This window comes from Dasypus novemcinctus, chromosome 3 (assembly GCF_030445035.2).
Source record: "Dasypus novemcinctus isolate mDasNov1 chromosome 3, mDasNov1.1.hap2, whole genome shotgun sequence".
Taxonomy (NCBI): domain Eukaryota; kingdom Metazoa; phylum Chordata; class Mammalia; order Cingulata; family Dasypodidae; genus Dasypus; species Dasypus novemcinctus.
The window spans coordinates 39,275,697-39,564,054 of NC_080675.1; the positions used below are offsets into that span (position 1 = coordinate 39,275,697).

The 288,358-nt window shown below is 39.0% G+C and overlaps 2 protein-coding genes, 1 long non-coding RNA gene, 1 other non-coding gene and 1 pseudogene across 5 annotated transcripts; 3 read left to right on the forward strand and 2 right to left on the reverse strand.

Moving 5' to 3' along the window:
* Positions 1 to 11,641: 11,641 nt before the first annotated feature.
* LOC105744138 (synaptojanin-2-binding protein) lies at positions 11,642 to 148,639 on the forward strand. Its single transcript, XM_058293195.2, has 6 exons — positions 11,642 to 11,821; positions 46,804 to 46,940; positions 60,050 to 60,145; positions 100,418 to 100,489; positions 136,078 to 136,140; positions 148,292 to 148,639. The coding sequence occupies exons 1-6, from the start codon at positions 11,758 to 11,760 to the stop codon at positions 148,406 to 148,408; spliced, it is 549 nt and encodes a 182-aa protein (XP_058149178.1). The 5' UTR covers positions 11,642 to 11,757; the 3' UTR covers positions 148,409 to 148,639.
* Positions 52,898 to 53,758, forward strand: LOC101416384 (small ribosomal subunit protein uS3). The gene has a single exon (XM_012530924.4). It carries the CDS (start codon positions 52,935 to 52,937, stop codon positions 53,664 to 53,666), a length of 732 nt encoding a protein of 243 aa, XP_012386378.1. The 5' UTR covers positions 52,898 to 52,934; the 3' UTR covers positions 53,667 to 53,758.
* Positions 111,489 to 115,406, reverse strand: LOC139438090 (sorting nexin-3 pseudogene; annotated as a pseudogene).
* LOC111759118 (U6 spliceosomal RNA) lies at positions 114,812 to 114,918 on the reverse strand. Its single transcript, XR_002793202.1, has one exon. It is a non-coding gene; the product is annotated as a U6 spliceosomal RNA (small nuclear RNA).
* A 58,981-nt stretch (positions 148,640 to 207,620) lies between the features above and the next one.
* LOC101417258 (uncharacterized) lies at positions 207,621 to 224,282 on the forward strand. 2 transcript variants are annotated; one of them, XR_188755.4, is made up of 5 exons: positions 207,621 to 208,147; positions 214,515 to 214,612; positions 215,436 to 215,688; positions 217,587 to 217,698; positions 219,458 to 224,282. It is a non-coding gene; the product is annotated as an uncharacterized lncRNA (long non-coding RNA). The 2 variants fall into 2 exon arrangements; XR_011648310.1 differs by lacking the exon at positions 217,587 to 217,698.
* Positions 224,283 to 288,358: the final 64,076 nt, after the last annotated feature.

Below are 288,358 nucleotides of genomic sequence, written 5' to 3' on the forward strand. Positions count from 1 at the left end.
GGGAGGAGTGGGGTGAGGGGGGTGGGGGGTATATGGGGACCTCATATTTTTTTAATGTAATATTAAAAAAATAAATAAAGACACATAAAAAAAGAAATGGCCTCTGAGAGTGAACATACGAAAGAAGAGATGAAGAACGGAAAAAATTGAATAAGGTCTCAGGGAACTAAATGACAGCAAAAGGTGTACAAACATATGTGTCATGGGTGTCCCAGAATGAGAAGAGAAGGGAAAAGGGGCAGAAGGAATATCTGAAGAAATAATGGTAGAAAATATCCCAGCCCTATTGAAGGACATAGATATCCCTGTCCAAGAAGCATAACATACTCCCACCCAAAAAAATCCAAATAGACAACTCCAAGACACATACTCATCAGAATGTCAAAGGCCGAAGATAAAGAGAATTCTGAGGGCAGCAAGAGAAAAGCAATGCATAATATATGAGGGATATTCAATACGATTAAGTGCTGATTTCTCACCAGAAACCATGGAGGCAAGAAGACAGTGGTCTGAAATATTTAAGATTCTACAAGAGAAAAACTTCCAACCAAGAATCTTATATTCAGCAAGACTGTCTTTCAAAAATGAGGGTGAAATTAGAATATTCACAGATAAACAGAAACTGAGAGAATTTCTAAGCAAGAGATCAGATTTTCAGGAAATACTAAAGGATGTGCTAGACCCTGAAAAGAAAAGACAGGAGAGAAGGGCCTAGAAGAGAGTCTAGAAATGAAGATTATACTAATAAAAGTAACTAAAAGTGTCAAAGAGTGGTGAAAATAAAATATGATAGATAAAACTCAAATAGTCAGGAATAAACTTAACCAATGATATAAAGTACTTATATTCAGAAAACTGCAACTTAATGTTAAAACAAATCAAAAAAGCCCGAAATAACTGGAATAACATTCCATGCTCATGGATTGGAAGACTAAATACCATTAAGATGTCAATTCTACTCAAATTGATATACAGATTTAATGCAATCCTGATAAAAATTCCATCAGCATTAAAGAAAAAATTGAAAACATGATCATTAAATGTATTTGGAAGGGTAAGGAGTCTTGAATAGCCAGAAACATCATAAAAAGGAAAAGTGAACTCTTATTGCCAGACTTTAAATCATAATACCTACCTATAGTGGTAAAAACAGCATGGTACTTGCGGCGGCTTGCTCGGTCGGTAGAGGTGGGGTCTGGCTGCGGACGAGGGGTCGGTCCAGCTCTGGACGAGGGGTCGGTCCCGCTTGGGACGAGGGGTCGGTCCCACTTGGGACGAGGGGTCGGTCCGGCAGCAGACGAGGGATCGGTCTCACAAGGGGTTGCGCGGTTCGGCTGACGGGGTCGCCCGGCGAAGCCGGCGACGAAGGGGTCGCCCGGAGAAGCCGGCGACGAACTGGGGACAAGGGAGGCCAGGCCCTTGTCGGGGGCTCCCAGGACTGGAGGGCGCACGGCAGAAGAACTACCGCGGAGACAAGGTAAACACGCAAGTCCACTTTACTGAGGGAGAGGCAACAGTTTTATAGGGGCTGGGGAAGGCTGATTGGTCGAAGCCACGCCCTGTTCTGATTGGTTGCCGGCGAAAGGTCAGTGGGCGGTACTGGACGGGGGAGGGGTGGTGGTTAGGGATTGGCTGTCGCTGTTGCTGGGGGAAGGGGCAGGGTTTAGGGATTGGTGGCTGCTGTTGCTGGGGTGGAGGGCAGACTGGATTTTTCCGCCCACGCCTGGCTGTTGCTGCTGTCGGGGGAGGGGAAAAGGGCGGGCTGGATTTTTCCGCCCACACCTGGCTGTTGCTGCTGTCGGGGGAGGGGAAAAGGGCAGACTGGAATTTTCTGCCCTGCGCCTGCGCAGGGAGAAGGAAGAAGAAGGGTGCCGCCCCACAAGGCATCGGATGGCGCCATCTGGGAGGAGGGGCGGCCGTGGAAGCATGGCTGCCGAGAAGGGGAGACCCGAGGGCACTCTGCGCCCATGCCGAGCTTCCTTCAGGGGTGGCGGTGAGTCCGACCAGCCACCCTATTATGGGGGCAGCGGAATTAGGCCTACCGCGGCCGCTCCCCTGCCAGGCCAGCAAACCACACTTCAGCCGGAGGGGTGACCGCATTTCCCCCTTCTTTTCAAATAAGGGCCAGGATGGCAGCAGCAACAAGTAGCCGAGGCCCAAGAGGCAGTAAGCAATGAGGGAAGCGGGGCTGAAGAGGGAGGTGAGTATGCGGCGAAGAGCGGTAGAGGCAGACTGTGTGATGGTCTGGAGGATCGCAGCGGTGAGGACAAGTCGCGTCAGGGCACCAGCGACGGTGGTGGCGGCAGCATCGGGAGTGGTGGAGACGTAGGCGAGGACAATAAGAAGGCCAAAGTCTTCACGGGCGCGAGAGAGGCCGATGTTAATGGGGCGGGCCGACATGGGGCGGCCCAATCTGCAACGCAGTAGGGGTTCAAGCGAAAAAAGGAGGGGGGCGGGGGACAAGAAAGGACGCTTTGGATGGCTGAGAAGAGGAGTGAGGTCGAGACAGGAGGAAGCTCCGCAGAAGTATGGGGAGGCAAGAGCAGAAGCGTTATTGGATGCTAGAAAGCAGGCTGCGGGCCGGGGAAAGCGGGTTGCGGGCCGTTTAGCAGGGCTGGAGCTGCTTGAGAGCGATGGCGGCATGGGGGGCCGTGGTTACAATCTTCTGGGGTGGTAGCGGCTAGACAGATGGCGGAAAATATTATCAAGAAAGCAAAGGTTATGAGAAAGAAATAGAGTATTAAAGGCTGTGGGGGAAGTGAGAAGATCATTTAGAGGATAGGGTTGAGAATGGTATGTTTAAGACAGAAGCTTTGTGGTTTGTAGGAGACTGCTTTATAAACGAAGGAGAATGAGGGCAGTAAGTATAGTAACGATAGATAGGAAGATGACAGTGAGGAGGAGTCTTTGTTTAAGGTTCCAATCGTCCGGCGCAACAGTGGCTAGGCCGATAGCAAGGGGTGTTGCTAAATAGACAATGGCTGCAAAGACAAAATCATCTTCTGTTTCCTCAAAAATAACTTTTCTTTAAATACTTAGTAGCATGCAATATTAGAAACCGTTTCCTAAAAGCAAGTTGGTAGGGGAGCTTGGTTGCTGTTAATCTTTCCTGTTATAAAATTACCTTTTATTATTATCATCAATTTAGTTTTATATATATATATTTAAGAATGACCTTTTGGAATTAGCCATTTAATACCTTAATGTAAACTATTGAAGATAAATTTTATCTTTACAGAACACATTCCCTTACGTAAAGTTATCACAATACCTTTTACACTTGCCGCATGCAAATTAAATTTCAAGAGTTTATGAAAAATTAGCCATCTTACTTTAGGACAAAATACGTCTTTTTGCAAAACTTATTACATTTCCGTTAGCATTTTACAAACTTTTAACCTTTTTAATATTCATATAAGTTTTACATTCTTTATATTATCCTGTGAAGAAAAATAAGTTATTCATTTTAATCTAGGCAAGAACAACTTTTTATGAAGACGTACAGTTAATTTTGTTAATTAAGACTTACAATTTTTTTTAATTGTAGATATCTTATTAACATTTAAACTTATGTATTAATATAATAAACTTAAGTATTAATATAAGCGCTTATTTAATTTTTGGCCATTTGAATAGAGCTCTTTTAAAGATTTCTAGTAATTTATATTTACCATCCGGAGGTATCACAATATACGTTGACATTGAATGAACAGACAGACAAACACAGAACAATTACAACACATTAACAGAAATATATAATTTATTTACAGTTGACTCATAATTCTTACTTTCTTGGTATAGCTGCTTTTAAATCTTTTTTTATATAGCATATCATAGATTATACCCTTCAAGATTTTTTCTGGACTTTATGTTGCCTGTAATAAGCCAGGAGGGAATCTTTTACCTTCCTGCTCCACAGCAAAAGTGACCCTATCTATAAGGCGAGTATAGGTGTCCGGGTCCCAAAGCTGACACATGGTAAGCCACGGATTAAAGGGGAGAAGAAGGTCCCAATATACTTGAAGCTGTTTGAAAGAGATCTTACACCGGTGAGTGTCTAGGAGACCGGCGAGGGCCCGAACTTGTGGGGCTTGCTTAGCAGATAGGATGTTACCCATTGCTAATGGCCTTTTGGAGCCGATAAGAAAAGGGGCCCTTACCTTGAAAGCGCGGCGATGGGAGCCGAGGTGCGCGGTGAGACGAGGGGTCGGAGCCGGTGGGGCTCCGACGGTGGTCGCGGGCCAAGAGAAGGCCCCGACGAGGGGAGGGCGGGACGACGAGCAGTGGAGCAAGGCAAAGGGGAGCAAGCGCAGAAGGGAGGAGGCAGAGGTGAAGGCAGGGGTGGAGGTGCTCAGGCACGTGCTCCTGAGAGTTTTATTGGCGCCTCTTAATCATAGCGGGTCGGTATAAGCCCCCGACATGGAAGGAGAAAGCCATCCAGCGATTCTCCCAGACCGCCGTGGATCGTATGAGGTCGCCAAGGTTCAGGAGCAGCAATGCAGAGTGAAAAGATAGGGGTGAGAAGAGAGGAGAGCGTAGGGCTATGGTAGGGTTACTTCAGACGTGCAAGCGCGTGCTCCCGAGAAATCCAAGGCTCCTCTTAATCATAGCGGGTCGGTATAAGCCCCCGACATGGAAGGAGAAAGCCATCCAGCGATTCTCCCAGACCGCCGTGGATCGTATGAGGTAGCCAAGGCTCAGGTAGCAGCAATGTTGCACGAGAGAAGTCCCAAGGTGAGAAGAGAGGAGGGCGTAGGGCTGTGGTGGGATTACTTCAGACGTGCAAGCGCGCGCTCCCGAGAAATCCAAGGCTCCTCTTAATCATAGCGGGTCGGTATAAGCCCCCGACATGGAAGGAGAAAGCCATCCAGCGATTCTCCCAGACCGCCGTGGATCATATGAGGTAGCCAAGGCTCAGGTAGCAGCAATGTTGCACGAGAGAAGTCCCACGGTGAGAAGAGGGGGGGGGGCGCCAGGTTATGGAGTGAGGCTGTGGTGGAGTTGCCTTGCCCCACGTTGTGCTGTGGTGGGGTTGCTTTGCCCCACGTTGGGCGCCAACTGCGGCGGCTTGCTCGGTCGGTAGAGGTGGGGTCTGGCTGCGGACAAGGGGTCGGTCCAGCTCTGGACGAGGGGTCGGTCCCACTTGGGACGAGGGGTCGGTCCCACTTGGGACGAGGGGTCGGTCCCACTTGGGACGAGGGGTCGGTCCGGCAGCAGACGAGGGATCGGTCTCACAAGGGGTTGCGCGGTTCGGCTGACGGGGTCGCCCGGCGAAGCCGGCGACGAAGGGGTCGCCCGGAGAAGCCGGCGACGAAGGGGTCGCCCGGAGAAGCCGGCGACGAACTGGGGACAAGGGAGGCCAGGCCCTTGTCGGGGGCTCCCAGGACTGGAGGGCGCACGGCAGAAGAACTACCGCGGAGACAAGGTAAACACGCAAGTCCACTTTACTGAGGGAGAGGCAACAGTTTTATAGGGGCTGGGGAAGGCTGATTGGTCGAAGCCACGCCCTGTTCTGATTGGTTGCCGGCGAAAGGTCAGTGGGCGGTACTGGACGGGGGAGGGGTGGTGGTTAGGGATTGGCTGTCGCTGTTGCTGGGGGAAGGGGCAGGGTTTAGGGATTGGTGGCTGCTGTTGCTGGGGTGGAGGGCAGACTGGATTTTTCCGCCCACGCCTGGCTGTTGCTGCTGTCGGGGGAGGGGAAAAGGGCGGGCTGGATTTTTCCGCCCACACCTGGCTGTTGCTGCTGTCGGGGGAGGGGAAAAGGGCAGACTGGAATTTTCTGCCCTGCGCCTGCGCAGGGAGAAGGAAGAAGAAGGGTGCCGCCCCACAAGGCATCAGATGGCGCCATCTGGGAGGAGGGGTGGCCGTGGAAGCATGGCTGCCGAGAAGGGGAGACCCGAGGGCACTCTGCGCCCATGCCGAGCTTCCTTCAGGGGTGGCGGTGAGTCCGACCAGCCACCCTATTATGGGGGCAGCGGAATTAGGCCTACCGCGGCCGCTCCCCTGCCAGGCCAGCAAACCACACTTCAGCCGGAGGGGTGACCGCAGTACTGGCCTAAAGGCAGACACAATAGACCAATGGAACCAAATTTATGGTTCAGAGACAGACCCTCACAGGTATGGTAAAGTAATTTTTGACTAGCCTGTCAAACTCACACAGTTCAGGCAGAACAATCCATTCAACAAATGGTGCTGAAAGAATTGGACATCCATAGCTGAAAGAAGGAAAGAGAACCCCTATCTCACACCTTATACAAAAATTAACTCAAAATGGATCAAAAAAAATAAAAATAGAAGAACCATAAAACTTCTAGAAGAAATTATTGGAAAATATCTTCAAGACCTAGTGGTAGGTGGTAGATTCTTAAAGGAGGTAAGAGAAGGACTGAGTAGACTACTGATGTTTAATGTATGTAGAAGTTTTAATTAGCTTTACTGTAAAAGTGTGGAAATGTATAGAGTGAATGGTAACACACAGTGAGTAACAGCTAGTTTATAAATAGGGATGTGACTGAAAATGGTAGTCTAGTTATATAAATGCCAATTGACAGAATGCTTGAGAATAATCTAGGAACTGGACAGCACAGTAAACCAAGAGGTGGGTGAGAATTGTGGTTGATGGTACAGATGCAAGACTGTCCTTTGTTAGCTAGAACAAATGTATATCACTACTGCAGGGTGCTGGGAATGTGGAGAACCACGGGAAAAATACAGCTGGAGTGACCTATGGACTGTGGTCAGTAGTAATAATATAATATTCTTGCATCTATGCGAAAGATGTACTGTGTTGATACTGAGGCAGTATGGAAAATGTGACCCAAATGTACACTATGAACATGGTAACAATCAGATGATATTATTTTATCTGTAGCAAATGACACACCACATTGTGGTGTGTTGATGGAGGGGTGTTGTTTGGGAATTCCGCACATGTGCATAATTTTATAAGTTTACAACTTCTGTCATAAAAAATATATGAAAAAATAATAATAGGGTGGGTTGGGGGAAAAATATACCAAATGTAAGATAAGGACTATGATTAGTGGTAAGATTTTGACAATATTCTTTCATAATTTGCAACAAACATCTCACGACAATGCAAGGTGTTGGTGAAGGGTTAATGTATGGGACCCCTGGATGATGTTATACATGTTTGCTTTGTAAGCTCACAACTTTTACTATACAGTTAATTGTTTATGTATGTTCGTATATAAATGATAGAAAGATAATAATCGGATTGGTTAGGAGAAAAATACATTGTTTAGTAGTAATATTTTGACAATGTTCTTTAATCATTACTTTAAAACGGTTTAAAAACAATGCAAGTTATTGGTGGTAGGGTGAGATGTTATATACGTTTGCTTGATATTACATATGTTTGTTTTGTAAGTTCACAACTATTATACACTTAATATTTATGTATATTTATGTACGAGTGATATATTTAAATACTTTTTTTTAATGAAAAAAAAAATTGAAATGAAGTCGTGGAGCATATGATAACATGGATGAACCTGGAGGACATTATGTTGAGTGAAGCAAGCCAGACCCAAAAGGACAAATTCTGTATGATTGCACTACTATGAACTAAATACATTGTGTAAAGTCAGGGAGTTAATAATTAGAATATAGGCCACCAGAAAATAGAAGTGGTTAGAGAATGGAAAGCTGAGGTTTAATGTGTGCAGATTTGATCAAAAGTTCTTTGTAAATCTTTGGAAATGAGTAGAAATGGTGAAAGCATATCATGGTGTTTGTAACAAGCAGTGCTATTGTAGAAGTATGACTGGTTGAAAGGGAAAGGCTAAGGTCACGTATATCACTAGAAAGAAAGCTAAAAACTGTAACGTGGCACTGTACATGACAGTAAAAACTCATGTAAATCACAAACATGGGTGATATTGCACATATAAGACTTTTTACAGAATATAAGTACAAATATACTAGAAAGAAGGAAAAAGAATAGCAGCTATGTATGGCAGGGGAAGCATAGAGAGATTGAGAGTTGATGAGTTTTCTTTGTTGTTTATTATTATTATTGGAATAATGAAAGTGCTTTAAGTATGACTGGGGTGATGAAAGTACAAATATGTGATTATACCAAATACCATTGATTGTATACTTTGGATGGATTTTTTAGGAGGCACGGAGAACCAAACCCAGGACCTCTCATGTGGTAGGCAGGAGCTCAATTTCTTGAGTCACATCCGCTTCCCTGTTTGTTTTTTGATAATTGTTGAGGTACACATTTATGCTTTTTACTTTTTTGTATGTGTTTTATACTTTATACACAAAAACAAAACAAAACAAAGAAAACAAAGCAAAATAATATTCTTAAAGTTCTAGGGAATGAGTAGCACTCTATTTATCCACAAAGAAACCTTTGTGGTTCTGTTCTTCCTATCTAGTAAATTCCAACCTTATTAGCATAACATTCAGGTCCTTTAAGACCTGGTTTCTACCTGCATCCCCAGTCTCATCCCTTATCACTTTAGACTCTCAATTGAAAATTAAAAAATAATGAAGCATTTGTAGTTTCTTAACATACAATGCCATTTCGGCCCTCTTCCTTTTTCACATATTGTTTCATTTGCCTAGAATGACCTCCTTCTCCTTTATGAACTGACACTCCCATTTAACCTTTTAAACCTGACTCAGTCATGACTCACCAATAAAATCTCTTACCCAGTCTTACTCCCAAATGTGGTTAATTTCTTCCTACTTAGGTCTCCCCAGCATTTTTCCTTCTTGTAAATATCTTTTTGTTGTAGGTATCACATTATGTTATCTTTATTTGTAACTTTGCCATTCTGCTTCTTTTTCTAAGCTGAAAGAGCTTTGGACAGCAGGAGGTGTTTTCTTTTCTCATCTTTTAGTCTTTTTAATCTTATGTCTATAGCACCTAGCATAGCGCCTGACATATAGATGCTTAATAAATTTGTGTTGAACCAAATTAACTGAGCTGTTTTCCTAAATATGAAAGTGAAGGCCTCCCCTGAGGAGAGGTGGAAGTAAGTATGCTATGAATTTATTGAGTTTTAAGTTGAAGAGTGCAAGAAACTGAAATTTTAGTTTTCACATAAAGGAAGAAAATATTAATTAATGTAGCCTGGCAGCCTACTGCCTCAGTCTCCCACTTCCAGGTTAAGCAGGAACACAGGAAACCAGCTTAAGCCAGTATAGTCAGTAAAAAGAATGCACAAGTAAGAGCTAAGTCAATAGCAATTCAGCACTAAATTCCATTCCTTATTTGGCAAAAGGAGCAGGTAAAAGCTAAAATGGTTAGAATGTAATGGGGAAAGTGGTTAATCAAAAACTTTTGCATGGGAAAGTTAGACTTCTCAGATAGGCTGTAACCTCTGAAGTATCCAATCTATGGAGACACAGAGGAAGGGCTTGCGTGCTAGGCCTAGGGGTATAAATTGTGTCATTTTCTTTGTTCGGGGCGCTGGCCACATTTTCTGGTTTTGTGCCCCTTCTTGAAAGATTGAAAATAAATTATTTTCTTCTCTACAATCGGGTGAGCCTTACTTTCTTCCAAAAGATGATTTCTTTCTTACATACAGTAATTTCTAAAATTTCATTTTATTTAATCCATTCAACAATTTTTAAAAGAGCTATTATCATACTCTTTTTCAGATGAGGAAACAGTTCAGAGGTGTTAGGTTACTTGCCCAAAGCAGACATTTGGAAGGAGAAGGAACTGAGACTAGAGATCAGGTCTGGCATTATCTCTGGTGTGTTAAATCTGCTTTTGTCTTGTTTTGTTTGGTACATAATTTTTTAAAAAAATATGAATTAGAATGCTTTAATGTTGAACCAGCACTTGGTCAATCTTCCAAGGTCCCCACCAAACCCCATAGTCTGACTCATGGTTGCTTCATACATTCCAGTCACCTTCCTAGTCCATAAAGCTTTTGAGTTTTTGACCCCTGAAGGTTCTTTTAAGCCCAGTTTGGAATGTTCTTTCCCAAAAGTCAGGAGGGCTGGGCTGAAGTCACAACTAGGTCACATAGTAGTTATATTGTAAGGGTAAATCTTTTTTTGTAGTTCACTTATTTTATTTAAATTATAAAGTAAGGCATTCCCATATTGAGTACAGAGAGGGAATTTCTCACATTTGATTTCTCTGACTCGCCACTTCCATTAGGTTTTTTTTCTTTTTTTTTAATGTTACATTAAAATAATATAAGAGGTTCCCATATACCCCCCATGCCCCTCGCCCCACTCCTCCCACATCAACAACCTCTTTCAACATCTTGGCACATTCATTGCATTTAGGGTAAATTTTTAAGATTGAATTTTTCCTGTTGCCAAGAGAAAGAGACCTTTCCCCCTCTCCTTTTTCTTAGATGATTTCTTTGAGAAAACTTGTCATTGTAAATCTCTGTCCCTTTGATATGTGACATCTCTGTCCCTTTGATAAATCTTTTTAAAAGCTAAAAAGCCTCTCGTTAGGTATAACCCAGAGATTTTTCTTAGGGGCCTAGAAGCCTAGTCTTTGAAATATAAACATCAAGGATGATAGCATCTGTATCTCCTGTCACTATAGATGTTGTTAGCCTATGTGCCCTCCTCCACACTATAAGTACTTGCTTATCGTAGAGATACGGAAATTTTATTTTTCATTTATTAACTAACACAGATGGCCACCTCAAAAGTGAAACCATGTTGTCCTCTTACCTGAGAACATTCATATAATGGATTGTATCTGTGAATAAAAACAAAAACCAAACAAACAAAAAACCCTGCTCCAGACAATGCTAAGTAGGCAAGGATGACTTATTCAGGGGCTACTTTAGGGGAGAGACAGTAGAACTCAACTCCATCTAAGGGCTGTGAGTGGGTTGGAAGAAAAGGACAAGAAGACATTAAGGGAGATTGCTCAACCGGGTGGATGAACGATGTACTGAGGTTACACTTAGGGCGGTTTGGTTCCACTAAGATGAGTACTGATGTTGCCATTAGGGCCACTTGGCTTGGGACGTTTTCCTTTGAGTAATTAGGCCACTTGGAGCAGAGAAGCGCTGAAAGAAAGGAAAAGGGCGATAAGGAACTATCCAGTTAGGAGCCTCTTAAGCTCCCGAGTAGACGGGGTGAGAGGGAGAGAGAGGGGAAGGTTCAAGCGATTTTGATATTTAGAGTACAGAGTCCGAAGTTGTCTCTTTCGCTTTTTTCCCCATACTTTTTTCCTCAGCTGCAAGATTAGTTTCAGGTTAGTTACGGCGAGGGAGGGGTAGGGGCAAACCAAGGAGCAAGACTCTTGAAAAGAAAGAGAGTCTTGGTCATATCTTTTGGATATATAAAAGAATGAGAGCTCTGTCTGCAATCTCATGAATGGTGTGCCCGTGATGTGCACTGCAGTCAGGTTTAATGCTTACTAAATAATAAAACTTTTTTATCTTTTATACATTTAAAGAGATTTTCTAGGTTTTCAACCATAATTTATTTCTGTCCCTTACCTTTACAATGCCTCTTCACGCTTACAACAGTAAATCAGGATCTCTCCCCGCTCATCTTACATCTTGCTAGGAAAAGAAGCGGGTGAGTTAGGCGCACCCTGTGTGCGGCGAGAACCACGACTCCCAGCATTCCCGGCGCTCCTAGCTCTCTCGGCTTCCCCTTCCGGTTCCGAGGCTGCTGAAACCGAAAGTGCTGTGCCGCAGACGGGCGCAGCGGGGAGGTTGGTTAACCTTCAGCTGTGTACGGAGCCCTGGCTCACCCAGGTGCGAAGCCCGGAGAGCAAGGCAGTAAAACATGAACGGAAAAGTGGATTATTTGGTCACTCAGGAAGAGATCAGTCTTATCAGAGGACCTTCAGGTATGCGTCAAACGGGTCTTCTCTGGGAGTGGGGGACTTGGAGGTACAGTTGCGGACCAGACACCCATTCCGCCGAGCCAGATTGACTTGGCCTCGGAGCAAGTATGCTCCAACCTAGAGTTTTCCTGCATCGCGTGCCGGCACCTAGAAGAAATATATTTAGAAACATCATTGCACACACATGGGACTGAGCGAGCCATCTCATTATTCACTCGTATTACTACACGCATTTATAGTTAGGGAAGGTTTCCTTTCACTAACGAAGGCAGAAAAGCTTGGAAGAAAAGGCACTCGTGATTTTTAGCAGCATACCGTGGACATCACACCGCTCCTAGGACCGTTTGGGAAAACTTGGAGCGTGAATGCTAAGGATTCTGAATGTATCGTCGTTTTCGTGGTGCTAGGATCTCCCCTCTTTTCTTTTCTGGGAAATTAATTTACAGTGTCAAATAGAATGAGCAGGAAGTAGCCTTAGAGATCTAATATTATACCAGTTCCCAAACCCTGTTACGTCTCAAAAATTACCTTGGGTGTTTTTGCCCCCCCCCCCTTTTTTTTTAATATATATAAAAATGTTAATTTCCGGATCCCATCCATAGGGATTTGAATTGTATGTGGGTTTTTTTTTCCGTTTTCTTTTTAAACAATCGCCACCCGTAATTCTGATATAGTGCAATCCTCAGTTACCCCTGCTCGCCTCCCTTCCCCACCCCCACCTTCCCTACACCCAACTCCATTGGATTCTTTTTTTTTTTTTCCATTGGATTCTTGACATTACTACGTGCTGCCTTCCTTGGATTTTGTTATCTTTATAGCTGTTTAGTGTATCGATTAAGAGTTTAAACTTTAGGATTAGACTACGGAAGTCCAACTCTGTTACCTAACCTCTTGCTAGTTCTTTGGTATTTATTGACTGAGTAACTTAACTGATGTAAGCCTTAGTTTCTATAAAAAGGGTATCATAATAGAGTACACCTGATAGGGTGGTTGTGAGGATGCAATGAGTTAATCTGTAAAGCCTGACACATAGTAAGTACAATGTAAAGGTTTGCTACTATTGTTGTTATTGTTAGTAGATGAATGGCTAGATTAACACAGTAAGTCCTGCTGCTGTATTCCAAGAGACTCTAGTAAGCCAAGTTCTATGAGTTCTATATGTGAAATGTTTCTGAAATCCCACCACTTCTTTCTGTTCCATCACCACTGCCTAGAATAGTCCATGACGTTTTCTCATCTGGAAGTTTGCAGTAGTTTGGCCACCACTAATGCTTTATTCTTAATAAAATGTGTTTTTCAGAATTAGCCATACTTTGTTTTCCTTCCTATTACAAAAAATTGAAAGTGGACTTTACTTAAGTGATTATAACTCATAGTTAATCTGCATGGTTTAGTGTCATACGCCATATGAACTCCTAAATGTTTGTCAAAGGCTCATTCATTATGCTCAAGTCGTTTGGATTCATCTTTCCTGTCTTATGTAAATTTCTCCTTCTCTCTCTCGTAATATTTATTGACTTTTCAGGCTAACATGAAAATCATTCATTATTAAAGTAAAATCTGTCTATGCTTTTCATCCACTGGTCCTAGTTTTTTTCATAGGACCAATCAAAACAATGCAGACCTCAAGTTTCTAGTATTAGCATTTTTATGAATCATTGGAGTTAGGATAAGCTCCATGGTATTAATTAAATGGAATAATTATATCTATCTTATTAGTGATTCAATTTCTGTATTGTATATGTGTTTATCCAAAATGAATGAATCTATCCACTGAGTGGCTTCTTGAATTTTCCTAAGCATTCTCATGAAATTTGATATATTTAAGAGCCTAGGATAATAGATCCTTAAACCTAGGATGGAACTTGGTTGACTGCAGTCATTGGAAGTTTGCTTTGTTTGGTTCAGTTAACAAGGAAATGTCAAGTTCCTATGTTTATTACTTTCCAGAGATGGTTACCCAGGATATATTACTCCTAAGCGTTCTGAAAGATCAAATTCAGCTTTTCTTCACTACATTATGTGAAGATACACAGGGAAGAACTCAGTTATCAATACTAGAAACTTCCAGGTAATTTTGGTAGTCCAATAGGGATCTTTCTTTCTTTAGAAGACACAGGAAAAGCCTCTAGTTACAGGTATGCATTTCTGTTTGTAGGCAGCAGAACCTAATGGTTTAATCAGGTAGCTGCAAGAATATGTATACTTTTGCCTTTTTGTGCCAGTGTTCCCTCAAAGACAAAAGTCTTGGATGTCTTTAGTGTTTGGGCACATTTTGAAGGGCAGAAGAACCTATTCCTACCTGATCCTGCTTGCTGCAAGAGAAATCATGAATTACTATGAAGTGAGGTTCTGGGAAGCAAAAAGAAGCTTGGTATGTAGTTTGGCATCTATCCTGTGCTTGCTTCTTCAAATGTGAAAGGAGAGGCTTGGGCTAGATGACTTCTGAGGTCTTTTCCTCCTCTAAGAGTTTATGATTTGGGGGCTCATTCCAAATATTATTATATGATTCCTGCCATTTTGTACAAACTCTCTTTGATCTGAAGAATCCTCAGAGGCAGTGCTTACAATCTGAATTGACTTCAAGAGTTTAAGAGTTCACCTTTTATCTTAGTTTGCGGGAGATGCTATGACACACACAGTGGATTGGCTTAAATAACAACCACTTGTTGTCTCAAGATTTTGAAAGCCAGAAGTCCAAAATCAAGATGTTGGCAGGACCATGCTTTCTCGTGGAGTTGGTAGCCTTTTGGTGATGGCGTTCCTCCATCATATGGTGATCTGTTTCATTCACTTCTTCTGTGGCTTTCACTGACTTCTGGCTTCTCTAAATGTCTCAGAATTTCCTGTTAATAAGGCCTCCAGTCATACAGATTAAGGTCCGGCCTCATTCAGCTTGGCCACAGTGGTATAGGAACTATACAGGAGCCTAGTCACAAATGAGTTAACACCTGAACTCACCATGTTCAAAGATACTATTTACAAATGAGTTCACACCCAAATCAGTGAGATGTATGAAAGAATGTGGATTAAGACTTGACCTAGTCTTTCGTAAGGTATATGATTCAGTTTCCAGCACCTTTTATCTTTTATAGAATACTGTTTCTTTTCTTTCTATGGGAGCCTCGCTTGATTATAGTCTATAAGGCTCCCATTTTTCCCTTCTCAAAATTGAGGATTTCTAATATTTGAATGTTAAACTCAGTTATTCTGAGAACTATGAGAATAATCAATTTTAGCTTTTCTTTACAACAACAAGTAGAGATTGGCAAGAAAGACTACCTTAACACAGTGGGTACCATCATTAGGATGCCTATGTTTAGGCCTGATGCCTCACTAGGTTTCAGCAAACTGCTCTTAAGCTATCTTTAAAGAGGAAAAGAATCTCTATTTTCCTACTTTCTTTAAAGGTGTTGCAGAGGGTGATGTGTTGGTATCATGTTTTAATAATGAATAATTAAATTATTTCTTTCTGGTAGTGTGCTAGTTACCTTATGTATATTAACCCATTTAATCCTCATAACAACCTTGAATGAAAGTTGTTTAATCCACATTATTATATAGTGAAATTGTCTCAGAAAAGTTAATGACTTGCCTAAGGTTTAAAGTCAGTCATTTTCAAAAGGCAGGATTTTAACCCAGATCTGTTGATTTTACTGTTACATATACTGCCTCCCAGTATGGTAACCATGCCTAAAGAATTGACTGCCAACCTTTCCCTTGACTTTTTTTTGTTTTCAGATTTATTTATTTATTCCTCCATCCCCCCACCCCACCCTACCCCACCCCCGTTGTCTGCTTTCTGTGTCCATTCACTGTATGTTCTTCTGTGTCTGCTTGTATTCTCAATAGGCGCCTCCAGGAACCCATCCTGGGACCTTCCAGTGTGGGAGAGAGGCGATCATTCTCTTGCACCACCTCAGTTCCCTGATCTGCTGCGTCTCTTATTGTCTCTCCTCTGTGTCTCATTTTGTTGCGTCATCTTGCTCTGCTAGCTCTCCGCGTGGGCCAGCATTCCTGTGTGGGGCAGTACTCTGCGCAGGCCAGCACTCTGCATGGGCCAGTTTGCCACACAGGCCAGCTTGTCTTCACCAGGAGGCCCTGGGCATTGAACATATAGGAGATTATATGGTAGATGGGAGCCCAATTGCTTGAGCCACATCTGCTTCCCTTGACTTTTATTTTATTATATCATGCCTTATTCCCAGAAGGATTTGAGGCAACTTAAATAACTGATTAACACAATTCACAGTGGATTTTTAGTTTACTATTGATAGAGCTGAGGGCAGATCAAGGTGAGAATCTAAAAAATAATAAACTCTATTAAGTGCAAGCTAAGTCTCTGCAGACATGTGTTTTTTTTACCTACTTTTAAAACTTTTTTTAAAAAAGATACTTAGATTACATAAATAAAACATAAAAAATAGAGGGGATTCCCATATGCCCTGCTTCCTACCCCTCCCACACTTTCCCACATTAAAAACACCCTTCATCAGTGTGGTACTTTTGTTATAATTGATGAACATATCTGGAGCATTGCCACTAAGGATGAATTATAGATTACATTGTCGTTTACATTTTCTCCCACACAATTTTGAAAATTATGACAAGATATACAACGGCCTGTATCTGCTCTTGCAATGTCATTCAGGACAATTCCCAAGTCTCAATAATGCCCCTATATTATACATATTTTTTCCTCTCTTTCCCCAGACCCTCCAGTGACCACTGCCTCCACATCAATGACAACGGTTCTTCTATTGCTAGAATCAAAATAAGTCTATAGTAGAATAACGTAAGTCTACTCTAGTCCATCATTCGTTCCCCAATCCTGAGGATTCTGGGATGGTGATGTCCACTCCACCTCTATTTGAGATGGGACTATCTTGCTTGCACTTTCAGACTCTCTCTGTTTCTTGGAATGGTGTTTGTCCATCATCATTTCATTGTTTGTTGTCCTGTGTGAGTCCAGTGACCTGGAGAGTAGGTTTTGCAACTCTGTTGATTGGATTTGTCAGTGAGGCATGACTCAAGGTGAGTCTCTGCCTTCTTGCTGGGTCTCCTATAAATGGAGACACAGAGAGACAAGGCCTAACTGGCACATGTACAGCCCAAAGATTTAAATCTCTTGGACATACACCTATCAACTCTAGTACTAACCATAGGTTCAAATAGAAGGGGCAGAAGAGCCACAGACATGTGCTTTGAGCTTAAGTCTAACTGAGACTGTTTTCTGATCTCTCCCTTCCTTCATGTATGAAATGATCTGAGATCTAAGATGAAAATACTATATCCTTGTCCTATTTTCTCATGATTACATGGAGTCTAGCCTTCATGGAATTTATAGTGCAATAGAGACATGACATGCACATGTGAAAAGATAAATCTTAGTACAAAAATACAGATGGTTAAGGACTATGATGAACATGTATGGAGTGGGAGGGGAAAAGGAGGTGTAGAGGGGAGGTGGGAGTGTGTTTATATGATCCTGTACTGGAAAAGTTCAAGGAATTGAGCCATTGCTATGGGCCAAACTGGTCAGTCACAAGAATGGGGAACTTATGTTGGTCTTATAGAATGGACAGATTTTAGGTTAGTGCATTGGATAGGAATGGGTATGACCTCAGCAGTAATAGAAGAAAATAAGTAAAAGATATTCTCAGATCAGTGAGTTAAGCAGCCTAGATAGAAAGGAGGGGAGGGTTCATTTAGGAGAGTCAAGGGAGATGAGGTTGCTGAGGTATAAATAGAGATTGGATTATGGGGGAGGGTCCTCAGTGCTGTCATAGAAACTTAACCTTTCTCTAAGGTTCCATCTTGATTCCTTCCTCTCCCTATTCAATTCGAGTTACCTCCTCCAGGAAGCCTTCCTTACTCAGGCTAGATACCCCTTATTGTCAATATCATATACCATTTATTGAATGTCTCTCATGTATTGCTATGTTAAGTGCTTTGTCTCATCTAGTCCTTTTCAAGGAACAGATGAAATGGTTCATAACTCCATTTTACAAATGATACCTTGACTCTTAAATCACAAACTCTTTCAGTGGCAGAGCTAGGAACTGGATCCAGGTCTGTGTGATTAAAATTCCAGGCTCTGAATTACTATAGATAATGGGGTTTTCCCCCCTTGTGCGCTCAAAGGATTCTGCAGATCCTTATCTTAGTGCATATTTCTTTATTTGCTTGCTTGCTTCTGTCTCCTCCTTCCCCATTACGCTGAGCTCTTCTGATTCAAAGGACATTGTTTCCCTAATGCTTTGCATAGTACATGCCATGAAGTGGGCAGTAAATTTTTGTGAAGTCACTGGTGAGTTGTTAAGAGCTTTATGTATATTGTCAGGTGCAGCTAGGACAAGTGACACCAGAGATGCATGAGAGAAAAGTTTATTAGTACTCACAGGTCTAGAACAAAGAGGTGTGACACTCCTGCAGGGGTCACATGAAACACATTAGGAACATAGACTCAACCAAGCAGGCGGAGAACAAAAGGTTAAAGGTTAGAGTGGACCTGGAGATTGCCTTTATAATGTTACATGGATGGACCTGTGACAATTGGTCACACAAGAGTGGGGATTGGGGAATTTGTATTTAACATTTTTCTTTCCTTCCTTCCTTCCTTTCCTTCTTTTTCTTCTTTCCTTTCCTTCCTTTCTTTTCTTTCTGTCTTTTCAATCATAGGTACCATATAGGATTCCCATACATCACCCCATCATTAACACCTTACATTGTTGTGACACATTTGTTAAAAATGGTGAAAGAACATTGTCATAATATTTCTGCTATCTATAGTCCATAGCTTATATTTGGTACATTTTCCCTGCAAACCATCCTATTAACACCATATATTCATATTGTATATTTGTTATAGTTCATGAGAGAACATTCTCATATTTACAGTTAACCAGAATCCACCACTCACCATGGGACTTGCTGTGCTAAATGATCTTCTGCCTTGTACAGTCCATCCAAAGTGTATACTCATGGTTCTCAGTTTCATCACAGAGTTGTGCTGTCATTATCTCAGTCCAATTCAAAACATTTCCATTATGCCAAAAGCTAAAGTCCATACTTCTTGTAGCAGTTTGCTGTTGTTTATGAATTCCAACAATACATATTGGATTATGTTTGTAAACTGGTCTCTTCCTCTGGGCATATTATACTGTATTGGATTCAGAGGTTTCACTCTTACTTGATTAAATTATGATTAAGGCTTTGATTGAGCCACATCAGTAGAAAACTACACAGCAGAGCAGAGGGGTTAGTTGGAGTTTTTGAAGCTGGAGTTTTGATCCTGGAGCCGGGGAAGTAAACACAGAGAAGCAGATATGTGAGGAAGGAGTGAAGGCTCCATTAGATAAGACAGAGGCCCTGGGAAGAGAGAAAAGCCATTTGCCTGATAGTCTACAGCTGGCCTTGTGGAGAGAGCAGAGCAGCTGAGCCTGGAGAGAAATGAGGCCCTTCTTCCCTCCCTCCCCCCTCCCCAAGAGAGGAGCCTAGGAAGCCTGAACCCTTGCAGACACACCTTGTTCCAACACATAGCTACAGACTTTGGTAAGGGAAGTTACTTATGCATTATGGCCTGGTAACTGTAAGCTTCTACCCTAAATAAATACCCTTTATAAAAGCCAACAGATTTCTAGTATTTTACATCAGCATCTCTTTGGCTGACTAATACACCCCATTATACCTTGCCGTTATTGACCTTTAGCAATGTAGTACCGTCTTTGCCATTGTTGTAAAAACTATTAGAATATTACTGTTACTATGGTCTATATGTTACATTAGTTATATTTTTTCCATGTATCTTCATATTCTTAACAACTTGTAATAGAGGAACATTCTTACATTTGTATTGTAACCACAATCATCATCTACCACCAAAGTCACTATATTATACAGTCCCTAGATTATCCTCTAGCTTTCTTCCAGTTGGCATTAACCTCCCTAGACCATCTCTTTCAGTGACATTCATATTTCTAAGTTAGCAGTGTTAGTTATACTCCACATACCACGAGCTCTTGAAGCTGTTTCCCTGCATTTTCTTCTAGGAGTTTTATAATTCTAGCTTTTGTATTTAGGTCCTTGATCCGTCTTGAGTTAATTTTTGTATAAGGTATGAGATATGAGTTCTCTTTCTTTTAGCTATGGATAGCCAGTTCTCCCAGCACAATTTATTGAATAGACTGTTCTGACCCAGGTGGGTGATGTATTAGCCAAAGGGGTGCAGATGCAAAATACCAGAAAGTGGTTGGTTTTTCTAAAGGGTATTTATATGGGGTAGGAGCTTACAGATACCAGGCCATAGCATAAGTTAATTCCCTCACCAAAATCTATTTTCGCGTGTTGGAGCAAGATGGCTGCCGACATCTGCAAGGGTTCAGGCTTCCTGAGTTCCTCTGGGCTCAGCACCTCTGTTTCCTCCACAAGGTCAGCTGTAGACTATGAGGCTCTCTAGGCTTTGCCTCTCTCCACAAGGTCAACAGTAGACTATCAGGAGAACAACTCTGTCTCCCTCTCCCTGGGGGCTGGCTTCAGCATCAAACTCCAACATCAAAACTCCAACATTAAAGCCCTCAACTCTGTCCTTTGTCATGCCTTTTATCTGTGAGTCCCCACTCACCAAAGGGTGGGAACTTAACGCCCTACTGGCACAAGAGGTTTACATGATTACTTAATCAAAGAAACCTGTGAATCCAGTATAATCTAATATGCCCAGAGGAAAAGATCAGTTTACAAATATAATCCAATATTTCTTTTTGGAATTCATCGATAATATCAAACTTCTATAGGTGGGTTTGATAGCATTGTCAAAAATCACTTCATAGGTGTGAGACAGTATTTCTGAATTCGTGATCCGGTTCCACTGGTCAATATGTCTATCTTTATGCTGTTTTTTACTATTGTAGCTAAGTAATATGCTTTAAAGTCAGGAAATGAGAGTCCTCCAATTTTGTTTTTTGTTTTTTTAAGACATTTTTGGCTATCAGGGGCCCCCTATCCTTCCAAATAATTTGGTAATTGGCTTTTCCATTTCTGTAAAAAGGACTGTTGGAATTTTTATTGGGATTGCATTGAATCTGTAAATCAGGTTAGAATTGACAATGATATTTAGTCTTCCAATCATGAACATGGAATGTCCTTCCATTTATTTAGGTCTTCTTTGGTTTCTTTCAACAATGTTTTGTAGTTTTCTGAATATAGCACCTTTATGTTCTTGGTTAAGTTTATTCCTAAATATTTGATTCTTTTAGTCACTTGTATATGGAATTTTTTTTCTGACTTCCTCTTCAGATTGCTCATTAGTAGTGTACAGAAATGCTACTGATTTTTACATATTAATCTTATATGCCAATTTGCTGAATTCGTCTATTAGATCTAGTAGCTTTGTTATGGATATTTCAGGATTTTCTAGGTATAGAATCATATCATTAGTGTGACAGTTTGAATTTGGTGAAACCCAAAATTATGTTTTTGAACTAATTAATTCCTATAGGTATGAGACCCTTTTGATTGGACTATGTCAGTGAGGTGTGTGACTCAGGTTTAGTCTCTGCCTTCTTGCTGGGTCTTCTGTAAATTGAGATGCAGAGAGACAGACATACACACAGAGGAAAAGGAAGCTGCTGTATTGAGCCCACCATTGTGAGAGAGAGGACTACAGGAAAGGAGAGAAGCCCTGAAGACTGAGAGAGTTCCTAGAGTCTGGAACCAGCGGAGCACAGAGGTAGAGAAAGAGTACCTTGAGGGGCATGGCCATGGAGCAGCTCAAGGCTCAGGAACAAGCCTTGCCATATGCCTGATAGCTTACAGATGAACTTGGGAATAAAGTGGAGCAGCCAAGACAGAGAGGCGGCCTAGAAAAAGACAAGCCCTATGCCTGGTTGCTCACAGCTGAGCTCTAGGAGACGGTAGATTCTGGAGGGGAAGGCAGAGATTTGCGGCCAGCTTTGCCATGTGGCAGGATGCTAGGATCAACAGTAACTGACTTGGTAAGAAAGCATCTCTGGTGGTGCCTTGATTTGCACATTTTACCTATTCAGAACTGTAAGATTTTACCCCCAAATAAATCCCCTTTATAAAAGCCAACCCATTTCTTGTACTTTGCATTGGCATAGTAAGACAATCAGTGAATAGCAAAAGTTTTATTTCTTCCTTTCCTGTATAGGTGCCTTTTCTTTCTTTTTCTTACCTGATTGCTCTAGCTTGAACTTCTTGCACAATACCGGGTAACTGTGGTGACAGTGGGCATCCTTGTCTTGTTCCCAGTCTCAGCTGGAAAGCTTTCAGTCTTTCATTGTTGAGTACAAGATGAGCTTTGGGCTCTTCATATATACACTTCACCATGTTGAGAAAGTTTCCTTCTATTCCTGTCTTTTGTAGTGTTTTTATCAAGAAAGGATACTGTATTTTGTCAAATGCCTTTTCTTTGTCAATCAACATAATTATGCAGTTTTCTTCTACAGTTTATTAATGTCGTTTAATACACTTCTTGTGTCAAACCAGCCTTGCATATCTGGGATAAAATCCACTTGATTGTGGTGTATAATTATTTTAATGTGCTTTTTGATTCAGTTAAAAACTATTTCGTTGAGGATTTTTGCAACTATTAGAGAAATTGGTCTGTAATTTTCTTTTTTCATAGTGTTTTTATCTGGATTTGGCATTAGGGTGATGATGGCTTCATAGGATAAGTTTGGTAATGTTCCCTCCTGTTCAATATTTTAGAAGAGTTTGAGTAAGATTGGTATTAGATCTTCTTTGAATGATAAATAGAATTCACCTGTGCAACCATCTGGCCCTGGGGTTTTCATTTTTGGGAGGTTTTTGATGACTCTTTCCATCTCATTGTTTATGGTTGGTCTGTTTTTTTATAGGGTCAGTGTAGGTTGTGTTTTTCTAGGAATTTGTCCATTCCATCTACCTTGTCTAGTTTGTTGGTATACAGTTGTTCATAGTATCCTTTTATAATGTCTTTTATTTCTGAGGGTTCAGTGATGATGTTCACTTCTCTTTTCTGATTTTATTTACTTGCATCTTCTCTCTTTTTTTTTGTCAGTCTAGCTAAAGATTGGTCGATTTTCTTGATCTTCTCAAAGAACCAACTTTTGGTTTTATTGAGTATTGTTTTTTCCTCAATTCCATTTATTTCTGCTCTAATCTTTGATATTTCTTTCCTTTTGCTTGCTTTGGGATTAGTTTGCTTTTCTTTTTCTATTAGGTTGGTGCAAAAGGAATTGTGATTTTGGACCGTGAATTTTAAATCATTATAACTAGGCTCAAACACATCTTTAGTAATCAAAATAGGAACCATTACAATCAACACATTTTTGCCAGTGAGAAATAAGTTTGTTTATTCCTGTAGTGTGAAAATCTGTGCATCGGGACTCAATGAACTCTTGGAAAGCATTTTCTGCATCCTGCTAGTTGTGGAAGCGTTTTCCCTGCAAAAAGTTGTTGAGATGCTTGAAGAGGTGGTAGTTGGTTGGCAAGAGGTCAGGTGAATTTGGCCGATGAGGCAAAACTTCAAAGCCCAATTCTTTGAACTTTTGAAGCATTGGTTGTGCGACGTGCATTCGGGCATTGTTGTGGAAAATTGGGCCCTTTCTGTTGACCATTGCCAGCTGCATGTGTTGCAGTTTTTGGTGCAGCTCATCGATTTGCTGAGCATACTTCCAGATGTAATGGTTTCACCAGGATTCAGAAAGCTTTAGTGGATCAGACTGGCAGCAGACAACCAAACAGTGACCATGACCTTTTTTTGGTCTAAGTTTGGCTTTGGGAAGTGCTTTGGAGCTTCTTCTCAGTACAGCCATGGAGCTGGTCATAGCTGTTTGTCATATAAAATCCACTTTTCATTGCCCATCACAATCCAATCGAGAAATCATTTGTTGTGTTGCATAGAATACGAGAAGACAACACTTCAAAATGATGATTTTAAAAATTTTTGGTCAGCACATGAGGCACCCACTTACTGAGCTTTTTCACCTTTTGATTTACTTCAAATGCCAAACAACCTTAGAATGGTCCATGTTGAGTTCTTTGGTAATTTCTCATGTAGTTTAAGAGGATCAGCGTCAATGATTTGTTCTCAATTGGTCGTTGTCAGCTTCTGTTGGCTGGCCACTGCGCTCCTCATCCTCAAGGCTCTCTTCTCGTTTACAGAACTTCTTGAACCACCACTGCACGGTACGTTCATTAGCAGTTCCTGGGGCAAATGTGTTGTTGATGTTGCGAGTTGTCTCCGTTGCTTTACGATACATTTTGAACTCAAATAAAAAAATTGCTCGAATTTGCTTTTTATCTAGCATCATTGCCGTAGTCTAAAATAAATATAAAATAAACAGCAAGTAATAAGTCATTAGCAAAAAAACATAAAAGAAGAAATTCACATTAAAATGATATATAACATAACCACATTTATTTAAGAATGTATAGCAATTTCAAATGGCAGATTCCAACAATGCAAAACCACAGTTACTTTTGCACCAACCTAATAATTCCTCCTGGTGTGCAGTTAAGTTTTCAGTTCTTATTTTTAAGTTTTCCTCATAGTACTGCCTTTGCTGTATCCTGTAGGTTTTGACATGTTGTATTCTCATTTTCATCTTGAGATATTTACTGAGTAGAATAAGTAAAAGCTGAAAGAGAGAGTAATCTCAAGTGTCAGAGTAATGGAAAAGATACAGATTGTAATATGAGGCAAAATTGAAGCGTTTGAAATTTTATATTGTGAAAAGCAGTGAAGCAAATGGAGGTGTGATCAGGTAGAGACGAGGCATATGTTTAGTGCTTGAGCAAGGGCTGATTCTGTAATGAGAGAATAAGGATGCCTACTTACATATTTGGAAGAGAAGTTGAGGAATAAATAAAGAGAGACTTCTGGTGTACATCCTGGCAGATACTGCCTGAAACATCTTTGATAGGCCATATGTTTTATACCCTCCATCAGATGGAGGATCAGGATGGGGAGGGATTGACAGTGGACTTGTTTCATTGTTTTTTGTTTCATTTTGGGTTTTTTTGTACTATGATAAGGCTTTCTATTCTTTTGAAGTTATAGATTTTCCCTCTTTCTGTTTAATTGTCAGTGCATATTTGTTACTCTCTTTTGGGAGATGTAACAAATAATAGATGATATATTTCATCTTGGGACCAGAGAGTTTCTCTATAGGATATGATAGTTTTTGGTGGGAGGATACCTAATCATTTAACCTCTTGAATTGCTTATTTGAATCATTCCTTCATTCTTTCAATCCACACATATTTATTGAGCAACTACTGTGGGACAAGTTTCTGTTCTAGGCACTGTGGATACAGCAGAGAATTGGATTTTAATATAATTGCAGTGAGCAGCAGAGCATAGTAGTTCAGGACCAGAATGCCTAAGTACAGGCCTAACTCTGTTACTGCCTAGCTGTGTGACCTTGGGCAAATCACCTCACCTCTACATGCCTCAGCTTCCTCATCTATAAAATGAGAGTAATAAAAGCACCTACTTCTAGGGTTGTTATGAGGATCATGTGTTTTGTTCATTTGTTTCACAAATACTTCTATAGTGTTTACTGTACCAGGCATTGTCTTAAGGACTTTACCAAAAAATAACTCAATTAAAATGCTTAAATGATGCCTGTCATTTTTGCTGCTGTGTGGAGAATAGACTCTAGTGGGGCAAGAATTGAGTCATCCTGGAAAGGTAGGGTAAAGTGTGTTATAGAAATTGCAGCAATATTGGGGCTTCCCTTCTAGTTTTCTCTCCCTTTCTTCTGTGCCTTCTTTTTGAGGTTATGTCTATAGCCAGCTAGAGGCTCACAGAGACACTTTTAACCTAGCTAGATTCCCTGAGAACTAGATGTGTTAGGAATTTCTGCTCTAGGTGTTATTTCCAGTGGAATTAACAAGTCATTTGATAACCAACTGAGGTCTGTATATATACTGTCTTGTTACTAAAATACCAAAGTAAACAAAAGCTAATTGCCTTGCCTTCCAGAAACTAGTTTTGCAGTAGAGTAAATAGATAAACAAGTAATTTCAATGAACTATACTTCCAGGCAAAAGGAAGAGGACATCTGTTTTTTATTCCTTTGGCTGCTCAAGCAAATATTATGCAATGGGTTGGTTTAAACAATGGAAATTTATCAATGTGCAGTTTTGAGTCTAAGAGAGAGTACAAATCAAGATGTCATCAAGGTTGTGGAGGCATTCTCGGGACTTGGAGTTGTCCAGTGTGGTGCCCCAGGGACAATTGCCAGATGTTGTATGTCCTCCCATGGCCCACTGGATGGAACGAGGGAAAGTGTGGGCTATGGTGTGGAACACGGGACATGGGGTGCAGCGATGCCCGGAGATGTACTCACCAGACGCAATGGATGTGACATGATGATGGGGGAGAGTGTTATTGGGGGTGGAGTGGTGGGGTGGGGGCAGTGGGGGCGAATGGGGACCTCATATTTTTTTAATGTAATCTTTTAAAAATGAATAAATTGAGTAGAATTTGGGAAAAAAATATTTTTCATAATAAAGGAATTTTTTTTCTGGCAAAAAAAAAAAAAAATATGTCATCGAGGTGATGCTTTCTTCCTGAATATTGGTGTTCTGGGACTGCCTGCCGGTGATTTCTTGGTTCTGGGCTTCTCTGTTTCTCCTCTGTTATATAGTAATGAATGCACATGGCAGTCTCTCCTGGCCCTTCTCCCTTCTCTTCCTGGTTCTGTTGAATTTTTGAGTTTCTTGCTTCAATGGCTTTCTCTTTCTCTATCTGAAAGACACTGACTGAGGTGGGCCATGCCTTAACTGATGTAACTATCAAAAAGTTCTCCTTACAGTGGGTTCACACAAACAAATGGATTAAGTTTAAGAACATATTTTCATAGGGTACATACAGCTGGAAGCTCTCACACCATCCAAAGTCATGGGTCATGGAAATGTGGAACAGCTGACAGAGGACCAGGGGAGAGAAGGGGAAGGAAGGCAGGGAAATAACAAATATTAAGTGTTGTTACTCTATAGTGTAAAGTGGGGAGAGTCCACAGATGGCTAGAAACATAGGTTATGGGGATTTTCAGTTTGAACTTTATTTTTTAGATCAGCATTTTCTTTTTTCTGTTGACTTTCAACTCCAGTTAACACTAACATTTAACCTTGAAATTATGCTTAGGATTTTTTTTTAGCAAACCAATTTTATTGATACATATTAATAAAGCATAAATCCATTCAAAGTGTACAATCAGTGGTATTTAGTATAATCACATTTTTGTGTGTTCATCACTTCAGTCATTCTTAGAGCACTTTTATTATTCCAGTAATAATAAACAACTTAAACAAAACTCATCACCTCTTTATCTCATTATGCTTTCCCTGCCACACATAGCTGCTGTTCTCTTTCCTTCTCTCTAGTATATTTGTATTTATATTTTGTAAAAACAGTCTTATATATATAATGTTATGCATATTCATGTTTACATGAGATTTTACTGTTATACAGTCCCATGTTAAAGTTTTTAGCTTTCTTTCTAGTGATATACATGACCTCAGACTTTCTTTTTGAACCACTGTCATACCCATATAATAGTTGTGCTAGTTACAAACATTATGGTGTGCTTTCACCATTTCTATTCATTTCCAAAGATTTACAACCTTTTTACCAATTCTGCACAGAATAACCCTCAGCTTTGCATTCTCTACCCTCAATCTATTTTCTGGCGGCCAGTATTCTTATTAATTCCATGAGTTTACACAATATATTTAGTTCATAATAGTGTAATCATACAGTATTTGTCCTTTTCTGTCTGGCTTGCATCACTCAACATAATGTCCTCCAGGTTCATCCACACTGTCATATGCTCCACAACTTCATTTCTTCTTACCACTGCATAATATTCCATCGTGTGAATACAACTATATATCTAGTTGTGGGATTGCAGGGTCATCTGGCAAATCTATATTCAGCTTCTTTAGGAACTGCCAAATAGTCCTTCACTGTGGCTGTATCATCCTGCATTCCTACCAACAGTGAATACGTGTTCCTATCTTTCCACATCCTCTCAAATACTTGTAGTTCTCTGTCTTTTTAATAGTAGCCATTCTGATAGGTTTGAAATGGTATCTTTTTGTATTTCTGATTTGCATTTCCCTAATCATGAGTGTTGTTGAACATTTTTTCATGTGTTTTTGTTTTTTGGGGTTTTTTTTGGCCATTTTTATTTTTGTATTTCTTCTCTGGACAAAAATCTATTCAAATTTTGTCCATTTTTAAATTGCATTGTCTTTTTACTGTTGAGTTATAATAGCTCTTTCTATATCATCAATATTAAACCTTTATCGGACTTGTGATTTCCAAATATTTCCTCCCATTGAGTCAGATGCCTTTTTACCCTTTTGACACAGTCCTGTGAGGTGCAAAAGTGTTTAATTTTGAGGAGGTCCCATTTATCTATTTTTTCTTTTCTTGTGCATGCTTTGGGTGTGAGGTCCAAGAAACCACCACCTAACACAAGGTCTTTAAGATGTTTCCCAACATTTTCTTCTAGTAGTTTTATGGTCCTGGCTTTTATATTTAGGTCATTGATCCATTTTGAGTTGATTCTTCTATAAGGAATGAGATAGGGGTCCTCCTTCATTCTTTTGTTTATAGACATCCGTTTCTCCCAGCATCATTTGTAGAAGTCACTGTTTTGTCCTGTTAACATGAACTTGGTAGGTTTTTCGAAAACCAGTTGACCGTAGAGATGAGGGTTTATTTCTGGACTCTCAATTCTATTCCACTGATCAATATGTCTACCTTTATGTCAGTACCATGCTGTTTTGACCACCAAGACTTTGTAATACATTTGAAGTTCAGGCAGTGAAATTCCTCCCACATTGCTCTTCTGTTTTAGAATGCTTTGGGCTATTTGGGTGCACTTTCCCTTCCAAATGAATTTGGTAATTGCCTTTTTTTATTTCTGTAAAATAGGCTTTTGGAATTTTGCTATTGTATTGAATTTGGTAATTGCCTTTCTATTTCTGGTAAGTAGCCTGTTGGAATTTTGATTGGTATTGTATCGAATCTATAAGTCAGTTTGAGTAGTAGTGACATCTTCATGATATTTAGTCTTCCAATCCATGAACACGGAATTCTTTCCATTTTTTAGGTCTTCATTGATATCTTTTAGCATTATTTTGTAGTTTTCAGCATATAGGTTCTGTACTTCTTTGCTTAAATTGATTTCTAGGTATTATATGTCTTTTTGTTGCTATTGTAAGTGGAATTTTTCCCCCAAATTTCTTCTACAGATTGTTCAATACTATTGTACAAAAACATTACTGATTTTTGTGTGTTGATCTTGTGTCCTGCCACTTTGTTGAACTCATTTATTAGCTCAAGTAGCTTTGTTGTAGACATTTTAGAATTTTCTAAATCTAGGATCATGTCATCCAAAAATAGAGTTTTATTTCCTCTTTTTCTATTTGATTGACTTTAATTTGTTTTTCCTGTCTTATTGCTTTAGCTAGAACTTCTAGTACAATGTTGAATAACAATGCTGACAGTGGGCATCCTTGTCTTGTTCCTGGTCTTAGAGGGAAAGCTTTCAACCTTTCCTCATGGAGTACAATGTTGGCTATGGATTTTTCATATATGCCTCTTATCTTATTGAGGAATTTTCCTTCTATTCCTAGCTTAAGAAACAATGCTGGATTTTGTCAAAAAAAATTTTTTTTTAGTCTATTGAGATGCTCATGTATTTTTTCCCCCTTCAATTTGTTAAATGGTATATTATGTTGATTGATTTTTTATTATGTTAAAGAAGCAAACAAACAGAAACTAAGAGTTTGAAAAAAAGAATCGACCTTTACAGGAAATATCAAAGGAAGCCTGAGAGTCAAAGACAGGAGAGAGAGGCTTGGAAGAGAGCATAGAAGAGAGAATAGCAGAAAGAATAACCAAAAGAGTAAAAAGACAAAAATATGATATGACATAACATGAGAAAACCCCAAAGAAGAAAATGGTGTAAGTAAATACTACATTTACAATAATGTCATTGAATGTGGATGGATTAAACTCCTGAATCAAAAGACATAGCCTGACAGAATGGATTAAAAAAACATGAGCAAATCCATATGCTGATTACAAGAGACTCACCTTTGACCAAGGAATACAAACCCAGTGAAAGGTTAGGAAAAGATATTCCGCCAAATAATAACCAAAAATGAGCAGGGGTAGCTCTGCTCATTTGGACAAAAAAGAATTTAAATGTAAAAACATAAGAAGGCCATTATATATTTATAAAGAAATAATTTACCAGGAAGATATAACAGCCATGAATATCTATGCACCTAACCAAGGTGCCCCAAAGGCCATGAGGCAAACTCTGGCAAAACTGAAGGGAGAAAAAGACATGTCTACAATAATTGTTGGAGACTTCAATACACTATTCACATCATTAGATAGAACAACCAGACAGAAGATCAACAAGTAAACAGAGAATTTGAACAATATGGTAAATGAAGTAGACCTAACAGACATACATTACGTTGCACCCAAACTCAGTGGACAGTATATTCTTCTCAAGTGTCCATGGATCTTTCTCCAGGATAGACCACATGTTAGGTCACAATGCAGCTCTTAGTAAATATAAAAAGATTGTAATTACACAAAGCACCTTCTCAGATCATAATGGTATGAAACAGGAAATCAAGAATAGACAGGAAAAAGGTAAATTCGCAAATGTGTGAGTAGTGTATTGAAATCTCCTTCATGTTTGAAGGACAGTTTTGCTGGATAAAGACTTCTCAGCTGGCAGTTCTTCTCTTTTAGTATCCTAATTTTATCATACCGACTGTTTTCTTGCCTCCATGGTTCTGATGAGAAATCCACGCTAAGTCTTACTGGGTGTCCCTTGTATGCGATGATTTGCTTCTCCCTTGTTGCTCTCAGAATTTTTTCTTTATCTTTGACATCTGACATACTGAGTAGTATGTATCTTGTAGTAGGCCTGTTTGGATATTCTGATTGGGATATGGTGTGCTTCTTGGACATTTAAGTTCATTTCTTTCGTGAGAGTTTGGAGATTTTCTGCTATTATTTCTTTAAATACCCTTTCTGCCCCTTTTCCCTTCTCTTCTCCTTTTGGAACATCCATGACATATATGTTGTTGCATTTCATATTACTCAACTCCCTGAGCCCCTGCTCAATTTTTTCACTCCTTACTCTGTGTTCTTTTCACTGTTCAATTTCACCTGTTCTGTTTTTGCTATCACTTATTTATTCTGTCATTTCGAGTCTGCTGTTGTATGCCTCTAGTGTGCTTTTTTTTTAAAAGAGTTATTTATTTATTTCTCTCCCCCCCACCACCCTGGTTGTCTGTTCTTTGTGTCTATTTGCTGCATCTTGTTTCTTTGTCCGCTTCTGTTGTTGTCAGCGGCACGGGAATCTGTGTTTCTTTTTGTTGTGTCATCTTGTTGCGTCAGCTCTCTGTGTGGGTGGTGCCATTATTAGGCAGGCTGCACTTTCTTTTGTGCTGGGCGACTCACCTTATGGGGCGCACTCCTTGCGCGTGGGGCTCCCCTACGCGGGGGACACCCCTGCGTGGCAGGGCACTCCTTGCACGCATCAGCACTGCACATGGGCCAGCTCCACACAGGTCAAGGAGGCCCTGGGTTTGAACTGCGGACCTCCCATGTGGTAGGCGGACACCCTAACCACTGGGCCGTGTCCGTTTCCCTCTAGTGTGCTTTTTTATCTCATCTATTGTGTCTTTCCTATGAGCTCTGTTACTTCTCTATCCAGGTTTTCAAATTTTTCTTTGTGCTCCCTGTCTTCATTACTTCATTTATCTCTTTAGCCATATTGTCTTTCAACTCATTAATCTGATTTTGGAAATTTGTGTACATCTCAATTAGTTCTCTCAAATCCTGTGTCTCTTCTGGGGCTTTGATACATTCCTTTTGTGCTGATGTCTAGGCATCTGATTAGTATGGTAGTTTACTTGGATGCTCAATTTCTTTCTCTTTCATAGGGAATTAGTTGTGGGAGACTGTGTTTTCTGCTTCTGTTTGATTCTTGGTTTGACCTGGATCATAAGGATTGCCCTGTTAGTTGCTCAAAACTGGGCTCTGGGCCCAGTAATGGGTTGCAGACTTGCTTCTTCGGACCTTAGCAAGAGAGGCTATAAACACCAGAAAAAGCTTCTTTTCTTTATTTTTAATTTTTCTCATGTGCTCTTCCTTGGTCTGCCAGCAGATTGTGCTCTTTGGCTGTCCTTTAATTCAGTGCCTGGTTGGAGTGTGTTTGCTGGCAACAGGGACAGGATCAATGTGATAGAGGTTCCTTCCTGGAGACTAAGAGCCTTGTAATTCAAACTTTCTCAGAGACAGTTATCTTTTCTGACAGTCCCTTCCCTTCCCCCCCACCCCCAAGGTAGGAAATAATTCCATTCCCTCTTTGTCCTCATCAATCAGTCTGGATAGTACAGAAGGCAATTGAGAGGGTCATCTCTCTTTAGCCCCTTACCAGCTCCCAAGGCAAACAGTGGCATGGCCCCACTTGGCCTTGAAGGGCTTGTGAGACAGCAGACTAAATCTGTGCTTCAAAAGCTGAGTCAGGGAGCAGACTTGGCCCAGTGGTTAGGACGTCTGTCTACCACATGGGAGGTTCATGGTTCAAACCCTGGGACTCCTTGACCCGTGTGGAGCTGGCCCATGCACAGCACTCATGTGCACAAGGAGTGCCATGCCATGCAGGGGTGCCCCCCACACAGGGGAGCCCCACGTGCAAGGAGTGCGCCCCGTAAGGAGGGCTACCCAGCGCGAAAGAAAGTGCAGCGTGCCCAGGAATGGCGCCGCACACACGGAGAACAGACACAGCAAGATGACGCAACAACAACAAAAAAGAAACACAGATTCCCGTGCCTCTGACAACAGAAGCGGACGAAAAGAAGAACATGCAGCAAATGGACACAGAGAACAGACAACTGGGGTGGGCGGGGGTGGGGGGAAGGGGAGAGAAATAAATATAAATAAAAAATCTTCAAAAAAAAAGCTGAGTCAGCCTTGGGCTGGGTCCCTCTCTCTCCCCGTTCCTGGGGAGGTACTTCATCAATAATCGGTCTAGGCTAGAAAAGAGGGAGATTGCCAGGGCCAGGTCTCTCCAGTACAGTGCCATTTCCCAGGGTAAACCATGGCGTGGTTCTACCGTGCCTGGAAGGGCTGGTGGGACACTAGAGACCAAATTTGTGGGGCAGAAACTGAGTCATCCTTAGGCATGTCCCTCTCTCTCCCCTTTCCTGGGACAGTGGATTCCTGGAGCCCCCTTTATCTGTAGCCAGCTCAGAGGCTTGAGAATTCTAAAGTGTCTTTAGTATGGGCGAGGGTACAGGCAGTAGCAACCACTGGTTTCAACTCCCAGTTTTGTCATAGTTGTAGTTTCCCTCCTTTGCCCCCCTCTCTCTCTTCTGGGCAGTGTCCAACCTTTGCCTGTTGTTCTAAACCCCAGAAGATCTCTTTCCAGGCCATTTCAGCCTGTCCTCTAGCTATTTTTCTCCATTCCATTTTAATGTTGAATTTTATTCGATTGGATGTATATACCACATTTTGTTTATCCATTCGTCGGTTGATGGACATTAGAATTGTTTCCATCCTTTGGCAGTTGTGAATAATACGCTGTGAACATTGGTGCAAAAAATATCTTTTTGCACCAATCCTTTCAATCCTTTGGGGTATATACCTAGTAGTGGGATTGCAGGGTCATTTGGTAATTCTATACTTAGTTTTCTGAGCTACTGCCAAATTGTCCTCCACAGCAACTGCATTATCCTACATTGCCATCAGCAATGAATGAATGTCCTGTGGCTCAGCATCCTCTCCAACACTTGTAATTTTTTGGTTTTTCTGTTTTATTTTACACCATTCTAGTGGGTGTAAAATGGTATCTCATTGCGGTTTTGAATTTCCATTCCCTAATAGTGATGTTGAACATCTTTTCAAGTGCGTTTTCACCATTTATATTTTGTCTTTGGAGAAATGTCTAGTCAAGTCTTTTTGCCCGTTTTTTAAATTGGGTTGTGTCTTTTTATTGTTGAGTTTTAATGTTTCTTATTATATTCTGGATATTAAACCCTTACTGGGTATTTGGTTTCCAAATATTTTCTCCCATTGAGAAGTTTGTCTTTTCACTTTCATGATGAAGTCCTTTGAGACACAGTCTTTTTAAATTTTGGGGAGATCCCATTTGTCTATTTTTGTTGTTGTTGTTGCTTGTGCTTTGGGTATAAAGTCTAAGAAAGCATTGCCTAACACAGAGTTCTGAAGATGCTACCCATGTTTACTTCTAAGTCCTGGTTCTTATAAACATTTAGGTTTTTTATCCATTTTGAGGTAGTTTTTGTATGTGATATGAGATAAGGGTCCTCCTTCATTTTTTTGCATATGGATATTCAGCTCTCCCAGCACTATTTGTTATAGAGTGTTCTATTCCAATGAAGTGGACTCAGCAGCTGTAGTCGTTTGATATAGTTATGAATTCCAAAAATATGTATTGGATTATATTTGTAATTTGGTCTGTACCTGGGCATGATTGAGTTATGATTAGGGCTTTGATTGGGCCATGTCATTAGGGCATTGAGTCCCTACCCCTTGAGGGTTTTTGATGTTGGAGTTTGATGCTGAAGTCTTAAGCTGGAGCCCTGGGAAGTAAGCTCACAGAGGAAAGAGAAGCCAGGAAGAAAGGAACCTTGAACTCAGAGAGAAGCAAGACCCTGGAAGGGAGGAACCCAGGAAGCCTGAACTCTTACAGTCATCAGCAGCCATCTTGCTCCAACATGTGAAAACAGACTTTGGTGAGGGAAGTAACTTAGGCTTTATGGCCTGGTATCTGTAAGCTCCTACCCCAAATAAATACCCTTTATAAAAACCAACCAATTTCTGGTATTTTGCATCAGCACCCCTTTGGCTGACTAAAACAGCAGCCTTGTCAAAATCAATTGGCCATAAATGTGAGGTTCTATTTCTGAAAACCTCAATTTGATTCCTTTAGTCTATATGTCTATCCTTTTACCAGGATAAAAGGATTGCTTTCTAGTAAGTTTTGAAGTCAGGAAGTCTAAGTCCTCTAACTTCATTCTTTTCTTAAAAGTCATTTTTTGCTATTTGGGGTCCTTTACACTTATAAATAAATTTGATGATTGGCCTTCCCATTTCTGCAAAGTAGGCTGTTGGAATTTTGATTGGCATTGCATTGAATCTATAAATCATTTTGGATAGAATCGACATCTTAATGATATTTAATCTTTGAATCGATGAGCATGGAATGTCCCTCCATTTATTTAGATCATCTTTCATTTCTTTTAGCAAAATTTTATCTTTTTCAATGTATAAATCATTTACATCCTTTGTTATATTTATTCTTATGTATTTGATTCTTTTAGTTGCTGTTGTAAATGAAATGCTTTTCTTGATTTCCTCAAATAGCTCATTACTAGTGTATAGAAACACTACTGATTATTGCATGTTCATCTTGTACCCCTCCACTGTGCTGAATTTCTTTACTAGCTCTAGTAGCTCTGTTGTGGATTCCTATATTTAGGATTATGTCATTTGCAAATAGTGAAAATTTTACTTCTTACTTTCCAGTTTGGATGCCTTTTATTTCTTTTTCTTGCCTGATTACTCTGGCAATTAGGCAATGTTGAATAGCGGTGGTGACAGTAGGCATCCTTGTCTTGTTCCAGATTTTAGAGGGAAAGCTTTTATTCTCTCACCATTAAGTATGATGTTAGCAGTGGGTTTTTCATATATGCTCTTTATCATGTTGAGAAGGTTTCCATCTGTTCTCCTTCTTGTGTTACTCTCATGAAACGATGCTGGATTTTCTCAAATGCCTTTTCTGCATCAATTGAGATGTTAAATAGCTTTTTCCCTTCATTTTGTTAATGTGATATATTACATTAATTTAATTTCTTATAATGAACCACCCTTTTGTATATCTGGGTTAATACCCACTTGATTGTGGTATATACTTCTTTTAATACGCTGTTAGGTTCTATTTGCTAGCATTTGGTTGAGCATTTTTGCATCTATATTCATAAGAGAAATTTGTCTGTAGTTTTTTTGCCTTTGGCATCTTTTTTGTGGCCTTGGTTTTAGGGTGATGTTGCCTCATTCTGAAGTTTCCCTCCTTTTCAAATTTTTGGAAGAGTTTGAGCAGAATTTGGTATTAATTCATCTTGGAATGTTTGGTAGAATTCAGCTGTGAAGTCATTTGGTCCTGGGGTTTTCTTTGTTGGACGGTGTTGATGACTGATGCAATCTCTTTACTTTTAATTGGTCTATTTAGAGCTTTTTCTTCTTAAATTAGTGTAGGTTATATATATATGTTTCTGGTAATTTGCCCATTTCATCTAGGTTGTCTAATTTGTTGGCATTACAGTTGTTTATAATATCCTCGTATGATCCTTTTTGTTTTTCTTGGTTAGTAACAATGTACCCCCTCATTTCTGATGTTGTTTATTTGCATTCTCTTTATTTTCTTTGTCATTCCAGCTAAAGGGTTGTTAATTCTATTGATCTTTTTGTAGTACCAACTTTTGATTTTGTAAATGCTCTCTATTTTTAAAAATTATTTCTCTCATTTATTTCTATTTTAATCTTTGTTACTTCTTTCCTTCTTTTTGCTTTGGATTTAGTTTGCTGTTCTTTTTCTAGTTCCTCTTGGTGTGCAGTTAGGTCTTTGATGTTAGCTCTATCTTTTTTAATGTAAGCTTTTGGGGCTATAAATTTTCCTGTCATCACTGCCTTCACTGTATCATACTGTTTTGATATGTTATTTTCTTGTTTTCATTTCTCTCAAGATATTTACTGATCTTCCCCGTAATTTCATCTTTGGTTCATTAATTGTTTAAATATGTGTTACTTAACGTCTGTATATTTGTGGATTTTCCAGTTGTCTTTTTTTGGTTTCTAGCATCATTCCATTGTGGTCAGAGATGATGCTTTCTATAATTTCAATGTTTTAAAGTGTATTGAGGGAAGCGGATGTGACTCAAGCGATTGGGCTCCCGCCTACCACATGGGAGGTCTATGGTTTGGTTCCTGTGCCTCCTAAAGAAGACAGCAAAGCTGGTGCAGAGAACTGATGCAACAAGATGATGAAACACGAGGCACAAGAAGAAAATAATAAGGGGAGACAAAACAAAGCTGGGAGCAGAGGATCCTGGTGCCTCCTAGAGAGGACAAGTAGGGCAGCAAGCTGGTGCAGTGGGCAGGCGCAGCGAGCTGACATGACAAGATGGTGCAACAAGAGACACAAGAGGAAAATATAGCAGGTGACACAACAAGGCAGGGAATGGAGGTGGCTTAAATGATTAGGTGCCTCCCTTCCACATTGGAAGTCCCGGGTTCGGTTTCCGGTGTCTCCTAAAGAAATTAGATGAACAGATATAACAAGTACAAACAGTGAGGCAGTGGGGAGAGATAAAAAAATAAATAATAAAATCCTTAAAAAATAAAATAAAATGAATTGAGACCTGTTTTGTGACCCAGCATGTGGTCTATCCTGCAAAATGATCCATGTATACTTGAGAAGAATGGATGTCCTTCTGTTTTAGGGTACAATGTTCTGTAAAATTCTGTTAGGTCTAGTTTATCATTTTAATTCAAGTTTTCTGTTTCCTTATTGATCTTATTGTGTAGATATTCTACCTATTGATGAGGGGAGTGTACTGAAGTCTCCAGCTGTATTGTAGAAGTGTCTTTTTCTCACTTCAGTTTTGTTTGTGTTTGCCTCATGTTTTGGGACACCATGGTTAGGTGCATAAATATTTATGATTGTTATTTCTTCGCAGTAGATTGGCTCTTTTATTAATGTCTAGTGTTCTTTGTCTCTTACAATGGCTTTTAACTTAATGTCTATTTTGTCCCAATATTAGCATTGGTACCCCAGCCTTTTTTTTAGTTACTGTTTATGTGGAATTTATTTTTCCATACTTTCACTTTCAACTTATTTGTATCTGGTTCTAAGGTGAGTCTCTTATAAACAAGTTGGATCATGCTTTTTTATCCATTCTGCCCATCTGTGTCTTTTGATTAGAGAGTTACGTTATTATCATTACGCATTGTTACTTTAAAGGCAGTACTTTAGCCACTTTGTCCTTTGTTTTTTATATGTTATATCTTTTTTTGGTCTTTTTTTCCCTTTATTGCAGCCTCCTTTTCTGTATAGTTGATCTTTTGTGATGCATCTGACTGATCCCTTCCTCATTTCTACTTTTGTATTTTGAAAAATACTTTTTTTGTGGTTATCCTGGGATTTGTATTACACAACTTATATCTATAACCTACTAATTTGAAAAGATACTGACTTAACTTCAATTGCATAAATGTATCCTGCTTCCATATCCCTCTGTTTCCCCTTTTTATATTGTTTTTCTGCCACATTACCTCTTTATATTTTGCACGTCCATTATCAGGAATTATGACTAGTTTCTCTTCAGTTGTATTCAGACTCTTACAGGAATTAGAGAGTAGAGTTATATATTGATGATACAGTACTATTGGGTTTTGCATTTATCTTTGTAATTACCTTTATTGAAACTTTTCACTTCTTTATACTACTCCAATCCATTCTTTCCTGTCTTTTCCTTTCAACATAATGAACTCCCTTTAGTAATTCTTGTAGGGCAGGTTGTTTCTTGATGAATTTTCTTAGAGTTTGTTTATCTGTGAATATTTTTAGCTCTCTCATTTTTGAAAGACAGTTTTGCTGGATAAAGAATTTTTGACTGTCAGTTTTTCTCTTTCCATACCTTAAATTTATCATACAACTATGTTCTTGCCTCCATGACTTTTTATGAGAAATAGGCACTTTGACTATTGAGGATGGCTGCATATGATGAATTGCTTTTCTCATTGCTAGATTGTCATCCAATTTTTGATACAGACTCCAACGGATTTCAAAGGGACAAATGGTTTTCCAACAAATAATGGATATCTATATAGGATGTAGATGAAAATGAACTTCAATAAACTATACACAAAATTAATGTAGAAATGATCATAGAATTAAACATAAAAGTTAAAATTATAAAATTTCTATTAGAAAAAGTAGAAGAAAATGTTCCCAAGCTCACAGAAGTGAGGAGACCTTCAAGTTTTGACAAGCCAGAATGGAAATCTCAGTAATTTACTTGGAAATTCATTCCTCACTTGCAGGGCTGAACTATCCCTGAAATTAATGTTACATTATAACCACTCTAGAAAAGCTTAAAAAAAGAGCTTAAAGGGATCAAACTGATCTGCAAGTTATTTAACTGCCTGTCCAAACAGAACTTAATGCTTACTAATGGAAGAAAACATAATGTAGACACTTAACAATGTAAAATTGAAAAACTCCACTATCTAATAAAAAATTACTAGATATTCTAAAAAGCAGGAAAATGTGAGACATAATCATGAGGAAAATCAGTTAATAGAAACAGAACTAGTAATTACAGAGGTGATGGAAATATAAAAAGATGTTTCTTAGACTCTGTTCATTTTTCTCCGTTCTTTTGTTGTTGTTGTTCCTCTGCAGACTGATTGTTTAATTGACCTACATTCAGGCTTCCAACTGCTTTTTTCTGCCTGCACAAATCTGTTATTAAAATTCTCTAGTGAATTTTATTTCAGTTATTGTACTTTTCAGCTCCAGAATTTCTACCTTTTTCTTTTCTTTTCAGGAGGTACCAGGGATTGAACCAGGACTTTGTGACATACAAAGCAGGTGCTCAACCACTGAGCTTCACCTGCTTTCATATTTTTTTTCTTATTCATAATTTTTACCTCTTCACTGATATTCTCTATTTGGTAAGACTTTGTTCTTCTGATTTTAGTTCTTTGTCCATGGTTTCCTTTAGCTCTTTGAGCATATTTATGACAACTGATATAGTTTTTTTTCTAGTAAGTTCAATATCAGAACACTCTCAGAGATAGTTTATGTCAATCTCTGTTTTTCTGTGATTGGGCCATACTTGTTTCTTTACATACCTCATAATTCCTCAAAAACCGGACACTTTGAATAGTATGTGGTGCTGTGGAAATCAGATTTGCTCCACTCTCCATCATTATTTTGTTTCTTCTGGTTGTGGATATTGTTTTTTAAGAGACTTTCTAAACTTTTTTTTTTCTTAAAGACTATCTTCTTTCACATATGATTGCTGAAGTCTTTACTTCATTTTCTTAGTTATCAGTCAGTGAATTGCCAGAGATTTCCTCTAACACCAAAGACTTGAAAAAACTCAATCTCCCACATTTTGCAGCTGGCCTGTGTGTGTGTATGTCTTCAACACTCAATCTAGGCAGCTCTGCCTTTGCCTTCACTTCTGCTTATGCAGAGCTTAAAGTTGAGCCAGATGTGAGAGCTTAGAACCTTCTCAGGCCTTTTCTGAGCATACATCTGACTCTGGGTACATGCACAATCCTCTAGATTCCTGGCAACTTTTCAAAGCCCTTATTTTCCTTACATAACTCTTCCTTCTCAGGCGTTTCATTTGTCTGCTGTATGTCCAGTCTGTTATCCCTTGCTCCAAGTGTCTGTGTCTAGTATATTTGTCTTTAAATAATTTTGACAAGTGCCACTTAGGAGGAGGTTCCAGCGCAGAAGAAAGTTCCAAAGAGGGCAAAACTAAGGTAAGCCCCAGAGCCAGTCACTCAGAGAGCCAGGAGACATGTCAGAACATACGACCACAGTTCTTTTAAGAACAAGGTGTGTGTTGCTCCATCTGGCACCAGAAAGCCACATCAGGAAGATGAGCCATTGAACCCATAGCCACCACTGAACTGGGGAGTATGGGTAGGAAAGTAAGTTAAATTGCTACAACACTCTCTTACCAAAATTTTTGGCTTTGTAAAGCCCTCCCCAGGTCATTTTAAGATTTTTATTAGATTCAGAGTTCCCAAAAAGTTGACTGACAGTTTTTGCCAGCTTAATTATTGCTTTAATGGAGTAAACAGAGTTTTAGAGTGCCTTACTTGGCCATTTTCTGTGACACCACTTGTTTTAACATAGGTGTTTGACATAATAAGAATATTTGATGTGCTATGTAAAAAAATTTCTAATCAGTTGTATGTAGCATATGATTCATTGAAAATATTGTTGAGGGAAACGGACTAGGCCTAGTGGTTAGGGCGTCCGTCTACCACATGGGAGGTCCGCAGTTCAAACCCTGGGCCTCCTTGACCCGTGTGGAGCTGGCCCATGTGCAGTGCTGATGCGCACAAGGGGTGCCGTGCCACGCAGGGGTGTCCCCCGTGTAGGGGAGCCCCACGCGCAAGGAGTGTGTCCCGTAAGGAGCGCCACCCAGTGCAAAAGAAAGTGCAGGCTGCCCAGGAATGGCGCCGTGCACACTTCCCATACCGCTGATGACAGCAGAAGCGGACAAAGAAACAAGATGCATCAAATAGACACAGAGAACAGACAACCGGGGGAGGGAGGGAAATTAAATAATTAAATAAATCTTTTTTTAAAAAAAATATATTGTTGAATCAAATTTATAGAACTATAATCACTTTTACTTGTTTTTCAATATTAGGATTGCTTAGCTTCCTGTTTTTAACCAACAGTTTAACATATCTCTAAAGATTTAAAAATATGAAATAGGAAAGAAGCAGTTAGTGGTGTGAAACTGAATGACAATCCAACTAGATGACCAAATTAAGAGCATATTCTTCCAATCTCCACTAACCTGTATGTGTGCAATCAGTGTGCACTTAGATTTTCCACACTTTTAGTTTAAGGAACAAACGGTTTTTAAACTGTTTTATCTTTTACTTTTAAAATTAGAAATGTAAAGTATCTCTGTTACCACCATTAATGCTTGACACCACCCCTCCCCCACTCCCACTCCAGATCAACTTTAGGAACAATAATACAAGTAGAGGAAAATTTCCTGCAGAGAATAGCTAACAAAAAGGTGGTTTGTGTATCCAGTTGAATTTGATTGATGTCATCTGGAAATTAGTGAGATTGAGTTTGGGATAAAAAGTTTCCAAGTAGATAGAGGGAAAATAGGGTATTTGTCATTCTGATGTTATCTCAATGAGTGGCCTATAATCATTCATGTTAATGGACTATTTTTTTTTTCATATTAATTATGTCCAGAATTATTATTTCCAGAATAACAGGTAAAACACTGGTCTTTTACTTTATCAATTTTAGGTTTTATAGACAAGAATCTGAATAAAATGAATAGGTTTTTTTTTTTTTCTTTTCTTGCCTTAAGATAAGCAATAGTGATTCTGACTAAGGTGACAGACCACTGGAGTGATAAACACTTTCTCAAGAATATATTTCCTTTAGGGATTGTTCTACAACCATTATCCCACCATTGCTTTTTTAGATCCATCCCAAAGACACTTTTTCTCAAGGTAGCCAGCAGTGCTTAGAAAACTTTCTTCTAAAGCATTTGTTCATATTTTTACAAAGATGTAGTATAGAAAAACAGTTAACTTATGTTTTGGGTTTGAATAGCCTGACTTAGAGTCTTGGCTTGGCAAGAGCTAACTGTGTGACCTTTTATAAAAATTACTTAATTTCTTTATTCACTATATTTAAAATTAATATAGAAAATGTGGGTAATAATTACCTCAGGTGTTTATTAAGAAGATGAAGTGAGGTAATGCATGTAAAGTGCATAAGAGGGAAGCGGACTTGACCCAATGGATAGGGCGTCTGCCTACCACATGGAAGGTCCGCGGTTCAAACCCTGGGCCTCCTTGACCTGTGTGGCCCAGACCCGTGTGGCCCGTGTGCAGCACTGATGTGCGCAAGAAGTGCCGTGCCACGCAGGGGTATCCCCTGCGTAGGAGAGCCCCACGCACAAGGAGTGTGCCCCGTAAGGAGAGCCGCCCAGCGCAAAAGAAAGCACAGCCTGCCCAGGAATGGCGCCGCACACATGGAGAGTTGACACAACAAGATGACGCAACAAAAAGAAACACAGATCCCCGGTGCCGCTGATAAGGCTAGAAGTGGTCACAGAAGAACACACAGGGAGTGGACACAGAGAGCAGACAACTCGTGGGGGGGGAAGGAGGGGGAGAGAAATAAATTTTTTTAAAAAATTTAAAGTACATAGGATAGTACCTGACACATTGTAAGTTCTCACTAAATATTAGCTGTTTTTGCTGCTATTGCTGTTCTTACGCATAAACAAACAGTTTCCAGACTGGGAGTCAGGAGGAATCCAGAAGAAGGCATTTTTCATTTAACTTCCCAGGGTTCTACTTGGCACCCATTTTTTTGCTATCCCAATCCTATAGTGATGGTATCATCTTTATGACTCTTTTACATTATTGTGTTGACTATTCATCTAAATTGGGAGACCAAGCAGTTCATTTTAGTCTTGCTTTTAATTCATGTTTTATGTATATATATTCATTCCCCACGAGTTGGCTCGCTCATCTGTTTTTCTCGTTGTTTGCTCATTGTTTTGCTCGTTGTCTGTATGGGAGGCACCGGGACCTCCCATGTGGGAGTCAGGCACTCAACTGCTTAAGCTGAGTACTCCCTGCTCATTTGTTTTTGCTCATTGTCTACTTGTTTCCTTGTTGTCTGCTAGTTGTTTTCCCTTCCCAGATGTCTCCCTTGTCTGTTTGCTTGTTGTTTCTGCTTGTTGTCTGCTCACTGTGTCTGCTCATCTTCTTTAGGAGGCACTGGGAACTGAACCTGGGACCTCCCATGTGGGAGGCAAGTACCCAACTGCTTGAGCCACTTCCACTCCATGCTTGTTGTGGCAACTGCTGGTTGTGGAGTCTGCTTGTTTTTCTTTAGGAGGTACCAGGAACCGAACCCAGGACCTCCCATGTGGGAGGCAGGTACCCAATTGCTTGAGCCACATCTCCTCTAATGTGTTTTATATGTCTGTATGCATTTTTGTAAATAAGAAATACTGTTTTATTGGTATGTGTTTTAAATTTGAGACAGTATTATGCAGTGAATATTAACATCACATTTTAGAAATCTGTTCATGTTACTTTATATATGATTATTCAGTGCTTCTAAGTTTTAATTGTATTTTAGTTATCTATTCCCCCAAAGGAATTGACACCTGAATTACTGTCAATTCCACACTACCACAAAATGTGCTGCAATGAATATATTCTTACATTCCCTTTATAAATAACATGATCATATTCGACCTGCAATGCTTTTGAAATTGAAGTTAATTACACTGATATTACAGGTATATACCAAGACTCTCAGACAAAATGTGGTCACCCTATTCATGGAAGATTTCTTTGGGACTCTTTTTATAATCAACAGATATTTATTGATGGGTTGTTCTGTTTGTTTATCGTTGGCATCTGTTCTGATTGGTTGGTGCATGTACCTGGCTAATTTGCATATTTTAACTGTCATCCTTGCTAGAAACCACTTATGAGGGGGATTTCTGGATCCCAGGTCAGAACACACTTAATTTCAATAACTGAATTCCAATCAAGTTTTGTCCCATTTACAGAGGGATGGAGTTTTTAATCCTCCTGTCTTCCCATACTGCAGTTTTCACATTTGTGCTATACATTTTTTCATCCTTTCTCCATCAGACTATCCAGTTTTGGGCTGTAGTGACCATACTAGTTTATTGACTAATACTGATGCCCTACCACAATATAAGAACTATTATGGAGTTTTTAAAGTTCTTATGTTTTGGACCCCAACAATTATGCTTTGAGGTAGAGAGGACAATTTGTAGTCCTTATTTTATAGAAAAATAAGCTGAGGATCAGAGGTAAACGGACTTGTTGCAGTTCACATGTGTGCTAAGTTATGGAGATAAACTTGGGACCAAGTTTCTCACTTTGATTTGCTTCTACAAAATCTAAACAGGATAGGGAAAAGGATAAATTTCTGTGTGTGGTAAGAAGAGACTGTTCAGTTTAGCTATATTAACTCCTCAGAACACAACACAGTGCCTGTCACACAGGAAATAATCAGTAATTTTTATTGATTGAAAAGTAAATGAACAAATGAATTGGCGGTTATCCATAAAGCCCAAGTTTGAATTGGTAATGCCAAAACCTAGTCAGTGCTTTGCTGACCCCTTTTCTTGCAGCAGTGCTTTGAATTATAGATAAATTCTGACTGAAGAAAGGGACTTAATGTCAAACTGAGAGTTCTCATGTTATGTGGTTTAGTTCTGTTATAATTGAAATAGCAACAGATTATAACCTTGTTTATATATTGTGACTTTTGTGGATGAACTAGTATTTTTTTATCATACATTTCAATAAGACTCTACTCTCCTTTAAAAAACAGAACAATAAAAAACAAACAGTTGTATAGCATTAAATAACTTGGGGCAAAGTCACTCTTCTTGCTTACCTGCTGTATTGCATTCAGCTACTTAACACTGCTTTCTTGTCCCCAGGTTCATGGATGCAGCTGTAGTGTTTGATGAGAAATTCTAACCAAAGTTTGAAAGCTTTTTCTCTAAATAGTTTGTTCCACCATTAGGAGAGTCTGGTTCATGCCAGCACCCTAGCTCAAACCTGTCACAGATAACCAGCTCGCCCCACCCACCTTTCCACCTTGTCTCAAATTACAACTCACCACACCTTTTCCAGTACATGCCATCCACTGCGATAAAGTTAATGGTACTCAAAGAGAAACTATTTAGTAACTAAATAAATAGTTAATTCAACACTACTATTTTTCATACCCTAACCTTCAAGGAAGTTGAAGTAATTCATCTTCCAGAAATAGCTCTTTCTACTATTTCTTAAATTCTTCTTTCTCTAACTGTAGAGCCTTCATGCACAAGATATGTTATTGAAATTAGATGTTTCCTGCTGCTGCTTTTTTTGGTCAGGCATTTCTTAAATCACAGATTGATTTGCTAGTTCATATATTAATACTGTGAGCTTCAGGTACAAGCTTTCATCTAAAACTTTTTTAGAAAGCCCACATAAGTCTTTTTAACTAGATACCTGTTTTATATTGAGACCAGCAGTAGGCTGGTGATTATTTGGCTATTCCTTCTAATAGCACCACCAGATTTTTGTTTTTTAATTGTTTCCAAATTATCTACTTTCTGTTTGCACCAGGATCCTGTATTCTTCCAGAAGTTGACAAGCTTGGGCAAGCACTTTTTTTTCTGACACATAGGTAAAAGCCCTTTATAACAATGGTTTCTGTAAAATGAAATCTTTCCCACAACGTGGTGGTTGGTCCATAGAAGTAGTACTTTGGTAGTCAGTTTTCTACAGCAAGTATAACTTGGCAATAACTATACTCAAACTTGCGGTTATTTGCACTTATAATAAAGGAAAGAACGGTGAATTTGGTGAAGCAGAAGTTACCTTTCTGGTCCCCTTATCTCAATCTCCCTATAGTGTTGGGAAATTTCCTGGCAAAACCTATACCACTGACTCCCCTTCCCCAACACAAAATAAAGAAAAAGAAAGAAAGAAACTCTCAAGCCCACTTCTTCCAAAAACATATTTAAACTCTGCAGAAGTTTAGGAGAGGAAAGTATGGTTAGGATTCTCTGTTCCACTAAATTAGGAACAATTCATTTTGGTAATTGTTAAAAGCGTAGCTTTTGCTTAAGAATAAAGCTATCCTTGTTACATTAATTACCAAGAATGTTAGGAATTGGGTCCTCTGAATACCACCAGCAGTATCAAAATCAAATGTGGGCAGAAGCACTTAACCTCTTATAAGAATCACCATTTTTCTTTTACCGAGTGCTATATAGATCTTTCCTTATATATTCAACAAATCATATTGAACACTGTGTTTGTATTTTTAGTCCTGCCTGATCTGGGTGGGCAACTCTGAATACACTTGACCTCCACTGGTTGTGATGCTATTTAGAGATCTTGCCCTTAACCAGGTAGATTACAGTCTGATTTACAAAAGACTCCCCTCCACATCACCCTCCCCTCGTTACTAGGCCTTAACTCACTTCTCTTCTTCTAATCCCATTCTTTCTTCTTTACCTCCATCTCTTTCACAACACCTCCATGATTTTCTCAGGGCTGGGCTTCAACATCGTCGGTGGGACAGATCAGCAGTATGTCTCCAACGACAGTGGCATCTACGTCAGTCGCATCAAAGAGAACGGGGCTGCAGCCTTGGATGGGCGGCTCCAGGAGGGTGATAAGATCCTCTCGGTGAGAACTGGCTTTGGCCTCCGCTGTTCTTGCTCCCTAGTCCCTATGTCCTACCTCTAACCTCTTCCTTGGGAAGATTCCTGCCTTCTTTTTTGGATCTAGAAATATCCAGACTGTAGCACTGAATGGAAGGGGCCTTGATCAGTCATCTTTGCAACTCTACCATTCGGCATGAAAGATAATATCCTCATTTGACAGACAAGGCAAATTTAAGCCCAGAATGTGAAATTATTTGCCCAAGTTCAAAAACCACAAAACAGGGAAAGGTGAAAGACTGGTATGTAGAAAAGCTATTTAAAACCCACAGTTTTTGCTTTTCTTCCATTATACTTCATCACTTCCATTTTGATGTTGTTATATTTATTTTAAAATACATTTTAGATTACATAAATGTTACATCAAAAATATAGGGTCTCCTGGGAGCAGTTGTGGCTCAAGAAGTTGAGTGCCTGCTTCCCACATAGGAGGAGGTCCTGGGTTCGGTCCCGGTGCCTCTTAAAAAAAAAAAGCAGCAAACAAACAAGAAAACCAAATTAGGGTAGCCAACATGGCCCAGTGGTTGAACACTGGCTTCCCACGTACAAGGTCCCAAGTTCAATCCCTGGCCCCAGTACCTCAAAAAAAAAAAGAGTATATGTAAGGTATTCCCTTATACCCCACCCTGTCCCCACTCACATTTTTCCTATTAATAATAACTTTCATTAGTCATCACTTTCTTTTGATGATAAAAAAATATGCCTTCTTTTGGGTGAATATCAGCCCTTATAACTGGATTTGACTTAACTCCAAAAGAGACAAAGAAGGAAGGCAGGAATTACATGTCCTTTTCAAATTCAAAGCCTTTTTACCCATTATTAAGATAGTTACGTGTCCACTGTGTTCCCATTTTACTCTGCTAATATCTATAAGAAAATATTTATTACATGGTAACTATTAATTTTGTTATTTTCTGGAATTTCTTAAAGGCAGGGACGAGATCTTTTTCAACTTTTTATACCCTAGCACAGTGCTCAATATATGTTTACACAAATGAATAAGATAGGCAAATCAGACAAACTCAGAAAGGTTGACTGATAAATTATGGTCCCGAATTCCCCTGGTTTTAAAATAAATTAGAATAAGCCTAAAGTAAATCAGAGTACCAGCAAAATAAGAGTTTTAAAACTTATAATGCAAAACATGACTTTCACCCTACTTTTCATTTCTACTCCTTACCATTTGGCTATCGTGTCATTATGATGCTATCATATAGGGGATACCTTGGAGATAATCATTCTAAAGATTGTTTACTTTCAAGTCTAGCTCAAGATGGCTAGTTTATGGGTACTGTGCAGAAAATTGGTATAAAGAACTAAGAAGTGTTGATAGGAATAAGATACTATGTAGGATATTCCTAGGAATTAGGGCTGATTTCAAAGGGCTAAGTTGATACAGAAGGAAATAAAGCACTAGGTTAGAGAGTCTAATGAAAAGAACCCCCCTACTTTTTCTCCAAATGGACCATGAATGCATAGTCTAAAGAGGAAAACTCCTCTTTGCTTTCTCTTGTGAATTGAATGGGGCAGGAGGACTGGGTTGGGAAAAGTTGAAATAAGTGAATGAAGTACAGACTTAGAGAAGTCTGGAATGATATAAAAGAATTTAGCATTAGTCTCAAAAACCTGATTTCAAACCTACTTTTATAATAAGATATGATTATCCCTTTTAAGAATGTATTATAGTTTTGTTTTTAATTCTCTCATTTGAATTTCTCCTCATGCTTTTCAATTAGTGATTAAAAGTCATATGTGTGAAGATTCCTGGTCCTCTTGGTTACTTTCCATTGGACATTTCTGCCATCCACTCACTTGGTGTACACAGTACACGAAGGCAGAGATACACCGGAAAGGAAATAGAGAACCTCCATCTTTTCTTTATTTGGTATCTGAGTTTGTAAGATATCAGGTTCAGCAATCAGGTTCTAAAAGTCTCGTCAAGGTTTTCTTGAGGACTTCTGGAAAATTGCATTGGAGTAGGTTGACCAGGCTTAACTCTCTTACCAAAACAATGGAGGAAGGGCAAAAATCTCCCCAAGAGAGTTACTTTGGGACTCTGCAGACCAGGAGAGTGCTACACATCATCAAGAAGGAAGAGGGGCAGAGAGACAAAAAGGCTGAAATGAAAACCCTAAGTTACTTGCCCCCACAGCTGGGAGTGATACTCATCCATCACCCTCCAGGTGAACAGCCTGGGTAAAACCTGTGGTTCTCGGTGGCCAACTGAGTTGGGAACAGAGGTCTTAATCCCCAGGAAGAGGGAAGGTGTGGTGTATGGCAGAGGTTTCTCTTGAGTGAGTTTGGCCAGCAAAGGCTATTTCAAATCTCCGCCCTAGCCAGCCTCACAAATGGAGGTTGAAAGAGACACTTCCAAAGAAAGATTGGCTGAAGACCACCACCTACTGGCAGGCCAGGAAACTGCAAGAAGAAAAAAACGTTTTTGAAGTCTCTCATGTCCCAGGATCCTTGGATCTGGTTTGTGCTGCTTTAGTGGATCCCAGGCACTGTTTAGTTAACTTAAGGTGGGAAATTTCAAAGATTAGAATAAGTTGAACCAAAAATTAAAGAAGAGCCATGAAACAAAACCACTAGGCAAGAGAGAAAAATTGACCATCATTGTAAATTGACCAACATAATCAGATGCCTAGACATCAACAGAAAATTACAGGCATTACTAAGAATTAGGAAGAGATGGTCCAGACAAAGGAACAAATAAAAACTCTGGTGAGACACAGAATTTAAGACATTAATCAGTGAAGTTCACAAAAATCTCCTAAATTGATTCAAGCAATTGAAGGAAAATATCGCTAAGGAGATAAAGGATATTTTCTTTGTTTTGTTTTGTTTTTTAATTTTTTTTTCTCTTTGTTTAAAGGATATTAAGAAGATACTTGGTGAGCATGAAGAACGATTTGAAAACCTGCAAATAAAGTAACAGAGCTTATGTGAATCACAGACATAATACATGAGATTAAAAATACATTAAACTGAGAACAGGGAAGCAGATTTTGACTCAACTGATAGATCATCTGCCTACCACATGGGAGGTCCAGGGTTCAAATCCCGGGCCTCCTGACCCATGTGGTGAGCTGGCCCATGCACAGTGCTGATGCACACAAGGAGTGCTGTGCCATGCAGGGGTGTCCCCCCGCATAGGGGGAGCCCCATGTGCAAGGAGTGTGCCCCGTAAGGAGAACCACCCCACATGAGAAAAGTGCAGCCTGCCCAGGAGTGGCGCTGCATACACAGAGAGCTGATACAGCAAGATGACGCAACGAAAAGAGATACAGATTCCCAGTGCTGCTGACAAGAATGCAAGCGGACACAAAAGAACACACAGCGAATGGACACAGAGAGCAGACAAGGGGAGCAGGGAAGGGAGAGAAATAAATTTTAAAAATAAACTGGGAACAGATGTATTCAAGTGGTTGAGCTCCTGCTTCCCATGTACAAGGTCCTTGGTTCGATCCGCAGTACCTCCTAAAAACAAAAACAAACAAATGAAAAAAACAACTCTAGGGAGCAAATGTGGCTTAGTAGTTGAGTATCAGCTTCAAACATACAAGGTCCCAGGTTCAAACCCCAGTCCTGGTACCTCAGAAAAATAGGCATATAACAGAAAATTTGAACTGGCTGAGGACAGAATTAGTAAACCAGAAGGCAGAGCATCTGAACTTGAAAAGACAGGAAACAGGAAGTTGTGCTTCTGGAAGGAAGGTCAGGGACAAGATGGTGCTGCTGGTGTGTGTCTCTCTGCTCATCAAGCTCAGTCACTACTCTGCCCTGTTCCTCAGCATTGTTTATGGAGCCAAGCACTACAGTTATCTAAAACTTCAGGCAGAAGAAGAAAGGAAGAAAGCAGCTGAGGAGAAAAAGAAACAGGATGAGCTGAAATGTATTGCAGGAGAATTGGCAGAAGCCCAAGATGACAGCATATTAAAATGAGGGATTGACGTAAGCTTGGTTTTTTTCCTGGAGCAGTAATGAGTGAATAAAGCTTTCTGTGATGTTAAAAAAAAAAAAAAAAAAAAAGATCGGAAACAGAAAGATAAAAGAATGGGAAAAAAGGAACAGTGTCCTGGGTATTGAATGACAATTCAAAACACACAAATACTTGCATGGTAGGTGTCCCAGAAAGAGAAGAGAATGGAAAAGGGACAGAAAGAATATTTGAGGACATGATGACCCAAAATTTCCCAGCCTTTATGAAAGACATACATATCACTATCGAAGAAGGACAACACACCCCAAACAGAATAAATCTGAATAGACCTATTCTGAGACACCTGCTATTCAGAATGTAAAATCCAGAAATAAAAGAGAGGATTCTGAAAGCAACAAGAGAAAAAGAATGCATCACATATAAGGGGACCTCAATAAGATTGAATGCCAATCTCTCATCAGAAACCATGGAGGTGAGAGGCAGTGGTATGATATATTTAAGTACTAAAAGAGAAAAACTCCAGCCAAGAATTCTTTATCCAGCAAAACTATCTTTTAAAAATGAGGGTGAGTTTAAAGTCTTCACAGATAAACAAAAAGAGAGTTTGTTACCAAAAGGCTGGATTTACAAAAGAAACTAAAGGGACTGCTCAGCAGCCTGAACAAAAAAGACAAAGGCAAAAGACTTAGAGAAGAGTGTAAAAATGTGGATTATTAGTAAGGATAACTTAAAGGTAAAGAGACTGAAAATAATAAGATATGACAGTGGAAAGCCAAGGATAAAATGGACTGAGTAAGTAGTGCCTTTATAGTAATAACATTGAATGTAAATGGATTGAACTCCCCAATCAAAAGACATAGGCTGACAAAATGGATTTTTAAAAAATGAGGCATCTATATGCTATCTACAGAGATTCACCTTAGATGCAAAGACACAATCAGACTGAAAGTGAAAGGTAGGAAAAGGTATTCCACGCAAATAGTAAACAAAACAAGATTTGAAGTAGCAATACTGATATCAGTCAAAATAGATTTTAAATGTAAAATTGTTATAAGGGTTGAAGAAGGTTATTATATACTAATAAAAGGGGCAATTCACCAAGAAGGTAATAGTAATCATAAATATTTATGAACCTCTCTTGGGTGTCCAGAAATACATGAGGCACACACTGACAAAACCAAAGAGAGAAATAGACTTGTCTATAATAATAGTTTAATACACCATCTCAGTATTGGATTGGACATCTGCCCAGAGGATCAATAAAGAAACAGCTTGAATAATATGATAAATGAACTAGACTTAACAGACGTTTATAGAGCCTTATGCCCGGAAACAGCAGGATATATACTTTTCTCAAGTGCTTATAGATCCTTCTCCAGGATAGACCATATGTTGGGTAACAAGACAGGTCTCAACAAATTTAAAGATTGAAATTTGTCTGATCATAATGGAATGAAGCTGGAAATCAATAACAGAAAAACGGAAAATTCGCAAATATATGAAGATTAAACAACATACCCTTAAATAATCAGTGGGTCAGAGAAGTAATTGTAAGAGAAATTAGTAAATACTTTGAGGTGAACGAAAACATGAATATAACATATCAACATCTATTGTGTACAGTGAAGGGAGTGCTGTGAGGGAAATTTATAGCCTTCAATGCTTACATTAAAAAAGAAAAAAGAGCTAAAACCAAAGATCTAACCGCAAAATTGGAGGAATTATAAAAATAACAGCAAACTAATCCCAAAGCAAACAGAAAGGAAGAAATAACAAAGAATAGAGCAGAAATAAGCTGAGAACAACAATAACAAAAATAGCAATAGAATGAACAAAACAAAAAGTTGGTTCTTTGAGAAGATCAGTAAAATGAACAAACCCTTTGCTACACTGACAAAGAAGTTAGAGAAGATGCAAATAAAGTCAGAAATGAGACGGGGCCTTACTACTGAGCAGGCAGAAATAAAAGATCATAAGATACTATGAGCCTTTCCTTTCGGCTGCGCGGGCAGCAAGATGGCGGTGCAAATTTCCAAGAAGAGGAAGTTTGTCGCTGATGGCATCTTCAAAGCTGAACTGAATGAGTTTCTCACTCGGGAGCTAGCTGAAGATGGCTACTCTGGAGTTGAGGTTCGAGTTACACCAACCAGGACAGAAATCATTATTCTGGCCACCAGGACACAGAATGTTCTTGGTGAGAAAGGCCGTCGGATCCGGGAATTGACTGCTGTAGTTCAGAAGAGGTTTGGCTTCCCTGAGGGCAGTGTAGAGCTTTATGCTGAAAAGGTGGCTACAAGAGGTCTGTGCGCCATTGCCCAGGCAGAGTCTCTGCGTTACAAACTCCTCGGAGGGCTTGCTGTGCGGAGGGCCTGCTATGGTGTGCTGCGGTTCATCATGGAGAGTGGAGCCAAGGGCTGTGAGGTTGTGGTGTCTGGGAAACTGCGAGGACAGAGGGCTAAATCCATGAAGTTTGTGGATGGCCTAATGATCCACAGTGGGGACCCGGTCAACTATTATGTTGATACTGCTGTGCGCCATGTGCTGCTCAGACAGGGTGTGCTGGGCATCAAAGTGAAGATCATGCTGCCCTGGGACCCAAGTGGTAAGATTGGTCCTAAGAAGCCCCTGCCTGACCACGTGAGCATTGTGGAACCCAAAGATGAGATCCTACCCACCACTCCCATCTCAGAACAGAAGGGTGGGAAGCCAGAGCCGCCTGCCATGCCCCAGCCAGTCCCTACTGCTTAAAAGGGTTTTCTTGACAACTGGATCGGGAGTCTGGATGTTGCTCTATAAAGACGTTTAATAAAACTTTTTAAAAAGAAAAAAAAAAAAAAAAAGATACTATGAAAAACCATACACCAACAAACTAGACTAAGTAGATGAAATCAACAAATTCCTATATGATCTTATATGACCTATATGACCTTATAAGAAATAGAAGACCTCAGTGAATCAGTCACAAGAGTTCTGAAAGTCATCAAAAACCTCCCAAAAATGAAAAGCCCAGAACCACATAGTTTCACAAGTGAATTCTATCAATAATTAAGATGATCTAATACCAGTCTTGCTCAATCTCTACCCAAAAAAATTGAACAGGAGGGAATGCTACCAAACTCAATCTATGAAGCCAACATCACCTTAATACCATCACCAAATAAAGATACTATAAAAAAAGAAAATTACAGACTAATATCTCTAATGAATATAGATGCAAAAATCCTCAACAAAATACTTGCTCACTGAATCGGAAAAACATTTTAAAAGAGTTATATACCATAGTCAAGTGGGTTTTATCTCTGGTGTGCAAGAGTGGTTCAACACAAGAAAATCACTTAGTGTATTACACCACATTAATAAAGTGAAGAAGGAAAATCACATGATCATCTTGATGCAGAAAAGGCATTTGACAAAATGCCTCCTCTCTTGATAAAAACATTCTGAAAAAATGGAAACTTTCTCAGCTTTGTAAAGGGCGTGTCTAAAAACCGCACAGCTAACATTGTACTCAATGGCAAAAGAGTAGAAGCTTTACCACTGAGATTGGGACCAAGAAATGGATGCCTACTGTCACTACTGTTATTTAATATTATGTTAGAAGTTCTGGCTAGAGCAATTAGGCAAGAAAAAGAAATATAAGGCACCCAAATAGGAAAAGAATAAATCTTTCACTATTCCTGATGATAATGATCCTATACCTAGAAAATCCTGCAAAATCTACAACAAAGCTACTAGATATAATAGACATCTTCACCAAACTGGTGGATACAAGGTTAATACACAAATATCAGTGGCATTTCTGTGCACTACTAATGAGGAATCTGAGGAGGAAGTCAGAGAAAAACATCCCATTTATAATACCAACTAAAAGAATCAAATAATTAGGAATAAACTTAACCAAGGACATAAAGGTCCTGTATTTAGTAAAATACAAAAGATTGCTAAAAGCAACCAAAGACTTAAAAAAATGGGTGGACATTCTGATTGTGGATTGGAAGACTAAATATTGTTGAGATGTCAGTTCTACACAAATTGATTTACAGATTCAATGCAATCCTGATATACCTCCGGCAGCCTTTTTTCCCCCCCAGAAATGGAAAAGCCAGTTCTCAAAATTATTTGGAAGTTTAAGGGACCCTGACTAGCAAGAAACTCCTTAAACATGAAGAATGCAGTTGGAGAACTCTCACTTCTGGACTTTAAGTCACATTACCTAGCTACAGTGGTAAAAACAGCATGGTACTGGCATAAAGATAGACATATAGAACAATGGAACCGAACTGATTGTTCTGAAACAGACTCACATCTGTGGTCAAGTGATTTTTGGCAAGGCTGTCAAGCCCACTTCGCTGGGTCATAGCAGTCTGTGTAACAAATGGTGCTGGGAGAACTGGATATCCATATCTAAAAGAAAGAAAGAGGACCCTTATCTCACACCTTATGCAAAAATTAACTCAGAATGGATCAAAGGCCTAAATATAAAGATAGAACCATAAAACTACAAGAAAATGTAGGGAAACATCTTTAAGACCTGGTGGTTGGTAACTGGTAGTTTCTAAAATCTTACACCCAAAGCACAATGAAAGACAAAGTGGGTGAATGGGACCTCCTCAGACTTAAACACTTTGTGTTCTGAAGACATGAATTAACTTGTCAGTTTAAGAAAATTTTAAAGATTGAGAATGGGTTTTTTAATTAGAGGTATAAAAAATTTAAAAAAATAAAATGAAAACGTAGTTTAAAACGATGCAGTTTAGTATTTCAATGAAAATCACGTGCTCTCTAGAATACTGGGACCTAGGTACCATAGGTGAAGAAGGACTTGAACAGGATAGGTGTTAAGAAGAGAGAAATATTATTTGAAAAACTCCTGTTTCAGGTTATCCTGAGACAATTCGAGATTCTAAAACATCAGAGAAAACAAACACTACTTACTCATCTCCTCTGGCAAGAAATAGGAAGCACATTTTTAAGGACTGCCAAAAAAAAAAAGCAAAAAAACAAAGTAAAACATGTTTCCCCACCACTAAAACACTATCATCCCAATTCTCTGAACACTGAGTCATCAAGATTTTCTTGCATGTTGCAAATATGCCATTTCACAAGTCCAATGAAACTTATGCCATGCTTTATAAAAGCTGAAGTGGCAAGTTCAGCATTAGGTACTCCAAATGAGGCCCAGTGGACCAGCAGCCTGGACATCACCTGGGAACTTGTCAGAAAAACAGAATTTTAGGATCCATCCCAGACCTACTGAATCAGCTCTGTACTATAACAAGATCCCAAGGTGAGTCTGTGCATACTATAGTTTGAGAAGCATTACTTGTAGGCAATATTTATATTTTTCAAACTTTAGAAATTATGACTTGAAACAGTAAATGCATCTTATATATATAATTGAAACAAAAGTTTAATAAAACTACCTTTTCAACATGTGATGCATTCTGATATTTTGTGTTTTCTTGTAATTTCTCCTTGTAAAAAATTAAATATGGACCTTCCTCCACTGGATTGATTTCAAAATCTTCTAATGGGTCAACAGACCTATAATTGGAAAATCCCTAACATAGGGTATGGGAAATGATTAAATCTGTGGTTACACAGTGTAGTAGTCAGCCAAAGGGGTGGTGATGCAAAATACCAGAAATCGATTGGTTTTTTAAAGGGTATTTATTTGTGGTAGAAGCTTACAATTTTCAGGCCATAAAGCATAAGGTATTCCCTCACCAGTCTTTTGCCAGGGTTCAGGTTTCCTAGGTTCTTCTCTTCCCAGGTTTCATTTCTCTCTGGGCTCAGCTACTCTGTTTTCGCCACAAGGTCCATTGTAGACTATGAGGCTCTCTAGGTTTTGCTTCTCTCCAAAAGGTTGGCTGTAGACTATCAGGCAACTGGCTTTGTCTCTCTCTCCAGGGCTTGAGTCTCTGGGCTCATACGCTGTGCTCCTCTGTATGCTTACTTCCCAGCCTCCAGCTCAAAACTCCAACTAATTTCTCTGTTCTGCCATGTAGTTTTATCTGTGAGTCCCCACTCCCTTGGCGGTCCTACTGATGTGGCCCATTCAAAGCCCTAATCATAATTTAATAATGCCTAGGTACAGACCAGTTTACAAACAATCCAGTGTCTATTTTTGGAATTTATAAACCATATCAAACTGCTACACATGGAGTATGTATTAAATAGGGGAAGTAGGCTGGGAATGGAGACCAGTTAGGATTAGGACCAGTTCAGTTTAGTTTAGAGCTAGTATCAGTGATTCTCAAATTTCTGGAATCACCTGGAAGGCTTGTTCACAGGTAAGAATTAACATTTCTGACAAGTTCCTAGGATAATGCCCCTGGCCCAGGAACTAAACGTTGAGAACCACTGGTCTGTATTACTAAGGATAGTGAGAAAGAGAATGGATTCCACAGATATTTAGAGGTAAAGTCTATAAAACTTGGTGGTTAGTCACTATGAAGCTGAAATCTGTAAAGAGTAGGTAAATATTGAACAGTAAATTCAGCTTTAGAGTAGATCACATTGTGAGGGGCAAAGGAATCATAATCATGGTTTGTTTTGGGGGACTGGTTTATCTTAGATGCAGGAAGAAATTCCCTTTGCATTCATAAAAAGTCATCTGTTTTGGATTTTGTTTTAAATAGTAGTCAGAAAAATTACTCTCTTATCCTTTCATATTAGAATACCTTTAGGCGTTATTAAGGGTATTGAAAGGCATAATTGTCCTAATTGGCCTAGTGCTCTTTAGCATCTTTTTTTGCCTAATATCTGATGTCACCAGTGTCTTAGCAGAAGGCTCAGGCGAGGGCCAAGATTAAACATTGAGTCATGGGCATGTAGAGCTGCTATAGAGTCCAGGCTTTACTGCTTTGTGTAATGTTGAGAATATGTTAGTCAGGCTCTGTGCCCTTATTTCTTTTGCAGATTGCACTCTCCAACCAAACCTCAGAAGATAATGTGACATTTGTTTTATGCTCAAGTGTTATGTAAGACACTATGTCAAGTATTACAAGAGTTATAAAGATGAGTTGAGATACAAGTTCTCCAAGTTATTTACAGTAGAATGTAAAGTGATACATGGCGTAGTTCAGTTAGAGCTTTAGGAGAGTTAAAGGAGTTACGCAATGTGGAGATTCAAAGAATTAAATCAGTCACATCTAGTGGAGGTATCTACAAATACTTTGTCAACGAAGTGGCACTTAACTAAATTGCTTTGTTAATTTTAATGCTACTTCAATATATACAAATGAATTAAAATATTGATATATAAACCATTATGTGTTTATATAACTCTGAAGTTTAAAAAATGTATAATATACAGGCGAAACTGCAAAACTAATAAAAAATCAATTAACAAGATTAATGTGATAGATCGTGATATGTTGCTGAAATAAAACCCTTGCTTGCAATGTGAATTTGTATAGCTTAGTATTTTAACGTGAAAGCTTTGGGACTAGGCTGCATGAGTTTGAATCTTAGTTTTGCTACTTCCATAATGTGTGCCCATGGACAAGTTGCAGAGCCTCTTATGCTTCAGTTTTATCATCTGTAAAATGGGGGTTCCTAACTTAAAGGGCTAATGCGAACTAAGTAAGTTAATACATGTAAAATGAATAGACAGCTCAAGACTTGGTAATAAGCGTTCAGTCATTCCTGGCAATTGTTATTATGATGAGTATGGCTTATTTTAAGCTCAGTATTCCTGCCATTGACTGTCATGTAGTGACTCAGTTTTCCCATTTGGATTCAAATTACTATGAAATCTTGGTTCTTATATTGGGCTATGACATTGTTTGGCGTTTGTTGTTATGACTGCATTATTTACTTATTTATCTGCCTCTGTTCTTTTTCTTTTTTAAAAACTTTATTTGAATTTCAAAAAATAAAATAACAGATAAAAGGCAGTTTAATATGTGGAAACATCCCTTTTAAAAATCCTGTCCAGGCACATTTATCTTATTTAATCCTAAAAACAAACTCAATTGTTTCTCCAGTGTTCCAAAAAATAAATAAATAGCATAGTTTGGTTAAATGACATGACCAGGTTCTCCTTGTTAATGAAGAAAATGAAAAAAAAGGCTTGATCATTTTCACATCTCATAAAACTAAATCCCCTATTCTTGTTCTTTTCTTTTACAATACCAAAAATACCTATTTGTTTACAATGAGAACACAGTTATCATACAGGCTAGATTACTTGAGTATTCTCATTACAGACAGCATTCTGACATTCATTCTTTCCCCCAAGAGTTAAATAGAAAACTGAAATATTGAGAATTCAGTGTAATGGTTCTAGAAATCCTGAAATTCCTTCCCCATGGCAGATCTACCAAGAACATCAAGGCATAATCAGAAGGCATCAAAGTCCATCAACTAGAAAATCCTGCATTCATTTCTACGCTACAGATAGCAGAACTGATAATTTTTAAGATCGATCTTGGAAGGTAAATGAAAATTTTTTTAAAGAGAACGACATACAAGTAGTGGGTATAGCTTGATCACAATTATGAAGGTAAGAATATATGTTTTATGTCCCAGGATGAGTAAGTTATGTGATTTAGGTAGAAAGAAAAGATGCTGTCCTGCAGTCAGCAGTGACTTCAAACACCAAATCCTATAGTCCTTTCTCAGTCTTTAAACCACATCCTCTCTTCAGCAATTCTCCCCTCGCTTAGATTTTTATACAGTGCAGGCCATGCTATATCCCTGAGAGTGCAGCACAGGGTACATTTCGCTTGAAACCAAGGTCGGGCACCAGGCTTTTGTAACCATTCTTGCAAATAAACCCTGTAGGGAAGCAGGCTAATAATGCTCATGGAAGACATACAAATACAGTAACAAAATCTGAAGTGTCAAATGGAATAATCAGGAGATAAGAGGAAGGAGAGACCACTTTATTTTTAATCCCCCTTAGTGTAACTCCAGATATCCTGTGGAAACCTCAGTTCTAAGAAACAGTTTTGAAAATGAAAAAAGTTACTTTGAATTCTAAATAACTTCACCTACTGTCCTAGCCCTTGGAATATTTTTTGTAGGAGTTTGTTTTTAAAGGTTTGATCACATCATATTAAGTCGTTGGCTTACAAGAGTTCATCTTCTCCCTCTTACTACCCTTCCTTTGCTATTTTTGACAGGTGAATGGCCAAGACCTAAGGAATCTGCTGCATCAGGATGCTGTAGACCTTTTTCGTAATGCAGGCCATGCTGTATCCCTGAGAGTGCAGCACAGGGTAGGTTTCACTTAAAGCTAGGGACAAGGCACCAGGTTTTTGTAACCATTCTTGCAAATAAACCCTGTGGGTATTATTATCAGTGTTTTAGTGTTTTTTATTTGTTTGTTTGCCTCTTTCTTTATTTTGCCTCCTTTCCACCACCCCCCATCCCTCCACCTCCCTGCCCTCTGAAGAGCTTTTGTGGCACAAGCTGGGTACACTAGTACTTCGCTCATCATTAAAGGAAATTCTTAAACATTTGCTTGCAACCCAGGGCCTAGCTTCAAGATAACATGCCTTAAAGACCAAGTTTGACTGCCAAATTAAAGTAGATTGGGGTGGGAAGCAAACCAATTTTACTTTTTAGTGGAAAAGGAACCATATGTTTGATCTTGAAAACTTGTAGGTGATAGATCCCAATATATAAAAACTTGACTGCAGAGATGGTAGGTATCCTTATACTCACTATATTCTGTTGTCTATCACCCTATGAAACCTTCTCTTAACTTGTTGACCCTTTTGACCAAAACTCTAATACTTACGGAGGAACTCCAGGAAAAAGGAAGTGGAATTTAGTCAAGGTAGCACCTATCCCTGCCTCCATTTCTCAGTTCCTAGTGTTTTATAATTTGGATTATGGGAAGGGAAGCATGGGTAAGCATTACTCCCATAGTATTTAAGATTTCTGAATGAATGTATTTACAACACAGGTTCAGTGTATCTTTAAAATTGCCCCCTCTTAAATTGGTGCTTTCTTTGCCTTACTTAGCTTCTGAATGAGACTTCAGAGACTGAATAAAAGTTTGAGAGAAGAGAGTGAAAAAAAAAAGAGGGCAAGACAAGAAAGATACCTGAGAAAATAGCCAGAGTTGCCATCAGAATCTTGCGGGCTGTTGGGAGACAGTATTGGTAATCATCTACTGCTCCCTTGGATCCTTTTGTTTCTAAAGCATGGGAGAATTTTTGCAATAGATAAAGACTAGTAACATGTGGTTAGGGTTCTTTTTCAAGGCATAAGGGAAGTGATTTTCAGTGCTCACTTTTTGGGAAACATCCATGAATAAATTCTAATAAAAAAGACTTATCTTGTCAGAGAATTGGTCTAAACCCTAAAACCTATGTCTTCCTGTTGAGCATGCTGTCCCAGAGGAAATCTCATTAGGAAATGAATGAAAGATGGAGTGATGAAAGTAAGGGTAGTTTGTGTACATTCCTACCTTTGAGATAGAGAGGTGAGGGCTTCATGGATTATAATGAAGAGGTTAAATCTAACTGAAACAAGATGAGGCTATAATTGTAGTAATTTGGCTATTAAAAGTTGATATTAAGAAGGGCCTCCCTAAAATATGGCCAAAAGGAAATATATAGGCAGTTGAAAATTATAACCATCAGGATTTGATTTCTTTTTACTTATTTACCTCTGAGTCTTTTGCCTCTTCTACGTAGATTTTGTCTTCATATATATCTCATATGAAGATTCCATTTTAGGACGGATTGGGTACTTCCTGGGAACTGGAAAGCATTTCCAAGTAATGGCATTGTGCCTACATTAATACTGCTCAGATATACTTTTATTACACTCTGATAACTGGTGAAGTAAACAGTTCTAGAACGATGGACCCTTCCTCCCACCCTCCACAATACTTTCCAGTACCCAGTAGGCTTCATCTTATATTTCCATTTTCCTGGTATAATACAAATGTAGTGAAGTGGAGGTGGTATAAAGGTATAAAGAGGTTATTTAACTTGCCTTCATTGATCCCCTTAGGTCAGTAGCACAGCAAGATCAAATGCCTCCCCCATAAAACCTATTTCTTTCCAAAGTATCAGTGGCAACTGATGCATTAGATCAAAACAAATAAGAGAGGACTTAGTCCCCTAGGGAAGTGCTTGAGGTTTACAGCTTTGGTCGTCTAGGGACCACAGACCCAGGTGATGTTTTGACTTGTACACTTCAGTTGTGATAAACACACATTGATTACTAGAGTTCACATTTTTCTTTCCCTTCCAGTTACAGATGCAGAATGGACCTGTAGGATGCCAAGGTGACGGGGAGCCAAGTGGCATTCCCATAGCCATGGTGCTGGTGTCAGTGTTTGCCCTCACCGTGGTAGCAGCCTGGACCTTCATGAGATACCGACAACAACTTTGACGAGTTTACTTTCCTCCAGTGCCCATGACGAAGTTATATTTCTCTCTTTGTCTTCTCACTGCCATTCTCCCATATCTTTCCCTCTCTCTGCATAGCCAACACATGATTTAAAGTGACTGAAACCCAGAACCTTGCTGTTCAATATCTGCTGGATATCCTCATATTCTAATGCAGAGTATAGGTATAGTTTGAAGGAAAGCTAAGAAAAGACTTGCTGAGAACAAATGAAGAATTCTGTATTTTACTAGGACCACCAATAGAAGTTCAGCTATCACCCAAAGAGAAAAAGGTCCAGTCTTCCCATCGCCATGGCTAATTCCTTTTTCTTAGCTGGCACACCTCACAAATCAGTTGCATTCGATGAAAGGAAAAGAGGATTTTTCTCTATAGTGATCTTTCTTGGGATGTTTTCGTGGCCTTTTAAAATTTCTTTCAACTACACACCTGGGTGCCTATAGCAAACAAAAGTGAATAAGGGGAACAATTTTACTTTTTAAAAAAAGCAAATATATATACATACATGTGATGATGTTGCTTTATGGAGCATTAAAGAAATGGGAAAGGAGAAGCTACTCTAGTTTTCCTTAGGGATGATCCTAATTGAAAAAACAATTTTTTTTGAGGTTGAAACTGGGATCTTGTATGTAGGAGGCAGGTGCTCAACCACTGGGCTATATCTGCTCACCCCTAATTGAAGAATTTTAAGAGATTTATAGAACATTTATAGTAGAAGTGAGGGAGTGACCCAATCTATATCATTAAAGAAAAAAATACTGAAGCAACTAACAAAAATCTTGGAGAAACAAAATTTCTTCTCATAATAGCTATGGTAACATTGAGGTAAACTGCCATAATCCAGCTCAGTTTACATCAAATCTGTTTTTAAAAAAGCTTTGAGCTATAGAGAAATTATGCCAACCTTTGGGCTACCTGTGTGACCTTTTTGATCCTGTTAAGTGATCAGCTAAAATGACTGTGGTCAGGGTAACCCAGCAGAAAACTCTAAAAAGAAAAACAAAAAACAGCGCCTCTAAGGTGGCATCTCAACTCTCACAAGCTACCTACTAGTAATTTTTATTTCTAGTAATAGGCAGAATCTGAGAAGGGACTGCCTTCCTGGCAGGATGGGCATGGAAATAGCTCTGCTTTTCATTCAGTTAAGCTAAGAGGGTCTGGATTGCTAGTTTTTCTTGAAAGGCTTTAAACACTGGCTAGGGCTTTTAATTAACAGTTTTGCAGGGAAGGGGGGAAAATATGTTTTAATGGAATAGAGGAGTTTGGTGGGTGTTTCATAGGGAAGGCATGGGAGGAGGAGGAGGAGGAGGAGATTGGTAGAAGGGTGCTAGGGATTAGGGAATATCAGGGATACTCCTGAGATGGGAACCATCCAGCTCATGTGGTATATTCTTCAAATATACTGGCAGACTGTAGGCCTTTATGTAATTTTGACAAGAAGATTACTAGGACTTTCCCTCAGGCAGTCAGTTGTATCCAATTTTTAACAGAGGGTCTAGTAATTTTATGAAGGTTGATAAGAAATCTGTTTTGTCAGGGCACTTTGCAAAGAAGTAAAATACATGGCCTCCATCTTACAAAATGTTCAGCATCATTAGTTGTATCGTTAGGGCAGTATTTATATTGCTGACAGCAAAAGAGAAAAGTTATTTAGAATTGCGGCAGTTGAGAAAGTTCCCTGCAGGAAGGGAAGAGCTCACAGCTTAGTTAAGAGAACTCATGAACAGGAGCAAAGTTAAAAGTATATTAAGTCAAATTACAGTTAATAATAAAAGAAATGATATCATGAAGAACACAATGCAGCAACAAAGATATACAGACAACCATCACATTTTTTTTTAGAAATTCAGAAAAAGCTGTCATGGTGGCATCAGGCTACAGTAGAAATAGAAAAGGAAGGCTTTTGAAAATGAAGTTCTCGGTACAAACTTGCTTCTGGGTCAGAAATTGGGATAGGGAGAAACTTGCTTTAAACAATCCTGACATAAAGTATTGCCTTTAGACCTAAACTCTTCAGTAACTTTGGGATTCATTTAAACAACTGTACTCATTGTCTGTTCCACAGAGAAACACAGTATCCCATTTCTTACCTCAACCAGCTGCACTGTGGAAGCATAACCTCTGGTGCCCTCCCTATATCTTGAAGCCACACGCAGCAGCTTCTGCAGTGGGCCTGCTCACCTCCTAGGAGTCACTTCAGGATTTGGACATTAACTCCTGAGATGACCTTGAAGTGAAGCAAATGGCAAGCAGAAAGGAACACTATTTAGTTTCTTTGTGTATGTAAATAAAAACACATCCCATCCCATTGTTGGCAGAAGTTTTGCTTTGGTTGATAATAGGGATTCTGATGCACTTTAATCACGTTTTTTTCTGGAATTAAATACCGTTTAAATTATTTTAATTTTAAGACCCTATACTTAAAACATTTGTCTATTCTTATTCTGTATTATACCTACAATTCTTAGAAGACGTTGTTAGCTTTTGTCCTTTTATCTCTTCCTGCAGAGTTTTAACTTCTGAACTACTCATTTTACTTAATTCCTAGCCATGTACAGCGGTAAAGAAAAATTAACGTTTGTTACTGCTTTCTGTGCCAAGGACTGTACTAAACCCTATTGGTATACTATTTGCTTATGCCTCACAACTACTGTTATACGGAGACTAAAGATGAGAGGATGAATTACGTACCTAAAATTACATTAGTAGTAATAGAACCAGGATTTAAACTCAGGACTTCAGGTGCCAGAATCAATGATATTTTCTCTCTGGTAGTATTTCTCGAAGTGTGGTCTCTGGAAAAAGTATGAGCATTACCTAGGAATTTGTTAGAAAAGCAAGTCTTGGGCTTTACCCCAGACCTTATGAATCAGTAATTCTAGGTGTGGTGCCCCATAATCTATGTTTCATTAATCCGTCTAGGTGATTCTGATACATACTAAAGTTTGAGACCCACTGCTTCATGTCAACCGACCCTTTGTCTCATGTTAAAATTTCTTGGAGGGCTTACAAAAGTTCTGATGCCTAGGCTGTACCACAGACCAATTAAGTAGGATGGGACTGGGGATGGGACTCAGGCTGCAGTAAAATGAAGTTCATGGGTTGATTTCCAGTGTGCAGCCTCTGTTGAAAACTACTGTTCTTGGCATTTAAACACAGATGCTATTTAAATTATTAAACTATATGCAGGCATTACTCTAGTAAAAAACGATAATTTTACTTTGGCCTTTTGAAAGTCCAGCTCTCCAAGTTGCCCCAAGTATAGATGCAGAATAAGAAGTGGTGCATTATTTGGCCCCTCATTTGCTAAGGACTGACCAACCTCCAGCAAAATGTATGATTAGTGGGCTTTTCACTTTATTAAATTAGAACCAAATCTTAGGACGTTGAATCTAAATGGGAACCAGGAAGATTCTAGGATCAATCTGTTAGGGGTGAGGAAAATAAAGGCTCAGAGAGGTAAGCTAATTTAACCAAGATTAAAGGCAGTCTGTTACAGAGATGCCCTTTCTGTTGCATATTTATGTCTTGAATATTTCTACTACGTGAATACATACAAAACAAGTCTTTTTCAGTCTTCCATGTTCTTTTTTGACCTTGAATAAAAATTAGAAGAACTGAAGGATATTGCAAACATCATCATTGGTATTGGAAGATTCCACAGAAAATCTGAGAAAGACCTTATATCAAATCCAATCAGGAGCCCTTCTGAGACTGCTTCTAATAGTTGTAAACTAGAGAAGTACGCTTTTTGACTGTACAATGTTTTTTATTGTGTATATACAATTTTTAAAACTGTTTAAAGAAATGTAGTAGCATAAGTAATGACGTCAAGTATAGGAGGGAGTGGAGTTTTATGTTGAACCAATACAGATTTTCTTCTAGTCAGTTTTAGTTGGAATTTATCTTTGGACAAATGAGTTTTCCCCTTCATTCAGCAAAATAGTAAATGAGGGCCAACTGTGGCTAGGTGCTGAAGATTCAAAGATATATAAGATTTAGTCATTCTAAGGTGAAATAGTGTTTACTTGGTGATCCTGATGTTAAAGTATTTCTCTAACTTCACCTAGAAGTTGAAGATTTGATTATGAAGCTCTCTTCTCTGTCACCTATGATAAGGTTAGAGTTGGCTGCTCTCCTGGGATATTAAGTCCCTTTTTGCTGTTCCTCTTTTTGCTGCAAATCATTTTGAGATCAGCACTCATATTCAAACAAGCAATTATGTACAAAAGGAAGAATCAGTATTTTCAGGATTTCTGTTCTGATCGGAACTGCCATAGGCTCTTGTTTGATTTGATTTTTATATCTAGAATGCAAAGCACTTGATCTGCTAACCCAATACATTTGATGTTACTGTAATTTCCTGTATTATAACAAAGAATTGCTTCTTCAAAGGAATCAAGTTATAGCAAACACTAGGTCCTTTTTTCTACAAATTTTCCTCACTATTATGTTCACTTTTCTTTTTGCAGGGGGAAAAGGGAAGGGGAGAGAGCTGGAGTATGTTTTCAAATGCAAGTCAGTCATTGAGTTGTTTAAAAACTTTGTATTTATTGTAACCATTAAATTGACAAATCACAGGAAAATGGTATGATCAGTCTTCCTATTTTGTAGATTTGCAAATGGAGACATAGATTTGAATCCCATTTTATTCCTGTATCTGCAATGCTGACTTGTATATAGTTACTGGATATATATGCATTTTACCCCCTAGTCCCACTACTTTTATAACAGTATTTTCGTTAGTTATAAGACTAAGATTATATTCCTTAGGAACCTTGTTTTGTTTTGTTTCCTTTCTACTTTGATTCTAATGAACATTGCATTTTACCCCCAAGTCCCACTACTTTTATAACAGAGTATTTTCGTTAGTTATAAGACTAAGATTATATTCCTTAGGAACCTTGTTTTGTTTTGTTTCCTTTCTACTTTGATTCTAATGAACATTGCATCCTTGGATATAAACAGCAGTTTCTCAGATCAGATAGATACCCTATAGCAACTTGGAATACATATGGACATAAAACATCTTCTGGAGTCTATAACTACTGATTTAAATATGTTAATGTAGCCATCACAATCTATGATACTATCTCCTACACTTTACTCCTTGATACCAGATTTAGTATATGAGATAGTATGTGCAAGTGTCTGGCTATGGCTAGCCTACTATAGGTATTCTATAAAAACTTGATGAATTTGTCATTGAATCTTTACAAGCCCTTTTTTTTTGTTCACCTTATTTCTGGAGACTTGATAAAATATCGCCTTATTTTTCTGCCAGCCTCTTAAACATAACAACTGTGACAATATAAAGAGGAAAGGAAGAAATCTAAATGACCAATTTGAGGCTTAGATGCAGAAGATGAGAAATGGGGCACTACCATTTGCTGCTAAAAATAATTGCGTAACAATTATTGAACTCTAACAATATTTTAGCTACTGTTTTAAGCCCTTTACATGTATTCATTTAAACTTCAAAACAATTCTTAAAGTAAATGCTGTTGTTATCTTACAAGTAAGCTAAGTGAGTCATAATGAGGTTAAGTAACTTGTCCGGGTTATACAGCTTTTAAGTGCCAGAGCTGAGATTTAAACCCAGGCAGTCTGCTCCAGGATTTGCATGTACAGCTGCCGTAACGCCATACTGCCTCTACTTTTCATGGTGCCAGGCATTGCATCAGGCAGCCCTTTTACATAACTAATGTCAGCAAATCCTTATAATTGTTCAAGGCAGTATTAATATCCCCTGACCCTTCTGTGTTCCAAACTGAACACTGATGTATTTCTGAGGAATGGCACTTTTAAAAAACTTTTAAGAAATAAAAGCCAGGGAAAGTCCAACCAAAATTTCTCCTGGTATATTCTGAAAATGTACTGAAGGATGGCCATTGTCAGTCATGACTGAGGACCCATCATGGCCAGGATACCTTCCAAGATTCAAAGATTCACATAAAAAAACTATAGCTATATTGAGTAGTTACCAGGAATTTTATGGAACTTATTTAATGTTTAAAATAATCCTACTAGGGCAAAATTATTCCCCTCTTTATAAAGATGGAAAAATAGGACTTTAGAGATGAGAAGTTATGTTCATAGGTACTGTCAGAATTTAAGAGACAAAAATTGAAATCAAAACCTGAACTTTTTTATGTGCTTTTTCTGTACCACAGAACATTTACAAGTTTATAATTTAAGTGGAAAATATGTAGAAAAACAACGTATTTGTGGAAAATTTATTTTGTGATAATCACAGAAAACTCTCTTCAGGTACAGACAGAAAATAGGGAATGAGACAGTAATGATAGTTTTCTACTACTACCGCTACTGTAATGGGTTCTATGTCCCCTCTAATTTCTCCATTTTCACTAATGCTCCAGAAATAACTGCACTATCCATAGGTAATGGGAACTACCCAGAAAACAGTCAACAACAGGGAACAAAGCAAACAAAACAAAAAAATTTAAAAACCCAAGCAGGAAAGACATCACAAAACCCACACACAATACCCTTAATTTTATTTTATATGCCTAATGAGTTTGATTAGCTCATTTCCCAATCCATAATAAATTAAAATAGTTTTGTTAAAATAATGGCCAGCCCTATTGCATGATAGGTCCTGGCATTGTATACCTACCTTCCAGAGCCCCAAGCAATCAGCTGGGAGTGATTCTTCCACGTCATAACTTTCATTTATCCTCAACCACAGTGGGGTAGCATTTCAAACTTTGCGCATGATGACAATGTTTAAATAGGAAGCACTCTATAGAAAAGAGGCTTTAAATCACCTTTGCTTGACAGCAACTGTTATCAAAGCAAAGGCCATTGATCTGTCCTTAGTACCTCCAGCCATATCAAATGACCCTTGATACAGGGGTCTATTGACCCTATTAACTTGAATCATCTGTTTGCTTTAAGCATTTTATTCTATTTCCCATTGACCATTACCAACTGTGTATATACTTTGTTCTTTTTTTTAAGTTAAATTTTATTGAAGTATGTCATTTATACATGAACATACATAATAAATGTATAGTAAAATTTGTGAATTTACAAAACAAACATACCATCATACAAGGCTCCCATTAATCCCACCACCACCACCTTTCATTGTTGTGAAACATTTGTGAAACTATGAAAGAGACTCGTCAAAATATTTAACCTTTATCTAACATTTGGTATGCTTTTCCCTCAACCCACCCAATTATTAACACTCTGCATTAGTACTATATAATCGTTATCATTCTGGATAAAACGGTCTCATATTTGTCCAGCTATCCACTGTCTATTATCCACCACTGGATTCTCTGTGTTAGATAGCCCCACGTTTTCAACAATGCATTCAAAGTGTACACTCAGTGGCTTTCATTTTCATCAGAGTTGTTCTGTCATCACCTTAGTCGGTTTTAGAATATTTTCATTACTCCAAAAGGAAAAATCCCATAGCCGTCTATACCCCGCTATTGTCCCTTACTATTGAAAAAAATATCTTCTTGCCATTGTTGCAAAATAATACAATATTACTATTAACTATCATCCATAAGTTACATCATAGTAATTTTCCCATGTATCACCATATTCTAAGCATTGTAAAAGAAAAGCAGTCTTATATTTATACTGTTAACCACAATCTTCATCCACCACTGAAATCAACATGTTATACAGTCCCTACATTATTCTGTAGTTTCCTTTCAATTGACATTTACTTCTACATACTACCCCTTTCAGCCACAATCTCATTTATAAATTAGCGGGCTTAGTTACACTCATTTTAATGTGTTACTCTCAGCTCTATTCATTTCAATACTTTTATGATTAACCTTTTTAATAATGCTACATACATTAAGCTTCATCTCCCATTCTAAATCCATCTTCTAGTAACCTATACTATAGAATTTACGTCTGTGAGTTTACTCATATTTAATTCTTGAGACCACACAACATTTGTCCCTATATATCTAGCTTATTTCATTCAACATAATTTCCTCTAGGTTCATCCATGTTGTCATATGCATCCCGATTTCATTTCTTCTTACAGCTGAATAGTATTCCATTGTGTGTATATACTACATTTTGTTTATCCATACATCAGTTGATGGGCCCGGGCTGGTTCCATACTTTAGCAATTGTGAATAATGTTATTATGAACATCAGTATGCAAATGTTAGTTCACATCTTCGCTTTCAGTTCTTCTGATTATATCCCTACTAACGGGATTGCTAAATCATATGGCAGTTCTATATTCAGCTTCCTGAGGTATTGCCAAACTCTTCCACAGAGGCTGTTCCATTCTACATTCCCACCAACAATAAAGAAATATTCCTATTTCTCTACATCGTCTCTAGCACTTGTAGTTTTCTGTGTTTTGTTGTTGTTGTTGTTGTTGTTAATGGCCATTCTATAAGGTATGAAATGATTATCTGTGTAGTTTTGATCTGCATTTCCTTAATATCTAGTGATATTGAGCATTTTTGTCTGTGCTTTCTGGCTTTCTGAATAGACACTTTTCCAAAGAGTATATTCAAGTCTTTTGCCCATATTTTTTAATAGGGTTGTTTGAATTATTATTGAGTTGTATGATCTCCTTATATAATACAGAGATCACACCCTTATCAGATATGTGGTTTCCGAAAACTTTCTCTTATTGAATAGGCTGCCTTTTTACAACCTTAACAAAGTCAGCTGAAGCACCAAAATTTACTTTTGAAGAGGTCCCATTTATCTATTTTTTCTTTCATTGCTCATGTTTTGGGTGTAAGGTTTAAGAAACCACCACGTACCACAAGATCTTGAAGATGTTTCCCTACATTTTCCTATAAGAGTTTTATGGTTGTAGCTTTTATATTTAGGTCCTTACTCCATTTTGAATTAATTTTTGTATAAGGTGTGAGATAGGAGTCTACTTTCTTTCTTTTGGATTTGGCTATCCAGTTCTCCCAGCATCATTTGTTGAATAGACTGTTCTGGCCTAGCTAGGTGGGCTGAATAGCCTTGTAAAAAATTTCTTGACCATAGATGCGAGGTCTATTTCTGAGTTCTCAATTTGGTTCCATTGATCAGTCTATCTTTATGCTAGTACCATGCTGTTTTTACCACTCTAGCTAAGTAATATGCTTTATTATTTTTTAAAGGTTATTTATTTATTTTCCCCCTTCCCCTCCTCCCACCCTGCAGTTTTTGCTGTGTCTGTGTTGTCTTGTCTTCTTATTTTCTCTCCTCTAGGATTCACCAGGACTCAATCCTGGAGACCTTTGGTGGGGAGAGAGCTTCCCTGCCAGTTGGGCCACCTCAGTTCCCGGTTTCTGCTGCACTTCACCTTGTCTCTCTTCTGAGGCATCATCATCTTGCTGCATGACTCACTTGCGCAGAGCACTGGCTCACCACTCGTGTACTCGTGCAGGCACTGGCTCACCACGTGGGCACCTGCGGGGGCACTGGCTTGCTGCATGGGCAAGCTTTCTCTTCTTTTTCACCAGGAGGCTCCAGGGATCAAACCCAAGTGCTCCCATATGGTAGGCGGAAGCTCTATCACTTGAACCACGTTCACTTCCCATATATGCTTAAAAATCAAGAAGTGAGAGTCTTCCAACTTTTTTTTTTTTTTTAAGACATTTTTGGCTATTTGGGGCTCCTTACCCTTCCAAATAGATTTGATAATTGGCTTTTCCATTTCAGTAAAAAGGGATGTTGGAATTTTTATTGGAATTGCATGGAATCTGTAAATCGGTTTTGGTAGAATTGATGTCTTAATGATTAGTCTTCCAGGCTATGAACATCTGTTTAAGTCTTCTTTAGTTTGGTTTAGCAGTTTTTAAAATTTTCTGAATATAGTCCTTTATGTCTTTGGTTAAGTTTATCCCTAAATATTTAATTCTTTCAGTCACTGTTATAAATGGAATATTTTTCCTGATTCCTCCTCAGATTACTCATCAGTAGTATACAGAAACACTACTCATTTTTGCATATTAATCTTGTATTCCACCACTTTGCTGAACATGTCTATTAGTTCTAGTAGCTTTGTTTTGGGTTTTTTAGGATTTTCTAGATATAGGATCATATCAGGAAATAGCAAAAGTTTTACTTCTTTCCTATTTGGGTGGCTTTTATTTCTTTATCTTACTTAATTGCTCTAGCTAGAACTTCTGGCACAATATTGAATAATAGTGGTGACAGTAGGCATCCTTGTCTTGTTCTTGATCTCAGTGGAAAAACTTTCAGTCTTTCGTTGAAAGACTGAATGCTAGCTGTAGGTTTTGCATACATGCACTTTACTCTATTGAGAAAGTTTCCTTCTATTCCTGCTGGGCAAATTCACCGAAGAGAAACCACTCTCCCCCCTTCGCCATACCTTTCCTTTTCCAAGGGAGGAAGATGTTTGTTCTCTTCTCAGTTGGCTGCAGTGAACCAAGGGTTTTATCCAGGCTGCACACCTTGAAAGTGGGGGATGGGTGCCCTTCTCAGCCACTGTCGCAGGGGGTAGGGGGGGTGTTAGTAATTCAGGGTTGTAGTTTCAGTTCTTGATCTGTCTGTCCTTCACTCTCCTGGAGGTTGTGCAGCACTGTCCTGTTCTGCTGATGCTCAAAGCAGATCCCTCAGAAACCTTTTGGTCATTTCTCTTTTTGTGAGAAAACTGAGCCCTGCCTGCTTACTCTAACCATCTTCCCAAAACTCCTCCATACTTTGCTCCTTGAATCTTAGTCTAGGCTACTTCCAATTTCACTTGGTCTACTGTATTAGTTTCCTAACTCTCCTCCACTGGGTCCTTTTCAATTTGTTCTCCACAGAATATTGAAAGAGATCCTGGTAAAACGTAGATTTAGTCATGCCTGTCCCTTAATTTAAAATCCCCTAGAAGCTTCCCGTTGCTCTTAGGATACAGTCCAAAATACTTAGCATAACTTATATCTACCTCCTGCCCATTTCTTCAAACTCATTTCATCCATGTTCTACCCATTGTCTCTGATCCCATTCTTACTGGCCTTTCAGTCATTCAAAAAATGCCAGACTCTCACCTCAAGGGTTTCCAACAAACTCCAATGGTGTGTTTGGTATCACTTCACTTTTTCTGGTTAAATTCTCACTTAGTGTCCTTTCCTTGGTGAAGCCTTCCCTGATCTCTTTCCCTTTCAAGAGAAAAGGAACCTTAAGCTTCATTCCCTAGAGATATCCTCCCCTTCTCCTATTACTTCAGGTCACATTGCCCTTCTTGGAGCTTTTCGCCATAGCACAGTTTGTATCTGCAAAAACCTCTACATGTTAACTTTTAACACCTAGCTTCTCAGGTAAGCCCAACCAAATACCAACTATTTACTCATTTACATTTACTTTTGAATATGCTTTTCTTCTCCTTATTGCTTTAGTTGCCAAGCCTTCCCTTTTAAGTTTCAAAATTTTCCCAGTGCATTAACTTGGGCTACAGAGGAAATGACAGTTTTTTTAAGGGACACCCAACATAGACAGTAAAGAGCTTTGCATCCAGAGAGGACATAAAGGATAGGACATAAGAACTCAAATGCTTCCAAAATACTCAAAGAAAGTCTTTGATTTCAGCTCTCTCATATTGTTTGTGAACATAAGAGTCACAACATAGTTTGTGACAGAGTCAGAGGGAAAAGGCTCTTGAATCTAGGAAATGATAAATTTCTTTAAAGCACCAATTAAAGTAGCTATATAATAATCTCCATAAAGATCATAGAGGAGGCATAAAGTTTCTCATGATAGTGGAGGTGCAAGAAACGTGATAGCTGGAAAATGTGCTTATTAAAATTTCTTTTTTTTTTTTTTTTGGAGATACTGGGGCCAGGGATTGAACCCAGGACGTCATATGTGGGAAGCTGGGGCTCAATCACTGAGCCACATTGGTTCCCCTGAGTTGGTTATTTTGTTTGCTTGAAGTTTTTGTTTTTGTTTTTAGAAGGCACTGGGGACCTAATCTGGGACCTCCCAAGAGGGAAGCAGGCACTCAGCCAGTTTAGCCACATGTGCTCGCTAAAATTTCACTTAAACAGCTTTGAAAATTCTAAAACTAATTATGCTGGTTTTCTATTAATCTAATTTTAGAAGTTAGTCTTCACAGGTAGTTCCCTGGAGAAGAGTAACCAGATCGTCTGTTTTGCTTACAGGAATAAGATAACATCTCAAAGTAAAACCAGATAGAATGGTGTAAATCTGTAACTTTCCTTAGAGACAAAAAGCTTGTTATCCTTGAGCAGTTGTCTGAGAAAGGAACCATGAAGTCCTTGTACCTGCACAACATTTAAATTGTGGTTTATTAGCTGCTGAAATGAAGGACAAGTTGAACATGCTTCAGACAACACAGGAGTGAGAAATTCCATGTACCCTCCTCACAAGACTCCTGGCATTGTATGTTTTTTGTTTTTGTTTTGTTCTCTCCTACCTCTCTCTTTTTGTCTATAAAAACCATAGTTTTCACCCTCACTCTGACCTGGTTTGGGGATGATTTCTTGAGTTCCCTGCTTGTGCACTCAAAATAAATCACCTCACTAATAGACATGTTTATTCTTTGCAGCACCAGATCAGGAAAACCCATCTATTGGAAATAGCCATCCTTATGGTAACACAAGGGTAACTTAATGTGGCTGCAATTGGAGAGAGGATGCTAGAGTCAGTATATAAGGAAATTTTAGAAACATCATTGCATATTGTTCGACCCAGGGCTCTCTTCCTGCCAACCCCCTTCATCTCCCCTCCCTCCTCCCTCTCCCTGCAGCTGTGTATCCCTAATTAGTATGAAACCAGAGTTCCTGCCTCCATTCCCTTGCCTAAGGATTTCTGCTGATAGGAAAGTAGCAACCCACGTCAGAGAAATGATAACACCTAGAACGCAGGTAGAACTACAAAGTTGGCATGAGTTATCACGACCTGACCCTAAAACTACAAAGCTAGCATAAACCATCACAATCTAGCCCTTTATAGCCTATCCCCAGAACAAGTTATAAAACTCTCTCCTCCTCTCTTGGGGCTACTGTCCATTCAGATGCAGTCTGCCTGCTAAGCTCTTCCATTATAAAAATTTTCTTGAATGGACCTTGGTTCCCATTCTCATTTTTAAGATGCCTCCTATATTAATCAGCCAAAGGGGTGCTGAGGCACAATACCAGAAATTGGTTAGTTTTTTAAAAGGGTATTTATTTGGGGCAGAAGCTTACAGATTCCAGGCCATAAAGCATAAGTTACTTCCCTCACCAAAGTCTGTTTTCACGTGTTGGAGCTGATGTCTCCAAAGGTTGACATCAGCAGATGGCTGCTGATGTCTGCAAAGGTTCAGGCTTCCTGGGTTTCTCCCTTCCTGGGGCTTGCTTCTCTTTCCTCTGTGTGCTTACTTCTGCGGCTCTAGCTTAAGGCTTCAGCATCAAACTCCAACATCAAAAACCCTCAAGCCTGTCTTTGCGATGCCTTTTATCTGTGAGTCCCCACCCACCAAAGGGTGGGGACTCAATACCCTACTGGCACAAGAGGTTTACATAATTACTTAATCAAGTAAACCTATGAATCCAATATAACCTAATACGCCCAGAGGAAAAGATCAGTTTACAAACATAATCCAATGTTTCTTTTTGGAATTCATCAATAATATCAAACTGCTACATCTCCCTTCCGTGGCTTCCCTACAAACCTAACATTTTTGGTGCCGAAACCCAGAAGCCAAGATCAAGGAAGACCACTTATTTGGTCCCTTTCCATCCACATGGGCAGTTGTTCGGCTGATGCCCTCTTCCGGTCTTCATTGTTCTCTCTTCAGAAAACCAGGTAAGGAGCTTCACCCTTTTCCTGCATATCTGGCACCCTCTTCCATTCTGTTCTGTTCTCCATAGTCCAGGACACTCTTGCTCCCTTGTAAATCCCAGCACCGGGTAGAGGACAGCCTCAGGTCCTAGACCCTCCATTCCGTGGTATGACTAGTTGGAGGGACGCCTCCCTCTGGTCTTCTGCTCTATATCCGGCCTGACAAGACACAGAGTGGAACATCCCTGCGATCCATTAGCACCTCAGGAACTCAGTGAAATCTTACACTCATGGGCAACAGCCAATCCACCCCCCTCCCCCAATCCCCCCAAAACACCCTCATGGGTACCACTTTCCAAGTCTTAAACACGTCAATCTTGAGTCTGATCTCTGGCTGAAAAGGCTCATCTTTTACTGTAACACCACCTGGCTTCATTACCTTGAAAATAAATCCGTCTGGACAAAAATGTACCTTAGACCCCCAAATTCTTACAGATCTCAATAATTAATGTCGATGCTTGAACAAATGGAGCAAAATCCCATTCGTTCAAGCCTTTTTTGAGCTGTGCTGGCACCCCTCCCTCCATCAGTCCTGTCCCACTTTTCAAATTCTCCTTCACTTTCCTTCCCCCAAAATTCTTGCTCCCTTCCTGATGCTTCATCAAAAACATCCTTTGATCCAGTGGATGACTCTGTTCCCTCTCTGGGCCCCTCTGCCACTTCCACTTCTCTGCCTCATCCAGAATCTCCCCAGCCCCCAACTCCACTTCCAAGTCAAATTCACCAGACCCTTCTCCACCCGTCTCCCTTGGCAAACCCAGTCATTCTGACCACACCCTGTAGAGAAGTTGCAGGTCCCAAGGGCCCAGTACAGGTCCTTGTTCCCTTCTCTCTCTCATCTCTACCAGATTGAGAACCACCTTGGACCCTATTCCTGTGACCCATCTCATTTTACCAAATAATTCCAAACTTAACTGTCTCTTATGACCTTACTTGGCAAGACCTTTATATCGTTCTTTCCACCAGCTTATCCCCAGAGGAAAAGGAACGTATTTGGCTTGCAGCCCAGACCCATGCAGACACCCTAAATGGACAGGATGCTACCCACAGCCCTGTCAAAGCCACAGCAGTACCCTGGGAAGAACCTAGCTGGGATTATCAGGAAGGGAAATGTGGTCACCAGTCCTGCAACCATATAACTTGCCTAGTTGCAGGACTGCAAGCAGCCACTCATAAAGCCATAAATTATGACAGAATCAAAGAAATCTCACCAAAAAATTGACAAAAACCCCTTGCAAAGCAACGGGGAAGCCCTCCTGTGCTATACCAAACTAAACCCAGACTCGCCAGAGGGCACCCTCCTTTCACATGCATTTTATCTCCCAGTCGGTCTCCAACACTCACCAAAAGCTCCACAAGTCAGAAGCGGGCCCCAAACTAGCCAGACTGAGTTTGTCAACTTAGTCTTCAGAATTTTTAACAATCGGGATATAGAACAGGTCCAACAGGGGGGGCAAAGGGAAGAGGCTAAAAACAAATCTTGTAACCAAGCCTGCCAGCTTGCCTATACACCGACCCCACTCCAGGCAGGTGGGAAAGAACCCACTGGGGCAATGCTTCAAATGTAAAAAACCTGGACACTGGGCCAAGCAGTGCCCAAAATCACAACCTCCTCCAAGGCTGTGACTGCTGTGCAAGCAGGCAATCCACTGGAGGTCCAATTGTCCCCAGGCCCCTCAAGGCAAGAGGGCAGCAGTTATCCAGTCAGACTCAATCCCTGGATTCAACCTCCCAGACCTTCTTGGACTGGCAGCGGATGATTGAAGGTGCCCAGGAACCACACACGTCCCCAAGCCCATCTCCAAAGCAGAACCTCAGGTAACTCTAATGGTGGCAGGTAAGCCAATTTCACTCCTTATTGATATGGGGGCCACCTACTCTGCCCTTCCCAAATTCCCTGGACCCTTAGCTCACTCCTTGATCTCAACAGTGGAGGTCAATGGAATAGTTTTACAACACCTTGCAATGCCTCCTTTGCCACGCTCACTAGAAAGCCATCTGTTCACCCACTCATTTTTAGTACTTTTCTGCTGTCCAACTCCAGTCCTTGGAAGAGACATATTAACCAGGCTTAGAGCACAAATAGTCATTCCTTCTCCCCAAAGCCCACAAAGAATCGTCTTCCTTTCTTTAACAGACCTGTCCCCAATTTTCTCTCCTGCTCATTCTTTCCCTTCAAGCTCTGTCAATCCAGAAATCTGGAACACCAAAGTTCCTATCATTGCTGCCCACCACAAACCAGTCATGGTTCAACTGAAAAATCCTACCCACACCCCATTCAAACCCCAATATCCTGTCCCTCTTGATGCCCTGCAAGGCATCAAACCTACAATTACCTCTTGCAAGCAGGCCTCTTAAGACCTACCAATTCCCCCATAACACCCCTATCTTACCAGTCAAAAGGCCCAGTGGAACCTCTGCCTAGTCCAAGACCTACGTGACATCAACCAAATTATTAGCCCAATGTACCCAGTAGTGCCAAACTCATGCACTATTCTTTCTCTTATCCCATCCAATACCACACACTACTCTATGCTTGACATGAAAGATGACTTTTTCACCATTCCCTTGCACCTCAGCTCCGAGAACTTATTTGCACTTATTTGACAGACCCAGACACATGCCACCCAACAATTAACATGGACCGTACTCCCTCAGGGGTTCCGAGACAGCTCTCACCTATTCGGACAGGTTGTAGCCCACAAACTCCACAACATTAATCTCTCCCCTTCCACCCTCTATTGTGTGTGGATGATCCCCTATTACGCAGCCCTTTTTTTCCAATTCCAACAACACATTATCAAACTTATAAACTACCTAGCACAACTGGATACTGTGTATCAGTACAAAAAGCCAGACTGTCAAAAACCTCCATCACCTACCTCAGGTTTAGTCTAACACCCACTGGAAAGGGGGTGACTTCCAACCAGTGAACTCTAATTGCCTCAATACCCACTCCCACTACCAAACAAGACCTCCTCTCCTTCTTAGCATTAGCTGGGTATTTTAGAACCTGGATCCCCAACTTCAGCATTTTAGCCAAAACTCTCTATGATGCAATAAAAGGACCTTTACAAGAACCCTTCCCACCCGAAAAGCCAATTGAATGCTCATTCCTTCAACTTAAGAAAGATTTATCAGGACTCCTGCTTTAGCCCCCCTAATCTTAACAAACCCTTCCTGCTATACACTGATGAAAGGCAAGGCATTTCAAAAGGCCTCCTGGGACAAAAATCTGGACCAGACTTAAAAATCATAGCTTACCTATCCAAACAAGTCTGGGGATGGCCCACCTGCCTTTGGGCATTAGCAGCAGCAGCTACTCTCACTCTGGAGGCACAAAAATTAACTTATTCACAGCCCATTACCATACACTCCCTTCATGCCATTGCTGATCTCATATTCAATCAAGAGGAAAACTTCCTACAACTCTCTAGACTCCTACAAGTTTCCCTCACCTTACTACAAGCTCCACACAAAACCACTGCATGCTGCAGCACACTTGACCCCTGCCTCTCCCCAAAACCCCAAACAACCCACATTCATGCTCCAAAATTCTCCCCGATCTTCTTTCCCCTTTTCCCCAAATCGCCAAAACACCCCTACCTGACCCCAAAGACACATAGTTTATCAATGGTAGCTCCTTTGTCACTAGTGGAAAGAGGAAGGCAGGATATGCAGTAGTGTCCCACAGCCAGGTCATAGAGTCTAATCCTGTCCCACCTGGAACCTTGGGAACCTCGTTCCAGCAAGCTGAACTCATTGCATTTATAAGGGCCCTAAACCTAGATCAACACAAGGGAATCAACATGGAAGCTTATCACATCCTACTTTCACATACGTAATCTGGGCGGAGAGGGACTTCCTCACAACAAAAGGCTCCCCCATTACCATTGCCAATCTAATTTCCAAGCGTTTACATATAGCATACAACACCTCCGCCCTAGCAGTCATACATTGCCAAGGGCACTAGAGGGCCTCCTCTGACATTTTACTGGGAAATGAAAAAGCAGGCTGGCAAGCAAGCAAAAACCACTGCCATATTACTAATCTCAGAAAAACAGCTTTTAGCTATCCCTCTTATTACTCCTCAGTATACAACAGAAGAAATCCAAGCATTAACTCAGAAAGGAGCCACGTGGGAAGGAAAATAGCTTACAGCTGCCGGCTGATTAATCCTCCCCTCATTCCAAACAGAACAGATTCTTACTAGCCTTCATAATGTGTTACATGTAGGTTTCAAACCCTTGCTCAAGTTTCTGTCCCCTTTATTCACCTGTTCCCACCTAGCCTACACATTGCAGCACATCACTCAGCAATCCACTCTTTGTGCCCAGACCTCTCCCCAAGGCGGAATCAAACCCCCACCCTCATTTCCAACTCACCAAGCCAGAGGACAAACTCCTGGACAAGACTGGCAGGTTGACTTCACCCATATGCTCCCCGTGAAAAAATATAAATACCTTCTAACATTAGTGGATACCTTCTCGGGATGGGTTGAAGCCTTCCCCTCTTCAGAAAAAACTTCCGAAGTAACCCACACCATATTAAACTCCATCATACCCCGGTTTGGAGTCCCCACTTCCTACAATCAGACAATGGCCCCACTTTCACGTCACAAATCACACAAGAAGCAGCCAAATCATTAAAAATCCTATGGCAACTTCACATCCTGTGTTGCCCCTAATCCTCCAGTAAAGTACAAAAAGTCAATTCTATCTTAAAGTAACATCTACCCAAACTGTCACTAAGACTGGGAATGGATTGGGTCTCCCTTCCCCCCCAAGCATTGATTAGAACCCGAGCCACCCATGAGCGCCCACCTTCCTTAGCCCCTTTGAGCTCCTGTATGGCAGGCCTTTTTCAGTAAACAATTTCCCAAACCCGCCGACTCCTCTCAGAGACTATCTCCCAACCCTCACTCTAACAAGGCAACTGCTGCATGAACGTACAAAGTCCTGCCTAAACCAACTGCAGAGTCACCAAAAGTCCCTTCACCAACAAAAGGAACCCTAACCCCATGCTAGGCGGGACCATATCAGGTCATCCTTACCACCCTGACAGCAGCTAAGCTTCGGGGACTAACAGTGGATACATTCTCCAGGCTGAAGAAAACCCCCAGTCCCAGTGCTGCCACTGCAGCCCCACCGAGGCTTGGCTTCCCCGACCCCAGTTCTAGTCCAAACTTCTGACACCCACTCGCCTCTGGCTGATTCGTGTTCAAGAGAAGGAAGAACTGCATACTCCAAGTGTGTAAGCTTCTGGCCTATGAACATGCCTACATACACACACCTATCTTCCCCAGAAACTACACTGGATCCCCAAGCCTTCTTTTCCCTAATCCTCCACCTTCTCTCTACCTTTCATCCCTACTGACCACTGAGGAAGTCCCTCCTCTCTTTTCTGTGGATGAATACTTACAGGGCACCTACCTAACCTCTTTCAACGACTTCAACTGCTGGCTAGAATTATGTCATGTTCCGTACATTAATTCCTCTCATCCTTCTCACCTCCCCCACCTCAGCTCTCCATCATCACCCCCTAACACTGGTGGTCCAGGAAATTACATCCTTAACAAACCAAACAAACTGCTGGATTTGTCCCACAACTCAGGGAAGCCACCTCCATTCTCCTTAAGGCTCATAAGCCCTGAAACCCTTATAAGGATCACGCCCTCTTGCTGAGGGTTTCCTGTTAGTTTGAGAAACGTCATCCTAGCAGGGATTTCTGGGACACAACTTGCCACTGAAAACCTACAAACACAAAACTGGGCAGAACCATCAGAATCTACAGGGGGGTTAAATACCTCGTTGACAAAGCCTATTTCTGCCTCTGGCACATCTCCTTATATGCCCAAGCAACCTCATTGGACAACTTTTATTTTTTATTCTTTTATATTTTCATTTTTAGAATTTTTTTAATTCTTTTTTTATTTTTTTAAAGATACCTAGATTATACAGATGTCACATAAAAGACACAGGAGATTTCACTTGGACATCTTAACCATTCATTTTGCAACCACACCCTCTTCTTTAACGCATCTACTTTATCCTAGGTAAAAGTAGGAAACAATGATGCAGAAGGATATGAAGTCTATGAGGAAACAAAGAGTACATTACTTTGGGGAGGTTCCCAATGTAATGTCTCCAAAAATTACACCAAAGACATAATTCCATTCAATAGTTTACTAACCTGAACAGAGTTTTTTGGCCTCAGCGCTAACACGAGCCAATTATTTAACATCACATGTGAGCATAATCTCCATACAACAGCAACATAAGCTCCTCCAACTATTATTCCGCAACCTACTGTGCCAAAGCCCTTTCCACACACACAATAACTCTCTACCTCTCTAATCACCTCTACGTGTAGATGAATACTTTTCAGGCAATCAGGTCATACAGGCAAAAAGACCTTTAAAAATGCCCAACGCTGGGGGTTCACAAGCGCCCTTACTTTTTTAGGAAAGGGATATTTCTTCCTCTGTGGAAACACTGCATATCTCATCCTGCCACAACACTGGTCTGGCAAGTGCACCGTAGTCTCCCTATCCATTGACGCAAACATCAGACGCAAACATTCTCAGCACAATTAACATGGCTACCTTGGGACACATTCCAAACCTAGGCCCTTTCCTAGAAACCAATCTAACCTCACAGAAACCAAAGGAAAGAAATCAGCAGGCATTTGGCAATGCAAAATGGGAGTATCATGCTCATGACAACCCCATTTTAAGAAATCCTGGTATAGGACACTATATATCGTGGCCCCTTTTCATTCTTAGCATTCCCCTACTAGGAAGAGCGGTTCTTAACAGTTCCATCTCACTCCAACAAACCTGGACCGCCACAGTATAGGCAATAGGAAAATCAATAAAAATCCTTTAACAGCTTAGCTGATGTTGTCTTACAAAATTGACGAGCCTTAGACATCCTAGCAGCTGAGACAAGAGAAACCTGTACCTTATTAATTGAAAACTGCTGTTTCTCTATAAACACCTCCCCGTCAGGTTGTTGAAAACTTAGAAAGCCTAAAAGAAAATATAGACATCATCAGACAGGCCAGAGAAATGGCACACAGCAACACAGCCCGGCTTGAAACCCTTTTTCCTTATTTCTCCTCTCTGATTTGTGCCAGTCTTATATCCCTCCTAACCCCTTTCATATAAATCTTGTTAATCCTTCTCCTCGGGCCCTGCCTCACACAATTCCCAACAAGTTTCATCTGCAGAACCATTCACACTATGACCAATCAGGCCATCAGTAACATGTTTCTTATATAGCAAGCCCACCGCTACCAATCCCTAGCACAAGATAACTGTTAGGGACAGCTCTACGCCCTGGTCAGCAGAAGAAACTACAGAAGACAGATCATCATAGTTTTCCCCCAGCAAAAGAAATAAAGAGTCTGGGATATTAGGCTCAGGGCTCTCGTCTTGCCACCCTTCATTCCCCTTCCCGCCCCGCTCTCCCTGTAGCTGTGTTTCCCTAATTGGCATGAAACCAGAATTCCTGCCTCCACTCCTTGCCTAAGGATTTCTGCTGAATGGAAACTAGCAACCCACATCAGAGAAGTGATAACACCTAGAACACAGGTGGAACTACAAAATTGGCATGAGTTATCAGGACCTGACTGTAAAACTACAAAGTTAGGCCTTTGTAGTCTATCCCCAGAACAAGTTATAAAAACTCTCTACCCCGCCTCCCTGGGGGCTGCTGTCCATTCAGATGCAGCCTACCTGCTAAACTCTTTCATTAAAAGCTTTGCTTGAATGGACCTCAGCTCCCAGTCTGATTTTTTTTTTAAGATTAATTTTGTTTATTTCTCTTCTCTTCCCCCAGTTGTCTGCTCTCTCTGTTCATTCGCTGTGTGTTCTTGTGTCCACTTGCATTATCCGGTGGCACTGGGAAACTGCATCTCTTTTTTGTTGTTGTTGCGTCATCTTGCTGCCTCAGCTGTCTGTGTGTGCTAAGCCACTCCTGGGTGGGCTGCGCTTTACTCATGTGGGGCAGCTCTCTTTATGGGGCATATTCCTTGTCCGTGGGGCACCCCTACGCAGCACGGCACTCCTTGCATGTGGCAGCACTGCACGGACCAGCTTACCACACAGGTCAGGAGGTCCTGGGGATGGAACCTGGGATCCTCCATATGATAGAGGGACGCTCTATTAGTTGAGCCACGTCTGCTTCCTCCTGTCAGATTTCTAAGATGCGTCCCTTCCTTGGCTTCTTTCCAAACCTAACACATATAATGTATAATTTCTATTTTTATTTCCTTGATTTGGAGGTTATTCAAAATAGTGTTATTTGATTTTAAAGTTATTGAGGAAATAGATTCATTTTTGTAAGGCCAAATTCTTGGCTTATAGGAAACTTTTATGCATATTTCACTAATTTTTTTAAAACCAAATTGACAACAGATGTTGTACAAGCACTTTAAACAAAACAAAATCACACAGCATTTTTTAAAAGGTTCAAAAAGCTTAACTTGAGATGAAAATGCAATTTACTTGCTCTAGATTCAAACATTTGTCTTTACATTGCTAAATATAAGTTTTTCTGGAACTTTTTTAAAAGGACAAAATTTAATAAACTCGTGTTTCCCCACTTACGTATTTCACAAAATCACAAATCCATCAACTCCAAAAAGGAAACCCTAGTTAACTTAATTGGCAGTGCTTAAACCGAAGGCTTTCAGATGGAGCTTAGCCCTGTGGCAGCTGGAAGGTTAAAGCTTTCCAGCTTTGCTTTACGTGATGTAACCTGGACATTAGTCAAGGCATAGAACGTGGGAGACACCGCTTTCCGTAACAGTTTGAAGGTAACTAAGAGACCGATTCACTGAAGTCCAATTGTACCGCGGCATGAGACTCGAATTTCCGGGCGAACGCGCGAGCAAGTTACGTAGATCGATTGCTTTTGCCTGGCGGAGGCTACTAAGCAAAGGACGCGCACCCGGAAACACAGGAAAGGACGTCCTAGTCTAAGCGAGAGCTTGAGCCGCTGAAATTCGGGAGGCTCGGCAGCTTGTCCGGCGTCCAGGTGGCAAGGGTTCATTCATGTTTACACCAGCGGTGTTGCGCGCTTTGCGCAAAAACAAGACCCTTCGCTACGGAGTCCCCATGATGGTGAGTGGAGACCTGAGGAAAAAGTGTGGGGACAGGATTCCGGAAGGGGTAGGACCTCCTGAGGAGCGAACTCTCGAATTCGTAGCCCTTCTAGTCTCTTCTTTCCACCTGGGGTAGGATCTCGGATCCCCTTTTCCTTCCCTGGTAGCTAGCAGGATCTTGTCTTTTATGAGTGTCATCTTACCCATCATCAAACGCGGTCGTTATTGCTGTTACCTTTTGATAGTTGGAAAAACTGAAGCTTAGAGAGCGATATCAGAACCAGATTGATTCCAATCTAAATGATTACAAAGCCTGCATTCTTCCACTACAATATGATGCTTCTCTGGATCATTCAGACTAAATATAGTTATTTAACAATGCAGTACCAATTTTGGGCTTCTCCATGTTCGGCTTCTTCGTGAATCGGCGTAATTCTTCCAAGGTTGTGATGAGTTATACCAAGCTTTGTGGATAAAGTGTCTAGCATGGTGTGTGCCACATTGCAGAGGTCCTCAAATGGTCACTGTTTATATTCCTAAAGCATTTGAGAAGTGCTTTTGGTGTTCATTTTTGCGGCCGGTTCTACATCGAGTTCCCTGAGGAGCTTATTTGTCTTCAGGATGCAGATTGAGATCGACATATGACCTCTCAAAGTTGGAATCTTATATTATTATGAAATTCGTTATTCTTTAATTTATATTTTTAAAAGAGATTAAAGGTAACTGTTCCTCTTTATAAAATAATGTAATTATATTTGTATAGATAAAAATGTTTGTGTTAAAAACTACCCTCTTTACACATTTCTTCTATCCCCAAATCCAGGGCCGTACAGAAGCACTGTAATTGTATTCATTGAGTTGAAGTCACCAGTATGTCACAAGGGAAGCCAGTTTCATTTTGTTTTTTACCTTTCAAAATCACCAAAGTTAGGGTCTTAAAACCTCTGTTGACTGACATACCTTCTAGAGGTTTCCTTGTTTTGCTTCTTGGCTGGAAAGTACCACAGGAACTCTCTTCCAAAGTGTATTACCCTAGACCACTCTCTCTGTCTATACTGAAACCTAGGGAACCTTATTTCTGAATTCAACACTTTAAAACTACTGGAAAGATCTCAAAAGAACATTCTCTTCATTATTCAGTCAGATATGTCCTAATTTACTGTACTGTATTTCTCTTCAAGTTGAAATATTTTCTTTCTTGGGAAAATATTAACGTTTCATAGGAATCTTTCTTCCAGAACATTCAGAAGTGGTCTTAGAATACCAGGCATATGCTAATAATACTATCCTTCCCTTCTTTTGCAAATCATTTGAAAAACAGGATTGCCATTTCAATTTCCTCAGGCCATGTAGTCCCCCCATTTGCCTTTCTAATGTTATCGGTAACCTAAATCTAAAACATATTTCCCTCTTTTCCCCAACCAGAGTGTTCTGCAGCATGTGCTTCAATTGATCATGCCCTGCTTTAAAAAAAAAAAAAAGATTGTGCTAACATATATGCAACATAAAATTTCCCATTTTTGCCACTTTCCAGTGTTCAATTTACTTATGTTAATTATTGTGCTATCATCATCACCATCCAATTACCAAAACTTTTCCTGATGGAGATTCCTGAACAGAAGCTCTGTGTCCCTTTGAACATTAAACTCCCCTTTCCTCCCCACCCCCACCCCCAACACTGCTCCTGGTAATCTGTCATCTACTTTCTGTCTCTGTATTTACTTATTCTAGCTATTTCATATCAGTGAAATCATACAATATCTATCCTTTGTTTCTGGGTTATTTCTCTCAACGTGATGTCTTCAATAAATATTCACCCATGTTTTAGCATGCATCAAAACTTCATTCCTCTTTACAGCTAAATAATATTCCGTTTTATGTATATACCATGTTTTATTTATCCATTCATCTGTTAATCGACACATGGGTTAGGTCCACCTTTTGGCTGTTATGAATAATGCTGCTATGAGCACTATTGTGCAAATATCTGTTCAGGTCCATGGTTTCAATTCTTTTGGATATATATCTAGAAGTGGGATTGCCAGGTAATGTGGTAACTTTATACTTAGCTTTCTGAGGAACTGCCAAACTATTTTCCATGGTGGCTGCACCGTTTTACATTCCACCCAACAATGAAAGAGGGTTCTGCATCCTTGCTAACAATTGATCTTTTCAGGTTTTAAAAAAACTATTCTAGTTGGTGTGAAATAGTATCTCACTGCATTTGCATTTTTTATTTGTATTTCCCCAAAGGCTAGTGATGTTTGGTATCTTTTTTATATGCTTTTTGGCCTTTTGTGTATCTTCTTTGGAGAAATGCCTTTTCAAATCCTTTACCCATTTTTTAATTGGGCTGTTTGTGTTTTGTTGTTGAGTTTTAGAGGTTCTTTATATATTCTGGTTATAAAACCCTTATTGGATATGTGGTTCCTAAATATTTTCTTCCATTCTGTAAGTTGTCTTAACTCCCTCCTTTTTGAAAATTATCTTACATAAATCCTCTCTTCTTTTAATGTCTTTCCAACTCTCTAGCAACTTTTTTTTTTCATACTGCTTCATGACCTTCCTTTAGCCTATGCTTAATTTATGTTCTACAGGATTCCATCCTAACGCACTTAATTTGCACTTGTTCAAAACTGAACTTAGGTTTCTTCTCCAAGCTTGGTTTCCCTTCCAGCTTCCTCATCCACCATAACCAGAGAGCACCCAGATCTCAATTTATTTTCTCTCTTAAAAATGTCTCCATTCTATCAACTATTTTACTTTCCACCACCTTAATTTAGGATTCAGCCATTTCTCAACATTCATTTCTTCAAATACCTCACTGATTTCCTTGTTTCCAATCTACTCTTCATCACTTTTATCTAAATTGAGTTTTCTCAAATACAAGTCTGATTTCAAAAGACAACTTTTTAAATCCTTTGGAAATTTCCCCACTGTCTAAAGAATAAAATCTAAACTCCTTGACCTGACATACAAAATGTTTGGCCTGAGTTTTTTGGTTTTTTTTTTTTGCCTTGCCTCAATTCTAGCAATTTTTTTGCTTTGTGCCATTTTGTACTTTGTGCAGTTTTAGCTCTACTGAACTCTTTCAAATAGCTCTAGAAACATGTTCTCTCAAGTCTCTTTCTTTTAACTTTTTATTTTGAAATAATTTTTATATTCACAAGAAGTTAAAAAATATATAGAGAGAGGGAGGTTCCATATACCCTTCATCCAATTCTGTCCAGTGGTAACATTTTACATAACTGTAGTGCAATATGGAAACCAGAAATTGACACTAGTACAACCCACAGGGCTTATTCAGATTTCACCAGTTCACATATACTCCTTTGTGTGTGTGTATATAATCCTGTGCAAGTTTATCATGTATGGATTCATATATCACCACAATCAAGATAAAGATCTGTTCCATTACAAGATTGCTTCTTGAAACCCCTTATTAGCCATATCTGCCCACCCTCATCCCTAACCCCTGGCAGACACTAATCTGTTCTCCAACTTTATAATTTTATTTTAAAAATGTTATGTAAATGGAATCATATAGTAGGCAACCTTTGGGACTGTTCCTCTCCCCACTCCACCCCCCACTGACTAAAATTCCCTTTAGATTCATCCCATTAGTGACCTTTATTCATAATTTGTTCCTTTATATTGATGAGTAATAGTCCATGATATGGATGTACCAGTTTATTTAGTGATTCCCCTTTGAAGGACATCCGAGTTGTTTCCAGTTGGAGCTATTATAAATAACATTGTTATGAACATTTGTATACAGGTTTTTATGTGAACATAAACTTTCATTTCTCTGAGATAAATACCCAAGAGTATAATTTCTGGGCTGTTTGATAAATGAATGATTAGTTTTATAAGAAACTGTTAAGCTGTTTTCCAGAATAGCTGAACCATTTTATATTCCCACCAGAAATGTATGAGTGATCTAGTATTTACATCCTCACCAGCATGCACTATTCACTTTTTTAAAATTATATTTTAGCCTTCTGGTCGGTGTGTAATGATATCTCATTTTGATTTAACTTGCATTTCTCTACTGACTAATGCTATTGAACATCATTTCATATGCTTATTTGACATTTGTATATCCTTTTTGGGTTTCTTCGTGTCTTTTACCCATTTCCTAAGTGGATTCTTTGTTTTTATATTATTGAGTTTTGAGAGTTCTTCAAATATTCTAGATAAAAGTCATCTAATATATAGATGGTTTGCAGATATTTTCTACCATTTTGTAGCTTGTCTATTCATCCTCCCAATGATATATTTCACAGAGCAAAAGTTTGAAATTTTTAATTTCGATGGAACATTTATCAATGTTTCTTTTATAACTTTTGCTTTAGATATCAAGGCTAAGAACTCTTCATCTATCTTGAGTGCCCCAAAATCCTCCTGTTTTTTGTCTAAAAGTGTTAGAGCTTTACATTTCACATTTAAGTCTGTTATGCATTTTGAGTTAATTTTTGTATAAGATATGAGATGCAGGTGGAGTTTTTATTTTCCGTTTTTGTTTTTTGGTCTGTAATGTCCGATTGTTCAAGTATCATTTGTTGAAAAGTTTATCCTTCTTCTACTGAAATGATTTTTGCACCTTTGCCAAGTTAGTTGGACATATTTGATTGGGTCTACTTCTGGGTTCTTTATTCTGCTCTGTTGATCTATGTGTCTCTCCCTGGACTGTCTTGATTACTGTAGCTATAAAGTAAAATTGACATTAGGAAGAGTGATTTCCTCCACTTTATTCTTTTTCATAATTGTTTAAACTACTCTAGTTCCTTTGCCTTTCCATATAAAATTTAGAATAATCTTGTCTCTGTCTACAAAACACTTTCCTGGAATAGTGATGGATATTTTTGGTAAACCTATATAGCAATTAGAGGATAGTTGACATTTTCACAATGTTGAGCCTTCTAATCATGAACATGGTATGTTTCATTTATTTAGGTCTTTGATTTCTTTTATCAGTATTTTGAGATACTCAACAAATTCTGTAAATGTGTTTTAGATTTATATCTAAATATTTTATTTTTTAAGATTTCTTTTTATTTATTCCCCCCGCCCCCCTTGTCTGTTCTGTGTCCATTTACTGTGTGTTCTTCTGTGTGTTCTTGCATTCTCGGCACCGGGAATCTATGTCTCTTTTTGCTGTGTTATCTTACTGCGTCAGCTCTCCATGTGTGCGGTGCCACTCCTGGTTGGGCTGCACTTTCTTCGTGCAGGGTGGCACTCCTGCGTGTGGGGCTCCCCTACATGGGGGACACCCCTGTGTGGCACAGCAATCCTTGCATGCAGCAGCACTGCGCATGGGCTAGCTCACCACACAAGCCAGGAGGCCCTGGGTTTGAACCCTGGACCTCCTATATGGTAAGCAGATGCTCTATCAGTTGAGCTACATCTGCTTCCCTCTTTGGTGTGATTGTAATGAGATTGTCTTTTTAATTTTAGTTGCTACGTGCTCATTGTTAATATATAGAAATGTGTTTGATTTTTGTGTATTGATCCTGTGTTTTGTAACCTAGCTGGACTCACTTCTTAGTCCTTGGAAATTTTTTCCTAGATTTTTGGATTTTCTCATAAGCAATCATGTCATATATCTGCATATAGGGACAGTTTTACTTCTTCCTTTCCCACGTTCATGCCTTTTATTTCTTTTTCCTGACTTATTGCACTAGCTAGAACTTCCAGCACTATGTTGAAAAAGAGTGGTGTGCAGGCATTATTGTTTTGTTCTTGATGTTAGAGAAAGCATTCCATTTTTTACCATTTTCTACACTAAAGATTTTTGTAGATGCTCTTTATCAAGCTGAAGAAGTTCACTTCTATTTTAGTCTGTTGAGACTTTTTATCATGAATGCTTGTCACATTTTATTAAATGCTTTTTCTGTATCATTTGGTATAATCATATACTTTAACCTGTTAAGTCAGATAACATTGATTTTTTTTAAACACTGAACTAGACTTGCAAAGGTGGAATAAATACTAAGTGGTTATAATATATAGTTCTTTTGATGTTTGATGAATTTAAATGCAAATTTTTGTGAACAATTTTTACATCTAAGTTTGCATGAGATATTAATCTGTAGTTTTCTTTTTTTGTGCATCTTTGTCTGATTTTGGTATCAAGATAACATTAGCCTCATTAAATCAGTTGCATACATAAAATAGGTGTTAATTTTTCTTTAAATGTTTATAGAATTAGCCAGTGAAACTTTCTGGGACTAAGGATTTCTTTTGGGGAAGCCTTATAATTATGATTTTAATTTCTTTAGTGGTATTGGACTATTCAGATTATATAGTTCATCTTGGTTGAATTTTGGTAGCTCATTGGTTTTGAGTCATTGGTCTATTTTCTTCTAGTTGCTGCATTTATGAGCATAAAGTTGTTAATAGCATTCACTTATTCTTTAAAAAAATATATTTTGTTGAGATATAATTACATACTGAAAATTTCATTGAAAGTAATGCAATCAGTGTTTTTAGTGAATTCACAGACTTATGCAGTCCTTACTACAATCTAATTTTTAAAAAATTGTCACTCCAAAAAGAAATCCTATACCTGATAGTAGTTACTTCCTTTTCTCTTCTTTTTGAAAAAAAATTTATTTTATTTTTAAAGAAACTTTAGATTACATAAATGATACATTGTAAATATAGGGGGATTCCCATATACCCCACCCCCTCCGCCTGTCACACTTCTCTCCATTAACAACATCTTTGATTAGTGTGGTACTTTTATTACAATTGAGGAACACATTGAAGCATTGCTACTAATCATAGTCAGTAGTTTACATTATAGTTTACACTTTGCACTGCACATTTTTATATGTTTTCACAAAACGTTCAATGGCCTATATCCGCCATTGTAGTGTCATTCAGAAAAATTCTCATTCTCTTCTATCCCCCATCCCAAAAACACACAGAAGCCCTAGGCAACCACTAATCTACCTTTTTGTTTCTATAGATTTGCCTATTCTGTAAATTTTATATTAATGGAATAATACAACATGCTTTTTTGTGATTGGCTTCTTCTACTTAACAATGTTTTTAAGATTCATTCATGTTGTAATGTGTTAATACTTCATTCTATAGTAATATAATATTCCGTTGTTTAGATATACCACTTTTTAAAATCCACTTATCCATTAATGGGCATATTTGGATTATTTGTGTTTTTGGCTGTTGCAAGTAATGCTGCTGTGAACATTCATGTACAAGTTTTTATGGGGATGTCTGTTTTCATTTCTCTTGGGTGTATATCTAGGAGTGGAATTGCTAGGTAATTTTTTTACCTCTCCTCCCACCCCTCTACCCCCGCCCCTTCACTCCAGTTGTCTGCTATCTGTGTCCATTCGCTGTGTTCTCTGTGTCTGCTTCTATTCTTGTCAGCGGCACCCGGAATCTGTGTCTCTTTTTGTTGCGTCATCTTGCTGCGTCAGCTCTCCATGTGTGCGGCCCCACTCCTGGGCAGACTGTGCTTTTCTCGCACTGGGCAGCCCTCCTTACGGGGCACACTCCTTGCACGTGGGGCTACCCTATGCGGGGGACACCCCTGCGTGGCACTGCACTCCTTGTGAGCATCAGCACTCCTTGCGTGTATCAGCACTGCGCGTGGGCGTGCTCCACACAGGTCAAGGAGGTCCTGGGTTTGAACCGTGGACCTCCCATGTGATAGGTGGACACCCTATCCATTGAGCCAAGTCTGTTTCCCTGCTAGGTCATATTTAACTTTCTGAGGAACCACTAAATGATTTTCCAAAGTAGCTGTATATATGAGGGTTCCAATTTCTCTGCATCTTCACTGACACTTGTTGCTTTCCATTGTTTTAATTATACCCTTCTTAGTGGATGTGAAGTGGTATCTCATTATGGTTTTGATTTATCTTAATAACTAATGATGTTGAGCATCCTTTCATGCTTATTGATATTTGTATATCTTCTTTGGATAAATATTCAAATCCATTGCCCATTTTTAAATTGGGCTTTTTGTCTTTTTATTGGACAGACTTCCTTAAACACCTGGAACCAGTAAGTCTCCCAGTCTCTGCAAGGGGCTCTTGTGTGCTTATTTGGGTATGCCTTCAATACCCAGCTAGACAGTTTTCAACCCCATCCTAGGCTTCACTTTGTGCTTGCGTAGAACCCCAAGGTCTGAGAGATGAGAGTTTTGGGCCTTAGCAGATCTTTACTGAGCATGCCCCTGCTTTGGGTATGCTCATTGTTCTGTGCATGTAGCCTTAGAGCCCCAGGAATATGTTTGAGCTTTTCAAAGTCCTCTATGGATTTCTTTTTAAAGGTACTTAGATTACATAAAAGTTACATAAAAAACAGGGGATTCCCATATATCCTGCTTCCTACCCCTCCCACATTTTTCCACATTAGCAACATCCTTCATTAGTGTAGTACATTCATTACAATTGATGAACACATTTTGGAGTATTGCCACTAATCATGGATTATAGTTTACATTGTAGTTTATACTCTCTTCTGCACAATTTTGTAGGTTATGGCAAGATATGTAATGGCCTTTATCTGTTGATGTAGTGTCATTCAGGACAATTCCCAAATCCCTGGAATGCCCCCATATTACACCTCTTTTTCCCTCTCCTTCCCCTCAGAAACTCCAATGGCCACTGCCTCCATATCAGTGATATAACCTCTTTCATTGCTAGATTCACAATACATCTATGTAGACTACTAGTAAGTCTACTTTAGTCTGTAATTCATCCCCCTATCCTGAGGATTCTGGGATGGTGATAACCCATTACACCTCTAGTTCAGAGGGGGCTTCAATCCCACTCTATGGATTTCTTACTTTCCATATTTTCCATGTAAGTTTTTTGTTTAACCTAGTGTTTGTCCTGTCATCTGCCACCTCAGGCAGCCAAAATCTAAATAATTGCTACCGAATTTTTTTTTTTAAACAAATGCCTTTTTGGGAGAGTCTGTTTGTACTGGTTGAGCTCAGAGTCAGATCACTGAAGACAGCCTTGTCAGTGGGCTCTTCCTGGGATCCACTAGACAGTTCAAATAATGACAGTTATCTAGAAATGGGATTTTAAAGTGGTCCAAATCCATTCTGTCCCTCCAGTATTTGCCAGCCTGTTACTTTTATCAGGCTTTGGATTGCAGACTTGGTTTTCAAAGCTACCTTGGAGCTGGTGGAGAAAGGGAGGTGTGCGTGGGGTGTATAGAGCAAGTAAAAGCCACAAAATGTGCTTTCTTGCTGAAATTCAGTCACTTTTTGCTCCCCAGATTGCTGCAACCTTTATTTAATTTTCAGAGTTTTGAAAAAAGTTGTTTCTGAGAGATTTTTTCTAGTATTCTTGCTGATCTTATGCAGAAGATTTTCACTCCACCCTTCACTGACTTAATTCTTTGGTTCTTTTTTATATCTTCGGTTTTTTTGGTGAGATTTTCTAAATTTTTCTTTATGTCAAGAACATCTGTAAGTGCTCATTGAAGTACTTTTATGATGGTTGCTTTTAAATCTTTTGAGATAATTCCAACATCTTGATTTATCCATGCTAGCATCTGCTGGTAGTCTTCATACATATTTTTAATTTTTTTTTAAATTTTTTAAGAGATACTTAGATTACATAAATGTTACATAAAAATTGTAGGGGATTTCCATATGCCCCGCTTCCTACCCCTTCCATGCTTTCCCAAATTAACGACATTCTTCATTAGTGTGGTACATGTGTTAGAATTGATGAACACATATTGGAGCATTGCCACGAAATGTGGATTATAGTTTACATTATAGTTTAAACTCTTTCCCACACATTTTTGTAAGTTATGACAAGATATATAATGGCCTGTATCCGTCACTGCAACATCATTCAGAACAATTCCAGTGTCCTGAAAATGCCACCATGTTACTCCTATTTTTTTTTTAAACTTAGGTTACATAAATGTTACATAAACATAGGGGATTCCCATATGCCCTGCTCCCTGCACCTCCCACATTTTCCCACATTAACAATATCCTTTGTTAGTTTGGTACATTCATTGCAATTGATGAACACATTTTGGAGTATTGCCACTAAGCATAGATTAAAGTTTACATTGTAATTTATACATTCTCTTACACTCAATTCTCTAGGTTATGGCAAAATATATAATGGCCTGTATCTGTCATTGCAATGTCATTCAGGACAATACCCAAGTCCCAAAAATGCCCCTGTATTATACCTGTTTTTCCCTCTCCCTGCTCTCAGAACCTCCAGTGGCCACTGCCTCCACATCAGCGATATAATTTCTTCCATTGCTAGACTCTCAGTAAGTCTATAGTAGAATACCAATAAGTCTACTTTAGTCCATAGTTCATTCCCTAATTGTTGTTAGTCTTTTCTAATTCAGTTTTTTTTTCTTCCTGTTTTTCCTTTTTTTATAAGTAGAGTTTGATTGTATCTTGGACGTTTCGAATATCATTGTAAGAAACTTTGTATCCTATTTAAAACTTCTACTCTAGCAGGCTTTACTTTTGGGGGCTTGCTTTTCAATGATAATTTAGGTTCCAGAGCCCTTGCAGTAATCTGGTCTCCATTGTTCACCTGGTGTCACTGGGATTCCTGCTCCATTGCTGACAGGGAAATGGAGTGCACTTTCCCAGACTTCTTGGTGAGACCTGCTTGAGGGGATAGGAGCTGCTGGGTCTGCAGGATGGCCAGCACTTCCCCTGTCCTGCTTTCCAAGCTGCCCAGTGCTGGTGGAGCTCTCACTTGATCCCTGCTCCTGTCTTTCTTTTGCAGGTGTTGCATTTCTGTATATTGCACATGTTGAACCCTCTGTCTGACATGCTCTTCCCCTTGACCCTTTGCTCTGCTAATTGCTGTTCATTTTCATAATCTCACTTTAGGTCCCATGTCTTCTAAGAAGTCTTTCTTACCTGCTGTTTCCTGTGTTGTCATTTTTAGATGCTGTGCCTCACTGAATTGTGTCACACAGTGACAGAATTTATAATTTATTATCTAAATTCTCCAATATTATTACATTAGATCCTGTCTACCTTTTTTTAGATTATGAGTCTTGCAGGCCAGTGCATGGTTTTATTTATTTTTATATTCAGGACATCTAATGCATACCTCAAAGAAAGGCTGTGATGATTGTTACCACAGCTTTTTGAGTTCTAAACTATTCTGATAAGTTTAAAGCATTTCACTTTTCAAAGAAGTTCCAGAACTCTTGTAATGAGAAGTCTCTAGGAGTAGCTTTCATTAACTAAAGTACAGTTTTGTTAATACTGACACCACCACTGCGAAAGAGTAGTGTTGGCTTGTATCACCTCTCTCCAAGCTAGTTGCTGCCAGGGGAAGGTGAAATTCAGCTCCCTGCTGAGGGACCCATTGTTGCTACCCAACCAACCATAGTGCCAACTAGCACAATCTTTACTGCCTAGTTTTTGCTTCTCTGTTGCTCTGTGGGATGTGCCCTCCTGACACCACCCCTGCAAAAGTGGAGCTCTAATTCACACCACCTCACCCTGGCTTGTTGTAACCATGTGGGTCTGAAAGTCCGGCTCCCTCCTCAGCCCTGCGAACATAGGTAGGGGGTGGAATGGGGTTGGGAAGCAGTGTTTTTTTTTGGTGTTTGGCTGAAGTAGGGTGAGTATTGTCAAAAAAGTTTTCTATTCTGCTAGGCTGCCTTTTTCCTGATCCTTTAACTGCTAGGAGTCGGCTTTTTGGGCGTTTTGTTTGTTTGGTTGGTTGGTTGGGAGTCTGTAGCCATTCTCATTCCAGGTTGCAGGCTTCTCCAGCATTCCATCTAGAATATATGGAGGACCTAAAAATGACTCTAAAGAGGTTGGTTTGAGTAACTAGATGACAGTGATTGACACTTGCTAAGATGTGACTGATTAGGGGTATGTTGGGACAGAAAGAGGGTTTGGGTAGGAATCAAGAGTTCTGTTTTATTTATTTATTTAATTTTATTTCTCTCCCTTTCCCGCCCCCCCCCAGCTGTCTGCTATGTCATTTGCTGTGTCTACTTACATTCTTGTCAGCGGCACTGGGAATCTCTGTCTATTTTTGTTGCATCATCTTGCTGTGTCAGCTCTCCATGTGTGCGGCACCACTCCTGGGCAGGCTGCACTTTTTTCACGCTGTCGGCTTTCCTTATGGGGTGCATTCCTTGCGCATGGGGCTCCCCAATGCGGGGGAAACCACTGCGTGGCACAGCACTCCTTACATGCATCAGCACTGTGCATGGGCCAGCTCATCACATGGGTCAGGATCAGGAGGTCCTGGGTTTGAACCCTGGACCTCCCATCCTGTAGGCTGACACTCTATCCATTGAGCCAAATCCGCTTCTCGAGAGTTATGTTTTAAACGTTAATCCCCCCCACCCCTTATGGCTTTTTGCTTGCTGTCTGATTTCTGTGTCCATTCACTGTGTGTTCTTCTGTGTCTGTATTTATTTTTTTATTTATTTCCTCCCCCTCTTGCAACTCGGCTGTTGTCTGCTCTCTGTGTCCATGCACTGCATGCTCTTTTGTGTTTTTGCTTGTCTCCCTTTTTGTTGCATCACCTTCTGAGTCGGCTTTCTGCAGCGCTTGTGGGCCAGGCAGCACATTTTTTGTGATATATGTATCTTTAAAAAGAAACAATAAAAATTTTAAATAAAAAAACAAAAAAAATTTAAAAAATAACTACAGCTCTGAAAGTGAGAGCAAAAAGCCACTGCTAGATGATGCTGTTGAATAAGAATTCTTAAAATACTCAAAATTCCTGAAGGAGCAGGGATTGGCCCTTTAATGTTGGAGTTGGGGCAGGGACACTTCAGGAAAGTGACTTTGTGGGCTCCTGTAGGGTGGCTGCCTGGGCCTTATTTGTGACTGTTGTGAGACCCTCTCTCCTGCTGATAGGTAACCTGGCCAAAGCATTGCTAGTAGTAAGTCTTAGTTTGAGCCAGGGTGCCAGGAAATTAAGAGGACCCCACAGCGCTTGCTGGTGAGCCTGCCTTCACAAGGAGGCCCTGGGACGTGAACCCAGGGCCTCCCATATGGTAAAGGTAGACGGGAGCCCAACTGATTGAGCCACAGCCACTTCCCTTAAACGTTAATTTTTATATACCTGTTTGACTTTCTAGTGGAAATATCAAATAGGAAGGCAGATTTTCAGTTCAGTGGGATATTTCTCATGGAAAATATACATTTGGTTATTGTTAGGATACTGAAGTTATTTAAATCAAAAGATCTGGAGAGCATCACCTAGAGGACTGAGTGTTAATTGAGACTAGGTAGGGGATTCAAGATGGAGTTGCTGAGTCGAGCTGGGCAGGAGATGAGCCTGGCGGCCCTGAAGCAACACGACCCCTACATCACCACCATCGCAGACATCATGTGCCAGGTTGCTCTGTACACCTTTGCCCCAAGGCCAATCAGAGGGAGAAGACTGATATAGAAGGAACCTTATTTGTATATCGAAGGTCAGCTTCACCTTACCATAGTTTAGCCATTGTGAATCAACTGAATATGCACAATGTAGTTGAACCAGTGAATAAAGATTTGAAATTTCATCTCCATGAACCATTTCTTCTATATAGAAATGCAAGCTATACTATTTTCAGGTGTAGTAAGGGCCTTTGCCTGAGATATTGGAAATATACATATGTTGGGAAGTGAACTTGACTCAACAGATAGAGCGTCCGCCTATCACATGAGAGGTCCAGGGTTCAAACCCAGGGCCTCCTGACCCGTGTGGTCAGCTGGCCCACGTGCAGTGCTGATGTGCGCAAGGAGCGCCATGCCATGCAGGGGTGTCCCCCATGTAAGGGAGCCCCATGTGCAAGGAGTGCGCCCCGTAAGTCATCAAGCGCGAAAAAAATCCAGCCTGCCCAGGAGCAACGCCGCGCATATGGAGAGCTGACACAGCAAGATGACACAACAAAAAGAGACACAGATTCCCTGTGCTGCTGACAAGAATACAAGGAGACACAGAAAAACACACAGCAAATGGACACAGAGAGCAGACAACGAAGGGGGGGAGGGGAAAGAAATAAATAAAAAATAAATCTTTAAAAAAACAAACAAAAAAATGTATGTTAAAAATGAGAAATCCTGTTACTATGCTTTAAGGAGACGAATGTATTAGAACTCTGTAGGAGTTTCTGGAGAAGAAAAAAAAAAAGAACAGGTAAAAGAGGACTGAAGACTGAGCCTTTGGGGTACTCTGGCGTTCTGAGGTTGGTAGGTGAGGATGAATGAATAAAAGGAGAGTGAGAAGGAGGTAGGAAAAAACCAGGCTAGTGTCTTAACATTGAAATTAAGAGACTACAAGTTACTTTGCTTATAAGGAATTCTTACATAATAATTTTGCAGATATTAGCTTCTTATATTACAGACATTTTTCCTGATTTGCTATCCTTTGATTTCTGTTGTTTTTATTTTACTTATTTGTCAGGATAAAAGTTTTAAATTTTTGGATCTAGTGAGTTTTGAATTCAAATCCTGGTATTCCCAACTTCAAAATGATAAAATTTTATGTTTTATATTCTTTATTTAAATTATTAATATAAATTTATTGACAAAAAAGGAAGGTCAGGATCAAACATTATTCCAGATGGCTCTAGGATGAGGGACTAAAGTCTGTTCGATTATTGGAAGAAATGGTAAAGCAGCAATGACAATTCAGAGAATATTTTCAAGGTATCCACATATTAAGAAATGTGGCATATTTCATGAGATTCTTTTTTCATTGGGTAAGAAAATGGGAAAAAAAGGTTCTCCATGTGATTTATCTTGCAAAATTATAAAATTGAAGGAATTCTGGTCTTGAAGAAACAAAGCTAGAGTTTTATTCCTGTTTTTACTCAGTAAAACCATGGGCAAATCCCATGTTGCTTTTATTTCTTTATCTGTTAAATGGAATTTTCTTTTCCTTAGCTCATGGCCTATTGTAAGGATCAACTGAAATAATGCTTGTGACTATGTCATTTAAATTCTAAGATCTAGTACAGGTATGGGATAGTGATTGTCGTATATGGTAATGATAGGCTAAAATGGTTCCCAGGGTATACAGTGAGAAACAGACTGATTCTACATACAGTGCTTGTTTCTATCAACTGAAAAGATGAATGACAAATTACTAGGAAAAATAATCTTTAGGATCTTGTAGAATATGTCTCTATTGATATTTACATAGTAATCCATAGACTGAATTCTGTAATTCCTCTCTGATGGTTTCTTTTCTTTGTTTCAGTTGCTGATTGTTGGAGGTTCTTTTGGTCTCCGTGAGTTTTCACAAATCCGATATGATGCTGTAAAGATAAAAGTAAGAACTATAATTGGAGTTTGACATGAGTCTACTTAAGGGAAGTATATGCAGTTTGAAGTTTTTCATGCTTTACAAGGCTAATATACGATCTTTAGGCTCTGTCATACTCTTTAAAATTATGTTAATGACTATATGAAAGTGAATTATGAAATGTCAAGAATTTTATAAATTTTCTTCTTCTTTGCTAGAAAATTTAAAATATGGTTAGATTTTCCCCATTAAATATGTGCTGGTTCAGTTGTTTTTAGGATTTAGAAGGGAGTAAATAACATAGGGTACCAATTTCATTTTGTTTCCTCAGTCATTTTATATTAGTATTTCATGTGATTGCCAGTAATTTCATAAATTATATTAATATGTAGCTTTAGTAACTCATAAGTAAAATTATTTTCATTATGAATAATGATACCTTGCTTTTATAGTTTCTCCTTTATGGTAGGACTGGATTAGTTCCTTTATATACATTATTATCTTATTTTTTTACTTTATTTTGTACATTTAATAATTGAAAATATAAATGATAATTTAAAAAGAAAAGGAAAACACAATTGAATAAAAATACAATTCTCAATTAAATGTACTGGTTACATATAATTTTTAAAAAATAATACAGTGTGTTACGCAATATATTTGGTTCATAATAATGCAATCATACATAATAATGTAATCGTTTGTCTTTTTGTGTCTGGCTTCCTTTGCTCAGCATAATGTCCTTCAGGTTCATCCATGTTGTCATATGCTTTATGACTTCAGTTCTTCTTACAGCTGCATAATATTCCATCGTGTGAATAGACCACAGTTTGTTTATCCATTCATCTATTAATGGACACCTGGGTTGTTTCCAACTTTTGGCAATTGTGGAGAATGCTGCCGTGAACATTGGTGTGCAGATGTCTGTTCATGTTACTGTTCTCAGTTCTTCTGGGTATATACCAACTCATGATATTGCCGGATCATGTGGCAAGTCAATATTCAAATTTTTTTAGGAACTGTGAAACAGCCCACTACAGTGGCTGTACCATTCTGCATTCCCACCAACAGTGAATAAGCATTCCTATCTCTCCACATCCTCTCCATCACTTGTAGCTTTCTGTCTTTTTAACAGTGGCCATTCTGATAGGTATGAAATGATATCTCATTGTAGTTTTGATTTGCATTTCCCTAATCATTAGTGATGTTGAGCATTTTTTCCTGTGGTTTTTTTTTTTGGATTTGTATTTCTTCTTTCAACAAATGTCTTTTCAAGTCTTTGGTCCACTTTTTAATTGCGTTGTCTTTTAGTTGTAACATCTTTTACCGGACATGTGATTTCCAAGTATTTTCCCCCATTGAGTCAGCTGCCTTTTCACCCTTTTGACAAAGCCCCATGAGGTGCAAAAGTGTTCAGTTTTGAGAAGGACCCATTTATCTATTTTTTCTTTTGTTGCCCCTGCTTTGGGTGTACAGTCTTGAAGATGTTGCCCTACATTTTCTTCTAGTAGTTTTATGGCACTGGCTTTTATATTTAGGTCTTTGATCCATTTTGAGTTGATTCTTGTATAGGGAGTAAGATAGGGCTCCTCTTTCATTCTGTTGATTGTAGCTATACAGTTTTCCCAGCACCATTTGTTGACGATAATGTTTTGTCATGTTAACATAGACTTGGTAGGCTTGTCAAAAACAGTTGACTGTAGAGATGAGGGTTTATTTCTGGACTTTGAATTCTATTTCACTGATTGATGTGTCTATCTTTATGCCAGTACCATGCCATTTGGGCCACTGTAGCTTTGTAATACATTTCAAGGTCAGGCAGTGAAATTCCTCCCATGTCACTTTTCTTTTTTAGAATGCTTTTGGCTATTTGGATGCACTTTCCCTTCCAAATGCCTTTTCTAATTCTGTAAAGTAGACTGTTGAAATTTTGATTGATATTGCATTGAATCTATAAATCAGTTTGGGTAAGATATTGGTATTGCATTGAATCTATAAATCAGTTTGGGTAAGATTGACATCTTCATAATATTTATTCTTCCAATCCATGAACACGGAATATCTTTCCATTTAAAAAGGTCTTTTTTGATTTCTTTTAGCATTGTTTTGTAATTTTCTGCATATAGGTCCTGTACTTCTTTGGTTAAATTAACTCCTAGGTACTTGCATCTTTTTGTTGCTATTGTAAATGGAATTTTCCCCGATTTCCTCTACAGATTGTTCAATACTAGTGCACAAAAACATAACTGATTTTTACCTGTTGACCTTGTATCCTGCCACATTGTTGAACTCATGTATTAACTCAAGTAGCTTAGTCATGGATACTTCAGAATTTTCTAAATACTGGATCATGTCAGGTTTAGGCTATGTCCCTCTCTCTACCCTTTCCTGGGATGGTGAATCGCTGGAGCCCCCTTTGTCTCTAGCCGCAGGCCCAGACGCCTGAGAATTCTAATGTGTCTTTAGTGTGGGGGAGGGTGCTGGCAGCAGCAGCCACTGATTTCAACTCACAGTTCTGTCATCACGATTTCCCTCCTTTGTCCCCCTCTCCTTTGGGCAGTGTCCAACCTTCACCTGGTGTCCAAAAACCCTAGAAGATCTTTTTCCAGGCTGTTTCAGCCTTACTCTAGCTATTTTTCTGGGGGAGAAGAGAGTCCCATGTTGTTATACATTATTATCTTTATTTTACTGGAGTGAGAAAACTGAGGCTCAGAGAACCTAAGTGTGTTGGTTTGAGTGTTTTATTTGGACTCCAGAGAATTGTGTTCTTATTGGTCCATTTCTGTGGGTGTGAGATCTTTTGATTGGATTGAATTCAGTTGATTGTAGTCCTTCAGTGAGGCATGATCCAGAGTGCATCTTGGCCCACTTACTGGAGCTCTTTATAATAGGGAGAAACATGCAGGAACTCACAGAGAAAGGGAGTTGCCATTTTACCCTGCATGTGAAAAAGGACTCCAGGATTGCCAGCAGTCTCAGAAAGAGAAATCCTAAGAGGCTGAGAGACACCAGAGGCTGGAATCAGCAGAGCAGCCTGAAGCTGAAGCAATGAGTTTCAGGAGAGAGAAGAGAAAAGCCATATGCCTGGTTGCCCATGACTAAGCTCGAGGAATAGGAAGCCACAGAGGAGCCAGAGGCGGAGATGATGAGACCTGGAGGAGAAGCAGATGCCTCCATATGCCTTGTCACATGGAAGGAGTCCAGGATTGCCAGCAGTCAACCTTTGGTGAGACAGCATCTCTTATGATGCCTCGATTTGGACAATTTCATGGCCTCAGAACTGTAAGATTTTAAAAGCCAACCCATTTCTGGTATTTTGCATTGGTAGCCTTTAGCAAACTAAAACACTTAAGTAACTTGTCTAAGGTCACATGGCTATTTTGTGTAGTTTGGATTCTTACTGTCTATGATTACACACTTACTGTCATTTCTCAATAACGTTCATTAAGAATTCACGTAAGAATTATTTGATTCATTCAGAAGTATGTAATTTTTGTGGAACATATGTGATACTTGAATATTTTTCCATGTCATGTAAATACATTAGGAGACCTCAGTAATATTGGTGGGAGATTAAAGTATATTAAATATCTTTTCATTTTTTTAAATTAATTTTATGGTTTGAGAGAAACATCAACTCCAGATAGTCTTATAGACGGTAGGTATTATAATAAATACTAAATTTATAAAGAATATATACTTTATATGAGGGAATAGAGCAATTTTCAACAGTGTTAAAAGGTTTCTGTTTAGCATCTCAATTACTTTATCAAACAGTTTTTTCCCTTTCTCTATTATAATTTTATGAAAGTTACAGTAATTTGACTTTAGGAAGTATAGTGACATATATATATTTTAAAACAGTTAAGTATTTTTCATGTAATAATGACAGATTCTTCAGATAAAGATTTAAGAAACTTGTTTTTACAAAGCTTTTAGCGTAATTGAGACAGGGGAACATCTAATATCATATAAAAATGTACCCAACATATAAATAACAATATGCCCAGTAAAATACTATATTCGAATTATGCTTAAAACATAACAAATAATTTCAAGGAGAGGCAGATAGTTTAGACTTTGTAAAGGGAAACCAGAGAAGGTTTGCTAAAGGAATTAACTCTTGAATTAAGGCTTTAAAGAATGATTAGGAAGGATTGTGAGAAGATGGCAGAGTAGGGAGCTTCAGGATTCAGTCCTTTCACCAGAACAACTACTACACAGGCACAAACTGTCTAAAACAACCATTTTGAACTTCCAGAGTCTAGAAGAATACTGTATAGCACCCAGGAAAGAGAGGGAGGAAGAGATTGATAAATTATAGTAAAGAACTATAAATTTCTTTCTTCTTGCAGTGGCTGCCAGTACCCATCCCCAACACTTGCTGAGAACACTGTGGGATCCAGCTCCTGGATAATTTGCTGGTAACAGAAAGGGACAAAAAAAATCCTCTCCCCCAAGATCAGGGATAGACACAGCTGATCCCTGATAACTTTGGATCTTCTGGGGTCCAGCTCTGAGGACAGCCGTTCAAATTGCCTGGGACAAAGGCAGCACCAGCCATTGTTTTGACCTGCCCCAGACAAATGCTGCACAGGAGGAGACTTAAAGGTACTGTGCTTCCTCAGGGCTGTGGAGACAGTTGAAAGACTGTATTTGCTGGGCAGACCAGGAAAGCATAGCTTTAGGGAGCCAAGAACGAAGTTCTTGTTACCATTTCTGAACCCCTTCCCAGGGCAATTTGGAGCTTTTCTGTACCCACTTGCAGGGTCCCTGGCCTACTTTCAGCTGGGAAAGACTGACTTGAGAAAGGGCTCTTGGATGCCCTTCCTCCCCTAACTTGCCCTCCAGACAAAAGCAGCATGAGACAATGAAAGGAGTCATAGAAACTATACAGGCCGTCAATCTGGGGCAAAGGAGTGTCAGCTTCAGACACTTGGGAGAGGGAATTTTGTCTCCTGGGAAACAGAGGGTACAACCAACCTCCTGTAAACAGGGAAATCCAAAAGAACTAGCAAGCAAAAGCCCAAGACAAGGGAAGCGGACTTGGCCCAGTGGTTAGGACGTCCGTCTACCACGTGGGAGATCCGCGGTTCAAACCCCGGGCCTCCTTGACCCGTGTGGAGCTGGCCCATGCGCAGTGCTGATGCGCGCAAGGAGTGCTGTGCCATGCAGGGGTGTCCCCGCGTAGGGGAGCCCCACACGCAAGGAGTGTGCCCCATAAGGAGAGCCGCCCAGCATGAAAGAAAGTGCAGCCTGCCCATGAATGGTGCTGCACACACACGGAGAGCTGACACAATAAGATGACGCAATAAAAAGAAGAGAAATACAGATTCCCGTGCCACTGACAACAACAGAAGCGAACAAAGAAAAACACACAGCAAATAGACACAGAGAACAGACAACTGGGCGAGGGCGGGGAAGGGGAGAGAAATAAGTAAATCTTTAAAAAAAAAAAAGGCCCCTGACAAGTCACAGGCCCAGCAAGATAGGGAAAACCTGCATACTGCATTCACTTTGGGCAGACCTACCTGTTATGGGGAACTGAAGCTCAAAAAATCTGTTGTCTTCTCACCAGCTGGTTACAAAATCAAGAAATAGACATCTTAGGAAATAAATCCCAGAGTTAACATTTTAAAATTTACTGTGTGCAACAAAAGAGTACAAGACAAACCAAGATACTGGAAATGATGGAAGAGGTTAAAAATCCAAAAACACCAATGATGAAGACCAAAATGTGGACATAGCAAACAGAGCTTTTAAGAAAAAGATCTTTAAAATGCTCAAGGAGATGAAGGAAAATACAGAGAAAGTGAGGCAGGCTAGATTAGGGATCAGTAGACACGTCTGGAACCTGGCTGAAATCCTGCCACCATTAAAAATGTGACCATGGATACTTCACAAGGTGGCTGCTGGAAGAACCTGTAGGAACTTCCATTTGGAAGGAGATTTCCTCTGGAAGCCAGCAGAAGCCCCGGATATTCTCCAGGAGCCTTATTGGGACCTCCTGGGGGATTGATGGGTGGGATAACCAATCAAAACAGCAAACAACTGGGACTCCTCCCACAACATTAGCAAAGGGGCATAATAATGAATGATTTAAAAAACAAGCAGGGAACCAAAAATGCCCCTGTTCTTGCCTTCTCCCCTCCCCCACCTGAATCAGCACACAAGTAAACCTGGGCATTTGTAATAATGGGGAATTGTAGTCTGTAAATCAACCCTCTTTATCTCTTTTCAGCCCCTTTCCTCTCTACTTGGGACCTATGATCTATTATTTTCTCCCATTTTTCTTCCCTCCTTTCCTTAATAAATTACTGGCCAAACAACTGACTTGCACATAAAATTCATTTTTCGTAGCTTAGCCAAGAACCTAGAGAAAATCTGGCAACAAAAGCACTAAAGAATATCAGGAAATTAGAGCGCAATGTAAGAATTATAATAAAGGGATAGACATTTTACAAAGGAACCAAACAGAGCTACTAGAGTTGAAGACCACAATAACTGAACTGAAAAATATCCAGGAGAGTTTCAAGAGCAGATTCGAGCTCACAAAAGAATCAGCAAACTCAAAGACAAGACACTTGCAATGGGTCAGGCTGAGGAACAGAAAGAAAAAAGAATTTTAAAATGTGAAAATAACTTAAGACACCTCTGGGACACCATCAAGCATACCAGTATACACACTATGGAAGTCCCAGAATGAGAAAGAGAGAAAGGGGCAATATAGTCAAAAGAAATAATGACAAAAAACCCCTCAAACTTAGCAGAAGATGTGACTATTCTTATCCAGGAAGCCCAGAGAACACCAACCGGAATAAACAGGAAGGAAAATACACTGCATTATATATTGGTCAAACTGTTGAATTCAAAGGACCCAGAGAGAATTTTGAAAGCTGCAAGAGAAAAGCAACATGTTACGTACAAGGAAATCCCACTTAGATTGAATGCCAATTTCTCATTAGAAACCATGGAGGTAAGAAGGTAGTCGGTTGAAATACTTAAAGTAATGAAAGAAAACAACTGCCAACCAAGAATTTTATATCCGGTGATACTTTCTTTCAAAAATGAGGGATTGAGACATTCTCAGATAAACAAAAGCTGTGGGAGTTCACCACCACTAGACCTGCCCTGCAAGCAGTGTGAAAGGGAGTTCTTTAGAATCAAAGGAAAGAACAAAGGCAGTGGTTCAAATCAGCATAAAGGAAGACCTATAGTAACCATAACCATTTGGGTAATTATAAATGCCAATATTATTGTATTGGCACTCAATATGATTACAATGTAAAAAGTCAAATAAATGTAAAAGTAGGCATTAACAGAAGAATTGAGGGCCAAAAACTGTATAAGACATACAAAGGCTAAAAAGCAAATGTCAGAAGAAAGTCCTGCAATAGTAGTGACTTTAAATGTAAATTGATCAAACTTGTTAATCTTAAAAGCATAGATTGGCAGAATAGATAAAAAAATGTGGGGAAGCAGAAATGACTCAACTGATAGAGCATCTGCATATCACATAGGAGGTCCAGGGTTCAAACCCAGGGCCTCCTGACCTGTGTGTAAGCTGGCCCACATGCAGTACTGATGCACACAAGGAGTGCCATGCCATGCAGGGGTGTCCCTCGCATAGGGGAGCCCCATGCTCAAGGAGTGCACCCCATAAGGAAAGCTGCCCCACGCAAAAAAAAAAACCGCAATCTGTCCAGGAGTGGCACCACACACATGGAGAGCTGACGCAGCAAGATGATGCAACAAAAAGAGATACAGATTCCCAGTGCTACATGACAAGAATGCAGGCAGACACAGAAGAACACACAGTGAATAGACACACAGAGCAGACAACCTGGAGGGGAGAGAAATAAATTATAAATCAGTCAATCAATCAGTCAATCTTGGGGGAAAAAATGTGACCCAATTGTATAATGTCTGCAGGAGACTCACTTTAAATTCAACAATACAAGTAGGTTGAAAGTAAAAGGATGGAAAAAAATATATACCATGCAAGAGTAACCAAAAAAGGACTGGGATAGCTATACTAATATCAGTTAAAATAGACTTTAAGTCACAAACAGTTATCACAGAAAAAGGTGATTATTAAATACTTATAAAGTAGTTAATTCAATAAGAAGATATAACAATTATGAATATGTATGCCTCTAACAGCAGAGCCCCAAAATATATGACATAAGTACTGACAGATTTGAAGGGAGTAATTGATGGTTCCACATTAACAGTAGATAAATTTACTACACCACTTCAATAATGAATAGAACATCTAGTTAGAAGATCAGTAAGTCAATAAAAGACTTGAACGAAAAAAAAAAAAAAAAGACTTGAACAATGCTCTAAATCTGCTAGACCTAAGAGACATATATAGAACACTTTGTCCCACAAAAACATTTCTTCTTGAGTGTATGTGGATTATTCTCCATGATAGCCCATGTTAGTTCACAAAACAAGTCTTGATAAATTAAAAAATACTGAAATCATACATTGTACATTATCCAACCACAACAGAATGAAGCTAGAAATCAGTAATAGAGGGGGAAATGGAATATTCCAGTTACAACAGCAACTAAACAAATCAGAGAACTAGGAATAAATCTAAAGGACCTGTACACAGAAAACTACAAAACACTGCTAAAAGAAATTGAAGAATACTTAAATAGTACATTCCATGTTCATGGATTGGAAGAGTAAATATCATTAATACGTCGGTCCTACCTAAAGCAATTTATAAATTGAACACAATACCAATCAAAATTTCACCAACCTTCTTTGCAGAAATGGACAAGCCAATTATCAAATTTATATGGAAGTATAAGGGGCCCTGAATAGATAAAGCCATCTTGAAAAAGAAGGTTGAAGGACTCACACTTCCCAACATTAAAACTCATTACAAAGCCACAGTGATCAAAAAGGCATGGTATTGGCACAAGGATGTACAGACCAATGGAAGAGAATTAAGAGCTTAGAAATCAACCCTCAAATTTCTGGCCAACTGATTTTTGACAAGCTGGCAAAGATACTCAATTGCAAAAGAATAGTCTCTTCAACAAATGGTGCTGGGAAAACTGGATTTCCATTTGAAAAAAAAAGGAAGACCCATATCCCTGTGTCATACCAAAGTCACCTCAACTCAAAATGGACCAAAGACCTAAATATAATAACCAGAACTATCCAACTTCTGGAAGAAAACTTAGGTGAGCATCTTCTTTGTGTTGGGCAGTTGTTTCTAAGACTTTATACCTAAAGCACAAGCAATAAAAGTAAAAATATTGTAGGCAAATGAAATCTCATCAAACTTTAAAAATTTTTGTGTCTCAAAGGGCTTTAACCATGAAAGCAAAATGTCAACTACACAATGGGAGAAAATATTTGAAAACCACATATCTAATAAAGGATTAATACCCAGAGTATTTAAACAAGTAAAAATACAAAGAACCCAGTTTTAAAATTAGCAGAAGTCTTGAACAGACATTTCTCCAAGGAATATAGACAAATGGCCAGAAAGCACATGAAAAGATGCTCAACATCATTAGTCATTAGATAAATGCAAATCAAAATCACATTGAGAACCATTTCATATCCATTTGAATGGCTATTTAAAAAAATGGAAAATAACAAGTGTTGGAGAGAATGTGGAGAAATAGAAGCACTCATTCATTGCTAGTGGTAATGTAAAATGATGCAGCCACTGTGGAATACAGTTTGGTGGTTCTTCAGAAAGCTACATGTAGAACTACCATATGACCCAGCAATCCCACTACTAGGTATATACCCAAAAGAATTGAAAGCAAGGACTTGAACATTTGCACACTCATGTTCATAGCAGCATTATTCACAGTTGCCAAAAGATGGAAGCAACCCAAGTGTCTTATAACCATGAATGGATAAACAAAATATGGTTTATGCTTACAATGGAATATTTTTCAGCCATAAAACTGAATAAAGTCCTGATAAATGAGACAACATGGAGCAACCTTGAAGACATCATGTTAAGTGAAATAAACCTTACAGAAAAGGACAAATATCTCACTGATTTGAAATAATTAATCAAACTCATAGCATCAGAATCTAGAATAAAGGTTACCAGGGTTGGGGTGGGGCTAGGGAATGGAAGTTAAGAGTTAATATGTACAGGATTCTTATTTGGAATGATGGTAATGTTTTAGTTGTATGATGGTGACCGTAGCACAACTTTGTGAATGTAATTAACAGTAAAATATCAATCTGAAAGTGATTAAAAGGGGAAATGTTAGATTGTATATATGGTAACAATAAAAATTTAAAGAATAAATCCATGGAACTGTACTCTACAGTGAACCTTGAGTTAAACCATGGACTATAGTTAATAGTACGATTATAAAAATGGTGTATAATCTATTGTAAACAAATGTTCCACACCAATACAAAGCATTAATAATAGAGTGTATATGGGAATCCTGTATTTTATGCCTGATTGTTCTGTAAGCTCATAGCTTATCTAGTAAAGGGGTAAATGCAAAATATATATATATATATGCTTATAAGGAGCATAATGGAAAATTGGAAATATGAGTAAACAATAATGTTACCCTGAAATTGCAAGCTACAAAGTAAAGTTTCAAGCATGTTAAATGTGAACAGAAAAAAGGCAAAGTGAACTAAAATTGTATTGGTGTATTAGAGTGGCTGCAATTAATGTTTTTTTCTGATTTTATTTGATTTAAAAAATTTTTTTAGTTATTTTTACTTTTTGACTCCTTAAAATTAAAGAAAAATTGAAAAGGAAAAAAACAGATGAGTAGGGGTGTGCTAAATGGTGGGAAGAAAAAGCTACTCATAGAAAGGCTGGGATGAGGTATTTTCACTAAAGCACATTAACTTCTTATCAACTGCCAAAACAAAACAGAGCATCATGAGTGTTAAATACTGAAGGCGTGTTATACCAGTTTTGGTGCAGCATGCTAAAAGTTAGTTACAATTTCTTCACTGGTAAATATGAATCATTAAAAGTCACAGTTTTTTGCCCCCTTATCAAATTTCAGGTGTGTCTTATTTTGGATGGAGTATAGCTTTTATCTCTTATTTCATCCTGCAAAAACATGTGAAGACAATGTTCATTTTGTGCCAGAGGATGACCTAGTTTAAACCTTGTTTATAAACTGCCTCAGTCTTTGCTTCCTTTTCTCAATGAAATTGTCATGAACTATTCCATCATCTCCTCTGTTTTCCCAGGGAGTGGGGGAACTAAAACCTTGTTCTTTCTAATTCAGTTTGCAGCCATTAAAGTCACTGTTTAATCTAAAGCTTTAAAAAAAAAAAAAAGATACTGTATCTTCTTCTAACAATTTATTCATTTAGCTTGAAAATAGGAAGAGTTGTCTTGACCCTGATTTCATAAGTGGTGAAGCGGCCCTGGCCAACTCCCACCGTCTGTGGGTTGCTTTAGAAGTTGCTGGATGGCTGATAGGCCATCATTCAGGTTCTGTAGCTTAGTGATCAGCCACCAGGTTTCTGCCACAATGTTCGCCTCTACCAGCAGCTTGTATTGACTTCTAAGTAGTGTCTTAAGGTCCCAAACCCTTCTCTACAGGGACCTTAAAATAGATAATCATATCCACTTAATAGATCAGAAGGATTCTTGGTAGTGATTATTATTTTTCAATTTTGTCTTAGGTTCCCTAAGTTCATACATTTTCCCTAATGTACAGTCTAGGGCAATGAAAAAAAAGCTTTCAGAGACTAGGTAAGTTGATTAATAAAGTAAATTTGTTCAGATGCTTCATTTCCCATGTCCTCTGTGAAGGCCAGCCTGCCAACGAACAATTCCAATTTTATTGCTTCAAGGAATCACAGAACTTCTGTAGTACAAATCTTTCTTTGTATAAAGTCAGAAGATATAAAGTTGAGATTGAGAGTCACTACCTCATACTTGCCTTGTTATCCTGTGTAAGGTACTTAACCATTCTAAGCTTGATATTCTTCATCTGTAAAATCCTTTGTTTGATAACCCTTACTTTTTTTGTAAAACATAGAAGTTGAGCCAGAAAGTTATTACAGGCAGCCCATTTCCATTGTTTTCAATGACAAATATCAGATCTCTAAAAGACTTACTAATTATTCATGTAAATGAAAGTTATATAAAAATTAATTATACACTTCTGGTTAATCAACATGGTGCCGTAAGATACTCCAGGGTCCTGTTTTCCCATAGAATCTTTAAATAACAAGTGAAAACTGACAGTCATCTTCCTTAGAGTTCCAGAAAACAGTTAAAGGGTTGCAGTAACTGGGCGAGCACCAAATCAAGAAAGCAAAATTTAAAGGTGATAGGAGATACTTAAGGCATTCTTGCAGGCACCATTCTAACCCCTCCTCAATTCTATGTAGAGCTGACTGAACTGTGATTTCACTATAGGTCCTTAGACCTGTTCCCTGAGGAAGTAGAGTAACCCCTATGCACACATAGGAGTGACTGTATATTGGTGCCAATCTACTGGATGAAAACCCCTGTTTTGGCTCACTGTCCCAGAACTTGCCCTGCAAATTAAAACAACTTGCAGACAGCTAAGACAGTATAAGAATCAGTCAAATTGAAGCAGCTTGAGGCAAAGGATTATTGGCTTCTAGACATAAAATAGAGCACCTGGGAGGGGGTAAACTATATCATAGGGAGCAGAGGGGGCATTTGGAAATGGGAGAATTCCTAAGACCATGAGTGTATGCCTAGGATAAGATGTATGCTCAGAAAAAGGAGAAGTCCCCACATTATTGTCTTGGGCTGATCTTGGCAAGAGGGCTAAATTCTGAAAAAGAGCACCAACCAGTACAGATCAATTTTCAAAGACTGAAAAGTGTCTTTTTCATGGTATCTTTATTTTTATTAGCTCTTAGTCCTCAGGGAAATCTCTTTCATATCACTAGATGAATGGAAACTTATGGAACAGACAGCTCAGGGACTAAATTAAGAGTTAAAACATTAAAATATTAGGCTGTACAATATGCAGAAAAGATTACAATAAAAATTTAACAGGAAATGATGGCCCATCGATAGGAACAAGATAAAGCATAAGAAACCATCAACAAAAAATACAAGACTGTGCACTTATCACAGACTTTAAAAACTTATCTTCAGTATGTTCAGAGAGCTAAAGGAAAACACAAAGAACAAAAAGACACCGGGAAAATGATAAAAGAACTAAATGAGAATCTCAGTAAGGAGACAAAAATTATAATAAGAACCAAACAGAATTACTAGAGTGGAATATCACAAAATCTGAAACGAGAATTCTATAGAGTGTCAAAAGCAGCTTGGAATTGGTAGAAGAAATGTAAGTGAACTTGAGGACAGGATAATTGAAATTAGTGTGAATCATTTCAATTATTTTCAAAAGCTTTTTAAAAAGTGATCAGAATCTAAGAGACCTGTGGGACACCACCAAGCATACCAATATATGTATCATGGGAGTCCCACAGGGATGCAAAAAGAAAGAAAAAGGCAGAAGGAATATTTGAAGAAATACTAGCAGAGAACTTTCTAAATTTAACAAAAGATGTGAATATAATATTCAAGAAGTCTAGCGAACCTCACACCAGTTAAATTCAGAGAGAACCATGTTCAGATACATAGTTTGAATTGAATCATGGCAAATAAAATGTTCAACCTAGTTCTTAGATACTCTGATTTGAACAAATAGTTTCAAATTGTTTTCTAACTTGCATGACTACTTTAATGAAACCACATAAAACATAAAAAGATTGTTGATGTGTTATTTTTTTAAAGATTTATTTATTTATTTCTCCACCCGCCCCCCAACCCCGGTTGTCTGTTCTCTCTGTCTATTTGCTGCATCTTGTTTCTTTGTCTGCTTCTGTTGTCGTCAGCGGCACGGGAATCTGTGTCTCTTTTTGTTGAGTCATCATCTGTCAGCTCTCCGTGTGGGCGGCACCATTCTTAGGCAGGCTGCACTTGCTTTTGCATTGGGTGGCTGTCCTTACGGGGCGCACTCCTTGCGCGTGGGGCTCCCCTATGCGGGGGACACCCCTGCGTGGCACAGCACTCCTTGCGCGCATCAGCACTGCACATGGGCCAGCTCCACACGGGTCAAGGAGGCCCAGGGTTTGAACCATGGACCTCCCATGTGGTAGACGGATGCCCTAACCACTGGGCCAGGTCTCCTTCCCTGTTCTTTCTTCTTGATAGATTACCCCATGTATTAATATATAGTATCCTTCTTTGTCTCTTCCAGTAGTTTTGCCTTTAAAGTCTATTTTGTCCCATGTTAGTATAGCTACTCCTGTCTATTTTGGTTATTATTTGCATGTAAAATTGTTTTCCAACCATTCACTTTTTTTTTTCTTTTAAAAAATAAGGAACCCTTCATGAATTTGCGTGTCATACTTGTGCAGGGGCCGTGCTAATCTTCATTGTATTGTTCCAATTTTAGTGTATGCACTGCCAAAGTATATGCCAACCATTCACTTTGAACCTCTTGCATCCCTGGGTCTAAGGTGAGTTTCTTCTTAACAGCCGATAGATGGGTCATATTTCCTTATCCATTCTGCCAGTCTGTGTTTCTTGATTGGAGAATTTAATCCATTAACATTCAGTGTTATTACTGTCAAGGCATTTTGTGCATTAGATATATTTTGTTTAGGTTTATATGTCATATGTTTTTATTTCTTTTTTATCATTTTAGTCATTCTTACAATAATCTTCCATCCTACACTCTCCTCCAAACCTCTCCTATTTTTCCATTTCAAGCTCCCTTTAGTATTTTTTGAAGGGTAGGTTTTTTGTTGACAGACTTTCTTAATTTCTGTTTATCTGTGAATATTTCGAACTTTCCCTCATTTTTGAATGCCAGCTTTGCTGGATAGAGAATTCTTGGCTGGAAGTTTTTTATGTTTTTTTTTTTAATACCTTAGCTATGTCATATTACTGCCTTCTCACCTCCATGGTTTCAGATGAGAAATCTGCACTTAATCTTTTTTTTTTTTTTAAGATTTATTTTTTATTTATTTCTCTTCCCTTTGCCCCCCCCCCCCCCCATTGTCTGCTCTCTGTGTCCATTCACTGTGTGTTCTTCTGTGACCACTTCTAGCCTTATCAGCAGCACCGGGAATCTGTGTCTCTTCTCGCTGCATCATCTTGTTGTGTCAGCTCTCCGTGTGTGCAGCGCCATTCTTGGGCAGGCTACACTTTTTTTTGCGCTGGGCAGCTCTCCTTACAGGGCGCACTCCTTGTGCATGGGGCTCCCCTATGCAGGGGACACCCCTGTGTGGTACGGCACTCCTTGCGCACATCAGCACTGCACATGGGCCAGCACATCAGCACTGCACATGGGCCAGCTCCACACAAGTCAAGGAGGCCCGGGGTTTGAACCATGGACCTCCCGTGTGGTAGGCGGACGCCCTATCCATTGGGCCAAGTCTGATTCCCAGCACTTAATCTTATTCGGCTTCCCTTGTATTTGATGGATCTCTTTTCTCTTGCTGCTTTCAGTATTCTTTGTCTTGAGCATTGGACAATTTGACAAGTATGTGTCTTGGAGTAGGCCTGTTAGGATTTATACTATTTGAGGTGCAGTGTATTTCCTGGACATGTTCATCCATGTCCTTTAAAAGAGTTGGGAATTTTTCAGCCATTGTTTCCTCCAACACTCCTTCTGCTCCCTTTTCCTTCTCTTCTCCGTCTGGAATGCCTATAATGTGTATATTTGCATGTTTCATGTTATCATTCAAATCCCTAAGTCCCTGCTGCATTTTTTTTTAACTTTTTATTTATCTGTTCTGCTATCTGTTTGATTTCAGATGTGCTGTTTTTTACATCACTAATTCTTTCCTCTGCCTTTTCAAATGTTATTATATGCTTCAAGTATATTCTTGATTTCTTGCATTATGCCATTCATCACCATCATATCCATTTTCTTTTTATGTGTGTTTACAATTTATTCAGTGTATTCCCCCAGTGTCTTCTTTATATCCTGTATCTCTTCCTTCACTTCATCAATTCATGGTATTTGTTTGGACACCCCTGATTAGTTGTTCCCCTTTCTGTATCTCCTTCTGTTTTTTAATTTGTTAGACTGGGCCATGTCTTGTTTCTTGGTATGGCTTGTACTTTTTTGTTGGTGAGTAGGCATCTTTTTATCCTAATGTGCTTATTTGGTTGGTTAGCTTCTCTTTCTACTCTAGGGTTTTATTTTGTTGTTTGTGTATGTGTAGAGGAATAAGGTTCCTTTTTGAACCTTGTTTCCTCTTCTATGTCATTGCAGTTGTCTGTGTTTCCTTGAAAAAACTATTAGGACCAGAGAACTGGAAAGAGATAAGAGGAGAGAAAGAATAATAGTAATAATTTTAAAAGGTAGAAGAAGAACCATATAAGAGCTAAGAAAATGAATAAGTAATATGAGTAAAAAAATAAAAAATAGTACAAAGGAATAAGAATAAAGAAGGTAGAATAGAAAAAGTGAGCAAGGAACAAAACAGAGGTAAGAAATAGAATAAATTAAAAGGTCAAAATGATTAATGAGAAGAAAGGAAAAGAAAAAGAAGAAAAGGGAAAAAAGGGCCAAACAAAAGAGGCAGAATGAAAGAAAAACAACAGAAAACATAAGATAGAGAAATGATGGAAAGAAAAGAAATAAAGTAGGTAGAAAAAATAAGTAAAAGAAAAAGAAAGGAATCAAAGAAAAGTGAAAGACAGCAAAGAAGAAACAAAACAATAAGAACACCAAAAAAAAAAAAAAAAACCCAAAAAACAAAATGGAAAAAACAGCCTTCCCTCTTAAGCCCCTGAGTAACTTCCTGGGCTGCCTGTGCTTATCGATCAATCACCCTTTAGCGTGTCCTCTATATGTGATGTACCAGGTATTAGTGAATAAAATAAAGAAAAAAAAGAATAAAAAATAACAAATCCAAGAAAACTTAAAACAAGAAAAAACCTGTCTATATGTTCTATATAAATTACCATGTGGGTGCCTGATGCATTGGGTCACTCTCTGGATCACTTCTCTAAGGAGACACAGGAATTGAAGCAGCGACAGCTTAAGCAGTCTTCAGAACCTTATCTGGCTCTATCTGCCACTTGTCCCTCAGGCAGGTTAAGCTTCTAACTGTTTGCCATGCCTGGTTGTTTAGGTGCCTGTTCTCCTCCCCTCTCTACTTTACTTCCTATTTGTCCCAGGTCAGCTGGCTGTGATAGCCAGCCTGATCAGATCTCCCTTCCTTTCTCCCTGTGCCCGCCTCAGTGTCAGTCAGTTAGGGACCCTCTGAGATTCAGAGGGGCCTCTGCTGACCAAACTCACCAAAAAGAGACCATTCTCCACCCTCTGCCAGAATGCTTTTCTTCCCGGGGAATGAGTGAGGGGCTTTACCCAGGCTATTTGCTTTGAGGGTGGGGTATATATGCCATTTCCAGTCATAGGGGCAAGTAACTCACGGTTCTCCTTTGGCTTCTTTATCTGTCTAATTCCCTCCTGGATGATGTATAACACTTTCCCATTCTGTATATCTCCAAAGCAGCTCCCTCAGTTAGGTTTTTGCCCTTTCTCCTTTCTTATTTGTGAGGGGGCTGGACTTTGCCCACTTACTTCAATGCTATTTTTCCTTCTTATCTTCTAATGTATTTGAGAACAGTAGGCCAAAGGTGGAAATATGTTTTCTCTAGAGCTTATCTAAAGTCATTTAAAAAGTTCAGTATCTATTTATTTATTCATATATTCATTCACCCAGTTATCATTTAGCAAATATTTAATTTCCATCCCCATCCTACAAACATGCTTTGTTTTATTAACCCCTACACATACATTATTCTTTTTAAAATTATTTTTCAGTACTTTGGGGAAAATGGTGGACTAGAAAAGCACAGGACTTTCTTCTCTCCTAGAAAAATAGCTAGAGGACAGGCAGGAATGACCTGGAAAAAAATCCTGTAGAGTTTAGGACACCAGGGAAGAGCTGGACATTGCCCAGAAGAGAGAGGGACAAAGGAAAAGAATTGCAAGGGCAAAACTGTGAGATAAAAGCCATGACTGCTACTGTCGGCACCTCCGCCACACTAAAGACACATTAGAATTCTCATGCCTCTGGGCCAGTGGCTACAGACGAAGGGCACCCCAGAGCTTCACTTCCCCAGGAAAGGGGAGAGAGAGGGACACAGCCTAAAGCCGACTCAGCTTTTCTGCACAAATTTGTTCTGCTGTGTCCCATAAGCCCTTCCAGCCAGGTGGGGCTGCACCATTGTCTGCCTTGGGAGACAGAAAGAGACTAAAGAGATCCTGGACTAAAGAGATCCAGATTTCTCAATCATTCTCTCTACTGACTGAAACTGATTGATGGGTGAGGATGCAGAGGGGAGTGGACTTATTTCCTACCTGGGAAAAGAGAGGAGGTTGCCAGGGAAGTTTGAGGAGTTGTCTCTGAGACAGTTTGAATTACAAGGCTCTTAGTTTCCAGGCAGGAACTTATATCACATTAATCCAGTCTGTGTTGTAGCAAACACACTCCAGCCAGGCATTGAACTAAGAGGGCTACCAAAGCACACCATCTCCTAGCAGACCAAGGAAGTGAACCTGAGGAAATTAAAAGTAAATAAGGAAGAGAGGCTTTTTCCAGCCTTTGTAACCTCCCTCATAGTTTTCAGCAACTAACGGGGGCAATTCTAAAGACCCCGGTTGAAACAAGAATCAAAGAACAGCAGTACCACACAGCCTCACACCACTCGATCCTGACGAGAGAGAAATTGAGCATTTGAGTAAACTTGCTCTATTAGCCAAAGGGGCGCTGATGCAAAGTATCAGAAATGTGTTGGCAATTATAAAGAGTATTTATTTGGGGTAAAAGCTTACAGTTACAAGGCTCTGAAGAGTCCAGCTCAAGGTTACTTCCTTACCAAACTCTGTTGCCACGTGTTGAAGCAAGATTGTGGGCAATATCTGTGAAGGTTCACCCTTCCTCTTGCCTTTTAAGATTCCATGGGTCCAGTTTCTTCTGATGAGCATAATGCTCATCTCTCTTCCCAGGGCTTATTTCTTTCCAGGCTCAACTGCTCTGTTCTCTTTGCAGGGCCAGCTGTAAGCTATTAGATAAATGACTCCTCTCTCTTCCCAGGACTCTGCCATGTCTATGGAAGTGTCTCTCTTCCTTTGTGTATCTTCTCTGTGTGTCTACTCTGTCTTCCTGATTGAGCATCCATTTATATAGTCCACCAATGGGGCAGGGACTCAGCCCTGCATACCCTAATGATACAGTTGAATGAAAGCCCTATCATGATTTAATCAAGTAAATATAAGGCCATTGAATTTAAATCGGTCAAAGGATATCATGCCCAGAGGAACAGACCCATTTCAAACCTAATAAATCTCTTTTTTGGAATTCATAAATAATATCAAACTGCCACACTCATCATCCTAATCAGAAGCCTAGATATCAGCAAAAAATTATGGGCCATACTAAGAAAATGGAAGACATGGCCCAAGAAAAGGAATATATCAAAGCCCCAGAAGAGAGACTGGATTTGCATGCAAATTTCCAAAATCAAATTAACAAATAGACAATGTGACTGAAGAAAATTTGAAGACTGGAATAGTAACAGAGCTCATGGGAATGAAACACACGGTAGCTGACATCAAAAACACATTAGAGCAGGAGTTCTTAACAAGGGGTCCATGAGCTTGAAGCAAAACTCAAAAAAACATTATTCTTGTTGGGACATGTTGGTGCAATATGATATATTTATTAAATAATACATGGTATAGTGTGGACTTAGTACAGGGTCCCTGGTTTTCACCTAACTGGCAAAGGGGTCCATGGAATTAAAAAAGATCAAGAACCCCTGCATTGCAGGCCTACAACAGCAAACTCAAAATAATAGAAGAAAGAATAAGTGATACTGAAAACAGAACAGCTGAAATTGAAGAGAGAAAAGAATTGAAAAAATTGAAAAATTGAAAAAATTGAAAATGCTCAACTGGAAAAAATTGAGCAGGAGCTCAGGAAGCTGAATGACAACATGAAATGCAGCAACATATATGTCATGGGAGTTCCAAAAGAAGAAAAGGGAAAAGAGCAGAAAGAATATTTCAGGAAATAATAGCAGAAAATTCCTAACCTCTCACAAAAGATATGAACTTACACGTCCAAGAAGCACTCCAATCAGAATAAATCCAAATAGACCTGCTACAAGACACATACTCCTTGGAATGTCCAACATCAAAGATAGAGAATTCTGAGAGCAGCAAGGGAGAAGCAAACCATCACATACAAGAGACTTAGTGCAGATTTCTTGTAAGAAACCATGGAGGTGAGAAGACAGTGCCATGATACAATTGGGATACTTAAAGAGAACAACTGGGGAAACGGACTTGGCCCAGTGGTTTGGGCATCCGTCTACCACATGGGAGGTCCGCGGTTCAAACCCCGGGCCTCCTTGACCCGTGTGGAGCTGGCCCATGCGCAGTGCTGATACGCACAAGGAGTGCCCTGCCACGCGGGGGCGTCCCCTGCTTAGGGGAGCCCCACTCGCAAGGAGTGCACCTGTGAGGAGAGCCGCCCAGCACGAAAGAAAAGTGCAGCCTGCCCAGGAATGGCGCCGCCCACACTTCCTATGTCGCTGAGGACAACAGAAGCGGAAAAAGAAACAAGACGCAGCAAATAGACACAGAGAACAGACAACCGGGAGGGGGGGGGGATTAAATAAATAAATAAATCTTAAAAAAAAAGAGAGAGAGAACAACTCTCTGCCAAAAATTCCTTATCCAGTGAAATTGTCCTTCAAAGATGAAGATGAGTATAAAATATTCACAAACACACAGAAACTAAGAGAATTTGTTAAAAAAACAATCCACCTTTGCAGGAAATATTAAAGGAAGCTTTATAGCCCAAAAGACAAATAGGAGAGGGAGGCTTGCAGGAAATTATAGAAGAAAAAATAGCAAAAATGATAACCAAAAGAGTAAAAAGACAGGCAAAAATAAGATGACATTAAAACCAAAGAATAGGCAGTGGACTTGGCCCAGTGGTTAGGGTGTCTGTCTACCACATGGGAGATCTGTGGTTCAAACCCGGGGCCTCCTTGACCCATGTGGAGCTGGCCCATGCGCAGTGCTGATGCACGCAAGGAGTGCCATGCCACGCAGGGGTGTCCTCTACGTAGGAGAACCCCACATGCAAGGAGTGCACCCCATAAGGAGAGCGTGAAAGAAAGTGCAGCCTGCCCAGGAATGGCACTGCACACACGGAGAGCTGACTCAACAAGATGACGCAACAAAAAGAAACATAGATTCCCGTGCCACTGACAACAACAGAAGCGGACAAAGAAGACACAGCAAATAGATGCAGAGAACAGACAACTGGGGTGGGGGTGGGGAGGGGAGAGAAATAAATAAATCTTAAAAAAAAAAAGAATAAACTGGTGGAAGTAAACAATTCATTTACAGTAATATCATTGAATGTGAATGGGTTAAACTCCCCAATCAAAATCTAAATATTAGAGCCAAGACCATAAATCTCCTGGAAGATAATGTAGGGAAGCATCTACATGATCTTATATTAGGAAATGGTTTCATGAATTTTATACCCAAAGCACAAGCAATGAAAGAAAAAAGATAAATGGGACCTCCTCAAAGCTAAAAACTTTTGCACCTCAAAAGAGTTTGTCAAGAAGGTGAAAAGGCAGCCAAATGAGAAAATATTTTGCAAACTTCTGTCTGATAGGGGCCTAATATCCAGCATGTATAAAGAAATCCTACATCTCAAAAATAAAGACAAACAACCTGTATTAGTCAGCCAAAGGGGTGCTGATGCAAAATACCAGAAATTGGTTGGTTTTTATAAGGGTATTTATTTGGGGTAGGAGCTTACAGGTACCAGGCCATAAAGCATAATTTACTTCCCTCACCAAAGTCTATTTGGAGCAAGATGGCTGCCAATATCTGTGAGGGTTCAGATTTCCTGGGGCTTGCTTTTCTCTGGGTTCAAGGTTCTTTCCTTCCTGGGGCTGGCTTTTCTTTCCTCTGCATGCTGACTTCCCAGGGTTCCAGCATAAGTCTTCAGCATTAAACTCCAACATCAAAAACCCTCACATCAAAAGCCCCAACTCTGTCCTTTGCCATGCCTTTTATCTATGAGTCCCCACTCACCAAGGGGTGAAGACTCAACACCCTAATGACATGGCCCAATTAAAGTCCTAATCATAACACAATCATGCCCAGTAATAGACCAGATTACAAACATAATCCAGTATCTCTTTTTGGAATTCATAACTATATCAAATTGCTACACAATCCATTTTAAAAATGGGCATGGTATTTGAATACACACTGCTCCAGAGAAGAAGTAAAATGGCTAAAAAGCACATGAAAAGCTGCTCAACAATATTAGCTATTAGGGAAATGCAAATCAAAACTACAATGAGATATCATCATACACCCATTAGACTGGCAGCTATTGAAAAAACAACTACAAGTTCTGGAGAGAATGTGGAGGAAAGAGTACCCTTATCCACTGCTAGTGGGAATGCAGAATGGTGCAGCCATTGTGGAGAACAGTTTGGCAGTTCCTGAAGAAGCTAACTATAGTTTGGCAGTTCCTCAGGAAGCTAACTATAGAACTGCCATATGATCCATCAATCTCACTGCTGGGTATATATGCAGAAGAATTGGAAGCAGGGGCACGAACAGATATATGCACACCAATGTTCATAGCATAGTCATTCACTATTGCCAATAGTTGGAAACAACCCAAATGTCCATCAACAAATAAATGGATAAGCAAACTGGTATATACATACAATGTGATATTTCTCAGCTATAAGAGGGAATGCAGGATTAACACTTGGGGTAACATGGGTGAATCTTGAAGACCTTATGTTGTGTAAAACAAGGCAGGCACTGAAGAACATATATTACATGACCTCACTGATATGAATTAAGCAAATTGAGCAGACTCCCAGAGCTAGAACCTGGAAGGTAGGTTTATAGGAGACAGAAAGGGAGTCAAGGGTTGTGAGCCCATGCCCATATGGGCAAAATCTATGATAACGTGGAAGGATGTAGTTCTGCAGTGGATGGGCATGACAGTGGTACCATGTTGCTATTGGGTCAGTAGTGCAGGTCTGTGAAGAGGGTAGGGTGGGGGAGTTGGATTGAACTATCTATGGAACTGGGGGGAGGATCAGAGAAGGAGCAGGTAAACTATGGGGAATTCCAGGTCTATGGTTAAAACTACAACGCTAGAAACATTCTTTTGGCAAATATGGCAGGAGAGGGTTACTGGTGTAGGGTATTGGATGTTGTGGGGGGGGGGCACACAGGACAGGGCACATCTGGGGCAGGCTTCTGTGGAATGTGTAAGTATTCTTATCATAGTTTGTATTAGCAGTGGGTGGAGACCCACATAATAAACAAGAAAATATTAAAATATTAAACTGAGTAGTCCTGCTACATTTTCAACTAGTGGGGCAAGAGTCTCTCAAGAACATAGGCTGTGCCTAATAAAAGAAAACAGACCAATATGTCAAGCCTTCAGTATTATTGCTAGTAACTATGAATCTTACTCTTCAAAAAGTGAAACTTAGTGGTTACCATAGGTCCCAAGGGGAGGGAGATGGAAGAATAGAATAGATGGAATATAGGGCACTTTTAGGGCATTTGAATTGTACCACATGATCTTGCAATAATGGATACGGGCCATTTTAAATTTCATCAAAATTTATAGACATGTACAGTCCAAAATGTAAACGATAATGTAAGTCATGGCCGTAGTAACAATACTTCAATATTTGTACATCAATTGTAACAAATATACCATCCACATGTAAAATGTTATCAATAGCGGAGAGGGGGAAAGGGGGAGGATGTTTGGAATCCTGCTATATTTTGTACACGACTTTTCTGTAACCTAAAGCTTCTTTGAAGAAAAAATGAAAAAAAAAAAAAAGACACTGGAGGAATATATAGAAGAAAATGTCCATGTACATACAAGATAACATCTTATAGAGATGAAACACAACGTCAAAAATTTTTTTAATTACATCTCATTTTTTCTAATTTTTAAAAAAACTAATATTATTTCATCTCATTAATTTTAGTTATTTTGTTGGTTTCATTTTGAAGAAGTTTTTGATCACAGAAAGGTCACAACTGCGGCAGGGGGAAATCTTTGGTGTGTGGTGTCAGTGATGGGGAATGCATAGGAGGAGGTTCATCTGGGACATGCCACTAAGGCATATGAATGTGTTCAGGTGTTCATGGGGGATTGTCATGGTGGATGCAGATTCACAGTATAACTGTAAGAATATCAAATTTCCATCCTGGGGAGCTCTGCCACATTCTCTAATGGGTTAGCAACACATCCAGGGGCAGTGCTTAGTGAAGGAGGATAGACCATCGCAATGGGCCCTTGATATCGATGACTGTAGTTATGAAGCTTTTCTTTTGAAATTCAAAGTTTGCCTAGTATTATATATTGCCTAAGAGTTACCTCCTAAAAACCTCCTTGTTACTCAGATGTGGCCTCTCTCTGAACCTAATTCAGCATATAATTGCATTACCTTCCCCCACTGCATGGGACATGACTCTTGGGAATGAACCTCCCTGGCACCGAGGGTTTACTACCAAGCACCAACTAGCAACACACCTGTAAAAAAACCTTGACCAAAAGAGGGAAAGGTTAAATACAAATGAGTTTTTATGGCTAAGAGATTTCAAAGTGGGTTGGAAGGTCATTCCAGAGGTTAAGCTCAAGCCCATCTCTACAAGTCTCATTGACTGCCACAGTAAATATTACCTCAAATAGCAGGGCTCCTGAAGGCTCTAGAGATATCCAGGCACTACAGTTAGGGCATACAGCTCAGGAGTTTGGCACCCTGCTAGTGGGCTCTACTTTGGAATGTGTACTCCCCAGTGTGACAGAGTTGGACTCCTTTGTAAACCCTACACATCGTTCTTCTGCTCCTTCTATATGAACCTATAGTTTGTACTCAACTTGATAGATGTATGTCCAAGGACTTAATTCTGTCAGCTGTCCTTTTGCCAGTTGGGCCCTGAATTTCAACCCACCTGCTCTCCAGGTCATTGGACTCAACCAGGAAAAGTAACAAGTAGATGATAATGGACAATGCCCATCCCAAGGAACAGAAAGAGTCTGTAACTACAAACAAGATAGTCTCATCCATCAGCCCTATGGGAGCTAATCCCCCTCTCATTTAGAGGCAGAGAGGACATCACCATCCCAGCATCCTCATGATTGGGGAGTGAACGATGGACAAGAGTAGCATTATGGTTAGTCTACATAGACTTATTGTTATTCTAACTGGAAGAACATTTATCAACTGATGTGGAGGCAGTGGCCACCAGAGGTTTTGAGGGGAGGGAGAAGAAAAAACAGATGTAACGTGGGAGCATTTTCCAGACATTAGAATTGTCCTGAATGACTGTAGCAGTTTGGTATTATTTATGAATTCTAAAAATAGATATTGGATTATGTTTGTAAACTGGCCTGTGGATTTTCACTTTTACTTGAGTAAATTATGATTAGGGCTTTGATTGGACCACATCATAGGACGTTGGGTCCCTGCCCCCTTGGTGGGTGGGGACTCACAGAAAAAGCAGTGAGGTACAGGAGTTAGTTGGAGTTTTGAGCTGGAGCCCAGGAAATAAACACACAGAGGAAGAGAGACAAGCCATTCACCTTATCCTCTACAGCTGACCTTGTGAAGAGACACAAGCATGAGCCGGGAAAGAATCGAGCCCCAGGGAGAAAGGCAAAGCCTAGAGAGCCTGATGGCCTACAGCTGATATTGGAAGAAGCTGGGAACACAGAGCCTTAAGAGGAATAGGAAAGATGCCATTTTGTTCCAACAAATGGCACCAGACTTTGGTGAGGGAATAACTTACCCTTTATGGCCTGGTAACTATAAACTTCTACCCCAAATAAATATCCTTTATAAAAACAAACAGATTACTGGTATTTTGCATCAGCACCCCTTTGGCTGACTAATATAATGACATTGCAATGATGGATACAAACCACTATATATTTTGCCATAACTTACAAAATTGTGCATAACAGAGTGTAAACTATAATTTAAAGTATAATCCATGCTTAATGGCAGTGCTCCGATGTGTGTTCATCAATTGTAACAAATGTACCACACTAATGAAGGATGGTTGTTTATGTGGGAAATTGTGGGAGGGGTAGGGAGTGGGGCATTTGTGAATCCCCTGTTTTTTATGTAACAGTTATGTAATCAAAGTACTTTTTTAAAAAAGTATTTTAAAAAAAGGAAACAAATATATATACACACTGAGAGAATGGATAAAGAAAGATTAGTCATCTATCTGCTGCTTACAGGAGACTCACTACAGACCCAGGGACGCAAACTGGCTGAAAGTGAAAAAGATACTGCATACAAATAATTAGCAAAAGGAAGAAAGGGTAACTATACAAATGTCAGACAAAACAGACTTTAGATGTTATAAGAGATAAAGAGGCCATTATATATTAATAAAAGAGATAATTCATGCAAAGATATAACAGTCATAAATACCTATGCACCTAACTAGGGTGCCCCAAAATACATGAGGCAAACTCTGGCAAAGCTGAAGGAAGAAATAGACATCTCTAAAATAATAGTTAGATACTTCAACACACCACTCACATCATTAGATAGAACAATTAGAAGATCAAAAAGGAAACAGAGAACTTGAACAAAATGATAAACAAATTAGGCCTAGCAGAATGTTGCACCCAAAGCCAGTGGATTTTACATCCTTCTCTCAAGTGTCCATGGATCTTTCTCCAGGATAGACCACATAGTAGTTCACAATTCAGCTTTTAATAAATATAAAAAGATTGGAATTACACAAAGCACCTTCTCAGATCATAATGGAATGAAACTGGAAATCAAAATACAGGAAATGTGTGGAAGCTAAACAACACACTCCTAAATAATCAGTTGGTCAAAGAGGAAATTGCAAGTGAAGTCACTAAATATATTGAGACAAATGAAAATGAGAACACAAATGATCACAGCCTGTGGGATACAGTGAGGCAGTCTTGAGAGGGAAATTTATAGCCCTAAACACCTATAATAAAAAAGAAGAAAGAGTAAAAGCAGAGATCTAACTGAACACTGAAGAAATTAGAAAAAGAACAGCAAACCAATCCAAAAGCAAGCATCAGGAGAGAAATAATAAAGATTAGAGCAGAAATAAATGAAATCGTGAACAACAACAACAAAAAAAAAATAGAGAAAATTAACAAAACCAAAATCTGGTTCTTTGAGAAGATCAATAAAACTGACAAATCCTTAGCTAGGCTAACAAAGGAAAAAATAGAGAAAACACAAATAAATGCAGTCAGAAATGAAAGGGGGGAAGTTACCACGTACCAAACAGAAATAAAAAGGATCAGAAGAGGATATTATGAGAAACTGTATGCCAACAAATTAGACAACCTAGATGAATGGGACAAATTCCTGGAAATGCACAAACTATCTAAACTGCCACTACAAGAAAATACAAGAACTTAACAAACCAATCACATTTAAAGAGATTGAATCCATCATCAAAAATCTCCCAAAAAAGAAAAGTGCAGGACCAGATGCCTTCACAGGTGAATTCTACCAAGCATTTCAAAAAGAATTAACACCGCTCCTGTTTAAACTCTTCCGAAATAATTGGAGAGGAGGGGAAATTACACAACACATTTTATGACGCTAACATCACACTAATATCAACGCTGGTTAAAAACACTACAAAAAAAGTAAATTACAGACCAATCTCTAATGAACATAGCTGTAAAAATTCTCAAAAAAATACTTGAAAAGACCCTATAGCATATCAAAAGACTTATAAATAACAACAAGTGGAATTTATTCCTGGTGGGCAAGGATGGTTCAACGTAAGAAAATCAATCAACATAATACACCACATTAACACATGAAAGGAAAAAAAACACATGATTATCTCAATCAGTGCAGATCAGCCATTCAAGAAAATCTAGTATCCTTTCTTGATAAAAACACTTTGAAAGATAGGACTAGGAGGAAAATTCCTCAATATGAAAAAAGGCATGTATGAAAAACCTACAGCCAATATTGTACTCAATGGAGAAGGTTGAAAGCTTTCCCTCTAAGACTGGGAACCAGACAATGATGTCTGCTATCACCATTGTTATTCAACATTGTGCTATAGCAATTAGACAAGAAAAATAAATAAAGCCATCCAAATAGGAAAAAAAAGGAGGTAAAACTCTCAGTATATGCAGATGACATGGTGCTATCTTTAGAAAATTCTATAATGTCTGTGACGGAACCACTTGAGCTAATAAATGTGCTCAGCAAAGTGGCAGGATACAAGATTAATGTGCAAAAATCAGCAGTGTTTTTGTACAATAGTATTGAACAATCTGAGGTGGAAATGAGGGGGAAAATTCCATTCACAGTAGCAATAAAAAGACTCAGGTACCTAAGAATCTGTTTAGCCAAAGAAGTACAGAAACTATGTGCAGAAAACTATAAAACAACACTGAAAGAAATCAATGAAGACCTAAACAAATGGGGAGACATTCCGTATTCATGGATGAAAGACTGAATGCTATCAAGATGTCAGTCCTCCCCAAACTGATTTGTAGATTCAATGCAATACCAATCAAAATTTCAAAAGCTGACTTTACAGAAATAGAAAAGGCAATTACCAAATTCATTTGGAAGGGAACGTGCACCTTATTAGCCCAAAGCATTCTAAAAAACAACTGTGACATGGGAGGAATTGCACTGCCTGATATTGAAACATATTAATACAACTACAGAGGTCAAAACAGCATGGTTCTGGCATAAAGATAGACACATCAATCAGTGGAATGGAATTGAGAGTCCAGAAATTAACCGTAACCTCTACAGCCAACAGGTTTTGAACAAACCTACCAAGTCCATGTTAATGAGACAAAACAGTCTCTTTACCAAATGGTGCTGAGAGAACTGGATATCTATAACAAAAAGAAGGAAAGAGCACCCCTATATCATTACCTACACAAGAAACAACTCAAAATAGATTTTAAAAAAAACAACCTAAATATAAAAGCCAGGACCATAAAACTGCTAGAAGAAAATGTAGGGAAGCATCTTAAAGACCTTGTGGTAAGTGGTGGTTTCTTGGACTTTATATCCAAAGACTGTGCAACAAAAGAAAAAATAGATAAATGGAACCCCTCAAACTTAAACACTTGCGCCTCAAAGGATTTTTCAATAGGGTGTAAAGTCAGCCAACTCAATGCAAAAAAATATTTGGAAATCACACATCTGATAAAGATTTAATATGCATGATATATAGAGAGATTTTATAAATCAACAATAAAAAGACAAACAATGTGATTAAAAAATGGGCAAAAGACTTGAATAGGCATTTGTCTAAAGAAGAAATATAAATGGCAAAAAAAAAAACAGGAAAAAATGTTCAACATCACTAATGATTAGGGAAATGCAAATCAAAACTACAATGAGGTATCATTTTACACTTACCAGAATAACCACTGTTTAAAAGACAATACTACAATTGTTATGAGGATGCAGAGAGATAGGCACATTTATTCACTGTTGGTGGGAATGTATTGAATGGTACAGGTACTGTAGAGGACTCTTTGACAGTACCTAAAGAACTTGAAAGTAAATTTGCCATGAGACCCTTCAATACCACTACTGGTTATATAACCAGAAGAACTCAGTGCAGTGACACAAACAGAAGTCTGCATACTGGTGTTTGTAGCAGTGTTATTCACGATTGCCAAAAGTTGGATACAACTCTGGTGTTCATCAACCAATAAATGGATAAACAAACTGGTGTATTCACATGATGGGATATTATGCAGCTGTAAGAAGAAATGAAGTGGTAAAGCTTAGGATACCATGGATGAACCTGGAGGATATTATGTTGATTGAAGGGAGCCAGACACCAAAGGACAAATCCTGAATGATTGCACTACTATGAACTAAATATATTGTGTAATATATTGTATGGTTCCACTTATATAAAAAATATAAGTCAGTTTATAAAGATGAAATTAGATTAGTGGTTATTTAGGGTTGGGGAAGGCATACTGAGGGGTGTGGAGTTTTTCTTTTAGGAGTAATGAAATGTTTCTAAACATTTTTGTGATGAATGCACAACATTATGATTATACTTAAAGCCATTGATTATAAACTTTTTCTAGATCATATGGTTTGTGAATATATCTCAATAAAACTATTGAATAAATAAATACATAACTGCAAGAATAACCAAGAATAGTAGCTATTACAGAAGGAGAATCATGGTGAGATTGAGAGGTGAAGAATTTTCTTTCTACTTGTTTGTCTCTTTTTGGTTTATTACTATTATTATTGAAATAATGAAAATGTTCTAATAATGATTGAAGTGATGAGTGCACGACTGATTTGTTTAAAAAAATATTTTCAGTACTTATTCATGTTTATAAAGAATGATTACATAGTTGTGGTTAAATCTGATTAAATATCATTCTTATTGCTTTCAATTTAATATTATAACAATTTGTGTTGCTATAGAATCTATAAATAACAAATTTAAAAGCTGTATAATATTCCATCGTGGTCTGCTTTATATAAGCATTTCCTTTTTTAAAAAACAATTTTATTGATAAGAATTCGTAAAGCATACCATCCATCCAAAGTGTATAATTGGTAATTTTGATATAATCACAAAGTTGTGCATTCATCACCTCAGTCAATATTAGAGCATTTCCATTACTCCAATAATAATAATAAATTAAAAAGCAGACAAACTGTACTCTAACCTCTCAAATTCCCTATCCTTCCCCTGGCATACGTAGTTGTTATTCTGTGTATGTCTCTCTGATTTATTTGTGTTTATATTTTGTATAGATGGAGTCAAACAATATATAGTATCTGTTGTCTAGTTTCTTTCACTTAGTATATGTCCTTTTCTTTCACTTTGGAAGAGTATTAATATATCACTATACAATACTGTCTATAGTTTGCTTTGGCTGTGTTTTTGTCTACTATTAACATCTTGTAACGTTAATGTACATTTGTTCAGTTTCAAAGAAAAACAGTTTTATATATGCAATATTATCTATACACATATTTCACATGTGACTTCAGTATGGTTTACAGTCCCATGTAACATTTTTTGCCTTTCCCAAAGGCCTGCTGATGCAAAGTACCAGAAACAGGTGGCTTTTATAATGGGAAATTTATTTGGGTAAAAGTTTGTAGTTCTCAGGCAGTGAAATGTCCCAAACAGGGCACCATCAGAGATGCTTTCTCACCAGAGTCAACCACTATTGATCCTAGCATCCTGCCATGTGGTAAAGATGGCTATCACTCTCGGCCTGCCTTTCCAGAATCTACCGTCTCTCAGAGCTCAGCTTTGGGCAACCACCCATAGGGTTTGTCTCTTTCTGGCCCTCCTCTATCAGTCTTGGCTGCTTTGCTTTCTTCCGGAGTTCAACCATGAGCTATCAGGCATGTGGCTCATCTCTCCCTGGGCCTCAGCTCCTTTAGCCTCTTGAGGCTTCCCTGTTTTATTGCGGTCCTCTTTCTCACATGGCAGGATCAATGTAATATGGCGGCTCCCTTTTCCTGTGTTCCTTCTTTTTGTCTCCATTATATCAGACCCAGCAAGAGGGCAAAGACTCAATCTGAATCATGCCTCACTACTGATGTCCAATCAGAATAGTCTCAAACCCATAGGAATGAATTAGTTCAAAAACATAATCTTTCTATTTTGGGGGTGTGTGAAAAAAATTCAAGCTGTCACAGCTAGTGAGGGTAACGCTGCTCTGAACGTTCTTGTATATTTCTCCTGGAGCACATGAACCAAAAAGGTTATAGGGTTTCTGTATCATACTTCAACTTTTGTTGATAATTCCAAACTGTTTTTCTGAGTGTATCAGTTTTCTCAAGACTCTAAAGTCTTCCCAGTACTGGCTATTGTCAGTTTTTTTAATTGTTGTTTTTTCCATTTGTTTTTTAAATACTTTTTGGTGGGTGTGTCTAAATTGTTTCTAATTCTATAGTGTATTTGAATTTCCCATGAGAACTAATGAGGTTGTGATTTTGTATGTGGCTCCATGCATTTTTAAAAAAATATTTATTTTTATTTCTCACCACCCCCTTGCTGTTTTTCATTTTCTGTGTCTGTTCATCTTCCTTGTTTATTTAGGAGGCACCGGGAGCCGAAACCAGGACCTCCGATGTGGGAGGGAGGTGCCTAATTGCTTGAGCTACCTTTCCTCCCTGCTTTGTTGTGTCTCTCATTATGTTTTTCCTCCATGTCTCTTGTTGCATCACCTTGTTGTGTCAGCTTGCCGCACCTGCCTATCGCATCAGCTCACTTTCTTCTTTAGGAAGCATTGGGAACTTCTGCTCCCTGATTTTGTCGTATCTCTCATTATGTTTTTTCTTCTTGTGTCTTTTGTATCAGCTTGCCACACCTGCCCATTGTGCCAGCTTGCTGTCTTCTTTAGGAGTAACTGGGATCCAAACCAGTGCTTCCCATGTGGTAGGCAGGAGCCCAGTCATCTGAGCCACATCTGCTTCCCTCCATGTACTTTTTTTTAATCCCCTCCCCCTGTGGCTGTTTGCTTGCTGTCTGTTCTCTGTGTCCATTTGCTGTGTGTTTTTCTATGTCTGTATTTATTTTTATTTATCCTCCCCCCTCTTGTGGCTTGCTTGCTGTCTACTCTCTGTGTCCACTCACTATGCACTCTTCTACATTTTTGCTTGTCTCCCTTTTTGTTGCACCACCCTGCTGAGTCAGCTCTCCGCAGCACTTGTAAACCGGCGGCACTCTGCCGCGCCCAGACCAGTGGCTCTCCACAGTATGCAGTCTGGCCTGCCTTCACAAGGAGGCCCTGGGTTCATATCCCATGGCCTCCCATATGGTAGACAGGAGCCCAACTGATTGAGCCACAGCCGCTTCCCCCTGCATGCACTTTTTTCTTCTTCTTTATTTTCTTTTAAATGTTACATTAAAAAAATATGAGGTCCCCATATATGCCCCCCTCACCCTACTCCTCCCACATCAACAGCGTCTTCCATCATTGTGGCACTTTCAGTGCACCTGGTGAATACATTTTGGAGCACTGCTGCACCACATGGACAGTGGTCTACACTGTCATCTACACTCTCCCCCAGTCCACCTAGTGGGCCATGGCAGGACACACGTGTCCAGCATCTGTCCCTGTAGCACCACCCAGGACAACTCCAAATCCTGAAAATTCCATGCCTTTTTGATTGGTGTGTTGATCCAGCTACTTTGTTGAGTTTTCTTAAAAAAACTGTAACCATAGCAAATATCATTCTTAATAGAGGAACTTTAGAAGCATTTCTACAAAACCTAAAAACAAGAAAATAATATCCACTATCCTGGAGGTTGTAGCCATTATATTCAAACAGCAAAAAGAAATAAGCGGAAAGAAAGAGTTGGAGATGACATAGTGTACAGCTTAAATGTCTGCCAAGAAAACCAAAAAAGATAAACTAAAAAATACTCAAATAAAAAAGACCTTTCAAAAAAGTGGCCCTTCACGTCTTAATACTTCATAATTTCCAGTTTGATTTCCTCTTTTAAATGTTAATGTACTTTTTAAAAAGTTTTTACCTTCTATAAATGTCTTCTTCCTATTATCTTTTTGTTATTGATTTTGAGTTTTATTGATTGTAGTCAGTGAATATCGTATATATGGTGTGGTAGTTTGGAGCTGCGTACTTCAGAAAAAATGTTTTTAATCCATTCCTGTGGAGGAATCCTTTGTAAATAGAACCTTTTGATGCAGTTACTTCAGTTTAGGTATGGCCCAACTGAATTAGGAAGGGCTTTAATCCTGTGACTGGAGGCCTTTTAGAGAAGCCCACAGAGGAAGAGCCAGAGTAGCCAGAAGTCAGCGGAACCCTAAAGAGGAGAGGCTGCCATGATGTGCTTTGCCATGGGATAGAAAAGCCAAGGACCAAGGATTGCTGGGCAGCCAACCCCAGAATGCTGCAGACTTTGGGAAGAGAACATCGCCTTGATGATTGTTCAATTTTGGATTTCTAGCCTCAATACTGTGAGCCAATAAATTCCCATTGTTTAATTCAACCCATTGTATGGTATTTGTTTTAGCAGGTAGGAAGCTAGAACATGGCAATAATTTTTACCTGTGAATTTACCTATATTTTCTTTTTGCCCTAGCATAAAACTACGATTAGTCACATAGTATTTTGTAATTCCAATATCTTCTTGAAGACATAGAGCATTAATATTAAATGTTCCTTTTTGATGCTATTTGCCTTGAATTCTATTTTGACCACTAAAAATATGTACTGATTCCCTCCTCCCCCCTACCCATAATTTGTATGTGTGTGGTATATCTTTTTTGCATTAACATTAATATTAAAGATATAATTCCATCCTTTAGTATTCAGAGTTGCTGATTAGCAGTTTTTTTCTAATTTTCATTCCTTCAGAAGTAATCTGTCTTTATACTCTTTTAACTTTTGAGATTTTCTTTTTATTTATCTTTAATATTCTGAAGTTTTACCATTCTTTGGCTGAGTGGATATTTTTTCAATTGTGGTGATTTGTTTTTATTGTTTTCTTTCAGTCTAGGGGTGCATGTCTTTTCTGTATAATGTGGTATATTTTGCTGTTATTACTTTTCTTTTTTTTAGGTACCATGGCCTGCAATTGAACCTGGGACCTTGAATATGGGAGGCCAGCATTCAACCACTGAGCTACACCAGCTCTCCGTTATTCTTTTAATTATTGCCCTTCCTCTATTCTCTTCAAGCTCTAATTTTGGAATTCCTAATAGATATATGTTGAACTTTTAGATCTAGTTTTCTTTCTTGCATCTCATCTTTATCTTTTTGTACATTATTCTAGTGGAATCCTCAGGTTGTGCTTCTAGTTTATTAATTTTTCTTAAGCTGTATTGAGTTGCTGTTCAGCTATTCCATTTATTTTTTGTTGTTAGTTGATTTTAATTGCAACAATCGTAACTCTTTTTTCCTTAAACCTTTGCGACACACAGGTAGCATGGCCTCAGCTCTTATTTACCAACATGGAATCCTATCTAATACCTTCATTGGTAGCTCTTTGTTTTTGGTCTATGGAAGGTGTTCTTTCTTCTTTTCAAGAGGAGAATTTTATTTATTAGTGTATTTTTTTATCAATTCTGTGTAATATAATTTAGGATAGTAGTTAATGGCCTGGCCTCTGAATACAGAGGGCTGGTGTTCAAAGCCAAGCTGCACCTCTTGACATGTTATTCAAACTTCTATGCTTCATTTTCCTTACTTATGTTACTAGAGATAATAATAATTATCTCATAGGTTACTGTGAATATTAAATGATATATTAAAAATGTCTGGCATTTAAAACAAGCTCAGTAAATGTTAGATGCTCTTAACAGTAGTGGTGGGAGTAGGTAGTATATTAGTTATCCTTATGCTTAGGTACCAAGCATAAGGATAATACAGTGAATAGAGATTTTACCATGTGTTCATAATCTGTTGCATTATTCTGTCCCAGCCTTACCACCTAAAACTTAAAAAATTTAATCTAACAGACTTTAACTTATGTGGCACCTCTCTTTCTTTTCTACAGATTGATCCTGAGTTGGAAAAAAAACTAAAAATGAATAAAGTATCACTGGAGTCTGAGTATGAGGTATAGTATGTTAATATATTCTTCTGTACAACAGTCACGTTCTTTCTAGCCAGTGACTGCTTTTGTCTGTGTTAAGATAAACTTAAATTATTGCCACTCTAAAAAAAATTATTTATCTTCAGTCTATGGCGATGGGACAGTTAGGTAGTCACTTGAGAAGAAATAATGTTACCATACATCATATACTACAAGAAATTAAATTCTAGATGGATCAAAAATTTAAACATAAAAAACAAAATGCGAAAGTATTAAAAGAAAAAATATGGAATTTTTTTGGTGTGTTATCAAGTCAGAAAAGACTATTTATATATATAAAAGCCAAAAACCAGAAAAGTAAAGATTTGTAAATTCATATATAAAAATTCAAGTTAAGCCTAGGAAAAAAGTACTGTGAATGAAATCACATTAAATGAGAAATTAAAAATATTCTTCATATTATCATGATTAATTAATTTATTTAAATATGAAGGGCACATACAAATCCATATGAAAAAGCTCAATAACTCAGTTGGTTAGTAGGAACATAGGCAAAGCACGTAGAGTTTAGAAAAAAAGAAATACATATCATTTTTTTTTTTGATCTTTATTTGTTTTTAAATGTAACATTCAAAAAATATGAGGTCCCCATATACCCCCCACCCCCCTCACCCCACTGCTCCCTCCATAACAACAACCTCCTCCATCATCATGAGACATTCATTGCATTTGGTGAATACATCTCTGAGCACTGCTGCACCTCATGGTCAGTGGTCCACACCATAGCCCACACTCTCCCACAGTCCACCCACTGGGCCATGGGAGGACATACAACATCCGAACTGTCCCTGCAGCACCTCCCAGGACAACTCCAAGTCCCGAAAATGCCCCCACATCACATCTCTTCCTGCCACTCCCTACCCCCAGCAGCCACCATGGCCACTTTCTCCACACCAATGCCACATTTTCTTTGATTACTACTAATCACAATAGTTTATGAATAGAATATCAGTAAGTCCACTCTAATCCATATTCTGTTCCTCCATCCTGTGGACCTTAGAATGGTTGTGTCCACTCCACATCTATATCAAGAGGGGGCTTAGATTCCACATGGATGCTGGATGCAATTCTCCTGCTTTCAGTTATAGGCACTCTTGGCTCCCTGGTGTGATGGTTGACCTTCTTCATCTCCATGTTAGCTGAGTGGGGTAGGTCCAATAAACCAGAGTGTAGGAGTTGCAAGTCTGTTGAGGCTCAGGGCCTGGCTATCACATCGTCAGTCCAGAGATTCAGGTCCCCTAGGTATACATTAAATCCCAGCTCACCAACTACAGTTCCGGTAAAAGTTAACAGTAGAGGCTTCTGGACAAAGATCACATCTGAGTCCAGCTCCATCACACAGAAACACAAACTCCAAAGTAGGGCCAACTGACATGGCAGTGAACTCCATCTGCCATGACCATAGAACCTGTGGGTCTCTGTAGCCCTCAGAAGAACCAATACCTGGGGTCGTATCTACTTTATCTGTCTCTAGGACTCTGCTGAGGTGTGCATAAGGGCAACCCCTCTGATAACCTCCAAGCTCTTTTTGGAGACTCATAGCCATATAAACTCATTTGTCCTTTCCATTTCCCCCTTTTATTCAAATCAAAAAGCATTTCTAACTCCTGGTATTATATGTAGACTGAGATATTCTTCTGATCCGAGTTGACCCTTTTATGCAAGGTCATTTTCTAGTTACATCATCAGCTGGTGCTTGGTAGTAATTCCTCAGCGCCAGGGAGGCACATCCTTGGGAGTCATGTCCCACACTGGGGGAAAGGCAACATGTTTACATGCTGAGTTTGGCTTCGAGACTGGCCACATTTGAGCAACATGGAGGCTCTCAGGATGTAACTCTTAGGCACCCTGCAGCTCTAGGCCTTGTTCTTATTTCAGGTGCACAGGCTTATAAGCATAGTCTTTAGTATCAAGGGCTCATTGTTGGACCTTCCTTCTTTTTTGGTCTTTGTCATTGCACTTGGGGGATTGTTGTTCTTCCTTTAGGGACTGTGATAGAGCTCCCCTGGCTAGGAACTCAGCACTCCCTCAGTTGTCGTTTTTAATTTTAACCACTATGAAAATATCCAAATGTTTTTATGTACCCTGGATATATGCCCTGGAGAACTCCCTGCCAACCATGTGTCCCCTGTCAATAATACCCCACACCAGTATTCCTCTCCTGCCATTGTTGAATCTCTCTGTGGTCCAAAACTTCTTCAAAAATGAAGCCCAGTATATTGCCAGGTTCCATTAATAGTAAAAGGGAATATAGTGATGAGTTTAAAGGTTAGATATAGAATACATATTAATTTAGAAAAATTAAGGTAAAATAAATTGGGGTATCAAAAAATTTAAAAATGCAAAAGCTTTGTTTTTGATGTTTTGCCTTCCATTACTGCAGTAAGTGTCGCCCCATATGCAAATTGGCAAGGCAACTTCTTCTGTCTTTTCCTCAGTGTCTACATCCTTTCTTTTTCTTTTTCCTTTCCTAATTATTAAGCTTATCTTCACAAAAGTTTTAGATCACAGTAATTCATATATGCAATATACGGTACACCCACATATCCAACATAAAACCCTACTCCCTTCCACAGCAATAATTTTTATACAAGTTCATACTATATTTACTGAAACTGATGTACAGATATCAAGACAATAGCTTTAAAACAATGTAACATTTGTGTTTACATTGTGGTTTATATTTTAGACTATACAATTTCCAAAATTTTATTTATCTTATGTTTTATGTTATGATTTACATTTTAGCCTATCAGCCCCTATATATTTTTGGTGGAATTTAACATGTCTTATATCCATCCTTGCATAATCTTGTGGAACACTTCTATTGCCCACACAGTTACATTGATTCTATCTATTCAATACCTCTCCCCCCCTCCCCTTAGGACCCACAGTGACTGTCAATCTTCATTGCTTAAAGGGCCATGTTCAGAGATACTTGCAATAGTATTGAGGGCTTGACATGCTCAACTGCCCTAATGCATTGGGAGCAACGATTTCTCTCGAGAGATACAATTCCCTCTATTTGAGAACATCAGTCCTCCCCAGGATGTGGGTACCTTCACTCTAATTATATGGGTCTCTAGCCAATGATATAAGCCACTATGGCAAAATGAGCACTCACATACTCCCTAATAGCCTGTCCTGCATCAGATTATCCCCTTTAAGCATCTTAAACAGATAACCTTCCTTATTATATTTTTGAAAAAGTTTTCTCAGCATTATACTCTCAACCAAATACTTGACACTCTCCTATGTTCATATGTTCACCCACCCAACCCTCAATTTTTTGGGCAATGTTACCCATCCTCCCATCCCTAGCCCCCCTCAAGCCCACAAAGCCCCACCAAAGGTAACCCTATTCCCCCATTTTATCCCTTCCTTGTACAAATACTTACCTCCAGCTTATCATAGATTTCACCCATGTAGGTGTTAGCTTACATCCTTCCTCTACCCCCCAATTTCCTTTAAGCCTATCATCGAGTCTCTAGCTCTCTGAGACAGCTTGGTTTACTTATTTCATATCATTGAGTTCATCTAGTATTTGTCCTTCAATGCCTGGGTTGCTTCACTCCACATAAGGTTCTCAAGATTCATCTATGTTATCACGTGTGTTTGTAGTGTATTTGTTCTTAAAGCTGAGTAGTATTCCATTGTATGTATATACCACATTTTATTTATCCATTCATCTGTTGATGGGCATTTGGGTTGATTCCAGCTTTTGACGATAGTGAACAATGCTGCTATGAACATTGGTGTGCATATATCGATTGGTGTCCTTGTTTTAGTTCTACTGGGTATATACCCAGCAGTGGAATTGATGGATCATATGGTAAATCTATAGCTAGTTTTTTGAGAAACTGCCAAACTGTCCTCCAGAATGGCTGTGTCCTTTGGCATTCCCACCAGCAGTGGGTGAGTGTTCCCATTCCTCCACATCCTCTCCAGCATTTGCAGTCTTCTGTTTTTTTCATAGCTGCCAATCTTATGGGAGTAAGATGGTATCTCATTGTAGTTTTGATTTGCATTTCCCTAATAGCTAGAGATCTGGAGCATTTTTTCATGTGCTTTTTAGCCATTTGTATTTCTTCTTTGGAGAAGTGTCTGTTTAAATCTTCTTCCCATTTTTTAAATGGGTTGTCTTTTTATTTTCAAGATATAGGAGTTCTTTATATATACAGGTTGTAAGTCTCCTATCAGATATATGGTTGCCAAATACTTTCTCCCATTGGATAGGCTCTCTTTTCACTTTCTTGACAAACTCCTTTGAGGGGCAGAAGGCTTTAATTTTGAGGAAGTCCCATTTATCTATTTGTTCTTTTGCTGCTCGTGCTTTTGTTGAGAAGTTCGTGAAGCCATTTCCTATTACAGGGTCCTGTAGATGTTTCCCTACACTGCTTTCAAAAGTCTTTATGGTCTTGGCTCTTATATTTAGGTGTTTGATCCATCTTGAGTTGATTTTTGTACAAGGTGTGAGTTGGTAATCCTCTTTCATTCTTTTACATATGGATATCCAGTTCTCCAGGCACCTTTTGTTGAATAGGCCATTCTCTCCCAGTTGAGAGGGTTTGGTGGCTTAATCGAATATTATATGACTATATATATGAGGATTGATATCAGAACTCTCCATTCGATTCCATTGGTCAGTGTGTCTATCGTTGTGCCAATACCATGCTGTTTTCACTACTGTAGCTTTGTAGTATGTTTTGAAGTCAGGTAGTATGATTCCTCCAATTTCGTTTTTCTTTTTCAAAATGTCTTTGGCTATTCAGGACATCTTTCCTTTCCAAATAAACTTCATAGCTAGTTTTTCTGGTTCATTAAAGAATGCTGTGTTGATTTTTATTGTGATTGCATTGAATGTGTAGATCAGTTTTGGTAGGATAGACATCTTAATAATATTTAATCTTCCTGTCCATGAAGAAGGAATATTCTTCCATTTATTTAGGTCTTCTTTGATTTCCTTGAACAGTGTTGCGCAGTTCTCTGTGTATAAGTCTTTTAAATCTTTAGTTAAATTTATTCCTAGGTATTTGATTTTTTTATTTACTATTGTAAATGATATTTGTTTCTTGGTTTCCTCCTGAGCTTGCTCATTATTGGTGTACAGAAATGCTATTGATTTTTGCACATTGATCTTATAAGCTGCGACTTTACTAAACTCATTTATGAGTTCTAGAAGCTTTGTTGTAGACCTCTCAGGGTTTTCTATATATAGGATCATGTCATCTGCAAATAATGAAATTTTGACTTCTTCCTTTCCAATTTGAATGCCTTTTATATCTGGTTCTTGCCTCAGTGCTCGAGCAGGTACTTCTAAGACAATGTTAACTAGAAGAGGTGATAGTGGGCATCCTTGTCTTGTTCCTGATCTTAGAGGGAAAGATTTTAGGATTTCACCATTGTAAACAATGTTGGCTGTGGATTTTTCATATATACTCTTTATCATGTTCAGAAAATTTCCTTGTATTCCCATCTTTTTGCAGTGTTTTTATCAAGAAAGGGTGCTGTATTTTGTCAAATGCTTTTTTCTGCATCTATAGATATAATCATGTGATTTATTTCCTTCAATCTGTTTATATGGTGTGTTACATTGATTGATTTTCTTGATTGAACCATCCTTGCATATGAGGAATGAATCCCACTTGGTCATGGTGTATAATTCGTTTAATGTGTTGCTGAATATAGTTAGCAAGTATTTTGTTGAGTATTTTTGCGTCTAGGTTTATTAGAGAAATTGGTCTGTAATTTTCCTTTCTTATAGTGTCTTTCTTTGGCTTTGGTACTAGGGTAATGTTGGCATCATAGAATGAGTTAGGTAATGTTCCTTCTGTTTCGATATTTTAGAAGAGTTTCAGCAAGATTGGCGTTAGTTCTTTCCGGAATGTTTTGTAGAATTCACCTGTGAAGCCGTCTGGCCTTGGGCTCTTCTTAGTTGGGAGGTTTTAATGACTGATTCTATCCCTTTACTTGTGATTGTTTTGTTGAGATTGTCAATTTCTTCTTTCATCAATAGAGGCTGCTTATGTTTTTCTAGGAATTTGTCCATTTCCTCTGAATTGTCATTTTTGTTGGAATATAGTTTTTCAAAGTATCCTCTTATGATAGTCTTTATTTCTGTGGGGTCAGTGGTGATCTATCCTTTCTCATTTCTTATTTTGTGTATTTGCATCTTCTCTCTTTTTTTCTTTGTTAGTCTAGGTAAGGGTTTGTCAATTTTATTGATCTTCTCAAAGAACCAGCTCTTGGTTTGTTTATCTTTTCAAGTGCTTTCTTATTTTCTATTTCATTTAGTTCTGCTCTTATCTTTTCTTTCTTTCTTTCTTTCTTTCTTTCCTTTCTTTCTTTCTTTCTTTCTTTCCTTTCTTTCTTTCTCCCCCTCCCTCCACCTCCCCCTCCCCCTCCCCCTCCCCCTCCCCCCTCCCTCCTTTCTTTCTTTCTTTCTTCTTCTTGTGGGCTTACTTTGTTGTTTTTTTACTAATCCCTCCTAATACACAGTTTTTAAATTTTTGCTCCTTCTTTTTTGATGTATGAATTTATGACTATAAATTTCCCTCTCAGTACTGCTTTTGCTGCGCCCCATAAGTTTTGATATGTTGTGTTATCATTTTCATTAGTTTCAAGGTAGTTATTAATTTCTTTTGAGATTTCCTCTTTGACCCATTGTTTTTCTAAGAGTGTGGTATTTAATTTCCATATCTCGGTGTGAAATCTGGACCTCTGGCCCTTGCAGATTTCTAGCTTCACTCCACTGTGGTCAGAGATATTATTTTGTATGATTTTGATCTTTCTGAATTCATTGATACTTTTTTGTAGTCTAGCATATGGTCTGTCTTGGAGAATGATCCATATGCACTTGAGAAAAATATATATCCTGCTGTATTCATGTGTAATGATCTGTATATGTCTGTTAGGTCCAGCTCCTCTAATATACTGTTCAAAGTTTTTGTTTCTTTATTGATTCTCTTTTGAGATGTTCTGTCCAAAGTTGATAGTGGTGTGTTAAAGTCTCCCACTATAATTGTAGAGGCATCTATTCTTTCAACTTAGTTTTTCCAGTGTTTGCCTCATGTATTTGGAGGCACCCTTCTTAGGAGTATAAATATTTATGACTGTTCGTTCTTCTTGAAGGTTATCCCTTTCACTAATATGTAGTATCGATCTTTGTCTCTAACAATTGTTTTGCATTTAAAGTCTATTTTGTCTGATATTAATATAGCTACTCCTGCCTTATTTTGGTTATTGTTTGCTTGTAAGATTGCTTTTCCAGCCATTCACTTTCAACCTCTTTGAATCCCTGGGTCTAAGATGTGTTTCTTGTAGACAGCATATAGATGGGTCATATTTCTTTTATCCAATCTTTCAGTCTGAATCTTTTGACAGGTGAGTTTAATCCATCGACATTTAGTCTTATTACTTTCACGGAATTATTTATGTTAGCCATATTTTGTTTGGACTTTTATTTGTCACAATTTGTTTGTTTTTTTCCTTCTCTTTTTGCCTTTTTTGTTGTTCTTACACTCTCCTCCAACTCTGTCCTTTTTTTTTCTTTCTTTCTGAAGAATTCCCTTTAGTATTTCTTGAAGGGCAGGGTTCTTGTTGGCATACTCTTTTAATTCTGTTTATCTGTGAATATTTTGAGCTCTGCATCATTTTTTAATGCTAGCTTAGCTGGGTAGAATATTCTTGGTTGGAAATTTTTTTCTTTTAGTACCTTGACTATATTATACCACTGCCTTCTTGCCTCCATGTTTTCAGATGAGAAATCAGCACTTAATCTTATGGAACCTCCCTTGTATGTGATGGTTCTCTTTTCTCTTGCTGCTTTTAGAATTTTCTCTTTGTCTTGAGCATTGGATAATTTGACAAGTATATGTCTTGGGGTAGGCCTGTTAGCATTTATGGTGTTCGGGGTGCATTGTGCTTCTTGGACATGTACATCCATCTCCCTCAGTAGATTTGGGAAGTTTTCAGCCATTATTTCCTCCAACACCCCTTCTGTCCCCTTTCTCTTCTCTTCTCCTTCTGGGATTCCTATAATGTGTATGTTTGTGCATTTTGCATTGTCATTTAGGTCCCTAAGTCCCAGCTGGATTTTTTGTATCTTTTTATTGATCAGTTCTACTATCTGTTTGATTTCAGATGTAATGTCTTCCACGTCACTAATTCTCTTCTCTGCCTCTTCTAATCTGCTGCTATTTGCTGAGAGTGTATTTTTGATTTCTTGAATTGTCGTGTTCATCACCATCATATCTGTTATCTTTTTGTGTATGACCGCAGTTTCTTCGGTATTCTCTCCAAGTGTTTTCTTCATATTGTTAATCTATTCCTTTACTTCATTAAGTTGGTCTCTAATATATGTTTTGAGATCTTTAATTACTTGTCCGATGTTCTGCTCCTCCTTCTGGTTTTTAGTTCGTTCATTGGATTCGGCCATGTTTTCCTGATTATTGGTTTGGTTTGTTGTTTTTTGTTGTTGTCTGGTCATCATTTTATCTAGACGGGTTTAATCAGTTCCTTAGCTACTTTGTCTAGTCTTGGGATTAATTATTTGTTGTTTGTGTATAAGTGTTATGTCTTCTCTTTGTCACTTTGTTCTTTTTGCTCTATTTTCTTGTTACTGGCTAAGTTCACTTTGAAGGAAAATATTAGGGCCAGGGAAAGCAAAATGATTAAGAAAAGAAAATGTATAAAGTAGTATTGGTAATAAATGTTAACAAAGCAACCATGTGAGATCTAGGAGAATGGATATTAGACTCATGTAAGTTGTGTAGAGTTATAGCAGTAAGTAGAGTACCTATAATGAGACAGTCAACTGAATATGGGGAGGAATATAGTATGAATTAAATGTCCAGTGTTTTCATGAGAGCGGGAAAGAGAAAAGAAAGACAGTACTATCGAGAGTGGATAAAACACAGAAAACAGAACAAAGGTATTAGAAATAAAAAGTTAGACAATGTGGGGGCCAAAGAAAGGGAGGTGGAATATAAGAGAAACAGTAGATGATGGAGGATAGAAAGATGTAGGGGAAAGGGGATAGTGTAGGTGGCCAAAATCAATACACACAGAAAAGAGGAAATGGAGGATGAGGAAACACAGCAAATGTGAAGTGCTCCCTGCAGCATCTATTATATAAAGAAAAGAAAATAAAAAAGAAGAAAAAGAGAAAAGAAAAAAGAAGAGAAGAGAAAAAAGGGGGGGGGGCTCAAAGGAAAGGGGGGAAACAAGGAAAAGAGAAAGAGAAAGAAAAACTAAATAAATGAAAAAGAACCTTGGGGATAAAATGGGAGAAAAGACCAGGAGACAATGCAATATTAGCAACCATGACAAAAAACAAACAAACAAACAAAAAAACAATGTTTCAAGCTAGGAATCCACTTTGCAGTTAAATAATACGTTTAGGGATCTGACCTTCCCCCTTTCTCCCTTCCTCACTTCTCTCTCTCCTAGGGCAGCAGGAAAGCTGCCTGAGAGGTCCGTAGGAGATTCAAGTAGGTCCTTGTTGAACCAACTCAACACAGAAGACTATAACTCTTTATTTCCAGCGTGAGAGCCCCTACACCTGATCAGAAACCACAAATATGCTATTGGAAGCTTGGATAGCACCTTCTACAATCCTTCCCCCTTAGGTGTGCTAGGAGAGGTCTAATTTATTTTCTGACTCCACCTTCTCCCCGACCAAGTTTCCTATCCCAGGACGTTTAGGTAAATTGGGCTTTCTCAGTAGATTCGCCTCTCCTTTCTTCCCATATTCTCCCCAAGTCAGCTGGTACACTCCTCCAAGCACAAGGAGGGAGAGAGAAAGGAAAAGAACAACACAAAACTCGGAGGTCTAGGGTAATCAAGGACCTCAGACGGACCTCAGGGCACGATGGATTCGGGGATGGGAAGTCCGTGATATTGCAGACTCAAGGTGTGTGAGTCTCTGGAGTGTGGGCCACCAGGGTTTCGGGGACACAGACCTGGGATTTTAACACGGGACCTGGGAATACCACAGCACAATGAAGCCTTCAGGCCGCCAGCCCTAGGGAAAGGGGTCCCACTCACAACTTCTGACCTCCATGTCAGAAACCCAAAATTCCACCTCTCACAAGAATCTCTTCTGTCACTGTCTCACCAAATCGACAACCAGACACCTTCTGCCCTACAAGCCCCCCAAAGAGCCCACTCAGTGTTTGGGAACACCACAGCACAACAAAAATTTCAGGCATCACTGCAGCCAGGCCGCACCATTTTACATTCCAATCAACAATGAGGGAGTGTTCCTGTTTCTTCACATCCTCTCCAGCACTTGTAGTTTTCTGTTTTTTTAATATTGGCCATTTTGTAAGGTGTGAAATGATATCTCATTGTACGTCCCTAACAGCATTTCCCTAATAGCTAGTAATCTTGAGCATCTGTTCATGTGCTTTTTGGCCATGTGTATTTCTTTGGAAAAATGTCTGTTCAAGTCTTTTGCCCTTATTTAAGTTGGGTGCCTTGATTTTTTATCATTGATTTGTATTATCTCTTTATATAGCTTAGAGATTAGATCCTTATTGGATATGTGGTTTCTGAAAATTTTCTCCCATTAAGAATCTTCTTAATAAAGTTATTTGAAGCACAAAAGTGTTCAGTTTTGACGAGGTCCCATTTATTTCTTTTTTTCTTTCATTCCTTGTGCTTTGAGTATTCCGCTTAAGAAACCACCACCTACCAGAAGGTCTTAAAGATGTTTCCCTACATTTTCTTCTAAGAGTTTTATGGTTGTAGCTTTCCTATTTAGGTCCTTGGTCCATTTTGAGTTAATTTTTGTGTAAGGTGTGAGATAGGGGTCTTCCTTCTTTCTTTTAGCTATGGATATCCAGTTCTTCCAATATCGTTTGTTGAATAGGTTATTCTGACCCAGGTGGGTGGGATTGATAGCTGTATTAGTCTGCCAAATGGGTGCCAATGCAAAGTACCAGAAATCTGTTGACTTAATATAAAGGTGTTTATGTATGGTAAAAGCTTACAGTACAAGTACCTAAAGATCCCAACTCAAGGTTGCTTTCTAACCAAATTCAGTTGCCATATATTGAAGCAAGATGGTCCCAGACCACTGCAAGAGTTCAGCTTTCCCCCTGGACTTCCTCTCTTGAAGCTTCAGGCTGGCACAGGCCTTGTATCTCAGGGCTTCCTCTCTCTCCTGGCATAGGGTTCGTTTCTTTTCAGGCTCTCTATATCAGTGTCAGTTGTCCTATTCTCTTCCCAAGGTCAGCTACAAATGATCAGGTGAATGGCTTGTCTCTCTCTGGAGCCTAAGGATCAAAAATGACAGAGCTCTCTCTCTTCCATGTGTCTTCTTGAGTGAGTGTCCATTTATTTTTTTCCCCATTTTTTTTTTCTTTACTTTCTTTTAAATGTTACATTAAAAAAATATGAGGTCCCCATATAACCCCCATGCCACCCTCCATTTATATATTAGCCCACCAAGGGGGCAGGGACTCAACCTGAGTCACACCTTATTGACATGGTTGAATCAAAGAAGGTCCTTGAGGTAATCCAGTCAAGGCCCCTCCTGGACTGAATCCAATATAATCAAACATTCTCACACCCAGAGGAATAGATAGCCTTGTCAAAAATCACTTGACCATAGATGGGAGGGTCTATTTCTGAATTCTTGATTTTGTCCTATTAGTCAATATGTCTGATCTTTATGCAGTACCATGCTGTTTTTTACCATTGTAGCTAAGTAACATGCTTTAAAGTCAGAGTCCTCCAAATAGACATATTTGTCTATTGGGGGCTCCTTACCCTTCCAAATTAATTTTGCTAGATTTGCCTTGAGATTTGGACTTTTGTTTTCCCAGCTTCTTCCCTTTTTTATGTTTTCCAAAGTAAAGCAAACTCTTTCTGATTTTGTAATTTTATTCTTATATGGGAAAAGGCAGGCACTAACATCAATAGCAAACAAGAAAAGTTTCAAATACTTAGAACTGTGACATATCTTTAATTTTTTTATAAAATTTTAATTGTGAGCCCACTGGATTCTTACTGTTCACTTATTTATTCATTCATTCATTCAGTGATGTCCAAATCAAAACTGCAGAGATCCTACACTAATATGTATACTTTAATTTTTGTGGTTCTACAGAAAATAAAGGACTCTACTTTTGAAGACTGGAAAAATATTCGAGGACCTAGGCCTTGGGAAGATCCTGACCTCCTCCAAGGGAAAAATCCAGAAATCCTTAAGACTAAGATGACCTGAGTATGTTGCTTTTTTTTTTTTTTATGTTATTACCTGGACTTCCCACTATATACTCATATCCAATAGCAAGAAAATTCCAGACCTGCAGAATATCGATAATTTGATGTCAGTAGTCTTAATTAAAAAGTTGAATAGAAGGCTTTATACTTCCCAGCAAGTCCTTTTGCAAATGAAAACATTAGTAGTGACCACATATGTTCTACATCTCCCAATAAAAATGTGAATACTGTCCTGAAGACTATCTTTTTATTCCACTCCACATTTACCCACCCATATTCCTTTTCCATCAGCCACTAGGGCAACATCTTAATACCTCATTCTGATTTCTGATGAGAATAGTAGGTTCAGATCTAAACTTTCACAGTCATACCAAGCAGTGGTTTTTTTGGTGACACTTCTGCAACAAAATAATAGTGCTAGTTAGTCCCCAAAGCATCACCTGATGATTATATTGGTACCTTTAATTTAACTGATAATAATTAAAATTGATTTTGAAAAAAACATATTAAGGGATTTTTTAAGTCAGTGGTAATGGCTTTTTTTGTTTAACACTTTTAAACCCCATTCCCTGTGTTTTCAGAAAACATAAGAATGTCAAGCCAGGGATAAACTAAGTTTCCCAAAATCACAAGGCAAGTATGTGAGAAATGGATCTAAATTTATATATGTGAATCTTAATCACAATACCATTATCTTCTGCTAGAAATTTATAAAATGACAGAATTAGACTAGAGAAACTGATTCCTAGCAGCACTAAAATTGGAATTGTCAGCAGGCCAGCAGGGCTTCACAGAGATCATGGGGAATGAAGTATAGATAGTCAGGAAAGATTCTGAGCAAATTTATATTTTACAAATCAATTTACCTATAGTTCATAATTCACTTTTTATTCCAGTATCCTAGATTCTGAAACCAAGGGAGAATGCCTGAACTTAGGAAGACATAAAGCAAAACAGAAAAGTAATAATCAACTACCTAAAATCCTTCTGCTACATTACTGGGTATGGTTTTTATATTACTTGCTTCCCACCCTTAATACATAGTTACAAACTTTTTTTTTTTAGTTACAAACTTCTTAACTATCAGTTTCTTAACTCTTTATCTACAATTTCTAATATGAACACATATTTTACCCCACTTTCAGAAATCAGATTATTTTGAATTTGATTTTATATTTAGGGAACAGAAAATAATGCTAGATAAAGCAAGAAAGAAATCTAAGAATCTAGGCTCAATCTGAAATGACAGCATAATCTTTTTTCCCCCCCTCCCCCACCCTGCTGTGGGGTTTTTTGCTATCTGTGTGATCTTCTCTATTTCCCTTTTTTCTCTTTTCATCTTTCTCCTAGAATTCAGAGGGATTTGAACCTGGGGCCCTCTGATGTGGAGAGGAGTTCGCTGTCAGTTGCGCCACCTCAGTTCCTGGTCTCTGCTGGGCTTCACTTTGATTCTCCCCTTTGTCTCTCTTTTGTTGCTTCATCATCTTGCTCCATGACTCACTTGCGTGGGCACTGAATCACCAAATAGGCACTCAGCTCACCACATGGGCACTGCCTCACCACACAGGCACGCTTTCTCTTCTTTTTCAACAGGAGGATCCAGGGATCGAACCTGGGTCCTCCCATTCAGTAGGCGGAGGCCTTATCACTTGAGCCACATCCACTTCCCACATAATCCTCTTAATACAACTGAAAACTGTTCTTTTCTCTCATATGAATTTTGTTTAATATTTAACATCTATGGTTTCTAGGAAAATTTAATTGGCCTTTGACAGTCCTTTTCCACCAATACTAATGAGGTCTGCTAATATAACAACATATTACTGGGAAGCGGACTTGGCTAGTGGATAGGGTGACCGTCTACCACATGGGACATCCGCAGTTCAAACCCCAGGCCTCCTTGACCCGTGTGGAACTGGCCCATGTGCAGTGCTGATGCGCACAAGGAGTGCCCAGCCACGCAGGGGTGTCCCCGCATAGGGGAACCCCACGTGCAAGGAGTGCACCCCGTAAGGAGAGCCACCCAGTGCGAAAAAAAGTTCAGCCTGCCGAGGAATGGCGCCGCACACACGGAGAGCTGACACACAAGACGATGCAACAAAAGGAAACACAGATTCCTGTGCCGCTGACAACAACAGAAGCAGACTAAAAAGAACACAGAAAGCAGACAACGGAGGGGTTGGGGAGGGAAGGGGAGAGAAGTAAATAAAAAATCTTTAAAACAAACAAACAAACAAAAAAACCACAACATATTACTTGAAAAAAATACAAAAACCACTTATGCACCACAGGCAAAAACAAACAAAAATATACTTTTAGTTGATTAAACCAAAGGGTTCTTATATAAAGCATGACTTTAATTTGGCAATAACTGTAATCATAGAGGCCAAGGAAACTAAGGAAAAGAATGGACACATGTCAATATTACATCCTGCATGAGAATCATAACTCTATTCCCAAATAGTTATGTGACCATAGGCAATTTATTTAGACTCTCTGAGCCTCAGGTTTCTCATCTGTTGAATGGAAACAATGCTGTATGTAAAAGAATTATTTCTTTTTCTTTTTTTCTTTGAGAAGTTAACAAAAAAAATCATGCATACCATACAGGATTCCCATACATTGCCCTATGACCAACGCCTTACATGGTTGTGCCACATTTGTCACAAATGATGAAAGAACATCATTATAATATTACTGCTATAAGTCCATAGCTTATATTAGTTGTATTTTTCCCACAAACCATCCTATTATTAACACCATGTATTAGTAGTGTATATTTATTATAGTTCATGAGAGAACATTCTCATATTTGTACTGTTAACCACTGTCCATCATTCACCACAGGGTTAGCTATGTTATATGGTCCCTTGCATTGTACAATCCATCCAAAGTGTATACTCAGTGGCTCTCAGTTTCATCACAGAAAGTTTCACCTGCTCAGTTCATTTCAGAATGTTTCATTGCTCCAAAAGGAAAAATCCCATTATCACCTTATACCGCCCCCATTATTGACCCCTTAACATTGATATAGTATCAGTATCTTTTTTGCCACTGTTGTAAAGAAAAATATTACTAACTATAGACCATACATTACATTAGTTATATTTTCCCTATATATTTCCATATTAACACCTTGTAATAGAGGAACATTCCTGTATTTATTCTATTAACCGCAATCATCCACCACCAAAATCACTGTTATACAGTCCCTAGATTATCCTCTAAATTTCTTTCAATTCACATTAACCTCCCTAGATGGCCCCTTTAAGCCACGTTCATATTTATAAATCAGCAGTGTTATACACTCACTATAATTTGTTATCGTCAACTCTAACCATTTTCCCACATTTACGATCCCCCTTCTTAAACGTATTACATACATTCAGCATCAGCTCCTTCATCTAAACCCACATTCTATCCCCTAGTAACCGAAAGAGCTTAACTCATCATGAGTTTATGCCTCATGTTTAGTTCATATTAGTGAGACCATGCAATATTTTTTTACATCTGGCTTATTTTACTCAACATAATGTCCTCAAGGTTCATCCATGTTGTCATATGCATCCCAAGTTCACTTCCTCTTACAGCTGAATAGTATTCCATCCTATATATATACCACATTTTGTTTATGCATTCATTGGTTGATGGACACTTGGGTTGTTTCCATCAATTGTGAATAATGTCATTATGAACATCAGTGTGCAAATGTCTGTTCATGTCCTTGCTTTCTGATTTTCTGAATATATTCCTAGTAGTCGGACTGCCAGATCACATGGAAGTTCTGTATTTACCTTCCTGAGGAACCGCCAAAATGTTCTCCACAGAGGCTGCACCATTTTACATTCCCACCAACAGTGAAGGAGTGTTTCCATTTCTCTACATCTCTCTAACACTTGTAGTTTTCTGATATTTTAATAATGACCATTTTGTAAGGTATGAAATGATATCTCATCTTCAAGAAGTGAGAATATTCCAGCTTCATTCTTCTTTTTAAAAACATTTTTTTCTATTTTGGGCCCCTTCCATATAAATTTGTTAATTGGCTTCTCCATTTCTGTAAAAAAAAAAAGCGGGGGGGGGGGGAGCTTTTGGAATTTTTATTGGGGCTGTGTTGAATCCGTAAAATCGGTTTGGGTAGAATTGACATCTTAACAATATTTAGTCTTCCAATCCATGAACACGGAATGTCCTTCCATTTATTTAGGTCTTCTGTGGTTTCTTTTAGCAGTATTTTGTAGTTTTCTGAATACAGGTCCTTTATGTCTTGGCTAAGTTTATTCCTAAATATTTGATTCTTTTAGCTGTTAATGTAAATGGATTTTTTTTCTGATTTCCTCCTCAAATTGCTCATCACTAGTGTGTATAAATGCTGATGATTTTTCCATATTAACCTTGAATCCACCACTGTTGAACACATCTATTAGTTTTTATAGCTTTGTTGTTGATTTTTCAAGATTTTTCTGCCTATTATTGATTTCCAGCTTCATTCTATTATCATCAGATAATGTTATCTGTATAATTTATTTTTATTGAGATCTGTCTTGGAACCTGATGTATGGTCTATCCTGAAGAAGGATCCTTGAGCATTTGAGAATATATATCCTGCTATTTTGGGGTGTAATGCTCTATAAATATCTGTTAGGTCTAGTTCATTTATCGTATTATTCAAACTCTCTGTTTCCTTATTTATTTTCTGTCCAGATTCCAATGATGACAGTGGTATACTGAGGTCTCCAATTATTATTGTACAAGTGTGTATTTCTTACTTTAGTTGTTTAATTGTTTGCATCATGTATTTTGGGGCATTAACATTAGGTACATAAATATTTGTGATTGTTTTTTCTTCTTTGTGAATTGGCCCGTTCATTAATATATGAAGTGTCTTTCTTTGTCTCTTGCAGTGACTTTTAACTTAAAGTCTATTTTGTCCCAATATTAGTATTGCTATCCCAGGGTTTTGTTTTGTTTTGTTTTTTGTTTTTGTTTGTTTTGGGGTTTTTTTGTTGTTTGTTGTTTGTTGTTTTTGTTTCTATTTGTGTGGAATATCTTTTTCCATCCTTTCACTTTCAACTTATTTGGGTCTGAAGGTGAATCTCTCGTAAACAACATATGATTGAATCATTTTTTTTTTTAATCCATTCTTCCAATCTTTGTTTTTTTATTGAGGAGTTTAATCCATTAAGCTTTAATATTATTACTATAATGGCAGTACTTACAGCCATTTTATCCTTTGGTTTTTATGTCTTTCTCTCTGACATTCTGATTAATACGTATGTTGGAATAGTTCTATTATGATTATTCCATTTTGAGTACACTGTGCTTCTTGGACATGATTATTTATCTCTTTAATGAGAGTTGGGGCATTTTCAGCCATTATTTATTCAAGTATTATTTCTGCCCCTTTTCACTTCTTCCAAGACATTGTGTTTGTGCACTTAATGGCATCATTCAAATCCCTGAGACACTGCCCTGTTTTTTCTCTTCTCTATCTGTTCTTCTGACTGTATGATTTCAGTTGTCCTCTATCCTATTAATAGATCACTGATTATTTCTTCTGCCTGTACAAATCTCCTATTATATCCCTCTAGTGTATTTTAATGTCTTTAATCTCTTTTACTGTGCCTTTCATCCCCATAAGTTCTGCTGTTTCTATTTTTAAATTCTTTATGCCCACATATTGTCTTGTTAATATCCTTTATGTCTTTAGCCATATTTTCATCATCTTCTTGAATTGGCTTAGGACATTTATTCCCTTGACTGGACCATAATCTTCCAGTTTCTTAGTATAGCTTTAATTTTTTGCTGATGTCTTGGCATCTGACTATCTTGATTAGTTTACTCTGAAGATCAGCTTGTCTCTCTGGCCTAGGCTTTTGTTGTTGATTAGGTTTGTGTTAAGGCTGTTCTTTGATGCTTGTTTCAACTTATTCTGGACCTTTAGAATAGCCTGTGGACTTCAGGAAGATGGTGGATTAGAAAGACACAGGACTCTTTTCTCACAGAAATATAGCTAGAGGACAGGCAGAAACAGCCTGGAAAAAAGTCTAGAGTGTAGGACACCAGGGGAAGGCTGCACAATTCACAGAAGAAAGAGATGCACAGAAAAGGAACCTGAATATTAAGATTGTGAGTAGACTGCAGTTGTAGCTGCCTGTCCATCTCCCCCATCCTGCAATGAGAAAACATTGAATTATCTGGCTCACAAAATGGGCCACAGGAATCCACCTCCCCAGGAAATGGGACAGAGAGTGATACAGCCTAAGGCTGATTCCGCTTTTGACCCACAAATTTGGTGTGCTGTGTCCCACAAGCCCTTCCAGGCTGGATGGGGCTGCATCATTGTTTGCCTTAGGAGCAGACATGGGACTAAAGGGATCTGACCCTGTCAGATGCCCTCCCTACTGACCAGGACTGTTGTCGAGGACACAGAGGGGAGTGGAATTATTGCCTAACCCAAAAGGAGGGGTTTGCCAGCAAAGGGTGGAGAACTGTCTCTGAGAATTTTGATTTGTGAGGCTCTTAGCCTCTAGGCAGGAAACTCTGTCACGTCAATCTAGACTGTGTTGCAACAAACATACTCCAACCAGGCTTTGAACTGAGAGACTTGCTTTGGAACCATCTGCTGGCCAACCAAGGACATGCATGTGAGGAAATTATAAGTAAATAAGAGGCTTTTTATGGCCTTTACAGCCTCCCTTCCCAAGGCCCTTGGAAATGGCTCAACAATACATTATTGGGTCCAGGGCCCAGACTTGAGCAATTAACAAAGACAATCCTAAAGACCTAGAACAGGTTGAAACAGAAATCAAAGAACAGTACTGTCTTCTACCACTAAATACCTACAAAAGAGAGAATTGAACAACTGAGTAAACTCACCATCATAATCAGATGCCTAGACATCATAAAAAATTACAAGTCACACTAAGATAATGAAAGAAATGGACCAAGGAAAAGAATATATCAAATACACAGATGAGTCACAGGATTTGAGACAAATAATCAATGAGATTCATACAGATTTCCAAAATCAAATTAATGAGTTGAAAGACAATATGGCTAAAGAAATAAGGGACATCAAGAAGACACTGAACAAACACAAAGAAGAATAAGACAACCTGAATAGAGAAGTAATGAGCTCATGGTAATGAAAGACACAATAGGTGAGATCAGAAACACATTAGAGGGAAGTGGACTTGGCCCAGTGGTTAGGGCACCTGTCTACCACATAGGAGGTCTGCAGTTCAAACCCCGGGCCTCCTTGACCCGTGTGGAACTGGCCCACATGCAGTGCTGATGCGTGCAAGGAGTGCCATGCCACACGGGTGTCCCCCACGTAGGGGAGCCCCATGCGCAAGGAGTGCGCCCTTAAGGAAAGCCACCCAGCACGAAAGAAAGTGCAGCCTGCCCAGGAATGGCGCCGCACACATGGAGAGCTGACACAACAAGATGACGCAACAAAAAGAAACACAGATTCCCATGCTGCTGACAACAACAGAAGCAGACAAAGAAGAACACGCAGCAAATAGACACAGAGAACAGACAACTGGGGTGGGCGGGGAGAAATAAAATAAATAAATCTTTTAAAAAAACACATTAGAGGTACACAATAGCTGATTCATAATGACAGAAGAAAGAATAAATGATACTGAATACAGAACAGCTGAAATTGAAGAGAGAAAAGAACAGAGAGCAAAGAATGGGGAAAAAAGAGCAGGAGCTCAGAGAGTTGAATGATAACATGAAAAACAACAAACGTGTCATGGGAATCCCAGAACAAAAAGAGAAGGGAAAAGGGGAAGAAAGTATTTGAGTATATAATAGCTGAAAATGTCACATCATTCATGAAAGAAGTGAACTTTACATGTCCAAGAAGCACAGCATACTCCAGAATAAATCCAAATAGACCTACTCCAAAGCACATATTACTCAGAATGTCAAACGTCAAAGCTGAAGAGAAAATTCTGATAGCACCAAGGGAGAAACAATCTAACACATACAGTGAAATAGAATTGAGAGTCCAGAAATAAACCCTCATCTCTATTGCAAATGCTTTTGACAAACTTACCAAGTCCATGTGAACAGGACAAAACAGTCTCTTCAACATATGGTGCTGGGAGAACTGGATATCTACAACCAAAAACCTGAAAGAGGACCCCTATTTCACTTCCTATACAAGAATCAACTCAAAATGGATCAAAACCTAATATAAAAGCCAGGACCATAAAACTACTAGAAGAAAATGTAAGGAAAAATCTTAAAGATCTTGTGGTAGGTGATGGTTTCTTAGACCTTACACCCATAGCATGAGCAGCAAAAGAAAAAAATAGATAAATGGGATTTCCTCAAATTAAACACTTTTATATGTCACAGACAACTTTGTCAAAAGGGAGAAAAAGCAGCTGACGCAAAGCAAAAAAATTTGGAAATTGCATACCAGTAAAGAGTTTAATATTCATGATATAAAAAGAGATGTTACTTTATTTACTTTATTGTTACTCAACAATAAAAAGACAATCAATCCAATTTAAAAATGGACAAAAGATTTGAGGTGGTAGTTTGATGTTATTGATGAATTCCAAAAAGAAATATTGACTATGTTTGTAAACTGATTTGTTCCTCAGAGTGTGGTACCCTTTGGTTGCATTAAATTAAGAGGTTTCACTTTTGCTTGATTAAATTAAGATTAGGGCTTCAATTCAACTGCATCAGTAGGACACTGAGTCCCTGCTGCCTTTCACACAGAAAATGACACAGCAAAGGAGAGAACTTAGTTTTCACTAAGGATCCCCAGGGATCCAGTGAGCAAACTGTTCACCTGGTAGCTTACAACTGGCCTTATGGAAAGAGCAGAGCAGCTGAGCCCAGAAAGAGACAAGGCCTGGGAAGAGAGACAAGCCTTATGTCAGCCTACAGCTGAGATCAGAAGAAGCTGAGACTATGGAGCCTTAAGAGGAAGAGGAGGGCTTAACACTTGCAGAGATCAGCAACCATCTTGCTCCAACATGTGGCAACAGACTTTGGTGAGGGAAGGAACTTACTCTATATGCCCTCGTGACTGTAAGCTTCTACCCCCAATAAATACCTTTTTCAAAAGCCAACATATTTTGGGTATTTTGCATCAGCAACCCTTTGACTGACTAATATGCTTGAATAGACATTTGTCCAAAGAAGAAATACAAATGGTGAAAAATGCATTTTAAAATACTCAACATCATTAGCAATTAGAGAAATGGAAATCAAAGCTATAAGGAAATATCATTTCACCCATATTAGAATGGCCACTATTAAAAAGACAGCTATAAGTGTTAGGATGTAGAGAGATAGGAAAACTTACTCATTGTTGGTGGGAATGTAGAATGGTACAGCCACTGTGTAGGACTGTTTGGCAGTCCCTAAAGAAGTTGAATATAGATTTGCCATGTGACTTGGCAATACCACTTCTGGGTGTGTACCGTGCAGAACTGTGAGCGGTAACATAAACAGACATCTGCACACCAATATTCATAGCAGCATTCACAATTGCCGAGAAATGGAAACCATCCAGGTGTCCGTCCACTGATGAATGGATAAACAAACTGATATATACACACATGATAGAGTATTAAGCAGCTGTAAGAAGACGTCATAAAACATATTACAACATAGATGAACTTGGAGGATCTTTTGTTGAGTGAAGTAGGCTAGACACAAAAACACAAATACTGTGTGACTGCACTGTTATGAATTAAATACATTGTGTAATCTTCCAGAGTTAACAAGTTAAATACGGGTCACCAGAAAATAGAATGTGTTTAGAGAATGGAAAGATGACAGTTAACTTGTGCAGAATTGGTAAAAAGAATGTGTGCTAATCTTTGGAAACAAATAGAAAAGAAGAAAGCACATCCATATTGGTAACTAGCAGTGATATTACATGGATATGACTGTGGTTGAAAGGATAGTCTAAGGCCACCTAAATTACTAAATGGAAAGCTAAACTTTAATTTGTGCTGTGACTATGCAGTTTTGCACAAGAATTTCAGTCCTTTTAATTATTAGCTCATATCCAAATTGTTCCCAAGGCTTTAAAATATAATTCACAATGTTTTCCTTTACTTTAAAAGCTTTGCTTTTTTCCCATTTTGATGTTGACAGACCTTGGATGAGCAAGACTAATTTTAGTATATATTCACTGAGGTCATTGAAGTCTCAAGGAAACCTGGTTTTCCTTTTGAGTTGCTGCTTTTGGGAACATCAGCACTCGAGGTGGGAGGGCCCGCTCCCCAGTCCTTGGCCAGTGGACAGGAAGAGTGGACATCCAACCCTGAGAGTCAAGAATTCCACCAGGCAGCAATCACCTGGAGTTATGGGGGAAAAGCAGGGTCATAAATACCAGTGGAAGGACAGGAGACAGGGATATCTTAAATTTGCCTTCCCCTTAGCCATAGGGGCAGAAATCTTCATGAAATGACCATAAGCAAAGGCAAGGGGTGAGGCTAGATCTGAAGTAGCCAAAGACAAAGGCAAACTCTGTTTATATTTACCATCACAATAGCTGAAGTCTAAAGGCAAGGTGAAGCTAGTAAGCTAAAGCAAGGATGTGACTAGACCTGAAGTAACCATAAACAAAGGCAAACTCAGTTAGAATTACCATTACGATAGCAAGCACAAACAAGGGTGGGCCAGACCTGAAGTACCATAAACAAAGGTAAATTAGTCTAAGATTACCATTACAATAGTAGGTTCCTAGGCTAAATTGACCCTTTTACAGCAATTTCAAATATTATCCTTCTGTTGTTTTATAATATATAATATAAATCTATATAATGAACTTAACTCTTAGTTACAGTTTCTAGTAAGTTTTCACTTTAGAACAAATTGGGCACTTTATTAACTAAGCAGCTAAAACAATTTTATTAGTAACAATGTTGCTTAAGTTTTCTTGCTTTTCCAACAGTTGACTTAATTCCATATGGTTTCTCTTACCCATCAAATTCAATTACAAATGGTATTAAAATGTAAAGACTCATTTTTAGGTTACCTTTTACCATTACCCAATTTGTAACAGGCGAACCCCAAATCTAATTTATGGGTTCCTAGGCACGAACAAAGTTAAGGCAAGCATAGATTAGAAAGAAGAGGATTTTACACACTTAGCTTAGCTTAGGGAAAGACCTGCTTTTCCAGTCACTTAGATGCAAACCTCCCATTGTCTGTCCATGGCAGAAACCTTATGCAGGACCCTCCAGTGTGGTTCCTCCAGGAAAATCCCTGGGCACCTACTAAGTACAGAGCTAAGGGATCCAGAGAAGCCCCACCCCCATGAGACATGAATCGGGGCTGCTCTGGTGGTTGCATCCCATTAATTACCTCCCGGCAAGTCGTTTTCACTGGAAGGATTGGAGTGTTACCAGGGAATAGGCAGGGAGCTAGGAAAGTGGGGAACCTTTTAATCGTAATTGATCGTACATGAGGAGGTTCCTTATTCTACAGGGGAGAAGTTTAGTAAAACAGCCTAGATCTTAATTCCCCATTCACTCCCCTCATTAGGTACAACCAAGGTTAGAAGAGGTCTAGAGTGAGTGAAGGCTAGGGCTGAGTAATTGGCACCCATGTTCATTAAGAAATTAACAATCTTCCTGCCACACCAAGGGTCACTTGAGGCTCCTCCTGGTTGATGGTTCATGTATGGCTTCAGGCCCCTTCCATCCTTCCCTGGGGCAAGGCCCTAGTGGTCCACATGGTGATGCAGCTTGGAGCCAGGTTCTACTGACACGGAGCCTGGATTCAGGTAACCCTGAGGTGACTGGTGCCTTTAGCAGAGGCAATTAAAAGGTGAGCCTTTCCCTGACCCTGTGCCCACCTCTCTTATCTTCTCCATCTTGACAGCATGGTCTCAATTGTTGAAAACTGAGAAGGCTGTTTCTAAAAGGGAATTAGTAGAAATTTGGGGGCCCAGGAAAAGTTTCTGCAACTTTCTATGACTATACGAGGCAGACTGGAGTTCCTAGGAGGACCTATCCTTTTCTAGAGTTAGGATCTACCAAGAAGGTATTTTTATTGCCTCCACCAGCTTTCTTTGAAATAAGGCTGGATTTCTAGGTCCCACCACTGAGTAACTTCCCTCAGCTTATTTAAAGTTGACCAGTTTGGTAGTACATTTCCTTGTCCCTTTAAGGAGATGACCACCTGGTCTTTGGCCTTCAAATCTGCCTGTCCTCTCCTATTTTACACATGTTAAGTGGAATTCAGGATCCCATACAGAACCCATTCTCTTCCATACTGTGGCCATGTGGTATGGCAGGAAAAGATTAGCCTCTTTCTTTTCAGACTATCAGTAAACAGGTTGGCCCAATTAGAAGCTGCCCATTATCCTACAGGAGGATAAATGTGCTCGTCAGTCTGTGTGGTGTCCCACTGCTAGACCTGGTTGAATGGATTGCTCACTGATCCAGTGTCCTGTAGATTGGGAGCCCTATTCACTGTCCCCATGTTCCAGGATTGGGACCCTTATGTCTCTGGGCATCCCCAGAGACTTAGAGGTCTTAGGAGACATCTGGATCTGATTCCCAGACCTTACCTCCCAAACCAGGCTTTCCTGCTAGGAAAGCGACTGGCTAGGGACCTTTCTTTTGCCTACTTTGCAAAGGTCTTAAAAGACAGCCATGAGTAAGCCCATCTCATGATGACTCCCAGGGTCCAAGTTCCACAGTTAAACCCAACATTAAGAGGCACGTTTGAAGCAGAGACTGTTCTGCAGCTTACAGGCAAACAGCCTCAGGGACCCCGGTGGTAATGGATTAAGAGGAACTTAAGGGCCTCCTGGGGGCTGAGTAAGGAAGGAACCTCCTGGGCCAGGTCGAGATCTCAGGCTCACTAATAAAAGAGGGCACAGACAGGCTTTCATTAAACACTTACCAGTCTCCAATGGCTGTCAGATAATAATGCCACTTGCCTCTGTCTCCTGGACTGGCTTGCCAAATAATGTTATTGGATGGCTCTAGATTCTGGGCTTTTAGGTTCTTGGCTTATGTTGCATAAAAGAATTTTAGGACATAATGTACGGTAGACAAGGGAATAAAGAGTTTACTGTGAACTGTAGTTTACATTATAGTTTACACTCTGTCCCACACAATTTTGTAGGTTATGATAAAATGTTTAATGGCCTGTATCTGTCATTACAATTACAATGTCCCCAAAATGCCCCCATGTTACACTTATTCTTCCCTCTCCCTCCCTGTCAGAACCTCTGGTGGCCACTGCCTTTATATCAATGATAAAAGTTCTTCCATTGCTATAATAATAAGTCTATAATAGAATAATAATAAGTCTACTTTAGGACATTGTTCATTCTCCAATCTTGAGGATTTGGAGATGATGATGCCCACTCTGTTTCAAATTGACAGGGATCTTAAATCCCATGGGACAGGTGGTGTCCTGGGAGAGTCCGATGAACTGGAGAATAGGTGTTGCAACTCTGCTGAGATTCAGGGCTCAACTGGCACATTAATGTATGAAAAATTTAAGTTTCTAGGACATATTTAACAAGTATATTGCTAATTATAGGTTCAAATAAAAGAGGCAGAAGAGCCATGTGTAGGGATCTATAACTGAGTCTAATTCTTTTATACTGGGGAGCATAAATTCCAAAGTAAGACCCACTGACAGGATGCTGAATTCCTGAGCTTGTCTGCCCTGCTTATAGTGTCTGGATGTCTCTAGAGCCCTCAGCAGCCTCACTGTTTGAGGCACTATTTACTGTGGCAGTCAATGAGATCCTGCATAAGTGTAACCTCTGGAATGACCTCCTAACTCACTTTGAAATCTCTTAGTCATAAAAACTCATATGTATTTAATATATCCCCCTTTAGTCAAGGTCTTTTTCCAGATGCGTTGAGAGTTGGCATGTGGTAATAATCCCTCAGTGCCAGGGAGGCTTATCCCTGGGAGTCATGTCCTATGCCAGGGGGAAGGTAAGCTGAGTTTGGCTTAGAGAGAGGTCACATTTGAGCAAAAAGGAGGCTTTCAGGAGGTAACTCTTAGGCAATCTATATTACTAGGCTAAGTTTCAATTTTACAAGAAAAGGTTCCTAAGTGCAATCATCAATATCAATGGTCTGTCTTCCTTCACTAGGCACTGCCCTTGTTTGTGGCAGATTCTTGCCATTCTATTAGAGAATGTAGCAGGACTCCTGTATCAGTCAGCCATAGGGCTGCTAATGCAAAGTACCAGAAATTTGTTGACTTTTATAAAAGGTCTTTATTTGGGATAAAAGTTTACAGTTGTAAGGCCCTAAAGAGTCCAAATCAAGGTTGATTTCTCACCCAAAGTCAGTTGCCATGTGTTGAAGCAACATGATAGGTGATGTCTGTCTGGTCTCTCCTTCCTTCCTTCCTCTAAAGGCTCTGTGGGTCCACTTTCTTCTGATCTCAGCTGTAGGCTGGCATAGGGCTCATCTCTCTTTCTAGGGCTTTCTCAGCACTACCACCTATCAGGTGAATGACTCATCTCTCTTTCCAGGGCCGCAGAGTCAAAGCTCTCAAAGTGTCTATGGAGTTGTCTCTTCCTCTGTGTGTCTCCTTGAATGAGTGTCCATTTATATAGCCCATTAAGGGGGTAGGAACTCAACCCTGATCACCCTTATGACAGGTCAAATCAAAGCCCTAATCTTAATTTAATCAAGTAAATATAGAATCTTTGAATTTAATACCATTAAAGGGTATCATGCCCAGAGGAACAGTCCAGTTTACAAACATATTTATATCTCTTTTTGGAATTCATGGATAATATCAAACTGCCACAACTCCCCAGGATGGGAATTCAATATTCTTTGGGTTATAGTGTGGGCCTCCACCCACTGAGAAAACACCCCATGAACACTTGAACATATTCATATGCCCAAAAGTCATGCCTCAGGTGCACCCCTCCCGACACATCTACCCATCACTGACACCCCTCACCAGTGTCCCTCCCCTGTCACAGTTGTGACCTTTCTGTGATCCAAAACCCCTCCTGAAATGAAGCCAACAAAATAACTAAATAAAATTAATAAGGGAATTAAATAATAATAGTTTTTAAATAACAAAATACAAAAATTTTAAAATTTTGAAATAAAAAATTTTTTAGGCATTTTGTCTTTCATCACTAAGATCTATTGTCTTGTATGTATGGTGACAATTTCTTCCATATATTTCCCCAGTGTCTTATCTTTTTCATTTTATCTTCAAAGAAGCTTTAGTTTACAAAATAGTCACATAGAAAATAAAGGGGATTCCCATATACCCAATCACCTCGCCTTTTGCATTCTCCCATATTAATATCATTTTATATGCAAATGGTATGTTTGTTACAATTAATGTACAAATATTGAAGCATTACTACTAACCATGGTGTGGCAGTTTTGCTATTATTTATGAATTCCAAAAATAAATATTGGGTTATGTTTGTAAACTGGTCTATTTCTCTGAGCATGTTAGATTAGGTTATATTCAGAGGTTTCCCTTTTACTTGATTAAATTGTAATTAAGATTTTGATTTGGCTGTGTCAGTAGGACCAAGGGGGTGAGGACTCACAGAGAAATGGCTAGCAGAGGAGAAAGTAGGACTTTTTTGATGCTGGAGCCCCAGAAGTAAATACACATGAGAAGAACATAGAGAAGCATATGTGTGAGGAAAGAGAGAAAGCTCCATTAGACACAGTAAAGGCCCTGGGGAAGAGAGACAAGCCGTTCACCTGATAGTTTACAACTGATCTTGTTGAAAGAACAAAGCAGCTGAGCCCAGAGAGAAACAAGCCCCAGGAGAGAGACAAGACATATCCCAACCTACACCTGATATTGGAAGAAGCTGGCACCACAAGGAAGAAGGAGGCTGAACTCTTACAGTTGTCGGTAGTCATCTTTTTCCAGATGTGGCCACATACATTGGTGAGGGAAGTAACTTACGCATTATGGCCTTATGACTCTAAGCTTCTACTCCAAATAAATACCCTTTATAAATGCCAACATATTTCTGGTACTTTGCATCAGCACCCCTTTGGCTGACTAATACACATGGTCAATGGTTTACATTATGGTTCACATTTTGCACCATACACTTTCATAAATTTTGATGAACTTTAAAATGGCTTGTTTCTGTCATTGCAAAATCATGCATAACAATCCTAATATCCAAAAATGTTCTATGATCCATTTATTCTATTCTTCACTCCCCTCTCCTTGAAACCTATGGTAATCACTAAGTTTCAATTTTAAAGAATAAGATTCATAGTTACTTGCAATAATATTCATATTATTGCTCAGTTTCCTTTTATAAGGCACTGCCTATATTCTTTGGGAATTCTTGTCCCTTTAATTGAGAACATAGCAGGACTCCCCAGGATGGGAGTTTAATATTTTCTTGTTAATTGTGTGGTTCTCCACCCACTGAGATAACACACTATGAAAAGATTACACTTACATATTCCATAGAAGCATTCTCAGGTGCGCACTTGTATATCTTGTATATCCCCCACACCCAATGCCTTACACCAGTCCTGGCATATTTGCGAAAAGAATATTACCAACATTGTAGTTTTACCCACAAACTTGCAAATCCCCAGGGTTCACCTGCTCCTTCCTCCAACCCTCCCCCCAGAACAATGGATAGTACAACCAACCCCCACACACACACCCTCACAATGCAGCACCGCTGAACCCAATCTTATCACTGCCCCACTCTCAGCCCAACCAAACCAACCAAACCCTTCCACTTTATCATAGATTTTGCCCATAAGGGCATTGGCTCACCACCGTCTACTCCTATTCTATTTCCTATAAACCTGTCTTCCAGACTCCTGCTCTGTGAGTCTGTTCAATTTGTTTAAGTCATATTTGTGAGGTCATGTAATGTTTGTCCTTCAGTGACTGACTTACTTCATTCAACAAAGGACTTCAAGATTCATCCATGTTATCCCATGTGTTAATACTGCATTCCTTCTTACAGACGAGTAAGATATCATTGTATGTATATACCACAGGTTGCTTATCCATTCATCTGTTGATGGACATTTGGGTTGCTTCCTGGTTTTTGGCAATAGTGAATAATGCTGCCATGAACATTGGTGTACATTTATCTGTTCGTGTCCCTGCTTTCAATTCTTTTGGGTATATACCCAGCAGTGGGATTGCTGGATTACACGGCAATTTTATAGTTAACTTCTTGAGGAACTGCCAAACTGTCTTCCACAATGGCTGCACCATTCGACATTCTCACCAGCATTGGAAAAGTATTCCCTTTCCTCCACATCCTCTCCAACACTTGTAGTCCTCTGTTTTTTTTTTTAATAACCACCTAATAGATAAAAGATTATGTCTCATTGTAGTTTTGATTTGCATTTCCCTAATAGTTTGCGGTGTTGAGCATCTTTTTATGTGCTTTTTAGCCATTTGTATTTCTTCTTTGAAAAAGTGTCTATTAAAATCTCTTTCCCATCTTTTAAATGTTTTTTTTTTTCTTTTTGAGGTGTAGGATTTCTTTATATATGCTGGATAATCCATTAGACCCTTATCGGATGCATGGTTACCAAATATTTTCTTCCATTGAGTAGACTGCCTTTCACTTTCTTAACAAACTCCTTTGAAGCACAAAAGTTTTTAATTTTGAGTAGGTCCCATTTATCTATTTGTTCTTTCACTGCTCATGCTTTGGGTATAAAGTTTATGAAACCATTTCCTAATATAAGATCTCATAGGTGCTTCCCTACATTATCTTCTAGGAGCTTTATGGTCCTGGCTCTTATATTTAGATCTTTGATCCAACTCGAGTTAATTTTTGTATAGGGCATGAGATGGTGATCCTCTGTCATTCAGCACTGCTCTTGCTGCATTGCACAGGGTTTTAAAAAAAAATTCTTTTTTATTTACTTTATCTTTCTTTATTCATTCCTCCTTTCCCCCAGATGGTTTGCTCATCTGTCTGCTCATTATTTGCTCACCTTCTCCAGGAGGCACCGAGAACTGAACCCAGGACCTCCCACATGAGAGGGGAGTGCCCAACAGACTGAACCACATCTGCTCCCTAGGGGCTGTTGTGTCTGCTAGTTTGTGGCCTCTGCTTTTTGCAGCAGGGGTGGCATCTAGATCTTTTGCAGCAGAAGGTGGCATCTGCTTCTCTCTTTTTTTTTAGGAGGCACTGGGACCTGAACCCAGGACCTCCCATGTGGGAGGCAGACACGCAAGTGGTTAAGCCACGTTTGCTTCCCTCCCACAGGTTGTTTTTTTTTTTTAAGATTTATTTTATTTATTTCTCTCCCCTTCCCCCTCATTGTCTGCTCTCTGTGTCCATTTGCTGTGTGTTCTTCTGCATCTACTTGCATTATCCCACGGCACTGGGAAACTGTGTCTCTTTTTTGTTGCATCATCTTGCTGCATCAGCTCTCTGTGTGTGCAGTGCCACTCCTGGGCACTTTTTCACATGGGGCAGCTTTCCTTATGGAGTGCACTTCCTATGTGTGAGGCACCTCTACATGGGGGCACCCCTGCATGGCACGGCACTCCTTGCACGCAGCAGCCCTGTGCATGGGCCAGCTTACCACATGGGTCTGGAGGTCCTGGGGATCGAACCCTGAACCCTCCATATGGTAGATGGATGCTCTATCAATTGAGCCACGTCTGCTTCCCTCCCACGGCTTTTGATATGCTATGTTGTCATTTTCATTCATTTCAAGATAGTTAAGGGAAACGGACTTGGCCCAGTGGTTAGAGCGTCCGTCTACCACATGGGAGGACCGCGGTTCAAACCCCGGGCCTCCTTGACCCGTGTGGAGCTGGCCCATGCGCAGTGCTGATGCACGCAAGGAGTGCCGCGCCACGCAGGGGTGTCCCCCGTGTAGGGGAGCCCCACACACAAGGAGTGCACCCGTAAGGAGAGTCGCCCAGCGCGAAAGAAAAGTGCAGCCTGCCCAGGAATGGTGCCGCCCACACTTCCTGTGCCGCTGACAACAACAGAAGCGGACAAAGAAACAAGATGCAGCAAATAGACACAGAGAACAGACAACCAGGGTAGGGGGGGAATTAAATAAATAAATAAATCTTTAAAAAAAAAGTTAATTATTTCTTTTGCAATTTCTTACTTGGCCCACGGATTTTCTAAGAGAGTATTGTTTAAGTTCCATATCTTTGCGCTTAATCTGTTTCTCTGTCCCTTACTGATTTCCAGCTTCATTCCACTGTGGCCAGAGAAATTTGTATAATTTCAGTGTTTCTGAATTAATTGAGATTTGTTCTGTGACCTAGCATGTGGTTCTTCCTGGAGAATGATCCATGTGCGCTTGAGAAGAATGTATATCCTGCTGTATTTGGTTGTAATGTTCTGTATGTGTAGGTCTAGATTCACTAATGCATTATCCAACGTCTCTGTTTCTTTATTGACCCTCTGTCAATATGTTCTATCTAGTGGTGATAATGGTGTATTAAAGTCCCCCACTATAATTGTAGAAGCATCTATTTCTCCATTTAGTTTTTCCAATGTTTGTTTCATGTATTTTGGGACACCCTGGTAGGTACATAAATGTTTATGATTGTTCTTTCTTCTTGATAGATTACCCCTTTTTATTAATATATAGTGTCTTTCTTTGTCCTTACAATAGTTTTGCATTTAAAGTCTATTTTGTCTGATATTAATACAGCTACTCCCACCCTTTTTTGTTTATTATTTGCATGTAAATTTGTTTTCTAACCATTCATTTGCAACCTCCTTGCATCCCTGAGTCTAAGGTGAGTTTCTTATAGACAGTACATGGATCATATTTCCTTATCCATTATGCCAATCTTTGTCTCTTGATTGAAGAGTTTAATCCATTAACATTCAGTGTTATTACTGTCAATGCATTACATACATTAGCCATATTTTCTTTAGATTTATGTCATATGTTGTTTTTATTTCCCTTTTTATCATCTTAGTTATTCTTACCAATAATCTTCCTTCTTGCACTCTCCTCCAACCCTCTCTCTCCTATTTTTTTCCTTTCAAACTGTAGAACTCCCCTTAGTATTTCTTGAAGGGCAGGTTTCTTGTTGACAAGCTTTCTTAATTTCTGTTTTTCTGTGAATACTTTGAACTTTCCCTCATTTATGAATGCCAGCTTTGCTGGATACAGAATTTTTGGCTGACAGGTTTTTTCTTTTAGCATCTTAACTATGTCATACCACTGCCTTTTTGCCTCCATGGTTTCAGAGGAGAAATCAGCCCTTAATATCACTGTGCTTCCCATGTATATGAGGGATCTCTTTTCTCTTGCTGCTTTCTCTCTTTGTCTTGAGCATTGGACAATTTGATAAATGTATGTCTTGGGGATTTCCAGTTCAGATTTATACTGTTAGGAGTGTGCTGCACTTCCTGGACATGTATGGCCATGTTCCTCAAAGGAGTTGGGAAATTTTCAGCCATTATTTCCTCCAACACTCCTTCTGCCCCCTTACCCTTCTCTACTCCCCCTGGGATATCTATAATGTGTATGTTCATGTGTTCTATGTTGTCATTCAAATCCTGAGTCCCTGTTGTATTTTTGACTGTCTTTTTATCTATCTTTTCTACTATCCACTTTCAGATGTACCATCTTCAACATCACTGGTTCTTTCCTCTGCCTGTTCAAATCTGCTGGTATGTGCTTCCAGCATAGTTTAGATTTCTTGCATTGTGCCATTCATCACCACCAGATCCATTATCTTTTAATGCATGTTTACAATTCCTTCAGTATGCTCCCCAGTGTCTTCTTAATATCCTTTATCTCTTCCTTCACTTCATTAAGTTGATTCATGATATTTATTTGTATACCCTTGAGTAGTTGTTCCACATTTTGCATCTCCTGTTTTTCAGTTTGTTCATTAGATGGGGCCATGTCTTCCTCTTTCTTGTAAATTTTAGTTGGTGTCTAGTCATCTGTTTATCTTGATAGGCTTATTTGGTTTATATTCTCTTTCTACTCTAGGGTTTATTTTGTTTATGTGGAGGGGGTGGTAAGGTTCCTTTTTGACACTTAGCTCATCTTATTCTATATCCTTGCACTTGTCTGTGTTCCCTTAAAAAAAAACATGAGGACCAGAGAAAAGGAAAGAGAGCAGAAGGAAAGAAGAAGAATGGTAATAATAATCTAAAAAGGTAGAATGGAACTGTACAAGAACTGGGAAAATAATAAGTACTATGAGAAAAAAATCATTTAAAAATACAAAGAAATATGAATTAAAAAGATAGAATAGAAAAAAAATTAAAAAGAAACAAATTAGAAAGAAAATAGAATGAATTAAAGGCTGCAAAGATGGGAAAAAAATAAAAAAGGAGAGAGAGAATATCCAAACAAAAAGAGGTAGAATGAAAGAAAAACAATAGAAGACAGAAGATGGAAAAATGAAGGAAAAAAAAATAATAAAGTAGGTAGAAAAAAATCAGTAAAAGAAAAAACAGAAACAAAAAAAAGAAAAAGACAGCAAACAAAAACCAAAACAATAAAAAAACAACCCAGGAAAATCAGGCTTTCCTCTTAAGCCCCTAGGGATCTTTTTTTTTTAAAGATTTATTTTTTAGTTATTCCTCCCCACCCCCCCACCCCCCGCCCCACATTGTCTGCTCTCTGTGTCCATTCACTGTGTGTGTTCTTCTGTATCTACTTGGATTCTGGTCAGTGGCACCAGGAATCTGTGTCTCTTTTTGTTGTGTCATCTTGCTGTGTCTGTTCTCCCTGTGTATGGTGCCACTCCTGGGCAGGCTGTGCTTTTTTCATGTGGGGCAGCTCTCTTTACAGGGCACACTCCTTGTGTGTGGGGCTCCCCTATGCAAGGGACACCCTTGCATGGCACGGCACTTCTTGAGCGCATCAGCACTGCACATGAGCCAGCTCACCACATGGGTCAGGAGGCCCTGAATTTGAACCCTGGACCACCCATGTGGTAGGCAGATGCTCTGTCAGTTGAGCCAAATCTGCTTCCCCCTAGGGGTCTTCTCAGGCTTCCAGTGTTCATCAATCACCCTGCAGCCTGCCCTCCACAGGTAAGGTACCCTGTTTAGTGAATAAAATAAAGAATAAATAAATAAATAAATAAATAACAGATTAAAAAAAACCTAAAACAAAAAAAATCTGTATATATGTTCCATGTTATAAGGTGCTGGCTGGGTGCCTGATAACCCAGTGGATCACTCTTGGATCCCTTCTCTTAGGAGGTACCAAGAATCAAACCAGGGACCTCGTAAATGCAAGGCAGGAATTGCTACAATGAGCTACACTCATGCCACAGGTTAAGTTGGCTTTGAAAAGCTTATCTAATAATAAAAAGAAAAGCTTATCTGGCTCTTCCAATTCCCATTCCCTCAGGTGAGTTGGATTTCTAACAATTTTCCAGAGTTAGGCTGGATAGGCACCTGTCTCTGCCCCCTCACTGACCTAGTTCCTCTCTCTCTCAGGGTGGCTGGGTATAACAGCCTGCCTGATCAGATACCCCCTCCCCTCTCCCTGGGGCCATGTATTAATCAGCCAAAGGGGTGCTGATGCAAAGTACCAGAAATCTGTTGGCTTTTATAAAGTGTATTTATTTGGGGTGAAAGCTTACAGTTACAATATCCTAAAAAGTCCAACCTAAGGTTACTTCCTAAGAAACTCTGTTGCCACATGTTGAAGCAAGATGGCAGATGACATTGTGAGGGTTCATCCTTCCTCTTCCTTCTTAGACTCCATGGGTCCAGCTTCTTCCAGTCTCAGTTGTAGGCTCACGTAGGGGCTCATTTTTCTTCCAAGGGCTTTCTCAGTGCTACAACCTATTAGGCAAATGGCTCAACTCTCTTTCCAGGACCACAGAATCAAAGCTCTTTCCTCTGCCATGGCATTTCTTTCTGGTCTCAGCTTCTCTGTTCTCTTCAAAGATCAGCTGTAAACTATCAGGCCACGCCTATAGAGCTGTCTCTCTTCCTCTGTTTATCTTCTCTGTGTAACTACTTCTGCATTCTTGATTGAGTATCCCTTCATATAGTCCACCAAGTGGGCAGGGACTCAATCCTGCATGCCCTAATGACATGGTCAAATCAAAGCCTTAATCTTGTTTTAATCAAGTGAATGTAAAGCCTTTGAATTTAAATCAATCAAAGGGTATCATGCCCAGAGGAACAGACCCATTTACAAACATAATCCATGTCTCTTTTTGGAATTTATAAATAATATCAAACTGCCACAGGCCATTTCAGTGCTGGCTGGGATCTTTTTTGAGATTCAAAGGGGGTTCAGCTGGCTAAACTCACTGAAAAGAAACCACCCTCTACCCTTCACCAGACTGCTCTTTCTCCCAGGGTATATTCTTTCCCATTCAGTTGGCTGTAGTGAGCCAGGGGTTTTACCAAGGCCATTTGCCTTGAGAGTGGGGTGTATGTGCCTTTCCCAGCCACAGGAGTGAGTAACTCACAGTTTCCCTTTGGCCTCTTTGTCTCTCTGTCCTGCTCCCTCCTGGATGGTGTGCAGCACTTTCCTCTTCTTCAGATCCCCAAAGCAGCTCCCTTGGGTAGCTTTTTGCCCTTTCTCCATTGTTTTTTTGTGAGAGAGTTGAGCTCGGCCTACCCACTTTGATGCTATCTTCACAGAAGTCCAAATCCATCTTGAAAAAGAAGAACAAAGTTGGAGAACTCACATTTCTTGATCTTATTAATAAAACTTATTGAAAGCCACAGTAATCAAAATGGCAAGGTACTGAAGTGAGACAGGCAATGGAATCAGAATTGAGAGCTCAGAAATCAACTCTCACATTTATGTCCAATTGATTTTTGTCAAAGGCCAGTCAATTGAGAAAAAATAGTCTCTTCATTAAATAGGTCTGGGAAAACTAGATCTCCAAAAAAAGGAGGAGGACCCCTACCTCACACCTTATACAAAAATCAACACAAATGGATCAAATACCTAAATATAAAAGCCAAAACTATCAAAATCCTAGAAGAAAATGTTGAGAAGCTTCTTGAGGACCATGTGTTAGGCAATGTTTCTTAGTCTCTGTACCCAAAGCACAAACAACAAAATAGATAAATGGGACCTCATCAAAACAAACAAACAAACAAAAAATGTTTGTGCCTCAAAGGAACTTTATCAGAAAAGTAAAAAGACAACCCACACAATGAGAGAAAATATTTGGAAATGACATGTGTTAGTTAGGCTAATGTGTCAACTTGTCCAGGTAATGGTGCCCGGCTGTTTGGTCAAACAAGCATTGCCTTAATTGTAAAACAAGGGCATTTCATGGACTTTAATTATCAGTGAATTCATTGCATAGATGGCTAATTACATCTACAATCAACTGAGGAGATTGCCTTCAGCAATGAGTGATGACCCAGCCCATCAGTTGAACGCTTAAAAGGAGAAGTGATTTCAGCATTCAAAGAGAATTCCCATCTCTGCTTCAGACATCCACTATCTCCTGGGGAACTCACTAAAACCTTCATCAGAGTCCCTGGCTTGCAACCTGCCCTACAGAATTTGGATTTGTGCATCCCCATGGTCATGTGAGATAATTTTATAAACTAGCATACTGCTTACAGATATCTCCTGTCAAATTGTTTCCCTAGAGAACTCTGACTAATGGACCACATACCTGATAAAGGCTTAATATCTAGAATAGTTGAAGAAATTCTTCAACTTAACAACAAAATGATGATCAGTCTAGTTTTAAAATGAATTAAAGATTTGAATAGACATCTCTCTAAGGAAGATATACAAATGGCCAGAAAGCACATGAAAGGATGCTCAATATCATCAGTCATCAGGGAAATGCAAATCAAAACCGCACCCATAAAATAATAGAATATTGCAAGAGTTGGAGAAGATGCAGAGAAATAGGAACAGTCAGTCACTTCTGATAGCAATGTAAAATGGGGCAGCTCCTGTGGAAGACAGTTTGGCAAGCCCTCTGAAAGCTAAATATAGAATAACCATAAGACCCAGCAATACCACCTTTAGGCATATACTCAACAGAATTGAAAGCAGGGACTTGAACAGATATTTGCACAACACTGCTCATGGCAGCATTTGTTATAACAGCCAAAAAATGGTACCAACCCAAGTGTCCATTAAGCAAGGAATGGAAAAAAAGAATGTGTTATATTCATACAATGGAATATTATTCATCCATAAATGGAATGAAATTCTGATAAATGTGACAACATGGAGGAACTGGAAGATATCCTGTTGCATGAAATAAACCAGACAGAAAAGGACAAATATTTTATTGTCTCACTGGTATGAAATAATTAGAACAAGTAAACTCATAGAGTAAGAATCTAGAATATACCTTACCAAGGGATGGGGTGAACATAGGAAATGGGAAGTTAAGGCCTAAAATGTACAGGGTTCCTCTTTGGATCTGTGGAAATGTTTTGTTAATGGATGATGATAGCACAACATTGTGAACATATTTAACATCAGCAAAATATATATCAATGTGGTAAAAGGAGAAATGTTAGGTTGTATAAGGACAAGTATAAGGATGTGCTTTTATCAGTTCTAACAAATGTACCATACCAATGCAAGGTGTTTAAAATAATGTACCATACCAATGCAAGGTGTTTAGGTGGTATATGGAAATCCTGTATTTTTTGCATGATTGTTCAATAAGCCTATGACTTCTCTAATAACAGGGGAAAAAAAGGTTAAAAAATAAGAAGAAGAGGGTGGGAATAAAGCTATATTTGAATAAGGAATTGATACCAGATGGTAACTTGAATCCATAGAAAGAAATTAAGAGAACCAAAAATAGTAAATAAAATGTTGATATAAAAGGTCTCTAAGTAAGCTTTTTATCCTTTCTTCTATTAGTTTCTTTAAAACACACAATATTGAAAGTGGATGTGGCTCAACTGATAGAGCATCCATCTGCCATATGAAGGGTCCAGGGTTCAATCACCGGGACCTCCCGACCAGTGTGGTAAGTCGGCCCACACAGTGCTGCCACGTGCAAGGAGTTCCCACGTAGGGGAACCCCATGCTCAAGGAGTGCACCCTGCAAGGAGAGCCACCCCGTGTGAAAAAAGTGCAGTCCACCCAGAAGTGGCGCTGCACACATGGAGAGCTGACACACCAAGATGACACAACAAAAAAGAGACACAGTTTCCCAGTGTCACCAGATAATGCAAGTGGGCACAGAAGAATACACAGCAAATGGACACAGAGCAGACAACAGGGAGGAAGGGGAGAGAAATAAATAAAAAATGAATCTTTAAAAAAAATACACAATATTGTAAAAAGCAAAAAGTATAATTGTTGGGTTGCAGATGTAATATATGTAATAAGTACAAACAAGGGTGAGAATTCAAACAAATGGAAATTTTCTATATCTTATTGAAATTAAGTTAATATATAGCTGAAGTAGATTCTGATAACATGTATATCGTAAACCCTAGAGAAATACATAAAATGCAAAAATATAGTTAAATATCATAAAAGGAATTAAATGCCACACCAGAAAATATCCACTTAATACAGCAGTAGGAAGTAAGGGAAGATTACAGAACAAAAGATACATAAGACATATATAAAACAAATAGTAAATAGGAGAAGTCCTAACATCACTAATTATATTAAACACAAATGAATTAAATTCTCCAATTAAAAGTCAAAGATTGACAGAATAGATAAAAAGGTGATCCAACTATATGCTGTATACCGAACACTCACTTTAGATTCAAATACATAAATATATTGAAAGCAAAAGATGAAAAAGATATACCATGCAAACAGTAACTAAAGGATTGCTGGGGATGGCTATACTAATGTAAGTACAAATAAGCTTTAAGGCAAAATATGTTACTAGAGGCAAAAAAGGATATTTTGTAACAGTAAAAAGTGTCAGTCCTTCAAGAAAATAAAGCAATCATAAACCAATAGGCAACTAACTATAGGGATAACCAAAAATATGTGAACATAAACTGACTGAGAAAGAGACAATTCAAAAATAAGAGTTGGAGTCTTCAATACACCATTTTTGATAATGTATAGAACAGCTAGGCAGAATATCAGCAAGGAACTTGAAGAAAGGAACAACAATATAAACCAACTACACCTAACAGATATTTATAAAACGCACACTCAACAATAGCAGAATACATATCCTTCTTAATTGTACATGGAATATTTTCTAGGATAAGGCCTATGCTAGGCCAAAAACAAGCCTCAATAAATTTAAAAGAATGGTAATCAGGCAAAGCATGTTCTATAACCATAATGGAAGTAAATTAGAAATCAATGTAGAAGAAATTTTGGAAATTCACAAATATGTAAAAATTAAACATCACAGTCCTAAACATCAAACTGGTCAGAGTAGAAGTCACAAGGGAAATAAGAAATACTTTGAGATGAATAAAAATTAAAACATAACATGCCAAGCTTAAAATGTAGGAAAAGAATAAGGTAAATGTTAACTTCATGTTCTGCTGACTGAACTGACTCTAAATGTGAAAACAAAGTCTTGCTTCATTCTTCTAGAGGATATCCTTCAAGGGTTGCATTATTAAAGATTCATGTCTTAAATGGGAAAAAAACTGACCATTGAACAACAAAACCTCTACACAGGAAATTGAAGCATTCTATGTTTCAGACTGCAGAAGGAGACCTTCACAGTATTGCTTTTTGAGGAAACAAATGAGCCTATTATTAATACTATCCCTGAGTGGAGATGTGAGGCTTAAATGATGTAGGAGCCAGATTTCCAGACCAGAAAACAGAATATGCAGTCAGACAGAGAATCTAGCCTCATGAGAATTTTTATTTTTTTTTTAGAATTTTTGAAATTGATTTTACCTGAAAAATTAAGAAGTGAAGGATTAATTTTAAAATCCAGGTGAAAATGTAACAACTTTCTTTTAAAAGTAAGTTTGCAAAAGTGATACAAAATGATTTGAAAACAATGATCCAGAGAAGAAATAGAAAAGGATGTGAAAATTGATTTTCTCAAATATGCAACAGCCTCATGTAGTTTTACTGGTAAGTTCTAGCATATTTTTAAGACAATACAGAATTTTAAAAGTTATTTAAGATATAGGAAATCACAGAGAAGATTATGAGGAGAACCATGGAGAAAATTATGTAGCACTCTAAATCTGATACCTGACAAAGATATCATGGTGGGGAGTTCAGGGAAATAGGTGGGGACCATGTATGACAGTCTAAATAAGAATATGGTAGCGGACATTCTGAACACTATTTGGGAAGTGGAATGCAACAATAATCATATTTCACAACCAAGCTAGGTTTGTCCAGGAATCTGAGAATAGTTTAATAAGGAGCATGTTAATGTAGCTCTTAGAAAAAAGGATAAAACCCTTATGAATGTCTAGGTCAGTATCAAAAATGTACCTCATGACTCCAACATCCATTTATGGTTAAAACCTCTTAAAATTCATGTAACAACACGGATAAACCTTGAAAACATCATGTTGAGTGAAATAAGCCAGAAACAAAAGGACAAATATTGGATGATTCTATGAATATACAAATTCTCATAGAGTCAGAATCTAGAATATAGCTTATCAGGGAATGTGGTGGAGGTGGGGAATGAGGAATTCATGCTTAAATTGTACAGAGTTTCTATTTGGGTTGATTGTAGTGTTTTAGTGGTTAATGGTGTTAATGGTACTACAACGTTGTGAACGTAGCTCATGGTACTGAATTATATATGGAATCGAGGTTAAAAGAGGAAATTTTAGGTTGTATATATTTTATAAAACCATAGGACTGTACAACACAAACAGTGAAACCTATTGTAAATGATGGGCTATAGTTAATAGTACAATTATAGAAATATTCTTTCTTGAATTATAACAAATGTACCACATTATTTTGTGCATTATTTTTCTATAAAGCTACAGCTTCTCTAATAAAAAATTGTTTTAAAACCCTTTTAAAATTCAATAATTAAAAAATATTCCCTAACCTCATAAAGAGTATTTATCATAAAACAAACTGAATCATCACCCTTAATAATGAAACAGACCCAGCATTTCCTTGAAAACCCAAGAAAAAGCCCAAAATGATGACTTCTCTGCTACCTCTCAAAATTATCTTGCATGTTCTGAATATTATACTGAGGCAAAAGAGAAATAACTGGAATAAATACTGAGATAAGGAAACAGAATTGTATTGGGTATGTTGTGTATGTTGAACATGAGAAGATTAGTTAAATGAATTGTATTCATCCATAACTGGCATACCATTTTTACATTACATATAATTTTATAGACAATATCTAATGACAAGAAAATAATGAACTGTGAGATAAACAAGATTACTAATAAAAATGTAAATTAATAAAGATCCAAGTACAAAAACTGATACAAAATGTTAATAAAACACTAAAATTGGTAGCTACCATATGTTGTGGAATTTCTGGGTGCCACACACAAAATTAGATTATTTAGATTTAAGTTTTTGAACAACACTGTGGAACACACATTAAAACTCCCACTGTAAAGACAAAGTGGTGCTTAATTAATCTTAACCTTCTCCAAACAAAATTATATTGTCATACCAATTTCTGTTGGTTTCTACTCTACACTCACTATGCATCAGTCCTTTTTATTAATGAAAATCACTTTTCTAAACTTCATGCCCTTTCAAGCTTGTTCACTGGGTGTCAGAAGATTCTGGGCTCTCACTGCCATTTATTACCAGGACCCATTAAGGTTATCTATTTTAATTTCAATGCTCCTCATCTTTTTTCCTTCTTAGGCTCACCCTGGGCTCTTCACTGTGCCCAGCACTCACCAAGCTCAACTGTCTACATACTTGCTTACCCTTCCCCATGCCTAGAATGGCCCCCTTTCTTCTCTAGAAATCCTACCCATCCTTTAAGATCCAAGTAAATTTCTTCCCTCTATGAAGCTTTCACTTCATGCTTTGCCCTCTTTTAATTTTCTCCTCTTAGAACATGATACATTTCTTGAATTCAATGTTGCTTCAATAAGCACTTGATCTTATTCAGTGTTATTATCTAATCAATTTAAATCACATGTATTGATATAGTCTATCTTCTGGTTTCTGTAGTTCTTTAGGAAATAGGAGATTAAAACAACCTCAATAAATCCTTATTTTTTGCCTGTTAAAGAAAATATTAGATTGCCAGGGTGTGGAGCAAATTCAAACCAATTTCCCCCCAATTAATTAATCCCTTGCCTTGATGCTTTGGCCCTGTCTTTTCTCACCACTCCCTTCCTTCCTTCCTTCCTTCCTTCCTTCCTTCCTTCCTTCCTTCCTTCCTTCCTTCCTTCCTTCCTTCCTCCCTTCCTCCCTTCCTCCCTTCCTCCCTCCCTTCCTCCCTCCCTTCCTTCCTCCCTTCCTTCCTCCCTTCCTTCCTCCCTTCCTCCCTTCCTCCCTTCCTCCCTTCCTCCCTTCCTTCTTCCTTCCCTCTCTGTCTCTCTCTCTCTGTCTCTGTCTCTCTCTCTCTCTCTCCTCTCTCCCCCTCCCTCCCTCCCTCCATTTGAAAAGGAAAAGACAAAATCCTCTGACCTCACATTCCATCCCCACCACCATCCCCATCCCCAATTCTTCTCCCTAGGATCCGTATGAAGCTTTCCCTTAATACTGCTGAGATGGAAAGCAGATGTGGCTCAAGTGATTGAGCTCCCATCTACCATATGGGAGGCCCCAGATTCAATTCCTAAGACCTGCTGGTGAAGACAAGCTGGCTCATGCTGCAGAGAGCTGATAGCCTACACCATGGAGAACTGACGCAGCAAGATGATGCAACAAAGGGAGACAATGAGAAGAGACAGTGAGAAACTCAGCAGACCATGGAGATGAGGTGGCTCAAGCAGTTGAGTGTCTCTCTCCCACACTGAAGGTCCTGGGATCCTGGTGCCTCCTAAAGAGAAAAAGATGAGAAGAGAAGACAAGCAGACATGGAAAGAATGCATAGTGAATGGAAGAGAGAGCAGAAAACAAGTGCAAAACAACAAGGGGGGGGGAGGAAATTTTATAAAAATGGTGTGAGAACATTATAAAAAAATACTTCTGGGACACATCAAATCAACCCCCACCTAACCACTCTAACCATAGCAATAATTATATATATAATATGGTCTATGGTCTACATACTCCAATTAAAAGACAAAGATTGTCAAATTGGATAAAAACACAAGACCCGAAATTCTTAAGTGATTTCCAGGAAGATGGTGGACTAGAAAGACGTAGGACTCTCTTCTTTCCCAGAAAAATAGCTAGAGGACAGGCTGAAGTAGCCTAGAAAAAAATCTTTTAGGGTTTAGGACACCAGGAGAAGGCTCAACACTGCCCAGAAAGGAGAGGGACAAAGGAAAAGAATTGCCATGGCTAAACTGTGAACTAAAACCAGCAACTGCTACTGCCAACATCCTCCCCCCAACTAAAGACTCTTGAATTCTCAGGCCACTGGGCTGGCTATAGCCAAAGGGGGCCCCAGGGACCCACCACTCCAGGAAAGGGGGAAAGCCTAAGGCTGACTCAGCTTTTGACACACAAATTTGGTCTGCTATGTCTCATGAGCCCTTCTAGGCCAGGTGTGGCTGTGCCATTGTTTGCCTTGAGAGCCAGTTTAGGACTGAAGAGACCCAGCACTAAAGAGATCTGACCCTCTTAATCTCCTTCTCTACCAGCTGGGACTAATTGTTGAGGATGCAGAGGAAAGTGGAATTATTTCCAATCTGAGAAAATGAGGGCTGAGAGCAAAGGCTGGAGAACTGTCTCTGAGAAAATTGAATTACAAGGCTCTCAGCCTCCAGGCAGGAGCCTCTGTCACATTGATCCAGTCTGTGTTGCAGCAAACACACTCTGACCAGGCACTGAACTGAGAGGACAGCCAAGGAGTACCACCTGCTAGCAGATGAAGGAAGAGCATGTGAGAAAATTAAAAGTAAATAAGTAAAAGGGGCTTTTTCTGGACTTTATAGACTCCCTTCCCAAGTCCCAAGGAAAAGAGTCTGCAACCCATTACTGGACCAGAGCCAAGTTTTGAGCAACTAACAGGGACAATCCTAAAAACCCTGGTTGAACCAAGAATCAAAGAGCAGCAGTAATGCATAGCCTCCTGCCACTAAATCCCTACCAAAGAGAGAAATTGAGCACCTGAGTAAACTACCATCCTAATCAAATGCCTAGACATGAGCAAAAAATTATCAGCCATACTAAGAATATAGAAGATATGGCCCAGGAAAAGGACTATATCAAAGCCACAGAAGAGATGCAGGATTTGAGACAACTAATTAACAAGATGCACACAAATTTTCAAATCAAATTAATAAGTTGAAAGACAATATGGCTAAAGAGATAAATGGCATCAAGAAGACATTTAGGGGAAGTGGCCTTGGCCCAAGGGATATGGTGTCCACCTACCACATGGGAGGTCCACGGTTCAAACCCCAGGCCTCCTTGACCCGTGTGGAGCTGGCCCATGTGCAGCGCTGATGCATGCAAGGAGTGCCGTGCCACACAGGGGTGTCCCCCGTGTAGGGGAGCCCCACACGCAAGGAGTGTGCTCCATAAGGAGAGCCCCCCAGCGCAAAAGAAAGTGCAATCTGCCCAAGAATGGCACCACACACACAGAGCTGACACAACGAGATGATGCAACAAAAAGAAACAGATTCCCGGTGCCACTGATAAGGATAGAAGTGGTCACAGAAGAACACAGAGCGAATGGACACAGAGAGCAGACAACTGGGGGGGTGGTAAAGGAGAGAAATAAATAAAAATAGAAAATAAATATTAAAAAAAGACATTTAGGAACACAAAGAGGAATTTGAAATCCTGAATAGAGAAGTAACAAAGCTAATGGGAATGAATGACACAAGGGGTGAGACTAAAAAACACATTAGAGGCATACAATAGCAGACTCAAAATAATAGAAGGAAGAATAAGTGACACTGAAGATAGAATAGCTGAAATTGAAGATAGAAAAGAATGGAAAAAATTGAGCAAGGGCTCAGAGAATTGAATGATAGCACAAAATACAACAACATATGTGTAATGGGAGTTCCAGAAGGAGAAGAGAAGGGAAAGGGGACAGAAAGAATATTTGAGGAAATAATAGCTGAAAATTTCCCAACTCTCAAGAAAGAAATGAACTTAAATGTCCAAGAAGCACACCATATCCCAATTAGAATATCCAAAAAGACCTACCATAAGACACATAGTACTCAGAATGTCAAATGTCAAAGATAAAGAAAAAGTTCTGAGAGCAGCAAGGGAGAAGCAAGCTATCACCTACAAGGTATGCCCAGTAAGACTTAATGTGGATTTCTCATCAGGAACCATGGAAATGAGAAGACAGTGGTATGATACAATTAGGATACTGAAAGAGAAAACTGTCAGCTGAGAATTCTTTATCCAGGCAAATTGTCCTTCAAATATGACAATATGAAGATGAGTATAAAATATTCATGAACAAACAAACTAAGGGAGTTTGTAAAAAAGAATCCACCTTTTCAAGAAATATTAAAGGATGCTTTAGAGCCGGAAAGACAATGACAGGAGAGAGATGCTTGGAGAGTGTAGAAGAGAGAATAGCATAAAGGAAAACCAAAAGAGTAAAAGGACAGATGAAAATATGATATGACATATGAAAAACAAAGAAGAAAATGGTGTAAGTAAATAATGCATTTACAGTAATATCATTGAATGTAAATGGATTAAATGTCCCAATAAAAAGACATAGGATGACAGAATAGATTAAAAAACAAAACAAAACAAAACCATAAGCCATCCATATGCTGCTTACAAGAGACTCACATTAGACCCAGGGATACAAACTGACTGAAAGTGAAAGGTTGGAAAAAGATACTCCATGCAAGTAGTAACCAAAAAGAGCAGGGGCAGCTGCACTAATATTGGACAAAACAGACTTTAAATGCAAAAAGGTTATGAGATACAAAACATCATTATATATTAATAAAAGGGACCATCCAGCAGGAAGATATAACAGTCATAAATATCTATGCACCTAACCATGGTGCCTCAAAACACTGAGACAAATGCTGGTAAAACTGAAGGGAGAAATATACATCTTTACAATACAATAATCTTTGATGACTTCAACACACCACTCACATCATATATAGAACAACTAGACAGAAGATCAACAAGGAAAGAGAGAACCTAACAATATGATAAATGAGCAAGACCTAACAGACATACATGAAGTGATGCATCTCAAAGCAGTGGGTTATACATTCCTCTCAAGTGCCTATGGATCTTTCTCCAGTATAGACCATATGTTAGGGCACAATACAGCTATCAAGAAATATAAAAAGATTGAAATGATACAAAGGAACTTCTCAGATCATATTAGATCATAATGGAATGAAACTGGAAATCAGTAAAAGATGGGAAAAAGTTACGTTTGCAAATGTGTGGAGGCTAAACAACACACTCCTAAACAATCAGTGGGTCAAAGAAGAAATTGCTGGTGAAATCAGTAAATATATTAAGACAAATGAAAACAAGAACACAACTTATCCAAACTTATGGGATACGGTGAAGGCAGTCTTGAGAGGGAAATTTATAGCCCTAAATACCTATATTAAAAAAGAAGAATGAGCTAAACTCAAAGATTTAACTGAACAACTAGAGAAACTAGTAAAAAGAACAGCAAACCAATCTCAAAGCAGCAGAAGGAAAGACATAGGAAAGGTTAGAGTAGAAGTAAATGAAATTGAAAACAAAAAAATAAATAAAATCAACAAAACCCAAAACTGGTTATTTGAGAAGATCAATAAAAGCAACAAATCCCTAGCTAGACTAACAAAGAAAGAGAGAAGATGCAAATAAATACAATCAGTAATGAAAGGCAGGAAGTTATGACTGACCCAACAAAAATAAAAAGGATCATGAGAGGATATTTTGAGAAACAGTATGCCAACATACTAGACAACCTAGTTGAAATGAACAAATTCCTAGAAAAGCACAAAAAATCTACACTGAGGCTACAAGAAATACAAGAACTTAACGAACCAATTGCTCATTAAAGAACTCCCAACAAAGAAAAGTCAAGGACCAGATGACTTCACAGGTGAATTCTACCAAACATTTCAAAAAAGAAAATTAACATCAATTCTGTTTAAACTCTTCTAAAAAAAATTGAAGGGGAGAGAAAATTACCCAACACATTTTATGAAGCCATCATAACCTTAATGCCAAAGTCACATAAAGACTATATGAAAAGAAAATTACAGACCAATCTCTGTAATAAACATAGGTGCAAAACTTCTCAACAAAATACTTAAAAATTCAAACTGAATCCAACAACATATCAAAAGACTTATACATAATGCCCAAGTGGGATTTATTCCTGGTATGCAATGCTGGTTCAACATAAGAAAAATCAACCAATGTAATACAACACATTAACAAATTGAAGGGAAAAAAAAAACACGTTCATCTCCATTGATGCAGGGAAGGCATTCAACAAAATCCAACATCCTTTCTTGATTTAAAAAAACCCTACAAAGTTAGAAATGGAAGGAAAATTCTGCAATATGATAAAAGGCATATATGAAAAATCCCACAGCCAACATCATGCTCTATCAGGGAAAGTTGAAAGCTTCCTATCTAAGATAAGGAGCAAGATAAGGATGCCTACTGCCATAATTTTTATTCAACATTGTACTAGAAGTTTTAGCTAGTGCAATTAGACAATAAAAAAAAGTTAAAGACATCCAAATAGGAAAAGAGGAAGTAAAATTCTCACTATTAGTAGATGACATGATCCCACATTTAGAAAATGCTGAAATGTCTATGACAGAACTATGTTAGCTAATAAATGAGTTCAGCAAAGTGGCAGGATACTAGATCAACACACAAAAATCAGTAATGTCTTGTACTCTAGTATTGAACAATCTGAGGAGAAAATCAGGGGGGAAATGCCATTTACAATAGCAACAAACAGACTTAAATATGTAGAGTCAATTTAACCAAAGAAGTACAGGTCCTATATACAGAAAACTACAAAACTACACTGAAAGAAATCAATGAAGGCCTAAACATATGGAAAGACATTCCATGTCCATGGATTGGAACAGTAAATATCATGAAGATGACAATACTTTGCAAACTGATTTATAGATTCAATGCAATACCAATCAATATTCCCACAGTTTACTTTACAGAAATGGAAAAGGCAATTACCAAATTCATTTGGGAAGTGTACCCAAATAGCAAAAGCATTCTATAAAAGAAGAGCAACATGGGAGGAATTTCGCTGCCTGACCTTGAAGCATACTACAAAGTTATAGTGATCAAAACAACATGGTACTTGCGTAATGATAGACACACCACTCAGTGCAATAGAATTTAGACTCCAGAAATAAACTCTTACCTCTTTGGTCAACTGGTTTTTGACAAACCTACCAAGTCCATGTTAATGTATCTAAACAGTTTCTTTACCAAATGGTGCTAGGAGAATTGAATATCAATAACCAAAAAATGAAAGAGGATCTCTATCTTATTCCTTACAGAAGCATCAACTCAGAATGGATCAAAGACATAAATATAAAAGCTGTAGCAGTTTGATATTGTTTATGAATTACAAAATAGATATTGGATTATGTTTATAAACTGGCCTGTTCCCCTGGGCATATTAGATTGCATTAAATTCAGAAGTTTCACTTTTCGGTGATTAAATTATGATTAGGGCTTTGATTGGGTCATGTCAGTAGGATGTTAAATCCTTGCCTACCAAGAAAACAACACAGCATAGGAAAGAGTTTGGAGTTTTTTGTTGCTGGAGCCCCAGGAAGTAAACACACAGGAAAAGAACACAGAAGAATAAAGATGGCTCCATAGACAGTGGCAGAGGCCCTCGGAAGAAAGAGAGTCTGATAGTCTAGAGCTGATCTTGTGGAGAGAACAAAGCAGCTGAACCTGGAGAGGAATGAGTCCTGGAAGAGAGACAATACTTATCCCAGCCTACAGCTGATTTTAGAAGAAGGAGGGACCATGGAGCCTTAAGAGGAAGAGGGAGGCTGAACCCTTACAGAGTTGGCAACCATCTTGCTCCAACATAAGGCAACAGACTTTGATGGGGGAAATAACTGATGCTTTATAGCCTGGTAACTATAAGCTTCTACTCCAAATAATTACCCTTTCTAAAAGCCAACAGATTCCTGGTATTTTGCATCAGCACCCCTTTGGCTGACTAATACAAAAGCCAAGACCATAAAACTTCTAGAAGAAAATGTAGGGAAACAACTTAAAGATCTTATCGTAGTGGTGGTTTCCTGGGCCTTATACCCAAAGCACACACACAAAAAAGAGAAAAAAATAGATAAATGGGACCTACTCAAAATTAAACACTTTTGCACCTCACAGGACTTTGTCAAAGGGTGAAAAGGCAGTTGACTCAATGGGAGAAAGTATTTGGAAATCACACGTCTGATAAGGGTTTAATATCCATGATATATAAAGAGATGTTATAACTCAACAATAAAAAGACAAACATCCCAGTTAAAAAATGGACCAAAAAACTTGAATAGACGTTTGCCCAAAGAAGAAATACAAATGGCCAAAAAAAAAACCAAAAAAAAAAAACACAAAAAAAAACGAAACAAAACACTGGAAAAAATGTTCAACATCACTAATGATTAGGGAAAGGCAAATCAAAACGACAATGAGATATCATTTCATAGCCAGCAGAATGGCCACTATTAAAAAGACAGAGAACTACAACTGTTGGAGAGGGTGTGGAGTGATAGGAACAGTTATTCACTGTTGGTGGGAATGCAGAATAGTACAGTCACTATGGAGGACTGTTTGGCAGTTCCTAAAGAAGTTGAATATAGGTTTGCCACATGACCCTGCAATACCACTACTGAGTAATACCTAGAAGAACTGAGAGCAGTGACAGGAATAGACATCTGCACAATGATGTTCATAGAGGTAATATTCACAATTGCCAAAAGTTGGAAACTACCCAGATGTCCATCAACCAATGAATGGATCTACTGTGGTGTATTCACATGATGGAATATTATGCAGCTGTAAGAAGAAATGAAATCGTAAAGCATGTACAACATGGATGAACCTGGAGGACATTAGGTTGAGTTAAGCAAACCAGACACAAAAAGACAAATGCTATATGATTGCATTACTCTGAACTAAATATATTGTGTAACATATTGTATGATTTCATTTATATAAAATATAAATATAAATCAATTTATAAAGATGAAATTTGATTGTAAGTTATGTAGGGCTAGGGAAGGCATGCCAAGGGGTGTGGAATTTTTCTTTTTGGAATAATGAAAAATTCTAAAAATTTTTTGTGATGATAAATGCACAATAGTGTGATTATACTAAAATCCATTGATTTTACATTTTAGATAGATTGTATGCTATGTGACTATATCTCAATAAACTGCTTTTTTAAATAAATAAATAACTGCAACAATAGCCAGAAATAGCAGCTATGTGCAGGAGAGGAAACAGAGAGAGATTGAAAAGTAAAGAATTTTCTTGTTTTTTTGTTTTATGTTTATTATTACTATTGAATTAATGAAAGTGCTCTAATAATGATTGAAGTGATGAATGCACAAATGCACAACTACGTGATTATACCAAATACCATTGATTGTACAGTTTGCATGACTTATATGCTTTATTAATATGTATCAATAAAATTGATTTTTTAAAAGAAAGCAAGATCCAAATCTATGCTGTGTAAAAGAGACTACCTTTATATATAAAGACACAGCTACATTAAAAGAAAAAGAGTGGAAAATGATGTACAATAATCATAAGAAAATTGGAGTAGCTATGTTAGTAACAAAAAATAGATATCATTAAAAAAACCATTAGTAGGGGTAAAGAAGGGACATTATATAATAATAAAGGGGTCATTTAATCATGAGATCCTAACAATTCTAAATTGAAATATACCTGACAAAAGAATTTCAAAACACATCAGATGAAAGCAATAAAACTGAAAGGAGAACATGTCAAATCCACAGTAATAGTTGGCAATTTCAACAAACCTTTCTCTGTAATTAATGAAACAAGTAGACTGATAAATCAGTAAGGATATAGAAGAATTGACTGTAAGTATAAACTATCATAACCTATTTGGCATTTGCATACCACTCCACCCCAAAAAACAGAAAATACATTATTTTCATGTGGAAAAGGAACATTCACCAAGATATACCATATTAAGGGTGATAAACCTCAATAAATTTCCAAAAAGTGAAATCATGCAACAATGTTAAAGTAGAAGCCAAGAACAGAAAGACATCTAGAAAATCCTCAAATATTTGGAAACAGAACAATATGCTGCTAAATAATCCATGGGAAGTACAAATGAAAACCCTCATATTACTGCATATCCACTAGAATAATTACTATTAAAAAGCCAGACAATACAAAATATTGGCAAAGATGTGGAGAAACTGGGTCTCCCATACATTGCTTTGGGAAATGTAAATTAGTATAGCTACTTTGGAAAAAATTTGACAGTCTCTTGAAATGTTAAACATAAATTACTAAACAATCCAGGAATTCCAATTTTAGGTATCTACCTAAGAGAAAAAAAGACATGCATCTGTCCAAAGACATATAGGCAAATGTTCAGGCAACATTATTTGTAATAGTTCCAAATTAGAAACAATCCAAATGTCCATCCATTGGTGAATGGATTTTTTTAAAAAGTTGTATGTCCATCAATAGAATACTATTGAGCCATGAAAAGGGAAAAACTACTGATGCATGCAACAATATGGATGAACATCAAACACATTATGCTAAATATAAGAAGCCAAATAAAGAAAGACTACTTAATACATTATTTCATACACATGAAATGCCCAGAAAAGGCAAAACTATATAATCAGAAAGCAGTTCAGTGGTTGCCTGGGGCTGGAGGTGGCACAGAAATTGACTGCTGCAGGTATTATAGAGCTTTTTGGGGTGAAGGAAATATTCTAAAAACTGGCTTGTGGTAATGGATATACAACTACATAAAATTTACTAAAAGTCATTGAATTGGACACTTAAGATCAGGTGAATTTTATATTTTGTAAAATATATCTCATTGAATCACTTTAAAATTTATATTTTTAAAATACTAGCAACACACAATTGGAAATTGAAATAGAAAAATACCATTTCAGAAGTATAACAAAAACAAAACAAAACAAAAAAGTATAACAATATGAAATAATTGTAGACATATTTAAGAAAATATGTGTAAGACTTGAACACTAACAACTATAAAACATTGCTGAGTAATATTGAAGAAAACCTAAATAAATGGACAGGTACACTGAGTTCATTGACCAAAACTCAACTTTGCTTGACATATTACTATCATTTGATACAGGGGATCTCTTCCTGCCTTCACCTGGATTCAGGAGCCTGGATTCACTGTAGCTCCTCAATAATTTATTTTGCTAATTCCTTCTCACTTACCCCAACTCTCTATTTTGTGATGCCATAGGGTTCAGTCTTGGATTTTTTCCTCTTCTCTATCTACATGTAGTTTCTGCTCTCTTGATGCCCTGAGATAGCTATGTAGAAAGCCCTGGCTAGACTACTAAATGATAAAAGACCAGGTATAAACAAACCACATCTATCCAGCCACTCTGCCAAATCTCTGGATATGTTGTGGGGTCACCTCCAGATTAGCCATCAGACGAATTCAGCTTCATGAGTGATCCCTTGTAAAATCAGCAGAAGGACTACCCAACTGAACCCAGTCCAAATTTCTGACAGAATTGTGGGCCAAGAATGGCTATAGATTTAAATCACTGGATGTCAGGGTTGGTTGTTTGTTAGCAGTAGATAACTGATAAAACAGACCTTTCAAGCACCTACTGCCTTCTCTGACAATCTTTAATCCTTTCCTCATTTTTAACTTTGCTTCAGCTGTACAAGATTACTCTTTCTCAGACCCACAAACCATGCTCCTTTCTCACAGTACTATTTGCCAAACTCTCCAGTGGCATTACAGCATATCTCCCAGATATTTTCTAGTCTCATTCATTTATGCCCTTCAGATCTCTGCTCAAATGATATATTATCATTGAGGCTTTTTCATGCTCATTCAAAATTAAATAGAAGCCATTCCTCAGGACTCTTCACCCTTCATTTTTCTTTTCATTTTTTCTATACCACTTACACCGTCTTACACATTGTATTTATATTCATTCATTTTCCCTTTGCTTTCAGGAGAAAGTAAGCTCTGTAATGGCATACATTTATTTTCAGCACTGCAGTATCCATAGTGCTTGACAAAGGGAATGTACTTTCTAAAATGTGTTAATAGAAACAACCAGTAGAAGACAAAAGGCAATGGGCTAATATCTTCCAAGTGCTGTGATAAATTAACTATCAACCTAGGATTCTATGAATAATCAAAGAATCATTCATGAGTATCAAATAATAAAGACACACAAGGCAAAAAAAAAAGTTTATTACTCAAAGGACCCCGCTGAAAGAACTAAAAAATAATGGACCCAAAAGAAGAAGTTAGGTTCAAATAGAAAAGATGAGAAATTCAAGAGGGGAAATCTAAACAATTAGTGAGTGTATTAAATAATACCAATATTTAAATTTAGGACTAGGAGGAACTATATTTATGAACGAAAAATAGTCATTCAAAATGGTAAATGGTTGCAGCTTCAAGTTTGCTTGTCTTCCATTCTAAAAACTTAGTTGGACTCCTGTGAGTAGAGTAAATAAAATATGCTTCACACCAAACAGGACTCTTGAACTAGATGCTCTGCTTGAATTCAAAACCATAAATGAATATTCCTAAACTCAAGAAAGGAAGATAAACTAAAAATATCCTGTCAAATGATGCCAAATTGAATACCTCCCTGTTAATTGGTAACGTAGAGAGTTGGAGGACAGAGACAGAAGCTAACACTGATCAGCAGCAGCAATTTTAACCCCAATATTTTAAAGAGCTTGACCATATCCCCCAATGCAACATAAACATTAAAAATTGCCCTCAACAGAGTGGCTTAAAACAGCATTTATGATCTTACAGTTTATTCCTTGTGATCTATTAACTTTAATTTAATTAGAGAAATTTAAAAAAAAAATGATCTCACAGTTTGTGTGGCTCAGGACCTGGCCTGACTTAGCTAGGTCCTCTGCCTCAGAGCCTTTCTCAAGGCTACAGTGAAGATATGGCCTGGGGCTATAAGCATCTCAGTGATCAACTGTGGAAAGATCAGTTTCCAAGCTCATTTACGTGATTGTTGTCAGGACTGAGCTCCTTATGGGTTGTGGGGGTAAGGACCTCAGTTATTCATTAGCTGTTGAGAAGAGGTCACCCTCAGTTCCTTGTCAGTTAGGCTTCTCTATAGGGAAGTCCACAAAATGGCAGATTGTTTCAACCAAGTGGGCAAGCAAGAAAAAACAGAATGTTGGCAAAACTGAATCCCAGGAAGCAGATGTGGCCTCAAGCAGCTGGGCACCTGCCTACCACATGGGAGGTCCCAGGTTTAGTTATCGGTGCCTCCTAAAGAAGATGAGCGAGACAGATAGCTGACATGACAGGCTGGCATGGTGAGCTGATAAAACAAGATGACACAATGAGGAGACACAATGAGAGACACAATAAGCAGGGAGCAGAGGTGGCTCAAGCGATGGGGTGTTTCCCTCCCACATGGGAGGTACTGGGTTTGATTCCCAGTGCCTCCTAAAGAGAGGACAAGAAGACACAGAACACACAACAAACAGATACAGAGAGCAGACAGTGAAGCACAACATCGGGGAGGGGGGTGGAGGGGAGAAATAAATAAAAATAAATATTTTTTTAAAAAAATTGAGGTCACACCACCTCCTTGCCATTAAAAAAAAAAAAACAAAGTGGAATTCCCAGTCTTTGTAATCTAAGAAGTGAGATCACATCACCTTTTCCATGTTCTATCCATTAGAAGCAAGTCACCAGGTTCAGCCCACATTCAGTAGGAGGGGAAATCAGTGGCAATCATTGGAATCCATCTTAGCAGTCTCATAACCATACTCTCAGTAAGTCAATAACTGACTCATATCTGGTGATAATATCTGGTCATAGCTTAGGGCCCCAAAGTTCAAATAACTGCAAAACTGCTTACAGGAAAGAGGTAGAGCTCAAGGGAGAGAAAAGAAGAGAAAGAAATGAAAGAGAAAGAGAAAAAAAAACAGAAAAATCCTGTTTAAAATTAGTCTGTTAACCTAGTGCTATGACACATGGAGAAATCATTTGTTAAGAAAGACTATCAGAAAGTGGATGTGGCTCAAGGGATTAGGTGCCTTCCTTCCACATGGGAGGGCCAGGGTTCCTTCCTAGTGCTTCCTAAAAGGAAGACAGCAGCAAGTGCAAACAACGAGGGTGTGGGGAGAAATAAATAAATAAATAAGAAAATCATAGGGAAAAAAAAGACTATCAAACAAATAATGAGAATATGAACTCACTCCAAATATAATTAATTTTACAGACAAGTTTCACAATACCTTAGAATGTTGAGAATGGTCAAAGAGATAAGTAAAAGAATTCTGAAAAAACTATATAATTTCAATTATAGGAACAAATCAATAACTGGGATAAACTCCAGAATACACGTGGATGAAGAGTAAATTAGTGAATTGCATGATAATATTGAAGTACTCACACTGAATGCAGAACAGAAAAACAAAGATATATAAAAATAGGTGAAAACAATGCTGAGATCTATAGAGGATTATTTGACAGTCTCCAAAACATGGTTATTTGGGGTTTTGGGAAAAAGAGTGAAGGAAATGATGGTAAGCAATATTTATAAATATAATTTTCAGAGGATTTATCTAAAATTAAGAAAGACATAGTCCTCAGTTTGAACCTGTATTCTACATACAAAACTAGATAAATAAAATTAAATTTGAAAATAGGCATTTTATGATTAAACTGAAAACTGAAGATCTCCAAGATAAAGAAAAAAAAAATCTTAAAAGGAATCACAAATGAGGAAGATTATCTATAAAAGAAGGACAATTAGTCTGGTAACAAACCTTTTTTTTTATCCCCCCCCCCCCCCCCCCCCGCCTTGGAGTGCTGTCTGCTCTGTGTCCATTCTCTGTGCACTCTTCTGCATTCTTGCCTGTCTCCCTTCTTTGCTGAGTCACCTTGCTGAGTTGTCTCTCCATGGCACTTGCGGGCCTGGCAGCTCTCTGCGGTGTGTGGGCAATCCTGCCCTCAGAAGGAGGCCCCGGGACATGAATCCAGGGCCTCCCATATGGTAGATGGGAGCTCAACTGATTGAGCTCAGCCGCTTCCCACAAACCTTCTTTTGTACATAACGATGTCAGATATCTACATCAAAAATTTAAGAGAATTTGTAGGCAAATTATTAAAACTAATAAGAGCATCCAGGAAGTCTAGAAGGCTAAAAAATAAATCAAAACACAATATTCACAAGCATTATTCTAGTTAATAACCTATTCATAAACATAAAAATTTCCATTATTTTTCATTAATAGTAGCAATGAAACCTCTAAACAATACAGGACTAAATCTAATACATATTTGTATGACTTCTATGAAGGAGATTTTAAAGCATTAATGAAGGCCATAAGAAGACCACAATAAAATATAGATGTATACCATATTCATTATTTAGAAAATCAAATGTCCCAAAATTGTCAATTTTCCCCAAATTTATCAGTCATTACCATGTAATTCCAATCAAAATACCCCCAAATACTCCGATGGAACTGGATTACTGCTCTAAAATTCATATTGAAGAGTTGTGAGCAATTAAAGCCAAGAAAAATTTAAAGAATGTGGTGGAAGTACTTGCCTCCTCTAGAAGATCTAGGTATAAAATAAAATATGTTAAGAGAAATAATGTCAGCAAAAAAGAGCAGAAAAATCTTGAGCTCTGGTTAGACCAAGATGGTAGTATAAGGCATTGCAGATTATTGTCCCCCCACAGAATCTTTGAATAACTAGCAAAGCCTGGCAAAGCCATCTTCCTCAAAACTTTAGAAAACAGTTAAAGGATTGAAGTAACTGGGCTAGTGCCAAGTCAAGACAATGCAGCTTTAAAAGTAATAGGAAGAGCTTGCTGGACCTTTGCTGGACCGCCCAGCAACCCTTCCCTGATGTAGTGTTGTGTGGAGCCAGCCTGTGCTGCCATTGTGGGTCCCTGGCCCTGTTCTTGTGGGAGCAGAGGAACCTCTATGTGCATACTGGGGTGCCTGTATGTCAGAGCCAATCATTTGGGTGGCAGCTTGAAAGTCTGAACTAGGAAACTTGTTTCTGGCTCACCCTCCCAGAATTTGTCCTGCAGACAGATGCAGCTTGAGGACAGCTAAAGCAGTATAAGAAACAATTAAGACAAAGCAGCCTGGGGCTGCTTTAAATCAACCTGTTTTAAATCAACAACAAAGGGGGAGAAAGTCTGTTTCTTAGGGAACAGAGGGGGTATTCATATTCCTGTAAACAGGAGGGTGGGGGGCGGATTTCTAAGGTCACGAGCAAGCAGAGTGGAGTGCAAGACACAGTCTCAGAAAGGTAGAGAGGACCCTGTACTTAGCATTTGCCTCAGGCTGATCTTGACAGGGGGGCTAACTATGCCAGTAAATTAGATAACTTAGATGAAATGAACAAATTCCTGAAAAGACAAATTACTGAGGTTCACTCAAGAAGAAATAGAAAAACTGAATTGGCTTGTAACTAGTAAAGAGATTGAATTAGTAATACAAACTGTTGAGAAAGAAAAAGCATAACCTTACAAAACACCTAACAAGTCACTCCTGCCCCCTGCTTCTGTAAATCAGCCTGTGTAAGCGTGGCCTAGCAGGAAGATATCAAACGAGTGACCCCCCTCCCCCTCCCCCACTTCTGTAAATCAGCCCGCAACCTTGCAGCTGCGTTCTGCCTCTGTAACCCCCACTTGCAAAATTTTGCCTAGCAACGTGTTAGCCAATGAGCAAAAGTTATGCTGATTCCACCTGAAATCCTGTATAAGCCTATGAAAACTGAAAAACGGGGTTCAGAATTTGGAGATTGACTCTCCTCTGGGCTGGCGTGTAATAAAACTGTTCATCCATCTCTCTCTGGAGTGCTGGTTGTGAGTTTCTATGGTTCAGTACTCCTGGCTTTGCTGCACCAAAACAACTACATAAAAACCTACCCACAAAGCAAAGCCCAGACCCAGATACCATCACTGGTGAATTCTACCAAACACTTAAGGAAGAGCTTGTGAAGCGCTTCCCAAAAACTAGAAGAGGAGGAATACTTCCCAACTCATTCTATGAGACCAGTCTCATCCCCATACCAAAACCAGACAAAGACATAACAAGAAAAGGAAACTAAACCAAAGGAAAAACACTAGATAAAGTGGACTTCAAAATAGTAAATTTTTGTGTTTCAAAGGACACCACAAAGGGAAGAAAATATTTGTACATCATTGTGGTGTTTAAAGATGTTTAAGTCTCAATTTATCTATACACTGGAGATTTTAATATCTGTCTCATAGTATTGTTCAAAAATTTAAAGAACCTCACATGGTGCTTGGTACACAGGAATTGCTCTATATATGGCAGCCACCATTTTCAATGTTTATTATTATTATGTATCCACTTAAAAAAAATTTGTCTTTATTTTTTAATATTACATTAAAAAAATATGAGGTCCCATATACCCCCCTACCCCCCTCACCCCACTCCTCCCACAACAACAACCTCCTCCAACATCATGGGACACTCACTGCACTTGGTGAACACATCTCTGAGCACTTGCTGCACCACATGGTCAATGGTCCACATTTAAGTTTATGCTCTCCCCCATCCACACAGTGGGCCATGGGAGGACACACAATGTCCAGTAACTGTCCCCGCAGTACCACCCAGGACAACTCCAAGTCCCGAAAATGCCCTCATATCACATCTCTTCTTCCCACTCCCCACCCCCAGCAGCCATCATGGCCACTTTCTCCACCTCAACGCCACATTTACTTCCATCACTAATCACAACAATTCCAGAATAGAGCATCAGCAAGTCCACTCCAATCCATACTCCACTCCTCCATTCTGTGGACCCTGGGATGGCTATGTCCTCTTCTCCTCTGTATCAAGAGGGTGCTTAGATTCCACATGGATGATGGATGCAATTCTTCTGCTTGTAGTTGTAGGCACTCTTGGCTCCCTGGTGTGGTGGTTGACCTTCTTCACCTCCATGTTAGCTGAATGGGGTAAGTCCAATAAACCAGAGTGTAGGATTTGCAACTCTGTTGAGGCTCAGGGCCTGGCTATCACATGGTCAGTCCAGAGATTCAGGTCCCCTGGGTATACACTAAACCCCAGCACCAACTACAGATCTGGTAAAAGTAACAGGAGAGGGTTGTGGACAAAGATCACATCTAAGTCCAGCTCCATCACACAGAAACACAAACTCCAAAGTAGGGCCAACTGACATGGCACTGAAGTCCATCTGCCATGAACATAGAACCTGTGGGTCTCTGTAGCCCTCAGAAGAACCCATACCTGTGGTTGTATCTCCTTTATCTGTCTCTGGAACTCTGCTGAGGTGTGCATAAGGGTGACCCCTCTGATAACCTCCCAGCTCTTTTTGGAGAATCATAGCCACATAAACACATTTGTCCTTTCCATTTCCCCTTTTTATTCAGGTCAAAAAACACTTTTAACTCCTGGTATTATATGTAGACTGAGATATTCTGCTGGTCCAAGTTGAACCTTTTATTCAAGGTCATTTTCTACTTACATTATCAGCTGGTACTTGGTAGTAATCCCTCGGCACCAGGGAGGCTCATCTCCAGGAGTCATGTCCCACACTGGGGGAAGGCAACACATTTACATGCTGAGTTTGGCTTAGAGACTGGCCATATTTGGCTGCTCATGCTTTGGGTGTGAAGTTTATGAAGCCATTTCCTATAACACTCTCCTGTAAATACTTCCCTACATTGCTTTCCAAGGTCTTTATGGTCTTGGCACTTATATTTAGGTCTTTGATTCATCTTGAGTTGATTTTTGTATAAGGTGTGAGTTGAAAATCCTCTTTCATTCTTCTACATATGGATATCCAGTTCTCCAGGCACCATTTGTTGAAGAGGCTATTCTCTCCCAGTTGAGTGGGTTTGGTGGCCTTGTCAAATATCATATGACTGTATATATGAGGATCTATATCAGAACTCTCAATTCAGTTCCATTGGTCTGTGTGTCTATCCTTGTGCCAATACCATGATGTTTTCACTACTGTACTTTGTAGTATGCTTTGAAGTCAGGTAGTGTGATTCCTCCAATTTCCTTTTTCTTTTCCATATGTCTTTGGCTATTTGGGGCCTCTTTCATTTCCAAACAAATTTCATAGCTAGTTTTTCTAGTTCATTAAAGAATGCTGTGTTGATTTTTATTGGGATTGCATTAAATGTATAGATCAGTTTTGGTAGGATAGACATCTTAATAATATTTAGTCTCCCTATCCATGAACAGGGAATGTTCCATTTATTTAAGTCTTCTTTGATTTCCTTGAATAGTGTTGTGTAGTTCTCTGTGTATAAGTTTTTTACATCTTTAGTTAAATTTATTCCTAAGTATTTGATTTTTTTATTTACTATTGTAAATGGTATTTGTTTCCTGATTTCCTCCTGAGATTGCTCATTACAGGTGTACAGAAATACTACTGATTTTTGTGTATTGATCTTATAACCTGTGACTTTACTGAACTCATTTATGAGCTCTAGAAGCTTTCTTGTAGACTTCTCAGGGTTTTCTATGTATAGGATCATGTCATCTGCAAATAATGAAATTTTGACTTCTTCCTTTCCAATTTGAATGCCTTTTATATCTGGTTCTTGCCTCAGTGCTCAAGCAAGTACTTCTAAGACAATGTTAAATAGAAGAGGTGATAGTGGGCATCCTTGTCTTGTTCTTGACCTTAGAGGGAAATGTTTTAGGATTTCACCATTGTAAATGATGTTAGCTGTGGGTTTTTCATACATACCCTTTATCATGTTCAGAAAGTTTCCCTCTATTTCTATCTTTTACAGTGTTTTTATCAAGAAAGGGTGCTGTATTTTAACAAATGCTTTTTCTGCATCTCTATATATGATCATATGATTTCTTTCCTTCAGTCTGTTTATATGGTGTATTACATTAATTGATTTTCTTATGCTGAACCATCCTTGCATATCAGGTCATGGTGTATAATTCATTTAATGTGTTGTTGAATATGATTAGCAAGTATTTTGTTGAGAATTTTCATGTCTAGGTTCATGGGAGAGATTGGTCTGTAATTTTCCTTTCTTGTGGTGTCTTTGTTTGGCTTTGGTACTAGGGTAATGTTGGCATCATAGAATGAGTTAGGCAATGTCCCTCCTGTTTCTATTTTTTGGAAGAGTTTCAGCAAGATTGGTGTTAGTTCTTTCCGGAATGTTTTGTAGAATTCACCTGTGAAGTTGTCTGGCCCAGGGCTCTTCTTAGTTAGGAGATTTTTAATGACTGATTCTTTCTCATTACTTGTGATGTGTTTGTTGAGATCATCAATTTCTTCTTTAGTCAATAGAGGCTGCTTATGTGTTTCTAGGAATTTTTCCATTTCCTCTAAATTGTCCTTCTTGTTGGAATATAGTTTTTCAAAGTATCCTTTCATAATAGTCTTTATTTCTGTGGGGTCAGTGGTGATATCTCCTTTCTCATTTCTTATTTTGTGTATTTGAATCTTCTCTCTTTTTTTCTTTGTTAACCTACCTAAGGGTTTGTCAATTTTATTGATCTTCTCAAAAAACCAGCTCTTGGTTTTGTTTATTTTTTCAAATGCTTTCTTATTTTCTATTTCATTTATTTCTGCTCTGATCTTTGTTATTTCTTTCTTACTTCTTCCTTTGGGGTTAGTTTGTTGTGTTTTTACTAATTCCTCCAAGTGTGCAGTTTAGTTCTTCAATTTTAGCTCTTTCTTCTTTTTTGATGTATAAATTTGTGGCTATAAATTTCCCTCTCAGTACTGCTTTTGCAGCATCCCATAAGTTTTGATATGTTGTGTTATCATTTTCATTAGTTTCAATGTAGTTATTGATTTCTTTTGAGATTTTCTCCTTGACCCACTGTTTTTCTAAGAGTATGTTGTTTAATTTCCATATCTTGGTGTGAAATCTGGGCCTCTGGCCCTTGCAGATATGCAGCTTCATTCCACTATGGTCAGAGAAATTTTTTTGTATGATTTCATTCTTTCTGAATTCATTGATACTTTTTTATGGCCTAGCATATGGTCTATCTAGGAGAATGATCCATGTGCACTTGAGAAAAATATTTATCCTGCTGTATTTGGGTGTAATGTCCTGTATATGTCTATTAGGTCCAGCTCCTCTAATATACTGTTCAAAGTTTTTGTTTCTTTTTTGATTCTCTTTTGAGATGTTCTGTCCAAAGTTGATAGTGGTATATTAAAGTCCCCCACTATAATTGTACAGGCCTCTATTCTTTCACTTAGTTTTTCCAGTGTTTGCCTCACATATTTGGATGTACCTTTGTTAAGAGCAGAAATGTTTATGATTATTCATTCTTCTTTAAGCATTATCCCATTCACTAATATGTAGTGTCTATCTTTGTCTCTCACAATTGTTTTGCATTTAAAGTCTTTTTTTTTTTTTAATGCTAGCTTAGCTGGATAGAGTATTCTTGGTTGAAAATTTTTTTCTTTTAGTACCTTGACTATATCATACCACTGTTTTCTTGCCTCCATGGTTTCAGATGAGAAACCAGCACTTAATCTTATGGAGCCTCCCTTGTATGTGATGGTTCTCTTTTCTCTTGCCACTTTTAGAATTTTCTCTTTGTCTTAAGCATTGGATAATTTGACAAGTGTATGTCTTGGGGTAGGCCTGTTGGGATTTATGGTGTTAAGGGTGTGTTGTGCTTCCTGGACATGTACATCCATCTCCCTCAGTAGATTTGGGAAGTTTTCAGCCATTATTTCCTCCAACACCCCCTCTGTCCCCTTTCCCTTCTCTTCTTCTGGGATGCCTATAATACATATATTTGTGCATTTTGCATTGTCATTCAGGTCCCTAATTCCCAGCTGGATTTTTTCTGTCTTTTTATGGATCAGTTCTACTATCTGATTGATTTCAGATGTACTGTCTTCCACATCACTAATTCTCTCCTCTGCCTCTTCCAATCTGCTGTTATTTGCTGAGAGTGTATTTTTTTCTGACTTTTTTTCTCTCCCTCTCCCCCTCCAGTTGTCTGCTCTCTGTGTCCATTCGCTGCATGTTCTTCTGTGACTGCTTCTATCCTTATCAGCAGCACCGGGAATCTGTGTTTCTTTTTGTCATGTCATCTTGTTGTGTCAGTTCTCTGTGTGTGCAGCACCATTCCTGGGCAGGCTACACGTTCTTTCATGCTGGGTGGCTCTTCTTATGGGGCACACTCTTTACATGTGGGGCTCTGCTATGCAGGGGACACCCCTGCATGGCACAGCACTCCTTGCGCGCATCAGCACTGCACATGGGCCAGCTCCACACAGGTCAAGGAGGCCTGGGGTTTGAACCATGGACCTCCCATGTGGTAGGCAGAAAAAACAAACTTTCAAGCTTTGTTTGAACTTCAAAGCTTCCTCTTTGCTATCCATTGGGCCAAGTCTGCTTCCCTGAGAGTGTATTTTTTATTTCTTGAATTGTGCTGTTCATCACCATCATATCCATTATCTTTTTTAGTATGATTGCAATTTCTTCTGTATTCTTTCCAAGTGTTTTCTTCATATTCTTAATCTCTTCCTTCACTTCATCAAATTGGTCACTGATATATGTTTTGAGAGCTTTAATTACTTTTTTGATGTTCTGCTCCTCTTCCTGGTTTTTAGTTTTTTCATCGGATTGGGCCATGTTTTCCTGATTGTTGGTTTGGTTTGTAGTTTTTTGTTGCTGTCTGGCCATCATTTTATCTTGATGGGTTTAATCAGTTCCTTAGACTCTTTGTCTAGTCTTGGGGTTTAATTAGTTGTTGTTTTTGCATATGTGTTATGTCTTCTCTTTGTCACTTTGTTCTTCTTATTCTATTTTTTTGTTTCTGGCTAAGTTCACTTGAAGGAAAATACTAGGGCCAGGGAAAGAAAAATGAGTAAGAAAAGAAAATATATAATAGTAGTATTGATAGTAAATGTTAACAGAGGAACCATGGGAGATCTAGGAGAATGGCTATTGGACTCATGTAAGCTGTGTAGAGGTATAACAGTAAGTAAAGTAGAGTACCTGTAATGAGATAGTCAACTGAATAATGGCGGGGGGGGGGATATAGTAGGAATTAAAATGCCAGTGTTTTCAGGAGAGAGTGAAAGAGAAAAGAAAGACAGTAATATAAAGAGTGAATAAAAGACAGAAAACAGAACAAAGGTATTAGAAATAAAAAGTCAGACAATTTGGGGGCCAAACAAACAGAGGTGGAATGTAAGAGAAACAATAAATGATGGAGGTTACAAAGATGTAGAGGAAAGGGGATAGTGTTGGTGGCCTAAATCATTATACACAGAAAAGAAGAAATGGAGGATGAGGAAACACAGCAGATGTGAAGTGCTCCCTACAGCACCTAATATAAAAATAAAATAAAAAAGAAAGGAAGAAAAAGAATAAAAAGGGGGGGACAAAAAAAGGGGGGGGGGGGAAGCCAGGAAGAAAAAGAGAAAAAAAGAAAAGAAAAAGGGCCTTTGGAGGGTAAAGAGGACGGAAAAACCAGAAGACAAACCAATAACAACAACAAAAAAACCAAACTTTCAAGCTTTGTTTGAACTTCAAAGCTTCCTCTTTGCAGTTAAATAAAAGGCTTAGGAGTCTGACATTTCCACTTTCTCCCTTGCCCACTTCCCTTTCTCCCAGGGCAGCAGGAAAGCTGCGTGAGGGTTCCAGTAGGAGATTCAAGTGGGTCCTTGGTGAACCAACTCAAACAGAAGACAATGGCTCTTTATTTCCAGCGAGAGAGCACCTACACCTCACAAGGAACCCCAAATATCCTTTTTTTTTTTTTTTAAAGATTTATTTATTTAATTCCCCCCCCTCCCCTGGTTGTCTGTTCTTGGTGTCTATTTGCTGCGACTTGTTTCTTTGTCTGCTTTTGTTTCTTTGTCCGCTTCTGTTGTCGTCAGCGGCACAGGAAGTGTGGGTGGCGCCATTCCTGGGCAGGCTGTACTTTCTTTTCACGCTGGGCGGCTTTCCTCACGGGCGCACTCCTTGCGCGTGGGGCTCCCCCACGTGGGGGACACCCTTGCATGGCACAGCACTCCTTGCGCGCATCAGCGCTGCGCATGGCCAGCTCCACACAGGTCAAGGAGGCCCGGGGTTTGAACCGCGGACCTCCCATATGGTAGACGGACGCCCTAACCACTGGGCCAAAGTCCGTTTCCCCAAATATCCTGTTGAAAGCTTGGAAAGCACCTCCTATGGTCGCTCTCCCTTAGGTGTGGTAGAGGAGGGATAATTGATATTCTGACTCCTCCTTCTCCCAGATTAAGTTTCCTATCCCAGGGCATTTAGGTAAATTGGGCTTTCTCAGCAGATTCACCTCTCCTTTCTTCCAGGCTCTCCTCAAGCCAGCTGGTATGCTCCTCCAAGCTCAAAAAAAAAAGGGGGGGGGTGAACCAGAAAATTGAACCTACTCACCTAGCCCCTCCGTGTCTCCCACCAAATCTCTCGCACTCACAGAGTCAGTCCAAAACCTGAGGGCTAGGACAATCATGGACCTCAGGGAGCACTGGATTTGGGAATGGGAAGTTCGGGATATTGCAGTCTTACAGTATGTGGGTCTGTGGAGCATGGGCTATGGGGGCTTAGGGGACATGGACCTTGGAACCATGCATCCGGGAAACACGGGGTTTGGGAACGCCACTGCACAACCAATAGTTTTCAGGGAACACCACGCCCCCCAGCCCTAGTGGGAAGGGCCCCGCCCACAACTTCTGACCTCCATGTCAGAAACCCAAAATTCTACCTCTAGCAAGCACCACTTCTGTCACTGTCTCTTCAAATTGACATCCAGACACCCCCTGCCCTGCAAGCCCCCGAAACAGCCCGCTCCGGCAGGACTCCAACCTCACCCAGCCACTTCTTTGCAGGAGAGATTACGAGGTACACTCACTCAGATGCCATCTTGCCTCACCCTCTCCTTAATACAATTTAATACAATGAGATCTAAAGGGCAGGACAGGGAAACGGACTTGGCCCAGTGGTTAGGACATCCGTCTACCACATGGGAGGTCCGCGGTTCAAACCCCAGGCCTCCTTGACCTGTGTGGAGCTGGCCCATGCACAGTGCTGATGCACGCAAGGAGTGCCCTGCCACGCAGGGGTGTCCCCCGTGTAGGGGAGCCCCACGAGCAAGGATTGCACCCGTAAGGAGAGCCGCCCAGCATGAAAGAAAGTGCAACCTGCCCAGGAATGGTGCCGCCCACACTTCCTGTGTCGCTGACGACAACAGAAGCGGACAAAGAAACAAGACGCAGCAAATAGACACAGAGAACAGACAACTTGGGGGGGGGGGATTAAATAAATAAATAAATCTTTAAAAAAATAAAGGGCAGGACAGTTGGGAAATTGGGAGTTTATTTGGATGTGGGCCAATTTGTTGCCTCCTTCTGTACTTCATTTTCTCTAACTGTACAATGCAGGGTGGGGTACTAGACACTTATTATGACAGCAGTGGCATTAGGATTTGATGAGACTGTAAGCCTCAAGGTTAGGGAATGTTCCTTTTGCATCCTGCCCTTTCTCCTCTCCCCTCTCTCTACCACAACACAGTGCTCTTTCTGAGTTGGCCTGATGTAGAAGATCTTTCAAACAGGTCTTTCCAAGCTCCTGGCAAGAAACAAATACACCCATTTATGGCAGTTTGAGTTTATGAATGAATCCCCAAAAAGAAAGATTATGTTTGTAAACTGGCCTGTTCCTCTGGGTGTGATACCCTTTGTTTGTATTAAATCCAAAGATTTTAAGTTTACTTAATAAATTCAATTTAGGGCCTTTGATTTGACCACGTCAGTAGGGCGTGCCTCAGGGTTGAGTCCCTGCCCCCTTGCTGATCTAAATGCACAGTCACTCAAGAAGACACACAGGAAGAGAGAGCTCCATAGACACAGAAGAGAATGAAACTTTGTCAGTTTTGATCCTGGAGTTCCAGGGAGAGATGAGCCGTTCGCCTGATAGTTTGCAGTTGAAGAGAGCAGAGCAGCTGAACAACTGATAAGGCTGGAAAGAATTGAGCCCTATGCCAGACTAATAGGAAGCCCAGAGAGACAAGCCCTATGCCAGTTTACAGCTGAGATTAGAAGAAGCTGGGTCCACAGAGCCTTAACAGGAAGAAGGAAGGAGAGACCAGGCAGAGATCACCTGCCATCTTGCTTCAACATGTGGCAACAGATTTTGGTAGAAAAAGTATATCTTATGGTGCATTGAGTTGGACTCTTAAAGGCCTTGTAACTGTAAGCTTTTGCCCCAAATAAATACCCAACAGAATTCTGGTACTTTGCATCGGCACCCCTTTAGCCGACTAGTACACTATTAACTTTGCAATTTTAAAAAATAATCTCCTTTTCATTGATTCCCGTTTATATTTTTTGTCTTTAAGAGTCCATGGGAGCATTTCAATTTACAATGCTTTTGTTTGGTTGTGTTCTATCATTGTTTTTGAGCTCCCCTCCCTAAAAAAACTCAACTATAACACAAAGTATTAGTAATCAGTGAAAATATAAGAGTTCATAAGAAAAAGGAGAGGATTTACAATGCATACCACACAATAAATAACTCAATAAGAAATACCCATTATTAGATTTCTTTTCTTCACAAACCCCACATGGGCCACCCACCCTCAGACTCCATATTTTCTCATCTGGCCATTTCCCTATGTATGGCCCAGCCTTGAAGGATCCTGTCTTTTCTGTTTCTAGGTCTTGTCTTGCTTATAACCAGTACAATCCAAGCTCATCCTCTCCACACACCCCCAAAAGAACCCAACACTTTCATATGCAGAATTTAGCTTTTCCCCATATCATGAAAACCGGCATACTCATCCCCACATCCTCTGTAAGCAAGCTTGTTTCTGTTGTTGTGAGGAACCATTATACCATAGTAAGGAACATTACATTCTATAGCAAAATGGTGCCTCAGTTTCCTCCTGAAGAAAATGGAAATAATAATGATAATAGTAGGAACCTCAAAGAGTTGTAAATTGGTGGCGGACTTGGCCCAGTAGTTAGGGCGTCCGTCTGCTACATGGGAGGTCTGCGGTTCAAACTCCGGGCCTCCTTGAACCATGTGGAGCTGGCCCATGCACAGTGCTGATGCGCGCAAGGAGTGCCATGCCACACAGGGGTGTCCCCCGTGTAGGGGAACCCCACGCGCAAGGAGTACACCCCGCCCGTAAGGAGAGCTGCCCAGCGCGAAAGAAAGTGCAGCCTGCCCAGGAATGGTGCCACACACACGGAGAGCTGACACCACCACAACAAAAAAGAAACACAGATTCCCGTGCCGCTGACAACAGAAGCGGACAAAGAAGACGCAGCAAATAGACACAGAGAACAGACAACTGGGTGGGGGGGGGGGGAGGGGAGAGAAATAAATAAATACATCTTTTAAAAAAAGTTGTAAATTAAGTAAAGCTCTGAGAACAGTGACTGGTACAGAGAAAGCACTCAACAGATGTCAATTATTATTATTATTATTACAAAGTAGGAAAAGACTATCAATAACAACAAAAAATCTCATCAAAATGTAATGCATAAAATAGTATTTTAATGACATTTCTCAGCAGTCGATTTAATTATTAGCTATCAATTTATATCAATAAAAAGATCTATCTAAACTATCTTGTATGTCTCTTTTCTACAAATGGCAAAGTTCAGTGGAAAAACATAAAGGTTGATAAATCTGAATTAGAGTCTTTTTTCTCTCACTTACAAACCATGTAATCTGACACAAATGACATAACCCCTTTGAGTCTCAGTTACCTCATCTGTAAATTGTAGTTTACATGGATGGCTGGGTCAACTAAGCTAGGTGAAGAATTCATCAAAGACAAAAAGATGCAGAAAATGTAGGTAATAAAGGAATGACTGTTATTATTGATAAATAGATGAAAAATAACATAGATGAAAATCTTTCTGCCCTACAGTTTTGCTTTAATAATTCAGTTTTTAAAAAACTTGTTTTTTGTTCGTTTGTTTTTTGTCTTTTGACCCTCAAACAAGTTTAACTTGCTGAAAGCATCACTGAAAGGACAGAAGGAGAGTGGACAAAAAGTTTCTGCAATGGGGCTTTCTACTGGATGGTATTTGTATGCATTCTTTTATAAGGGTGGAGACTAGACTTTGATGACAAAACTGGTGACAGGCAGGGCTCTTTGGTCTCTGATGCTCCCAAGAGAAATCATTCGGCAAGCCTTGAGGAATCCCTGTCTATCACCACCAGAGGTCGATCTAAGACCGCACAATGATCTGTTCAAGGCAACTCTGAAATGAAGTCCAACTTTTTGTAGTGCAGCGCCCTCTACAGGGGTACCATAATCATGAATCCTGGCTCTTGTTCTTTTTCTGCATTACGGCTTTAGATACTGCACGGCCAAGAAATTCCAGGCTATGTTAACAGCCTTGGCTACTCCAGCCACTGCATCCTCTTGGTGCCTTATTACTGCTTTCCCAAAGAGAGACTGATGTCTGCAGCCTAGGAGAGTCACATAAGCCTTGGTCTCCACAGAGTGAAGACCAGAAAAGCCTCATATGACAAAGTCTTTCTATGTCTGGTACCTCAAGGAGCTGCAGACTCCCTGTGTCTGACCTGAGCTCTACTCTCTTCCTGCAGCTGTTTCCTCCTGTTCATGCTTCTTGCTTAGCCTTCTCCTACCTCTTCTCAGCTACCTTTTTTAAAAGCAAGGTATATTGACCACAAGAAACTAGGGCTCAGCATCAGGTAGTAATAATCAAATTCTCCCATTGGTTCTTGGAAATCCTATTATACACACATATACACATACATACACACACAAACACACACCATCCAATGGTAGGTGCTGGTGGGGAAGGTCCATCTGGGACAGCAGCTCTGAGAGATAGTTTTGAGACATAGCTCTGTCCTCAGCAAAAGCTGCCAGTCTGCATCACAATTCAAGGGGGCACATTCATTTCAGTGATTACTGAAGGTACTTTGTGCAAATTCCATTTTCCCTTCACCCAGGAAGTTCCTTTCAGACAAATAAAAGTTTCCTCAGGCATTAGGAGAACAAGGTGAGATACCATACACCAGCCACTATGTGCGAGCTCTCTGTGGAGCATTATGTGCTTCCAACTCTCAGAAATTCCAACACTCATCCAGCAAAGGCTCAGCAGTAAGTTTCTTCAAGTCTTGCTTAGTAAGTTTTATGGGAGGAACTTGGGTGAGTAGACTAATTGTTGTAGATTGGTGTATGACCCTTTTCAAACATTCACACAACAAAATCTTGACAAAACATTTTTAACTGCGCCTACCCCTAATCACTTTCTTGGACTTTATGACACTGTGAAGGCACAAATATAATTTGCCGCAAGGGCAGCCTTTTCTGCCCGACCTGCAAGTTTCTCCTTCCTTTCCCATCAAAGAAAAAGAACGATATCACCATAGTGGACACCTCTTCCCCACTCTTCTTTTGCTATGCTCTGCTAGTTGCCTTTACCTGGCAGTGATATCTCCCCCATAGGCTTTCTCCAAAGGTCTGTATATGAGAAAATCTGAGAGACTGTACAAGAATTTTACCATCCCATGAGCTCAGGGCACAGTTTCTGATGTGGCCCAGAAAATGCTTTATGGATGTGCCCCAGAAACATCTATTCCCTGTAATTCGCTTGAAAACAAAACAAAACAAAACTAGGCTTTTCATCAATTTCCTTCAGCTAACAAAATCTCATTTTCCTGCCATTGATACAGAACTTTGTTTACTACAGGGTGAAATGCTTATAGAGGGCGAACTGGAGAAAGCTTAGAGATCACCCATCGCCCATCCTAAAGTAAGGCCGTCATTTTAAAGAAGGGACAGATGAAGCCAGCAGAAGGGAGAGGCAACTTGCCCAAGATTACACAAATAGTAAAAGAGATAAAAACAAAACAAAACAAAACAAACCCCTCCCCATCTTACAAATAGCCACTGAGGCTAGAATACCAGTTCCAAAATACCACGTTTTTCTTAGCAATTTTTAATCAAGAGGCTATGTGCCAGGGAGTGTTTGAAAGAGATATTCCTCAGGACCCAGACGTGGAAGCTACCAGTCTGAAGGTGACTGAGAACATGAATCTCAATTGCACGCAAGCGTGCCGGAACCAGCCACTGTCGCGTGACTTTTCTGATTTATCGATTACTTTTGCCTGGCGAAGGCTCTTCAGCAGAGCGCCCCAGTCCGCAGGCGGAGGAACGGTACTGAAGGAAGGACCCTCTTCTCTGGGAGGGAGCTTGACCTTCGGTGATTCAGGAGGCCGTTTGGGCTTGCTGGGTGTGGCGTCCCGGTCAGCCGGTAGTTCATTCCTGTTTGCATCCGCAGTGATGCGCGTCTTGCATAAAAAAAAGGCCCTTTGCTACGGAGTCCCACAATTATGAGGGGAGCTGGAGAGGTGAGAGGAAGGAGGCTTGAGGAAGAAGGGTGGCGGGGCCGGCGCGTGGTCGAAGGGGAGGATTCCAGACGTGGTGGGACCTCTTTCTTGGAGCGATAGAGACTGCGTGGACTTATGAATTCTTGGAAGGAAGAACTGTGGCCCTGGCGCCAAGGGAGTGGTCGATGGACTGGGCGTTTTTATACAGCCCCTTTTCTAGTCTCAAAGGTAAGATTTTCTGGAGGTAACAGAATTAACCGACATCAGAACCAGATTTTAACCCGAGTCTGGGTGATTGAAAACCTGCCCATGGCGTTTCTCAGGATCACTGGGTCTAAATGTGGTCAATTTAATAATTGCACAATTTCGGGTCTCTCCACGCGGTAGTTTCCTAGTTTGAGAAATAGGCTTCCTTCTTATTTTATATAATTGTCCTAAGGATATGTAAAGTGTTTAGCAGTGTCAAATGGTACAGGCTCCCAAAATGGTAGCTGTGTTGTGGTTTATGTATCTTCAGGTCCTTCATATATACCTTTAATGTAGTACTGTTAGCATGATCTTAGAATTTTGCTTTTTATGTGCTTGTGTCCCATTCTACACTGAATGCAGATAAAGACCTTGCCCCATTGTTCAAGGGGATGCAAGCTGACATTGTTATAACAATGGACGATTCGATTTTGGAATTAAACTTGAATTGGAATCCAGACAACTTCAGTATTTACTGTGTGATCTTGGGCACTTTCGTTACTTTTTCAAGCTTTAATCTTCTCCATAAACAGCATAATTTGGATAAAGTTTTTGGAAGACTAGGCCTTCAATATGTGTTGAGTCCATGAGCAAAAGACAAAAGCCACTTCATTTTAAACACAAAATAGTCTCTTACTTTGGCAAGGATTGTACACCTTATCGCTAAAAATTCAAAGTACTTGCCAGGATGTGGTAAAACTGGATTACTTATATATCTCTAGTAGTAATATAAAATATTAATAATATAATCTCAATCTGAAAAATAGTTTGATAGTTAGAAAAGTAAACATGCATTTACCATAGGACCCATCAATCTTTTTTTCTTTAATATATACATGTATACTTTATTAGAGAAGTTGTGAGCTTATACAACAATCATGCATAATGTGCAGAATTCCCATACATCACTCACCAACACCTTGCATTATTGTAGAACATTTGTTAACAAATTATGAAAGAACATCATTAAAATATTACCATTAATATGGTCTATAGCTTATATTTGGCATATTTTTTTCCCTACACCTCTCTATTAACACCAAGGACCCATCACTCTTAATATTTATCCCAGTGAAATGAAAACTTAAGTTCTCAAAAAACTGTGTGTGAATGTACACAGCAACTTTATTCATAATAGCAAAAAGTCGGGAACATCTCTCATGTCCTTTAATGGGTGGTATAATACTCAGCAATAAAAAGTAGCAAACTATTGATTCACGTATCAACCTGGATATATAAAGCCAGTCTCGAAAGGTCACATACTGTATGATTTCATTTATATAACATTCTCACAGTGGTCAAACTACAGAGATGGAAAACAGCTTAGTTGTTGCCAGAGGTCAGGAACAGGGGTGTGGAGGCAGTGCAAATATAAAGGAGTAGCATGAGGAATTTCCTTTGTGATGATGGACAAGTCTGTATCTTGATTGTGATAATAGTTACATGAATCTGTACATGGGGTAAACCTGCATAGAATTATACACATAAATGCATGCAAATATACACTCCCTCAAGTAACTGCATGAAAAGAATGGTGAAAACTGAATAAGGTTTTTAGTCTAATTAACAGCAGTGTACCAATGTCAGTATCCTGGTTTTGATATTGCACTGTAGTTATATAAGATGTCATCTATGGGGGAAGTTGGATAAAGGGTAAAAGGGAATCTATGTACTATTACTATAACATCTTGTGTGTCTGTAATTATTTCAAAATAGTAAGTTTTTAAAAATACAAATTATAAAACAGCATGATCCCATTAACAGTTTAAAAAGAAAAATATATGTTTTTACATGCTTTTGAGAAATCCAGAAGAATAATCATCAAAATATTTCCTGGTTATTTCTGGGTAGTGGGGTTATGGGTGGGAGAACTGGAGTTTCACTTTTTAACACAAAGAGATATTATGTCTATTTTTAAAAAACTATTTGTGGAGAAATATTTGTATGTTTTCTGTAAATAGGTTAATTTTTGATTTGGCCACTTTTTCAGCAATTCTTGCAAGACGTAGGGAAAGGATTTCCCTCTCCCACTGAAGGAGAGATGTATTTCCAAAGCTGCTTTCTGATTTTGATGGGGTTAGGTGCTGTAATTTCCTAGATATAGGGCTTATTTTCAGAATAAACTGATATAGGGAAAGCAACAGTCATTATTATTCCTAACATTTCTAGCATAGAGGACATAACAAGGGGAGTGGACTAATCTAACAAGTAGAAACCAAGTAATGAGTGGGTCAAAGTTAAGCTAGACTTAAGAAATCAGACTTTTGATACCCAATCTTCATCACTATGTAACTGACCTCTTCTCCTGCCCAGGATAAGAAGAGCTGAGTTCTGGATATCTCTGGGTCTCAGGCTAGAGAAGGGAAGGCTCTGAGGTGGCACCAGGGTTTGACTTGGGGCCCTTGTTGTTTTTCCTAGATGAGCCTCTCAGATCTATTGCTGCAACTACTGCAACTCAGCTTGACTAAGTTTTTTTTAAAAAAAACAGCTTTATTGAGTATAGTTTACATATCATAAAATTCACCTGTTTTTAAGGGAACAATTTAAGTGTACAGTTCAATGATTTTTAGTATATTTGCAGTTATGCGACCTTCACAATGTGATTTTAGAACATCACCAAAAAGAAACCTGTGCCTTTTCAAGTTTTTGTGTGAACATATTTTCATTTCTTCCTAATCCTCTCCCCACTCTTTGATTGGGGTGGAAAAGGGTGTACCTTATTGCTGCTGTTCTCTTAGTGTAAGATAGGGAGAGTTGACGGGGTTCCACTACACAATCTCTTAGCCTCTGTGTCCTTTGGGGTGATAGAGGGACATGGCTTTTGCTTGCATTCATTCTGTGCAGGACAAGGCTGGTTGACAGGGCTCCACTCCACAGTCTTTGCAGTGTGCAGTGGGGTAGGGGAAGGACAGGGCTTCATTCTTTCATGGTGTTTACGTACTCTCTTCTTTAAACATATATCTAAATATCCTTTCACATGTTTTTTACCTTGATTACCCATGTTTTTAAAACATATTTTTGAATTTTTTTTAAGAATGTTTTGTGTATTTATGTTTATTTCTAACTTTCAGACAGCATATTTTAATAACTCTTCAAACATCCAGTAAGTTTTGTTTATTTATGGTTGGTTTGTTGTTGTTGTTTTGTCTTTGGTCCCTTGGGAGTACAAGGATTTCCCTTATCTGTGGATCCCAAAACAGTTTTGAGAAAGATGTGAGTATGGGAAATCTTGGATGGTACTCGTGCATAGTAGGGTGTCCATAAGACTGGGTTAAGAACAGAGATGAAGTAGTCATGTGGCTTCTGGATATTGAATATTTCCCCCATTTCTTATTTTATACAGTCTTATTGGCACATAGCAAAAGTTGTACTTGAAAGGAAAAAAATTGGACAAATGGCAAAGTCAAATCATCCCAGGCCTCTGCAGAATTACCCCTAACTTTTTAAGTGGATGCACTTGTAGGCAGAACGGCTGAAAAACATAGGTAATAGTCCATCGGGAATTCTATGCTTCTGCAGAAAATGTTCTTCTTATTAAATTATATGCATGTAAGTGAGTGAGAAATATAAACAAGTCTCTAGTTCGACTTGTAAGGAGTTGACAGAGGTTGGGTGGGACCCTTGACTTGCATAGCAGCTAGTGAAGAAATCCTTTTGAAAAGCAATGGGATTTGAAGTCTCAGAGAATGATGACAGAGAAGGAACATGGGGATTTTGGAGAAGAAAGATATGTGAGGTAGATTATGGTCCTCTAAAGCAGAACATGCCAGGGCAAGGAATAAAGGGGTCCTAGCAGAAGCTATTTTCCTGCATCATTTTATTCACTGAAATCATCTGTTTACTCCTTGGAAATATATTGATTCACTGTGGGACGACTCTAGGAATCAAGAAACCTATTTTCTAGTTGTACAGGGTTTCTACTTGAATTTTGAAATATTGAAAATAGATTTAATTCCCTTATCAACTCCCTCATGGGAAGTTTTCCTAAAATTATCATACCCTTGTCCTGCTTTCTCTTCCCAGCTTTTCTGCCTCCTCCCTATTTCTATTGCTTTTCCTATTGATTCTCTTGTTTAGCAGCAACAGTACCCTTACTTTGCCCAGGAGCAGATCTAGCATCAGTTACCGGGATTTAATGTTGGTGGTATCAATGATGCAAGCTTCAGTGTTTGGGCCTATCAGCAGCAGTGGCTGTGTGTGTACTGGACCGCCGCTAGAGCTAGATTTGCTCCCTGTTTCATTGTTGCCATGGTTGGCTCTTTGGCCCTCCTGGAGATTCTGTGAGCAACTTCAACTATCCAGAATCAGTTCCATACTTAAAAATCAAGGCTTAAAATCTAGACCCATATAAACATTTATTAAGTATCTGGTATATGAAAGGATCTAATGCTACAAAAATGAACAAGACAGACTTGGAATTCACAGTGGAGTTGGGGAAACCGACAGCTGAAGAAATGACTACAGGATTTCCACTATCAATAGAAATATACTCAGTAATTCAGATCAAACCTTCCTCTGAGAACAACTAAAAAAGGTAGGTAAAACTTAACTTTAAAAAATTCACTTGAAGGTATTAAAGATATAACAAGATAGAGAATAATTATCAGGTTGAGAACAGAGATAAGTAAGGAATCCAGAGAGGTGAGCTTAGATTTTAGTGTTATTTTTCTCTCAAGGAAATAGTTCCAATTTTGCAAGAGATACCTCAGATGCTAAGAAATTGAGCAGCATTTTTCACTTTGTTGCAAAGGATAAAGATGTTTAAATCCAGGGCCCAACAATGGGAGACCTAGTAAACTGTCCAGGATTTGAATTGGAAGACCAGAGAACTGCATGGATTAACATTTACAGAAAGGACATCAGCCCAGAATCATCTTGAAATGTTTGGCAGTTCCTCAAAATGTTAAATACAGAATTACCATATGACCCAGAAATTCCACCCCTAGATATGTATATGTACCCGAGAAAAATGAAAACATGTCTCCACAAAAACTTATACACAAATGTTCATTGCAGCATTATTTATAATAGCCCAAAGTGGAAATAACTCAAATGTCCATCAACTGGTGAATGGACAAGCAAAATGTGGTATAACCATGCAATGAGTTATTATTTGGCAATAAAAAGGAACAGAGTACTGATATGTGCTACAACTGGATGAACCTTGAAAATATGCCAAGTGAAAAAACCTGTCATAAAAGATCACATATTGTATAATTCTATTTATATGCAAAGTTCAGTCTATGTAGAAAGTAGATTAGTGGTTGCCTAGAGAAGGTGGGGGGGGGTGCAAAATGGAGAGTGACTGCTAATGGGTTCAGGGTTTGTTTTGGGGTTGATGAAAATGTTCTAAACTTAGATTATGCGAAGGCTGTATAAGTCTATCTCTGAAAATACTGAAAACTCTTGAATTGTATACTTTAAATGGGTGAATTTTATGGTATATGAATTATATTTCAAAAAGGCTATTTTTTAAAACAAATCCAATTATCTCAATCCCTGAATTTTCCCCTTCTTTGGCTTTCTCTTGTGTCTCTGTCCATATTCATCCTGTTTATAAAGGACTCTAGTAGGAGAATTCAGACCCACTCTGGACCACACCTTAAAAAAATCCTGATGTAACCTAATCAAAAGACCCTACTTACAATAGGTTTATACTCTCAGAAATGGATTCACTTTAAGAACATACTTTTCTGGGATTCATATAGCTTCGGACCATCACAAAGAGTGTCCTACGTGCCTTAAATGGGGAAGGACCCATTTAAGCAAAGGCAAAGGCAAAAGGTGTGAGAGGAGGTATATTTCGAAGAGAAGATACAATTCAGTAAGGGAGCACAAGAGGGCGTGAGTGAGTGCTTGGAGATCAGCTGGAACCTTGGCAATAAATGAAGTGTGCCAAGCTTAAGGATTTAGACTTGACTTTGTGAAGATGGCAAGTGACTAAAACTCATCCAAGCAGAGATGTTACAAACTCAGACTTGAATTTTATTATGATGATTTTTTTTTTAAAGGAGGTACCAGAGATTGAACCTGGGACCTCATACATGTGAAGCAGGCACTCAACCTCTGAACTACACCTGCTCCAAAGGCTCGGGGCTGGGAGTGGGGAGCAGTCAAAAGATTGTTGCGTTACTCAGGAAGAAGCAGCTTTAATTGGCCCCTACTCCTACAACATATGCTAATGCCATTTAAAAATGATTTTTGCATTCTTCTATTATTCTGTTCACTGATGCTGTCCTGAACTCCTCATCTCAGTATGCCCTCATGTCTTTTTCAGTTTGGATCGTAACTCATTCAACATCCAACAGAGTATTCATAGTCTCTTTTTCTTCCTCACCTTGCCTATCAGATTTGAATATGTGATGGATATAGGATGACCGAATACCTGAAAATAACTTCTCTCCATATTGCTACGATACAAAGAATGAATTGTATGTAAATTAGAAGGTAATGAAATGCAATCCTGTCTTAGTGCCAAATTCTGCTTTTGATGGTTAAGAACATCCTGTTGAAGCAATGAAGTATTAAACCAGTTTCAACTGGTTGGCTGGACCTGCACAGAAGAAGCCCCTAGCTGTCCTCACTTCAACTTGCTTAATTAACATAATAAAATTCCCATCCAGGGGTGCAGTTATATGCCTCTTTTTTTTTAAATTCATTTTTTAATAATATTACATTCAAAAAATATGAGGTCCTCATTCACCCCCACCCCACCACTCCCCCCACAGCAACACTCTCCCCCATCATCATGACACATCCATTGCATTTGGTGAGTACATCTCTGAGCATCGCTGCACCTCATGGTCAGTGGTCCACATCATAGCCCATACTCTCCCACGTTCCATCCAGTGGGCCATGGGAGGATCTACAATGTCCGGTAATTGTCCCTGCAGCACTATCCAGGACAACACCAAGTCCCGAAAATGCCTCCACATCTCATCTCCTCCTCCCATTCCCTGCACCCAGCAGCCACCATTATCCGCCTCTTTTTTGATCATGCAGTGTATGCGCAAACATGATTTCCTGAACACACTAATCATATAATTAGACAACTATTTATGTGTGTTCATCCATATGCATAAAAGCTAATGCATAATCAAAGCAAATGCTAAGTAGTAATTTAGGTATTTAAGCAAGAGTAAAACTGCAGGACAGGGAGTCAGGTCTGAGTCGCTTTAGACCAACCTTGGCTCCTATCTGCAGACATAATAAATGTAAGTTCTACCTAACCATTGTGTTAAAGTTTTTTCTCTCTGGTTATCCCCAAAAGCCCAGGTTTGGAGCCTAACAAACCGATAACATGGCCAGGGCTAAAATACGTAAAATAAAAATGGTGACCAGAAAATGCTTCCAAGGTGGACTGTGGAGGAGGTTGTCCACACCGGGACATCCCTGATTCCACTGCCACTCAGGATTTTCCCGAGGACTTGGGGGTTACCCAAAGCAGAATCTCTTTCCAATCACTGGTGGAATCAGCTCACAAGATTAGGAGGGAGAACCATTTCATCTCCTTTCCTTGACGGGTAAGTTTGTTCCTTTATTCATTACTTCTAGCTAACTACAAGTGAGCATTTCGTTTCTGTTTTGCCGATTCTCTAGCTAACCACAAGTGAGCAATCGGTTTTAGTTTTGCCGATTCTCTTCAGCTTTGGGCTGACTACTAGTTAGCATTTGGTTTACCATCACTAAACCAATGACGTTGATTACAGTGGGAGAGGTTTCAGTGGGTTTGAGTCCCACACCCTCACTCCCTTAAAGGGAAAACCCACTGTTCAGCTTTGGCTAACTGTGAGTTAGCGTTTGCTTTCCTTTCCCTAAGGCAGCAAAGGTTTGGTGGTAGTGGGAGAGGTTTCATGGGTTTAATTCTCACTCCCTCACTCCCTTAAAGGGGATGCTCGCCGCCTTTGTGCCTTGTTTTGGCTGTTCTTTCTCTTTCTCTCTCTCTTTCTTTCTTCCACCACGGGGAATGAGATGTCAGTACCTGACTGCTTACTACTAGGATGAATCCTGAAAAATTAATCTAAATTTGGGAGATCTGGGTTACTGAAGCTAAATTATTTTTTAGTAATAAAGCCTATGAAATAAAAAGAGAAATTTGGCAGACGACAGCTCTTTAACATGATATTGCAATTAAACTTGTTTTGTAAACAGCAAAAAAAAAGGGGGGGGGGCAAAAAGACCCATATGTTCAAATCTTTTTTGAATTGTGGAAAATAAAAAAACTAAAAAGTTATGAGTTAGTGCTGTGTTAAGTCCCCTTCAGCAACAGTCAGAAATCTTAAGAGCAGTGAAAATCAAAGATGTGAAATGATGGAAAGCTTAAAAACAACCTACCAAAGGAGTAAGAATTATAAGTCAAATTAGTAAATTTTGTGTTTCTGTTGTTATATTTTAACTCTTTTGTGTTTGTTTATTCAGTGTATATTTTCATACCTCCGGATGATAATATAAAATTAACAAATAAAGATTCTTTTTTTTTTTAAAGATTTATTTTATTTCTCTTCTCCCCTGCCATTGTCTGCTCTCTGTGCCCATTCACTTTATGTTCTTCTGTGTCTGCTTGTATTGTCAGGAGGCACCAGGAATCTGTGTCTCTTTGTTGTATCATCTTGCTGCGTCAGCTCTTCATGTGTGTGATGCCACTCCTGGATGGGCTGTGCTTTTTTCACATGGGGTGGCTCTCCTTGCGGGGAACACTCCTTCTGTGTGGGGTTCCCCTATGTGGGGGACACCTCTGTGTGGCATGGCACTCCTTGCACATGACAGTGCTGTGCATGGGCCAGCTCACCACATGGTGCAGGAGGCCTTGGGTTTGAACCCTGGACCCTCCATATAGTAGGCAGATGCTCTATCAGTTGAGCCACATCTGCTTCCCTAAAAATTCTTAAGAAAGCTCTATTCAAATGGCCAAAAAATTTAAATAAGCACTTATGTTAATATACAAAGCAGAGAGTCTGTTTTATCAAAATAGCTTTTGTACTTTAATCTTATGTCCTGAAACTCCAAAACAGTTAATGGCCTTTTTGGGGTTGTTGGGGGTACTAAAAATTTTCATCCCTCATTTTGCTCATATATGTATGTATTAATCAGAAAAGATTGTACATGTGAATGGAGGACCCCAGCAAGCTGCTTTTTAACAAGTAAAAAAAGTAATAACAAACTCAAGCTGTAAAGGGGGGTAGTCCCTAACTTACCCTGTGAATTGGATGAAGCCAGCACCAGTATTAACTTTGGGTGGGGTTTGTAGCAAAGACAACATTCTAAGAAAATACCCTTGGGTTTTGGTCCCAATTGTGGAAGAGGGGCAAATTATGATGTAGTCCTTGTAAAGCAACTGTGTATAACATACCATGCCCTATTGCCAGTAGAAGGCTTAACCCAATAGCGTCCAGTCACTCTGAAAACTACTATCACTATCCAGGGGTGAATTGCAAATACTGAAAACCAAACAGAAATAATGGATTGTCATGGGCTGCCTGCTGTGGAGGAAAGATCTTTGGAAAGACATCTGAAACACCTGCCAGCGATGATAGGTAACTATCATGTCCCTGCCCACTCCTCTAACACCCCTCTTGGGAACGTTGAGGCAGATACCCTCACGAAGATCTGAAGATCTGAAACCATGCCATTGAAACCCAAGAAGCAGCAGAGTAACTCCGCAGGGGAAAGCAGACATCGTGGCCACCAAACCCTGTGGCAGCAGTTCCAGCTACCTGTTACTCACCAGCAGCTCATAGATATCACCCACGAGTGTCCTTCATGCTCACTCCAACAACTGCAGCAATTACCTGACTGGATGAAACATATTGGCCAAGCACAGACTCCAATAGCACTATGGCAAGTAATTACATTGGTCCCCTCTGCAAGTTATACTGCCATGGAACTCTTGTAACCAACAAGGTATTTGCTCCCCCAAAAAGTAAGTGCCCTATATGGGGCACTAGCCCAAATTAACAGTAACCAAGATACTCCATTTGCTGGTCACCTCACGCAGTCTTAAGCTATGAATCAAAATACTGTTTAAACTTCCCATCTGTCTTATAACCCCACTGGTGCAGGTCTTATAAAAAAAAAAAAAAATAGTCTTTGAAAAACACAAATAAAAAACAATAAAGGATCTTTACAACAATGAACTAAAAAACTGTCTCCAACCTTAACCTGTTTAAATTCAACACCTGAGGTTACAGCCCCTGCTTCAATTGAGAAATACTAATAGCAAAACCAATGCAAACATTAAGAATACAAATTAAAAGACCAGTAGCCGTACATCCCAAAAGGGAAAGTAATAATAATCTGTTGTTGCCTATATCTCAAACCATACAAACTGAGAAAATAATGTCACTTGGCCATGGTGCTGGCCTATGCATCCTCCCTGATTGGGAATCTTAAACCTGTTGAAAATAGGAGTCACCTAAAATATTATTATAAAGCCATAAGAAAATTTAAGTATCTTTTAGTATTTGTAAACACCTTTTCAGGATGAGTGGATGCTTTTCCTCTTGCACAAAACAACATTCAATAGTAACTAAGTTCCTCCTCCAAGAAATCATCCCAAGGTTTGGACTGCCCCAAACAAGTCAGTCAGATAATAAACCTGCTTTTATTTCAACTGTGGTGCAAGATCAACCAATGTTTCAGAATTAAATGGAAATTGCTTACAGCCTAGGAAACCAAGTCATCAAAAACGGTAGAAAACATAACCTATATTTAAAAAACAAAAAAAAAATTGTCAAGAAACACAATTAAAATGGACAGAAACACTTAATCTAGCTTTCCTTCGTGTTAAGGTCACCCCTAGAAGACTTTTAAGTCCTTTCAAGTTTATGTACAGAAGATCCATTCTAAGCACCCGAGGGAAAAACCTAATTCCCCAATAATCTTAGAGGGAGCCCTCATTAATTGGGCCTTGCAGTTAAGAGAGCGCCTCACCACCATGAATGTATATGCAATAAAATACCTGACTGACCAACTTCTTCATACCTTCTCATTTGGGGATTAGGTCTTTTAAAATTTTGGAAAAGCAAACACTCTGAAAATCAGCTTAAACCTAAATGGGAAGACCCTTACTCAGTACTATTAACCTCTCATTCTTCTCTTAAGTTACAAAGAATCAAGTCCTGGGTCCATCATGCCAGCACAGAACCTTACTACTTACTGGATCCAGCAAATAAAAAAATCCTAAACCACCTGAGCATGAACAAAATAGAAAGTAGAACCAGTTGGGAACCTACAGTTCCTATTCAGAAAGAAGAAGAACTCCACCAAATACTAATCCTGTTCTTTTTCTTACAGAACCTACCAATAACTAGCCCTGAGAGAAGATGCTGATCATCCTTCACACCTGTTATGCAAATCATCCAAAACCTCTACAGTAGAACCGCCTTGGAACTGTGTAAATTTTCACAATCAATATCAAGTAATGCCTGGACCAGCTGTACTGTAAAATGCTTCAGTTAATCTACACCTTGAAAGCAGTGGCCAGAAAAGCCTACCTAAGCAAAATTCAGCAGACTTTTGTAAAAGCAGACCCCAAAACATGTAACACCACAAATAATCAAATCCAATTAATCCCTTTGTTTACCTTTTTAAGAATCACAGCATTGATTGGAACTGCAGCCACATCCTTATACTTAGCCACCAATCTCTCCAAAGAAATGAGAGCATTAAAAAACTAAAGAACAAAGCCAGTAAGCTTATAACATGGGGAAATAAGTTTTCCTTCTGGAACCCTTCCAGCTTCACCAAGTAACTGCTCTCCTTCATTATTATCTTAATTCTTTTGGCAGTTGCACCATACTCATATCATGCATGAAATGTTTTATTCAAAAGCAATTGCAAACTTTAACAGACCGACCTTTCCTCCTCAAACTACCCTCTTACAATAATTTCCTAAAAATCAATGCCCAAATATTGTCAGCAAGAAGTAATTACAGAAGATCTGAGCTTCGTCCCTTTCCCCTGTGATAAAAATATCACCAAAAACTAGGAGGGAATTGATGGATGTGGAATGACCAAATACCTGAAAATAACTTGTTTCTTTCTGTGTTGCTTTGATACAAAGGAATGAATTATATGCAAATTAGAAGGTAATGAAATGCAAACCTCTCTTAAAGCCAAATTCCGCTTTTGGTGGTCAAGAACATCCTGTTGAAGCAATGAAGTATGAAAACTAGCTTCAGCTGCTGGCGGCAGAACTCCCTAGCTGTCCTCACTTCATTTTGCTTAATTAACATAGTAAAATTTCCACCCAGGGGTGTAGTTTTCCCTTTTTTGATCATGCAATATACATGCAAGCATGATTTCCTGAACATATTTTTTTTTCATTTAAATATTGTATTGAAGTAGAGCATTCATAAGTGAACATAATAAACAATAAGTGTATAGTAAAAGTAGTGAACTTACAAAACAAACATGCACAACATCACACAGGGCTCCCATACCTCACACCCCCACCACCACCTCCCTGCACAGCTGTGATTTCCTGAACATATTAATAATATGTAACTAGCTGATGCAAAATCAAAGCAAATGATAAGTAGTAACTTAGGTTTTTTAAGCAAACGTAAAACCGCAGCACAGGGAGCCAGGTCTGAGTCACTTTAGACCAACCTTGGCTCCTGTCTTCAGACATAATAAATATAAGTTCTGCCTAACTCTCCTATTAAAGTTTTTTTCTCTGGTTATCCCCAGAGGCCCAGCTTTGGGGCCTAACCCATGGTCTTAATGTCTCACGTATGACTTTGACTCCTCTCAATAATAAAGCCACCTTTGTTGGTGTAATATACCTCCAAGATTAGCCCAGCCACCAAGTCCTCATATTACCCACCCTCCCTCAGGCAGTATTCCCACCTGGCCTTTCTTACTAAAATAGGACTGCCTACAACAGACCAGATGATAATTGGTGAGACAAGTAAAGACAGAACAGAATAGAGGGTAGTCAAGAGAGGCTTGAAAGTGGAATTGACTCATTATGATGTCAGATTAGATGTGAAAAGTGAGAGAGGGAAAAATCGAATGAGTTTCCAAGGTTTCTGAGTGCTGATCACCAGGATTGAGGAAGTAGGAGATGGAGCAAGTTGGTTTTATTTTACTCATTCAACAAATATCACTGTGTACCATCAAAATGTAATTCAATTTAATTCAAAATGTGTGAATTAAAGCATAAATAAGAATGTCTGCCGAGACTTTATTTGTGCTTTATAACAGCCCTATCTAGTACAGTCATTTATATGGGCTCCTGAGGCTCTGAAATTCCCCACAGTGAGTGAATAGTGAATCTGGGACTCAAACTCAAGACTCTTTGGCTCAGGGCTTTTTCTGAGATAGATGAGGTGAGATGATGACAGGAGCAGTGTGTGATATCTCAGAAGAGTACATTTACAGATCCCAGAGGCACTAGCAACATCTAGAGACTCAAAATAACACAAAACGCTGGAGCAAGCTTATGTTTACTGTAGCCAAGAAGGGCCTGGCTCCTGGCATGGGCCCTGCAGAGTGACTAGCACACAGTGCTCACTGGCAAACTCTCCGGTTCCATGGTTGGCTTCTTTAACAGCCATTGCCAATATCTCCTACCACTCCTCCTGACCTTGTTTATTCAGGCCTTAATAAATGTATTTCCCATGCATTAATTTGGTTGCTACTAAGTGCCAGACACTGGGCTAGGTATCAGAACCACAAATAATCAGGTACATCTAATGTTCTCAAGGAACTTGTAGTCTTGTAGGTAAAAGCAGATACATAAGCCAGGGAGTGAAATGGAGGTTATAGGATTTGGGACACATAAGGACATGGCATAGTGAACACAGAAGAGGAACTGGTGGGATTCAATCTGAAAAGGGGTAGTGTTTCTTAAAGGAAAGGGAGCAGGATGACCTCAGCTATAGAGCCAAAAACAGTCTCTTGTATTGGAAGAGCTTTACTGAGACCTACCTATTTGCTTTCTTCTATTAGTAACTGACTGGTCATGTTGAGAAATAAGGCAAAACTCCGTATCTATTCTTAAGGTGACAATCTGAAGGAGATATAAGTCAAATGAGTATATGCAGCAAAGGAGACCTAGGTACAGAAATCCTAAAAATTCAGGGTAAAAAGTACAACTCCCCCCCCCCCCCCACACACACACACATACCCATACAAACAGACTTTCTTCAAGGGAAGACAGTTTTTCAAAGAGAGTGCTTCCAAGATTTTATATGAGGAGAATAGAGAACTGATCATTGAGTTTGGACACATGGAAGTCATCAGGAAACATGAGAGTCATTTCAGAGGAGACATAGGGCTAACACCCAATTGAAGTAGATTGAGGGAGAATGGAAAGTAAAGAAGTGAAAACAGCAATTATAGAAAACTGAAAAATGTTTTGTGGTTAAGGGGTGCAGAGAAATGAATTGGTAGCTGGAGAGAGAAGGCTGAGTTGGTTAGGTCATATAAAGAACCTTTATTTACATTGCCATTGGGAACCCCTGAAGACTTCAGAATCAGAAAATTCATTGGTATTGTTGGTTGAAAAGAGGAATGTTGAAGGAATAGCTAGAAGAGGAAGGTGAAGTGAAGAGACCAGAGAGCAGATAGAGCAACAGTGCAGGAATAAGGGGATAAGGATATGAACCTGGGTAATGGCCAAGAGGAAGGAAATTAACAAACAGAAATGAGGACCATTATAGAAGAATGATGGTCTTTGCTGAAAGATTTTCTTTCTAATTAGCTTTCTTCTTAGTAAAGTGCACATTAAGGAGTGCCAATTTTCAAATGTCAAAGAAGCTCTGTCCTAACACTGAGAGGTAAGAGAAACATCTTGCTGCCATTGAATAAATATGAAATGACTACTCCATGGAGTATCATTACTTACAGTGAAACCCAGAAGCATCTCTCTCATCTCTAAGGGTGTTTTATATATTGCCATTAATTTGTTTTGATCTCTTCTTTAGGGCTGCTCTGTGGATATCATGAACAGGGTGGCCAGAGATAGAAGACTTCCTAAGGGATTCATTCCCCTTTGGCTTTTCAGTCTACCTAACTTTCCTTTAACTACTTTTTATATTGAAGCATATATTTCCTCATAGTGAAGGAGGTTGGGGAGGAGAATGTAAGAATCCCTTGCTTAGGGACATAAAACCAAGGAGCTGAAAATAATATAATCTTTATTTTATCAAAAAGGAAACTAAGGCCCAGAGAGAGGAGTTAAAGTATATATATCTTATATAGAAAGAAATTATGTTAAATATATCTATGTAAGTTTATATATTAATGTGTTCAGAATATAAATGTGCCTGAGGACACATCTGAGCAGTTTGCTCCTTGTTCTTCAACAGTTCTCATCTGGTAAATGGCAGAATCATTCATTCTATGGATAATTTACGTGTATATTGTTTACTTTTCAAATATTTGGGGATTTTCATGGCATCTTTCTATTGATTTCTAATGTGTTCAGAAAACATATTCTGTGTGAGTTCCACCCTTTAAAAATTTTTGTAACTTGTTTTATGACCCGGGATTTTGTGGCTCTTTCAGTGAACATTCCATGTATAAGTGAAGAAAAAGTGTGTTCTGCTGTTGTTGGGTTGAGTGTTCCATAAATGCCAATTGGGTTAATTTGTTTGATAGTTTGTGTTTTATAAATCTTCTATGTATTTTCACTGGTTTTCCATGTACTTTTCTATCAATTACTGAGTTTTAAATATTTAAGTTTTCAAAGATGTTTGTAGATTTTTTATATTCTCCCTTCTGTTACTTTTTGCTTCCTGTTTTGAAGCTTTGTTATTAGGTACATACACATTTAGGATGTTCATGTCCTCCTGATGAACTGACCTCGTCCTTATGAAATAATCCTCTTGTCCTTGTTAATATTTCTTCATCTGAACACACTTTGATATTAACCTCACCACTCTTACTGTTATATATTTTCTAATTATTTTACTTTGAATCAAACTGTGTATTTACATTTTAAAAGAGTTTCTTTAAAGACAACATAATTTTGGTTCTTAAATTTTAATCCAGTCTAACAATCTCTTGAGTTTTCATTGGGATGGTTAGACTATTCACTTTTTTAATTTTAAAAATTTATTATTTATATCAATGTTACAAGATGTTCAATAAACATAAGATAATAACTACAGTAACAGTAAACTGCTTTGTTCAGGATTACACACACACACAAACCATTTTTGTTCATTCTTCAGTCTTGAGGGATTTGGGATGACACCTGCTTTGACTGCTTCAGGCTGAGAAGGGATGTAGATATGGAGTAGAGAAATGGAATTGTTTTGCTTACAGTTGAAGATAATCCTCGTTTTGGGAGTGTGGCTGGTTCATTCTCATCGTTTTACTGATTATCCAGGGCAGGCCTGATGAATTGGAGATTTGGAGTTGACCACGTATCTGCTAGGTTTCAGGGATCAACCAGCATATGAACAATCTGAAGACTTTTTGACTCTGAGCACTATACTTAACAGGTAAATTGAAAATTACAGGTTTAGATAAAGGAGTAGATAGGAAATTTATAAATCAGTATACTTATATTATAAAGGGGAAGATAGCTTGACATATATTCACAGATAGGGCCCAGTGAGGGGGTGTTGATTTCATAAGGCCATGTGGCTTGCCTTTGGTGTCTGGATATCCCTAGGGCCCTCTGGAGCACTTTTGTTTGAGGCTTTGTTTCCTGTGGCACTTTGTGAATTCTGGCTGATACCTGCGTAAGCGTAAGCTCCAGAATGATCTGCTGACTCACTTTGAAATCTCTTAGTTATAAAAACTCTATTTTATTTACTATTTTCTCCTTTTGGCCAAGTTCTTTCTCCAAATGCATCACTGATTAATGCATGCTAATAATCCCTCCGTGCCAGGGAACTTATCCCTCAAAGTCATGCCTCACATTCGGGGAGAAGGTAGTAAGCTTATTTGCAGAGATTAGTTTAGAGAGAGACCACATTTGAGCAACAAGGAAGTTTTCAGGAGGCAACACTTAGGCATTAATTATACTTAGGTTTAATTTCATTATTACAGGAAGAAGGTTCATAAAGGTAAGCCTTAAGATCAAGGGCTTGGTGTATTAACCTGTTTTCTTTTATTATGGTAGGCTTATTTAAGTAATCTAGAACTTTTTTGCCATCTTATTTGAGAAGGCAGCAGGACTTCCCCAGGAAGAAGGTTTAATGTTTTGTGGGCCTCTATCTATCCAGAAAACATACCTCTGGCAACCAGGATACATTTGTATCCCATAGAGGTATCTAGCTATATAACTTTGAGGATTTTCAAAAGACCCTGTCTTGAGGACACCTAATTGTATTCCATCTCTTACCTTCTTACTACAGTTATGTTAATTGACAAGTGGAACATAAATTATATACTTGCCTTGGGTCTCATGTAAAGTTATTCATGTACTTTCAGAGAAACCTCGGAGTAAAACAGTATAACAGACAAGGAAACTTGGTTGTTTCTGCATTGTATAACATTTTCCAAGCATAAAATGTGCAGCATTCCCATAACCTCCCTCCAGATTCCCCCCATTTTGACACTTAACCTTGGTACCTTTGTTACAATTAATGCAAGAATATTAAACTATGTTAACTATAGTCCATATTTTACTTTAGGTGCATTTTTCTTCATATACCACCCTTCTATCAACACCCTGCATAAGTGACATATCTTTGTTATAGGGCCTGAGAGAACATGCTTGTATTTGTATTATTAACCATAGTCGTTGGCTACCCCTGGGTTCGTGTGTTATATAATCCTATATTTTATCATCTGGTTTTCCTTCTAGCAACATATACAATGCAAACTTCCCCTCGTTGTGGTTTTAATTCCCCTGATGACTAATGATGGTGAGCATCTTTTCATGTGCTTTCTGGCCATTCGTAAATCATCTTTGGAGAGATGTCTTTTCAAGTCTTTTGCCTATTTTTTAATTGGGTTGTTTGTCTTTTTGTTGTTAAGGTGATATATTTCTTTATATATAGTGTATATTAATAATTTATTAGATATGTGGTTTCCAAATATTTTCCACGATTGTGTGGGTTGTCTTTTTTTACTTTCATGATAAAGTCTTTGAAGAATAAAAGTTTGTTTTTTAAAATTTTGATTAAGTCCCATTTATATATATTTTCTTTTATTGCTTGTGCTTTGGGTCTAAAGTCTAAAACACCATAGCCTAATATAAGGTCCAGAGGATGCTTCCATAAATTTTCTTATACGAGTTTGATAGTTCTAGCCCTTTTATTTAGGTATTTGATCCAATTAGAGTTGATTTTTATATATTGTGTGAGGTAGGGGTCCTCCTCTTTTTTTGCAAAGGGAGATCCAATCTTCTCTGAATCATTTGCTGAAGAAATGATATGTTCCCAACTGAGTGGTCTTTGCCACTTTGTCACAAGTCAGTTGGTCATAAATGTGAGGGTTGATTTCTTTTTCACTGCAAATAATTTTTTTAACTTTATTTTGTACATTTAATAATTGAAAATATAAACAGTTAAAAACTAAGAAGAAAACAGTTGAATAAAAACATACTTTTGTCAATTAAATGTACTGGATACATGTAAATTTCTCTTTGAATTATATAATATGTTACACAATTTGTTTGATTCATAGAAACACAATCACACATTGTTTGTCCTTTTGTGTCTGGCTTACTTCACTCAACATAATGTCCACCAGGTTCATCCATGTTGTCATATGCTTTACGAGTTCATTTCTTCTTACAGCTGTATAATATTCCATCATGTGAATAGACCAGAGTTTGTTTATCCATTCTTCTGTTGATGGATACATCAACAGAAGAAACCACCACCTGGGTGGTTTCCAGCTTTCGGCAATTGTGAATAATGCCATTATGAACATCGGTGTGTAGATGTCTGTTTGTGTCACTGCTCTCAATTCTTCTGGGTATATACCCAGGAGTGGTATTGCAGTCACGGGTCAAGTCTATATTCAATTTCTTTAGGAACTGTCAACAGTCCTCCACAGAGGCTGTACCATTCTGTATTCCCACCAACAGTGAATAAATGTTCCTATTTCTCCATATCCTCTCCAACACTTGTTGTTTTCTGTCTTTTTAATAGTGGCCATTCTGATAAGGTATGAAATGATATCTCATTTTAGTTTTAATTTGCATTTCTGTAATCATTACTGGTGTTGAGCACTTCTTCATGTGTTTTTTTGCCATTTACATTTCTTCTTTGGACAAATGTCTATTTAGGTCTTTTGCCCATTTTTTAATTGGGTCGTTTTTCCTTTTATTGTTGAGTTGTAACATTTCTTTATATATCTTTTTATATAGGGTTCTTTATATAAACCCTTATCAGATATGTGCTCTCCAGTTATTTTGTCCCATTGAATTGGCTGCTTTTTCACTCTTTTGACAAAGTCCTGTGTGGTGCAAAAGTGTTTAATTTTGAGGAGGCCCCATTCATCTATTTTTTCTTTTATTGCATATGCTTTAAGTGTAAGGTCCAAGAAACCACTGCCTACTACAAGGTTTTGAAGATGTTTCCCTACACTTTCTTCTAGTAATTTTGTGGTCCTGGCCTTTTTAATTAGGTCTTTAATCCATTGTAAATTGATTGTTGTATAGGGAATGAAATAGGGGTCCTCTTTCATTCTTTTGGTTATAGATTTCCAGTTGTCCCTGCACCATTTGTTGAAGAGATTGTTTTGTCTCATTAATGTGGACTTGGTAGGCTTGTCAAAAACCAGTTGACTGTATAGGTGAGGGTTTATTTCTGGATTCTTAATTCTATTCCACTGATCAATGTGTCTATCTTTATGCCAGTACCATGCTGTTTTGACCACTGAAGCTTTGTAATATGTTTCAAGGTCAGGCAGTGAAATTCCTCCCAGATTGCTCTTCTTTTCCAGAATGCTTTTGGCTATTCAGGTGTACTTTTCCTTCCAAATGAATTTGGTAATTGCCTTTTTTTAAAAAAGATTTATTTATTTCTCCCCCCTTCTTGTTTTTTGTGCTTGCTGTCTGCTCTCTGTGTCCATTCACTGTGTGTTCTTCTGTGTCTGCTTGTATTCTCTTTGGCAGCACCAGGAACTGAACCTTGGACCTTCCAGAGTGGGAGAGAGGCACTCAATATCTTGTGCCACCTCAGCTCCCTGCTCGGCTGCATCTCTTATTTTCTATCTTCTTTGTTTCTTTTTCTTGAGTCATCTTGCTGCACCAGCTCTCTGTGTGGGCCAACACTCCTGCATAGGCCAGCACTCTGCATGGACCTGAACTCCATGTGGACCAGCTCTCCATTCAGGCCAGCTTGCCTTCACCAGGAGGCCCAGGAATCGAATCCTGAATGTCCTGTATGGTAGAGGGGAGCCCAATCGCTTGAGCCACATCTGCTTCCCTATTTGCGTTTTCTAATTCTGTAAAGTAAGCTGTTGGGATTTTGAGTGGTAGTGCATTGACTATAAATCAGTTGGGTAAGATTGACATCTTCACAATATTTATTCTTCCACTCCATGAACACAAAATGTCTTTCCATTTGTTTAGGTCTTTTAAAAATTTCTTTTAGTATTGTTTTGTAGTTTTCTGAATATAGGTCCTGTACTTCTTTGGTTAAATTAATTTCTAGGTACTTGCATCTTCCCATTGCTATTGAAAATGGAATTTTCCCCCTGATTTCCTTTTCAGTTTGTTCAGTACTAATATACAATAACATTAGTGATTTTTTTGTGTTTTGATCTTGTATCCTGCCATTTGCTGAACTTATTTATTAGCTCAAGTAGCTTTTTTGTGGATAATTTAGGATATTCTAAGTACAGGATCATGTCATCTGCGAACAGTTAGAGTTTTACTTCCTCTTTTCCTATTTGGATGCCTTTAATTTTTTTTTTTCTTATGTAATTGCCCTAGCTAGAACTTCTAGTACAATATTGAATAACAATGGTGACAATGAGCATCCTTGTCTTATGACCAATCTTAGAGGGAAAGCTTTCAACCTTTTGCCATTGAGTATGATGTTGGCTGTGGGTTTTTCATATACGCCTTTTATCATATTGAGGAATTTTCCTTCTATTCCTATCTTTTGAAGTGTTTTTATCAAAAAAAGGACGCTGGATTTTGTCAAATGCCTTTTCTGAATTGATTGAGATTATCATGTGATTTTTTTTCCTTCAATTTGTTAATGTGGTGTATTACGTAGATTGATTTTCTTATGTTGAACCAGCCTTGCATAGCAGGAATAAATCTCACTTGATGGTGATGTGTAAGTCTTTTGATATGCTGTTGGATTCGATTTGCAAGTAATTTGTTGAGAATTTTTGCATCTTTGTTCATTAGAGAGATCAGTCTGTAATTTTCTTTTCTTGTAGTATCTTTATCTGGCTTTGGTATTAGGGTGATGCTGGTTTCATAAAATGTGTTGAGTAATTTTTCCTCCTCTTCAATTTTTTGGAAGAGTTTAAACAGTATTGGTGTTACTTCCTTTTGAAATGCTTGGTCCTGGACTTTTCTTTGTTAGGAGATTTTTGATGACTGAGTCAATCTCTGTAAATGTGATTGGTTTGTTAAGTTCTTGTGTTTCTTGTAGTGCCAGTGTAGGTTCATTGTGCATTTCTAGGAATTTGTCCATTTCATCCAGCTTGTCTAGTTTATTGGCATACAGTTTCTCATAATATCCTCTTATGATCATTTTTATTTCTGTAGGCTAGTCATAACTTCCTGCCTTTCATTTTTGGTTGTATATATTTGCATCTTCTCTCTTTTTACCTTTGTTAGTCTAACTAAGGATTTGTCTATTTTATTGATCTTCTCAAAGAACCAGATTTTGGTTTTGTTGATTTTCTCTTTTTTTTTCCTCAATTTCATTTATTTCTTCTCTAATCTTTATTATTTCTTTCCTTCTGCTTATTTGGGATTGGTTTGCTGTTCTTTTTCTAATTTCTCTAGTTGCTTAGTTAAATCTTTGAGTTTAGCTCTTTTTTTTTAATTGCTTTGCTCATTTTTTAAAAGGATTTTAAATTTTTATTTATTTCTCCCCCCCCCCCCCCCATTGTCTGCTCTCTGTGTGCATTCATTGTGTGTTCTTCTATGTCTGCTTGTACTCTCATTAGGTAGCTCTGAGAACTGATCCTGGGAACTTCCAGAGTGGGAAAGAGGCTGCCACCTCAGCTCCCTCTTCTCTTTTAAAATAGGTATTTAGGGCTATAAATTTCCCTCTCAGAACTGCCTTTGCTGTATCCCATAAGTTTTGATAAGTTGGGTTCTCATTTTCATTGGTTTCAACATATTTACTTATTTCACTTTCAATATCTTCTTTGACCCACTGATGATTTAGCAATGTGTTGTTTAGCCTCCACACATTTGCGAATTTACTTTTTTCCTGTCTATTGATTTACAGTTTCATTCCTTTATGATCTAAGGTCCTTGTATAATTTCAATCTTTTTATATTTGTGTGCCCTATATTAGTATAGCTACCCTGCTCTTTTCTGGCTACTATTCACATGGAGTATCTTTTTCCAACCTTTCACTTTCAGTGGTTTGTATCACTGGGTCTAAGGTGAGTTTCTTGTAAGCTGTGTATGGATGGCTCATGCTTTTTTATTTATTCTGTCCACCTGTATCTTTTCATTGGGAAATTTAATCCATTCACATTCAATAATATTACTGTAAATTCACTGTTTACTTCCTCCATTTTATTCTTTGGTTTTCGTATGTCTTATCATGTTTTTATCTGTTTTCTTTTTTAGTTATCCTTTTTCTATTCTTTCTTTTATATTCTCCTCTAGGCCTCTCACTCCTGTCTTTTTATTTCAGGTTCTAAGGCTTTCCTTAATATTTCCTGCAAAGGTGGATTCTTTTTTGCAAACTCTCTTTGTTTCTGTTTGTTTGTGAATATTTTATACTCACCTTCATATTTGAAGGACAGTTTTGCTGGATAAAGAATTCTTGGCTGGCGGTTTTTCTCTTTCAGCACCCTAATTGTTTCATACCACTGTCTTCTTGCCTCTATGGTTTCTGAAAGAGAAACCCACACTAAGTCTTACTGGGTGTCCCTTGTATGTTATAGTTTGCTTCTCCCTTGCTGCTCTGAGAATTTTCTCTTTATCTTTGACATTTGATATTCTGAGGAGTATGTGTCTTGGAGTAGGTCTATTCAGATTTATTCTGCTTGGGGTATGGTTTGCTTATTGGACATGTAAGTTCATTTCTTTCTTGAGAGTTGGGAAATTTCTGCTATTATTTAGTCAAACACTCTTTTTGCCCCTTTTCCCTTCCATTCTCTTCTCTTTCTGAAACTCCCATGACACATTTATTGTTGCATTTTTTTGTTTGAGTCCCTGCTCAATTTTTTCCTTTCTTTTCTTTCTTTGTTTTTTTCTTTCTTCAGTTTTAGCTGTTGTCTTCAGTATCACTTTTGCTTCTATCATTTCAAGTCTACTGTTGTATGCCTTTAAAGTGTTTTTTATCTTACCTATTGTGTCTCATTCCCAAGAGCTCTGTTTCTTTACTGTTCAGGATTTCAAATTCTTTTTTGCACTTGCTCAGTGTCTTCTTAATGTCATTTATCTCTTTAACCATATTGTCTTTCAACTTATTAATTTGATTTTGGAAATTTGTGTGCATCTCGCTGATTAGTTCTCTCAAATTCTGCCTCTCTTCTGGGGCTTTGGTATATTCATTTTCTTGAGCTATGTTTTCTATTTTCTTAAATGGCTTGTAATTTTTTGCTGATGTCTAGGCATCTGATTAAGATGTAGTTTACTCAGATGCTCAATTTCTTTCTCTTTTGTAGGGATTTAGTGGCAGGAGGCTGTGTGTTGCCGCTGCTCTTTGATTCTTGGCTCAACCTGGATTGTTAGGATTGTCCTGCTGGTTGCTCAAAATTGGGCACTGGACCCAATAATTGGTTGTAGACTCACTTCCTTGGGCCTTGGTGAGGGAGGTTATAGAGGCTGGAAAACTACTCTCCTATTTATTTTTTATTTTTCTCTTGTGCACTTCCTTGTTCTGCCAGCAGATGGCGCTTTTTGACAGGGCTCAGTTCAATGGCCGATAAGAGTTATTTGTTGCAACACAGAGTGGATCAATGTGATAGAACTTCCTGTCTAGGCTAGACTTGTAATTCATACTTTCTCTGAGACAGTTCTCTAGCCTTCTCTGACAGTCCCCTCCTCCCTTTTCCTGTGTTGGAAATATTTCTACTCCCTTCAGGGTCCTCAACAATTAGTTCCTGTTAGTAGAGGAGGAGATTGGAAGGGTCATATATTTTTAACCCCTTGCTGACTCCCAAGGCAAAGAATGGTGGGGTCCCAATTGGCCTGGAAGGGTTATTGGAACACAACAGACCATATTTGTGAGTCAACAGCTGAGTCAGCCTTAGGCTGTGTCCCTTTTTCTCCCCTTTCCTGGGGTGGTAAATCACTGGAGCCCCTTTGTCTGCAGCCGCAGGCTACAAGAATTCTAAAGTGTCTTTTGTGTGAAGGATGCTACTGCCACAGCAGCAACTGGTTTCAACTCATAGTTCAGTTGTCACAATTACCCTCCTTTGTTCCTCTCTCCTCTGGGTGGTGTCCAACATTTGCCTGGTGTCTTAAACCCTAGAAAATATTTTTCTAGGCTGTTTCAGCCTCTCCTCTAGCTATTTTTCTGGAGGAGAAGAGAGTCCCATGTCTTTCTAGTTCACCATCTTCCTGGAAGTCCCATGAGGGTTGATTTCTGAGCTCTCAAATCTATTCCTGTACCAGTACCATGCTGTTCTGATGACTGTGGCTTTTCCAACTTAATTCTTCCTTTTCCAAATAGCTTTAGCTATTTGGGGCCTCTTACCCTTCCATATAATTTTTTTTAGGAGATACTGGGAATTGAACCCAGGACCTTGTATATGGGAAGCAGTCAGTCACTGAGCTACATACACTTCCCCCATCCATATAAATTTTAAGATTGACTTTTTAATTTCTGCAAAGAAGGTTGTTGGAATTTTGATTGGGTTTGCATTGAATCTATAAATTTCTTTGGGTATTATTGATATTTTTAAGATATTTCATCTTCCAATCCATGAATTTGGAATCTCCTTCTGTTTATTTAGTTGTTCTTTAATTTCTTTTTGCAGTGTTTTGTAGTTTTCTGTGTATAAGTCCTTTATATCCTTGGTTAGATTTAGTCCTAGATATTTTGTTTTAGTTGTTATTTTGAACAGAATTTTTTTCTTAATTTCTTCTTCTGATTGTTCATTCCTAGTGTGAAACACTACTAATTTTTGAGTGTTGATCTTGTACCGTGCCATTTTGCTGAGTTCATTTAGTAGCCTTGGAAGCTTTGTTGTGGATTTTTCAGGATTTTCTGTGTATAGGATCATATCATCTGCAAATAGGGAATGTTTTACTTCTTCCTTTCCAGCTTGGATGCCTTTTATTTCTTTTTCTTATCTAACTGCTTTAGCAAGAACTTCCATTACAATGTTGAATAAGAGTGGTGACATTGGGCAACTTTGTCTTGTTCCTTATCTTAGAGGGAAATCTTCAGTCTTTCGCCATCAAGTAGGGCGTTAGCTGTACACTTTTCATATATGCCCTTTATCATGTTGAGGAAATGTCCATCTATCCATAGTGTTCAAAATATTTTTATCAAGAAGTGGTGCTGTATTTTGTCAAATGCCTTTTTCTGTGATAGAAATGATTGTGCATTTTTTCCTTCATTCTGCTAACGTGGTGTACTACGTTAATTGATTTTCTTATGTTGAACCAACCTTGTATACCAGGGATAAATTCCACTTAATCATGACATATAATTCTTTTAATACACTATTGGATTTGGTTTGCTAGTATCTTGTTGAGGATGTGTGCATCTGTATTCATGAGAGATCTTGGTTTGTAGTTTTCTTGTGACTTTGATATGAGGATGATGTTGACTTTGTAGAATAGATTAGGAGGGTACCCTCTGCTTCAGATCTTTGGAAGAATTTGAGCAGAATCAGGGTTAAGCCTTCTTGGAATGTTTGGTAAAATTCCTTTATGAAGCTGTCAGGTCCTTGACTTTTCTTCATTGTGAGGTTTTTGATTACCAATTCATTCTCTTTACTAATGATTGGTTTGCTAGATCTTCTGTTTCTCCTTGTATCAATTCAGAGAGTTAGCATGTTTCTAAGAATTTGTCCATTTCATGTAGGTTATCTAATTTATTGGCACACAGTTGTTCATATTATTCAATTATAGTAATATTTATTTCAATAGGGTTGGTAGTAATCTTTCCCTTTTCATTTCTAACTTTCATTTTGTATCCTCTTTTTTTCTTTGTCAGTCTAGCTACAGGTTTTTTGATTTTGTTGATCTTTTTAAAGAACTAACTTTTGGTTTTGTTGATTGTCTCTACTGTTTTTTTTTTTCTATTTCATTTATGTCTAATCTAATCTTTATTTCTCTCCTTTTGCTTGCTTTGGGTTCAGTTTGCCCTTCTTTTTCTAGTCCTTCTAGTTTTGAGGCTATGTGTCTGATTTGAAATCTTTCTTCTTTTCTAATGTAAATATTTAGAGCTGTAAATTTCCCTCTAAGCACTGCCTTCACTGCTTCTAATAATTTTTGGTATGATATATTTTCATTTCATTTGATTTAAGATATTTAGAAATTTTGCTTCTTTTCTTTAGAAACTCATTGGCTATTGAAAAGTATGTTACATAATGTTCACGTTTGTGAATTTTTCCTTTCTCCCTCTGTTATTTTTTTCTTTATTTTTAGGAAGCTTTAGATTAATAAATGTTACATGAAAATATAGGGGATTCCTATATACTCCAACCCCTTCTGGTCCCACAATTTCCTCCATTAACAGCATCTTTCATTAGTGTGGCACATTTATTACAATTGAAGAATACATGTTGAGGCAATGCTACTAAGCAGGATCTATAATTTATATTATGGCTTATACTTTGTACCACACAATTTTATAGGTTTTGACAAAATAAATAATGGCTTGTATCCATATTTGCAGTGTCGTGCAGAACAATTCTAATACCCCATAAATGGCCCATGTTATACGTATTCTTCCCTCTCCCTCACCTCAGAACCTCTGGTGACCACTGTCTTTATATCAGTGTTACAAGTTCTTCCATTACTAGCATAATAATAAGTCTCCTTTAGTCCATAGTTGTATTCCCATCTTATATTTGTTCACTTTTCAATCATGAGAATTTGGGGATGTTGATGCCCACTCTGTTTCCGATTGAGAGTGGACTTAGATCCCATGTGGCAGATGGATGGAATTCTCTTCCTTGCAGTTATAGATAATCTCTGTTTTCTGGGATGGACATTGTCCATCATCATGATTTTGTTGTCCTGGGTGAGTCTCATGAACTTGAGAGTAGATTTTGGCTACAACTCTGCTGAGATTCATGGCTCAACTGGCATATGAACAGCTGTAAGATTGGTGTCTCCAGGACATATAATTAATGGATCTAGTGCTAATTATAGGTTTAAATAAACAGGGCAGAAGAACCATGTGTAGGAAAATTATAAATGAGTCTAACTGATACATTGGGGAGATAGGTTATCATCTAGTCCAAGGAAAGGCCCACTGATGGGATGCTGATTTCCTGGGGTTATCTGCCCTGCCCATAATGTCTAGACATCTCTAGAGCTGTCAGGAGCACCCCTGCTTGAGGTATTGTTTACTTTGGCAGTCAGCGAAATCCTCCTAAGATGTGCATAATTATAATTTCTGGAATGACCTCCTGACTCACTTTGAAATCTCTTAGCCATAAAAACTCATTTATATTTAATATTTCCCTTTTTTGGTCTAGGTCTTTTTCCAAATGCATCACTAGTTGGTGCTTGGTAATAATCCCCCAGTGCCGTAGAGGCTCATCCCCAGGTGTCATGTCTCATGCTGGGGGGAAGGTAGTGAGTTTATATACTGAGTTTGGCTTAGAGGGAGGCCACATTTAAGCAACAAGGAGGCTTTCAGGAGGTAACTCTTAGGCAATATATATTACAGGGCTGAGTTTCAGTCTCACAAGTATAAGCTTCATAAGGACAGCCATCAATATGAAGGGCCTGGCATCTTGGTCTGTCCTTATTTCAAGTATAGCAGGGTGCTGTGTAAAATGACAACTTTTTACCAAACCGAGAGGGAAATATCAGACCAAAGAAAGACTTGGACAAGTCCAGCTTGGTGAACGAAAGTGTTTAATAGGCAGTTATGTGGGGAACCTCTGAACACTTTGGTAGATGTAAGCCTGGTCATGACTTACATCCTCTGCATGGTGGCAGGCAAAGAGTATGGTATTTCTGAGGTTCAGGTCTGCACTTGCCACAAAGCAAGGGATTCTTTTATACTAAATGTCTACGTGCAGATGGGGAGAACACATGAGGAGGAGCATGATTAAAGAGTGTAATTCTCAGGACAGATAATCAGGGACCAAACATTCACAGTGCTTCCCAGTAGGGTAGAAGTTACATTTTCACAGTAACTAAGTAAAACGAGTTCTTACAATGTTTGTCAGTAAGGCTGAAGTTACATCTTTCTCTTGACATGAAGGTGGTCAAGAAGTTCACAGATCAGATTATTCTCAGAATTTCTGGGAGAGAAGTCTAAGCATGCAAGTTTTACTTATCAGTCATGAGCTCACAAACAGTTATTTCTCAAGGCTTGCTGTGTAACCATTAAAAAATGAAATGCTGACTAAAAGGGGAAAGGATGCTGACTTAAAGGGAAAAGAACTGGAAGGGCTGTGGGAAAAAATTGCAAAGCCACACATATATGCTACAGTCCACACATCCCATAACTCTTACAGTGTTTCTGCCACCTCTTCCACATAAAGCCCTGAGCATGGAACAGGGGTTTTACAAATGGCGGCATTTGTGCCATTAGTCCACAGCTGCAATATACACAACAGCAAGTCAAGCAAATGATTATTACAGTAAGACTACCAAACAATAAAGAGTAACTCCTATGTGACAATAAGTTTGTGAGCCAGGGGGAAAAAAGTCCACTAAACTTAGGTTTGTTTTTTTTTTCAAATAGAGTAAAAAAATTTTTTATAAGATACATAGTTTATATAAAATGTTATATTAAACAATATAAGGGTCCCATATACCCTCACTCTGCACCCCCGTACACACACACTCCTCCCACATCACCAAATTCTTTCATCAGTGTGACATATTCATTGTATTTGATTAATACATTTTGGAGCACTGCTACACAGCATGATTATAGTTTACATTGTAGTTTACTCTCTCTCCCAGTCCATTCAGTGGGTTATGGAAGGATGTATGATGTCCTGCATCTCTCCCTGCAGTATCATTCAGGACAACTCCAAGTCCTGAAAATACCCCCATAAACTTAGAGTTTTTGTATGGTAGATAGACTTCTGTAAATGATTCATAGCATTGGTAACATTAGCACGTTCATTGGGTATATAAGTAAAACAAGATGTGCCAATCATAGCACATGTGCCCCCCTGTGCAACAGTAAGCATATCTGAGGCCATACAATTCTGTAATGCCACTTTTCTCATTTGAGTTGTTTAGAGACTTATACTATGTATAGTATTACTAAGAGCTTGGGCAAGGAAGTTAGCCAGGGATATTACTTATGTTAAATCATCCAGAGCTCCAGCACAAGAAAGGAAAATAAATGACTGCTCCCACATGCTAGAGAGTGCTTTACTTTAATGCCAAAATGGTCTTGTAAAGCTGGGATATTTTGGGGAGTGTTGGGCAAAATTTTCTGTGTACTTTCCAGTAGGAAAGGATACCCTAGTGTGTGTCTTCCTCTCCAATTATAGGGTAGATATGGCCAAAAGTGTGTTCCACATAAACCAACCTGCTCCTAAAGGGGGTATATAAGCTCCCATACCTAGGGATGCATAATGCCGTCCAGGCCTTTCAGTCTGCCAGACGATGGCTTACTTGTTTGTACACTTGTGATGGCAGCCATCCCCATATGATGGTGGATTTGTTGATCAGAGGCATTGTTTTTTCAAGGCAGAAGGCTGCTTGAGTGTCTAGGACACCATGTTCTGCCACCACCCCGGTGAGGCCATCCAAACTGATATAAGGGAAGGGTGAATTTTGTTGACATATTCCCTGACAATAGAAGAGACATATTTTAAAAAAGCAGAGTAACTATAGTAGTGTGTGGGTTCTGGAAGTTGCCTCCTAGAAGGATGGCTATGATTTAGTCATTAACCAATTACTCCAATTAGTCAAAGATAAGGAAAGGATATTCAAAAATGATCAGAGCTACTGAAGACTGGCACATATCCACATATCTAACAATTTGGTGGTGTGCAGCTGCCACAGTGGCAGCCTAGTCAAAGAAGACATTGGATGAACTCATGTGAAGCAGAAAGATTAGCCTAAGGATGCAGATTTAAGGGTTTAGTGAGTACCCAGAGAGGGAGCTATTCCCTGGTAAGCAAAATCACAGTTGAAGTTTCTCCCATATGTCCTAAGACATGGGCTGCCAATGGGCAAGCTCCAGGTTTGCAATACCATACATGTTGTCCCTCCATGGTAGCAGGCCTTAATGCCAGTTGTGTTTGTTTAGATTCTGCCCACATTACTCTGGCAATTCCTGCTCCACGTGGCTTTTCCTTCACACATCCAGCATACTGTAGCACCATTGGTCCTTGAGAAAACAGAAAAGTAGGTTCTAATGTTTCACTGGCTTGGTACATAGCAACCAGTAGCACTAGGAAACAGAGCCAGTCTGGCGGCAACGTCCACCATAGCTCTACCTATATTGAGCCATCATCACTACCTGGCAGAATTGTAGTAGTCCAAAGCAGCAGCATGTTTCTATCTACTTCAGGAACATGACCAGGAGATGTGACAGATCCCTTTATGGTTTTAGGGGTCACAGTGGCTCTTTTAGCCAATAACTCAATGGACAGACACCATTCACTGGACTGGGGGCCTTGTTTAAATGCACAAGAGAGTCGGAGAACAGTGAAGTCCATCCCCTTAGTGTGTGGCTTTTTGGATATGTCATTGTTGTAAGGCACTGCTTGTAGCTGAAACCAGGAATGGACCTCACAATCTTGTATGATATGAACCAGGTCAAAATAATTTATAGGAATACCTAATGCCCTAGCCATGTACCACCCTATGGCAGCCCCTTGATGGCTACTCTTTTTATGTAGCCAGAAGGCTGCTGCTTTTGCAGGTGTGAGACAGACATACAGATATGGACCAGAACATCTGCCTCTCGATTCCCAGATGGAAGGGTTGTTTCTGTGACATATGTCATCTTTAAAATAATTAAAACCATGATTCACAGCATTATCCTAGTATTATGCAGCATTGTTAAATCTCTAGGAATTCTATACAATCTTTAAATATTTATATGAACATTTTACCCATACAATTTTGATTAACAGAAGGATAGAAAATCCCTTTTAATTTTTATAAGCTTTCTAAATACTTTCCATTCAATTTATAACATATCAAATGAACTTAACTTCCACAGGATGGAGGAATAGAGTATGGATTAGAGTGGACTTACTGATAATCTATTCATGAACTATTGTGATTAGTAATCAAAGAAAATGTGGCGGGCGGCGGACTTGGCCCAGTGGTTAGGGCATCTGTCTACCACATGGGAGGTCTGTGGTTCAAAACCCCGGGCCTCCTTGACCCGTGTGGAGCTGGCCCATGTGCAGTGCTGATGGGCGCAAGGAGTGCCCTGCCACGCAGGGGTGTCCCCCGCGTAGGGAAGCCCCATGCACAAGGAATGAACCCCGTAAGGAGAGCCACCCAGTGCGAAAGAAAGTGCAGCTTGCCCGGGAATGGTGCCGCACACGGAGAGCTGACATAGCAAGATGACGCAACAAAAAGAAACACAGATTCCTGAGCCACTGACAACAACAGAAGTGGACAAAGAAGACTCAGCAGGTAGACAGAGAACAGACAACCGGGGTGGGGAGGGAAAGGGAGAGAAATAAATAAATAAATAAATCTTAAAAAAAAAAGAAAGAAAATGTGGCATTGGTGCGGAAAAAGTGACCATGGTGGCTGCTGGGTGCGGGGAATGGGAGGAAGAGATGAGATGTGGAGGCATTTTCGGGACTTGGAGTTGTCCTGGGTGATGCTGCAGGGACAGTTACCAGACATTGTATGTCCTCCCACGGCCCACTGGGTGGAATGCGGGAGAGTGTGGGCTATGATGTGGACCATTGACCATGAGGTGCAGTGGTGCTCAGAGATGTATTTACCAAATGCAATGAATGTCTTATGATGATGAGGAGAATTGTTGCAATGGGGGGAGTAGTGGGGTAAGGGGAGTGGGGGGTATATGGGGACCTCATATTTTTTTAATGTAATATCAAAAAAATGAATAAAGACAAAAAAAAGTTGTTAGGTTTGAACACTATATTCTTTTATCTCTCTTTTATATTTTATTTTTTAAAAAATTTTTAGGAGTTAACAGGGATTGAACCCAGGACCTCATACATGGGAACCAGGAACTCAACCACTAAGCTACAACCACTCCTCAAGTACATTCTTGTAAAAGTGAGAAGACTTGTTTTCTTGCATAACCAAGAACATGATAAAGTTAACATAAAGTACAAGAAGCTGTTTTGATGAAAACAGACTTTCTGCTATGTATATTGATAATTCAGGAGAAAACTCATTGTAACTTTCTACTAAAGACTAATGATTTAAGAAATCATTATTACATTTACATTTACATTATTACATTTACAGAGAACCAAATTTTAGTTTTGCATCAGTATACTATTTGATACTGAGGCTTTTAAATCTTTATAGATAGATAGACCCATCAAATCTTACCCAAGTCTGACCACAAAAATTCCATTTTCATGAACCTTCAGCATTTTCTAAATTCATTCAGATTTTATCCCACATTTTCCTCTTTCTTAATAACAAGTCCTTTTATCTTAGGACAAAATTACCTTTTTTCCCCCTTACATAACACATTCTATATACCTTACATGTTTAAGTTACCAAAATGATTTTGTAAACTATGTCCAAGCAAACCTCTTGCAACATACAATTACCATAAAAATTAAAGTTGTCAAAGTAATGAGTCAATTTGGTTATATGCAAACTTAACTTTTCTTCATTTTAAATACCTAGTAGCATACCAAACTAGAACATGGATAGCTTATAGGGATGGTTTACAGAAATATATGCTTTCTTTAGTTAACTGTTTTATTAGTATTTCAGTGATATATATTATGAAACATTTACAAGGACACATTTCTGAAACAGTTTTCTGGAAGCAAGTTGGCAGGGGAAGCTGGTTGCTATCAGAGTTAAGCCATGACTTAATTGCAGGGTTACAAAGAAGCCAGCATTTTTCTTTTTTTTTTTTTTTTTCTTTCTCTTTTACTTTCAAGAGCTATCCAGTTCAAAAGTTAGGAGACTTTAACAGCACCACTTTTATCAATGTGGTTATCCAGGTCCAATTGGAGTTAATATGGAAACAGAAGAGAGAACATTAATTTTGCTAAGTTTCTCCAGTGTTAAACAAATTCCATTGGCCCCATTATCCCACAGGCACACCAGCCAGGTGACAACAGGCTTGCAGCATTACTGCCAGGATGTTTTCCCTATCTCAGTTAACTTTCCAGCAGAATATTCTCTTATAAGCATGGTTTCATTGACAGGTGCCCTTTTTAGGACTCCTGCTTATGTGGGATGTTGTATCTGTTGTTTAGCTTTCCTTTGCACAAACAGTCTAACAAGATTTAAAGATTCTTCTATAGTTGCTACATCTGGATTGCTATCTCCTTCCCAGGGGTTCCTGGTCTTAAGATTCTAATCCTTAGCTAAGATAGCCCATATTTAGGTCAGGGTTGTTTTTTGTGTGTGTGTTTTTATGACCCCCCACCTTTAAAAACTGTCAGGCCAATATTTCAATGTTTTCAGCCTTATCTAGTTGCTCAGAGAGATCTGTCACTAGGGTGGAAATGAAAGTCCACAAATAACAGTCTAGTTATAACTTTTTCCTCAAATGGCAGACTTGTTTGTCTTCTTCTAGGCAATCTACTGTAGCTAACCGTACCACCCATAGCACCAGCCAGCCAGCTGCTGTGGCAGCATGCCTGGTATCTTTACTAAACTTCATAATCTTCTGTTTTTGCAGCATACACTCTACTCCCATCAGTGTTTTCAGGGTGTCCCCATACTTAAGCAGAGTTCCACAACAGTCAAGCAAGCAGACAACCCTACTCCAACTGGAGTCTGCAGGCCACCCTGGAATATCCCCTCTCATGGATTCCCTGCCCCTGCTTTGATCTGATGTATCTTGCTGACTATGCCAATTGTTTTAAGTATAGCAGAGGGCCATGTAAAATGATAGCTTCCCACCAAACTGAGAGAGATATATCAGACCAAAAACAGACTTGGACAAGGCCAGGTTGGTGAGCAAAAGAACATTTAATAGGGGACTTATGTGGGGAAGCTGTGCACATGGTAGTAGATCCAGGCCTGAGTCAGTCCTAAATCCTCTCCATCACATTGGATGGAGAGTATGGCACTTCTGAGGCTTGAGTCAAATGACTCTCTCTCTTCCAGAGTCAGAACCCGGTTGTGGTCTAAATCCTCTTTGTGGCAGAGGGCAGAGAGTGTAGCACTTCTGAGGTTCAAGTCTGCACTTGCCACAAAGCAAGAGGATTCTTTTATACTAAATGTCCTTGTGCAGATGGGGAGAACACATGAGGGGGGAGCATGATTGAAGAGTATAGTGGTCAGAACAGATAATCAAGGACCAAACATTCACAGTGTTTCCCAGCAGGGCTTTCACAATAACTGAGTAAAACGGCATTTACAATGCGTTTGTCAGGAAGGCTGAAGTTACATCTTTTTATTGACATTAAGGTGGTCAAGCATTTCATTATTCTTTTTTTTTTAACAGTTGTTTTTTTTAATGATTTATTTTTATTTATTTCTCTCCTTCCCTCCCCCCACCCCAGTTGTCTGCTCTCTGTGTCCATTCACTGTGTGTTCTTCTGTGACTGCTTCTATCCTTATCAGCAGCACCGGGAATCTGTGTTTCTTTTTGTTGCGTCATCTTGTTGTGTCAGCTTTCCGTTCGTGTGGCACCATTCTTGGGCAGGCTGCACTTTCTTTTGCGCTGGGCAGTTCTCCTCATGGGGCGCATTCCTTGTGCATGGGGCTCCCCTATGCGGGGGACACCCCTGCGTGGCATGGCACTTCTTGCGCACATCAGCACTGCGCATGGGCTGGCTCCACATGGGTCATGGAGGCCCAGGGTTTGAATTGCAGACCTCCCATGTGGTAGGCGGATGCCCTAACCACTGGGCCAAGTCCGTTTTCCCAGTTGATTATTCTTATTCTCAGAATTTCCAGGAGAGAAGTCAAAGCATACAAGTTTTACTTATCAGTCACGAGCTCACGAACTTAGTTATTTCTCAGGGCTTGCTATGTAACCATTAAGAAATGAAGTGCTGACTAAAGGGAAAAGGATGCTGACTTAAAGGGGAAAGAACTGGAAGGGCTGTGGGAAAAAATTGCAAAGCCACACATGTGCTAGGCACTCCTTTGCTAGGCACTCCTTTGCTAGGCACTGCTCATGCACTCTAGAGAGTCTTGCCACTCTATTAGAAAATGTAGGAGGACTCCCCAGGATGGGAACTCAATATTCCATTAGTTATTGTATGGGTCTCCATCACTGAGACAATACTCCATTACTACATGAATACATTCATATTCCATAGAGGCATATTCTAGGTGCACCCCTCCCCACTTATCCCCCCCCCCACTAACTCCCCACACCAGTAATCCTCCCCTGCCACAGTTGTAAGCCTTTTGTAATCCAAAACTTCTCCCAAAACAAAGCCAAAAAATAATAAAATAAAAATAATTAAATTTTAAAAAAGTTTTGCCTTGTGCTTTTCATCACCATCTGTTATTTTTTTTTAATTTTTTGTCTTTATTTTTTTAATATTACATACAAAAAATATGAGGTCCCCATATACCCCTCACCCCCCTCACCCCACTCCTTCCCCCATAACAACAATCTTCTCTATCATCATAAGACATTCATTGCATTTGGTAAATACATCTCTGAGCACTGCTGCACCTCATGTTCAATGGTACACATCATAGCCCACACTCTTCCGCATTCCACCCAGTGGGCCATGGGAGGACACACAATGTCCGGTAACTGTTCCTGCAGCATCACCCAGGACAATTCCACGTCCCGAAAATGCCTCCACATCTCATCTCTTCCTCCCATTCCCTATCCCCCGCAGCCACCATGGCCACTTTCTCCACACCAGTGCCACATTTTCTTCGATTACTAATCACAATAGTTCATGAATAGATTATCAGTAAGTCCACTCTAATCCATACTCTACTCCTCCATCCTTTGGACCTTGGAATGGTTATGTCCACTCCACATCTACATCAAATGGGCTTAGATTTCACATGGATGTTGGATGCAGTCCTCCTGCTTTCAGTTGTAGACACACTTGGCTCCATGGTGTGGTGGTTGACCTTCTTCAACTCCATGTTAGCTGAGTGGGGTAAGTCCAATAAACCAGAGTGTATATGAGCTAACGTCTGTTGAGGCTCAGGACCTGGCTATCACATGGTCAGTCCAGAGATTCAGGTCCCCTGGGTATCTATTAAACCCTAGCACCAACTCCAGTTCCGGTAAAAGTGACAGAAGAGGCTTGTAAACAACTATCACATCTGAGTCCAGCTCCATTGCACAGAAACTCAAACTCCAAAGTAGGGCCAACTGACATGGCATTGAACTCCATCTGCCATGACTGTAGAACCTGTGGGTCTCTGTAGCCCTCAGAAGAACCAATACCCGGGTTTGTATCTACTTTATCTGTCTCTGGGAATCTGCTGAGGTGTGCATAAGGGCAACTCCTCTGATAACCTCCCAGCTCTTTTTGGAGACTCATAGCCATATAAACTCAATGGCCTTTCCATTTCCCCCTTGATTCAGGTCAAAAAACATTTTTAACTCCTGGTATTATATGTAGATGGAGATATTCTGCTGGTCCGAGTTGACCCTTTTATTCAAGGTCATTTTCTCGTTATATCATCAGCTGGTACTTGGTAGTAATCCCTCGGCACCAGGGAGGCTCATCCCCAGGAGTCATGTCCCACACTGGAGGGAAGGCAGCACATTTACATGCTGAGTTTTGCTTTGAGGCTGGCCACATTTGAGCAACACGGAGGCTCTTGGGAGGTAACTCTTAGGCACCCTGCAGCTCTAGGCCTTGTTATTTCAGGTGCACAGGCTCACAAGCATAGTCATTAGTATCAAGGGCTCATTGTTGGACCTTCATTCTTTTTTGGTCTTTGCCGTTGCACTTGGGGGATTGTTGCTGTTCCTTTAGGGACTGTGATAGAGCTCTCCTGGCTAGGAACTCAGCTCTACCTCAGTTGTTGTTTTTAATTGTATCCACTATGAAAATATCCAAACATTTTTATGTACCTTGGATATATGCCCTGGAGAATTCCCTGCCAACCATGTGACCCCTGTCAATAACATCCCACACCAGATTCCTCCCCTGCCATTGTTGAAACTCTCTGTGATCCATAACTTCCTGAAAAGTGAAGCCCAATATATTGCCAGGTTCCATTAATAGTAAAATGGAATATAACGATGAGTTTAAAGCTTAGATATAGAATACATATTAATTTAGAGAAATTAAGGTAAAAATAAATTGGGGTATCAAAAAATTTAAAAATGCAAAAGCTTTGTTTTTGATGTTTTGCCTTCCATCACTGCAATAAGTGTTGCCCTGTTTGCAAATTGGCAAGGCAACTTCTTCCATCTTTTCCTCAGTGTCTACATCCTATCTTTTTCTTTTCTTTTTTCTAATTATTAAGCTTATCTTCACAAGAGTTTTAGATCACAGTAATTCCTATATACAATATACAGTACTCCCACATATTGAACATAAAACCTTTTCCCTTTCACAGCAATAATCTTTTTACATATTCATACTATATTTACTGAAACTGATGTACAAATATTGAGACAATAGCTTTCAAACAAGGTAACATTTGTGTTTACATTGTGGTTTATATTCTAGACCATACAATTTTCTAAAGTTTTAGTTACCTTATGTTTTACATTATGATTTACATTTTAGCCTATCAGCCCCTATATATTTTTGGTGTAATTTTACATGTGTTATATCCATCCTTGCATACTCTTGTGGAACACTTTTATTGCCCACACCGTTACATTGGTTCCATCTATTCCATACCTCTTTCCCCCTCTCCTTAGGGCCCACAGTGACAGTCAATCTTCATTGCTTGCAGGGCCATGTTCAGAGATACTTGCAACAGTGTTGAGGGCTTGACATGCTCAACTGCCCTAATGCACTGGAGCCACAATTTCTCTTGAGAGATACAATTCCCTCTATTTGAGGGCATCAGTCCTCCCCAGGATGTGGGTATACTTTCACTCTCCTTATGTGGGTCTCTATCCAATAATATAAGCCACTATGGCAAAATGAGCATTCACATATTCCCTAGGAGCCTGTCCTGCATCAGATAATCCCCTTTAAGCATCTTAAACAGGTAACCTTCCTTACTATATTTTTTAAAAAGTTTTCTCAGCATTATACTCTCAACCAAATACCTGACAATCTCTTATGTTCATATGTTGCTCCACCCTTCCCCAATTTCTTGGGTAATATTACCCATCCTTCCACTCCTACCCCCCTCAAGCCTGCAAAGCCCCACCCAAAGGTAACTCTATGCCTCCATTTTATCCCTTCCTTGTACAAATACTTACCTCCAGCTTATCATAGATTTCACCCATGTAGGTGTCAGCTTACATCCTTCCTCTACCCCCCAATTTCCTTTATGCCTATCACCCAGTCTCTAGCTCTCTGAGGCAGCTTGGTTTACTTATTTCATATCATTGAGGTCATGTAGTATTTGTCCTTCAATGCCTGGGTTGCTCCACTCAACATAAGGTTCTCAAGATTCATCCATGTTATCATGTGTGTTTGTAGTGTATTCGTTTTTAAAGCTGAGTAGTATTCCATTGTATGTATATACCACATTTTATTTATCCATTCATCTGTTGATGGGCATTTGGGTTGATTCCAACTTTTGGCAATAGTGAACATGCTGCTATGAACATTGGTGTGCCTATATCAGTTTGTGTCCTTGTTTTCAGTTCTACTGGGTATATACCCAGCAGTGGAATTGCTGGGTCATATGGCAAATCTATGGCTAGTTTTTTGAGAAACTGCCAAACTGTCCTCCAGAATGGCTGGATCATTCTGCATTCCCACCAGCAGTGGATGAGTATTCCCATTCCTCCACATCCTCTCCAGCATTTGTAGTCTTCTGTTTTTTTCATAGCTGCCAATCTTATGGGAGTAAGGTGGTATCTCATTGTAGTTTTGATTTACATTTCCCTGATAGTTAGAGATTTGGAGTATTTTTTCATGTGCTTTTTAGTCATTTGTATTTCTTCTTTGAAGAAGTGTCTGTTTAAATCTTTTTTGCATTTTTTAAATGGGTTGTTTATCTTTTTATTTTCAAGATTTAGGAGTTCTTTATATATGTAGGTTATAAATCTCCTATCCAATATATGGTTACCAAATATTTTCTCCCATTGTGTTGGCTCTCTTTCCACTTTCTTGACAAACTCCTTTGAGGTGCAGAGGCTTTAATTTTGAGGAAGTCCTATTTATCTATTTGTTCTTTTGCTGCATGTGCTTTTGGTGTGAAGTTCATGAAGCCATTTCCTAATACAAGGTCTTGTAGATGCTTCCCTACACTGCTTTCCAAAGTCTTTATGGTCTTGGCTCTTATATTTAGGTCTTTGATTCATCCTGAGTTGATTTTTGTATAAGGTGTGAGATGGTAATCCTCTTTCATTCTTTTACATATGGATATCCAGTTCTCCAGGCACCATTTGTTGAATAGGCCATTCTCTCCCAGTTGAGAGGGTTTGGTGGCTTTATCAAATATTATATGACTATATATATGAGGATCTATATTAGAACTCTCAATTTGGTTCCATTGGTCAGTGTGTCTCTCCTTGTGCCAATACCATGCTGTTTTCACTACTGTAGCTTTGTAGTATGTTTTGAAGTCAGGTAGTATGATTCCTCCAATTTCATTTTTCTTTTTCAATATGTCTTTGGCTATTCGGGGCCTCTTTCCTTTCCAAATAAATTTCATAGCTAGTTTTTCTAGTTCACTAAAGAATGCTGTGTTGATTTTTATTGGGATTGCATTGAATGTGTAGATCAGTTTGGGTAGGATAGACATCTTAATAATACTTAGTCTTCCTATTCATGAACAGGGAATACTCTTCCATTTTTAGGTCTTCTTTGATTTCCTTGAACAGTGTTGTGTAGTTCTCTGAGTAGAAGTATTTTACATCTTTAATTAAATTTATTCCTAGGTATTTGTTTTTTTATTTACTATTGTAAATGGTATTTGTTTCTTGATTTCCTCCTGAGCTTGCTCATTATTGGTGTACAGAAATGCTACTGATTTTCCCACATTGATCTTATAACCTGCGACTTTACTAAACTCATTTATGAGTTCTAGAAGCATTGTTGTAGACCTCTCAGGGTTTTCTATGTATAAGATCATGTCATCTGCAAATAATGAAATTTTGACTTCTTTCTTTCCAATTTGAATGCCTTTTATATCTGGTTCTTGCCTCAGTGCTCGAGCAAGTACTTCTAAGACAATGTTAAATAGAAGTGGTGATAGTGGTCATCCTTGTCTTGTTCCTGATCTTAGAGGGAAAGATTTTAGGATTTCACCATTGTAAACGATGTTGGCTGTGAGTTTTTCATATATACGCTTTATCATGTTCAGAAAATTTCCTTGTATTCTGATCTTTTGGAGTGTTTTTATCAAGAAAGGGTGCTGTATTTTGTCAAATGTTTTTTCTGCATCTATAGATATAATCGTGTGATTTTTTTCCCTTCAATCTGTTTATATGGTGTATTACATTGTTTGATTTTCTTATGTTGAACCATCCTTGCATACCCAGAATGAATCCCATTTGGTCATGGTGTATAATTCGCTTAATGTGTTGTTGAATATGGTTAGCAAGTATTTTGTTGAGGATTTCTGCATCTAGGTTCATTAGAGAAATTGGTCTGTAATTTTCCTTTCTTGTGGTGTCTTTATTTGGCTTTCATACTAGGGTAATTTGGCATCATAGAATTAGTTAGGTAATGTTCCTTCTGTTTCAATTTTTTGGAAGAGTTCCAGTAGGATTGGTGTTAGTTCTTTCTGGAATGTTTTGTAGAATTCACCTGTGAAGCCGTCTGGCCCTGGGCTCTTCTTAGTTGTGAGGTTTTTAATGACTGATTCTATCTCTTTATTTGTGATTGGTTTGTTGAGATCATCAATTTCTTCTTTCATCAATAGAGGCTGCTTATGTGTTTCTAGGAATTTGTCCATTTCCTCTGAATTGTCATTTTTGTTGGAATATAGTTTTTCAAAGTATCCTCTTATGATAGTCTTTATTTCTGTGGGGTCAGTGGTGATATCTCCTTTCTCATTTCTTATTTTGTGTATTTACATCTTCTCTCTTTTTTTCTTTGTTAGTCTAGCTAAGGGTTTGTCAATTTTATTGATCTTTTCAAAGAACCAGCTCTTGGTTTTCTTTATCTTTTCAAGTGATTTCTTATTTTCTATTTTATTTAGTTCTGCTCTTATCTTTGTTATTTCTTTCTGACTTCTTCCTTTGGGGTTACTTTGTTGTTTTTTCACTAATTCCTCCAAATATGCAGTTAGTTCTTCAATTTTTGCTCTTTCTTCTTTCTTGATCTGTTATCTTTTATGTATGTTGACAATTCCTTTCGTATGGTCCCCCAATGTCTTTTTTTTTTTCCACTTTATTTTCCAAGAAGCTAAGGCTACAGAAAAGTCACATAGAAAATATAGGAGATTCCTATATACCCCTTCCACATACACATCCTCCCCTACCAATAGCATCCTACATGAGAATGGTACATTTGTTACAGTTAATGAAAAAATATCAAAGCATTGCTACTAATGATGGTCAGTGGTTTACATTTTGTAGTGCACACTTTTATAGGTTCTGACAAAATGTATAGTGGCTTGTATCCATCACTATAAGATCATGCAGAACAATTCCAATGCCACAAAATGCTCTATGCTCTACCCATTCTTCCCCTCCCCTCGGAACCTATGACAACCACTAAGTTTCAATTTTTGAAGAATAAGATTCATAGGTACATGCATTAATATTGAGGACTTGACTTAGTGGTCTCTTTTCTTTTATTAGGCACTGCTGATGTACTTGAGAGATTCTTGCCTCTCCATTTGAGAATGTAGCAGGACTCCCAAGGATGAGAGTTTTAATATTTTCTTGTTTATTGTGTGGGTCTCCACCCACTGAGATGACACCCTATAACAAGATGACACATTCATATTCCATAAAAGCATGGCCAGGTGCACACTTTCCCACATATCCTCCCACCACTGATGCCCTGCAGCAGTGCCCATCCCCTGCCATATTTGCCAAGATAACGAGCCCACTATAGTAGTTTCAACCAAAGACGTACAAATAAATGCCCCAGGTTAACCTGTTCCTTCCTCCAGCCTTCCCCCCAGTTCTCTGGATAGTCCAAACTGACCCCCTCACCCTACTTACCCTCACATTTCCACACCATCAATTCCACTCACATCCCTGCACCACCATTACCCCTACAAACAACCACCTTCCACCTTATCATGGGTATTGCCCATATTGGGCATTGGCTCACCATACTCTACTCCCTTTCTGTCTCTTTATAACCTATCTTCCAGACTTTAGCTCTGTGAGTCTGCTAAATATGCTTAAGTCATATCAGTGAGGTCATGTAATATTTGTCCTTTAGTGACAAGCTTACTTCACTCAACATAAAGTCTTCAAGATTCATCCATGTTGTCAAGTGTGTCAATACTTCATTCTTTTTTACAGTTAAGTAATATTCTATTGTATGTGTAAACCACAATTTGCTTATCCATTCATCTGTTGATGCATCCTTGGGTGCATGATTTCATCTTTTGGCAACAGTGAGTAATGCTGCTGTGAACATTGGTTTGCAGACATCTGTTTGTGTGTGGCTTTCAGTTTTTCTGGGTATATACCCACCAGTGGAATTGCTGGATCATATGGCAGTTCTATAGTTAGCTTACTGAGAAACCACCAAACCATCCTCACCATTCTACATTCCCACCAGCAAAGGATAAGGGTTCCCTTTCCTCCATATCTTCTCCAACATTAGCAGACCTCTCTTTTTTTAATAGCTGCTGGTCTAATTGGTGTAAGATGATATCTCATAGTTGGTTTTTTTTTTTTTTTTGGCTTTATTTATTTTTTTAATATTACATTAAAAAAATATGAGGTCCCCATATACTCCCCACCTCCCTCACCCCACTCCTCCCCCCCCCCATAACAACAATCTCCTCCATCATCATGAGACATTCCTTGGTTTTGATTTCACTTCACTAATGGCTAGTGATGTTGAGCATCTTTTCATGTGTTTTTTAGCCATTCGCGTTTCCTCTTTGGAAAAATGTCTATTCAAATCTCTTGCCCATTTAAAAAATACACTGTTTGTCTTTTCATTTTTGAGATGAAAGATTTCTTTATATATACTAGATGTTAGGCCCTTAGTGAATAAGTGGTTCCCAAGCATTTTCTCCCATTGGGTAGGCTGCCTTTTCACTTTCTTGAGAAAGTCCTTCAAAGCACAAAAGTTTTTAATTTTGAGAAGGCCCCATTTACCAATTTTTTTCTTTTATTCCCTGTGCTTTTGGGTGTAGAGTTTATGAAACCATTTCCTACTAAAAGATCTCACAGATATTTCCCTACATTATCTTCTAGGAGTTTTATGGCCTTGGTTCTTATATTTAGGTCTTTGATCCATTTTGAAATAATTTTTGTATAGGGCATGAGATGTTGATCCTCTCTCATTCTTTTGGGTATGAATATCCAGTTCTCTAAGCACCATTTGTTGAAAAGGCCATTCTGTCCCAGTTGAATGGGCTTAGTGGCCTTGTCCAATATCATTTGGCTGTATATGATAGGATCTATATCAGAAACTCTTAATTCAGTTCCATTAGTCAGTATGTCTATCCTTGTGCCAGCAACATGCAGTTTTTTTTTCCAGCTTTTCACTTAATTGTTAGCCATCAATAATCATTATCAATATCTTTTCTTTCTTCAGAGGTTATGGTACAGTGAATTTTTAGTTCTATCATTTCTTTTACATTTATAGGTGAAATTTTCATATAAAGAATTACTTTTTCTCATGCAATTTTGTTACCTTAAAATACAATTTATATAAGAACACCAGATTAATGTTTTATCACTTGACTTTATTAATTTGTAGAATAATGAGTGGATTTCTTAGCAACATCAAAGATGACCCGTGATTTTTTAAAAAGTATTAAGTGTGTTCCAATCAGTTGCAAACATTACTCTTTCTGATGCTTAAATCACCCCATTTTTGGACAATAGGGCCATGTTGACATTTTTACTTTTTTATGTATGTCTCTAGCTGTCTTTGTTTTTTTTTTTTAATTTGTCTTCATTTATTTTTTTAATGTTACATTCAAAAAAATATGAGGTCCCCATATAGCCCCCATCCCCCTCACTCCACTCCTCCCATAACAACAACCTTCTCCATCATGGGACATTCATTGCACTTGATGAATACATCTCTGAGCACTGCTGTACCACATGGTCAATGGTCCACATTATAGTTTACACTCCCCCCCAGTCCACCCAGTGGGCCATGGGAAGACATACAATGTCCAGTAACTTGTCCCTGCAGTACCACCCAGGATACCTCCAAGTCCTGAAAATGTCCCCACATCACATCTCTTCTTCCCACTCCTCACCCTCAGCAGCTACCATGGCCACTTTCTCCATCTCAATGCTACATTTACTTCCATTACTAATCACAATAGTTCCGGAATAGAATATCAGTAAGTCCACTCTAATCCATACTCTATTCCTCAATTCTGTGGACTCTGGGTTGGTTATGTCCACTCCACCTCTGTATTGAGAGGGTGCTTAGATTCCACTTGGATGATGGATGCAATTCTCCTGTTTGCAATTGTAGGCACTCTTGGCTCCCTGGTGTGGTGATTGACCTTCTTCGCCTCCCTGTTAGCTGGCTGGGGAAAGTCCAATAAACCAGAGGGTAGGAATTAAAATGCAGTTTTGAACACTCATGCTTTAAAGTCAGGTAGCATAATTCCTCTAATTTCATTTTTCTTTTTCAATATGTCTGACTATTTGAGGTCCCTTGCCCTTCCAAATAAATTTCATAATTGGCTTTTCCAATTCAGCAAAGAATGCTGTTGTAATTTTTATTGGAATTGTATTAAATCTGTAAATCAATTTGTGTAGGACAGACATCTTAATGATATTTAGTCTTCCAATCCATGAACATAGAATATTCTTCCATTTATTTTGATCTGTTATTTCTGTTAAAGGTGTTGTGTAGTTTTCTGCATACAAATCATTTACATCTTTAGTTAAGTTTATTTCTAGATATTTGATTCTTTTAGTTGCTATTGTAAATGGAATTTTTTTCTTGATTTCCTCAGATTGTTCATTATTAGTGTACAGAAATACTACTAATTTTTTAGTGTTGATCTTATATCTTGCCACTTTTCTGAACTCGTTTATCAGCTCTAGAAGCTTTGTTTTAGATTTTCAGGGGCCTTTAATGTATAGGATCATATAATCTTCAAATAGTGTAATTTTTCCTTCTTTCTTTCCAATTTGGATGCTTTATATTCTTACTCTGCCTGAGTGCTTGAGCAAGTACTTCTAACACAATGTTAAATAAGAGCAGTGACAGTGGGTATCCTTGTCTTGTTCCGTACCTTACAGGAAAATCCTTTTAGCATTTCACCATAGAGTGTGATGTTAGCTGCAGGTTTTTCATATATACTCTTTATCATGTTGAGGAAGTTTCATTCTATTCCTATCTTTTGAAGTGTTTTTATCAGGAAAAGATCCTGCATCTTGTCAAATGCTTTTTCTGCATCAATAGAGATGATCATGTGATTTTGTTCTTTTGATCTGTTTCTGTGGTGTATTACCTTGATTGATTTTCTTATGTTGAACCATCTTTGCATACCAGGGATGAAACTCACTTGGTCATGGTGTATAATTCATTTGATGTGTTGTTGGATACAATTAGCAGGTATTTTGCTGAGGATTTTAGGATCTAAGTTTGTTAGAGAGATTGGTCTATAGTTTTCCTTTCTTGTGGAGTCTTTGTGTGGCTTTGGTATTAAGGTAATTTTGGCATCATAGAATGAGCTAGGCAATGTTACCTGCTCTTCTATTTTTCTGAAGAGTTTAAGCAGTATTTGTGGTAGTTCTTTCTGGAATGATTGGTAGAATTCACCTATTTAGCCATCTAGTCCTGGGCTTTTCTTGGTTGGGTGGTTTTTAATGATTAATTCAATCTTGTTACTTGTGATTGGTCTGTTGAGTTAATCAGTTTCTTTTGTCAATGTTGGCTGTTTGTGTATTTCTAGAAATTTGTCCATTTTATCTAAGTTATCCATCTTGTTGCCATATAATTTTTCAAAGTATCCTTTTATGATGCTTTTTATTTCTGTGGGATCAGTAGTGATATCCCCTCTCTCATTTTTTTTTTATTTGCCTCTTCTCTCTTTTCTTCTTTGTTAGTCTAGCTAAGGGTTTGTCAATTTTATTAGTCTTCTCAACGAATCAGATTTTGATTTTGTTAATTTTTTCTAGTGTTTTTTATTCTCAATTTCACTTACTTCTGTCCTAATTTTTATTATTTCTTCTTTATGCTTGCTTTGTGATAAGTTTTGTTCTTTTTCTAGTTCCTCAATGGGTGCAGTGAGGTCTTTGATTTTAGCTTTCCTCTTTTTTGATATAAGCATTTATGGCTATAAATTTCTCTCTCAGCCCTGCATTATCTGCATCCCACAGGGTTTGATATATTGTGTTCTCATATTCATTCATTTCAAGGTACTGATTTCTTTTGCAGTTTTCTTCTTGACCCACCAATTGTTTGAGAGTGTGTTGTTTAACTTCCAAAGCTTTTTGCCTATTCTGGTTCTCTACCCTTTATTAATTTCCAGCTTCAATTCATTGTAGCCTGAGAAATTACTTTGTATAATTTCAGTCTTTCTAAATTCCACTTGTTCTGTGGCCTAGCATGTGGTCTATCCTGAAAAATGATGCATGTGCATGCAAGAAAAATATCCTGCTGTAATTGGGTGTACTGTTCTGTATATGTCTATTAGGACTAGATCCTCTAATGTATTATTCAAGGTCTCTGTTTCTTTATTAACTCTCTGTTAAGATATTCTGTCTTTTTGTGATAATGGTGTATTAAAGTCCCCTACTATAACTGAAGAGGCATCTGTTTCTTCCCTTAGTTTTTCAGTGTTTGCACCATGTATTTTAGGGCACCATGGTTAGGTGCATAAATATTTATGATTGTTCTTCCTTCTTGATCGAGTACCCTTTTTATTAATATTTTATTACAGTTGTTTTGCATGTAAAGTCTATTTTGTCCAATATTAATATTGCTACTCCTGCACTTTCCTGGTTATATTTTGCATGCAAAATAATTTTCTGACCTTTCATTTGCAACCTCCTTGCATCCCTGGGTCTAACTTGAGTTTCTGTAGACAGTATATATATGGGTCATATTTCCTTAACCATTCTGCCAATCTATGTCTTTTGAGTGGAGAATTTAATCCATTAGTATTCAATGTTATTACTGTCAAGGTAGAATTTATGTTAGCCATTTTTCTTTAAGTTTATATATGTCATATTTTGTTTTTATTTCTCTTTTTATCTTTTTAGTTATTCTTACTAATCATTTTCCATTCCACACTCTCCACCAAACCTCTCTGTCATGTTTTTTCTTTTCAACCTGAAGTACTCCCTTTTATATTTCTTGAAGGACAGGCTTCTTTTTTTTTTTTTAAAGATTTATTTTATTTATTCACCCCCCCCCCCAAGTGTCTGTTCTCTGTGTCCATTTGCTGCGTGTTGTTCTTTTTGTCCACTTCTGTTGTTGTCAGGGGCACAGGAATCTGTGTTTCTCTTTGTTGTGTCATCTTGCTGTGTCAGCTCTCCATGTGTGCAGTGCCATTCTTGGGCAAGCTGCACTTTCTTTCATGCTGGGCAGCTCTCCTTATGGGGCACTCTTCTTATGGGGCTCCCCTACGTGGGGGCACCCCTGCATGGCAGGGCACTCCTTGAGCGCATCAGCACTGCGCATGGGCCAGCTGCACACAGGTCAAGGAGGCCCGGGGTTTGAACCACGGACCTCCCATGTGGTAGATGGACACCCTATCCACTGGGCCAAGTCCACTTCCCAAGGGCAGGCTTCTTGCTGGCAAATTCTCTTAATTTCTCTTTTTCTTTGAATATGTTGAACTCTCCCTCATTTTTTAATGCCAACTTTGCTGGATACAGAATTCTTTCTTTTAGCTTAACTATTTCATACTACTGCCTTCTCACCTTCATAGTTTCAGATGAGAAATCAGCATTTAATCTTATTAAATTTCCATTACATGTGCTGTGTCTCTCTTCTCTTGCTGCTTGCAGAATTCTCTATTTGTCTTGAGTGTTTGACAATTTGGTAAGCATGTATCTTGGGTTAGGCCTGTTAAGATTTGTATTGTTAGGAGTGCACTGTGCTTACTGGACATGTACATCCAGGTTCCTCAAAAAAGTTTGGAAATTTTCAGCCATTATTTCCTCCAACACTCCTTCTGTCCCTTTCTCTTCTCTTCTCCCTTTGGAATTTCTATAATGTGTATGTTTCTACATTTTGTATTATCATTCAATTCCATGAGTCCTTGCTGAATTTTAAAAATCTTTCTATCTTTTCTACTATCTGTATGGTTTCAGATGTTCTATCTTCAACATCACTAATTCTTTCCTCTGCCTGTTCAAATCTGCTGTTATGTGTTTCTGGTATATTTTTTATTTCTTGCATTGTGCCTTTCATCACAATCAGATCTGTTATCTTTTACGTATGTTTACAGTTTCTTCTGTATATTACCCCAGTGTCTTCACTTTTTTTTAAAGGTTTATTTTATTTATTTCTCTCACCTTCCCTCCCCCCACTCATCTGTTCTCTGTGTCCATTTGCTGCATGTTCTTGTTTTTGTCTGCTTCTGTTGTTGTCAGCGGCATGGGAATCTGTGTTTCTTTTTGTTGTGTCATCTTGCTGTGTCAGCTCTCTGTGAGTGTGGCGCCATTCCTGGGCAGGCTGCACTTTCTTTTGTGCTAGGCAGTTCTCCTTACAGGGCGCACTACTTGCACATGAGGTTCTCCTACACAGGGACACCCCTGCGTGGTACAGCACTCCTTGTGTGCATCAGCACTGCGCATGGGCCAGCTCCACACAGGTCAAAGGAGCCCTGGGGTTTGAACTGTGGACCTCCCATGTGGTAGGCGGACACCCTATCCACTGAGCCAAGTCTGCTTTCTCCCAGTATCTTCTTAATATCCTTTATCTCTTCTTCACTTCATTAAGTTGATTCATGATATTTGTTTGGACATACTTGATTAGTTATTCCATGCTCTGTGTCTCTTTCTGTTTTTTAGTTTGGTCATTAGAATGGGCCATGTCTTCCTGTTTCTTTGTATGGCTAGAAAATTTTGTTAGTGCCTAGACATCTCTTTATCTTGATGGGCTTATTCAATTGGTTAGTTTCTCTAGGGTTTTACTTTATTTTATTTTGTGTTAAGGGTCCTTTTCAGAACTTGATTATACTTATTATATATTCTTGTAGTTGTCTGTGTTCCCACAAGAAAACATATTAAGACCATAGAAAAGAAAGAAAGAAGAATAGAAAAAGAGTAATAATAATAATACAGAAAATGAACCATAAAAGAACCAGGAAAAAGTAATAATAATAGTGAAATATCAAAAGAAATAAGAATAAAAATGGTGGAATGAAAAGGAACAAGAGAAAAGATAGAGTAAAAAAGATTGGAATAATGAAAAGAGATGAAAGAAAATGAAGACCAAACAATGGGAGAAATGAAAGAATGCAATGCAAGAGGGTCAACTGAAACAAAGTACACAAAAAAACTAAGGAGGAGAAAGGAAAAAAGAAATTATAAGAAGGAAGCAAAGAAAAATGAAAAAATAAAATCAACAGGAAAAACTGGCTTCCCTATCAGGCCACTAGCAACTGTCTCAGGATGCCAGAGCTCACCAATGAATCATGCTGTGACCCACCCTCCACTGGTAAGGGACCCCATTTTAGAGAATACAATAAAGAATAAAAAAAATAAAATATAAAATAACAAATCAAAAACCCTAAAAAATTTTTCAGTCTTTAAATTCCCTGTCATGAAATGCTTGACAACCTACTGGGTCATTCTCCACAGAGCTAGTTGGTCATCTTACAGCACCTGGGCTGCCTTTCCCAGCCCACCTATCCCTCAGCCTGGTTAGGTTTTTTTTTGGAGGTACTGGGGATTGAACCAGGGACCTCATTTATGTGAGGCAAGAATTCAACTTGAGCTATACCTGTTTCACTGGTTAAGTAGGCTTCTGAAGGCTTGGTCTGCCTCTGCCCACCCCCTTCTCCCTCAGGACAGTTGGACTTCTGACAATTTGATGCCTGTCTCTCCTGGCTTTCTTTCATTTTTTCCTCTTGCATTGTGTTTCTTTCATTTCTTCTCTTGTTTGTACTTCATTTTCTTTCATTTCTTCTCATCTTTCCAGTATTTTACTTTACTCTACTTTTTCTTTCTTTTTTCTTTTTCTATTCCACCCTTTTTATTCTTATTCCTTTTTATTTCTTATGATTTTTCACTCTTATTACTTACTTTCCCCCCTCTCTCCTAGGCTGTTAGGCACCTGTTAGCTCACCCCCTCACTGACCCAGTTCCTCTCTCTTCCAAGGAGGGTGAGTGTGACAGCCTGCCTGATCAGCTCCCCCCTTTTCTCTCACTGGAGCTGTGTCATTGATAGCTGGCATTTTTTTCCTCCCTGTTCCACCCACCCTACCTCCCCTCTCCCATACATCTCTCTCCCTCTGAGTTTGCTGGGTGCCAATGCCATACTTGTTCACCCTGTAGCTCCCCCATGGGAGCATCTCTTTAAACCTCCATTTGCTGGACTGGCTGCAACCGAGATTCAAAGTGGACTCAGCTTGCTAAACTCACTAAAGAGAAACCACTCTCCACCCTCCACCCTCCACCAGATCTTTCATCCTCCCAGGGAGGAAGACCTCCTTTACCCTAGCAGTTGGCTGCAGTGAGCTAGGGGTTTTGTCAAGGCTCTTCACCTTGATGGTGGGGGATATGTGCCATTCCCAGTTGCAGGGGCGATTCATTCATTGTTTTCATTTCAGCCTCTTCAACTCTCTTTCCTTTCCCTCCTGGATGAGGCACAGCACTCTCCTGATCTTTAGATCCCCAAAGCAGCTCCCTCAGACAGCTTTTTGCTCTTCCTCCATTGATTTTTTTTTGAGAGAGAGTTAAGCCCTGCCTGCCAACTCCAATGCCATCTTTCCAGAGTTCTCTCCCTCTATTGTTTATTTCTAGGTTCATTCATGACTGCAATATTTTTTATAAAGATTTATTTATCTTCCCCCACCACCACCACTTGCACTCACTGTCTGCTCTCTGTATTCATTCACTGTGCATTCTTCTGTGTCTGCTTGTCCTCTCTTCTCATCTTCTCTTTAGGAGGCACTGGGAACCAATCTTGGGAACTTCCAACGTGGGAGAGAGGTACTCAATGCCCAGACCACCTCAGCTCACTGGCCTATTGTGTCTTTCACTGTCTCTCCTCCTTGTCTCTTTTTGCTGCATTATCTTGTTGCGCCAACTCTCCACACCACATGGGCCAGTCAGTGCTCTGTGCTATGTGGGCCATCTTGCTTTTCACTAGGGGGCCCTGGGAATTGAACCCAGGACCCTCCATATGGTAGACAGGAGCACCACTTGCTTGAGCCACATCCACTTCCCCAATATTTTTTTCTTTTTTTTTTAGTAGCAGATTTTCTTTTTTTAGTTGTCTTTTTTAAAAGAAACATAGATCACAAAAAAAGTTACATTAAAAAATACAGGAGGTTCCCATATACCTCACACCCTACCACCTCACTTCTCCCATAACCACAACATTTTTCATCATTGTGGCCCATTCATTGAGTTTGGTGAATACATTTTGGAGCACTGCTACACCACATGGATTATAGTTTACATTGTAGTTTACACTCTCCCCCAGTCCATTCAGTAGGTTATGACAGGATATATAATTTCCTGCATCTGTCCCTGCATTATCATTCAGGACAACTCCAAGTCCTGAAAATGCCCCCATATCATACCTCATTTTCCCTCTCCCTGCTCTCAGCAACTCCCGTGGCCACTGTCTCCACATCAATGATACAATTTCATCCATTGCTAGAGTCACAATAGTTCTATAGTAGAATACCAGTAAGACCATTCTAATCCATATTTTATTCCTCCATCCTGAGGACCCTGGTATGGTGCTGTCCACTCCACCTCTAAATCAAGAGGGGGCTTAGATCCCACATGGCTGATGGATGTGATTTTCCTGCTTGCAGTTGTAGACACTCTCAGTTCCCTGGTGTGGTGGTTGACCATCCTTGCCTCCCTGTTAGCTGACCTGGGTAAGTCCAGTGAACCAGAGAGTAGGTATTGCAACTCTGCTAAGGTTCAGGGCCCAGCTGGCACATGGACAGTCCAGAGATTCAAGTCTCCTGAGCATACACCAACCTCAGCACCAACCACAGGTTCAGTAATACTGTCAGAAGAGGCATGCATAGAGAGGTCACATCTGAGTCCAACTCCATCACACTCAGGAGCACAAATTCCAAAGTACGGCCCAATGACAAGGCACTGAACTCCAGAGCCATCTGTCATGACCATAGAATCTGTGTGTCTCTGTAGGCCTCAGGAATTGGGGTTATGCTGGGTGGTTCTCCTTACCTCCGATACCTGGGGTTGTATTTACTTTGGCTGTCTCTGGAATCCTGCTGAGACGTGCATAAGTGTGACCCCTCTGATGACCTCACAACTCATTTTGAAGTCTCTTAGCCATGTACACTCATTTGTCTTTACCATTTCCCCCTTTAATTCAAGGTCTTTTTCTAGTTGTGTCATCAGCTGGTGATTGGCAGTAATCCCTTGGTGCCAGGGAGGCCTATCCCTGGGAGTCATGTCCCATGCTGGGGGGAAGGTACTGCATTTACATGCTGAGTTTGGCTTAGCTAGTGACCACATTTAAGCAATATGGAGACTCTCAGGAGATAATTCTTAGGCACCATGCAGCTCTAGGTCTAGTTGAAATTTCAAGCAAACAGGCTCATGTTTATTAAGACTTGTTTATGACCCAACATATGGTCTATCCTGGAGAACGATCAATATATACTTGAGAACAACATGTATTCTGTTTTTGTTGGGGGCTGTATTTGTCAGGGTTCTCTAGGGAAATAGAACCATAAGGAGATATCTGTAAATATTATGAGATTTTATAAAATTGTCTCACATGACTATGGGGATGAATTAGTCTAAATTCTGTAGGGCAGGCTGCAAGCTGGAAACTCCAAGGAAGGTTTTCATTGAAATCCCCAGGAAAAGCTGGCTGGATGATGTAGAAATGAAAATTCCCCCTTCTGACAGTAGAAATCATCACTTTTCCTTTTAAAGGCTCCAGCTGTTTGGATGAAATGTTTCATTGCTGAAGGCAAATCCTCCATTGATTTTAAGTGTAATCAGCCATAGATGCAATCAACTTACTAATTATATAAGTCCTTGAAATGTACTTATAGTAAAAATTAGGCCAGGGCTTGCTTGATAAATAATGACACTATTACCTGGCCAAATTAACATATGAACGTAACCCATCACAGGTGCAGTGTTCCATATATGTCTCTCTTAAGTCTAGTTGTTTAGTGTATCATTCAATTCCTGTACTTCCTTATTGGTCTTCTGACTAGATGTTCTAATCATTATTGACAGTGGTGTGTTAAAGCCTCCTACTATTAATATAGAACTGTCGATTTATCTTTTCAAATCTGCCCATATTTGCTTCATATATTTTATTGTTCTGCTATTAGGTTCATATGTATTTCTAGTGATTACATGTTCCTGTTAAATTGTCCCCTTCATCAGTATGTAAGAACCAAACTGTCCTTTGTAACTAATTTTGACTCACAGTGTATTTTATCCAATGTGAGTATAGCCACCCCTGCTCTCTTTTGGATACTACTTGCGTGGCATATATTTTTGGCACCCTTTCACCCTCAATCTACTTGTATTTTTGACTTTAAGGTGAGACTCTTGCAGAAAGCATATAGCTGGATTATTCTTTTTAATCCATTCTGCCAATCTCTGCCTTTTGACTGGAGAGTTTATTCTGTTTACTTTTTTTAAAAAGATTTGTTTTTTTATTTAGTTCTCTCCCCTTCCCCCCCATTGTCTGTTCTCTGTGTCCATTCACTGTGTGTTCTTCTGTGTCTGCCTGCATGCTTGTCAATGGCACCTGTAATCTGTGTCTTTTTGTTGTGTCATCTTGCTGTGTCAGCTCTCTGTGTGTGCAGCGCCACTCCTGGGCAGGCTGTGCTTTTTTTACACAGGGCAGCTCTCCTTGAGGGGGTGCACTCTTTGGGCATGGTGCTCCTCTATGCAGGGGACACCCCTGTGTGGCATGGCACTCCTTGCGTGCATCAGCACTGTGCATGGGCCACTCACCACACAGGTCAGGAGGCCCTGAGTTTGAACCCTGGGCCTCCCATGTGGTAGGCAGATGCTCTATCATTTGAGCCAAATCCACTTCCCAAGAATTGAACCAGGGACCTCATATGTTCGAGGCAAGAATTCCCCCACTGAGCTAATCTGTCTCCTTATATTCTGTTCCCTTTTTAAAATATATATATTATTATTTATTTATTTCCCCTCCCCCTCCCTCTTTCCCTCCCCCAGTTGTCTGCTTTATATGTCCATTAGCTGTGTGTTCTTCTGTGTCCACTTGTATTCTTGTCAGCGGCACCCGGAATCTGTGTCTTGTTTTGTTGTGTCATCTTGCTGCATCAGCTCTCCGTGTGTGCGGCGCCATTCCTGGGCAGGCTGCACTTTCTTTCATGCTGGGCAGCTCTCCTTATGGGGTGCACTCCTTGCGCATGGGCTCCCCCAAACAGGGGACACCCCTGCATGGCACAGCACTCCTTGCACGCATCGGTACTGCACATGGGCCAGCTCATCACATGGGTCAGGAGGCTCTGGGTTTGAACCTTGGACCTTCCAGGTGGTAGACAGATGTCCTATCCATTAGGCCAAATCCACTTCCCTCTGTTTACTTTTAAAGTCACTACTGCTAATAGAGGTTTTTCTTCTGACATTTTGCTATTTAGCCTTTGTAAGTCTAATGTATTTTTTGTCCCTTGCTTTCGTTAAAGCCTATTTTTATATTTATTTGCTTTCTTGTGTTGTACCATATTGAGTGACTTCTCATTTATATATGCATATATTTTCATCTGTTTTCCATATGGTTATCATAGGGTTAAAATTTTAACATCCTAAATATATAACAATCACCTTAACTTCAATAGCATGCACAGATGCTTTTCCTGTACCCTCTATGCCTCCACCATTTTTTGGTATTAATACTTGTTACCACTTATATCTTTATATACTGTATGTCCAAAAATCTAGATTTATCATTACTTTTTATATATTTGCATTTTAGCAACTGTAGGAAGTAAGAAGTGGAATACATACCAAACAAGATATGTAATATATACAGTAATATATACAATAATACTGGCATTTATTATTACCAAATGGTTACCTGTATTGCATTTGCAGTAATTTTGCAGGTTGTATTAGTCAGCCAAAGGGGTGCTGATGCAAAACACCAGAAATCTTCCGGGTGTTATAAAGGGTATTTATTTAGGGTAGGAGCTTACAGTTACCAGGCCATAAAGCATAAGTTACTTCCCTCACCAAAGTCTATTTCCACATTTTGGAGCTAGATGGCTGCTGATGTTTGTGAGGGTTCAGGCTTCCTGGGTTCCTCTGGGCTCAGCTCCTCTGTTTCCTCCACAGGGTCAGCTATAGACTGTGAGGCTTTCTAGACTTTGCCTCGCTCCACAAGGTCAGCTGTAGACTATCAGGTTAATGGAGCTGTCTCTTTCCCCGGGGCTCCAGCTTAAGACTTTAGCATCAAACTCCAACATCAAAACTCCAACATCAGAAACCCTCAACTCTGTCCTTTGCCATGCCTTTTATCTGTGAACCCCCACCCACCAAGGCGGGGGGGACTCAATGGCCTAATGATGTGGCCCAATTAAAAGCCCTAATCATAACTCAATAAGGCCCAGGTACAGATCAGATTACAAACATAATCCAATATCTATTTTTGGAATTTATAACCATATCAAACTGCTACACAGATCTTTATTTCTTTATGCTGCATTGAGCCACTGTCTAGTGTCCTTTCATGTCAGTCTGAAGAGTTCCTGTTAGCCTTGCTTGTAGGGCACATCTAGTGGTGATGAACTCCCTCAACTTTTGTTTTCTCTGAGAATGTTTTAATCCCTCCCTCATTTTAAAAAGAGAGTCTTTCTGGATATAAAATTCTTGGCTGGCAGTTGTTTTCTTCAGCACTCTACGTATTTCAACCCACTGTCTTCTTGCCTCCATGGTTTCTGATGAAAAATCAGCACTCAGTCTTATTGGGACTCCCAATAACATGGGAGTAACATGTAACATGTTGCTGTTCTCTTGCAGCTTTCAGAACTTTTTGATGGTGTAATCAATATATGATGGGGTGCATTTTTCTTTGTATTTATCCTGTTTGGTGTTCTTTGAACTTCTTCAATATGTATATTCACATATTTTGCTAAGTTTGGGAACTCTCTGTCATTATTTCTTTGATTATTCTTTCTGCCCCCTTCTCTCTCTTTTCTCCTTCTTGGTCTCTGGTAACACATACATTGGTGCATCTGGTGGTGTCCCATAGTTGTCTCAGGCTATTTTCACTTTAAATATTTCTCTTTTCCTTTATGCTCCTCAGTGATTCATTTCAAGTTTCTCTTCTTCAAGTTCACTGATTCTTTCTTCAGACAGCCTCAATCTGCTCTTGAAAACCTCCTTGGCGTTTTTCAGTTCAGTTATTGTAGTCTTCAACTCCAATAGCTCTGTTTGGTTCCTTTTAAAATTTTCCCTCTTCACTTAGACTCTCATGTTGTTCATTGTCTTCCTGATATTCTTTACATCTTTCTTTGTACTTTCCTTCACCACCTTAAGCATTTTTAAGATCATTTTTAAAAAATGACTTGTTTGGTATGTCCACATCCTTTGTTTTGGTTTGTTTTTTTGTTTTGTTTTGGTTTGGTTTTTGACTTTTATAAAAGGTATTTATTTGAGGTAGCTTACAGTTACCAGGCCATAAAGCATAACTTACTTCCCTCACCAAAGTCTGTTGCCACGTGTTGGAGCAAGATGGCTATCGACATCTGCCAAGAGTTCAGGCTTCTGGGCTCAGCTCCCCTGCTCTTTCCACAAGGCCAGCTATCAGGCAACTTGCTCTGTCTCTATCCCCAGGGCTCGATTCTCTCCTAGCTCAGCTGCTCTGCTCCTCTGTGTGTTTACTTCCCAGACTCAAAAACTTCAACCTTCCTTCAGTCCACATTCTTGTTGTCTTCTTTGGTGTTTTCTGGATTGTTATCCTCTTTCATTGAATAACCCATCTGCGGCGGCTTGCTCGGTCGGTAGAGGTGGGGTCTGGCTGTGGACGAGGGGTCGGTCCAGCTCTGGACGAGGGGTCGGTCCCGCTCGGGACGAGGGGTCGGTCCCACTTGGGACGAGGGGTCGGTCCGGCAGCAGACGAGGGATCGGTCTCACAGGGGTTGCGCAGTTCGGCTGACGGGGTCGCGCGGCGAAGCCGGTGACGAAGGGGTCGCCCAGAGAAGCAGGCGACGAACTGGGGACAAGGGAGGCCAGGCCCTTGTCGGGGGCTCTCAGGACTGGAGGGCGCACGGCAGAAGAACTACCGCGGAGACAAGGTAAACACGCAAGTCCACTTTATTGAGGGAGAGGCAACAGTTTTATAGGGGCTGGGGAAGGCTGATTGGTCGAAGCCACGCCCTGTTCTGATTGGTTGCCAGAGAAAGGTCAGTGGGCGGTACTGGATGGGGGAGGGGTGGTGGTTAGGGATTGGCTGTTGCTGTTGCTGGGGGAAGGGGCAGGGTTTAGGGATTGGTGGCTGCTGTTGCTGGGGTGGAGGGCAGACTTGAGTTTCCCGCCCACGCCTGGCTGTTGCTGCTGTCGGGGGAAGGGAAAAGGGTGGGCTGGATTTTTCCGCCCACACCTGGCTGTTGCTGCTGTCGGGGGAGGGGAAAAGGGCAGACTGGATTTTTCCGCCCACGCCTGGCTGTTGCTGCTGTCGGGGGAGGGGAAAAGGGCAGACTGGATTTTTCCGCCCACGCCTGGCTGTTGCTGCTGTCGGGGGAGGGGAAAAGGGCAGACTGGAATTTTCCGCCCTGCGCCTGCACAGGGAGAAAGAAGAAGAGTGCCGCCCCACAGGCATCGTGTGGCGCCATCCAGGAGGAGGGGCGGCCGCGGAAGCATGGCTGCCGAGAAGGGGAGACCCGAGGGCACTCTGCGCCCATGCCGAGCTTCCTTCAGGGGTGGCGGTGAGTCCGACCAGCCACCCTATTATGGGGGCAGCGACTTGGCCTGCCGTGGCTGCTCCCCCACCAGGCCAGCAAACCACACTTCAGCCCGAGGGGTGACCGCACCCATCATTTTCAGTTTCTTTGTCTTGTACTCTTTTTTTTTGCACACTAATTTTAATATTTTGAAATGTTAACTCTGGGATTTGCTCCCTGGGATGACTGTTTCTTGGTTTTATAACAATCTGGTAATAATAAAGAGATTTTCTGGAGCTTTAGCTCTCCTTTCAGGAAGGTCTGCCCAAGGCCAATGCACTGTATGGGGTTTTCCCAATCTTATTGAGCCTCTTTCTTGTCCTAGGCTTTTGCTTATTGGTTGTTTTGGCATTCTTCTGTTTACAGGAGTTTGGTTGTTCCCTCTGTTTCCCAGAGGACAAACCACTCTCTCCAGGACATCTGAAGCCAAGAGGCTTTTGTCCCAAACTCTCCATCTCTATAGTTTTTTATTCTTCTTTCATTGTCTCACACTGCTTTTGCCTGGCAGGAAAATTCTGGGAGGTGGATCACCCTGGGGAGGACTTTTCCAAATTCAGTCTTTTGCAACCAAAACAGGACCCATGCAGAGGAGCACAGACCAGCTTACTAGTGCCCTGTGGAGGGGACCAGAAAGGACACCAACTTGTCTGATGGCTCCCCAAAGTTGAGCTTTCATGACCTGTCCATCAAATGCCATCCTGTAGATAACTGTTCCCTGGAGCACTGCATCTTTAAATCTCCACCACCTCTGTCCCTGTCTGGGGAGGCTTAAAGCAATGACTGCACCATATAGGGCCAGGTTGAAACAATAGCTGCACTCATAGCCTGGACACAGTGATTCAAATTCACTAATTACATGCTATGATCATTAGTTAGCCATGCACACCCCTGTTCTTGGGGAAGAGGATTTTTATGTCCCTTTTTGTCAGTACTAGCTAGCTAGCTAGGGACTGCACCCCGCAGTGGCCTGTTGTGAGAGTGGGGGATGCTGCTGGTAGGCACTGTGCTGAGCAATTTGCAATTCTTTACCATAATTTATCAGCCTCTTCTACCTCCTCTTCCCTCAATGCTGTACAGTGTTCCTTTGGCCTCTGAAGCCTTAAAATAATTGTTTCAAATAACTTTATTTCAACTTCAAAAAATAAATAACAGGCAAAAAACAGCTCAAGAATTTATGGAACCATTACTTTTTTAAAAATCCTTTTCAGGCACATTTATCTTGCTTAATCCTAAAAACAAACTCAACTGTTTCTCCAGTTGGATTTATTTATCCACAATTGTATGTCCTCCCATGGCCCACTGGGTGGACTGTGGGAGAGTGTGGGCTATGATGTGGACCATTGACCATGAGGTGCAGCAGTGCTCAGAGATGTATTCACCAAATGCAATGAATGTCTCATGATGATGGAGGAGGTTGTTGTTATGGGGGGAGGAGTGAAGTGGGGGGAGGAGTGGGGTGAGGGGGGTGGGGATATATGGGGACCTCATATTTTTTGGATGTAACATTAAAAAAATAAAGACAAAAAATAAAAAGATAAATAAATGAACACAGATTGGTTAAATGACATGACAAAGGTCTCCTTGTCAATGAAGGAAATGGAAAAAAGTGATCATATTCACATCTCATAAAACTAAATCCCATATTTTTTTTTTTACCTTTAGCATTGATATAGTACCTTCTTTGCCTTTGCTACAAAAATATTACGGTATTATTGTTAGCTATATTCTGTAAGTCAAATTAGTAATTGAAATAAAGTTTAAAAAATAAATAAATAAATGTTTCAGATAGTTTCTGCCTGTTTGATAGTTGTTTTGGTAGAAAGACTGAGTTCTGAGTTCCCTATTCTGCCATCTTCCCTGAAAGTTCTGGAGCTTCTTGAAAGTAGTCTCATGAATTTTTAAATATTGCAATATGTTGAAAACAATCTGAAGAATTATTTTATTATTTGAACCATCATTCTGGCTGTAGTTTTTTCTGTAAATCCACATTTTCACACCTCAGGCTGTAATAATAATATAAGAGACTATGAGTCTCTACAGGGCAGATATTGAATCTTTTAAGTCTCTATATCTCTGGCAATACTAATAGGTGACTCATGTATTGATATACACTTATAATTCATTATCTATATCTTTTCAGTAGGAATGAAAATACTTTCTTCTGTGAGAAGGCTTTGAGTCTGGCATTCATTTGCAGTTAGTGGGCACAACATTGCAGAATTCTTTCGCTATTAAAGCAGAAGGTTCCATTTGGGCTTATCTAGTTACCAAAATATTCCACTGATATCTGTTCCACTGCATAATACAAGGAACATCATGAATAATTCTCATTCCTTTTATTCCACTGGTCTTGAGATCTAATTTTATGTTATTGTAAGAATCCCCCTTGATATTATATTTCTTCTCTAAAACAGTAAATAATTTTAATTTTCCACCAAATTTAACAGTTTGACCAGTCATTCCTTTAGGGGAGTATTCCTGGGAGAAGAAAAAAAAATGGGAGAAGTTTTTTCACAAAGGGAGAGTTGACATAGACATGCCATTTTCTTTTCTCCATAGACACACTATTTCTAAAATGTCAGATGTCTCCTTTGTATTCTATACACTTATGTTTAAAGTACTTTTGTAATAGAGAGTCTGCCTTTATTTTTGGATGTTTGACTCTGACGGATTTTAAACCTCACTCCTTTCTTTTTTCCCTTTTTGCTCCAAATCTTAGCAAGCTGATAAGAAAGCCAAGCTGCTCTTTCCTTTGGTATACATAGGAAGTTCAAACCACATGTGAGAACCCTCACCACAGCTCCAACTGCTAACCATCACAAAAGCCCCAAGCCAATGTTATTTTCCTGCTCTCTCAAGCCATTCTTGGGCTCGATTGGAAGGTGCCCTGTTCTCCGCAGAAAGCTTCACAATGTGAGTAATAAACCATTTCATATCCTCATGGTGTGTGGGTATGGCATCATCAGTCTACATTCATACTAAATTTTGTATGGAAATCCATCTATAACGCTTTTATTAAATATTTATAAATATTTAAAGTATAAAAGTAGCAATAAAAAAACTCTAAATTGGCGGCAGACTTGGCCCAGTGGTTAGGGTGTCCGTCTACCACATGGGAGGTCCATGGTTCAAACCCTGGGCCTCCTGGACCCGTGTGGAGCTGGCCCATGTGCAGTGCTGATGCGCGCAAGGAGTGCCCTGCCACGCAGGGGTGTCCCCCCCGTAGGGGAGCCCCAGGCGCAAGGAGTGCGCCCTTAAGGAGAGCCGCCCAGCGCAAAAGAAAGTGCAGCCTGCCCAGGAATGGCACCGCCCACACGGAGAGCTGACACACAAGATGATGCAACAAAAAGAAACACAGATTCCCGTGCCACTGACAACAACAGAAGCGGACAAAGAAGCAGCAGCAAATAGACACAGAGAGCAGACAACCGGGGTCAGGGCAGGGAGGGCGGGGGAGAGAAATAAATTAAAACAAACAAACAAACAAACAAAAACCCTAATCTATCACCCAGCCTAAGAAATATGACATTACCAATATATTTGAAGTACTTATCCTGATTTCTTGCTTCATCCCCTCCAAAGCAATCTCCCACCCCAACTCGTCAGGGATGTTACAACCCTGAGTTTTTAAATTGTTTATCATTCCCCTTATTGAATTGAATTGAATTGAATTTTACCTATAATTTAACCACATATGTAAGTATCCCTAAATGATATATTATTTTTTTACACGTTTTAAATTCAGCGTAAATGAAATCATAATATATATGATTATTTGGACTTTTTCTACTCAATATTATGTTTGAAAGTTTGTTCATACTGATCCATGTAGCTGTATTCATTCATTTTTTTCTGCTATATTGTTTATCCATTGTATGAATATATTAAAATTAATTAGTGATTCTCCTTTTAATGAACATTTTCCCCCATCCTTTGATCTTACATATAATATTGCTATGAAACTTCTTGTACATGTGCTCTAGTGAAAATGAGCAAGAGTATCCCTAGCATCTATGCCTAGAAGTAGACTTGCTAGGTCATACAGTATGTACAGTTTTAATTCTGTTTGATGATGAAAAAATTGATTTCCAAAGAGACTAACATTTACAGTCCAATTTCATATCTTAATATTTGAATAAACAATTTTCCCAGCACCATTTATTGAAAGGTTCTTAACCCCCTGATCTGCAGTGCAACCTCTATCATAAATCAAGTTTACATATATATGTGGTCTGTTTTTGACTTCTCTATATTACTCTATTGATTAGTCTGTTTTTGTCTATTTCTATACCAGTACAATGCAGACTTATGAACATGGCTTAGCTATAAGTCTTGATATCTACTAGAATAAGACTTCCACTTTATTCTTTTTCTTCAGGAGCATCCTAGCTATTCTTGACCTTTTGTTATTCCATAGAAATTTTAGAAATATTTTGTTGAGCTACCTCTCTCCCCTCAACACATATACTCACAAAAATTTGTTAGGAGTTTGGTTAGGATTGAATTGAATCTACAAATCAATTTGAGCAGAATTAACATATTTGCAGCATTCAGTCACCTGTATATAAACATGGTATTAACTCCCCATTTATAGAAGTTCTCATCACTGTTCTTCAATTAAGTATTAAGAGTTTTCTCCATGAAGGGTATGCACATTTTTAATTAGATTTATTCCTAGCTACCTTGTTTTTATATGCCATTATAAATGCAATCTTTTTTGAAATAGTTTTATATTTAAAATTAAGTGTGGTGAAGGTATATAGAAATGTAACTTATTTTTATATCATGGTTTTGATTCAAATATAGTAAACTTGCAATATTTGCTCATTAATTATAATAATTTGTCTATAAATTGAGCTTTTTCTGTCTCTATAAAAAATAACAGTTGGATTCTTCTTTTCCTGCCTTTAACAGTACTGGCTAGAACCTCCAATACAATGTTGTACAGAAATGTCTTGTTCCTGATGGTAAAAGAGAAGATTTTCTATGATGCTAGTTGTAAACTATTTGTAGGTACCCTACCATGGCTGATGATGATCCTGGGACCTCTCTTTGGTTACCTGACAATGAACTAGCTGGCTAGGGACCCTGTCTCTTCCCTACCTCAGCAGGAGGGGCTAATCCTGAACCTAACTTCCCAAGGCAAAGTGACTGAATCCAACTTCCCCAAGATTACCAGTAAAAATGCAAACATATGACCACTTCAAGATTTGAACACAAATGTTCATAGCATTATTATTCACAATAGCCAAAAGTGGAAACAACCTTAATGTCCATCAACTGGTGACTGGATAAACAAAATGTGATATACCCATATAGTGGAATATTATTTGGCAATGAAAAGGAATGAAGCACTGATACATGCAACAATATGGATGAACCAAAAAACCATTATGCTCAGTGGAAGAAGCCAATCACAAAAGACCATATATTGTTTGATTCCATTTATATTAAATGTCCAAAAATGGCAAATAGAGAGTGACAAAATAGATTTAGTGGTTGTCTAGGGCTGGGGTGGAAATGGGAGTGACTGTAAATGGACAGGAGGTTTCTTTTTAGGATAATAGAAATGTTTTAAAATTACATTGTAGTGATGGTTGTACAACTCTGTGGGCATATTAGAATTCCTTGAGTTGTACATTTAAAATGGATGAATTTTATGTCATGTAAATTACATCTCAATGAGGCTTCTCCCTTGCCCCTCCCTAAAAAAAAAGATCCATAAATATAGCTGGTTTTCCACTACAATTAACTCACTGGGTGACATTTTACCTTAGACCTCTTCATGTCTAGCCCTGGATGATTATTGCCTGCATGTAAGGCCTGGGAAGCTAATGCTTCCATGGACGATGAAGTAGCAACGGGGCAGGGGATCATCAGAAACAAATCATTGAGCAGCTGGGATCTACTCAGATTGCTTGCTGCCTAACTCTTAACTATTTTCTGCACTCTAAGCCACTCCCACTTTTATTCTATTATCAACCCTGAAGCCAGAATATGACCCTCACCTCCATCCAACCACGCTCTGGCTCCTGCTTACCTCTGCATTGGATTATGAGAAAATGGAGGGGTATTAGTCATCCAAAGGGGTGCTGACACAAAATACCAGAAATTGGTTGGTTTTTATTTTTAAAGATTTATTTCTTTATTTCCCTTTCTTCCACTCCCCCCCCTCCCCAGTTGTCTGTTCTCTGTGTCTATTTGCTGCGTCTTCTTTGTCCACTTCTGCTGTTGTCAGCAGCACGGGAATCTGTGTTTCTTTTTGTTGCGTCATCTTGCTGTGTCAGCTCTCCGTGTGGGCAGCGCCATTCCTGGGCAGGCTGCATTTTCTTTCCCACTGGGCAGCTCTCCTTACAGGGTACACTCCTTGCACGTGGGGCTCCCCTACACGGGGACACCCCTGCGTGGCAGGGCACTCCTTGCGCACATCAGCACTGTGCATGGGCCAGCTGCACACGGGTCAAGGAGGCTCGGGGTTTGAACCACGGACCTCCCATGTGGTAGACGGACGCCCTAACCACTGGGCCAAGTCCACTTCCCTGGTTGGTTTTTATGAAGGGTATTTATTTGAGGTAGGAGCTTACAGATACCAGGCCATAAAGCATAAGTCACTTTCCTCACCAAAGTCTATTTTCACGTGTTGGAGCAAGATGGCTGCCAATGGCTGTGGGGGTTCAGGCTTCCTGGGTTTCTCCCTTCCATGGCCTTGCTTCTCTCTGGGTTCAAGGTTCCTTTCTTCCCAGGGCTTGCTTCTTTCTGGGCTCAGGGTTCCTCTGTCCTGGAGCTTGCTTCACTTTCCTCTGTGAGTTTACTTCTTGGTGCTCCAGTTTAAGGCCTCATAATCAAATTCCAACGTCAAATCTCCAACATCAAAAACCCTCAACTCTGTCCTTTGCCATGCCTTTTATCTGTGAGTCCCCACCCACCAAGGGGTGGAGACTCAACACCCCAATGATGTGGCCCAATCACTCCCAGGTACAGATACAATATCTATTTCTGGAATTCATAACCATATCAAACTGCAACAGGAGGTATTGGGTCTTACCTTACTGAATGCAATATTGCAAGCTTCCCCCCAGAAAAACCTGTTTCATTTACTTACATCACATATCACATATTTGGCCTTCTACTACTTCTAATCCTAGTTTACCAACTATTGTTATTGTTATGAATATTGAATTATTGAAATTTTTTTAGTCTGTTGAAGTGACTATCTTATTTTTTTCTTTTAAAGTGTTAATATGGTGAATTTCAGAAATTTATTTTCTAATATTCAGTCCTTACTCCTGGGACATCACCACCCTCGGTCAATATAGCAGAGACTGTTGGTGTCCCACCCAGATTCCCTGGGATTCCTTTCACCAGTCTGGAGCATCAATATCCCTGCTACTGCAGGTAATGCTGCTAATAATTCATACCTGCATCAGTCTTAGGAGAATTTCCTTTGGTTAATTGGAGTTGCCTCACTATGATGCTAGAGATATCTGCTAAGCACACCATGTGGAATCTCTGGCAAGCACCAATAGGAGAGTTGCAGTGAAGATATCTAGGATTCTGGAGCAAGGCTATCAATAAAAAAGCAGAGATCTATACATTATTCATAACACAGTTCCCAGCACACTATGGAGTTTCTTACTATGGAATGCCAAGTAACTATGTGACCAGAGCTGCCCATCATAAACTCTATGCTGACAGTCAGGCAGGCCTAGCACCAACCCATTATACAATGAAAGGCTTCCTCCATTATTAATCCCAAGCAAGTCCAGAGGGTACAAATGAGCTTCACAAACAGGTTGGCCCAGACCTCCAGGTCACATATCACTGATGTATGGATGCCTCTCCCATAGCACACACTGAGGCCTCATGGGGATTCCTTATAATCTGCTGATAGGAGGAAAATCTCAAGGTTTTTTCTTCAGTTAGTTATGTAGGTATTTTCATGAGGCTAAAAATAGGCAGCTGCTACCTGACAACCTATTGACAGTGGTGACCCTGAAAGATAACGGTGAAGGAAATCCACTGCCTGGCAGAACTTCAGGAAGTACCTAGTCATGTACTTTATGTGGGAAAACAGTGGTCCAGAGTAAGGATATGTATAGATTCATAGGCAGTGGTGGATGGCTTGGCTGATTGGTCAGGGGACTGGCAGAAGCAAAACTGAAATATCAGGGATAAGGAAGTCTGAGGAGGAAATATAAATGGGGAGTGGACACAAAGTTTGAGGGTAATTGTTTGAAATGCTAATACCCACCAGAGAGCGTTTCCTGTAAAACAGTCACCAACCAGCCAAATAGGACGAATAGTCTAGTAGGCAACAACCAGCCACAGTTATTGGCCACCCCAGTGCTGATATAATGGGCCCATGAATGAAGTGACCATGGTGGTAGAGATAGAGCCTATGCATAGGCACAAAAATTTTGGCATCCCTCTCACCATAATGAACCTAGGTACTATTGCTGCTGAATGCCTTATATTGTCAGCAGCAGAGACTGATGCTGAGTCCTTAATAGAGCACAAACCCTCGAGGAGACCAACCAGCCTTTTAGTGGTACTTGATTACATAGACCCCTTCCAATCTAGAAAGGGCATCAATTCATTTTGACTAAGACTGACGTGTTTTCCAATTGTGGGTTTACCTTTTCTGCCTGCACTGACTTGGCTAGCACCTCTCTTCCAGGTTGCAGAGTATCTGATTCATTCATGGCATCTCCTACATACTATTGCTTGAGACCCAGGGACCCAATCTTTGACAAAAGAGGTGTAGCAGTGGGTACATGCCTGTACAATTCACTTGTCCTACTACATCCCACATCATTCTTAAGCTGCTGGCCTGATGAAGAGCAATGGAATGGCCTCTAAGCCACATCTGAAGTGAACTTAGAGATATCTTAGAAAGATGGAGCACTATTCTCTAGGATGCAGTTTATAAATTAAATAAGGCCAAATCTAGACCACTGTTGTTTTTGTAAACAAGTTTTATTGGAACAAAACTATACCCATCATTTATATATTGTCTTTGGCTTTTTACATACTATGTTGGCAGAGTGGAGTAGTTGCAGCAAAGACTGTCTATGTATAACCTAGAAAGCCTAAAATATTTACTGTCTTTACAGAAAAAAATTTGCTACCATGCCTTAAACCAATGATTGTTTCATGGTTCTATGTTCCCAGAAAACGTTAGTCTGGGAACCAAGGAATGGGGAGTAGATGGCATTGATCCAGCAATCCATTTGGAAAATTTTTGCTTCTAGTTTCTGAAACTGGCTCTTTAGTTTAATAACTAGACATCATGGTTCCTAGAAAGGGAACACTTTCACTAGGGGACACATTAATAGTTCCCCTAAATTTAAAGCAAAGGTTGTCACTGATCATTTCAGGCTCATTGTACTAGGAGACCAGCAAGAAGAAAAGCGAGTTAGCATACTTGAAATGGTAAGTGGGGCTTTGGAAATCATGAGGACATAAGAATGCTGCTACACAATAGTGGCAGGGAAGACTATATTTAGCACTATGCAAGATCTAGGATATCTCTTGGTAAACCTATCCCCAGTTTTAACTGTAAATTGTTAAGTGGAGCAACTGTGGCCAGATAGACATAGCAGTGTAAACTATAATGTAAACTTTAGTCCTTGGTAAGTACAATGCTTCAGTATGTGTTCATCAATTGCAACAAAAGTACCACACTAATGAAAGATGTTGTTACTGTAGAAAAGTGTGTGAGGGGGAAGGGTGGGGTATATGGGAATCCTAATATTTTTGAGGTAACATTTATGTAACCTAAAACTTCTTTAAAAATAAAAATAAAAAATAGAAAAAGACATAGCAACCAACATCTCATACCCCTCATTTAACCCTACCAAGCAAGTTACCTAGACCAGCAGAGCGGCTGGCTGAGAGTAAGAGGTATATAGAATGATTAGTAGAGAAAGAAAATAATGAGTATCAGGGTTTTTTTTTTTTTTAACAGTTTCATTGAGATATATTCACATACCATACAATCTATCCAAATTCTACAATCAATGGCTTTTAGTATAATCAGGTTTGTGCATTCATCACCACAAAAAAATTTAGAGCAATTTTCATTATTCCAAAAAGAAAAACTTCACACCCCTTAGCAGTCACCTCTCAATCCCTCTATCTTTCCCCAGCTCTACATAACTACTAATCTAGTTCCATCTTTATAAATTGATTCATATTTACATTTTATATAAATGGAATCATATAATATGTAGTACTTTGTGTCTGGTTTCTCTCACTTAGCATAATGCTTTGTTTTGTTTGTCTGATATTAACAACTTGTAACATTAACATGCATAGCATTTGTTCAATTTCAAAGGAAAATGATCTTATATATGCAGTATTACTTATATTCATATTACTATGCTATACAGTCCCACGTTACATTTTTTAGCTTTCCTTTTAGTAATATACATGACCTTAGTCTTTCCCTTTCAACGACTATCATACTCATATAATAGCACTGCTGGTTACAAATATTATGTTGTGCTTTCACCTTTTCTATTCATTTCCAAAGATTAACACACACCCTTTTTTTTTTTTAACTTTACCAATTCTATACGAATTAGCCCTCAGTTTTCTGTTCTCTAACATAATTCTATTTTCTGGTGACCCATATTCTAGTTATTAATTCCATGAGTTTACACAATATATTTAGTACATAACAGTGCAATCATACAGTATTTGTCCCTTTGTGTCTGGAATACTTTATTCAACATAATGTCCTCGAGGTTCATTTTTTTCATATGCTTCATGGCTTCATTTCTTCCTACAGCTGCATAATATGCCATTGTATGTATACATCACAGTTTGTTTATCCATTCATTGGTTGATGGACACATGGGTTGTTTCTATCTTTTGGCAATTGTGAAAATGCCACTGTGAATGTCAGTGTGCAGATGTCTGTTTGTGTCACTGCTCTCAGTTCTTCTGGGCGTATACCCCATAGTGATATTGCCAGGTCATGTGGCAAGTCTGTATTCATCTTCAGGAACTGCCAAACAGACCTTTACAGTGGCCATACCATTCTACATTCTTACAAATAGTGATTAAGTGCTCCTATTTCTCCACATCCTTCCAACACTTGTAGTTTTCCAGCTTTTTAATAGTGGTCATTCTAATAGGTGTGAAATGATATCTCACTGTAGCTTTCATTTGCATTTCCCTAATAGCTAATGATGTTGAACATTTTTTAAAAAGATTTACTTATTTATTTCTCTCCCCTTCTCCCCCCGCCCCAGTTGTCTGTTCTCTGTGTCTATTTGCTCCTTGTTCTTTGTCCGCTTCTGTTGTTGTCAGCGGCATGGAAATCTGTGTTTCTTTTTGTTGCGGCTTCTTGTTGTGTCAGCTCTCTGTGTATGCGGTGCCATTCCTGGGCAGGCTGCACTTCCTTTCCCGCTGGACAGCTCTCCTTTTGGAGCACACTCCTTGCATGTGGGGCTCCCCTGTGTGGGGACACCCCTGTGTGGCAGGGCACTCCTTGCGTGCATCAGCATTGTGCATGGGCCAGCTCCACACGGGTCAAGGAGGCCCAGGGTTTGAACCGCGGACCTCTCATGTGGTAGACGGATGCCCTAACCACTGGGCCAAGTCTGCTTCCCAATGTTGAACATTTTTAAATGAAGTTTTCACCATTTCTATTTCTTCTTTGGACAAATGTCTATTCAAGTCTTTTGCCCATTTTATAATTGGATCATTTGTCTTTTTATTGTTGAGTTGTAGCATCTCTTTATATATCATGGATATTAGGCCCTTAACAGACGTGATTTCCAAATATTTTCTTCCATTGAGTCAGATGCCTTTCACCCTTCTGACAAAGTCCTTTGAGTTGCAAAAGTGTTTAATTTTGAGAAATTCTCATTTATTTCTTTTATCTTTTTGCTCCTGCTTTGGGTGTTACACCCAAGAAAACATCACCTATCACAAGATGTTTAAGGTGTTTCCCTACATTTTATTCTTGTAGTTTTATGGTCCTGGCTTTTATATTTAGGTCTTGTGATCCATTTTGAGTTATTCTTGTATAGAGAGTGAGATAGGGATTCTCTTTTAATCTTTTGGTTATGGATATCCAGTTCTCCCAGCACTATTTGTTGAAGACATTGTTTTGTCCTGTTAACATTGACTTGATACGGGTGTTGAAACCAGTTGACTGTAGACGTGAGGATTTATTTCTGGACTCTCAATTCTATTCCACTGATCGATGTGTCTATCTTTATGCAAATACCATGCTGTTTTGACCACTGTAGCTTTGTATTTTGTTTCGAGGCAGTGAAATTCCTCCCATGTTGCTCTTTTTTTGAGGGGATGCTTTTGGCTATTTGGGTACACTTTCCCTTCCAAATTAAATTTGGTAATTGCCTTTTCTATTTCTGTAAATTAGGCTGTTGGAATTTTGATTGGTATTGCATTGAACTTATAAATCAGTATGGGTAAGATTGACATCTTTACAATACTTTATCTTCCAGTCAATGAACATGGAATGTCTTTCCATTTTTTTAGGTCTTCATTGATTTCTTTCAGCATTGTTTTGTAGTTTTCTGAATATAGGTCCTGGATTTCTCTGATTAAATTGATTCCTACATATTTGAGTCTTTTTGTTGCTATTGTAAATGGAATTTTTTCCATGATTCCTCCTTATATTGTTTAATACTAGTGTACAGAAACATTACTGATATTAGCATAGTCATCGTGTCCTGCCACTTTGATGAATTCATTTGTTAGCTCAAATAGCTTTGTCATAGACATTTCAGAATTTTCTAAATATAGGATTTTGGCATCTGCAAATTTAGAGTTTAACTTCCTCTTTTCCGATTTGGATACCTTTTATCTTATTTTTTTCTTGTCTAATTGCTCTAGATCAGGGGTTCTTAACCTTTTTTGTTCCATGGATCCCTTTGCCAGTCAGGTGAAAACCACAGACTCCTTATTAAGTCTATACTATACTATGTATTATTTAATAAATATGTCACAACCACACCAACAAGTACCCACAAGAATAATGTTGTTGTGTTGTTTTATTTCAATTCAAGCTTACAGACCCCTTGTTAAGAACCCCTGCTCTAGATAGAATTTCTAGCACAATGCTGAATAACAGTGGTGACAGTGGGCAGCCTTTTCTTGTTCCCGATCTTAAAGGGAAAGTTTTCAGCCTTTCCCCATTGAATACGATGTTGGCTATGGGTTTTTCATATTTGCCCTTATCATACTGATGAATTTTCCATCTAGTCCATTCTTTCTAAGTGTTTTTATAAAAAAGGATGCTAGAGTTTGTCAAATGCCTTTTCTGCAGATTTCTAGATGATCATGTGGTTTTTTCCTTCAATGTATTAATATGGTGTATTACTTTATTGATTTTCTTATGTTGAACTACACTCTTATACCAAATAATACCCACTTGGTCATGGTGCATAATTCTTTTGATACGCTGTTGGATTCTATTTGCAAGTATTTTGTTGAGAATTTTGCATCTATGTTCATTAGAGAGATTGGTCTGTAATTTTTTCTTGTAGTATTTTTATCTGACTTTAGTATTAAGGTGATGTTGGCTCATAAACTGTGTTGGGTTATTTTCCCTCCTTTCCAATTTTTTGGAAGAGTTAAAATAGGATTGGTGTTAATTCTTCTCAAAATGTTTGGTAGAATTCAAATGTGAAGCCATCTGGTCCAGGGACTTTCCTTTGTTGGGAAATTTTTGATGACCGATTCAGTCTTTTTAAAAGTGTTAGTTTTAAGTTCTTGTATTTCTTGTAACATCAGAGTAGATTGTGTGTTTCTAGGAATTTGTCCATTTCATCTAGGTTTTCTAGGTTATTGACATACGGTTTCTCATAGTGTTCTCTTATGGTCCTTTTTATTTCTGTAGAGTCAGTTGTAACTTACCCCTTTCATTTCTGATTTTATTTATTTGCACTTTCTCTCTTTTTTTCTTTGTTAGTCTTGCTAAATGTGTGTCAATTTTATTGATTTTCTCTTAAGAAGCAGCTTTTGGTTTTATTGATTTTCTTTATTGTTTTTTTTCTCAATTTCATTTATTTCTGCTCTAATCTTACTATTTCTTTCCTCCTGCTTGTTTTGAGATTTGTTCGCTGTTCTTTTTGCAGTTTCTCCAGATGTTCAATTAGATGTTTAATTTTAGCTCTTTCTTCTTTTTTAATATAGGTATTTAGGGCTCTAAATTTCCCTCTCAGGACTGTCTTCTCTGAATCCCGTAAGTTTTGATAATTTGTGTTCTTGTTTTCATTCATCTCCATATACTTATTAATTTCACTTACAATTTCTTCTTCAAACCAATGATTGTTTAGGAGTCTGTTGTTCAGCCTCCACCCATTTGTGAAGTTCCCCCTTTCCTATCTATCATTGATTTCCAGTTTCATTCCATTATGTTCTGAGAAGGTCCTTGTAAAATTTCAATCTTTCTATATTTATTGAGTGCTGCATTGTGACCTAACATGTTGTCTATCCCAGAGAAAGATCTATGGGCACTTGAGAAGAATGTATAATCCACTGCTTTGGGATGCAACATTCTGTATATGTTTGCTAGATCTAGCTCATTTATCATATTGTTTAGGTTCTATGTTTCCTTGCTGATCTTCTGTCTAGTTGTTCTGCTAATGATGTGAGTGGTATGTTGAAGTCTCCAACTATTATTGTAGAGATATGTATTCCTCCCATCAGTTTTGCAGGGTTTGTCTTACATATTTTGGGGCACCTTGGTTAGGTGCATAGATTTTTATGACTGATATTTCTTCCAGATGGTTTATCACTTTTGTTAATATATAATGGCCTTCTGTATCTCTTAAAACTTTTTTGCCTTTAAAGTCTTTTTTTTCCCCCAATATTAGTATAGCTAGCCCTGCTCTTTTATGGTTACTGTTTGCGTGAAGTATCTTTTTCCAACCTTTTGCTTTCAGTGGATTTGTATCCCTGGGTCTAAGGTGAGTCTCTTGTATGCAGCATATGGATGGCTCATGTTTCTTTATCCATTCTGTCAACTTATCTCTTTTGACTGGGGAGTTTAACCATCATATAAATAATATTACTGTAAATGCATTAGTTACTTTCACCATCTTTTAAAAGATTTATCTTGTTTATTTATTCCCCCCACAACCTCGTTGTTTGCACTTGCTGTTTGCTCCCTGTGTCCATTCATTGTGTGCTCATGTTCTTTTTAGGAGGCATCAGGAACTGAACCTGAGACCTCTTATGTAGGAGGGACATGCCCATTGGCTTGAGCCACCTCCACTCCCTGCTTGTAATGTCTCTCATTGTGTTTCCTCGCTGTGTTTCTTTGTTGCATCGTCTTGTTGCATCCGCTCACTGTCTTGCTTGTCTTCCTTAGGAGGCACCAGGAACCAAACCCATGTGGTAGGATGGCACCCAACTGCTTAAGCCACATCTGCTTCCCTATCTCATCGTTTTAGTCCTTGGTTTTCATATGTCATATCTTATTTTCATCTATCCTTTTACTCTTTTGGTTGTCTTTTCAGCTAGTTTGCCTTCTACATCCTCTCCTCCAAGCTTCTCTTCCTGTCTTTTTTTTTTTTTTTTTTTTTAAGGAGGCACCATGGATTGAACCCAGGACCTCATATATGTGAAACAGGCACTTAGTCACTGAGCTACTCCTACTCCCCTCTCTCCTGTCTTTTTCTCTGGGGCTATAAATTTCTCTTTAATATTTCCTGCAAAGGTGGACTTTATTAATTTCTGTCTGTGAATATTTTAAATTCACCTTAATATTTGAAGGACAATTTTGCTGGATGTAGCCGTTTGATATGGTTATGAATTTCAAAAATAGATATTGGATTATGTTTGTAATCTGGTCTGTACCTGTGTGTGATTAAGTTATGATTAGGGCTTTGATTGGGCCATGTCTTTAGGGCCCAGATAAAAGGCATGGCAAAGGACAGAGTTGAGGGTTTTTGATGTTGGAGTTTTGACTTTGGAGTTTGATGCTGGAGACTTAAGCTGGAGCCCTGGGAAGTAAGCTCACAGAGGAAAGAGAAGCAAGCCCCAGGAAGAAAGGAACACTGAGCCCAGGAAAAAGGAACCCTAGGAAGAAAGGAATCTTGAACCCAGAAAGAAGCAAGACCCTGGAAGGGAGGAACCCAGAAAGCCTGAACCCTCACAGCCATCAGCAGCCATCTTGCTCCAACACGTGAAAATAGACTTTGGTGAGGGTAGTCACTTATGCTTTATGGCCTGGTACCTGTAAGCTCCTACCCCAAATAAATACCCTTTATAAAAACCAACCAATTTTATAAAAACCAGCCCTTTTGGCTGACTAATACACTGGATAAAGAATTCTTGGTTGGCAATTTTTCTCTTTCAGTATCCTGATTGTATCATACCGCTGTCTTCTCACCTCCATGGTTTCTGATGTATGTGATAGTTTGCTTCTCTCTTGCTGCTCTCAGAATTTTCTCTTTATCTTTGACATTTGACATACTGAGTATATGTGTCTTGGAGTAGGTCTATTCAGATTTATTCTGATTGTGGTATGCTACCCTTCTTGGACATGTAAGTTAATTTCTTCCATGAGTGTTGGGAAATTTTCATCCATTATTTCCTTACTTTTCTGCCTGTTTTAAATTCTCTTCTCCTTCTGGAACTCCCATGCCATGTAATTTTTTTGTGTTTCATGATATCATTCAACTACATAACCCCCTGCTTAATTTTCTCCATTCTTTTCTCTCCGTATTCTTTTCTTTTATCAATTTCAGCTGTTTTGTCTTCTATATCACTTATGCTGTTATTATCTTCTAATGTGCCTCCCCGCCCCCAGAGATGGCTCTCTCATTTGCTTGCTGTGTCTGCTCATTGTGTCTGCTCATTGTCAGCTCATTGAGTTCATTGTCTGCTTGTCTTCTTTAGGAGGCACTGGAACCAAACCTGGGGCCTCTCATGTGGGAGGCAGGTGCCCAACCACTGGAGCCACATCTACTCCCTGCTCATTGTGTCTGATTGTTGTGACTGCTCACTGCATTGGCTCATTGCATCAGCTTGTTGCATCAGTTCATCTTTAGGAGTTACCACCAGGAACCTCCTAAGTGGGAGGCAGGGGTAGCCAACTGCTTGAGCTACATCTGCTCCCCTAATGTGTTTTTTTCCAAACAAATAAATTTTATTGATACATATTAATAAAGCATAACTCCATATAAAGTGTACAATTGGTGATTTTTGGAATAACCACATAGCTGTACATTTATCACTCTAATCATTTTTAGAGCATTTTCATTATTCCAGTAATAATAATAATAATACTAAAAAACAAAAACCACCAACCGTCCAAACAAAACTCACCATTTCTCATTCTCTCTTTGCTTCTCCTGTCATACATAGCTGCTGTTTCTATTTCCTTCTCTCTAGTTTATTTATATTTTGTAAAACCAGTCTTATATAAGCAAATCACCCATATTTGTATTGAGGTTTCACTATGCTATACAGTCCCATGTTACATTTTTTAGCTTTCCTTCTAGTAAGATAAATGTCCTTAGGCTTTCCCTTTCAACCACTTTCATAACCATATAATAGCTCTGCTAGTCACAAACAGTGTGATGTGAAGTCCCTATTTCATATTCATTCCAAAGACTTACAACCTTTTAATCAATTCAACATAGATCAACCATTAGCCTTCAATTCTCTACCCTCATTCTATTTTCTGGTTACCTATTGTAATTATTTATTCCATGAGTTTACATAATATATTTAGTTTATAATAGCACAATCACATGATATTTATCCTTTTGTGTCTGGCTTATTTCATTCAACATAATGTCCTCCAGGTTCATCCATGCTGTCATATGCATCACAACTTCATTTCTTCTTACCATTGCATAATATTCCATCCTGTGTATATACCACAGTTTGTTTAGCTATTCATCAGTTGATGGACACCTTCATTGTTGCCAATTTTTGGCTATCAGGAATAACCCTGCTATAAATATTGGTGTGCAGTTGTCTATTCGTGTTACTGCTCTTGGTTCTTCTGGGTATATATCTAGCAATGGTATTGCCAGGTCCCATGACAAATCTATATTCAACTTCCTTAGGAACTGCCAATCAGACCTCCATAGTAGCTGTACATACCCACCAACAGTGAATGCGCATTCCTATTTCTCCATATCCTCTCCAACATTTACAGTTTTAATAGTGGCCAGTTTAATAGGTGTGAAATGATAGCTCATTGTAGTTTTGATTTTCATTTCTCTTATCACTAGTGATGTTGAACATTTTTTCATGTGTTTCTTCGCCATTTGTATTTCTTCTTTGGACAATTGTCTTTTCAATTGTCTATTTTTTAATCAGATAGTTTGTCTTTTTAAAGTTGAATTGTATGATCTCTTTATATATCATGGATATTAAACCCTTATTGGATATGTAGTTGCCAAATATTTTCTCCCATTGAGTTGGCTACCTTTTCACCCTTTTAACAAAGCCTTTGAGTTTCAAGTGTTTAATTTTGAAGAGGTCCCATTTATCTATTTTTTCTTTTGTTGCTTATGATTTGGGTATAAGGTTTAAGAAACTACCACCTACTACAAGATCTTGAAGATGTTTCCCTACATTTTCTTCTAGGAGTTATAATAGTTGTCACTTTTATATTTAGGTCCTTGATCTATTTTGAGTTAATTTTTGTCTATGATGTAAGATATAGGTCCTCTTTCTTTCTTTTGGATATGGCTAGCCATTTCTCCCAGCACCGTTTTTGAAGAGACTGTTTTGGCCCATCGGGTAGGCTTAACATCTTTGTCAAAAATCACTTGACTGTAGGGAAGTGGTTGTGGCTCAGTCAGTTGGGCTCCTGTCTACCATATGGGAAGCGCTGGGTTCATGTCTCAGGGCCTCCTTGTGAAGGCAGGCTGGCCTGTGCCCATGGAGAACTAATGGCCCACACCTACAGAGAGCTGATGGCCTGCACCCATGGAGAGCTGGCACAGCAAGATAACGCAACAAAGGGAGACAAGCAGACACAGAAGAACATGCAGTGAATGGACACAGAGAGCAGATAGCAAGCAAGCTGCAAGGAGGGGAATAAAAAAAAATCACTTGACTGTACATGTAAGTGTCTATTTCTGAGTTCTTGATTTGGTTCCATTCGTCAATCTATCTGTCTTTATGCCAGTACCATGCTGGGGTTTTGTTGTTGTTGTTGTTGTTGTTGTTGTTTTTTAACCACAGTAGCTAAGTATTATGTTTTAAAGTCATAACGTGAGAGTCCTCCAACTTCGTTCTTTTTTAAGACATTTTTTTGCTGTTTGGGGCCCCTTACCCTTCCAAATAAATTTGATTATTGGCTTTTCAGTTTCAACAAAAAAAGCTGTCGGGATTTTTATTGGGATTGTGTTGAATCTGTAAATCGGTTGTGGTAGATTTTGACCTCTTAATGATAGTTAGTCTTTCAATCCATGAACACAGAATGTCCTTCCATTTATTTAAGTCTCCTTTGGTTTCTTTTAGCAATGTTTTGTAATTTTCTGACTACAGGTCCTTTATATCCCTGGTTAAGTTTATGCCTAAATATTTTATTAAGTTACTATTATAAAGGGAAATCTTTTTTTCTGATTTCCCCTCAGATTGCACATCAGTAGTGTATAAAAATGCTATTGACTTTTGCATATTAATCTTGTATCCCACCACTTTGCTGAACTCATCTATTAATTCTAGTAGCTTTGTTCTGTATTTTTCAGGATTGTCTAGATATATACATCAGTGAATAGTGAAAGTTTTACTTCTTCCTTTCCTATTTGGGTGCCTTTTATCTCTTTAGCTAGACTAATTGCCCTAGCTAGAATTTCCACCACAATATTGAGTAAGAGTGGTGACAGTAGACATCCTTTATTGTTCCTGATCTCAGCATGAAAGTTTTCAGTCTTTCACCCTTGAGTACAATGCTAGCTGTAGATTTTTCATTTATGCACTTTACCATATTGAGAAATTTTCCTTCTATTCCTATCTTTTGGAGTGATTTTATCAAGAAAGGGTGCTGTATTTTGTCAAATGCCTTTTCTGCATCAAATGAGAGGATCATGTGATTTTTCTTCTTCACTTTAACAATTGATTTCTGACACTAACTGATTTTCTTGTGTTGAACTACCCTTGCATACCTGGGATAAAACCCACTTGATTGTGATATATAATTATTTTAATGTGATTTTAGATTCAGTTTGCAAGTATTTTGCTGAGGATTCTTACATGCATATTCATTAGAGATATTGGTTTGTAATTTTCTTTTTTCATAATATCTTTTTCTGATTTTGGTATTAGGGTGATGTTGGCTTTATAGAATGAGTTTGGTAGCATTCTTTCCATTCAATGTTTTGGAAAAGCTTGACCAAGATAGGTATTAGATTGTCTTTAAATGATTGGTAGAATTTACATGTGAAGTCAACTGGTCCTGGGCTTTTCATTTATGGGAGTTTTTTGAATACTGTTTCAATCTATTCACTTGTGATTGGATTGTTGAGGTCTTCTGTTTCTTCTAGGGTCAGTGTAGGTAGTTTATATGTTTCTAGGAATTTGTCCATCTAGTTTACGTTGTCTAGTTTGTTGGCATACAGTCATTCATAGCATCCATAGTATCCTCTTATGATTGTTCTTATTTCTGTGGGGTCAATGATAATGCCCCCCACCCCCATATCTGATTTTATTTGTCTTCTCTCTTTTTTCTTTGTCAGTCTATCTAAGGGTTTGTCTATTTTGTTGATCTTCTCAAACAAACAATTTTAGGTTTTGTTGATTCTTTTTTTTTGTTCTCAATTTCATTTATTTCTGCTCTGAACTTTACTATTTGTTTCCTTAAGCTTGGTTGGGGATTAGTTTGCTATTCTTTTTCTAGTTCCTGCAGGTATGAAGTTAATTTTTTTTTTTTTTTTGCTGATGCCTAGGCATCTTAATATGTTGGTGAATTTAGTCTGATGCCAATTTCTCTCTTGCCTATTTTTTTTTCACAGCTCTTCTTTGATATTTAGTTAAACTTATTCTAAGTCCTTAAAACTGCCAATCTTAAGTTATCAAAATTGTGGCAGGGACTCACTAATTGGGCACAGATTTTCTCCCAGGAGTTAAGAGTACAGAGTGAGGAGGAGGCAGGGCAAGATGGTGTCTGAGTGAGTGCACCTCATAATCTCTCCTGCAAAGAAGCGGCTGAGTAGGGTTGGAGTCCTGCTGGACCAGGCTGTTTCGGGGGCTTGCAGGGCAGGAGGTGTCTGGATGTCGATTTGGTGAGACAGTGACAGAAGAGATTCTTGCGAGAGGTGGAATTTTGTGTTTCTACACAGAGGTCAGAAGTTGTGAGTGGGACCACTCCCCCTAGGGCTGGCGGTGCAGCCGTGGTGATCCGTGAAAACTTTGTTGTGCTGTGGTGTTCCCAGGCCCTGTGTTAACTGGATGCATGGTTTCCAGATCTGTATCCCCTAAACCCTGGTAGCCCACGCTCCAGAGACTCACACACCTTGAGTCTGCAATATCATGGACTTCCCATTCCTGAATCCACCATGCCCTGAGGTTCATCTGAGGTCCTTGATTACTCTAGTGCTCCGCGTTTGTTGTTGTTGTTGTTG

Excerpts from the sequence above, each read along its gene's own strand:
- LOC105744138 (XM_058293195.2), top strand. The coding sequence starts at position 11,758 with ATGAACGGAAAAGTGGATTATTTGGTCACTCAGGAAGAGATCAGTCTT. Across the intron at positions 46,941-60,049 it reads AGGGTGATAAGATCCTCTCG|GTGAATGGCCAAGACCTAAG; the intron begins GTGAGAACTGGC and ends TATTTTTGACAG. Across the intron at positions 100,490-136,077 it reads ATGATGCTGTAAAGATAAAA|ATTGATCCTGAGTTGGAAAA; the intron begins GTAAGAACTATA and ends TCTTTTCTACAG.
- LOC101416384 (XM_012530924.4), top strand. The coding sequence starts at position 52,935 with ATGGCGGTGCAAATTTCCAAGAAGAGGAAGTTTGTCGCTGATGGCATC.